This window comes from Oncorhynchus kisutch, linkage group LG13 (assembly GCF_002021735.2).
Source record: "Oncorhynchus kisutch isolate 150728-3 linkage group LG13, Okis_V2, whole genome shotgun sequence".
Classification (NCBI taxonomy): Eukaryota; Metazoa; Chordata; class Actinopteri; order Salmoniformes; family Salmonidae; genus Oncorhynchus; species Oncorhynchus kisutch.
This window is the reverse complement of record NC_034186.2, coordinates 74140160-74403069: the sequence shown is the minus strand read 5'-3', so window position 1 is coordinate 74403069 and position 262910 is coordinate 74140160. Positions and strand designations below refer to the sequence as shown.

The window sequence follows — 262910 nt, the reverse complement described above, 5'->3', positions numbered from 1 at the left end:
TATCAAATAAAACTGTGAAGGACCTCGGCGTTACTCTGGACCCTGATCTCTCTTTTGAAGAACATATCAAGACCATTTCATTTTTATGGAACGGTCTGCCTACCGATGTCAGAGACGCAAACTCGGTCTCAACCTTTAAGTCTTTACTGAAGACTCATCTCTTCAGTGGGTCATATGATTGAGTGTAGTCTGGCCCAGGAGTGGGAAGGTGAACGGAAAGCCTCTGGAGCAACGAACCGCCCTTGCTGTCTCTGCCTGGCGGGTTCCCCTCTTTCCACTGGGATTCTCTGCCTCTAACCCTATTACAGGGGCTGAGTCACTGGCTTACTGGGACTCTCTCATGCCATCCCTGGAAGGGGTGCGTCACCTGAGTGGGTTGATTCACTGATGTGGTCATCCTGTCTAGGTTGGCGCCCCCCCTTGAGTTGTGCCATGGCGGAGATCTTTGTGGGCTATACTCAGCCTTGTCTCAGGATGGTAAGTTGGTGGTTGAAGATATCCCTCTAGTGGTGTGGGGGCTGTGCTTTGGCAAAGTGGGTGGGGTTATATCCTTCCTGTTTGGCCCTGTCTGGGGGTATCATCGGATGGGGCCACAGTGTCTCCTGACCCCTCCTGTCTCAGCCTCCAGTATTTATGCTGCAGTAGTTCATGTGTCGGGGGGCTAGGGTCAATTTGTTATATCTAGAGTACTTCTCCTGTCCTATTCGGTGTCCTGTGAGAATCTAAGTGTGCGTTCTCTAATTCTCTCCTCCTCTCTTTCTTTCTCTCTCTCGGAGGACCTGAGCCCTAGGACCATGCCCCAGGACTACCTGACATGATGACTCCTTGCTGTCCCCAGTCCACCTCGCCGTGCTGCTGCTCCAGTTTCAACTGTTCTACCTTATTATTATTCGACCATGCTGGTCATTTATGAACATTTTGAACATCTTGGCCATGTTCTGTTATAATCTCCACCCGGCACAGCCAGAAGAGGACTGGCCACCCCACATATGCTCTCTCTAATTCTCTTTCTTTCTCTCTCTCGGAGGACCTGAGCCCAGGACCATGCCCCAGGACTACCTGACATGATGACTCCTTGCTGTCCCCAGTCCACCTGACCGTGCTGCTGCTCCAGTTTCAACTGTTCTGCCTTATTATTATTCGACCATGCTGGTCATTTATGAACATTTGAACATCTTGGCCATGTTCTGTTATAATCTCCACCCGGCACAGCCAGAAGAGGACTGGCCACCCCACATAGCCTGGTTCCTCTCTAGGTTTCTTCCTAGGTTTTGGCCTTTCTAGGGAGTTTTTCCTAGCCACCGTGCTTCTACACCTGCATTGCTTGCTGTTTGGGGTTTTAGGCTGGGTTTCTGTACAGCACTTTGAGATATCAGCTGATGTACAAAGGGCTATATAAATAAATTTGATTTGATTTTGATTTGATTGAAGACTTTCACCATTTTGAAGTAGTCAACTGGGTGGGACTTTCTATGGGTTAAGGAAGGATCACATGATTCCATCTGGGTAATCACGTGGGATCAGCCAATGAATTATACTCGTGAGCAAGCATTCCATAACTGCAGGTGACAGTAAATCGCCAACCTTGGCTTTATATCTGTTTTAACAACACAATACAGGTGGCAGTGTGGACACTCAGTTTGTTTGCCAATTCGCAGAAGAAAATGGACTGCTTCAAAATGGAGATGGCTTCAGTTGCCCTGTCCATGCTCTCACAGACGTCGTAATGGGACAGATTCAATGAAGAGAGGTTGATCTAAATCTATGGTGTGACCCACCAAAATATAGACAACCCTACAACCCAGACCAAATCCAGCCATGACTCATGACAAGCTGGGCATGGCCCAATTGGGTCTTGACCCACCGTTTAGGAATCAGTGACTGGGACAGTCTGGAATGCGTTTGACTCCTGCATTAGGTGGAGCAAGATCTTCAGGCTTAAACGTGGGGTGCTCTCATCTCATCTACCAACATAGACAGGGCTCTAACTCCTCTAGCTCCACAATGAAATAGGGTGCAGGCCAGGCAGCAGGCTGTTAGCCAGCCTGCCAGCTTAGTGGAGTCTGCCACTAGCACAGTCAGTGTCGTCAGCTCAGCTATCCCCATTGAGGCCGTGTCTGTGCCTCGACCGAGGTTGGGCAAAACTAAACATCACGGTGTTCGCCTTAGCAATCTCACTAGGATAAAGACCTCCATTCCTGCCATTATTGAAAGAGATCATGATACCTCACATCTCAAAATAGGGCTACCTGATGTTAGATCCCTCACTTCAAAGGCAGTTATAGTCAATGAACTAATCACTGATCATAATCTTGATGTGATTGGCCTGACTGAAACATGGCTTAAGCCTGATGAATTTACTGTGTTAAATGAGGCCTCACCTCCTGGCTACACTAGTGACCATATCCCCCGTGCATCCCGCAAAGGCGGAGGTGTTGCTAACATTTACGATAGCAAATTTCAATTTACAAAACAAAAAAATGACGTTTTCGTCTTTTGAGCTTCTAGTCATGAAATCTATGCAGCCTACTCAATCACTTTTTATAGCTACTGTTTACAGGCCTCTTGGGCCGTATACAGCGTTCCTCACTGAGTTCCCTGAATTCCTATCGGACCTTGTAGTCATAGCAGATCATATTAAAAATGTTGGTGATTTTAATATTCACATGGAAAAGTCCACAGACCCACTCCAAAAGGCTTTCGGAGGCATCATCGACTCAGTGGGTTTTGTCCAACATGTCTCTGGACCTACTCACTGTCACAGTCATACTCTGGACCTAGTTTTATCCCATGGAATAAATGTTGTGGATCTTAATGTTTTTCCTCATAATCCTGGACAATCGGGCTACCATTTTATTACATTTGCAATCGCAACAAATAATCTGCTCAGACCCCAACCAAGGAGCATCAAAAGTCGTGCTATAAATTCTCAAACAACACAAAGATTCCTTGATGCCCTTCCAAACTCCCTCTGTCTACCCAAGGACAGCAGAGGACAAAAATCTGTTAACCACCTAACTGAGGAACTCAATTTAACCTTGCGCAATACCCTAGATGCAGTTGCACCCCTAAAAAACAAAAACATTTGTCATTAGAAACAAGCTCCCTGGTATACAGAAAATACCCAAGCTCTGAAGCAAGCTTCCAGAAAATTGGAACGGAAATGGCGCCACACCAAACTGGAAGTCTTCCAACTAGCTTGGAAAGACAGTACCGTGCAGTATCGAAGAGCCCTCACTGCTGTTCGATCATCTTATTTTTCCAACTTAATTGAGGAAAATAAGAACAATCCTAAATATATTTTTGATACTGTCGCAAAGCCAACTAAAAAGCAGCATTCCCCAAGAGAGGATGTCTTTCACTTCAGCAGTACTAAATTCATGAACTTCTTTGAGGAAAAGATCATGATCATTAGAAAGCAACTTACGGACTCCTCTTTAAATCTGCTTATTCCTCCAAAGCTCAGTTGTCCTGAGTCTGCACAACTCTGCCATGACCTAGGATCAAGAGAGACACTCAAGTGTTTTAGTACTATATCTCTTGACACAATGATGAAAATAATCATGGCCTCTAAACCTTCAAGCTGCATACTGGACCCTATTCCAACTAAACTACCGAAAGAGCTGCTTCCTGTGCTTGGCCCTCCTATGTTGAACATAATAAACGGCTCTCTATCCACTGGATGTGTACCAAACTCACTAAAAGTGGCAGTAATAAAGCCTCTCTTGAAAAAGAATTTAAGTATGCTCTCTCTAATTTCTTTCTCTCGGAGGAGGACCTGAGCCCTAGGACCATGCCTCAGGACTACCTGGCATGATGACTCCTTACTGTCTCCAGTCCACCTGGCCATGCTGCTGCTCCAGTTTCAACTGTTCTGCCTGCGGCTATGGAACCCTGACCTGTTCACCGGACGTGCTACCTATCCCAGACCTCCTGTTTTCAACTCTCTAGAGACAGCAGGAGAGGTAGAGATACCCTTAATGATCGGCTATGAAAAGCCAACTGACATTTAATCCTGAGGTGCTGACTTGCTGCACCCTCGACAACTACTGTGATGATTATTATTTGACCGTGCTGGTCATTTATGAACATTTGAACATCTTGGCCATGTTCTGTTATAATCTTCACCCGGCACAGCCAGAAGAGGACTGGCCACCCCTCATAGCCTGGTTCCTCTCTAGTTTTCTTCTTAGGTTTTGGCCTTTCTAGGGAGTTTTTCCTAGCCACCGTGCTTCTACACCTGCATTGCTTGCTGTTTGGGGTTTTAGGCTGGGTTTCTGTACAGCACTTTAAGATATCAGCTGACGTAAGAAGGGCTATATAAATACATTTGATTTGATTTTGATTTGAAATGTGTGGTCTAAGTTCACACCTGAGCTATGAGTGCGTGCATGCCATCATGGATAACAAGGTAAAATGGGGTCCCTCCACTGGTATAGACCACCCCATCTCTAGTGTGGTGACCTGTGGGTACTGTAGTGTGGCCACATTGGGTTGCTGAGAGATTGATTGTGTGTGCTGGGTGTTAGTAGCAGGCTATCAGCAGTGAGGGAAGCAGACAGGTCAAACAAGTCAGGTGCAGTCTGAGGTTAGAATGGGATTCAAGAACATAAATTGATTAGTAAATAAACATTCAAACAGAAACATCAAGGTTTTTATTTACAAATAGTATCAAATGGTTTCTGATACGTGTGCAGTATCCACAGACAACGTCTACTGATAGAAACACAGCCAGATCAAACATTTCCAAAGCCACAATGTTATTACAGCAAATGTTATATTAGCCAATTATAACATTTGGATAAAAAAGGAATTTGAGAAATGTTTTATAAATTTGGCCATCAAACAACAACACGATTTCAAATAAAAAGGTACATACATTGACAAATAAAGTAGTACAAATAAACACACACTTTTGTTCAATATCGCTAAATAACAAGAACTCAATTTCAGTGGAACTTTCTTACCTTCTAAATACAAAGTGCATCGTGAATAAAATCATAAATCTGTTGCTTGTCTGATTCTTGGTCTAGGGGTGAAACCTGACTCCTACATTAAAAAGAGAGATAAAGAGAAATGTGGGGTAACTCCCTTACATTTTCACTCCCCTATGTAGTAGCATGATTCATAATACATTAAATCAAGCTTTAAAATGTGTTGTATGTGTACTGAACAAAAATATGAACTCAACATGTAAAGTGTTGGTCCCATGTTTCATGAGCTGAAATAAAAGATCCCAGAAATGTTCAATATGCACAAAAAGCCTTTTCTCTCAAATTTTGTACACCTATTTTTTTACATCCCTGTTAGTGAGCATTTCCCCTTTGCCAAGATAATCCATCCACCTGACAGGTGTGGCAGGTGGATGGAAACTGATTAAACAGCATGATCATTACACAGGTGCACCTTGTGCTGGGGACAATAAAAGGTCACTCTAAAATGTACAGTTTTGTCACAACACAATGCCACAGATGTCTCAAGTTTTGAGGGAGCATGCAATTGGAATGCTGACTGCAGGAATGTCCAACAGAGCTGTTGCCAGAGAATTGAATGTTAGTTTCTCTACCATAAGTCGCTGAGGGCTGAGGAGTATTTCTGTCTGAAATAAAGCCTTTTTGTGGGGAAAAACTCATTCTGATTGTCTGTGCTTGGCTCCCCAGTGGGCGGACCTGACTCCCAAGTGGGTGGGCCTATGCCCTCCTAGGCCCACCCATGGCTGCGCCCCTGCTCAGTCATGTGAAATCCATAGATTAGGGTGTAATTAATTTCTTTCAATTGACTGATTTCCTTATATACACTGTAACTCAGTAAAATCTTTGAAATTGTTGCATGTTGCATTTATATTTTTGTTCAGTATACATATAAAGACTCATAAAGCACATTTATTTGCTGGGAATTCATGTCTCAGGTAAATCATTGAAAAAGAAATCTGAAATCAAAACAATAACACAAAGCTAGAATCCTGAATTGAAACCATAACAAAGAGGTCACCCCACCTCTGTTTTGGTATAAAGCTGAGATATGGGCCTGGAGAAATGTAACCACTCTTAAATTCATAGACAGAACTGTGGATGCAAAAACTGACCACCCATGATATCAACATTATCAGTTTTAACCATGTTTGGAGGCTATACAGTGTTAGTTTACATTTGCATTGTTTACAAATATCGGAGTAAAACAAGCTTATATTTTGGGTTCTGATATGGTATGACATTTGAACTAAGCTCATGATTCATTTCTAAGTTATATTCTTCAAGAATCAATGGGTATATGTCATTAATTTATAAGTCCAAAAATGGATGTAACAACTAAGGACCCCGGCTTTAAGAAAATGTACTCAATGTACTTATATCACAGGAAAACAGGGGAAAAAATAAAAAGACTAAACAAATTAATTAGTCTAACTTTTCTTTGGTATAGTAGCTGTATGTTTCAATGGATCTTCTTTCAAAGAGAATCCATTGGTCAACCTCACTCTCTCCTTCTACCTATGTAACCACTTTCAAAGTCAATTATACAGGCCCACTATAAGGATGCTGTGTACCGTAACAACAATATCTATTGATCTTCATCAACTATATGACAATATATCATATTATCCTTGTTGTGACATTAAAACAGCAGTAACATTTTAGTAACACTAATAAAGGGTCAAATAGAAGCTAGAAAAATAGATACATATACAGAGCCTTCAGAAAGTATTCACACCACTTGACTTATTCTACATTTGTTGTGTTACAGTCTGAATAAAACATGTATTACATTTAGATGTTTTGTCACTGGCCTACACACAATACCCAATAATGTCAAATTAATAAAAAATGAAAAGCTGAAATGTCTTTAGTCAATCAATATTCAACCCCTTTGTTATGGCAAGTTAAAATAAGTTCAGGAGTACAATTTTGCTTAACAAGTCACATAAGTTGCATGGACTTTGTGTGCAATAAAAGTGTTTAACGTTATTTTTGAATGACTACCTCATCTCTGTTCCCGACACAAACAATTATCTGTAAGGTCCCTCACAGTCAAGCAGTGAATTTGGCTGTGACAGGAGAAAATTGAGGATGGATCAACAACATTGTAGTTACACCACAATGCAAATCTAATTGACAGAGTGAAAAGAAGGAAGACTGTACAGAATAAAAAATTCCAAAACATGAATCCTGTTTGCAACAAGGCACTAAAGTAATACTGCAAAAAATGTTGCAAAGCAATTAACTTGTTGTCCTGAATATAAAGTGTTATGTTTGGAGCAAATCCAATACAGAACATTACTGAATACCACTCTCCATATTTTCAAGCACAGTGGTGGCTGCATCATGTTATGGGTATGCTTGTAATCGTTAAGGACTGGGGAGTTTTTCAGGATTAAAAATAAATGGAATACATCTAAGCACAGGCAATATCCTAGAGGAAAACGTTTCAGTCTGCTTTCCAACAGACACTGGGAGATTAATTCACATTTCAGCAGAACAATAACCTAAAACACAAGACCAAATCTACACTGGAGTTGCTTACTAAGCAGATTGGAATGTTCCTGAGTGGTCAATTTATGGTTTTGACTTTTAACTCTACTTGAAAATCTATGGTAAGACCGGAAAATGGTTGTCTATGATCAACAACCAATTTGACAGAGCTTGAAGAATTATTGCACAATCCAGGTCTGGAAAGCTCTGAGAGACTTACCCAGAAAGACTCATAGCTGTAATCACTGCCAAAGTTGCTTCTACAAAGAATTAACTCAGGGGTGTGAATACTTGTGTAAATGGTTATTTCTGTATTTTATTTTCAATACATGTAAAAACATGTTTTCACTTTGTCATTATGGGGTATTATGTGTAGATGGGTGAACGTTTGTTATAATTTAATACATTTAGAGTTCAGGCTGTAACACAACAAAACATGGAATAAGTCAAGGGGTGTGAATACTTTCTGAAGGCACTGTATATACAGTCCATTTCATTATCAAAACATTTAATTCCATAATAGTCATAACACAGTCTCTGGGAATGGGGCTCTTCAGTCTTTCAGACTAAAAGGAAGGCATAGTTTTAGTCAGGTGGTAATATTAAGTGGAGTGGATTCTCTATCCTGTGTGATCTCATACCCCCTCTGGATCGGAAAACAATCCTTCTTCGATAGGAGTACTTTTAAGTATGTGTGAGATATGGATCCATTGGTAATGTCATAATAGTTGGTTGCCCTTAGTGACAGGGGTCGAAGGGGTACTTGGTGACCCCTCCGTGGAGCTCCACCACGTTCTCGGACCAGGTGATGACGTCCCCGCTGAGGTGGCTGTTGCAGGAGGCCAGGCTGTAGATGTCATGGGCCGTGAGGACATTAGCCCACATCTGGAGGTCAGAGATGTCCCCCATAAACGCCTGCGTGGCGTCGAAACGACCTCCCAGAGTGTCCTGGAGGAGAGAGATAAGGTCATGTTAGGCTCATTCTAAAGTTAGGATTTGGACATAAGAAAGGAGCCATAAATGCATTTAAACTAAATAATGGGGTTTGATTGTGGCTAGCTTTGGATCACAGGATGCTGCTGAAGGAAGAACGGCTCCACAATAATGTCCGGAACGGAGCTAATGGAATGGCATGTGTTTGATGTACTTGATACCATTCCACCTATTCTGCTCCAGCCATTACCATGAGCCTGTCCTCCCCAACCTCCTGTGCGTTGTATGTATGGTGTGTAGTAGTAGGTAGTAGTCTGCCTTCATTATATGACAAAACCTATCTGCTGCTCTAAACGAGACACGGTCAGGGTTCAGAGGTCAGAGGCCAGGATTACACAGTAATGACTCTGACCTTAACCCCAACCACGATCACTGTTTCTGAGAGAAAGCCCATGCTAGCGAAGTGACTGCTTTTGTGGTTGGTTATGGGAGAGTGCACAACAGTCCCTCTGCTTGGGCTTTGTTTACACTGGTGGCCCAATTCTGTTATATTGCCCAATTATTGTAAATAGCTGAAAAGACCAATTAGTGGTAAAAAAAAAAGATCAGAATTGGTGTGCCTGTGTAAACATAGCCTTAGAGTTCTAGACAGTTGTGGCGTGATACATAAAGGGAGGCTATACTAGGATAAGGGACTCAGTCAATAATAGGTGAAATTATGGGCTGAGGAGGGAAGGAAGGAAGGGAAAGGGGATACCTAGTCAGTTGCACAACTGAATGCATTCAACTGAAATGTGGCTTCTGCATTTAACCCAACCCCTCTGAATCAGAGAAGCGCGATGGGCTGCCTGGGAGCAGTTTGTTGTTGATAACTGCCTTGCTCAAGGGGTTAATGAGTGAGGACGCAGGGAAAATGGCTTAGTGTGCACTTTTTGTCTTGTGTAATGCAGAAGCTTTTTGTAGACACTCAATAACCAACTGAAAGAATTTGAAGATGACCTGTTCCTGTCCGAGGATGAAGACCCCTCCAGGTTTGATGGGATGCCATGCGGACAGGTTCTCCCCAGAGCCCCTCTTCACCCCGTCCTGGTACGCCTCCCACTCACCATCCCTAGTCGACCACGTCACACACACATGATGCCACTTTCCATCGCTGATAGAAAGGGGCAGAGTCACTGCCTGGGGGGAAGGGAGGAGAGTAGGGATTGAGTACCACCAAGTTGACAGCACAAGGAGATAACTTGTGTGTTTCCAGTAGTAAACAGGTAAAGATTTGTGCAACTTGATGACTTGGTAGTAAATAAGTAGTTAAAACACTACAGCTTTACTACACAGGCTTGTCAATAGTAATCAAGTAGGTTTTACTACTTGATGTTGGTAGTAAATAAGTGGTCACACTACAGGCAGACAACACCGGCTTTTCGTGACCACAAAAGACAAGACAGGAAGTAGTTGGCTGTTGTTAGGTAGCTACTGTTTTTGCCCATCCTGAATGTAATCCTCTCCCATCCTTCGTCGTCCTGTCTTTCATAGTTAGCTCTTATGCTGACACCAGTTCCTTTAAGTTTTATGAATATTTTCATGTCGTATTTTAGCCGTTTATATGACATTTTAGGAAATTAAAAAGGATCAGGAGAAATTCAGTAGTGATCAATGGCGACACTACACGCACAAATGGCAGTAGAAATTCAATAGGGATTGAGTAGACATACAGCAGTAGGCTTTGTGTAGTAATTCAATAGTGAACATGTAGGAATTGTGTAGGTATGTGTAGGTTTTAAGTAGTAAATACCCAAAAGTTCAGAAGTTACACAGAAGTGATTTAAATAGGAAATATGCATTGTTCACCAGTGATGAAAGGTCCCAATTTGTCACTCATTTACTATTTAAATGACTACATTAATCACTACTGGTTTTACTACCCATCTCAACAGCAATCAAACAGTAAAACCAGTAGGGTTGTGTAGATCTTGTGTAGTATTGCTGAGTAGTAACTCCGTAGTATTTTTTCATGAGGGCTGAGACCAAGGTTGTGAATTACTCGGGGGGTCTCTAAATTATGCAAATTTACTACTCTCCTGTTTGTTTAAAATGTAGTGGTAAATATGTTTTACAGTGGTAAATATGTAAATAAATGTTTCCAGATGAAACAAATACCCCCACCTCTCTGTCATGGTTTAAACCATTTATTTATATGTGGCAGCACTGTCCACTCAGTAGTTCTGAATTTCGGCCTAAGTTCCTTTACACATAGATTTTCCTTTGTACTTCCTAATTTACGCCATTTGTTTGCCATGCGTCCTTGATAAAAAATGTCCTTTATTCCAATGCATTCGATTTATCCGTTGATTTATCATTGTTTGCGTTTGTCAGTCAGCTGTTTAGAGGCTCATTCATTGTTTTTCAGGTGCGTGTGGGTACTGGTGTTGTCACGTTCTGACCTTTATTTCCTTTGTTTTGTATTTATTTAGTATGGTCAGGGCGTGAGTTGGGTGGGCAGTCTATGTTTGATTTTCTATGATTTGGGAATTCTATGTTTCGGCCTAGTATGGTTCTCAATCAGAGGCAGGTGTCATTAGTTGTCTCTGATTGAGAATCATACTTAGGTAGCCTGGGTTTCACTGTTTGTTTGTGGGTGATTGTCTATGTTGATGGCTTGTTTCAGTGCAGCTCGCATTAAGCGTCACGGTTGTTATTTTGTTTACTGTTTTTTTATAGTGTTTCAGTGTTCAGTGTTTTCTTTATTAAAATTCATGATGAACACATATCACGCTGCATTTTGGTCCTCCGATCCTTCTCGCCTCTCCTCTTCAGATGAAGAGGAGGACGACCGTGACAGGTGTTCTCTGTGACCGAGGTAAAAACAGATTCATGTTGGATATTCAATGGATATTTGCCTGTCGTTTTCCTTGCATCCACCAATAGCCGTTAGAGACCATCAACATAGTGACAAATCAAATGTTTCAAATTTCAATAGCTCTTTAACCATTTCTCCTAAAACTTTCAAAACGGGTTGTAGCTAACTCCATGGCATAGACACACATTGCACACACTTTTTTTTTGTCGGTTTATATCTCACACTATTTAAAATAATTTATTTTAATGTATTTATTTTAACCTCAAACAAGGTTTATAATGTACACTCAGTGGGCCTACACATTGCACACCCTTTTGTTTGTCCATTTGCATCTCATGAGATTTCACAATAATATTTTAAAGATTCAAATTTCAATAGCTTCTCTTAGTCTTATGACCTACAACCCTCAAACTACTTTCAGAATATCCACCGAATAGCCTTATATGTAGCACAACCTTTTATTTGTCCATTTTCATCTCACACAATTTTACATATATTTTCAATGTTTGTCAATGTTTCTAATTTCAATAGCTCCTTGGTCATGTGACCTACAACCCGTAAACTACTTTCAGAACATCCAGTCACTAGCCTTATATATTGCACACCCATTAGTTCATCCATTTTCATCTCAGGTGATTAAATTAATTGTTCTGTTTTTCATTGTTTCGAATTTCAATAGCTCTCTGGTCATGTGACCTACAACCCTCAAACTGGTGTCAGAATATCCAGCCGAAGCCAGCGTTCGATTCAAACCGTTGCGGTTTACAGTTAGCTAAGTATACGGGGGACGTGTGTTTAAATGTTTCACCATAGCTGCTCTGTGATCAGACTGATGCGAGTAGTACACTTTCATCAGCCTTCTCCCAGGACATAACTCCCCCCTCCCAGCCAAAGCCAGGGATGCGTTCGAGCCGTTATTCTCCGATTAGCTTCCTGTCAAGGTCAGAATTTGTTTACAAGAGCCCCGCAGTAAATCATTGAGTTTGGTGGAACCGCCCTCACATTTTCATGCTTGACCGAAAGCCCCATATTCCATGATTGGAAGAGCCCTGCTAGAAGGCTACCTCATTATCTCCCTTACTAAGGCTAAGGACTCTTTAAGAGAGTCATTGTTACTCCCGCCGTTTACTCGTGCTTCATTGAATTTCTTCACTTTGACATTCTGAGCACTGGGCAGAAATCACATCACGTCAACACGGGCCTTCGCAATGCTTTGTTTTAATTAAACAGTCGGATTCCCCTGGTCCGCACCAGTTCTAAGTCAGCTGCTAGGCGATGGCTGATGCGACCCGCCGGAAACCCAGCGCGAACAGGGCCGGCGAGCGCTGTAGCTGGGGAGATCCGCGAGAAGGGCCCAGGACGCGTCCAGAGTTGTCGCCACCAACTGCCGGACACAATCCCCCACAGGTCCGCCTTTGGCCTGCCGACAGACACCACCCGATGAAGCCCCTCACGCAGCCCCTTGCGAGACCACACACGAGAGACTGCGAGATGGGCCGCATAACGAACTTCCAACGGTGGCAAGAGGAGGGCGACGGAGCGACTGCTCCCCCAGCCGCGGCTTGAGCCCCACTTCGCACCCCAGCCCGACCGACACAGCCCTTAGAGCCAATCCTTATCCCGAAGTTACGGATCTGACTTGCCGACTTCCCTTACCTACATTGTTTTAACATGCCAGAGGCTGTCCACCTTGGAGACCTGCTACTGATATGGGTACGGCCCGGCACGAGATTTACACCCTCTCCCCCGGATTTTCAAGGGCCAGCGAGAGCTCACTGGATGCCGCCGGAACCGCAACGCTTTCCAGGGCCCATCTCTTGGGTCGATCCCATTCCAGGGCCCATCTCTTGGGTCGATCCCATTCCAGGGCCCATCTCTTGGGTCGATCCCATTCCAGGGCCCATCTCTTGGGTCGATCCCATTCCAGGGCGTCTTGCCCTTCACAAAGAAAATAAAACTCTCCCCGGGGCTCCCGCCAGCTTCTCCGGGATCGGTTGCGTTCCCGCAATGGACGCCTCGCGGCGCCCGTCTCCGCCAGTCCGTGGACATTCTGAAAGTAGTTTGAGGTCAGTAGGTAACAAATTAAAAAGTTTGAAAAATGTATGCAAAATCTTGTGAGATGAAAATTACAAACTAAAGGGTGTGCAATGTGTAGGCCCACCGAGTGTACATTCTGAACCTTGTTTCAGGTCAGTAGGTCACATGACCAAGGAGCTATTGAAATTCAAAAGTTTACTAAATTAATGTAAAAACGTGTGAGATGAAAACAGACAAACCAAAGTGTGTGCAAAATAGAAGGGTAGTCAGTGGACATTCTGAACCTTGTTTGAGTCCAGTAGGTCACATGACCAAGGAGCTATTGAAATGAGAAAGTTTGAGACATTTATGTAAAATCGAGCGAGATGAAAATGGATAAACTAAAGGGTGTGCAATGTGTAGGGCCACTGAATTCTGAAAAAAGTTTATACTTTGTTTATGCTCCCTAACTAATTCAACTAGGAATACAAAATGCTGTTCACATCTCCACGTTTATGAGCTTTGGAAAGCGAATTAATAGCGAATTGAATATTCAACTTGAAACTGTCTTTACCTCGGTTTCTCTGTGCCATCCGTGGCCAAATATAGCATGTTTTCTTTCCTGGATCAACTGATGATGGTAGACAATATCACAAGACAACTAGTCTCCAGATAGACACCAATGTGCATCCAATCCATCCAACAAGTAGGCTATACGTTAATGACAGTAGGCCTACAAGGTGACTCTTTGGTTAGAAGAGGATAAATGATTAACGTTCAATGTTCAATTGTTAAATGCTTAATAATGATAAATAACACTGTCATCATTTTCATCAATGTAAGGACAGAAAGGAAGTATTTTATGCCACACGATCTGTGAAGACTCCAAGCATTAACTCATTAACTATGGACAAACTCATGAACAAGGGTGGATTGTTTTGATTTATTTAACTCATGTATTATATTGGATGTAGGCTACCGGTTCTGTGTGTAAAATTGCCTCTGCTGAGAGGGTAGGCTAACAGAAGTGATGTAAGCCTACTGGAAGGTAAAAGGTAGGCTAACAGAAGTGATGTAAGCCTACTGGAAGGTAAAAGGTAGGCTAACAGAAGTGATGTAAGCCTACTGGAAGGTAAAAGGTAGGCTAACAGAAGTGATGTAAGCCTACTGGAAGGTAAAAGGTAGGCTAACAGAAGTGATGTAAGCCTACTGGAAGGTAAAAGGTAGGCTAACAGAAGTGATGTAAGCCTACTGGAAGGTAAAAGGTAGGCTAACAGAAGTGATGTAAGCCTACTGGAAGGTAAAAGGTAGGCTAACAGAAGTGATGTAAGCCTACTGGAAGGTAAAAACAACTGAATGTATAGGGAGCATTACTTTTTAATTTTTTTGTGACCGGCAATAAAGATAAAACACAACATAACTGTCTACCGGTAGATCTATTTGAAGTTCATGGTAATAGGCTTACGCGTTGTCGCCTAGTCTGGTAAGTTCACTGTGTGTTAGGATGACCAGACCATCCTGTTTATCAGGTGTCCAGACGTTTCAGGCTACAAAAAAGGTCCATTTGTCAGCAAGAAGCATCAATTAATGTCGGCCTAATCAATGGCAATGGCTGAATTTCAATAGGCACACTTGTTGGTGTTTTGTAACACATGTCTATTTCCATTCATCAAGTGGCGCGAGTATACAGTTGAAGTCGGAAGTTTACATACATTTACATACATTGGCAAGTCGGTTAGGACATCTACTTCTTGCACAGATATTTTTTCTAACAATTGTTTACAGACAGATTATTTAACTTTCACATAATTCACTGTATCACAATTCCAGTGGATCAGAAGTTTACATACACTAAGTTGACTGTGCCTTTAAACAGCTTGGAAAATTCCAGAAAATGATGTCATGGCTTTAGAAGCTTCTGATAGGCTAATTGACATAATTTGAGTCAATCGGAGGTGTACCTGTGGATGTATTTCAAGGCCTACCTTCAAACTCAGTGCCTCTTTGCTTGACATCATGGGAAAATCAAAAGAAATCAGCCACGACCTCAGAAAGAAAATTGCAGACCTCCACAAGTCTGGTTCATCCTTGGAAGCAATTTCCAAATGCCTGAAGGTACCATGTTCATCTGTACAAACAATAGTACACAAGTATAAACACAATGGGACCGCGCAGCCATCATACCGCTGAGGAAGGAGATGCGTTCTGTCTGCTGGAGATGAACGTACTTTGGTGCGAAAAGTGCAAATCAATCCCAGAACATCAGCAAAGGACCGTGTGAAGATGCTGGAGGAAACATGTACAAAAGTATCTATATCAACTGTAAAAGTCCTATATCGACATCAGCAAGGAATAAGCCACTGCTCCAAAACCACAATAAAAAAGCCAGATGACGGTTTGCAACTGCACATAGGGACAAAGATTGTAATTTTTGGAGAAATGTCCTCTGTTCTGATGAAACAAAAATATAACTGTTTGGCCATGATGACCATCATTATGCTTGGAGGAAAAAGAGGGAGGCTTGCAAGACAAAGAACACCATCCCAACTGTGAAACACGGGGGTGGCAGCATCATGTGTGGGGGTGCTTTGCTGCAGGTGGGACTGGTGCACTTCACAAAATAGATGGCATCATGAGGGGGAAAATTATGTGGATATATTATTGAAGCAACATCTTAAGACATCAGTCAGGAAGTTAAAGCTTGATCGCAAATGGGTCTTCCAAATGGACGATGACCCCAAGCATACTTCCAAAGTTGTGGCAAAATGGCTTAAGGACAACAAAGTCAGGGTATTGGAGTGGCCATCAAAGCCCTGACCTCAATCCCATAGAAAATGTGTGGGCAGAACTGAAAAAGCGTGTGTGAGCAAGGAGGCCTACAAACCTGACTCAGTTACACCAGCTCTGTCAGGAGGAATGGGCCAAAATTCACCCAAGTTATTGTGGGAAGCTTGTGGAAGGCTACCCGAAACGTTTAACCCAAGTTAAACAATTTAAAGGCAATGCTACCAAATACTAATTGAGTGTATGTACATTTCTGACTCACTGGGAATGTGAAAAATAAAAGCTGAAATAAATCATTCTCTACTATTATTCTGACATTTCACATTCTTAAAATAAAGTGGTGATCCTAACTGACCTAAGACAGGGAATTTTTACTAGGATAAAATGTCAGGAATTGTGAAAAAACTGAGTTTAAATGCATTTGTCTATGGTGTATGGAAACTTCTGACTTCAACTGTACATGCAGTTTGGATGCAGGAATTATTTTGGAGTGGATGAACACGCACAGGTAGCCTACTTTTTGAAGTGATTTGTTTGACAATCAGATGAAAATATCATGACTGGTTGTGTTAATGCCACATTAAAAGGTAATACATTTCTTTAATATTAGTCCCATACATGTTTTTTTTAAATTGATAGAGACCCACGAAAACCATGGTGTAATTCACACTCTGGCTGAGACTCTCTCCACCTGCTGTCTAAGTAAGCTGCTCTCTGACGTCATCGTCACGACATTAAGACGGATCACTGGTGTCAGAAAGTCCATTCGGTTTACCTTCGGAGTTAGAATGCTTTTCAGTGTAGCCTAGTTATTATATACTGAGCTTCTGAGCTACTGAGTCCAACAGGCCTTCTGGGCTAAACCTTTGGCTACAGAGACGTGGCTTACGTGGCTTTTATCCTCGCAGCTGAAGTGTTAAAGCCAAGAGAGTTATATAGCATCCACTCTGCCCATCTCCGAATACCCGTTCTAGCATACTATACTGAGCAAAATTATAAACACAACATGCAACAATTTTAATTATTTTACTGATTTACAGTTCATGTAAGGAAATCAGTCAATTGAAATGAATTCATTAGGCCCTAATCTATGGATTTCACCACTGGGAATACAGAGATGCATCTGTTGGTCACAGATACCTTTAAAAAAGGTAGGGGTGTGGATTAGAAAACCAGTCAGTATCTGGTGTGACCACCATTTGCCTCATCCAGGGCGACATCTCCTTCGCATAGAGTTGATCAGACAGTTGATTGTGGCCTTGTGGAATGTTGTCACTCTCCTCTTCAATGGCTGTGCGAAGTTGCTGAATATTGGCAGGAACTGGAACACGCTGTCGTAAACGTCGATGCAGAGCATCCCAAACATGCTCAATGGGTGACATGTCTGTTGAGTATGCAGGCCATGGAAGAAATGTAGTATTTTCAGCTACCAGGAATTGTGTACAGATCCTTGGCTGCGGATGAATGGCACGACAATGGGCCTCAGGATCTCATCATGGTATCTCTGTGCATTCAAATTGCCATTAATAAAATGCAATTGTGTTTGTTGTCTGTAGCTTCTGCCTGCCCATACCATAACCCCACCACCACCATGGGGCACTCTGTTCACAACGTTGACATCAGAAAACTGCTCGCCCACACGATGCCATACATGTGGTCTGTGGTTGTGAGGCCGGTTGGAGGTACTGCCAAATTCTTTAAAACAATGTTGGAGGCGGCTTATGGTAGAGAAATTAACATTCAATTTTCTGGCAACAGCTCAGGTGGACTATCCTGCAGTCAGCATGCCAATTGCATGCTCCCTCTAAACTTGAGACATCTGTGGCATTGTGTTGTGTGACAAAACTGCACATTTTAGAGTGGCCTTGTATTGGCCCTAGCACAAGGTGCACCTGTGTAATGATCATGCTGTTTAATCAGCTTCTTGTTAAGCTACACCTGTCAGGTGGATGAATGATCTTTGCAAAGGAAAGATTCTCACTAACGGATGTAAACAAATTTCTGCACAATAGTTGAGAGAAATAAGCTTTTTGTGAGTGGAAAATGTATGGGTATCTTTTATTTCATCTCATGAAACATGGGACCAACACTTTACACGTTGCGTTTATATTTTTGTTCAGTGTAAATAGTATGCAGAAAAATATATAGTTTTATAAATAGACTGACATTTCCAAAATAGACTCCCACAATTCGTTCATTTTGGTACAGCACGTAAATTTCTCTGATTATCAGCTGTTGTCAAACACGTTGGAAAAGATGAAAAGGCGAGTGAATTCCACTAGACCAAACACCAAAATGAGTATGCAGTTCAGGTATGTAATACACTAGGATGGGTATTCAGACATGGCCACTCTCTACTCAACGCTCTCTCTCCTCATCTCACCTTGTCATCCACCAACAGCTCCATGGGGTTGTTGCCCCACTCAATCAGCACCAGTTCGTTGGCCTGTCCTGGTACAGAGTAGGAGAAGGGGGTCCCCAGCCCGGGGCCTGCGCCCCCCTTTATCCACAGACACAGGGTGAGGGCAAAGATCTCGTGGAGGAGGGTCATCTTCACCTTCCCGTACATGTAGTTGGTTCTCATGGGGAAGCCGATCTGGAAGGCATCAGGGGTCTTGGTCTTCTTCCTGCTGTTGGTACCTGTGTGGTGCAGGTTATTCAGTAGAGAGTCCAGTTTGTTGTTGGAGTGCAGGCCAGCCCTGGGCCCTGGTATGCGATAACCCGTTCTCTGCAGGTAACCATGGCTATCTGCCTCGTTGTCGTGTTGCCCATCGTCATGGTGATCATCGGGGTGGTCGTCATGGTGACTGTCGTCGTGATGCCCGTCATTGTCATGGTGATTGTCATGGTGACTGTCGTCGTGATGCCCGTCATCGTCGTGGTCTTCATGGTGCCCGTCATCATGGTGATCGCTGTCGTCATGGTGATTGGGGCTGCTGCTGAGGGCAGCAGCGGTGTGGTGCATCTGCTGCTCCAGAGCACTGATCTTCCTCTGGAGGAGCTCCTTCAGAGAGCTGGAGTAGGTGGTGGAGGTGTTCCTTGACTGCTGGGGAGGGAGACACAAACACTACCCTTATTTACTGTTGACTACAGTACGTACATTCTTTTTTTAATTATGGTTGTGATTGAGAAACAGATTGAGAGATAAGTATTGCTATTTGACCGTTTTTACACCGTTGACTTGTGGTCTCTCTGTGGGACAGTAACGATAGACAGATGGCACGGGCAGCAGAGGGTACAGATCTGAGATCAGTGTCAATTATCATGATCTCCACTTACAGCCTGATAATCAGGCCACAAACCTGGACGACAAAGCCTGAATTACGAGAGAAAGCAAGAGAGAGAGAACAGGTAGGAATGATCTGCCCTGCCCAGCTCCATCCAGCTACACTAATTTTACCCATCTACCAAGCTAACCTAACTCTCTCTACCAATCTTAAACTCACCCAGCTAGCTCTGCCCTGCTCATCTCAAAGCCACCCAACCATACCAAACCCAACAAGCGTACTCAAGCAGAATCCATTTAAACCGCCAGTGCTCAATAACCTCGTAGTGTGCCCATTTTGACTTAGACAGGGTGATCATCCAACCCCACTGTTCTGCTCCAGACAGTCAGACAGGGCTGGCAGTGTAGCAGAGGAAAGGGACAATGGTGTTCCTGGATTGTTTTTACAAATAAAGGATTTTGATGCCAGGAAACAAGATGTAGAACTCTGTCTGCCTGTGGCAGATGGTGTCTCGCATGGCAGGGTGGTACTTTCATGTGATTAACTGATTAACAGATGTAAATATCCCGAGCTCTTATTCAGCTTGAGTTGTTTATTTGACCAAACAATCCAATGACATGTGCATCACCTGACCTGAGACAAGACAAGGAAGTGACACGTGGAAACACATTACACCCCTCTTCTTCTCTCGCTCTCTCTCTTTCTCTCTCTCTCGCATTATAATATAGTCATCTGCTATTTAGCAGATGCTTTTATCCAAAACCATTTAAAGTAATCCCTTAATCCTAATTTTAGTATCTGTCTCTCATCCCTCTGTCATTCTTTTATCTCTTTCCTCATGACCCCATACTATCTCTATTATCTCTTTTCTGTACTAAACGGAACTCTCTCTCACCTGCAGGTTATCCATTCTCTCTTTAAGGGCCTGCAGCATCCTGCCCAGTTCCTCCGGCGATTTTGATGATATCATATCCTCTGGTGTTGCGTGTTTATCCTGCCCCCTGTTGTTATGCCCACTGTCCGACCGGTGCTCCCCATTCCCAGGGTAGTGTCCGGCTGCATCCAAGGCATGGTTGTTGTTTCCATGGTGACCCTGCTGGTTGCCATGGTGACTGTTGTCAGCGTAAGGCAGTTGGCTGACAGCCCCTCCGTGATGAGATGGAGGTCCATGGTGGTCGTTGTGACCCCCGATGCCTGGCCCAGAGCCCTCACACAGGGTGAGCTTGGAGGTCAGCTCCCTGATGGTCTCTCTCATATCCAGGATGGTTTCTTTCTGCTGCACCAGGCTCTCTCTCAGGTGTAAAATACTGGTTTTAGCCTCCTCTGTCATTCCCCACCAGCCATTATTGTTCGGGGGCCCTACAGGAGGCCCGTGGTGCCCTGCCCCGCTAGGCCCCATGACTGGCCCCCCAGAGGGGAAGCAGGCAGGGTCGGTATCAGCAGGGACAGGAATGCAGATGAACCGCGGGTGGCCTCCATAGTCAGGCCCTGGCATGGCAGCGGTAGGGGAGATGAAGAGGAGGATGGTGGAGAGGATGAGTGTTTGAAAAAACGGCGAGGGTTTAGAGGTGCACTTGTGTCCCATTTTCAGCACTCTTTGAGTATGGTTTGAGGTTGAAGAAATAGACTTCAACCTGTCTGATGTGAGTAAGTTTAACTCTTTTGAATTAAAAGCAGCATGTCCCAGAAAAGCTATTTTCCAATAGCTCTGTGGTCTGATACCTCTGAAAGTTTCTTATTTTATGGTGTGGGAGAACCAGAGCTGTTGTGGAAAGCACCTGCAAGAAAAGTATGAGGTTTAGAATGCAGCTGAGTAACTTTTGGTCTAGGACAGCACACGAAGTAGCAGGGACCGGTAGTTCCCCTTCTATTGCTGTGGATGCTGTTTGGAAGACTACAAGGCTGCAGTTGTAGGTATGGAAGCCAGTACTGTACTCTAGGCAGGGCCGTACACAGATCTTTAGTGGTCTCAAAGTGAGAAAAAGGGTGCCCCCTTCCAAAATGACCGTCATTCCATTTATATTTTTCTACTGCTCCTGTAGCCAAATTCTCCATGATTTGTTTTAACATAGGCTTTACTCTTCTACCACAACACACTCACTCATCATACCAGCTCAAAGATGAAAGGAAGTTAGTTAATTATCTTGCTAGAACCACTACCGCGGTCTATCAGTATCTGATAATCGCTGATGTAGACTAGATGGATCAGCTAGTTAGCTAGGCTATGCTGTCAAAACAAGCTAGTCTTTACTTGATTTGAATATGTTCGGCTAACAAACAGTCAAACTGCAGTCGCCCCCTTCCCTGTCCCTGTCCCTGACCGTGAGGCAACACGTGCTACTAACCTACTACTGGCGGTACTCATTGTAAACCGATAGGCAATTCGTTGCATTTGAAGTTACAAGAGAGAGAATAGACTAAATGAATTGTTTTTTTGTTGACTGTAGTGCAGTATTCCATCTGCAGGGTTGATGCATTCATTGGCTTTTGAGAGATTAATCAAGGGATTGGCCTGGAATAAAACAAAATCACAGAGTACCGATAGCACACACACCAGATCATCATAACAAAAACACAAAAATATAAGTAAATCAGTAAGAAATAAAGTGAGCATCTAAGCCTTCACATTATTAACAATAGAGTATGTTCTGAAATTAAAATGTTGTTTTTACTGGCTGCTTAAGAAATCTCTTGATGTTCACTCACACCTTGTCATGTAAGTTCAAGCATCTGCCTCTCTTATTTCTATGACCAGCCCGATCTAAAGTTTTCTACACCACTTGCCACACAAGGGGAAAGGTTGGCAATGATCTATTGTGGTGCTACCATAGCAATCAGACACTCCTAATCACATCTAATCACCATTGGATGTATTTTTACAGTACCGTAAATAAAGATGTGTGGGCACGTGGGGTTACAGCTAAAACCGTGATGGCCACCTGTCGCTCCCAATCCAGACATTGTTTGACTCAGTTCAACTGCAGAGTTCAACTGACAATCATTCATATGGCCATAAAGAGAAAGAGAGATAATATCTAATATAATGTAAGCTTGAAGATGAGTTTGTGGCTTGAATCATCTGTGTAGTGCTAGGACAAAAACCAAAACATGTACCCAGGGGAGGCCCCAGGACCGAGTTTGGGAAACACTGGCTTAGAGGAGAGCCAGGTTGTCGAGCCACACAACCCTGTTTCATCTCAATTCTTTGGCCTTTTTAGCCCTACCTTTATTATCTTTTACAGATCTTCCAATTAACCTAATTACAAATACCTATTAGGGTGACAGAGTCGAGAGACAAGAACGTTTTCCTCTGCTGTGTGTGTGTGTGTGGGGGGGGGGGGGGGGGGGGGGCTTTACTTTATAGTAGGCCTACAGGCACCATATGGTTAAAGTGGGCATTGAAGTCAGTGATTACTGATACATTTAAAGCTGACGGGCACATTTAACACTAATTAGAAAAGGGCTGACCAACAAAAACCTAATATCTGCTCATATGGTGGCTACGTTTGCAATTAAGTAGAGTTTACCAAAGCCAGAAGGAGACCACCGAACCATGACAATATCATTTCCAGGGATGGGTTGTCAATTACAATCTAATTGAGGATTTTTTTTTTTTTTAATTCCAGTCATCTCCTAGATTGAAAAACAATTGACCCCAATCCTGGCCTCTACACAGCACAACCAGAGTATATCTGATAAATGGGTCAAATTAATATCAATTGAGTTGAATTTTACTAGACAGGTTTACAAAGTTTGTAGATGACCCCTCGGTCAGTCAGAATGTAATGACAGAGACCCATAGACACACTTGTAGTAATGGATAGAAAGCATCACGTTGGAGAGAAATACACCTGTATCTAACGTCAAACTGAACTTGAAATAATCTAATTCATCTTGGAATGAAAGTCAATAAATCCAACGTGAATGGTCATAATCTACACATTGTTGAACAGAAACAAAGTGTCCTTACCTGAGAACCTGTGTGTCCTGCTTCTGTTCTGTTGGTCAGTTAGTAAATCCACCTCACCACATACACTGATCAGATTGGGAGATTTACTCCAGAGGAGTGTGTTAACACATCTCTCTCTCTCTCTCTCTCTCTCTCTCTCAATCTCTCTCTCTCTCTCTCAATCTCTCTCTCTCTCTCTCTCTCTTTCTCTTTCTCTTTCTCTCTCTTTCTCTCTTTCCAGTCTCTTTCTCTCTTTCCAGTCTCTTTCTCTGTAGGCTATACTACATGCTGCAGGGTTGGGATCAATTCCATTTAGATTTTGTCAATTCTGGAAAGTTCATACCACTAATTGAAAAGGCAATTACATTTAATTAATCAATATGGATTTTCAATTTAGGAATTGAATTACGATTAATTTAGTGAACTTTTGTAGTTGAAATGGAAATAACCCCAACAACACTGGTGATACATTGCATTATGCTCAGACGACACCTGCTGCATTTCTCATTTCCCGCTGTCAACTTTACAGATTGTCAAGCCTTGAAATTGACCATGTACTCATCCACAAACACTAACACATACACTCTACTATCTTCACTGCCACACGCGGTGGTTCACCTACATCTTAACAGGATAATTGGCCTGATTAATCTGCCTGTATACTCCAGGCAGTCTGACTGGCAGCCTATAGCCCAGCCCTGTCCAGCACAGAGCCTTCAGACCAACAGATGGCTGCTCGTATTCAGGTCAATTAGAGGAACACGCTCAGCACACACAAACAAGACTCAGGCAAAGGCCAGATATACACTCAAACCAAATCAAATCCAGTGGTGTAAAGTACTTAAGTAAAAATAATTTAAATGACTACTTACAGTACCAGTCAAAAGTTTGGACAAGGGTTTTTCTTCATTTGACTATTTTCTAAACTGTAAAATAATAGTGAAGACATAAAAACTATTAAATAACAGATATGGAATCATGTAGTAACCAAAAAAGGGTTGACAAATCAAAATGTATTTTAGATCTGAGATACTTCAAAGTAGCCACCCTTTGCCCTAATGACAGCTTTGCACACTCTTGGCATTCTCTCAACCAGATTCACCTGGAATGCTTTTCCAACAGTCTTGAAGGAGTTCCCACATATGCTGAGCACTTGTTGGCTGCTTTTCCTTCACTCTGCAGTCCAACTCATACCAAACCATCTCAATTGGGTTGAGGTTAGGTGATTATGGAGGCCAGGTCATCTGATGCAGCACTTCATCACTTAACCAGCATGGCTACCACAGCATTCCGCAGCGATACGCCATCCATCTGGTTTGGGCTTAGTGGGACTATCATTTGTTTTTCAACAGGACAGTGACCCAACACACCTCCAGGTTATGTAGGGCTATTTGACAAAGAAGGAGAGTTATGGAGTGCTGCATCAGATGACCTGGCCTCAGCATATGTGGCAGCTCCTTCAAGACTGTTAGAAAAGCATTCCAGGTGAAGCTTGTTGAGAGAATGCCAAGAGTGTGCAAAGCTGTCGTCAAGGCAAAGGGTGGCTATTTGAAGATTTTTTTAAAATATGATTTGTTTAACACTTTTGGGGTTACTGCATGATTCCATATGTGTTATTTCATAGTTTGATGTCTTCACTGTTTTTCTACAATGTATAAAATTGTAAAAACAAAGAAGAACCCTTTAATGAGTAGGTGTTCTAAAACCTGGCACCATCCCTACGGTGAAGCATGGTGGTGTCGGAATCATGCTGTGGGGATGTTTTACAGCGGCAGGGACTGGGAGACTAGTCCGAATCGAGGGAAAGATGAACGGAGCAATATATAATATATATATATATATATATATATTAGAGCAGGTTTTCATCAAGGATCTCTCTGTACTTTGCTCAGTTCATCTTTCCCTCGATCCGGACTAGTCTCCCAGTCCCTGCCGCTGTAAAACATCCCCATGGCATGATTCTGACACCACCATGCTTCACCGTAGGGATGGTGCCAGGTTTCCTCCAGACGTAACGCTTGGCATTCAGGCCAAAGAGTTCAATCTTGGTTTCATCAGACCAGAGAATCTTGTTTCTCATGGTGTGAGAGTTCTTTAGGTGACTTTTGGCAAACTCCAAGCGGGCTGTCATGTGCCTTTTATTGAGGAGTAGCTTCCGTCTGGCCACTCTACCATATAGGCCTGATTGGTGGAGTGCTGCAGAGAAGGATGTCCTTCTCGAAGGTTCTCCCATCTCCACAGAGGAACTCTGGAGCTCTGTCAGAGTGACCATCAGGTTCTTGGTCACCTCCCTGACCAAGGCCCTTCTCACTCGATTGCTTAGTTTGGCCAGGCTACCAGCTCTAGGAAGAGTCTTGGTGGATCCAAACTTCTTACATTTTAAGAATGATGGAGGCCACTGTGTTCTTGGGGATCTTCAATGCTGCAGACATTTTTGGTACCCTTCCCCAGATCTGTGCCTCGACACAATCCTGTCTCGGAGCTCTACGGACAATTCCTTTAACCTCATGGCTTGGTTTTTGCTCTGACATGCACTGTCAACTGTGAGCCCTTATATAGACAGGTGTGTGCCTTTCCAAATCATGTCCAATCAATTACATTTACCATAGATGGACTCCAATCAAGTTGTAGAAACATCTCAAGGAGAATCAATGGAAACAGGATGCACCTGAGCTCAATTTCGAGTTTCATAGTAAAGGATCTGAATACTTATGTAAATAAGGAATTTCTGTTTGAAATTTTTTTGCTATGGGTATTGTGTGTAGATTGATGAGGGAAATGTTTTTATTAATATGTTTTAGAATAAGGATGTAATGTAACAAAATGTGGAAAATGTCAAGGGTTCTGAATACTTTCCAAATGCACTGGAGGTAAATACGAGAGTCTATACACTCAACTAGCACCCTGGCCATGTTAAACTCTTGGTCTTCAACTAATCTCTTGTGGACAGACTAAACATAAACTGTGCATCTGACCAAATTCCGCAAGATTTTAGCTCTGGGTTAACCGAGATTAGTCTTCAACAAGTAAACATTTATTAGAGTTCTAACTGATGATGATGTTGAATTCCTGACTGCCCCGACTGTTGTCATTCACTGGAATACATAATGGAGTAGAATTGAACTATAATGATAATTAATCATAGAATTGGAGAGGTGCTTTAATCAAACTGAATTCACATTTCACATTTCCAAGAGAGACCAAGGTTGAATTGTATCTAATAATTACAGAGTTTGATCCACATGAAAGTAGAATTCTGTAGATGCCTTACTATATAAGATGCCATCTGGTCAGGCCAGCTGGCGTTGAGACACTGTGCCAGCGCTCACACTTAATCATATCCCATTTGATCAGATTAGGCAGATTGAAGCAGAATCCCTCTCTGTGAGGTGGTGAACAACCTGGTTAGCTTTTATTATCCTCCAACACATGGCACACTCAGGGTGACTGTTCAGGAAATACCTCACACTCTGCACTGTCACAGACAGACAAAAACATACACAGTCACAAACACACTGCACTGTTACACAGACACAGACAACACTGCACTGTCATAGATGACTGTAACTGAAAAAGAGAGAGACACACACACACCTATAAGCACATGATATCATTTCTGCCATAGAACATCATGAGAATTCTGGAACACCATGACAATTCTGCCAAAGAACATCATGAGAATTCTTGAACACCATGAGAATTCGGCCATAGAACATCATGAGAATTATGGAACACCATGACAATTCTGCCAAAGAACATCATGAGAATTCTTGAACACCATGAGAATTCGGCCATAGAACATCATGAGAATTATGGAACACCATGACAATTCTGCCATAAAATATCCCTGGTGGAATTCTGTCATAGAACTTCGTACATATAACCCAATGAGTCAGTCCCAGTGTGAAGCGATAAGTCACTCTGATCTCCTTACATAATGAGAGATGAATACCTGGTTACATACTTACAGATACTCAATGTCAACAAAACAAAGGAGATGATTGTGGACTGCAGGAAACAGCAGAGGGAGCACCCCCCTATCCACATCGACGGGACAGTAGTGGAGAAGGTGGAACGTTTTAAGTTCCTCAGTGTACACATCATGGACAAACTGAAATGGTCCACCCACACAGACAGTGTGGTGAAGAAGACGCAACAGCGCCTCTTCAACCTCAGGAGGCTGAAGAAATGTGGCTTGTCACCAAAAACATTCACAAACTTTTACAGATGCACAACCGAGAGCATCCTGTCGGGCTGTATCACCGCCTGGTACGGCAACTGCTCCGCCCACAACCGTAAAGCTCTCCAGAGGATAGTGAGGTCTGCACAACGCATCACCGGGGGCAAACTACCTGCCCTCCAGGACACCTACACCACCCGATGTCACAGGAAGGCCAAAAAGATCATCAAGGACAACAACCACCCGAGCCACTGCCTGTTCACCCCGCTATCATCCAGAAGGCGAGGTCAGTACAGGTGCATCAAAGCTGGGACCGAGAGACTGAAAAACAGCTTCTATCTCAAGGCCATCATACTGTTAAACAGCCATCACTAACATTGAGTGGCTGCGGCCAACATACTGACTCAAATCTCTAGCCACTTTAATAATTAAAAATTGGATGTAATAAATGTATCACTAGTCACTTTAAACAATGCCACTTGATATAATATTTACATACCCTACATTACTCACCTCATATGTATATACTGTACTCTATACCATCTACTGCATCTTGACAGTAGGTGACATTGACCTGTAAGTCAAATTCACAATCTGAGGCCTGTGTGGTATTTATAGTGTCTGAGGTGCTCCATTTGGCCCTGTGTTTGTTTTGGTCTTCTTTACCCTCCACCTTATAACAACAGGCTGTTAGATCATGTCCTTCGATACAACTCTCACCCCGGGTCAGACATACTGGTGATTGTGTGATATAATGAGTATTTAGTATTTTTTATTAGGATCACTTGCTAAAGCAGCAGCTACTCTTCCTGGGGTCCACACAAAACATGAAACATGACATAATACAGAACATTAATAGACAAGAACACCTCAAGGACAGAAGTACCACTGCTACAACTTCTTCTCTAAGCCGGCCCTGGTATCTGATCTCACAGCACCAGTGTTCTGTAAACACCAGAAATTAAAGGAAACGATAACAGCAACCATCGCTGTCCATGTGCCATGTGTCCATGGGCCTTCAGCAGTCTGACGCCAATATTATCAACAAATAGGAATGTTGAGTCTAACATTTTAGTCGAAGATACTCAACAGCACCGACAGACACTGGCAGAATCATGTGTTTACCATCCGTGCCCTTGGTCCTCCTGTCTGACGTCAACATTATGCATGATCATGTGATGCCTTGCTGCTGTTGAATGTAAACACAACATACCGTAAGAAACCCAGAATGGAAATGCAATAATCATGTGGAGTCCCCCCCTGCTTTGGTTTGAACATTGACCCGACCTAGATGAGTTATTCTGGTGTTTACTAGGCCAGTAGTGCTGCCGTTTGTCAATATGTTGTGCGTCAATCAGTCTTAAAGTAGGCCTGAGGAAGTGAACAGAGACAAACCGCTTTACAGCTCAGATACAAGGTGCCAGGGCACCGGCTCACGAGACCAGACAATCAACCACCTATACTAGCAGGCCAACACCTCCATAGAGCTAGACCTAATGACACAGAACCACAAACCCAGTTTCACATCTATTCCCACTGTAGTTACCAAAGCGACCAATTCATCAGCAGCTTCTGTTCTGCTTGTTGCACTGCACTGAGTATCGTCACACAACTGCCATCTGTTGGTCAGTGGTAGCTACTACAACCCAATTAAACTGACCCAAAACTATATGTTTAACCCTAGCCTCAACCACAACCCTAACACTAACCCTAATCCTAACCCATTTTGGCATAACCATAACCCTAATCTTGGCATAATGATTCACTTTTTTTTTACCATGGATTTCACTCAAGAAATTACCTCCTGAGGGCAGCACAGGGAAATGGGATCCCTCCCCTAGCCTTGCGTAACCATAACTCTAACCATAATCTTGGCATAACCCTAACACTAACCTTTGCTTTAGACCGATCTTCAACCCTGGCTCAACCCCTTGACATACCAAATAGATGAATAACCTGAAAAGTGTTTTTGTAAAAACATTTTTTTAAATGTTATAACGTTTTAGCCAAATAATTTTTACTCCTATTGATTTGTCACTCTCACCCCAAACATGTTTATAGTAATAGGCTATAGGCAACATATTTAATATTATGTGAATAATAAACCAAAGGGCTACTGCCCACTTAAGAGAATGAATGGAGGGAATGTGAGAAGGGGGATGTAGGCCAATGATACGTGACTGCGGGGTCTGCCATCCTTGCTTTAAAAAGTTTCAAGTCATTATTCTCTCTACCGCTATTCATCCCGGGTCCCGTTTGCTCATTGTTATTCTGCCCGAGTGAGTGAATGAGAGAGGGAGAAAGAGAGGGATAGTGAGCGAGAGAGTGAACGGGACTGAGGACATTGTGAGAGAAAAGGAGAGTGGTAAAAGAGAGACAGAGAACGGAAGAGACCTGAGGCTTCTAACGGTAGGGAGTTTGATGCAGCGGTCGGGGTTTATTCGCGGTGAATTTTCTGTCCGGGGTGGTGCGTGAAGGCATGTTGCTAATCGGCTCAACAGTGAGTAGAGGTACAGAACCGCACCAAAAGTCTGACGCCGATTTGTGTGAGTAATAATTAAAAAAGGGAGCGAGAGAGAGCGAAGGCGGGGGGAGATTGAGAGTTAGTGCACTGCTGGGTGAAACAACCCCCCACTAACGAAGGGGGAAGCAATAGAAGAAAAGGGAAAAAAGACAAAAGGCAAACGGCGTTTCGGTCATCTGTTTTTTTTCCCAACAATGAGCTCAGAAAAGGTACAATTCCACTTTGTATCAACTATTTTGCTGCTTATCTAACTTTGAATGAATTGCGCTGAGTTTTATATGTAGGCCTAGAGATCAACAGGTGTTGCTGAATTAAGGCTATAGACTGGTGATACTGATTTGCTGAGAGAGTAATGTCTCTCATTTCGTCCACTTTCACATCTCGATAAATCGTTTAACTTGGGTTTAGAGAAGATGTTTCGTATTTTAGTTATGTATGCCAATAAGAGTCAAAGTGATAACCACAACCTCAAATCCTCCAATCTGTTTATAACGTTCCTGTTTCACATTTGTTTATGATATTTTTCACCTATGATGTTACATCTCTGTCACACTTGTAATTGTTGCCAATACCAGTGTAATCACTTAAACTCATGCAGAGCTTGTCAACAGTTTTCAGTTGTTGACGTTATGTAGGCCTAGTAGCTGTTTCTGAAACATCTTTGGCAACAAAATGTAAAAATTGTATTTCAATACCTATATTACAAAAGCCGTTTCAGGTCATTTGTGTTTTAGTACATTGATTATAGTTTTGCTGTGTAATTCTATATTTGGCTATGTTGTCATTGTGCATGAAAATTGGTTCCCAATTGACCAACCTGGTTTGAATAACAAGAAATTAATTAACCACTTAAATTGGACCTTGAGAATGTGCCTCAATCTGCAGATTAAGGGTCAGTTTACCAAACCCCAATCTTAACCATCAGGACATAACAAGCATAACTGATTGTAGATCAGCTCTCATGGGGAACCAGAGGTAGTGTGTTGAGTTGGCTAGAAAGAAGTCCTGGGTTTTTAATTTAACCTTTATTTAACTAAGCAAGTCAGTTAATAAGAACAAATGATTATTTACAATGACAGCCTACCAGGGAACAGTGGGTTAATAACTGCCTTGTTCAGGGGCAGAAAGACCGATTTTTACCTTGTCAGCTCAGGATTCGATCCAGCAACTCTTTCAGTTACGGGCCCAACGCTCTAACCACTAGGCTACCTGACACCCCAAAAAATGTGTTTCTGCCCGGTCAACAATAGGATATTGATCAAGGAAATTCTTCATTGGATTTCTTTAGATATTGATAACAGTTCTTTGTGCACTTCTGCTTACCCAATTAGTCTTACTCCAGTCTCCTTTTCCCCTCACACACCTGTTTTACTTACCAAAAGGCACATCTCAATAGGTGGTCCAGGTATAACATGACACAAGTGGGATGTGGGCCTTTCCTCTTTGGTTCTCTATTGCTCCTCAAACAAGGGGGAGGCCAATGACATCACCTCAGACCTTCAGACCAACCCTTACAGGAAAAACCACATGAATTTCACGTGATCACATGTGAATTGGGAAGTTAATGCGATAACGCGTGACAACATGGAAAGCAATATGTGATAACATGAAACTATACATGTGAAAACGTGATCACATTTGAAGTGTTCCAAAAACACATTTTCACATGATTTCATATGTGAAATTTCACTTGAAATCAAGATTTTACACGTGTTCTTTTCTGTAAGGGTAATAACTCCTTGACGTTTGCGGTTGTGTCTAAAAAAACACTATTTTGCTCCCCAAAAATGAACCTCAAGTGTATGTACATTACTGTATTTATACTTGGGATATTCAACAGGAAAACGTCAAATTGCTAGAGGACGTCTTTAACAAGCTCAGAGCCTCCTTGAACATAGGTAACAATGCAAAAAGTCCATAGGAGGTCAGTTGTACTGTACAGGGCTGTAACCCATACATCTGTGGAATCAAATGATGTCGTCAGGTCTATTCAACAGCAGCCTGGCCGGTCAGTGTTACCCAACACGTCTGTCTGCCCAATGACCATCCACTGACATCAACAAGTGAGCCAATGCATGTCATGCTGCAGAATGCCACACACACAGGATGTTGTCTGAAAGGAGCATGTGTGAGCCTTAGTGTAGAGTGAGGTCAGATGTGTGTGTGTTGTCCCACACGAGGACCACCGTGCTGTAACACTAGAGAGAAGAGGCTTGTGTGAGAGCCACTGTACATTCATCATGGCTAGAGTACTGTAGGTTTACAGAATAGAACTTGAATGACTAGAATTATTTCTGAGACATTCTATAATACCGTATCAGAACTATGTCTATTCTGCCCACTCTATTTCCACCAACCCATGTAATGAAGTGTCATAAGCATGACACAAGTATTGCCTAAAGTGGTCTATATTACCAATCTTCTGATTGTGTCATGTAATAAGTTAGGCTTTATAGTGGAACAGTTTGAATGGCCTGTTACTCAGTGTGCTGTAGCTTGCAAGTAAGCATTTCACTGTACCGTTTAAATGTGCTGTATCCTGTGCATGTGACAAATACTTTGATTTGATTGGATTATATGTTAGAGTAAGAAATGCAGTTTTTTCCAGTAGGTGCTCCACCACTGCAGACACCATGTATTATACAGGGATACCCTGGTGTATTTTGCTTAGGTCATGTGATCTGTGATACATCTGGACGTCTGTTATTACTTCTGCGTCTGAGTTGTGAAGTAAAAAAAAAATGTAACCAGCCACCCCCCATAAAACATTATTACCAAACCGTGTGTTAAAACAGCAGTCAGACCTTTGATTCCAGGCCCTGAGGTTGTATTTCCTGCTTCCATAAGGATGTGAATAACACGGCACTTCTTAACTGTTGCGATTGAGTCCACCAATTACTTTATCACTACCCTACATTAGGGCAACCCAAATGTTTCTGCTATCAGTTTGTTTCAGACCAGTCATAACCCCTCAGATAAGAACAATGGACTTTTCCAACACCAGGCACAAGTGTCATGGCACTGAATCAACATTGGACCACAGAGAGAGAACCGTTGCTGAACTGACCAAGCTGTTCGGTGACAGAATTCCCCCCTGGATTAAATGGCTAAAGTCGTTGAGCTCAACTCCGCTTTTCCCCTTACAGCCCATCTTTGTTATCCTACAGAGATTACATGAAAAATGTTGACCCATATCGGATAATGGAGCAGGACATAAAGTCAACATTTCCAGTCGTTAGCTCTGGAAGGTCACCCTCTTGATGAGGAGCAGCTGGGGTTCCCAAAGACTGGCTCCGGACCCACTGGTGGGCTGTGGTTTATTCCTCTTGGGTCATGGCATAGGACTGCTAGAAGTCTTGGGAATAGATTTTACACAGTCCCAAACAACTCTAAAAGATGGGTCACAGCACAAGCATGTTGGGTGGTAGTTTAGGGATAAGCTGTCTGGTCATTGCCTCCTGTATGGATCATAGACCACTGATGAAACCCTCCATCTCACTCTATATGGGTGAGTGTGATTTGCCAGATCACCTCCAAACACCTCAGCCTGAATACCTCTCTTGGTTGTCTGGTTAGACCTCTCATAGAAGTTCTTTATACTTGAATTAATTGTACATTTCGGTCATTTAACAGACACTCAACCCTAATTGTTCCTATGGATAAGTGCCTTGCTCAAGGGCACATCAACAGATTCTTCACCTAGTCTGTTCTGGGATTTGAACCAGAAACCTTTTGGTTACTGACCCAACACTCTTAACTGCTAGGCTACCTGCCAACACTTGTTTTTCTCCATCTTTGTGTTTCCAGGGGACCTCAGTCTGCTGTTGTAAAGCCTAATACCCTCAGATACAGGGGAGGAGACTACAATACACAAACATTCTGAAACACCATGTCTCGTTCAGACGAGGTCAACAAGATGACAGAAAACGTGTATAAGGTACAGTGTGTGTAGGTTTGTTGCCTCCAAGAGCAATGAATGAGTCTGTAGATGTAGTCAGGCGATTGCCCTACATAACACTTTGTTGAAACTCAGTCTGCTAGCAGCAATGATCACAGACTGTGACTAAGTGGTAAGTTGAAGAGGAGACATGGATATTGTCTCTTGTTGTCATGTGTTTTGTAGGGGATTCTGGACCAGTTCAACCCCAGTCTGAAGAACTTTGTGACCATGGGGAAACACTATGAGAAAGCCCTGACAGGTGAGAGAGTGGTGTGCACACAGTATACTGTATAATGTGTGCTATAGCATATCTAGTGGCGTTGGGTGGGCAAGTTGGTAGGGCATGTTTGTTTGGACATTTTAATGATTGCTCTCTGGTGTCTGGCATAGAAGCTGCATTCCACCCAGGCCCAATCCTGAAGCCCATTTAGAGGGTCTTTGTTACATGGTGCCCCTCACTGAAAGGTGTTTTCCTCTCAGGAGTGACGGTAGCAGCCAAGGGATACTTCGATGGTCTGGTCAAACTGGGAGAACTGGCCAGCGACAGCCAAGGGTCCAAAGAACTGGGTGAGTGACTGGGTGGGTGGGTGGGTGACTGGGTGAGTGACTGGGTGAGTGACTGGGTGAGTGACTGGGTGAGTGACTGGGTGAGTGACTGGGTGGGTGACTGGGTGGGTGACTGGGTGGGTGACTGGGTGGGTGGGAGAGACTGAGAGAGAGAGACCGGTGGGTGGGGTGAGAAACACTAAGGGACTATGGGAGAAGAAGCGAGCTAGAGAGTGGAGGAACAAGAGAAAGTAGGGAGTGAGGGAGGGAGCTGAGAGTGAGAGCGAGCATGAGGGAACTGAGGCAGAGGGAGAGAGTGGGGTGATTGTTGAGAGATTAACAACACCACATGATCTCATTGTAATGCTGCAAACAGTCGGGGAGGGAGGGAGAGATGCCAGACACCACAAACTACTGTGCTGTGGGAGAGAGACACACACAGCCTTTACCACATTGGCAGACTCACAGCTGACATCATAGACTGAGAAGTTGAGAGATACAATCATTCAGTCAGTTAACAGCTCCAGGTGAGATAAGATACTACTTTATTGATCCGACACCTCAGACACAATATTGCACATACAGACAACGTGAAGTCACAACAAGTGTTTTTTTCCCAGCCCTTTTATCCCTCTCTGTATCCTGTGTTGATGACGTATTCTCTGTATCCTGTGTTGATGACGTATCCTGTGTTGATGACGTATTCTCTGTATCCTGTGTTGGTGACGTATCCTGTGTTGATGACGTATTCTCTGTATCCCTGTGTTGATGACGTATTCTCTGTATCCTGTGTTGATGACGTATTCTCTGTATCCTGCGTTGATGACGTATACTCTGTATCCCTGTGTTGATGACGTATTCTCTGTATCCCTGTGTTGATGACGTATTCTCTGTATCCTGTGTTGATGACGTATTCTCTGTATCCTGCGTTGATGACGTATACTCTGTATCCCTGTGTTGATGACGTATTCTCTGTATCCCTGTGTTGATGACGTATTCTCTGTATCCTGAGTTGATGACGTATTCTCTGTATCCTGCGTTGATGACGTATACTCTGTATCCCTGTGTTGATGACGTATTCTCTGTATCCTGTGTTGATGACGTATTCTCTGTATCCTGTGTTGATGACGTATTCTCTGTATCCCTGTGTTGATGACGTATTCTCTGTATCCCTGTGTTGATGACGTATTCTCTGTATCCCTGTGTTGATGACGTATTCTCTGTATCCCTGTGTTGATGACGTATTCTCTGTATCCCTGTGTTGATGACGTATTCTCTGTATCCCTGTGTTGATGACGTATTCTCTGTATCCCTGTGTTGATGACGTATTCTCTGTATTCCTGTGTTGATGACGTATTCTCTGTATCCCTGTGTTGATGACGTATTCTCTGTATCCCTGTGTTGATGACGTATTTTCTGTATCCTGTGTTGGTGACGTATTCTCTGTATTCCTGTGTTGATGACGTATTCTCTGTATCCTGTGTTGATGACGTATCCTGTGTTGATGACGTATTCTCTGTATCCTGTGTTGGTGAAGTATTCTCTGTATCCCTGTGTTGATGACGTATTCTCTGTATCCTGTGTTGATGACGTATTCTCTGTATCCTGCGTTGATGACGTATACTCTGTATCCCTGTGTTGATGACGTATTCTCTGTATCCCTGTGTTGATGACGTATTCTCTGTATCCTGAGTTGATGACGTATTCTCTGTATCCTGCGTTGATGACGTATACTCTGTATCCCTGTGTTGATGACGTATTCTCTGTATCCTGTGTTGATGACGTATTCTCTGTATCCTGTGTTCATGACATATTCTCTGTATCCCTGTGTTGATGACGTATTCTCTGTATCCCTGTGTTGATGACGTATTCTCTGTATCCCTGTGTTGATGACGTATTCTCTGTATCCCTGTGTTGATGACGTATTCTCTGTATCCTGTGTTGATGACGTATTCTCTGTATCCCTGTGTTGATGACGTATTCTCTGTATCCCTGTGTTGATGACGTATTCTCTGTATCCCTGTGTTGATGACGTATTCTCTGTATCCCTGTGTTGATGACGTAGTCTCTGTATCCTGTGTTGATGACGTATTCTCTGTATCCCTGTGTTGATGACGTATTCTCTGTATCCCTGTGTTGATGACGTATTCTCTGTATCCCTGTGTTGATGACGTATTCTCTGTATCCCTGTGTTGATGACGTATTCTCTGTATCCCCGTGTTGATGACGTATTCTCTGTATCCCTGTGTTGATGACGTATTCTCTGTATCCCTGTGTTGATGACGTATTCTCTGTATCCCTGTGTCTTCTTGGGGATTCCAGGAGACACGTTATTCCAGATGGCCGAGGTGCACAGGCAGATTCAGGTTCAACTGGAGGACGTGGTGAGTGTTTACCGTGTGTGTGTGTGTGGTGATATGATTGTTAACTATTGTGATGCTGTATGAATGATGGTGGAATATGATCTACAGTTGAAGCTGTTCCATTCTGAGCTGCTGTCCCAGTTGGAGCAAAAGCTGGAGTTGGACATTAAATATCTTACCGTGAGTTTATCTATGCATTTTCCTTTAACATATTTCCTTCTCTCTACAGCGCAACCACTTTTCTGACTAACTATTTTTCTATCTGTTGCTCTGTCTCTCTCTCAATCGGGTTTTCTCGCTCCCGTTCTCTCTCGATCTCAGGCCACGTTGAAGAAATATCAGAGTGAGCGCAAGTCGAAGTCTGAATCTATCGAGTGCTGCCAATCACAGCTCAAGAAGCTGCGCAGGAAGAGCCAGGGCAGTCGCCACCCCAACAAGTATGGAGATAGGGAGATGCAGGTAACTAGCATCCAACAACACCATTTTGTGTCAGTAGTGCTTTGAGTGTAAGGTTTCAATGATGCATTTGTGTCTTTTTGAAACACTTACAATTGTGTTTTGACACTTGAGATTTGTGGGATTTTCTTGGAAACACCACCAGACTAAATCATCTTACTCAGCATTACAAGGCACAGTCAAGTGTTTGTGTGTGTGTATGTACAGTCTGTGTGCGGAAGTATGGATGAGATTAAACAGCAATCTGGCTCAGCTGATTTGGCTTCCAGTCCTTACTGAAGTAACAGTGGGGGATAGGGAAGAGAAAGAGGAGAAATCTTAGGAATGAGAAAACAGGAAATAAGAAGGGGTGGACAATGGAAGAAAAGGTTAAGGAAGGTGAAGGATAATATTTTGTGATTAGGATTTAGTTTATCGCTGCTCAGCAGACAGGATATGATGTCACTCTTCCTTTTGGTCCCTCCGATGAGCCTCTCTCCCTACAGTGTATTATAAAGGTCACATATCTCCTACTCCTCTGCCTCTGTTCAAATCAAATGTATTTATATAGCACTTCATACATCAGCTGATATCTCAAAGTGCTGTACAGAAACCCAGCCTAAAACACCAAACAGCAAGCAATGCAGGTGTAGAAGCACGATGGCTAGGAAAAACTCCCTAGAAAGGTCAAAACCTAGGAAGAAACCTAGAGAGGAGCCAGGCTATGAGGGGTGGCCAGTCCTCTTCTGGCTCTGCCGGGTGGAGATGTTCAAATGTTCATAAATGACTAGCATGGTCAAATAATAATAATCACAGTAGTTGTCGAGGGTGCAGCAAGTCAGCACCTCAGGATTAAATGTCAGTTGGCTTTTCATAGCCGATCATTGAGAGTATCTCTACCTCTCCTGCTGTCTCTAGAGAGTTGAAAACAGGAGGTCTGGGACAGGTAGCACGTCTGGTGAACAGGTCAGGATTCCATAGCCGCAGGCAGAACAGTTGAAACTGGAGCAGCAGCACGGCCAGGTGGACTGGGGACAGCAAGGAGTCATCATGCCAGGTAGTCCTGAGGCATGGTCCTAGGGCTCAGGTCCTCCCCCGAGAGAAAGAAAGAGAGAATTAGAGAGAGCATACTTAAATCCACACAGGACACCGGATAAGACAGGAGAAGTACTCCAGATATAACAAACTGACCCTAGCCCCCCGACACATAAACTACTGCAGCATAAATACTGGAGGCTGAGACAGGAGGGGTCAGGAGACACTGTGGCCCCATCCGATGATACCGATGATACCCCCAGGGCCAAACAGGAAGGATATAACCCCACCCATTTTGCCAAAGCACAGCCCCCACACCACTAGAGGGATATCTTCAACCACCAACTTACCATCCTGAGACAAGGCCGAGTATAGCCCACAAAGATCTTCGCCACGGCACAACCCAAGGGGGGGCGCCAACCCAGACCGGAAGATCACGTCAGTGACTCAACCCACTCAAGTGACGCACCCCTCCTAGGGACGGCATGGAAGAGCACCAGTAAGCCAGTGACTCAGCCCCTGTAATAGGGTTAGAGGCAGAGAATCCCAGTGGAGAGAGGGGAACCGGCCAGGCAGAGACAGCAAGGGCGGTTCGTTGCTCCAGAGCCTTTCTCTGTTATGCTGCATTTGCTTTTATGTGTGTGTTTACTAACCTCTGTCAGTATGTGGAGCTAATGAGTCGTCGTCAGGCTGAGCTGGACACGCTGGTTGCTGTTGGTTACCGCTCGGCGCTGACGGAGGAGAGGAGACGATACTGCTTCCTTGTGGACCGCCAGTGTTCAGTCACCAAGCTGCTCATCAACTACCACTGCAAGGTACACACACACACACACACTCACGGTTCCTGACCCCCATCCAACTGCCAACCTGCCTCTCCTTCCTCCCTGTGTCCAGGTGAGAGAGCTCCTGTCACAGAAGCTGTCCTCATGGCAACAGTCATGCTCCCAGCCAACCAGACTACCTGAACGGGCGCTCAACCTGCTGCGTCACACCGCCCCTCAGGGCTCTGGGGCATCTGGGATAGCTGAGCTCCTCCGACATGCCAAGCTGGGCGCTGCACAGCCAGAACAGGTGAGGGCAAGGGGTTTCCGTTCATTAGTAGGAATTCACAGACAAATGTCTGAATTACATGTACTTCAGAAGATAAAGTGAAGTTATTATAGGATTAGGGTATTCTGTTATTTAGACAGCATTCAGATGGTTTTCAGTCATTTAGCAAAATTCCATTGTTTCTTCTCATCTCTCTGTCTTATCTCTCTCTCTCTTACCATTTCTCTCTTTCAGAGGCTGTCAGTACAGGAGGTGCCTCCCTTGTTGAATGGTGGCTCCAAGCAGCAGAGACCCATCCCCTCTTCTTCCCAGAGTGACATCCCCCCTCCCCAACATTCCCCCGGACCCCAGCCCTTCTGCTCCCTCGCTGCCACTGGAGGGGCTATTGGAGGGAGTGGGGCAGGCTCCCCTCAGCAGACCAGCACACCTATTAGTGCCTCAGCTAGCCCCAATGCTAACAACAACACAAGTGCTAATGCTATCACTACTGCTAACACTCCCACCACTTCATCCACCTCCTCCACGGTTGGCTCCAGCCAAGCCCAGCAGACCTCTCTTCTCCTGGCCACCAGCACCTCCAGCCTTTCTCCTAGTCTGATCCCCTCCACTGTGCTTTCTCTCAGCCAGGGTTCCCCATCCTACTCCTCCCTACAGGGCCTGGCCCTGCCGTTGTCCCTCGGTGCCCCTCACAGTCCTCCACTACCCCACAGTGCACCTCTCTCCAGAGCCATAACCCCCTCGCTGCATCACCAGGGAGTGCTAGGAGGAGGGAACAAACCATTGCGGTCCCATAATCCCATGCTGATGAAGGCAGCAGAGATGTATGGAACGTCTACACTGCCGTTGCCAAGGAAACCAGTCAGTGAGGCCCGGGTGGGAGGGTTTATGGGTAGGTTTTGATACCCCCCTTCACTTATTATTTGCCATCTTGTCCATTTCTTTCCCAATGTGATGTCTATTTAATTAATTTCACATTCCCTCTCTATCTTCCAGGTTCCACTCTGCCCAGAGACAGAGTTCTCCCTCTCTCCAGCCCGTCTCGTGTGGAAGCCATATTTGCCCACGCTCCTGTGGGTTCAGAGGGCAGTGGAGTGGGCGGGGCCTGCTTACTTCACTTCCTGCCAGGCGACGCTCTCAGCCTCCTCATCTCTGAGCCCAGAGATGGGTGGCACTATGGCCAGAACGAACGGACGGGACGGTAAGAGTTAGAACCCACTATTCAGCTGTACAAAACCCTACAATTCTTCAAACACCAACTGAGGACTGTTCTGTAATGACATCTTCAGGCAATCTATGGGTTTTCTAGGTTATTTACAGATAATACCAAAACAATTCCCCCCTCTCTCCCTTACAGGAAAGGCTGGTTCCCTTTCTCCTACACTCAACCCTACCCCAACACCTTGGATCCCCTCGACAGCAGGTCCGTCACCATAGAAACAAGAAACTGTTATGATATTGTCATTTCATTCCTCAAAATGTTATTGTCTTAAATGGAAGTCAACTTGTAGGGTTATGATTAAATCTTGACACTGAAACTCTAGAAATCCTTCCGCTATGCTCTCCACCCTTCCCTGTATTGACTCTGATCTAACAGCCTAGCTGCAGCGTTGTCAACAACATTGTCTGTCAGTACAATGTCTACAAACTGGCAGTGATGACTTTGGCTTATTCACAGGAAGCTGAGAGAGATCACTGACACTTTGACACACATATGCTGTTTTTTTCCCTCTAAGTGTCATTGTCGTTTTGATGTGTCCATGCCAAGCAAAGAGACCGGGCCTTTAGAGAGGAATAAAAATAAATGACCATCATTCTTTCCATCTACCTAAGCTCCGTCCTAATCTTCTACCACCTCGTAGGTCCCCTTTGCTCTCCAAGATCAACAGTACAGTTGATGAGTTAGCATGACCACTTTCCTCCATTTATCCTCAGTCTGAAATGTCAGAACAATATGCCTGCTATTGTCATTAAGGATATTGAGTTGAGCAAGACACTTTCTCTCCAGCTCCCCGCTCCTCTCTAAGGTCAACAGTACCAGTACGGGTCAGTTAGACAAGCTGGTCTCCCCTGGCCTGCCTGCCCTGACCCCTGAGTCTGAGGAGGAGCGCTCGTTCCCCCCTCAGAGGGTCAGCACCTTCCGCCCACGCCCATACAGCATGGCCGACTCCAACCAGGTCAGCCTGAGGCCGAAGGTCAGAGGTGAAGGGGTAGAGTGGGCAGGGCCCCCTGACCGACCGGCTCTGTCAATGCTGATGCAAGAGGTATAGATGGCTTATAATGACAGAATATAATGTAGATATGATATGTAATGGGTTAATAACACTAGGATCTTCATCGTTTTTACTACAGCTCTCCGCAGACTTCACCTCTCCTCCACCCTCCCCAACCTGGTAAATGCATTCTTCATATTATTTATACAGTAGATATACTGCATTGCAGTAGTCACCAACTCTGGTCCACTTTAGATAGATGACTGTCGATAAACGTGTCTAAGCTCCTGTCATGCCTGATATGCACATTGTCTCCCTGGCAGGACCAACCCATTTGCCCATGTCCGGCTCAGAAAGACGGTGACCAACGATCGCTCTGCACCCATCATCGAATAGAACATGGTCTCCTTGAACAGGCATCCAATGGAGAGGTGTTAATAGGAAACATTCATGTGTTTTGAATTTGTTCTCAGAGTCCAGTAATTGTGTTGGTTGAGTTCTCAACTGTTGAGCCTTAAGAGAAAGCCTTAAGGAAACCTTTCTGTTCATGTTGGTTATTTACAAGTGCTGATTAGATGTGTATTAATCAGGCCTAAGTCAAAATACAGACACTTATGTTGTGTTATTTTGAAGATAGAAGAATCAAAGCTGAAATTTGAGTGACAACATTAATTGTCAAAGACCCTTTGGACAAAATGAGAACTTGAATAAAAATCCACCATAGTATTTGAGAATTATAGAGTAAAAAGATGAGTGTGAGTTGGAATTTGAAAAGCTCTGTGATGTTAGTAAAAACACAAACAGATGAGGGACATTTTGTCGGAATGTCCAACATTAACATTTGAGCCCTGGGCATTACTGATCATTTTAGAATGTTCTTTTCATTTTACAACACTTTTCTAGAAGTAACCTTGGTAGAAAATGTTTATGTTTTTTTGTCTGTACCCTTTCAGGGACTGGTTCCTGGTAGCCGCCTGTAGTTGGGTAATAGTTTAATGAATTATAGCATACCTTACTTGTACCATTAGGAATTGTCTTAAAGGACAGGCTCCTGTTTTATCAGTATTTTCATTGAGGAGGATTTTTTGTGCAGAGATATGTGTGTAGGATCCAGGAAAATACAAACATGTTGAAGAATTGTCATAAAATGTTTTTCATTGTTGGGATTCAATAAGAGTATGTTTAAACACATTGTTAGCTAGGCAGATGTAGTTCCACGATAGATGCAGACCTACCAATCACTTTGTACAACTTAATTTACATGTTCTCTGTATGAAGATTTAAATTGATGTTGCTTACTGATGTCATCAGCAAAATGCTGGGTAGGAATAAGTTTAAACACCAATATTTTTTAAATAATTTGTTTTAATGTGCGGTAGGATTTGTATAAGGAATTATATTTTTAAGATCAACTGATCAATTTACAAAGGCAATTGATATGATATGTTATACACAGAAATATGTTGCATTGCAAAGCTATTGCTGCTATGTGTAGATTGTAAGGAGCGTTTACCTTCAAGAGTCTCTGTTATCGACAGAAACGTATTAATAGAAGTAAGAAGGAGCAACCGTACAGATGTAGGATCTTTATTTGATCACTCTTTTGTTGATGAGAATGTCCCTGCGTAGCAGGAAATGCAAACCTGTAGTGTATTTTAGTTTTAAAAAGGCTTCTAAAGTGTGTCTATCAACCCCTACAAAAATGTAGATTAATTTACATTTATTGTTGCTGCAGGATTATTTTCCTGCAACTGGCTAAAATGAAGATCTTACATCTGTAACAATGCATCCCTGTGGGGTGAACTGTACTTCTATTTGTATTGGACAGGTAGAAGAGGAAAGAAACAGTGGAGGGTTTGGAGGATGGGTTTTCCTGGACAGTAGGTTTGAGAAATTGGCATTGTGTTGAGGGATAAAAGTATAAGAAAAGAGATGGATTCAGCTGGTTTGTTTTTACTAGTGTCTTCTCGATTGATTTAGAATTCGACTCCAACAGATTGTTCACATCTAGCAGATTTTAGCTGCACGTTTACCAATTGCAAACCGTACAGAACCTTATTTAAAGGGCGAAGACTGATTGTGTTTATGAAGTCTAACTTTGAAAGTGTTGAGGAAAGTATTTGGAAAGTGGAACAGTGTGTGAGCAAGTGTCAATGGTAAACTAGATGTAGAAAGTAGTATTTTTCTCTCACTTTCTCCATGTCTGGTGTCTCTCTAGACTGTCATCTGGTAACTCGCTAGTGTCTCTTTCATCTAGAAAACTGCAGTTGAGAGATTCAGGGTGGAAATATGTGGCTGGGAAAATGGAGTTTCTCCGTATGATCTTTATTCTGATTTCCGGCCCTTACAGTGTATAGTTCCTTCTCTCCTCATGCTTCTGTATCGTATTAACTTGCATCTCTAACCTAGCCTGTGAAATGAGGGACTTTCTTGCTATGGTAATTATAACACACAATAAAAAAAACATTGATGTTGATTTAAATACTGAGTATAGTGGAATCACATAATTGAAGTTTACTTATGTTTGTACAAATTGCACACAAAAAAAACGTTTTTGATCTTGTTTAACTTTGTTATTCCTTAACCTTGCACCTTTTCACCGTCCTAACCTCCTTCAAAATATGACCTTTCAGCGTCAATCTAGCTATATGAGAATGGGATCCAGTTGTAAAAGGCAAAAGAAAAATTATGCTGTGGTGACTATTCAGGATCTTATATTCCGGATGCCTCTGTTAGTAGGATTGTCTTAAATACGTGTTTAAGAACGAAACAATTGCCTCTGCCACTACTTTTATTTCCATCTTTTAATTTGTTTTGTTATATCATTGTTTTGTTACTTCATCTGTAGCTTTTTTCTCTTTAAAACAGCATTGCCTTTCCGAGACACACACCAATCATTGTCACAGTATAAAACCTTACAAATACACACACATTCCTGATACCACTGGTATTGTATTTTTTTCCAATGTTAATCACTATACCCAGTGTTCATCTTCGCATTGAACAACCAAACCATTTTGCTGGTATTTGATTTAAAATCTCCTCGGCTTCAGTGGAATTGAGTGGCCACAAATGCCTTATACTCCTTAATCCATAAGACCCTATGCACATAATTAGTAAAATTTTACTGTAGGCAATAGTTTCAGTAGTCTTTTTTTAATTTTACGGTATCCAATTGGTAGTTAGTCTTATCCCATCGCTGCAACTCCTGTACGGACTCTGAAACACAACCCAGCCGCACTGTTTCTTGTCACAATTACCCGCTTAACCAGCCGCAACAATGTGTCGGAGGAAACACTGCACCGTGCATTGTGCCTGGCCTGCCACAGGAGTCGCTAGAGCGCAATGGGACAAGAACATCTCTGCCGGCCAAACCCTCCCCTAGCCCGAACGACGCTGGGCCAATTGTGCGCCGCCCTATGGGTCTCCCGGTCACGGCCGGCTGCGACAGAGCCTGGACTCTAGTGACACAGCTAGGCAGCTAGACCACTGCGCCACTCGGGAGGCCCCAGTAGTCTGTGTTCTTGATGATAAAACATATGTTTTTATGTGTAAAAGCACATTTCCACATTGCATGGACAATAACATTTTTCTAATGTAATCTATTTAATGTATTTTATAAACCAATTTACTTCTTAGTAAGTGTGGCCATATATGTGGCTGGTGTGTAAACATAGAAAGTCAGATGTACGAAGAGCCTCCAGCACCTCCACTGAGATAAGGGTGCGGGCTGGACTGCTGAACATCCCAGCCTCCTGGAACTCTCTGGACCAGCCAGGGGCCCCCAAGGAGGTGGCCTGCTGGAAGGGACCTCGTGGGGCCAAGTCTGGGTTCCAGCCTTCAGATGAGTCCTCATCATGGGAGCTGAACGGGTCTTGAGGGAAGTCTCCTGAATTACAGTGTAGCATCTTGACTGTTTCTCATGCTGCTCAAAACTCAAAGATTGCTGTAATTCCCGTAACTAAAAACTAGCTGGATCAGCATTCAAACTTCTTTCATCACACCAGTTAACTGTCTAACAGGATGTAATAAGTACAGTCAGATACTGTATTCCAGTATTCCAGTTCCACTAATAGGTACAGTCAGATACTGTATTCCAGTTCCACTAATAGGTACAGTCAGATACTGTATTCCAGTTCCACTAATAGGTACAGTCAGATACTGTATTCCAGTATTCCAGTTCCACTAATAGGTACAGTCAGGTACTGTATTCCAGTTCCACTAATAGGTACAGTCAGATACTGTATTCCAGTTTCACTAATAGGTACAGTCAGATACTGTATTCCAGTTCCAGGCACCAGAGTTGCACCACTTCTGTTCCAGCCCAACACACCTGATTCAGCTACTCAACTAAACATTTACAGCTGTGAGGAAGAGGTGTAACCTGAACACAGACACCCCCAGGAGACCAATAGATAAGAGAGCAGAGAGCTTTATGGACACAAAGCACCGACCAAAGGTGCCATAATTAACCAATACTTCCCAAATGGCGGATGATATCAGAGCTTTGTAATCTGATTAGATTTTTAAATACATTTTCTGGATGTCAAAGCCACATTTAAAATTCTAATTTCCCACCCCTTTTTTTGTGGTCATCCACCATTTCAAATCCACTTGACTGCCAGACATTTCTTGTGTAATGTCTGAAGTGTGTGTAGGGCTAGTAGTTCTAAAGTCTGTTGCCTATTGTATAAATGTACAAAATAGGTTAATGCAGTATACATTGTACATTAGTAGATTTCCTAACATTAATTTCTGAATTGAATCAAGGGTGTATTAATCCAATGAGGTTGTGAAAACCTTTTGAATAAGTCATTTTATTAAAAAGAAAATATGTGTTGTGTTTCAAGATACAATACACATTCTACAATATTCATAACAATGGCCAAATCATATTGACAACAAACAATATCCCAACAGAATCCAAGAGCAAAGTTGGTGGTATTAAATAGATGATCTTTATTGAGGGCAATCTACTGAGAAGCAGACACAGAGAGACAGGAACAACGGGCTGTGGTCTGTACAGGGAAGAGAATGTGGACAGTTACAGGCTTTTAATCCAGTCCAGGTTTGGTCCTTTAGGGTCACATGGGTGGCTGGGGACATCGTCCATCTTGCCATTGTTTCGCACAGGGACTGGGGGAGAGAGGAAAAAGGTTTTGTTTATGCCACCAACTGTCTAGGACCAGACTTAATTATTTGCTCATAATGGTTTAATGGCTTACCTGGGTAGTTGTATGGCACAGCTGCATTCATCATGCCCGAGTACTTCGTTAAGGGACTCACTAATGGAACAGTAATGGCTGGGAAGAAATACATGAAATATCAATGATATGTTACACCAAGTGATCACACAACTCAATTCAGGGAGGGCTGAAGGGCAGTGCACACAAGTTTATTTTATGTGTATCATGTAATGTCAGAATCCATAAGGTGTAACTACAGTTGAATTTAGCATATTGTAAGATATGAGCATTACAACCTGTGATGTATACTTTGAGAGATGTACTGACCGAGAAGTCCAATTGCACAGGCGGCCAATACCACTGGCTCCTTATTCCACGCATTCTTCAGGAAAGCTCCAATTCCTGGCAGGAGAAGCAAACAGACATTTAAGTTACAGTGGCACAAATACACTGTGTTATGGATGATCTATGATCCAGTGATTGATGAATGTTTTAAGGATATAGCTAGATACAAATAGCTTGCTGGGCTTATATGACTCAAAACTACATGTCATATACCCATTAGTTTGAGTCTATACAGTATTGTAAACATGACAGCATTGCGCAGATAAATACTGAAGATGAAGCTAGAAGATCAACCCTATCCAACTGCTCTGTTTACACAAGGGTAAGCAGGACACAACGTTTGGGAACGTTCAGATAGAAATACGCTATATACAACAAACATGCCTCTCTGACATGTAGAATAAGAATCACATCAGCTCTAATTAATGGGATTTCTATCTGCAAAGTTCGACAACTGAACGTGGCCCAGGTTTACACTCAGCTCAGTCAGAAGAGAGCGGTGGACTGCGGAATGCAAGCGATTCAGATTGGAGATATTTAATGATCAAACTACTACATTCTGATTTGAGCTTTAACCTAAAAAAGGTTAAGTAAAGAATGAAGTGGAGACACGATATGTAGCTAAAACAAATCGGCTAACACTAAGTTGGTCCAAGGTCACACATTTCGTTTGGCATGGTAAATTAAAATATGCATACTAAATTAGAGTTGAATACAATATTTAGTTACAATTAATCATACACTAGCATTATCAGAACACCAGTGTTTGATTGACAGAGGGATCAAGCATAAAACGAAACAGCTAGCTCGCTAATAGCAAAGTTCACCCACCTGCCATGTTGCTGTTTGTAGTATTGCCGGGCTGGGGAACATGGGAACTGTAGTCTACATGATGTCGTATAATTATTGCGCCAGTTGCAACAACACAAAAAGGTTGTTTGACAGCGTGAAATCTGCGGTGATGCATTGACCGCTGCGGTCAATGGATCGGGTAAACATATGTTTCAAGTGTCAGTCAGACCATCCAGATACAGTAGTTAGTCGTAAATCTTCAAAAAAAATGCTGCGCATGTTAGATGCTTTTCAGTAACGTCGTTAGCAAGTTAGGCTAACATTAGCTAGTCGAATGTGTTGTCATCTCGGTTTAATCGTTTTCAAGAAAAGCTCACGTTAACGAGTTTTGATTTCGTTAACCAAATCAAACTTAGGTCACCTAAATGTAGTTTTATTTGGAGTTGAGGACGGTGTAGCTGATTATCTAACGCTGTCTGCAAGCAATTAGTTATTATGGTAACTAGCTATAACATTCCTAAAGATTAGCCCCACATAGGACGAGGCGTCTTTTAGTGTAGGGCTAAAGAAAATATGCAGTCAGGTTGAGTCAAGGAATTAACCCTACCTGTTTGTCAAATGTAGTGTAGATTCGTGACACCGTCTAGGGGTGATTTATGAGGGGGTGAACGATCTTATTCCTCCTTCCACCCCTCAACCAGATGATGGAGGATTTCTCCGGCCTGGCCCTGCCGCCTCTCTTTGGGGGCCACATCCTGGAAGCAGAGCTGGAGCCAGGTGGGGTGGAACTGGGCCCAGGGGAGGTAAGTAAGAGTTCTGAGTCAGACTATTATGAATCCAGTGGCTCGGTTGGTTTGGAAATGGAATATGGTGCTAGAGCCGGGGTATTCAACTCTTATTCAACGAGGTCCAGAATCTGCTGGTTTTTTGTTCTACCTGATAATGAATTGCACACCCCAGGTGTCCAAGGTCTAATTCAGTTCCTGCTTATAGGGGAATGATGAAAGAAACAAAAATGGTGTGTGCTAAATGACAGTTTTTATCATTAGGTAGAGCTTGGCCCTGGGGTCAGCGAGTTGCTAGAGGGCAGAGGTCAAGGGTCAGGAGCAAGGCCAGAGCAGCAGCAGGAGGAGAGGAGAGAATTGGAGAAGAGGAAGTACCTGGCTTTGATCAAGAGGTGTAAGGAGATCGAACAGGTGAGTGACTGTGGGGAATCCTTTGTGTGTGTGTGTGTGATTGTACGACCCTGCCAAGTGTGGATTTTTATTGCGCCTTTACTATCGTATCTTCAGGTAGTGCTCTATTTAAGAACCAAGTTATATGGATGAGCATCTGTGAACATATAGTTTGCTGTTGGTAATGCCAGTGCACACATGTGGCATAAAGAAATGCATGGTAATGAATCCTTTCTAGGGTTGCAAAATGTTCAATACATTTTCTGGTTTTTCTGGATTTCCTGCTTATTCCCTCCTGATTCTGGGAATCCACCAACCAGGATTTTGGGCAAACCAGGGCATTTATTGACCGTTCCAGGAACTTTGCACCCCTAATCCTTTCACCATTTTCTCTGCAGGTGAATGAGAAGATCCTTGGTCGCCTTCACCAGGTACAAAGACTAACACGTCGCATGAAGAAAGAGAGAAGGTAAAAAAGGACTGAAGCTCTGTCTGTCCTTTCATTGGTTCATGTCTTTTTCAGTCTATGGTCTATTGGCCTGTCCATTGTAAATACAGGCTAGCTCAACTACAACAGCAACTGAACTTCCCTACTGTAGGTTCCTAATGAAGACCCTCAACGCCCATGGAGATGACTATAGAAATGCACAGCTCACCATATCGCTTGAGGTGAGAATGAGATTTTTAAAAAGTTAAAAAGTTTTTCTTTAATAATAAACCAGTAGAGTTCCATGATATACAGTTATAGTATATTGAAATGTAACAACGATTCGTTATTCAATCTTTCACCATTAACTTTGATGGTGATGTAGAAGATGTCAACTGGGCAGTTTTCTGTTGGCATGAAACTGGAAAACTCTTCTGAAACTGAGTTTTCCCCCCCACATACTATATCTTTATACTAAAAGTAACACTGTTGTTGTTTCAGGAAGAGTCTGGTGCCCATTTAGACATTGGCCCTGGAGTAGAAGATGATAGGCTGAATGACCTCCCTAGCTCCTCCCCCTCTGTCCCTTTCCAATCCACAGTGGGATCCAAGAAGAAGAGGCATCGAGTTCCAAAACAGGAGAAAGACCCACAGGTGTGTGAGACGCACTCATAAACCTTGAGTGTGAAATTAACGTGTACACCCAAACTAAATGAATGAACAAAGACTGTAGTGGTGAAATGTTTGTGCGACTATGTGCAGAGAAAGGTGACGGCTTCTCCTTTACACTGACAGTGCATTGCGTATTCTATTCTGTGCATATGGAACAGATTGCACTGCAGCGTTCTCCAATCTGGCAGATGACAATTCTGTCAGTCTGTTTCCCTACAGTGGTTCTGTTGTTAACACCATCTTCACTCCTCTCCACAGACTGACGCAGACATCTCCATGTTGGCAGAGACGCAGTTCAGTGACTTTCCCAGCCCAACCGCTTTGTCTCACTGACCAGGGGAATCGCCGGCTGCTAGTGGGAGGAGAAATGAGGCAGCATTCTGTTGCTTGGACTCCCACTTCCCCAGACGTGATGTCACTGAAACACATACAGCCAGGGCTGTAATGAAAAACATAGTGGATAAGATTATCATTTAAGCACAACTATGGTCTGTGGAAATGGCTGAAGGTCTTGACCATGGTAATCCACCCACCCATTCTGCTCGAGTAGAGAATGCATGGTCCAGTCCTTGCGGAAGATACATTGACAGTACATGTATTGATGTGAACCTTTTATCAGGATACTCTGAACATGTTTTATGATTGTTTGTCGACGCGACGCTTCCGTATAAAAAAAATATTCAGAACTTCAGGATTCCGTTTTTTATAGATTTTACCATTGACCCATCAATCATCTGATAAACCAATCACAGGAAAGTATACCTGCGGAAGTTGTCCAACGACGGTGGAGAATTTGGTCCTATCATAGCTTGGAGGTAGGGTTTAGGCTAGAATCCACATTTTGTGGGTGGGATTTAGCTACCGTCCATCTTTAGTGTACTGTACAGACAGGTTGACGAAAAGAAAACACAAATTGGAAGTAAAGAAGACTGGGAAAATAGTTTTGAGTTCTAATTGAAAGAGACAAACGAAAAGCCCAAACCCTAGGTAAATGTCTAAAACAAAATGTGAATTTAGCTGTTTGACACAGTTTCCCTAATTTTCATAAATTACCAGCTAGCTAGCATTGTGATTGCAGTAGCTAGCTACATTTGCTAGCATTATAACAATTACCAACATAACGTCAACTGTGCCCAAAATATAATTGCAATATATACACTTCATGCATAATAATGCATCGAATAGCAATTGCATTGAAATTAGTTGTCGAAACCTGCCAAACAGCATGTGAATTGGCTACGTTAGCTAGCTGGCTAATGTTGCTGACATTTCCAGCGAGACATCTATTGAACTGTTTTACGATTGATGAAAATAATGATGTACGCTAAAATTACCCGCATGTTAATTCTTTGCTAAACCGAGGTACATTTCGCTGCAAGTGTTTTGTATTATCTGTAGCTACTAGATGCTATGAAGCTAGCTAGGGATTTAGATACAATGCAATCAATGTTCATTTAGTCTGTTTGCATTGTTTTTAGCTAACGTTAATCTGTTATCTCCTTCTCTCAATGAAAGACGGTATGAGGACATTGTCGTAGTGAAGCCATGGCTGATAAGAGAAAACTCCAAGGTAACTAGCATAGAGCGATGATGGACGTAATGGACTGGAACACTGACCTCTCACACTCTTTCGATTATCAGTTATTTAAATGATTGGATTAATCTTTGAGATTCAATGTAATATGTTAGTCCAGTAAAATAGATTGGCATATTTTCACAATGACCTCTTTCTTTCCTCTCCCCAGGTGAAATTGACAGATGTTTGAAAAAGGTAGCTGAAGGCGTAGAACAGTTTGAAGACATTTGGCAGAAGGTGAGGACTCCTTAACACTATCCATTGCATATTCACCGTGCATGAAACAATTATTTGTCTCCTATCAAACAAACTGATCTTTGTCACTTTGTTTCACAGCTTCACAATGCAGCCAATGCCAACCAAAAGGAAAAATATGAGGCAGACCTTAAAAAAGAGATTAAAAAGCTACAGGTAAGACTAATTGCTTACTAATAGTAAGAAATATATGAAGCTGTCTTAATATCCCATGTCTGCTCACACTGATAAAGCTATGGGTCTTTACCTACGTTTTAATTGTTGTTTTCTTGTCATCTCTCCTGCAGCGATTGAGGGATCAGATAAAAACATGGGTGGCATCAAATGAGATCAAAGACAAAAGGCAGCTAGTGGATAATCGCAAGGTCATAGAGACGGTAATACTCTCCAAAATAGCTTCTTTGTTTAACACTGATAGGAGAAAAGGGCGATTAGGTCTCCACCATATTGTGTTTACCTTTCAACTAGGGCCAGGACGATACCAGTGTTGTGATACCGTGGCAAGGAAACAAAACACGAAGCGGATAAAATAATATATATATACTGTATATCATTATGTTGTCCAGAGGGACATTTTATTTATTTTCCAAGCTATAGCACACAATATTTTACATACAGCAGGGTTTTAAAGGACCATAGCCATAAGACTGCTAAATAGTTAATTAAATGGTTCTATGGACTATCTGCATTAACCCTACCTCAAATCCCAATTCTATTTGGCACATGCTTTGTGAACAATCAGTGTAGACTAACAGTGTAGAGAGAAAGTGTAGAAAAATAATATGAGGAATAAATACACAATAGGTAACAATAACTTAGCTATGTACATGAGTATGTGTAGGGGTATGAGGTAATTGAGGTCGATGTGTACAACCATATCCACTGAACAAAAGTATTAATACACCATATAAAGTGTTGGTCCCGTGTTTCATGAGCTGAAATAAAAAATCCCACAAATGTTCCATACGTACATAAAGCTTATTTCTTTCAAATTTTGAGCACAAATTTGTTTATATCCCAGTTAGTGAGCTTTTCTCCTTTGCCAAGATAATCCATCCACCTGACAGGTGTGGCATATCAAGAGGCTGATTAAACAGCCTGATTACACAGGTGCACCTTGTGCTGGGTACAATAAAAGGCAACACAATGCCACTGATGTCAAGTTTTGTGGAAGCGTGCAATTGGCATGCTGACTGCAGGAATGTCCACCAGTGCGGTTGCCAGATAATTTAATATTAATTTCTCTACCATAAGCTGCCGCCAAAGTCGGGGGGGTGGGGGATTTCTGTCACTAATGAAGCCCTTTTATGGGGAAAAACTTATTCTGATTGGCTGGTCCTGGCTCCCCAGTGGGTGGGCCTGGCTGCCAAATGGGTGGGCCTGGCTGCCAAACGGGTGGGCCTATGCCCAACCGCGGCTTCACCACTGCCCAGTCATGTGAAATCCATAGATTAGGACCTAATGAATTTATATCAATTGACTGATTTCCTAATATGAACTGTAGCTTAGTAAAATATTTGACATTTATTGAATGACTAGGCAACAGGATATATAATAAATAGTAACAGCAGCGTATGTGTTGGTTCGAAAGAGTTAGTGCAAAAGGATCAATGCAGATAGTCCGGTAGCTATTGGTTAACTATTATTATCTTGCACTGACTATGCACACTCACAAGACTATATATACGCACTATACACTGAGTGTACAAAACATTAGGAACACCTTCCTAATATTGAATTGTACCCCATTTTGCCCTCAGAACAGCCTACATTTTTCAGGCATGGACTCTACAAGGTGTCAGGGTTTCACAGGGATGCTGGCCAATGTTGACTCCAATGCTTCCCACAGTTGTCAAGTTGGCTGGATGTTCTTTGGGTGGGGTACCATTCTTGATACACACAGGAAAACCTTTAGTGTGAAAAACCCAGCAGCGTTGCAGTTCTTGACGCACTCAAACCGGTGCGTCTGGCACTTACTATCATACCCTGTTCAAAGGCACTTAAAGCTTTTGTCTTGCCCGTTGTCCCTCTGAAAGGCACACATACACAATCAGTCTCAAGGTTTAAAAATCTTTCTTTAACCTGTCTTCCTCCCCTTCATCGACACTGATTTCAAGGGGATTTAACAGGTGACATCAATAAGGGATCATAGCATTCACCTGGTCTGTCATGGAAAGAGCAGCTGTTCCTAATGTTTTGTACATTCAGTGTATATACACTACACTGACACTCACACAGCCCAAACACATTCACATACACTACATACGCACACATACCAACATAACACACTTTCACACTCATCATTTGCTGCTGCTACTCTGTTTATTATTCTTACTATTATCTATTCTGATGCCTAGTCACTTTGCATTTTCTGTACACATCTATCTCAAATACCTTGTACTGTACCCCTGCACATTGATCTGGTACTCCCTGTATATGCACTATATATACAAAAGTATTTGGACACCCATTCAAATGAATGGATTCAGCTATTTCAGCCACACCAGCTGCTGATAGGTGTATAAAGTCGAACACTGCCATGCAATCTCCATAGACAAACACTGGCAGTAGAATGGCCTTACTGAAGAGCTCAGTGACATTTCAACAAGTCAGTTTGTCACATTTCTGACCTGCTAGAGCTGCCCCGGGCAACTGTAAGTGCTGTTATTGTGAAGTGGAAACGTCTAGGAGCAACAACGGCTCAGCCGTGAAGAGGTAGGCCACACAAGCTCACAGAACGGGACCGCCAATTGCTAAAGCGCGTAGCTCATAAAAATCGTCTGTCGTTGGTTGCAACACTAACTATCAAGTTCCAAACTACCTCTGGAAGCAATGTCAGCACAAGAACTGTTCGTCTGGAGCTTCTTGAAATGGGTTTCCATGGCCAAGCAGCCGCACACAAGCCTAAGATCACTATGTGCAATGCTAAGCGTTGGCTGGAGTGGTAAAGCTTGCCGCCATTGGACTCTGGAGTGATGAATCACGCTTCACCATTTGGCAGTCTGACAGACTAATCTGCTGAGTTTGGCGGATGGCAGGAGAACGCTACCTGCCCCAATGCATAGTGCCAATTGTAAAGTTTGATGGTGGAGGAATAATGGTCTGGGCTGTTTTTATGGTTTGGGTTTGGCCCCTTAGTTCCAGTAAATTGAAATCTTAACACTACAGCATACAATGACATTCTAGACTTCCAACTTTGTGGCAACAGTTTGGGGTAGGCCCTTTCCTGTTTCAGCAAGATAATGACTCCTTGCACAAATTAACGTCCGTACAGAAATGGTTTGTCAAGATCGGTGTGGAAGAACTTGACTGGCCTGCACAGCCCTAACCTCAACCCCATCGACCACCTTTGGGCTGAATGGAAGCAAGTCCCCGCAGCAATGTTCCAACACTAGTGAGTAGCCTTCCCAGAAGAGTGGAGGTTGTTATAGCAGCAAAGGGGGGACCAACTCCATATTAATGCTCATGGTTTTGGAATGAGACGTTCAATGAGTAGGTGTCCACACACTTCTGGTCATGTACTGTAGCTTCATTCTTGTGTATTTTATTCCTCCTGTGTTACTATTTTATTATTATTTTTCAACTCTGCATCATTGAGAAGGGCCCGTAAGCAATCATTTTATGAAAAGTCTACACCCGTTGTATTCGGCGCATGTGACAAATAAAATTTGATTTGACCAGAGTTTGGTCTGCTTTAGTTTTTTATATTTTTGCCATGGAAAAATTGTGTGCTATTGGTATCATCACAGCCCTACTTTCAACTCATCTCAGTGCTCATGGAGAGGGTATGCGATCCTGACTCACATAACATCTGACATTCTCTCCTTAGCAAATGGAGCGGTTTAAGGTGGTAGAGCGGGAGACAAAGACAAAGGCCTACTCTAAAGAAGGCCTGGGGCTCGCCCTGAAAGTGGACCCAGCTCAGAGGGAGAAAGAAGAGACGGGAAACTGGCTAACGGTAACAGCCTCTGGGACGTTGGTATTTTGACTCATGCATAGTGGTAGTGTCAGGTGGACGGTTCACACTGGCTCTGCCTTGTTTTCTGGGTGGTGATCTGTTCTTCTTTTCCCCCATTCTCTCTTTTTCTCCCCCAGAATACGATAGACACTCTAAATATGCAGGTGGACCAGTTTGAGAGTGAGGTGGAATCCCTCTTCATTCAAACCAGGAAGAAGAAAGGAGAGAAAGAGGTCAGTCTCCTTCCATCTCATTCCATATACATGAACTTTTTCTGTGTATGTAGTCTAATTAAGCAATAAGGCCCAGGGTGTGGTATATGGCCAATATACCATGGCTAAGGGCTGTTCTTACAAACCCAAACCCCCGAGGTGCCTTATTGCTTTTATAAACTGGTAACCAACGTAATTAGAACAGTAAAAATACATGTTTTGCCACACATGCGGTATACGGTCTGATATACCACAGCTCTCAGCATATCAGTATTCAGGGCTCAAACCACCCAGTTTATAATAATGAATCAGATATTGGGTTGGATGATGTTGCTCCTAGACTCTGATCTAAGGTCAGTCTTGCATTTCCCCCTGAAAGGATTTGGGGAAGGCAAGTTGATCCGCCATCTGTGCCTAAGAAAGACTTCTACCTGCATTACAAAAGTCACCTGAACAGTTTATAACCACCTGTGCCTGTTTCTCTGGCTGTCTCGTAGAAGCAGGATCGCATTGAGGAGTTAAAGAGGTTTATAGAAAGGCATAGGTACCACATTCGCATGCTGGAGACCATCCTGCGCATGCTAGACAACGACTCGGTGCAGGTGGACTCCATCCAGAAGATCAAGGACGACGTGGAGTACTACATGGAGTCGTCACAGGACCCAGACTTTGAGGAGAACGAGTTCATTTACGACGACCTGGATCTGGAGGACATCCGTGAGTCGCCCATGGACAGCCAGGAGCTCGATGACGAGTCCTGGGATGATCATGATGATGCTCATGCTATCAGCTGTGGGTCTGGATGAATGGTCCCTCATGAACGTCTGTTGGGTCTGGGTGGATGGATGTTCTCTAATCAACATCTGTTAGCTGGGTTGACTGTCGGTTTAGAAGAGCTTGATCTGTGGTGTTTCTGTGGCTCTGGATGTTGATGATTGTTAAAAACAACATTTATATATTAGATTTCCCCTGAATCTTATTGAAATAAACCAGTAGCCTTTTCTCCCTGATTTATGCCCTTCACGCTTTCTCTCCCTCTTTCTCTCCCCCTCTAGCTGCAGCGCTGGTGGCCACCTCTCCAACGGGCATGGGGAACATAGAGGATGAGATGTTCCTCCACTCGAGCAGCACTCCCACCTCCACCACCTCCTCTTCCCCCATCCCTCCATCCCCGGCCACCTGCACTGCTGTAAGCACATCTGCCTTCACTGATTGGTTGTTTGTATAGAAACTACAATCACTTACTTGATCAGTGTCATAAAAGTACATTGATACTTACACATGCACTGTTTGTGCCTGCATGTGTTCTGCAGGAGAACTCTGAGGACGATAAGAAGAGAGGGCGGTCGACAGACAGTGACGTTAGTCAGGTGAGACCGAGCTTCTACAATATATGCTTATAGCTCAATAGAGAACTGGATTTCTTCAGAAATGTAGTTTCTCTGTTTCCCTGTTCTGTTTGTACTAAACTGATGCTGTGTCATTTTCAGTCTCCTGCGAAGAATGGCACTTCCTCCTTGTTGTCCTTTTCCTCGTCCGCCAATTCCGGGTCCTCTTCTTCCTCCTCTCTTGTATCCATGGCCGCTATTGTCGGAGGCAACCCTGGGGTTCCCACAAGCAACAGTCTAATAGGAAGCTTCAGCAGCGCCGTACAACAACATCAGCCTCAACCTCCACAGCAACCAGTCCTGCAGCCACTGCAACAACCACAACAACCCCAAACAAAACCTTGCACCCCCAGCCCACCCAGCCACCCCCTTCTCTCCACCGCCCCCTCTCTCCCCACAGCCACCACACCCATCTCAGCCTCCTCAAACTCCCTGCCCCAGGTCTCGCCTGGTCATATCCTCAACTCCAGCCTAGGCCTTGGGTTGGGCCTGGGTAAAGTTGGCATGATGGGGACAAGCAGTGCCAACTCAATGTCTGGTCTGGGCCTGACTGGGATGTCTGCCTCTCTGAACACCATGGCAGGCCTACTCTCTGGGTCCACCCATGCCCCTTACGCCCAGGCAGCCTCGTTGGGAGGCCTGGGTCTGAGTACCACTACCCAGTCCAGTGTCTCAGTGGAGAGCTCCTCCATCCCCACCTCTTGTTCCAGTGGAGTGACCACCAACGGAGCTGGGACAGGCCTGGGCCTGCTGGGGTCCAGCCCAGCACACGGCACACTGACTGGGGGGATCCTGGGCCTGGTGCCTGGGCAGAGTGTGATCCCTGGGCCCCCTCTGATCCCTCTCAGCCCGGTTGGAGCTGCCCCTGGGGGGGCAGTGGGGATGATGGGAGGAAACGGAGGAAGCATGGGGCCAATCGGAGGAGTAGTTGGGTCGAACACAGCCCCTGCCAGACCGCCCAGTGGACTGAAGCAGAACGGAAGCACAAGTATGTTCACTGTCTGTGTGGCTGTCTGGGTTTGTCTGTTTCTTTATGCACCTTTTCTGGGTGTGGGATTGAGCATTAGTAGTAATGTTTCCACCGTCTTTCCCATGGCTCAGGTTACAGTGCTGTGGTGGCAGAGAGCACCGCAGAGTCCGCCTTCAGCACACCCAGCCAATCACAGAGCAGCCAGCCTTCCTCGCTGACCTCCTCAGCCAGTCAGCAGTAAGTGATATCAAATTCATCCAAGACCACAATCATCTGTTCATTTTTTTAGATGATAAAAATGTCCTTATGTCTTCTGTCTCCCTCAGTATGGACAACGGTCCCAGCCTCATCAGCTCCATCACCTTGCCCCCCAGCTCTCCGTCCCCCTCGTTTTCCGACAGTATCCCCGGTGGAGGGAGTCTCCTCAACGGACCCCACTCCTACACACAGGCCTCTGAGGGCCTCAAGGTGAGGGGAGACAGAGGGGAAGGACAGACAGATGTGAGGCTAAGAGATGAGCACTTTGTCCTGATATTCTTAAATGGCCTCCTCTCCTACCACTGTTTCCCTTCGGCTCTGAGAGGTTTTATACAGTTCAACAGAGGGATGGAGACAGTTGGCCATTTAACAGTATGAGAACACAGTGTTTGGTGAACACTAGAACCTCCACGGCAGCCATTTTGACCGTGGTTGTCTATAATACGAATACAACTTGGAAACAAACAAACTCACAAAAATACTGATAGTTTAGAAATTAACACAATTTTCAAAACTTTTTCCGCATAAAGAAAAAGAAATTCACAAAATGTGCTGTAGATCACAACAGTCACAACTAATTTTGTCAGCTATTCGGGAGATTTCCAATGATGAAGCATCTCCTAAATGACCTTTTCTGTTATTTCTTAGTTAATTAACATGTATAATAGCATTGTAATAAGGTTAGAATAACCTGTAGAGACTGCCCTCTGTCCCCAGCTTCCTACAGACCTCCGTCAGATACTGATGGAGACCAGAATGTCAGCGCTGGCCCCAGAGCCGCCAGGGGCCATGGCTACAGCCACTAACACACGAAAGAGAAAGCAGTGTCAGGTAGAGACCCACACACACACGGAAATATACACATTCATACTCGACTTACACACACTCACTCCTAAACACATCCACAAAGCCACTAACACAGGAAACAGAAAGATGACAGATTTAAATACACACAATCTCTAACTCTGACACAGACATGCTTACACACCAAAAATATAGAAAGAAGGTTGAGGTAATCAGATATCAGTGCTAGCCAAAAAAACATCTGTGTCACAGGGAAATTGACATTGCCAAGTGGCTGGATTAGTTCCTCCACCACACACCAAGAACATACAAGATATATGATTGAAGAGCCTGTATTTGTAAAGATTGTGTATAGTGTTGAATTAGTAAGGACTCCATGGGATCTTGAATTGGCAGGTTTATTTGGTCATTGTTGGTGCAGTCACTGGCTGCCCGTGGGGGTTCTAGTTGCAGGTAGGAGTGTGTTGCTTCACACCATACAGGGAATGGATGGTGGACTGGTACCAGGCTTCTACTAGTATCTCATGGTGGAAGAACTGTTGACTTGTGTATTGGTTTTCATAAATTCTGTTTTTGCCCCTTGCTCTTCCAAACTCCCCCTCACCCCACTCTCTCTCTGTTCCATCCATCTCTCCTCCCTCCCTCAGGCCCCAGAGCCTCTGAGTTCTCTGAAGGCAATGGCTGAGAGAGCAGCATTAGGATCAGGTCTGGATGGCGAGATCCCCAACCTGCACCTCACAGACAGAGGTAAGAATCAACTCAAATTAACAAGTTTAAAATCACATCTTGAAGGCATTACACAAATAAACATTCATGCAATTTGACAAGGCACATGCCAGTTGCAGGTGACATTTCTAATTGTCTGTCTGTTGATGATATCCCCACCAGCTGTAACTCAACCAATCCTCTCCTCAGACATCTTCTCTGGTTCGTCGGCTGCCCCCGGAACGCCCGCGGCCCCCCAGCCCTCCCTGTCGGAGGTGAGCATCCCCCCTTCCCTGGGGGTGTGTCCCCTGGGTCCCACTCCGCTCTCCAAGGACCAAGTGTACCAGCAGACCATGCAGGAGTCTGCTTGGACACACATGCCGCACCCCTCAGACTCCGAGAGGATCAGGTAACAACGCCGTCCGCTGGAATACTGGGGTGTAGACACTGGGCTTTCTCTGAGGAGATATTAACATGCACTTCTGTGCTACTCTCTCCTGTAGGCAATACCTGATGAGGAACCCATGCCCCACCCTGCCATTCCATCATCAGATGCCCCCCCACCACTCAGACTCTATAGAGTTCTACCAGAGACTGTCCACAGAGACGCTCTTCTTCATCTTCTACTACCTGGAGGTAACACACACACCATCCCCTTCAGCATCTGTCCGCTCTTGCCTTGTCACTGTAGGGTCCAATTGCTCAGTCTCTCCTTTCTTTGTTTCTCGTTTACTCTCTCTCAGGGCACTAAAGCTCAGTACCTGTCAGCCAAGGCTCTGAAGAAGCAGTCGTGGAGGTTCCACACCAAGTACATGATGTGGTTCCAGAGGCACGAAGAACCCAAGACTATCACTGATGAGTTTGAACAGGTACAGTAGAGCCTTGGTACCTCCTGTGCTGTTATTGTTGGAGGCACCATGGGTCTGTATAGAACGATGAGCCAACATAAAGAGTGAGTGATTCATACTGTCCTCCTCCCTCAGGGCACTTACATCTACTTTGACTATGAGAAGTGGGGTCAGAGGAAGAAGGAGGGGTTCACCTTTGAGTACAGGTACCTGGAAGACCGAGACCTGCAGTGAGAGGAAGGAGAAACGTGCTGCTGTTGACATTCCGAGACTGACCTAACTCCATGCTGTGGATAGAGATTGTGATGTGTAGTAGAACCCTGCTCCTAAAATGGAGGATGTTGTCTGTATAGGCAGCGTCTAATGGCACCCTACTCCCCACAGTGTACTACTCCGGCCCAAAGCCCTAGTAGTGGGGAATAGAACCCTCTACCTATAACGGGCTCTGGTCAGAAGTAGTGTACTAGGGGGGAGTAGGGAGTCGTCACAGATCTGTGCCTGTCTGAACACTCAGTATGTGGCATTACATTAGGAAGCTCCATGCATGTTCCATTTTGTTTTTCTTTCTGTTTCAACAACAACAAACTGTACTGCCCCCAACTGGAGTATAGAAGCCTTGGACTAAACAACAACAACAAGCAAACATACATTGGATTTGGTTACAAGTGGAAAAAAGCCCATCTTGCTTGAATTGACTGTAATTAGTGGTTTAGAATGGAGACAGTTGTCTAGCTAGCCAGCAGACAGGGCTCCTTTTAAGATGTTATGATGCCTGTTGATTACGTTCACTATTAGAGATAGTGAGTGATTATCAATAGTTTTATTGATGTCGTCTTGGTCGATAAAACGCTCTGATTGAGAATGACCACATGGCCTCTTCCTTTTGATGGGGATAGAGAGGCATTATTGGACATTGGATTAAATTGCTATGCAATTGAACTGGTCTCTGCCTCCCTCTCTCTTTACAAATAAACTTTAAAATATTTTAACTGTGAAAGGAAACGCATCGTCATTGCGGCATTATGTTTGTGAGATTAGCTAATAAAGGATTTGTACCTGAAACAAGCAGAGTTGTGTTGACATGAAGTCTACCTGATAATGTTCATGGTTTCTATACCATGAAGCACCAGCCACTATTGCTCTTCAAAGTATAACTACTAGTGGAAGGATGAGAACAGCAGAAATAGGATAATTCTCTTTGAGTCGGTGTATATTTACTCAAAAGGGTGTCAACAGTTCTCAGCCTTGCATGTAGTAATCTTTTCAACTCAATTTTATTCGGTGTTATTTTAAATCGCTTCCAAAAGACTGTTTAACAAAACCTGGATTCTGCCATTCAGGGCTCTGTTCAATCCGGATCTCAAAAGTTCAGTGCTAGAGTTGAATAAAAATGTAAAGGTAATGTTCCCGCGTCTCACGATAAAATGCTGTACATGTCGCATCAATCGGAATTACTTTTACGTTTTTATTGCGCAATTCGTAACACTTCAGTGGTAGATTGAATAGAGCTTCATTCACTGATTGCAACACTGCATTAAATTTACTACTCGTTATACCAAGTTAAATTGTTTACTGAAATACTGTTTCATAGAATATGAAGCATGCATCAACCATTCAACCTAGAATGTTCTGAAAAAGCTTTTGGTGAATTTAACTTGGTTAGATGGATGAATCAATTGTGTATGGTTAAACTATCATGAGCGGTCTCCAGTGATTTAGTTCATTTAGAGGTTGTCCATGAGATAGACATTTCAGTTCTTTCCTGAAAGAGATTTTTGGAAAAAGGAATCGAGAGAAGTTGAGTTTTGCCTTTTATAAATTCTATTTTTGGGCTTTTGAGAAAGGGAAGGCGGAAATGTGAATTTCTCAAGAAAATAAACTATTTACAGGATGTTTTATCAAATTAAGTTGTCACGTTTATGCATAGATGTCATGTTGGGGTAAAAACAGGATTGTAAAATTTCAATAAAATACTTTTCTGAAATTGTGACGACTATAAATGTCATATGTAACAATTATTTTGTATTAGAAGATCCATAAAACTATTTCATAAGTAGCAAATTCCTAAAAACACTTCGATGTTGCTCAAAGCAACATGGTAGGCCATCATTGTAAATAAGAATGTGTTAATTGACTTGCCTAGTTAAAGGTTAAATACATTTTATTTTTAAACAAAGCAATCCAATGCTACAGTGCATTCATACCCCTTCCCCTTTTCCACATTGTTACATTAAAGCCTTATTCTAAAATGGACTAAATACAAATGATCACTCAGCACATGACAAAGCGAAAACAGTTTTGTAATACACTGCTCAAAAAAATAAAGGGAACACTTAAACAACACAATGTAACTCCAAGTCAATCACACTTCTGTGAAATCAAACTGTCCACTTAGGAAGCAACACTGATTGACAAATTTCACATGCTGTTGTGCAAATGGAATAGACAACAGGTGGAAATTATAGGCAATTAGCAAGACACCCCCAATAAAGGAGTGGTTTTGCAGGTGGGGACCACAGACCACTTCTCAGTTCCTATGCTTCCTGGCTGATGTTTTGGTCACTTTTGAATGCTGGTGGTGCTTTCACTCTAGTGGTAGCATGAGACGGAGTCTACAACCCACACAAGTGGCTCAGGTAGTGCAGCTCATCCAGGATGGCACATCAATGCGAGCTGTGGCGAGAAGGTTTGCTGTGTCTGTCAGCGTAGTGTCCAGAGCATGGAGGCGCTACCAGGAGACAGGCCAGTACATCAGGAGACGTGGAGGAGGCCGTAGGAGGGCAACAACCCAGCAGCAGGACCGCTATCTCCGCCTTTGTGCAAGGAGGAGCACTGCCAGAGCCCAGCAAAATGACCTCCAGCAGGCCACAAATGTGCATGTGTCTGCTCAAACGGTCAGAAACAGACTCCATGAGGGTGGTACGAGGGCCCGACGTCCACAGGTGGGGGTTGTGCTTACAGCCCAACACCGTGCAGGACGTTTGGCATTTACCAGAGAACACCAAGATTGGCAAATTCGCCACTGGCGCCCTGTGCTCATCACAGATGAAAGCAGGTTCACACTGAGCACATGTGACAGACGTGACAGTCTGGAGACACCGCAGAGAACGTTCTGCTGCCTGCAACATCCTAAAGCATGACCGGTTTGGCGGTGGGTCAGTCATGGTGTGGCATTTCTTTGGGGGGCCGCACAGCCCCCTATGTGCTCGCCAGAGGTAGCGAGATGAGATCCTCAGACCCCTTGTGAGACCATATGCTGGTGCGGTTGGCACTGGGTTCCTCCTAATGCAAGACAATGCTAGACCTCATGTGGCTGGGGTGTGTCAGCAGTTCCTGCAAGAGGAAGGCATTGATGCTATGGACTGGCCCGCCCGTTCCCCAGACCTGAATCCAATTGAGCACATCTGGGACATCATGTCTCGCTCCATCCACCAATGCCACGTTGCACCACAGACTGTCCAGGAGTTGGCGGATGCTTTAATCCAGGTCTGGAAGGAGATCCCTCAGGAGACCATCCGCCACCTCATCAGGAGCATGCCCAGGCATTGTAAGGAGGTCATACAGGCACGTGGAGGCCACACACACTACGGAGCCTCATTTTGACTTGTTTTAAGGACATTACATCAAAGTTGGATCAGCCGGTAGTGTGGTTTTCCACTTTAATTTTGAGTGTGACTCCAAATCCAGACCTCCATGGGTTGATAAATTTGACTTCCATTGATAATTTGTGTGATTTTGTTGTCAGCACATTCAACTATGTAAAAAAAGAAGTATTTAATAAGAATATTTCATTCAGATCTAGGATGTTATTTGTGTTCCCTTTATATTTTTTGAGCAGTGTACATAGTACCAGTCAAAAGTTGACACCTACTTGTTCTTTATTTTCTACTTTGTATAATAGTGAAGACATCAAAACTATGAAATAACATATGAAATCATGTAGTAATAAAAAAAGTTAAAATCAAAACATTTGATATTGTTCAAAGTAGCCAAGAGTGTGCAGCTGTCATCAAGGGGAAGGGGGGCTACTTTGAAGAATCTCAAATCTAAAATATATTTTGATTTGTTAAACCCTTTTTTGGTTACTACATGATTCCATGTGTTAATTCATAGTTTTGATGTCTTCACTATTATTCTACAATGTTAGAAAAAACATTGAATGAGTAGGTGTCCAAACTTGACTGGTACTCTGTGTGTGTGTGTACACAGACATTTGCAAAAACCCATTTCTGCTTTGTCATTATGGGGTAGTCATTAAATGAGGGGGAAAACTATTTTAGAATAAGTAACGTAACAAAATTTGGAAAAAGTCAAGGGATCTCAATACTTTTCGAAAGCACTTTTCAGTAATGAGACAAGTATTAGTTTAATTTTATTAAAATGGAACAAAATGGAGTCAAAACGTTTTTCAAAAAGCACAACATGCTCTAAAACAAATATACAATCTAAATATATGTTCTTCACTGCCATGGTCAATCTTCTCCCCATGGTTATGCAATGACGCCTGATCAATCAGTCAGTGTGAATGCATTTCACCCAATCTGCATTCATTTTGAAATACAAGTTGGTATGTCTGTATATCAGTCTCTCCTGTGTGTAAGTATATGTGTGGATGTGTATGATAAATCGTATGTGTACTCCTCACTTTCCCTCTCCCTCCTTCTTGACCTTGAGGAACTCTGCCATGTTGGAGAAGTATTTCTGGTTGGCCTCAGCCACCTTCTTCTCTGCTGCATGCGGGTTCACGATCTCCAGTCCCTGAGGAACACAGTTCAGTTCAAGTTCAATTCCACAACAAACAGAAACAAGGCCACCCCTGCTGGTAAATGCTAACGTTACTGGTGATGAAGTGCTTCATTTGTTGACATAATAAAATCAAATACATGTAGCTTTTTTTCATGTGAAAACCAAAACCAATTAGGCCTACCTGTAGTGGAGTGAAGGCTACGCTGGAACTTGTTCCTGAGGAGTTGTCTCTGACCGAGGACCTCCCGCCAACTGTGGACCTCCCGCCAACTGTGGACCTGCTGCCAACTGTGGACCTGCCGCCAACTGTGGACCTGCCGCCGTATGTCATGTTCTGCTTCTGCAGCTTCCTCTGTAGGGACTTGGATATCCTGGCCTTGGTGGCCTCGTTGACCTGAGCCTGTCTGACGCGTCCGCTGCCCGACTTTCCCAGCTGGCCCAGACTGAAACCCAGGTCCTCCTGGTACGCATCATCCTCAATCTGAGAGAAACAGAGACAGGTTGGTTAAAAAGATGTATTGTAATTACACATAGTAAAATATAGTAACAGCTGTCCTGAAAGACAGATTAGCTGTTCTGACCTCTGCGAAGGTCATCCTGTTGGCATGTTTCCTGATCTCTGTCAGACCCAGACGCTCCTTCATCTTACGATACCTGGACAAGGACAGACAAAAAATGAGACCATCAATACTGTTTAACATTGCACTTTGAAAAAAATGACAACCCAGGACCAGTTATCTACACATCCCTAAAGTAAATACCTCCGCCCTCCTCTCTTCTTCCTCTGTCCATCCAACGGTGCTGGCAGGGGTTTGACAGTCTTCACCGGCGGAGGCTCCTGCCATTTATCAAACTTCTTCTCGATCTCCTCTTTCAGGTCGTAGCCCACCTGCACCGAGAGAATAACACCAGAGTTAATATGTAACAGATGTTTATTTACCCCTTTCTTCCCTCTTCCAGTTCTCACCTTGCCGTCTGCACTCTCGTGGAAGCTGTCCACTCGGGATGCCAGGGTGCACTTAGCTGAAACCAGGCGTGCTGCCTTTCTCCTCAGGTCCTACAACACAGAGATAACTCGTTAGCTTAGGTAAAGCCACAGTCAAACAAAGCTCTTGGGAACACAGCGCCAAGTGTGGTGCACTGACCGGGGGTAGAGTCTGGACCACATCACAGTGGTAGATGTAGCCGGTGTGTGGGAGCACAGCGGTGCTGCTGAACCCTGACAGGGTCCTCTTCTGGGTTCCCAGTAGCATCAGGTTACAGGCTGGCATCTTAGACAGGTTGGTCAGGCCCCCAGCAATACCTACCACCACAGGGAGGAAGACGACCGTATGATTGGGAGAATCCTGTAAATTATATAAAAAAACTAAATCCTTATAATCACTGACCCATGATCTTGGCTGCGGTCGAGGCTCCAACGATGACTGACAGATTAGGAGCAATGAATGACATCCTGGACTCCACATATTCATAGATCCTGTGTTTTGATTGGTTCAGCTCTAGCGCCATGTCACAGGCCTCCTCCAACCTCTTCAGTTCATCCTCACCCAGCATCGTCCTGGAAACAAGTCATGTTGATATTACAACATTGAGATGGAAAGGTGGTCTGCAACCAAATGGATGTTACTGTTCCCTGTTGTGTAGATAATGTAAGGTCTATTGATCATATTTCTATCTGAACATTCTGTAAATGTCTGCTCCACCAAATAAATTCACTCCCATTGGTGGACCTCTCCAACTGAATCAACCCAGGTGTCCCTGCTCTTACCCAAATCAAATTTATTTATATAGCCCTTCGTACATCAGCTGATATCTCAAAGTGCTGTACAGAAACCCAGCCTAAAACCCCAAACAGCAAGCAATGCAGGTGTAGAAGCACCCCTGTGTGGTGGAGGCTGTGACGTGTCCCTGCCTTACCCCTGTGTGGTGGAGGCTGTGACGTGTCCCTGCTCTTACCCCTGTGTGGTGGAGGCTGTGACGTGTCCCTGCTCTTACCCCTGTGTGGTGGAGGCTGTGACGTGTCCCTGCTCTTACCCCTGCGTGGTGGAGGCTGTGACGTGTCCCTGGTCTTACCCCTGTGTGGTGGAGGCTGTGAAGTGTCCCTGGTCTTACCCCTGTGACATGTCCCTGCTCTTACCCCTGCGTGGTGGAGGCTGTGACATGTCCCTGCTCTTACCCCTGCGTGGTGGAGGCTGTGACGTGTCCCTGGTCTTACCCCTGTGACATGTCCCTGCTCTTACCCCTGTGTGGTGGAGGCTGTGACGTGTCCCTGGTCTTACCCCTGTGACATGTCCCTGCTCTTACCCCTGTGTGGTGGAGGCTGTGACGTGTCCCTGGTCTTACCCCTGTGACAGGTCCCTGCTCTTACCCCTGCGTGGTGGAGGCTGTGACGTGTCCCTGCTCTTACCCCTGCGTGGTGGAGGCTGTGACACGTCCCTGCTCTTACCCCTGCGTGGTGGAGGCTGTGACACGTCCCTTCTCTTACCCCTGTGTGGTGGAGGCTGTGACGCGTCCCTGCTCTTACCCCTGTGTGGTGGAGGCTGTGACGCGTCCCTGCTCTTACCCCTGTGTGGTGGAGGCTGTGACGCGTCCCTGCTCTTACCCCTGTGTGGTGGAGGCTGTGACGCGTCCCTGCTCTTACCCCTGTGTGGTGGAGGCTGTGACGCGTCCCTGCTCTTACCCCTGTGTGGTGGAGGCTGTGACGCGTCCCTGCTCTTACCCCTGTGTGGTGGAGGCTGTGACGCGTCCCTGCTCTTACCCCTGTGTGGTGGAGGCTGTGACGCGTCCCTGCTCTTACCCCTGTGTGGTGGAGGCTGTGACGCGTCCCTGCTCTTACCCCTGTGTGGTGGAGGCTGTGACGCGTCCCTGCTCTTACCCCTGTGTGGTGGAGGCTGTGACGCGTCCCTGCTCTTACCCCTGTGTGGTGGAGGCTGTGACGCGTCCCTGCTCTTACCCCTGTGTGGTGGAGGCTGTGACGCGTCCCTGCTCTTACCCCTGTGTGGTGGAGGCTGTGACGCGTCCCTGCTCTTACCCCTGTGTGGTGGAGGCTGTGACGCGTCCCTGCTCTTACCCCTGTGTGGTGGAGGCTGTGACGCGTCCCTGCTCTTACCCCTGTGTGGTGGAGGCTGTGACGCGTCCCTGCTCTTACCCCTGTGTGGTGGAGGCTATGACGCGTCCCTGCTCTTACCCCTGTGTGGTGGAGGCTGTGACGCTGACCACCATGATGGTGGCGTTGGTCAGGATCTGCTGCAGATTCTCGTTGTTCTTACACTTGTCCAGGTTGTTCCCCAGCTCCTACACACACGGTGTTCAGCCCAACAGCAGGGACATGAATAGTAGACAACAGTTTAAAACAATGTAGACACATTTTGATGTGGAAGAGAATCCTCCTCTAACATCAGCTCACCTTGACAGTGCGGACGTAATCCAGAGAGTTGGGCACCAGGGACTCCAACTCAGGGAACCTCTTAGAATACTTGTCACGTACAAACTTGTGAATGATGTCTGACAAAGACAAAAAAAAGACGCCGTTAGACATAACGCAAAGCAAGCAAATTACAGCAGCATATTGACACACAATCACTTATGAACATAGTGGACTCACTCAGTTCGTTCTCAATTTCTACTGTGAGGTTATTGGCAGCAACGATGAGCTTGTATTCTGGGTCTGCCTCCACCGGACCGGAGACTGAAGAAAAAGGGAAGAGAGGAGAGTCAGTAAAACCACAAGATGGAGGATCAGAAACCATTGAAGTAGAATCAGTATCCATTGTATTCAGAGTGGAACATAAACCACAGAACGAGACATCCAAACAGCCAATTATAGAAGTGCTGTGTCTTCAATAGGGTGCCATGTAGCCTAGAGGTTAGAGCATTGGCAAAGTAACTGACCCAGTAAAACAACCCTATCCGCTGTATGTGACAACAAAAACATAGAAACAGTCAACAATCACCTTCAGAGTTCTTGCGCTGCTTCTCGACATAGATGGCAATTTTGTCCATGATCTCTGAGAACTGTAAACAAACAAATTGTGGGTTTTCAAAACAAACCTTGGAAATAGCTTATATGTTCTAGAACAGGGTTTCCCAGTCCTGGGCTCCCCACTGGGAGCACATTTTGGTTTTTACCGTAGCACTACAGAGCTGATTAAATCATCAAAGCTTGCTGAGTTGGTTATTTGAATCAGTGCTAGGGCAAAACTAAAATATGTACCCACATGGGGGCTCCAGGACCCAGTTTGGGAAACCCTGTTCTAGTATATTGACTGCACGCAGCTCCACACACACTGTCCTGACCTGTTTGCTGTTGCGTAGTTTAGCGATGGACGAGACACTCTCAGCTCCGCTGTAGTCCACCTCCATCTCCTCTGGAATGTCCTCCAAACCTCCCTCTACCTGTCCCTCCCCTGCCTCCCCATCACTCTCCCCCTCTTCCCCCAGGTACAGCCCATCCTCCCCCTCATCCCCCGCCTCCTCCAGATCAGCCAGGAGCTCATCGGCCAGAGACATCTGCAGGAAAGGAACAACAATGTGGGACAAGGCTGTGTGACATGGGGAGGGATTATGAAGTCAATTCCTAGCTAGCCCACAGCTGAGCACGCACACGTGTGTAAATGACCTAGAGTGAAAACGTGTGCAATGTCTAAATGTGAGAATCTAGAATCTTTACCATAAAAACAATTGGTTATGGTTAATTGATTCATTTGTAGCTAGCTAACGTTAGCTGTGGCGCATCTCAGTGCTAGAGGCGTCACTATAGACCCTGGTTCGAGTCCAGGCTGTATCACAACCGGCCGTGATTGGGAGTCCCATAAGATGATGCACAATTGGCCCAGCTTCGTCCCGGTTAGGCCGTCATTGTAAATAATAATTTGTTCTTAACTGACTTGCCTAGTTAAATAAAGGTTGAATAAATAAAAAACTAAAAGCTGGCCTCGCTGGATAACCGTGGCTATAACAGCAGTTAGTTAGCTAAGTCTAGCTAGTTAAATAACAGGGAAACGTTCGCAAGTTAGCTGAAATTATACGGCACAAACTTATGAGAACATACCTTCGGAGTTCCAAACTCCTACCGTCAAAAGAAACCCTACAAATCCAACAACTTTCGAAATGCGTTCGACGTTAAAAAATATTTGCTTGCGTTATCAACGTCGCCTCTATAGCGAGTCGCAGACGAAAGGCATCACCATAAATAATCCAACGTTTGTAACGTTGAGCCTTGAGCAAGGCTTTATGGGAATTGCTGTTTTTATCCGTAGTATATGCCAGTATCAGACCTGGATAAATGTGAATGGTCTTTATCTCACTCATATTTCCAGTCTTAATACTTTCTATATTCAATGGCTAGACATTCCGCGATTTACTTTGGGTAGAGTATTTTGGAGATTAGTTATTCACCCATTATTGACCATCCTTTGGTCCAATTTCATAATACGCATCAGGCCTCCATAACCAGAGATGGGGGATGGGAAATAAGATTAGCTATTGTTATGCAACATCCCTTAAACCATCCATTGTTAGCTACATAATACAGTAGTTTGATCCTTAATTTCAGAAAAAAATATTGAACACCAGTCCAGTCTCCTTTGACAGCAAAAGGAATACTCTGACTTAAGAATATAAGACAGTACAATTTATTTTCATCAAACAGTTCAATAAATGTTTCACAGTTTTTATGTTGTTTTCATTTCCCCTGGTTTTATACAGCATCCCATGAAACCCATTCTTTAAACAATACAGGTTTTAAACAGATGTTGAAACAGACTAAACAAAGGGACTAGTTGGAGCTTGACTGCATGATGGGTTGCTATTAGTAGAAAATGAATGTAAATCAACACATACATGAACTTTGGAGATATTTACCGATGAGAAGCTTCCGTTTTATCATGCTAAGATACATCAATTGTCCTCAAACAAAGTCAAATTATGACAAGACAACTATACATTGAATCATATTAGAAAATAATGAAACATGTTATATATATATTAGAGCAGGTTTCCCGAACTCAGTCCTGCCCCCCCCCCCCCCCCCCCCCTTTCCCTAGTACTGCACAGCTGATTAAAATCATCAGTCCTGCCCCCCCCCCCCCCCCCCCCTTTCCCTAGTACTGCACAGCTGATTAAAATCATCAGTCCTGCCCCCCCCCCCCCCCTTTCCCTAGTACTGCACAGCTGATTAAAATCATCAGTCCTGCCCCCCCCCCCCCCCCCCCTTTCCCTAGTACTGCACAGCTGATTAAAATCATCAGTCCTGCCCCCCCCCCCCCCCCCCCCTTTCCCTAGTACTGCACAGCTGATTAAAATCATCAGTCCTGCCCCCCCCCCCCCCCCCCTTTCCCTAGTACTGCACAGCTGATTAAAATCATCAGTCCTGCCCCCCCCCCCCCCCCCTTTCCCTAGTACTGCACAGCTGATTAAAATCATCAGTCCTGCCCCCCCCCCCCCCCCCCCCCTTTCCCTAGTACTGCACAGCTGATTAAAATCATCAGAGCTTGATGTTGAGTTGGTTATTTGAATCATCTGTGTAGTGCTATGACAAAACCAAAACATGCACCCGTGGGGGCCCCAGGACCCAGTTTGGGAAACCCTACAAGTTGAGGACATAAGTTAAGCACAGGATGGCAGTTATAAAGACAGGAAATTATACTCAATATTTTTGGGGTTGGGGAAAATATCTTGCTTTATTTGTTATGAAGAATAATTAAATCGAGAAGCTATTACTTAGATGCATTTTGTCCCAAACAATTCTGAGAGATTAATTGCACCAAAATAAATAAACAATATTTACAAAGCATGGAAATAATGTTTAATAAATAATGAATACATTAAATAAATAATAGCTACACATAGACTTTTAGAATAAAAGTATATAGAAACATAGCTTGTTTTCATCTTTTCGTGCAGTCTAAGAATACATCTAAATTAAACAGCTCTAAAATTATATTGTATACACTATCTTTATACAAATGTTGAATGAGTACTCTCAAATACAGGAGTTAAGATTGTTTTCTGGCCCCAACTGCTGCCTACAAGTATGACTGACTGCAATGAAAATCGTTTTTACAAAGTTAAGATTTCAATCCAAGCTTCCACATAGACAGATACATGACTAAAAGAAAGTGCATCCCCCAGTACATACTGGGTAAAGACAACCGAAAGAAGCAGGTAAAGAAGAAGGTAAGCTGGTACACAATGACTCCCATTGCATAGCCGTCAATCCGTTTCAGATTTTACAAAGCTTCTTCGCCTAGGACTTCGCCTAGGACAAACTGCCTTTGCCATCAACCACTTCCAGCCAGTGTCTATAAATCGACCCTAGGATTCAGTGGCAAAGGGAGGAGTTATTATATCAACAACCTTTCTCGTACAAGGACTGGTAGCTGGTTAAACCTGGAATGTGTCCAGCTTTTAGAATGGGGGTCTTTTCTTTCCGTTGCCTGATCGATAAAAAAATAGCCTCTGAGAATGGTTATGGTTGGAGGGGAATCCACTGGCCACTCTCAGAAGGTCCCTGTTCTGAGGGTTACAGAACAACTCAGAGGATTCCGGAACCCTGCCTCACACCAAGTGGGGGTCATCGGCTGGGCTGACGGTAAAACGCGAGGATGTCACTGGGTTGGCCCCCACGGGCGACCTCGGTTTGACTGACAAGTCCCCTTTTCTTTTGGAGTCTTTGCCTTTGCTGTTTGCTCCTGGTAGAAAGACAGGAGCATGGTGTAAGTAAGGGAATTAAGGAATTACTACACTACAACTATGCCATACACAAACACACTGTACTAGGGTTGGAGTAAATACTATTTGAATTCAGGGGATACATTCTAACACATTTCATGAAATCAAATTGACCCCTGCAACACAAAACATAAACAAAAGCATACAACTGTAAATGTTATAAAAAATTACACATTACACAAATGGTATATCATTAGTTAATATACTCTATACGTGTGTACAAACATCCTCTTGTAGAACCGAAGCACAAAAAGGCCCATACTCCCAAGTTAAAAATAAACTTTCTCTCCTAGTAAAGCTTTGAACTGCAGGCTGACAGAGATCATGAAAGTAGATTATTTTGGTGTTGATGCTTTTCTATATACAGTCTATTCAAAACACCCAGAGGGGATCAGCCAAAACTCTCATTATTCTGTGGAATGAAGCGATCAGTGGGAGAGACTGAGAGCGGACGGCTTCTGGAGACAGAGTGGAAAACACATCTTAGACGTGCATTGTTGAGCACCAGATTTATGTCCCCACTCCAGTCCCCATGTCACAGCGGGATAATTACAAGAGATACATTTTGGGGGTGCATATTTAGAAAAGGGGTTGGTGTGAGGGGTTCTCAATTTCAGTGAGTGGGGATCAGATGGGAGCTGTCCAATGGGTGTTTGTTATTGTAGTAATTTCATCAAAAGCTTTTTATTGGCTCTCAGAAGGGAATGATGTACAGGACCGTTATATGGTTTCTAATAGCAACATGCATGCATACGTAGTACGTACCATGCAAATCAAATTTAGTGCTTTTGTTAGGAGCTGGAGCTGGACTGGTGCAGGTGGAACTACTCAGCTCACTGGTTGGAGTTTCCTGTTTCAGAAACAGAGAGGAAGAGTCAGGGACTGAAAAGGAGCAGAGACAGTACATGTACATCCAATATAGTGAAAGTGTTAAAAGCCCAAGTGTAACATGGGACTCAATATATGAGGGGGGGGAAAACTAAACAAACACCTGATCAAAGAGATAGACAGTGACATCATCAAAAAAGGACACGTTTCTCCCTCTGTCTTTCTCTTTGTCTATTGGTTCCCTTGGCGACTTCAGCAGACTCCTGAGCCCCACCCTTTTGCCAACGTCTGTTTCAGTGACAACAATCACCCTCCTGGAGCCTTCGTCTTCCTGTTCTTCTTCCTCATCCTCATCGGGGTCACTTCCTGGGGACACACCCCTCCGTCTCCCACTCCTGTCTCTGTGTAGCCCGCCCTCCCTGAACCCGCCCTTGGGACTGGAGGAGAGAGGGAGAGCAAGAGGGAGAGGAGGGAGGGAGAGGGAGAGGGACAGGCGAGCCAGTTTGGCTATGAAAGAAGAGAGGAATAGATAAAGTCAGACATGAAAGATGGTGTCAGAAAGCACCAATCTATCCATTAAAACATGTCATTTACACACCTGCAGAGTGGGTGAATGTCAACAATGCATCCTATTCATACACATTTTCACACAAAAAAGGTCTGGAGGTACCTTTCATTGCTTGGTTTGCCACAGGCTGAGTGGGTGTAACTTCTGGCTGCTGGATCACAGTCAGTGGTTCACTGTCAGTCGCATCAGACTCACTCTGGGGTTCAGAATTGGGTTCGGTGTCCGGCTCCTCTTCGCTAAGAACAGAAAAAAAGATATCTTCTTTTATTATCTCTCTGCCTGCCATCATTCAACACAACAGTTTGATAAATCTCAAAATACATAGAGGGCAGTGGAGGTTACTGAGGGGAGGACAACTCATGATAATGGATGAAATGGAGCCAATGGATTGGCATCAAACCATGTGTTTGATGTATTTGATGACATTCCACCGATTCTGTTCCATCCATTACCACGAGCCCCTCCTCCCCAATTAAAGTGCCACCAACCTCCTGTGATAGAGAGAGCATACCTTCCTACATCCTTCACACTGACTGCGTCTCCGCCCCCATCGAAGGACTGGTCCCCCCATGGGCGGAGAATGACGCTGTCGCTCACTGTCGCCCCCCGGAGGACGTTCGTTTTAACGTTCTCACAGAGCGAGAACTGCAGTCTCTCCTCACACACCTGAAGAAAGGGAAACAGAAGAAGATAATAGGGGTATCAGGAAAATGGATATTGTAAATTGTGTAGGCTTATACTTTCATACATCTACAAAGTTGTGCAACTTGGGGTTAAAATGCAAGGCTAATGCTCACCTGCATCATTAGGCCATTTTTAGTGGGCATTTTTGAAAGCGACCTCTGGTCCTTGGAGTCAGGAGAATGACATGGTGAAAGGGCTGATGGGAACTGTAGTTCACGCCTCTCCTCCTGAGGTGAAAGTTTAGCCCCAGTTGGGATGTCTTGGACCGCCGATGGAACCAACCTGGCTAGCCAGTCAGCGCTCTCAGAGATTCCGTCAACTTCCTCTTTCAGTTCCACTCTCCTCTTCCCCTCAGGCATGGAGGTCCCACAGGTCGCTTCACCTTTATCGCTCTCTCCAGAACCCTTAGTTTTCTGCTCAGGGGTCTTCTTCATAGACTCCAACAGCTCCAGATTCTCCAGGAAGAGGTCACCCAGGGTGTCCTCCTCATCCCCAGATATGCAACACAGCTGCTCCAGTTTCTCAAAATCTTCCAGAGGCTCCTCGTCCAAATCCTTCCACTCAGAGATCAACAGCTCTGGGATGGTGTTGAGGGGACTCTGGAGGAATGACGGGAGTGTGGTGGTTGTGTTTTTCTGGGACAGGTTATTTCTGTCATCCTCGGATATGTTTGATGTAAGGCGGCTCTGTTTCTGGCTTTCACCTGAGAATAATGGAAGTGTTGGATGTACAGGTGAAAGGTCGAGGTTTGCAGAGATCCCTCTGCTGTGGGTTGTGGCGGGTGGTAAGGGGGGCGGCTCTGGGATATCAGTGTGAGGAGTGGGGGGCATTGTTGGGTCTCTCTCAGCACTGGTAATGAAATCTGAGCCTAAATAATCAAGGTTTATAAGACCGCGATCGTCGTCTATTTCTATGACAGAAGGTGGGGGACTAGGAAAATAATCATCTAAACTCTGTAACCTGTCTTCTTGCATATCAAGATCCATGCTAGGAGGAGGGCTGGGAAAGTCTACAGAACTGAACTGAAAGTTGTCTCCATGTGAACCAGACAGATCTGTACAAGAGGCTATATCCTCCAAGTCATTATCATTGGGATAAGACACCAGGTCGCATAGAAGAGATATGTCTCTTAAATCCTCACTTGTGTTTACAATGTCTACTCCCCCTTCTCTGTCCTCCCCCACAAGCTGGCGAGTAGAGTCAGCTTCTTCAATGTGCATGCTTGGCTCAATATGTTGTAATCCTGATAAATCTATCTGTGGTACTCCAGTAAGGCAGATAGATACACCCAAATATATACTCTTTACTGTGGGAGCAAGATGGTTGTCTAATTCAAAGTCCTGTTCTTTTTCTATGTTATTTTCGGCCATTGCCCCTTCTTCCATTTGGATTTCACTGAGATGATTCAACCTGTTGAAGTTCTGATTTCCCTCATCTTGAGCAATGTTTCCATCCAAGTCGTTTAGAAGAGATGCAGTTTGACTTTCACTGTCTCCACCCATCTCAGTGAGTGACCTGAACTGCTCCCTCCCTCTTGCATTGGTCTCATGCTCTGGGATTTCTCGGTTTTCCACCTCAACCACTAGCTGATCATCTTCAACATTTTGCTCATCATCATCATCATCAAACCTATCTGGATTTTCTATATTTTCCTCTTGCTGTACATCCACTGCCTGGGATAGCTGACTGTCAATGCTACTGGAGAGAACCTGTTTCTGGGACAACTCTCCCTTTATTTCCAGGTAGGCTACCCGTCCCTGCCCCTCGTCATTAGAAGTATCTTCACTATCTTGGAGGACGGCTGGATGAGGCTCACTCTCCGCCAGTTCATCGTTCTCCTCAGCCTCCCAGAATTCCCGGCCTACCACCAGCTGCTCCCTCTCCTCCCAGGTCTTTCCGAACGCTGAGAAGAATTCCAATCCGAGTTCAGCTTCCTGGCTTCTGTTCTCCGGCGAGGCCCACTGGTCGTTCTCCGATGGCCACAGGTGCAGGTCTCCCTGCTGGTAACGGTGACAGTCGAACTCGCCCCTCACCACTCCTTCCCCTCTCCCCTCCCCCTCCTCCAGAGTGTTCCACAGCTCTTTAGCCTTCATCTCCAGATCCTTAGATGACTCCCTGTCCACAGTCTCAGCAGATCCATCCTTCCTCAAAGACCCACTCTGGCTCCCCGTCACTGGTCCTCTTTGAGGAGATTTCTCCTTCATGGCGTTACACAGCTCTCCAGCGGCAAGCTGTTTCTCTGTCTCTGATTTGGCCTTGGCCCTCTCGTCTTCGCTTTCTTCTGAGTAACACAAGTTTCTCAGGCCAAGCTCATTGGCATCGGTGTGTTGAATCTCCAGATCTTGCCCGTCTTCTCTTTCAGACACCTCAGTGTCCCCCTCGGCCCAGAAAGAAGAGGACAGTTTGCTCTCTTCGTCATTGGTGCTCTCTCCGTCGTTGGGATCCAGTACTACTGGAATATCGTCACTGAGTTTGACCTCGCTGGTTTGAATACCGTAGAACCTAGATAGTCTGGATTCTCTGTTGTCATGGTCGCCATGTAACGCCGTCACTGGTTCCGTAGTGTCTTTCATGGAATTATCATTTTCTCTCTCTTCAATACCTGGGAGTTCTTCATTCTCAAGTTTGTTATCCTTTGTCTGAATGGCAGATATTAATTTCAAACAGTCTGTCTTAGTGGTACTATTAGAAGGCAATGTCAAGTCTTTGTCTGTGGAGTCATGGAATCTAAAATCATTTGACTCCACATGAGAAATCACACCTTCTGTGTAATGATTACAAATGTGAGTTCCATCATTGTAAGAGAACCCTTTGAGAGGTGCATCATCTAAATTAGAGAACAGCTTAGCTATAAACTCATTGTTCTCCTTGGTCTGTGAGTTATCAGACAGGAGTCCCGGATGGACTAGGCCCTTTTCATCTGACTCTCCACTCTCATTGTGGAACATTCCAGAGTCTTCTCTCTGTTCTGATTCTAACCCTGTTTTATGTTCTACTTCTTTCAGACTGAGATCGTTCTCCTGAATACTCGACATGTCTTTATATCCATCATCACTGTTTTGAGAAATATCCTGCACATGAGCATTCTGTTCAAGAACTGTCTCCTTTTCCCTCTCAATGTCAATTCCCTTATTTGAAATCCTCTTCAAGGGACTCTTTCCCCTGGTTTCTCCCTCATCCTCTAATTCTGTCTTCTCCTCTATTCCTGTCAGCGTCCCCCTCTCTCCGCCTCGTCCGCTGCCGGGTCTGGTCACGTTCAGTCCATCACTGCCCTTCCTGCTAAGCCCCTCCCCTTCCCAGTCATTGTCAGAGAAGTAGGCAGAGTCTCTGTGGGGGGTTTCTGTCCCCAGCACCCTCCAACCACCTGGTCCTTCACCTCCAACACATGGGTCACCTGGGGTCAGACAGTCGGCTGAACTGGGGGTCAAAGATGAAATGAATGAGTCTGAGGGGGTCATGGTGGAGAGAGAGAGGTCAGAGGATGGGTCCCAGTCTGGGGTGGTGGGAACAGCCTCAGGGCTCTTTTGACTTGGGTCTGACCTTCCTTCTTGGTTGATCTGTGAATTCTGTTTGTTGATTTGTAAATAGCTTTCAACATTTGGGTCATGTGACTGAGCAGTAGAACAATGTGATGTGTTGTTCTTCATTTGACTGTCACAACCTTTTGAACTCTCTGACCCTTCTTCCTTGTGATCTTTAGATTCAATTTGACATGCTCTATCTGTTTCAGATGTCTCTGTTGTTAAGTCATGTAAAATGTCATCAGCAACTTCCTGCTTCTGACATCCTTGCCCTGTGTCTCTGACCTCAGCATCACCTTTCATTCTCTCACAACTCCTTTCCCCAACATTATTCTGACCCCTGCTCTCTTTCTCATCTACATAAATAGGTGACTCATCATCACAGGGATTCTTTTCAGATTCTTCCACTCCTCCAGTAACACTGTCTCGAGATAAAGATTGAACTTGAGCTTGTCTTGTGAGCTCAACCCTTTCTCTGACTCTCTGTGTTTCTCTTACAGGTAAGGCTGGACCTTCTGAAACGTCCTCTGTTTTTGTACTGGGGAATGTTTGGTAAAGGAGGAGGCCATTTTTTGGCATTATCTCTGAGAACACAAAGTCACCAGGCTGGGGCTGAGAGTCTGGGTGAGAGTTGGTGTCAGCGGTGGGATCTGTGAGTGAGCTGGGTGAGTCCTTGAGACAGGTCGTGTCTGTGGGACATCCCTCTTCCTGTTTGACAGACTGTTTATTGGTTCCTATTTGCAGTACTGGAATCTCAGGCCGTATAGTGACCTTCATCTCACTCTTTTTTGCCCGTTTAGTCACTTGGGCGTAAATGGCCTCCGGTGCTACATCGTCTTTGCCTCTGTTTGATGTACGTATGGAACTCTCTGATTGGAAACGGATGGTCTGAGAGGAGTCAGGATCTATGCATATTGACTCATATTCTGGTGACATTGGAGTGGGTGACTGAGACAAGTCCTCGCAATGCTTGTTAGAGGAGGTTGCATTTTGTCTGGATATGATCTCCGTCAAAAAGGTCTCTGCTGATTGGATCTCCTTCAGGAACTCCTCTCTGGTCATCTGTCCCTTCTCTGTCTCCTTCTCCGTCTCCTGTGACTCCGACTCCTGCCTCCCCACTGTGATTTCGGAGAGGAGGGATCGGGATCTCCTCATGCCCCTGGAGTATGCCTCCTCGGCCTCAGCGTAGGACGGGAGGCCGGGGGCGCAGGTGTAGGTGTAGGGACGCGATCGGGAGCCAGGAGGGTGGAGGAACTTCACCGGATCTCTCTCCATGCCTGCATCCATCCTTCCTGTGTTTGTGATCTCAGTGAGGAATAGATCTCTCTGGATGGAGCCTTTCATCACCCTCTCCACCTCTGTCCCCATCTGTGTGTTTCTGTCTGGCCCCAATGTCTGTTCTGTAGAGCCCAGCTCTGTGGCCAGCGACCGGGACCGACGCATCCCCCCTCTCAAGGGCTGGAGGAAGTTCCCTGACCTCTCCCCATCCCTTTTCTTCTCCCGCTCTGTCTCTCCCTCCCATGAGGTCCTCCCCTCCTTGGACTTGGCATCATTTGACTCTGACACACTAGAGATCTCAGTCAGAAACAGGTGCATGGGGGATATCTTGGCGTCGGTTACGCTATCCGCCTGCAGTTCTGCGTCCTCCCTCCAGATGGCAGGCAGGATGGTGGCGAGGCGCGACTGGGTCCTCTTCATACCCCTGGAGAAGAGCTCGGCTGTGGCCGGATCCGCATCCTCTGACAAACTAGAGGTTGGGACGGTTGTCCCTCCCCCACTGGGTTTCTCAGGGGACATAAAGGGGGAGTCATCCTCATCTGAATAGGTGGGACTGGAGGACGAGTGCCTCTCAATTCTGGGGCCCCCGGACTCGGAGTGGGAGATGTTGCGGTAAACAGGGCGAAATACGTTCTGGCGTCGTACAGGAGAGTCAAAGTCTTTTGAGCGGAAATTGGATGTTCCCTTTGTGTTGTGCAAGGATGCTGTGCGCCGTACACCACCTTGTCGGTCTGAGTCGTCACAGGATAGTGGCTCTCTTTGAGAGTACATCTGGGGCTTACTGTATCTGGAGTAGCTACCTACACCATAGCTGTGATACAGGCCCCTTTGGGGCTTGTAGTGGGGTGGGAGAGGGGGAGGACATGTTTGGGGAGTGGGGTAGATGGGGTGGCTGGACTGGGGTAGGGAGGGGGACAGTGACGGGGAGGGGGGCATGGTCTGACGAGGACGGTGGAACCCTAAGTGATCATATGATGATGGCAGGCAGCTGCCCGTCAGAGGGTCCATCGTTTCTATCTTACCACTCATGGAATAGTGACCCAGCCCAAGTCCTACTCGGTGGTAGCCCAAAGGAGGAGCAGGGAGGGGGCGCGAGTGGAGGTGGTTGCCAGATGAGGTTGACATAGAACGTGGCTTGGGAGGCAGGACAGGGGCCTGAGAACCAATGGATGACCTACTGTCTCCTTCACCCCCCCCCTCCTCATCATCATCTCCTAAATCCACCACAGAGAAGTCAGTCACCCTACTGGAGGTGTCTTTGAACTCTGCCACCCCAGTGTTGGGGACTCTTATCTGGACTTCACTGGATCGGATGGTCTGGATGGATTTCCCTCCTCGCCCAGTGTATTCCTCATCAGAACTGTACGGCGCGCGTTCTTTGCCCAGCATTCCGCTGCGTATCTCCACTAGCTCCAGATCTCCAGGACACAACGAGTCAGAACGGAAAGATTGCACTTTCCCTTTAAGAGATGGGGACTTATCCTGAGGGGTGTGCTCCTCCAATCGGATGAAGTACTCGCTGGCGAGGGAGGGGCTACGTGCACTTATCACAGGGACAACAGTGGGTGTGTCCAGGGATTGTCTGTGGGAGGGGTTGACCGTCGGGATTGGCTGGGGAGGAGGAAGTGGTTGGTAGCCCCGCTTCGCATGGGCCTTTTCCCAGAAGTACTCAAAATTTAACCCTTTACTGGTCTCCGTGACTGTCAGGATGTCATCGAGTTCTGTGGAGGATGGGGTGATGCAGTTCCCCACGGCTTCCAGTAGAGGGTAGGAGTTCCCCCTGTCATCCCTCCCATACTCCCTCTCTCTCTGTCGTTCACTCGCTGCAGCCTGGAAGGCCGGAGGACGGAGAGAATCCCACCGTCTTTCAAATGACTCATCGCTCTCTCCTCTTCTTCCTCTCCCTTCCTCATACTCCTCGTCCTCATCCTCCTCGTCCTCTCCCACACTCCTTCGGGACATCCCTCGCTCAGCAGCCAGAAGGGAGGAGAGGAGGAGGAATACCTCAGCGATGGAGGGGCGTTGGGAAGGAGGGAGCCAGCAGGACTGCATGATCTCATACCTAGAAGAGGAAAGACAGGAAAGACAAACACAAAGATAAGGGGGATTGGAAATGACGCAGACAATTACATTGATGGAAGCTACAATCTATCTGCAGTATTAAAGCTGATGTACCTCCACCCCAAAAGAGAGGTTTGAGGGGATTGCATATATTAGCTTTGACCTTAATGATCTATTGACAAAGTAGGCCTTTAAAGTAACACATCTGTAATCAACTCCTTTCTTCATCAAATGCAGATATCATCAGAGAACCAAAAGTCAGCAAATGGCCCACTGACCAGTAGTCAGCATGGGAGAGTTTGAGCCGTGGCTGGGCCAGGGTGATCTGTCTCTCTCTGATGACGAAGGTCAACACTTCCTCATCACTCAGGTGCCTGTGAGGCTGAGAACCAAACTCAAACAGCTCCCAGATCACCACCCCCAGAGACCTGGGAGAAAAGGAAGAGAGATGGGAGAGAAATGGGAGAGAGTGGGAGAGAAGTGGGAGAGAGAGGAGAGAAATGGGAGAAAGAGAGGAGAGAGAAGTTGGAGAGAGAGGGGGGAGTGGGGGGAGAAGTGGGAGAGAGAGGGGAGAGAAGTGAGAGAGAGAGGAGAGGAGAGGGAAGTCGGAGAGAGAGGGGAGCGAGAGGGGAGAGAAGTGGAGAGAGAGGGGAGAGAGAGGGGAGAGAAGTGGAGAGAGAAGTGGGATAAAGAGGGGAAAGAGAGGGGAGAGATGTGGGATAAAGAGGGGAAAGAGAGGGGAGAGATGTGGGATAAAGAGGGGAAAGAGAGGGGAGAGATGTGGGATAAAGAGGGGAAAGAGAGGGGAGAGATGTGGGATAAAGAGGGGAAAGAGGGGAAAGAGAGGGGAGAGATATAAAATAGGAGTAGAGAGAGAGAGTTGGAGGATAGAGAAATACTCAAATTAGATAAGAAATACAGAATACAGCTTATTGAAATATTCAGTTGTTTATTTGTCCATTTTAGTGGCAGGTTGTGTTATTGTACGTACCACAGATTGCTGGTCTTGGTCTGGTCAGTGACGATCAGAGATCCTCTGTACTCCTCCAGAAGCTCTGGCGCTATCCACCTCAGGGGAATCCACAGCTTGTCTGATGTTAGGTAATAGTCATCCTACACAGATAAATACACACAGAGTGATGCATGGACTTGAAGATAAGCCATTATGGACATCCAATACTTTAGGGATAATAAACAAGGGGCTATGTGTTTTCTGGGAGATAATCAACCACCTGGAAGGTGTGTTCCATAACACGTTAAAGGAGCAGAACTGACCTTCCACGGAGTTGCATTATTTTGCAGAGAACGCATAGAGCCCCATGGTTATAATTTAAAACATTTATAGCTAGAAATGTGTTCATTTGCAGGTAGAAAATGTGTTCAACATCCACTGAAGTACCTAGCAAGTTTACTATATAGAGACCGTAGTTGCCATGGTAACCAAACAAACAGACTTGCTAGTTTAGCTAACCAAATTTGAGTCCTAGCTTGCTATTATGAAAATCGAATCCAACAATGCCAATAATGTTTTCAACTTTTGCTTTCAAATGCAGCTCAAGCATAGAACATGTAATAACTATACCCATTGATTTCTATCGTGCAAATATACTGTGGATTATAGGGAAAGAATGCCCTACAAGCCTATCAGAAACAATTATTTAACAATACCATGGTATAAAGTGGTATAACTTGTCTACAGGTTGTGGTGGTTCAAGCAAAGTACATGGGTAAGCACACATGCCCCCACACACACTCAAACATACCTTGTAGTGGTTGTGAGACAGCCCATAGTCTCCGATTCTGACAGTGAGGTCAGAGGTAAGGAGACAGTTCCTCAAAGCCAGATCACTGGAGAGAAAACAAGCATAATTCCTTTACTATCAATCACTCAATTACCAACCAATCAATCACTGGAGCTATTGGAACCCCACTGGAGCCAGAGAGAGCCAGGATATGACCTCACAGACCTGTGGATGTAGTTATTCTCGTGGAGGTGCAGCAGGCCAGAGGTGATTTCAAACGCCATCCTCTGCAGGGTCAGCATTTCCCGGGTCAGAAGGTCAGGGGTCATCCCATCTGACTTCCTCTGGGCTCTCAGGTACCTCTTCAGGTCACCCTGGTAACACATCACAAATATAATTAATTTCTACAACATCAATGAGTGTTACAAATATCATTAATTTATTACACCATCAATGAGCATTACCAATATCATGTACAGTATGTGATACTTAAAACAATCATAAGAACAATTAACATAGTTTATAACTTTGACCAGACATATTGAGCTATATATCAAGTACATTTGTACATTTATGCTGGAGAAATACCCGCTCCTAAGTGTTTTCCTGAACCTGAAGGTCCTCAAAAGCAGAAGGGGAATTGGTAATGAGTTAATATCACTAGAGAGAGAGAGCTTGTACTGGTGGTAGGACAGGAGAATAAGATACTTCAAATGATAAAAGGATGTGTGTTTCAATGTACAGAGGATTTATAGCTTATGTTATTCTGGTAAAGGGCTGCGGTATTGTTTCTCTCCCGTCCCTGGTCGTTCATTGATCTGTTTGAGTCATTGATTGGCCAGAGAGTCCAATCACTTGGGATTTCAGGTCTCAATCGGTCTTTGATTAAAGAGCAAGAATGAAAGCAAACAAACAGAGGCAGCAGGTGTTGAGTGTTGGAGCTGGAAACAACTGGCATAACATCACGTCACCAAGTATTTACATGGTTATTTGATGGGGGGAAAGGAAACTAACCAAACATATGTTTCCATGTACGGAAGCTATAGTCTGGTGTTTGTCACTTAATTGATCCATTTGAATCATCCATTGTCCAATCAGCTGGTTGCTCAGGTATCAATCAGTCTCTGATAGAAACACACTGATGAGAGAAAACAATCCTACAGGAATGGAGTAAATGTATCCTTTCCAAAACAAAATGGCCTCTCTTTGGATCTCCTCTACAATGTGCCCTCCTCTTCTTCTCCATCCCATAATAGTAGTTAAAACAGCATGGCCCTCACCAACTGACAGAACTCCATGACCAGCAGGAAGGGAATGCTCTCGCTGCATTGGCCCAAACACTGAAGGATGTTGGGATGTTGGAGACTCCTGAAGGCAAGGAAATAGAGAGGGAGAGAGGGGGGAAAGAGAGAGGGGAGAAAGAGGGGGAGAGAGAGAGGGGAGAGAGAGAGAGAGAGAGGGGAGAGAGAGAGGGGAGAGAGAGGGGGAGAGAGAGGGGGAGAGAGAGAGGGGAGAGAGAGAGGGGAAAGAGAGAGGAGAGAGAGAGGGGGGAAAGAGAGAGGGAAGAGAGAGGGGGAGAGAGAGGAGGAAAGAGAGAGGGGAGAGAGAGGGGGAGAGAGAGAGGGGAGAGAGAGAGGGGAAAGAGAGGGGGGAGAGAGAGGGGGAGAGAGAGGGGGGAAGAGAGAGGGGAGAGAGAGGGGGGAAAGAGAGAGGGGGAGAGAGAGGGGGGAGAGAGAGAGGGGAGAGAGAGGGGGGGAGAGAGGGGGGGAGAGAGAGGGGGGAGAGAGAGAGGGGAGAGAGAGGGGGGAGAGAGAGGGGGAGAGAGAGGGGGGAAAGAGAGAGGGGAGAGAGAGGGGGGAAAGAGAGAGGGGAGAGAGGGGGGAGAGAGAAAGATGATGAAACGAGAGTGGCAATGCAGCAGAGGATATGCAGTTAAAGTGAGCGAGGGTAGAGGAGAGAGGGGGATAACATCTGGGCACATTTGTTTGTGTAGGTTTACTTAGGTAGGTTTGTTAGTGAGAAAGTGGAGAGGACGAAAGAAAACAGACAGAGCTAGAGAGAGGGGGAGAGGACGATAGAAAACAGACAGAACTAGAGAGAGGGGGAGAGGACGATAGAAAACAGACAGAACTAGAGAGAGGGGGAGAGGACGATAGAAAACAGACAGAACTAGAGAGAGGGGGAGAGGACGATAGAAAACAGACAGAACTAGAGAGAGGGGGAGAGGACGATAGAAAACAGACAGAACTAGAGAGAGGGGGGAGAGGACGATAGAAAACAGACAGAACTAGAGAGAGGGGGAGAGGACGATAGAAAACAGACAGAACTAGAGAGAGGGGGAGAGGACGATAGAAAACAAACAGAACTAGAGAGAGGGGAAGAGGACGATAGAAAACAGACAGAACTAGAGACAGGGGGAGAGGACGATAGAAAACAGACAGAACTAGAGAGAGGGGAGAGGATGATAGAAAACAGACAGAACTAGAGAGAGGGGGAGAGGACGATAGAAAACAGACAGAACTAGAGAGAGGGGGAGAGGATGATAGAAAACAGACAAAACTAGAGAGAGGGGGAGAAGACGATAGAAAACAGACAGAGCTAGAGAGAGGGGAAGAGGACGATAGAAAACAGACAGAACTAGAGAGAGGGGGAGAGGATGATAGAAAACAGACAGAACTAGAGAGAGGACGAGAGGACGATAGAAAACAGACAGAACTAGAGGGAGGGGGAGAGGATGATAGAAAACAGACAGAACTAGAGAGAGGGGGAGATGACGATAGAAAACAGACAGAACTAGAGGGAGGGGGAGAGGACGATAGAAAACAGACAGAACTAGAGAGAGGGGGAGAGGACGATAGAAAACAGACAGAACTAGAGAGAGGGGGAGCGAGAGAGATGACAGAGAAACATGTGTTTCTATATGTGACAGAGAAAAAGGCAACTGTAAGTGTGTATGAGAGAGAGCGAGAGATAGAGAGAGATGGCGGGCCAAGTGTCATTTTAATCTAAGTTGAGCATAATAAATAGGTCAGACCAGTAGTCATCTGTCACTCCATGTTACAGTTCTAACACTGCCCCATTTGTATGCAGCATGCAGTCTCTAACTACCAGCATCTCAATATGACACACGACAATTAAACACATCTACTGATGTGACTTGGTCCATGTAGATGTTTTTCAAACAGCACCAAATCAACCAGAGTGAAATACAGGTTGGGAGTTAACTGTGAAGTTAATCCCAATAACTGTGATTTATATACACTGAATGAACAAAACATTAGGAACACCTGCTCGTAACATGACAGACAGACCAGGTGAATCCAGTTGAAAGCTATGATCCTTTATTGATGTCACTTATTAAATCCACTTCAATCTGTGTAGATGAAGGGGGAGAGACAAGTTAAAGAAGGATTTTTAAACCTTCAGACAATCGAGACATGGATTGTGTATGTGTGCCATTCAGAGGGTGAGTGGGCAAGACACAAGATTTAAGTGCCTTTGAATGGGGAATGGTAGTAGGTGTCAGGCACACTGGTTTGCGTGTGTCAAGACCTGCAAAGCTGCTGGGTTTTTCACACTCAACAATTTCCCGTGTCTATCAAGAATGATCCCCCACCCAAAGGAAAATCCAGCCAACTTGATACAACTGTGGGAAGCATTGGAGTCAACATGGGCCAGCATCCCTGTGGAACGCTTTTGACACCTTGTAGAGTCCATACCCTGACTTGAGGCTGTTCTGAGGAAAAAAGAGGGTGCAACTCAATATTAGGTAAGTGTTCCTAATGTTTTGTACACTCAGGAAACCACAAAAACAAATAACTTAAATAAAAGTGTCTGATGACACAAAATGTCAGTTTCTCTGACCTGTATGGCTCAGACTCAGCCAAGAACTTCCTCTGCTCCAGAGGGCTGGCACTGACCCGCAACTCCTTCACCACGGCCTGGGAGGAGCTGCAGTCACACAGCACCTCCGCTAGGATCACCTGAGGGAGGGAGAGAGAGAGGGAAGGAGGGAGAGAGAGAGAGGGGGGAGAGCGAGAGAGGGAGAAGGAGGTAAGGAGAAAGAGAGATGTGGGACAGACAGGAGAGAGATAGAGAGGAGGGAGAGAGGAGAGAGAGAGGGAAAAGGAGGTAAGGAGAAAGAGAGATGTGGGACAGACAGGAGAGTGATAGAGAGGAGGGAGAGAGAGGAGAGGAAAGGAGAGGGAGAGAGGTAGGGGAGAGAGATGGAAGGAGAAAGAGATGTGGGACAGAGGGGGAGAGGGGGAAAGAGAGGAGAAGGAAGGAGAGAGAGAGGGACAGAAGAGAGGGAAAGAAAGAGAGAGAGATCAGAAATATAGTGGTGTAGGAAGAAGACATAACTCATGAGAGCTGGTAGGAAGCCAATATTAGATTTACTGAGAAGCTGTTAAAAGGATGCATCTTTTAGAGGAAACATGGGGTTGAGAGACATTTGGAAGAACTGCCAGATCCAGCTACCACCATTACATGATGACGTCACAACTGAGGGTGGAGGTATGAGTTGGTGATCTCACCTTTCCAAACCAGCCATTTCCTATTTCCTGAAGGTAGTTGAGAGTGTGCCTACGGAAGTACTTCGACTTAGAGTCTTTAGAGACAGAATAGAGGAGATGAAAAGAGAAAGACACATGAATTGTGGTTTTCTGATATCCATCAATTTTTCTAATATTCATGTGCTATATACTGCCATCAGCTCCAGCTACAGAGAGTCTGCCTTAGTTACCTGAGCCATCCTGCAGGGCGAGGCAGTTAGCCCTGTCCCTGAGTGGGAGGGTGTAGACCTCCGGGAGGGAGGGGCAAGAGGACAGACTGTCCTCCTGGGCGGGGCTAGAACCCCCAGAACACTCCTCCCCCTCTGCATTGTCAAACTCCTGATTTGACAGGAAAGAACAGAGGAAGCGTAGAAGATTTAGAGATATTGTACGTTTGAAAAGCAGTGATCACCAAGTCTGGTCCCGGGAGATACAGGGCTTGTATGTTTTTGTTCCAGCCCAGCACCAACACACCTGATTCAGCTTATTAAACTCTTGTTTATTACCGTAGTTGATTAGTTGAATCCGGTGTGTTAGTTCTGGCCTGTCTTGGAACAAAACCCTACACACCCGAAGCTCTCCAGGATGAGGGTTGGTGACCGCTTTTCTAGTGGATGTGTCAATAGCCTAAAGTGGTTTATGTTTCTAAAGAAATTGGGCAAGTGTAAACAAATAACTGGTGGGCAGACACCATATTACTTTCCCCTTGTTGCCTGTGTTTTCACATCAGTTAAGATGAAGGAGGGGAGCCAATTTAGATAATTGAGATGCACCCAGTGTGCTGGCTGAAATGTCACAAAGAAAGACCGATCTGGATTTAATATGAGGAAATCTATTAAATGTAAACAGACCCAAAGCTTTCTGGCTCATGCGACATCTGTAATACTTCTGGTAAAATGTGGTGCTGCACATGCAGCCAAAGAAACAATGAACCATCCAAAGATCACAGATTCAAAGACAATAGATTCATGGAGGGTTTGAATTATGTGGATGCCCACCGCCCCTGTGGTGCTGGGCCCTTCCATGACAAATCAGGACATTCCCATATGCTTTAACATTGTTACAGCCCTCAATGTTTAGAGTTTCCCGAAGGGCCAATGTGTAATATGATGCCTATATCTATTGATCTACAGTCGCGGCCAAAAGTTTTGAGAATGACACAAATATTAATTTCCACAAAGTTTGCTGCTTCAGTGTCTTTAGATATTTTTGTCAGATGTTACTATGGAATACTGAAGTATAATTACAAGCATTTCATAAGTGTCAAAGGCTTTTATTGACAATTACATGAAGTTGATGCAAAGAGTCAATATTTGCAGTGTTGACCCTTATTTTTCAAGACCTCTGCAATCCGCCCTGGCATGCTTTCAATTAACTTCTGGGCCACATCCTGACTGATGGCAGCCCATTCTTGCGTAATCAATGCTTGAGGTTGTCAGAATTTGTGGGTTTTTGTTTGTCCACCCGCCTCTTGAGGATTGACCACAAGTTCTCAATGGGATTAAGGTCTGGGGAGTTTCCTGGCCATGGAGCCAAAATATCGATGTTTTGTTCCCCGAGCCACTTAGTTATCACTTTTGCCTAATGGCAAGGTGCATCATGCTGGAAAAGGCATTGTTTGTCACCAAACTGTTCCTGGATGGTTGGGAGAAGTTGCTATTGGAGGATGTGTTGGTACCATTATTTATTCATGGCTGTGTTCTTAGGCAAAATTGTGAGTGAGCCCACTCCCTTGGCTGAAAAGCAACCCCACACATGAATTGTCTCAGGATGCTTTACTGTTGTCATGACACAGGACTGATGGTAGCGCTCACCTTGTCTTCTCCGGACAAGCTTTTTTCCAGATGCCCCAAACAATCAGAAAGGAGATTCATCAGAGATAATGACTTTACCTCAGTCCTCAGCAGTCCAATCCCTGTACCTTTTGCAGAATATCACTCTGTCCCTGATGTTTTGTCTGGAGAGAAGTGACTTCTTTGCTGCCCTTCTTGACACCAGACCATCCTCCAAAAGTCTTTGCCTCACTGTGTGTGCAGATGCACTCACACCTGCCTGCTGCCATTCCTGAGCAAGCTCTGTACTTGTGGTGCCCCAATCCCGCAGCTGAATCAACTTTAGGAGACGGTCCTGGCGCTTGCTGGACTTTCTTGGGCGTCCTGAAGCCTTCTTCACAACAATTGAACTGCTCTCCTTGAAGTTCTTGATGATCCAATAAATGGTTGATTTAGGTGCAATCTTACTGACAGCAATATCCTTGCCTGTGAAGCCCTTTTTGTGCAAAGCAATGATGACTGTACATGTTTCCTTGGAGGTAACCATGGTTGACAGAAGAAGAACAATTATTCCAAGCAACACCCTCCTTTTGAAGCTTCCAGTCTGTTATTCGAACTCAATCAGCATGACAGAGTGATCTCCAGCCTTGTCCTCGTCAACACTCACACCTGTGTTAAAGAGAGAATCACTGACATGATGTCAGCTGGTCCTTTTGTGGCAGGGCTGAAATGTAGTGGAAATGTTTTTGGGGGATTCAGTTCATTTGCATGGCAAAGAGGGACTTTGCAATTAATCTGATCACTCTTCATAACATTCTGGAGTATATGCAAATTGCCATCATACAAACTGAGGCAGCAGACCTTGTGAAAATGAATATTTGTGTCATTCTCAAAACTTTTGGCCTCGACTGTACACAACATGCATGCAGACAGCGCAACACAATAGACAAGACGTGTGAATAAGTCTCTTACATGATGGAGACTTACATTGAATCCCACTCCTCCCTTCTTACAGCACAGACAGGTGAAGAGCAGTAAAACAAAGGAGACGAGCCCCGAGCAAGAGATGAGAATGACGACGTAGGGCGGAGAAGAGAGAGACGCAGCCCTGGATTGAGAGACTGAGATATGGCGGGAGAGAAAAGGAGGAGAGGAAAAGGTTAATACGGTTAATGGGCCAGGTAGTACTTCCTGAAGGAAACACACAGTTGTTAGGTTGAAGTGTTGGTGAGTGGATGAGTGAGTGGGGGAAAGAGAGGCTTCAGAGAATTGGGTTGAAAAGTATCAAAGTCATTGTTACATATTGAGATTGAGGAGGAAAACCGTTGGAATTGTTTCAATAGAGGTACGTTTGAGACAAAGCGGAGGATCCCCAATGAACAACTGTCATTGGAGTTTTGGGAGAAGCAGGAAAAGGAAATCAACTTTGGAGGAAAGTCAGGAAACCATCTTCGGAATCAATAAAAGAGAGGAGAGATCAGAATTAAAGTTAAAATCAGGGAAGTCTACCATTCCAGTTAGGAAAGAGGGGGAGGAGGGAGGGGGTACCAAAAAAACAACATTCCTTCCAGGAAACACAGTTGAAAAGCAGGGAGGGGTGGCGTTGTCATTTTGGGGAAATTGCTACCGGGGGAGGGTTGGAAAATTGGAAAATAATCACTCAAATCAGGGAGGTTGGCTACCTAGGTGAGAAGGAGGAGTTTGGGGCGTTTTTTTATATATTTGTACCTCAACTTGGCCGTTTGTGAGGAGCGAACCATCTGTGAAAAAGAGAAGGGGGAGGGCAGGGTGGTTAAAAACCCTTCACAACAGTAGGCTACTACTTGTTTGTTGTATCTTTCAATTTTAAACCCTCAAATCAAAACCAGCATCAACACAATCAAAAATGCATATTTCTAAATGAACTTGTTGTCAATATTATTTGTTTTTCCCCATATACAATTTTACAAAAACACTTCTCCAACTCCAGAAGGTGAACCTCTGAGTACACATACTTGTCAATAAACTTGCAGGTCAAGTACCAATTCAGTACAGTACTTATGAATATCAACCACATTGGAACCAGAAAACGCAAGTACTAGAGCTACTCTGTTCTCCCCTGCTCATCCTATTCCATCATGCCCTGTATTCATCACTACTTCTAGATATTGACTCACTATTACGACACAGTAATGAATAATGCAAAACCAAATGTACGTTTCCCCATCCATTTCATGAGCTCATTGATTACTGAAAGCATGGCGTGAAGATGCATCAACAGTCCAATAATAGTCCAAACAAAAGGCTTTAATTGATGTTTACCCTATTGGTAGATCAATGTGTAAGCTTAACTGGGATGAACCATTTTGGCACATCCTCTCCTCTGCCTCTCCCTCTAGACAGTACACAAATCTTACAGAGGTGTCCAATAACACACCGAAAGGGAATCCAATCACAAATAGGCTTTTCTGATCAATGGAATATTTTCATGAGATCATTCATGAGTGGAAAATGCAAGTTACCCCTAAAAAGACATTTATGAAGCACTTTGAGCACTGCTTTAAAATATATAAATAACATCATTGAACATTGTAATTAGCATTAAGGATGTCTTGAGCTCATATGTTGTATGATTCCATCCTCCAACAGCTGTTTTATGAGAAAAACACTCAAACCTCTACGAAGGCCTAAAAACATAATGGTCCATGTTATTCTAACACATTCAAGAGTGACGTGTAAATTCTAAGTAAGAAAAGCTACTAAAAATCATGAGTATGAATTTGAGAAAGATACAATGAATTATTGGCTCATCATAAATGTGTAAGAATTTCGTTGACTTATGTACTGGACTGCAGCCTATGCAAGCCTATAGCCTGGCAGTAGAATTACATTGGAAACTGTTAAAATAGGAATAACATGTTGGCCTGTGTGAAATTCAAACTCTTTCACATAAGTCTATTTTAGAATACAATCATATTTTATGTAGCCTATCCATCGGCAGTATAGATGCACAGTTCCTGGGCAATTCTATTATTCTATCCCTAGACAGCTGTCCAGACATACACTGCATATAAATAGGTACACATAGCAGGGGCCTATTCCACCAGCTCCAGTTTACGGCTCTTATCAAAACAATACACCAGAACACCATGACTGCAAACGACAATACACAAACAAAATACTGCGATGCCTAATAAAAGGAGGACAAAATAAAACGGATTTTGTGGATTTTAAATGGAAATTCAAAGATTTTTATCATTAAACCCAAGTGGGACAATATAGATTTGATATACACATGAATAATACAGTGGCGATTAATTTAATATTCATTGGGCGAATTTCCGTTTTGACATGCCATCGAGGCTATTGATAAATATCACCGAAATAGGGTCGCAGATCCTACCGAATTCTCCTGGCTACTTGATGATAATAATGTGGCCATTGTCTTTCTGATTTCCTCCCCAGTGTTATAAAGGCATATTGCCTACCATAGCCTAATCATATCAGTTTAGAAAGATACAATATATCGTATTATTGTTGAGGCTGTGTCAGTGTGTTTTGGCCGTAATATTTCAGAGTACCTATTCATAACCCTCTCATCTATCCCCTCTCCCACCTCCCCTCTCTTCTTTCTCCCAGCGTCAATATCATTCCAGCTCACCGACACCACTCACCTTCTCTCTGCGGGGCTCCAAGGGCTCTCTCCGGGTTGAAGTACGACAACATCCCCGCCAGCACTATCACCCAGCAGTGTCGTCGCATCGTCGCGGGATCCACCACAGCACAATCATTCGAGCGACGCTTTCGGTCTTCTCCTTCTCTCCGCTACCGTATACTGGTCTGGCGCTGTCTTCCCCCGCTAATAAAGAACGTCTCCTTGTTGTTGTGTTCCCCTCTTCCCCTCCTCCGTTTGATCCCCCTCTCCTAGTCCGCTACTAAACACCGTGTAAGAGACGCTCTTTTGTGCATCCCGTCCTGCCAACCCAACCCATCAAATCCAGAACCGTTACATCAGTGGTCTCTCCACAAAAACGGCGACGAAAACAACAAATAACCCCAATGAGGTCAAACCATGCGCTATTTTTCCCCGTTTCGGCTCTTTCCCCTCCGACACCAGTATGAGGGCGACTGTAGTATTTATCTCCCGTTAAACATCGGCTACGTCAGACAAAAGTTAGCTTGCATTATCATGGTTCGCCCGTGGTTTCATGCTAGTGCGTCTGTCTTGCTTCTACACTCTGCTGTCTCGGGCCCGTTTTATTTCGCGGTGCTGTGCGTCTGTATGCACCTGCTAGACAAATGAATGTATTATACTGCCGCAACTCTGTTTTGTAGCACAATCTATTGGAATTGCTATATTCAAATGTTTTAGGTTAATCATTCGGGTGGTGCATGGATATGGGGTATGTATAAAATAAGCAAAATAACGGAGAACACCGGATTTTGTTATTTGGCAGGCCTAACATTTTTATTGAATTAATTGAAATGGAAAATGTGCAATAATAGTTGGGCCAACCACCCTAAACACTGTCTACATCAGATAGTTAAATAGAACAGATGCATGTACACACACCTCCTAAATTGGCACATGCTATTATCAGAAACAAAAAAAGACTTGACAGACTTGAATTGACACAATTACAATTGTGACACAATATTGCCATCAATAGTAAAACATCAAACACACTCCAACTTGAACAGTGGTCTTGTGCTGTGGAGCAAAATGATCTCTGTATTGTCTCACACTTGAGCAGGGTGCCAGACAGACTCCAACACTACACTCAGCTATCCCAAATCTCTTGATTGGTTTCCTTTCTTTTTCTACCTCATTAGAAATAGCATTGTTCATTCAATGACAACAAACATTAATAAGTATACTTAGGATACAACTGAATAACCTTCCAGGCTCTCTAGTCCTTGTCGAAGTCTTCGGCGTCTTTCACATACTAATAAATGTATCTTGAATGCCTCAATGTTCTCTGTCTGTTGCCCAAACAATGAGACTGCATGATGTGTGACTTCAAAAGATGCCATCTCTCCAGGCATTGCGGTCTTTCCTCTGCCTCTTGCGGGCCAGCTCTGGGAAATAAGCACTGTTGTACGGCATTTCCCTCTCCTCTGTCTCCCTTGGTTGCTCCTTCTCTTTCCCTGTTCCATTCTTCTGGTCCAGCAGAGCCTGGGCTCTCCTCTTCTCCTCCGCCTCTCTTTGCAGTCGCTCCGCTCGCAACCTTTCAATAGAGCTAGAAAAGAGAGAAGAGGTGGTTACCATCAACCATACATGTTTATCCAGAGGCTCAGTACACTTGGTTGTGCTCTAGTCCACTTGGCTCAGTGTACTTGGTCTCTTGGATATGCATCCAAGTGGAGTTGAAACAATAACAAAGAGCCACCCCACCCGCTTCGGGAAAAAGCTGAAGAAATGTAACCACTCAAATTAAGACAGAGCTATGGATGCAAGGACTGACCATACACAAAATTATAGACAGAGCTATGGATGCAAGGACTGACCATACACAAAATTATGGACAGAGCTATGGATGCAAGGACTGACCATACACAAAATTATAGACAGAGCTATGGATGCAAGGACTGACCATACACAAAATTATAGACAGAGCTATGGATGCAAGGACTGACCATACAAAACAATTATAGTTATAACAAAGTTGGGGCAATATAGTATTTGTTTACATATACTTGGTTTGAAAACAGAGTTCTGATGCGGTATGACAGTTAAACGAAGCTAATGAGGCATTTATAACTTATATTCTTCAAGAATGATTTGGTACACATCATTAATTTAGAATTCTAAAAATGTATGTAGCAACTGGTGATTGCCCTTTAGGTCAAAGCTAATTGGTCTTATGATTGATCAAAGAAACACAAAACACCCCCAGACATACAGATAAAACAACTAGTCTTGATAAAGACTCAAACTTCTCACCTTTCTCCACCACTGCTTCTCCTCTCCCCTCTATCCCTCTTCTTACTCTTATGTTCTTTTCTATCCTTCACCGCCAGTGCTTTCTTCATCTCTTTCAAGGGGTCCAGCATGTCTTTCAGTCGTCTGTCTCTCTTCTCCTTCTCCTCTTGACTGAGTGGCAGTCTCTTTCCTTTGTTGTCTTTCTCTTTCTTCTTTTCTTCATCTTTCTCTTCTTCCTGGCCTGTTTTCATGTACCATGGAGTTACCTCTGTCCCAGGTTGGGGGCCTAGGGACACTAGCAGACCAATAGCACGCTCCTCGCGCTCCTAAAAAAACAGAATCACCATAGCATTAGAATAAGTCGAATATTGTCATTCAAAGTAATGATCTGTGACGGGAGGAATCAGGACCAGCTATTACTATTTGGAAAGTTCAATACATTTCTTCACAGATCATTCTCTGATCCTTCCATTGATGTGATAAGCATCAGTCCATTAAATCTGTTCAAAAATCTTCCATATTAGCACCGAACACTCCATGATATTTAAATTCCAATATGCATTCTCAATTGCCAACATGGTACCCATTTACATTCAAAATCTTAAACTGAATTGGCCAATCTCTGTTTAGAAATGTCTCTGGACTAAATAAACCAGGCACTGTCATTGGCTGGCTAGATCCACTAGAGAAAAGCTTTGAAGTGTGTTACCTAGAGCGGGATGAAAAAAACAGTAGCCATGTGCACAAAGAAACTTGATTTCTACACATAACAGAATGACAGGAAGGTCACCTTTTCATCTTTCTGGTCTTTGAGGTACTCTGCATTTCCTTTCTTCTCAGATGACTCCTCCAGAGGAAATAGATTGAGGTGTTCCACCACTCCTGCACTCCCCTCCCCTCCTCTCTCTCCTTCATCCTTCCATCCTCCAGACTGTTGAAGTGCAGCTCGTGACTTCTGTCTCAGGTGCTCTGTTCGCGCCTACAGCAAAGAGGTTACTTACCTACATAACATTAAATTGCAATAATGAAGTATATATACACATTTATATGCACTTTTATGACTTGATACTATTATAACAATGCCTCTTACATAGCTTCTCTTTAAAAAATCGCACCTGTCATACATCGTATCACACAAAGTTTGGTTGTCACTTCAGGCCATGCTAAATCAATTATGAGGAATGTATCAATTTGGGGAGGCAACGTTGCTATGGTTACCTCCTGCTCTGCTCGCTCCACACGGCGTTGGACCTCTCGCTCCTCTTCTGCGGCTTGTGCCTCGTCCCGGCGCACGCGCGCGACGTTGTCCTTGTTACGAACATGCCAGCTCTTTTTAGGTAGAATATTCATTTTTCTCCTGAAGTCGAGTGTTTGTTTTGACCAGGGCTTGTACAGTTAAACAAAAATGTGTCAAAAACGTAACATGCCCTGACTTCTGTTATTTGCAATTCAGTCAGTCCCTACTGTAACTCCAGTTCGCTAGCTAGCTAACGTTAGTTAGCCTTAACCTATTTCCTGTAAAAACAACAACATTTTAACAGCTATTTCAATCGCAGAGATGTAATTCTGACACTGGGTTTTGTACAGCTGTTACCAAATGAATAAAATATTTGCATAAAACCAAAGAAAATATATTTAACACATCTGAAAGGTAAACAAGCAACAAAAGAGCTATTCAACCACAACCGGAAACATACACCCGAAAATATTAGTACGTCGTAACGTCTACGTAACTAAATCGATTATGTAGAAGTTCTCTCACGGGTCAGCAGGGGGCGCACGTTGCACACGACAGAAATCATTTTTCGGAATAAACGTGGTGAGTGAGAAACTGAATGAAATAGCCCACTCCCTACCCGGTATCTTATTCTGCCGCTATACAATTTTGTATCCGTTGTTTGTTGGCAACCTTGTTATTTACGAACTTTTTGGAACAGATTCCTGTTGGAACGTTCCACAAATCACACCCAGCTGACTGCGAGGGAACGTGCTTCGGTCGACAATGTTCGGCTACTGTTTACATAATGTGCAACAATGCCTCTGGAGATTGAAAATGCAAGCGACAGGACCTACCGTTGCAGCAAAAAGTCGGGTAAACAATACTTTCCTGTGGATATTTTATCTCCACTTCCTACCGTTAAAAGGACGGACAACCGATAAGTGTAAATATAATTGTATTCAACATTCTGGCTTGTAGAGACTCTTGCCTCTTTTTTAGGGCGACTTTCACACGGAATAACCATTGTGTAAACACGGTCACAGTCTGATGTTTAGGCAAGAGGTGAGGAAGAGAATGCAAAGGCAATGAACATGGCAATTGACGTTACAGGTATTATGAGAGAGAAATAGGGTAACAAACTAAATTAGATTATTTAGATTAGTCATTTAGCAGAAGCTCTTATCCAGATGGATTTACAGTTGGTGCATTCATCTTAAGATACCGTAGCTAGGTGAGACAACCACCACTCAATCATAATAAGTACAACTTTGCCTCAAATGTAGCTATCGTACACTAGAGAGTGACAATTGTAAATTGATTTGTGAAGGTGTAGATATAGGTTTTGCATGTGGCAATAGCACAAAGCACATCTAAGCCTTTCAAATCTGCAAGAAGTGCCTTGGGCCGGGATATGGGCCGTGGGTTTGAGCCTGGTGTCTGAGTCAGTTTGCTGCACCAGTGTCAAATGTGTCCAATTGGTCCCTTGTTGGAACCCCCATCTCTCTACTCAGCTCTTCAATCTGCTTGACCAGGAACTGCTTATCACGTCCCTCCTGTTAGAGTTAAACACACTGTTATACAAGGTTAAGCTTGAGTATGGGCCATAGACATGGTTTTGTTTCAAACATATATTTTTTGCATCATTATCATGTTATGTAGGACTTCTCCCCCATCCATCACTTACCAGTTTAAGCTGGGCCTTTAGCAGATCAACACTCTTCCCATAGACTGCGGCTAGAGCTGCTACGTAACACCGCACCACACTATCAGGACAGGGAGACAGAGGAGAGCAATGTTTATGCAACAAACACAGTCAGAATGTTATGTACAGGAATCTGGACACATGGAAATAACCCGGCTGACCATATGAGTCTATGCAGATATGGGCCTCCCATTTGTTGAGTTACCCACCTCCCTGTACCTACTCAATATGACATGGAGAGGATGAAAGGCCAAACATTCAATCACTAGTTTTTGTTTGGTTTCTTTGTGTTTTTGACTTACCTGGCTAAAGACAGTAGCCTTGAAGATGGCAAAGAAAGCTCCTCCTATGAGGGCCGAGGGAGACGAGTATGAGTTTAATGCGTAGAGAACACAGACCCACTGTCTGACATAAGGTTAGAGACAAAGCCTTTTTCTGTAGCCTCTCCTCCTCCAGGTCCACCTGACAGAGGGAGGAGACAGATAGAGGAGGGGAGATGGGAGGAATAGAGGGGAGAGATCATACAGAGAAATTAGAGGGGAGGAAAGAGGAGTGCATCTTCAGTGACCCTGCAGTAAGAGGCAGAGCTCCTACCTGTAGCTGGTAGTGGATGCTTTTCTGTTTGAGTTTGGTGGCCCGGTCTCCCTGGCAACCGTAGTCCCAGCCAGTGAACACCATCTTGCTGTAACTGCCGGCAGCACCTCTGCCTGTTGCCACAGCAATGCGAAGTGCACTCCCCATGCTGTATAAGGGACCAATCAGAGTGGGGGGGTGTCAGTAAGTCATTAGGGTTAATGTCCATTCTATCCATTTCATTTCTATTCAGATGGAAGTATAGGGCATTCCAGAAGGTACCGTGCGATGATGCAGATGAGACAGAAGGCGAAGTAGAAGACGGAGGTGAGGAGGTAGGCCAGGGGCAGGTTGTAGTGGAAGCCACTGCTCTCTGCCACGGTGTTGTTATAGTAACCATAGAACATGTAGGAGTACTCCATGAAACCCTGGGAGAGGGAGATAGGTGGAGGGTGGGAAGTGGTGAGAGTGGAGCCTACTAGACTAGAAGCGTAACAGACTTGACACAAACCCACAAGTAGACACAGACTGTACGTTATTTCACCTTTATTAAAACAGGTCAGTTGAGAACAAGTTCTCATTTACAACTGCGACCTGGACAAGATAAAGTAAGGCAGTGCAACAACAACACAGAGTTACACATAAACACACATACAGTCAACAACACAAAATAAAATAAAAATAGAAAAATCTATGTACAGTGTGTGAAAATGTAGAAGAGTAGGGAGGTAGGCAATAAATAGGTCCTAGAGGCAAAAATAATTACAATTTAGCATTAATACTGGAGTGATAAATGTGCAGATGATGATGTGCAAGTAGAGATACTGGGGTGCAAAAGAGAAAGAGGGGTAAGTAATAATATGGGGATGAGGTAGTCGGGTGTGCTATTTACAGATTGGCTGTGTACAGGTACAGTGATCGGTAAGCTGCTCAGACAGCTGATGCTTAAAGTTACTGAGGGAGATGTCGTTCTGCCCCTGAACAGGCAGTTAACCCACTGTTCCTAGACCATCATTGAAAATAAGAATTTGTTCTTAACTTAACTGACTTGCCTTAGTTAAATCAAGGTAAAAATGGTTAAAAAAAAAAAAAAATATATATATATATACTGCTCAAAAAATTAAGGGAACACTAAAATAACACATCTTAGATCTGAATGAATGAAATATTCTTATTAAATACTTTTTTCTTTACATAGTTGAATGTGCTGACAACAAAATCACACAAATGATCAATGGAAATCAAATTTATCAACCCATGGAGGTCTGGATTTGGAGTCACACTCAAAATTAAAGTGAAAAACCACACTACAGGCTGATCCAACTTTGATGTAATGTCCTTAACAAGTCAAAATGAGGCTCAGTAGTGTGTGTGGCCTCCACGTGCCTGTATGACCTCCCTACAATGCCTGGGCATGCTCCTGATTAGGTGGCGGATGGTCTCCTGAGGGATCTCCTCCAAGACCTGGACTAAAGCATCCGCCAACTCCTGGACAGTCTGTGGTGCAACGTGGCGTTGGTGGATGGAGCGAGACATGATGTCCCAGATGTGCTCAATTGGATTCAGGTCTGGGGAACGGGCGGGCCAAGCCATAGCATCAATGCCTTCCTCTTGCAGGAACTGCTGACACACTCCAGCCACATGAGGTCTAGCATTGTCTTGCATTAGGAGGAACCCAGGGCCAACCGCACCAGCATATGGTCTCACAAGGGGTCTGAGGATCTCATCTCGGTACCTAATGGCAGTCAGGCTACCTCTGGCAAGCACATGGAGGGCTGTGCGGCCCCCCAAAGAAATGCCACACCATGACTGACCCACCGCCAAACCGGTCATGCTGGAGGATGTTGCGGGCAGCAGAACGTTCTCCACGACGTCTCCAGACTCTGTCACATGCTCAGTGTGAACCTGCTTTCATCTGTGATGAGCACAGGGCGCTAGTGGCGAATTTGCCAATCTTGGTGTTCTCTGGCAAATGCCAAACGTCCTGCACGGTGTTGGGCTGCAAGCACAACCCCCACCTGTGGACGTCGGGCCCTCGTACCACCCTCATGGAGTCTGTTTCTGACCGTTTGAGCAGACACATGCACATTTGTGGCCTTGCTGGAGGTCATTTTGCAGGGCTCTGGCAGTGCTCCTCCTTGCACAAAGGCAGAGGTAGCGGTCCTGCTGCTGGGTTGTTGCACTCCTATGGCCTCCTCCATGTCTCCTGATGTACTGGCCTGTCTCCTGGTAGCGCCTCCATGCTCTGGACACTACGCTGACAGACACAGCAAACCTTCTTGCCACAGCTCGCATTGATGTTCCATCCTGGATGAGCTGCACTACCTGAGCCACTTGTGTGGGTTGTAGACTCCGTCTCATGCTACCACTAGAGTGAAAGCACCGCCAGCATTCAAAAGTGACCAAAACATCAGCCAGGAAGCATAGGAACTGAGAAGTGGTCTGTGGTACCACCTGCAGAACCACTCCTTTATTGGGGGTGTCTTGCTAATTGCCTATAATTTCCACCTGTTGTCTATTCCATTTGCACAACAGCATGTGACATTTATTGTCAATCAGTGTTGCTTCCTAAGTGGACAGTTTGATTTCAAAGAAGTGTGATTGACTTGGAGTTACATTGTGTTGTTTAAGTGTTCCCTTTATTTTTTTGAGCAGTGTGTATATATATATATATATATATAAGACTCCAGTTTCAGAGATTTTTGCAATTCGTTCCAGTCATTGGACTTTGTTGCGAAATAGGAAGCCGATTCTAGATTTAATTTGGGATTGGAGATGCTTAATGTGAGTCTGGAAGGAGAGTTTACAGTCTAACCAGACACCTAGGTATTTGTAGTTGTCCACATATTCTAGGTCTGAACCGTCCAGAGTAGTGTGGGCAGCAATCGGTTGAAGAGCATGTACTCAGCATTTAAAAGCAGTTGGAGGCCACGGAAGGAGTGTTGTATGGCATTGAAGCTCGTTTTGAGGTTTGTTAGCACAGCATCCAAAGAAGGGCCAGATGTATACAGAACGGTGTCGTCTGCGTAGAGGTGGAGCCGAGAATCACCAGCATACACAGGCAGAAAGACAGACGGACGTGCAGACAGACAGACAAAAGTGTGTGAAAGGCAAAGGCCACTTAAAACAGAGCTGCATGGTTTTGCATAATGAACTTCGGAGAAGTGTTGTTCTCTGCTGTATTCAGTATATCTATAACCAGTGGTACACAGGACTAGATTACACGTTGTGTTTTCTCACCGTTCTAGAGAGTAAGTCTAGGAAGTACTGGTAAAACACCACCAGACCTTGAAGATTTGGATCATAGACCCTACACTCCTCTAGACCTGAGACACACACACACACACACACACACACACACTCTCAGCTGTTTGAAGATAAGCCAAGGTCACATTTGATCATGTTTCCCACCGCAGCCTTGGCACCGAATACCTCAGTTCCATGATCTGCTACTTTGTTAGGGACTCTATTCTCAAACCCGTGAGAGAATACCAGTAACAACTGCTGCAATATTTGCAGTTTCAATCCCTCAATTCAATTAAAAGCCCATCCTCTTAAGGCAGATCTGTTGCTATGATACTGCTACAGGGAACAGTGAGAAGATGTTGTTTTATATTGGAGATACACAGAATAATGTTAATAGACTGGACTGGAATAGAGATGGTGAATGTCACTCCAATGCCATCACCCTTTAACCAATCATAGGCCTGGTTTGAAAATGCATCCTCCAGTGCTGACCTTACCAGTGCTGTCCACTGACATGTTACTGGTGGATCTGAACACGATACTGGAGATGAGGACGAACTCAGCAATCAGCAAAAACAACAGGAAGTTGAGCACCACCAGGAAGCGCAGGAACATGAAGTGGGACTGGACACCACCGCCAAAGTGTCCTGCAAAGACAGGGGTCACAGGGCCATGTTGTGAATGTGAAGGCAACATAATTAATGACAGTAGCCCTGGAATGTTATTCATATTTTTCAGAATTAATTTAAATAAAAATAACATAATGGCATGCAATGTCAGAATGTAATACATTTCAACCCCTACGTGACATGGTACAGGGGTCTTTGTTTTTTAAGCCCATTACCATGTGTATGAGGTGTGTATTTTAGTTTCAAAGGAGATTTGTTTAAGACTACCAAGAAACACTCTGTGTGACCCTGATTTAGCCCAATGCAGTAGAAATGTGTGGAACCGAGGCCTTTTAGATATTGCTGAAAGCCTCGGGAAAACGTAACCTATATGTGAGGTGATTGTGAATGCATTAACAAGTGCATATAGTTAAGTTCTGTATATGTCACATACAGAAGTTTACATACACCTTAGCCAAATACATTTAAACTTAGTTTTTCACAATTCCTGACATTTAATCCTAGTAAGAATTCCCTGTCTTAGGTCAGTTAGGATCACCACTTTATTTTAAGAATGTGACATGTCAGAATAATAGTAGAGAGAATGATTTTTCAGCTTTTATTTCTTTCATCACATTCCCAGTGGGTCAGAAGTTTACATACACTCAATTAGTATTTGGTAACATTGCCTTTAAATTGTTTAACTTGGGTCAAACGTTTCGGATAGCCTTCCACAAGCTTCCCACAATAAGTTGGGTGAATTTTGGCCCATTCCTCCTGACAGAGCTGGTGTAACTGAGTCAGGTTTGTAGGCCTCCTTGCTCGCACACGATTTTTCAGTTCTGCCCACAAATTTTCTATGGGATTGAGGTCAGGGCTTTGTGATGGCCACTCCAATACCTTGACTTTGTTGTCCTTAAGCCATTTGCCACAACTTTGGATGTATGCTTGGGGTCATTGTACATTTGGAAGACCCGTTTGCGACCAAGCTTTAACTTCCTGACTGATGTCTTGAGATGTTGCTTCAATATATCCACATCGTTTTCCTACCTCATAATGCCATCTATTTTGTGAAGTGCACCAGTCCCTCCTGCAGCAAAGCACCCCCAAAACATGATGCTGCCACCCCCGTGCTTCACGGTTTGGATGGTGTTCTTCAGCGTGCAAGCCTCCCACTTTTTCCTCCAAACATAACAATGGTCATTATGGCCAAACAGTTCTATTTTTGTTTCATCAGACCAGAGGACATTTCTCCAAAAAATGTCCTCCCATGTGCAGTTGCTAATGGTAGACTGGCTTCTTTATGGCGGTTTTGGAGCAGTGGCTTCTTTCTTGCTGAGCAGCCTTTCAGGTTATGTCGATATAGGACTCGATTTACTGTGGATATAGATACTTTTGTACCTGTTTCCTCCAGCATCTTCACAAGGTCCTTTGCTGTTGTTCTGGGATTGATTTCCACTTTTCGCACCAAAGTATGTTCATCTCTAGGAGACAGAACGCGTCTCATTCCTATGCGGTATGATGGCTGCGTGGTCCCATGGTGTTTATACTTGGGGACTATTGTTTGTACAGGTGAATGTGGTACCTTCAGGCATTTGGACATTTCTCCCAAGGATGAACCAGACTTGTGAAGGTCTACAATTTTTTTTCTGGGGTCTTGGCTGATTTCTTTTGGTTTTCCCATGATGTAAAGCAAAGAGGCAACGAGTTTGAAGGTAGGCCTTGAAATACATCCACAGGTACACCATCAATTGACTCAAATATTGTCAATTAGCCTATCAGAAGCTTCTAAAGCCATGACCTCATTTTCTGGAATTTTCCAAGCTGTTTAAAGGCACAGTCAACTTAGTGTATGTAAACTTCTGACCCACTGGAATTCTGATACAGTACGTTATAAATGAAATAATCTGTCTGTAAACAATTGTTGGAAAAATGACTTGCACAAAGTAGATGTCCTAACCGACTTGCCAAAACTATAGTTTGTTAACAAGAAAATTATGGAGTGGTTGAAAAACGAGTTTTAATGACCCCAACCTAAGTGTATGTAAACTTCCGACTTCAACTGTATATCATTTGTACATTTTGAATAATGTATCTTAGGGCTGGGAATTGCCAGGGACCTCACGATAAGATATTATATTGATACTTTGGCGCTGATACAATATGTATTGCGATTCGATAATGTGATTTTTTTTTGCGATTCGATGTTCCAAACATACTTCTCACCATATGTCTGCTGCAAAGGGACAGCCATTGAGAGCACAAGTTGTAATCAGTCATGGAAGTAAGTGCTGAAAACAAATAGGCTCCGGATTTAAAAAGAAGATGGAGAACAAGTTATGAAGAAAAAATACTGGAGTTGTGTTGCAGATACAGCCAACCAGTGCAAAAAAAATATTGCGATATTGTCAAAACGATACAACATATCGTCAAAAATAATATCTCGGTATGTAACCGCATGGATTTCTCCCCCCCATCACTAATGTCTCACCGCCAGCTGCTCTTGATGATGATCCATGTTCCAAGCACTGTCACACGCGAGTGGAGGGCATGGACCTGGCAGGTTGCTATGGTGATCGAGAGGCCCAAGAGCAACGCTGCCCCCTGCTTCACTGGAGGACCTACAGCAACAATAACACCCACACACATTTCACTTAGAATTAACCTGCAGAGCAGAGCAGATAGGCCTATTATACATCATGAAGCACGCAGATGATCTTCCCTGAGACGGTTTCTAACAGTTTGTGCAGAAAGTCTAAGGTTTGCAACAAACAAAAAAGTTTAATGAGCTGGTCTCAGACAATCCCGCAGGTGAGGTCCTGGGCTGGCCTGGCAACATGTGGTCTACGGTTGTGAGTTCTGTTGGACATACTGCCAAATTATCTAAATCTATGTTGGAGGCAGCTTATGGTAGAGAAATGAACATTCAATTCTCCAGCAAAAGCTCAATTGAACATTTCTGCAGTCAGCATGCCAGTTGTGTAACAGTATAACTTTAGACCGGCCCCTCGCCCATACCCGGGCGCTAACCAGGGACCCTCTGCACACATCAACAGGAGTCACCCACGAAGCATCGTTACCCATCGCTCCACAAAAGCCGCGGCTCTTGCAGAGCAAGGGGAACCACTACTTCAAGGTCTCAGAGCAAGTGACGTCACCGAATGAAACGCTATTTAGCGCGCACCGCAAACTAAACTAGCCGTTTCACATCCGTTACAGTTGCACACTCCCTCAAGACTTGAGGTATCTGTGGCATTGTGTTGTGTGACAAATATTTAGAGTGGCCTTTTATTGTCCCCAGCAAACGGTGCACCTGTGTTACGATAAAGTTGTTTAATTAGCTTCTTGATATGCCACAACTGTCAGATGGATGTATTTTCTTGGTAAAGGAGAAATGCTCACTAACGGATATAAACAACTGTGTGCACAAAATTTGATAGAAAAGCATTTTGGAACATTTCAGGGATCTTTTATTTCAGCTCATGAAACACGGGACCAACACTTTACATATTGATTTATATTTTTGTTCAGTGTATACTGTATCATTGGGTACGACAGTTGAACAAAGCTTATGAGAAATTAAGTAATATTCCTCAAGAATCAATGGGTTCTCTATATTAATGTAAAATTCCAAACCATTTCAAGCAGAATGATTGATTCTTTTTTAAGTGTACTGCCTTCATTTATGGACTGGGCAGTGTCCGTGGGCGGGGTTTTGGTTGTGATTGACACGTTGTTGGGGTAGTTGGAAGTGGGATTTACCAAATCATCACTGTGCTTGAATATTTGTTCCAGGGATTGTTAACTATATTGAATGTCGGCCTGATTTTAAACGTGAGCATGTTTACTCTAAAAGTTTAGCTACATCCTTTGAACAGAGATGCACATCCTAACACATGCTTCACCAGTAGCGTTGAAAGGTTGCAAGTTTGAATCCTCGAGCTGACAAGGTACAAATCTGTTCTGCCCCTGAACAAGGCAGTTAACCTGCTGTTCCTAGGACGTCATTGAAAATAAGAATTTGTTCTTAACTGACTTGCCTAGTTAAAGGTAAAAACAATAATTGGTTAACTAGCAGGTGGGTAGGAGCTGTGCAGTGTCTTGTTGGTTCCAGACTTGGTGCATCAGTTCTCCATGTTATCAGAACTGTCATGGGTGGCTGGAGTCTTAATTTTTAGGGCCTTCTGACACCGCCTGGGTTAGAGGTCCTGGATGGCAGGGAGCTCAGCCCAAGTTATGTACTGGGCCATAAGCACTACTCTCTAGCGTCTTGCGGTTGGATGCTGAGCAGTTCCCATACCAAGTGGTGATGCAGCCAGTCAAGATGCTCTCAATGGTGCAGCTGTATGACTTTGAGGTTCTGAGGGCCCATGCCAAATATTTTCAACCTGAAGAGGTTTTCTGCCCTTTTCAACGTGTGTGTAGACACCAAGGAACTTGAAGCTCTCGACCTGCTCCACAACAATGTGCACGGGGGCATGCTCGGCCCTCCATTTCCTGTAGTCCACGATCAGCTCCTTTGTCTTGCTGAGGTTGTCCCGGCACCAGCCAGATCTGACCTCCCTGTAGGCTGTCTCAAGAATAAGCAAATAGCACAGGGTAAGTGCTTTGTCTGCCATAACTCTCCAATAGGATTGTGGATTCATGGGGAAGAACTGTAGGTGAAATGCATGTTTTATCATACAGCCTAGTTAGATTGGTGATTCATAAATTTGACACTTGAAATTTGCAGTTAAAATGATAAAGCAGTCATCCCTCCACACTCCTATATGGGGCTTGAGAAATGTAAACTCTTTCAGACGGCTATGGATGCAAGGAACAAATATCCATAATAGGAAATGTTTAACATTGGTTACAATGGCATAAAACAAGCTTATGTTGGATCCCGATGGGAAATATACACTGAACACAATGAATGGGCCTCATGGTCTCTGTGCATTCAAATTGCCATGTATAAAACGCAATAGTTTGTTTTTTCCATAGTTTATGCCCGCCCATACCGTAATCCCACCACAATCATGGGGCACTGCTCACAACTTGATATCAGCAAAGCGCTTGCCCACATGACGCCATCTGCCAGGTACAGTTGAAACCGGGATTCATCCAAGAGCACACTTCTCCAGCATGCCAGTGGCCATTTGCCCACCGAGGTCGGTTACAACGTGGAACTGCAGTCAGGCCAACACTAACCACTAGGCTACCCTGCCGCCCCAATAGCTATAGATGAGCTGCATTCACCCTTTTTGCCATCTTGACCTGTCACCATTCATCCCATTGCCTAGTCACTTACCATCTACTTAAATTCCTTAACCCCACACAACCTGGTACCATGTCTCTAGTCAAGTTATGGTTAGTCAGTTACTTTTCATTTATTTCTCTCCACTGTTGGGAACAGCCCATAAGCAAGCAGTTCAGTTCGTCTACTCTACACCTGTTTAGTCACTCCCATAGCCAACTCTGAACAAGTCAGAATTACATTATCCCTATAAATGTCCAGCAATCACATCTATAACCCTAATGTAGCCATTACATGAAGTCAATCATTGTGCAGAGACCTTACCTAGCTTAGTTTCCACCACAAAGTAAAAATGATAACTTAATTTGTGGTCAAATGTTTTTATTATTGAAAAACAGGAAGTGTCAGTCAGCCTCCATTTTAATCCTCCTCTTCCTCATCAGCTCCCCCAGCACCACCCTGGCCCTTCTTGGCATTCTTTCTCTTGACACGGCCGGGGCGTCCGCCACCGTATGGTGAACGCAGGGAGAAGTCAATGTGCTTCTGGCTGTCCAGGCGCACCACGAAGGAGGGGATGTTGACTACCTGCTTGCGCACACTGGAGGGAGAAAGGAGACCTCAATGAGTGATTTGTTCCTCCCCACTTAATATCATAGACAAATAACCATCTACGTGGGAATAGTTTGGCATCAATGACAGGCCTCATTCACGAGGAATTCTTGACACCACAGGAAGTCTGAATATTAATTGTAATCATCGGCCTGCCTGATGAGGTAAAGTACTAACCAAACTAAATTGAAGACCATGCAATTGCCTTACAAGTCAAACACACTTGACAGTTTGCCGTGACCATTGGTCCACATCTGCTTGAGGTGCAATCCTCCATACATTACCTGTTAGCAAATAGGACAGTAGCAGTCTGCCTCTCGCTTGGCTCTGGGCAGTCTGATAGACAAGGTGTACAGTCTGTTACTGCATTGACCTTGCTGAAACTGGTTTGCCTACTCTTGATGGGCAGGATTGGCCCTGGGCAGTCATTGACAAGGTATACGGTTTGTTACCGAATTGACCTTGCTGAAATGTTAAACCATACTCAGGGATGAGCTATCGTTTGTGAGGCCCTCTAAGGATTGAGAAAGTAACTCGTGAGTTGTGCAGTTTCACCTCAGTTACCTGAAGTGTTAATATATGCAAAATCATTTTAGAAATGTACATGTTACAAATGGTTTAACAACCACTCAAGTTCATCGAGCCTATTTAAAATAACAGACCAATGTAACGATCTACCGACTTGTCCTTTCTAGCATGGCCATCTCCAACAGCTTACCGGATGTGCCTCTGGCGGATGAGAACGCGGGCATGGTGGATGCTCTTAGCAAGGCCCAACTTGAAAACCTGCGTCTGGAGCCTCCTCTCCAAGAAGTCCTCCACCTTCAGGCCCAGGATATAATCGAGCTTCATCTTGCCCTCATCCAGCACACCGATCCTCACCAGACGCCTGAGCAGGGCATTACCTAGGAGACAGGATGCAGCAATTCAGTCACTGATCACAAAGTAGGGCCCGTTAATCTGGCCCTAATCAGGGACTGATTGAGACCTGGAACCCCAGGTGGGTGCAATAATTCAGGTAGAACCAGCAGTAATCTGGACCTCTTAGGGTAAAATCTGAATACTCCCGATTTAAGGCATCTGGAAATCTGACTGACGGCCTCATTCACGAGGAATTCTTGACACCACAGACAATCTGAATATCGAATATTTAAATCACTGGCCGATCTCACTAGCTAACAGCTCAAAAGACTTCTACAAACAGTCAAAATATAGTTCAGAGAACCATCTAGCTGTGGTGTACCTTCAAAAAGACGCTTGGGGTCCTTCTCATCCAGAGTGAGCAGCTCTCTGGCGGCCTTGCGGATCTTGGCCAGGGTGAACTTCACCCTCCACACCTCACGCTTGTTCCTCAGACCATACTCCCCTGAGAGATTAAAGTTAATTTACTAAAAAAACGACACGGTATTGAGACCAGCAGATTCAATATAAGCCAAAACATGCTATTTGCACACATACCGATAAGTTTAAGCTCCTGGTCGAGACGAGACTTCTCGAAGGGGCGGCGGGGGGTGACGTATGTCTTGCGACAAACCCAACTCCTGGCAACGGGCATGGTGGATCAAAGTGCCTGAGGAATAAGAATTGATATGGCTGTTCAGTTCCATCATTGCGATTACACAAGTGATTATACTGAATTTCAACCCATGTTAATTATTCTGCAGACCATCTTAAGTCATACACCCATTAATACTTAACATGTTTAATAAGGCAGTTACGCTATTTTCAAAATACAAGTACATTTAATTGTATGGATCAGGGACGGTTCACTGACAGGCTCCGATAGTGGTACTCCGTAATTTGGCTGGCGAAACCAAGTGGGAACGTGTTAGCCATTTAACTAGCGTCAAATAACATTTATATTACCCAACCTACACAACATCAAATTGTAAATGTAGTTTGATAAAGTGTAAAGCTTTTAAGATGCAGAGATAACTACAGCAGCCTCACCGGCGCTAGCTCACTCTTACTAGCTAGCTAACGTTAGCGTGCTAACCACGTTGTACAGTGCGTGGACGACTTACATGACCGAATAAGGCAGAAGTTAAGCCAAAAATATACACAAGATATTGGTCGGTGTAACCGAACTGCACAACTAAACGTATAAATACATTACTTCTCAACATTGCGACCCTACTTATATGGAAAAACAAGACGGACTAAAGAGCATAATAAGTTATTACCTGTCTCCCACAGGCCAGTACGATAAAGAGGAAGTCGAATTGGATCTCTCCAATATTTATATGGATCCCGCGAACTACATTTCCCAAAAATATGTGACGACACCACTTCAAAGCAGCAGTTGGTGGAATACCTCCATCTGTTGTTCAACTTTACAACTACAGCTTTGTTCGTCAAAACTAAAACCGTTTCTGTTTACTTGCTGAACAAGAACAACTAACTTTTCAAACAACTATCTAGTCTAGTGTACTACACGGAATGAACGTTGGATCACCTAGGTATGCCATGTATTATTTTGTGAGCTGTTGTGTACGCCTCTGTTTGGTTATTGAACATTGTTTAGAAAATATCTTTAAAAAAAACGTGTAACGTTATGTGTATTAGTCCGGGATCCTATGTAGGGGCTGTGTGTGTGTGTGTGTGTGTGTGTGTGTGTGTGTGTGTGTGTGTGTGTGTAAGAGACCCAGCTGTCACAAATCTCTGACCACTGTCAGTGCTACTGGGAGACAGAGAGCAGAGATGTACACACAACAAATGGACCAGTCTGAGTGTGTTGATTCATTCATTTTTTTTGTAAGGGTAGCTAAGGCTTTTAGAAAAGTGATAGCCTACTAACCACCACACCCACTCAAACGACATGTTGCACGTGCACTCACAAACAGAAGAGCGTCCATATGGTACCTAGTAGTAGGCTAATTGACAGATTGAGAGAGGGGGGGTGGAGGTGGCAGAGAGAGAGAGAGAGAGAGGGACTATTTATAACACCCTGAAACGGGACCCTTTACATGTGTTTCTGTCTGTCAGGCCGACCAACTGACTGGCTGACAGACACACAGCAGTGTACTTTCTAACTTCTCTGCCACTTCCTGTCTTCCTATCTAGACAGGCTGACTGTTTCTTAGTTCAGGGAGTTTGTTTTAATTGTTTTAAGCTGAGAGGTTGACTGTTGACAGTTATCCTTCTGACTTTACAGCTCTTCCTCTCATTCACTTGGACCTTCTGTGTTTTCATCACTTGGATTCTACACTCTCTTCTTAGATTTTCCTACTTTGTTTTTTTCATCTCCTCTGAGCATACCATCCTCTCCCTTTCCCCCTTCACCCTCTCTTGTCCTCCCATCTCCCCACCGTTCCCTCTGTCCTGGTGGTTTTCGGGCTATGCACCATGCTCTCTTCTCCTACAATGATTCTTCAGCCTTACGGACTGCCCGTCTATCCCCAGGGTGCCCAATGTTACCCCAGCCTAGTACAGGTAATCTACCTCTGTCTCTGTCTCTCAATCCCTCTGTTTGCCTTTTCCTTCTCTCTCCTGGTTCCTACCATGTTTTAGGCCGGGTGTGTAGCATTGGATGTCTTTCTTGGTACTCTGTCAGTAGACCCAGAGCCACATACAGAGATGGGCAAACTATTCTGCATAGCTGTTGGTGTGAACATGGGCCCCCATTGAATTCTGTATACATGGCTCTCATCTCAAGCGTCATTGAGATAGTTTGGTTTTGAGTCACTGGATATGCTGAATCACTGGCCCGGGGAATTACATGTCATCATGACACAAACAACAGGTTGGAGGGCCTGTTTGTGAAATGGAAAGGGACATTCAGATTAAATCTATTCAGGCCCAGTATTACACATTATAAATGATACAGTTTGTGTTTGTCATGATGATGATAGCAAAGTGGTTTATTGAACTAGATTTCAAAATAATCCAAATTATGATGTTTAGTTCAGAGTAGTTCACAGCAACTGGTTGCCAGTGTAGATTTGTGTCATGAGATTGCAAACAGCTGCATCTAGGCCTAAATACTGTTGATAGGGTCAAACCCATTTGTTTTAATTGCAATGACACACTGGCAGTTATATTTAATCTGCAGGTCTCAGTGATGCCATCAGAGGTGTGTGTGTGTTTGACAGAGTCCCTGACAACCTGTTGGTGAATGCCAGCACAGATATGATGTGTGTCTGGAATCTGTCTTCCTTGTCTCTCTGTGTCACAGCCCCTGTATTTTTAGCCTGTTCCTTGAAAAGTAGATTAACACAGAGAGAGAAGGCTCCCATGCCATGCAGATAAGGGGGACACTGATATCCTGATAGTGTGTAGCCTAAGTAGGGGGATGAGGACCAGTGTACTGTGCTATGATCAGAACATACCAGCGGAGTACATATTCTTTATCCCTTTACACTTGTGTGTATAAGTAGTAGTTGTGGAATTGTTAGTTAGATTACTCGTTGGTTATTACTGCATTGTCGGAACTAGAAGCACAAGCATTTCGCAACACTCACACTAACATCTGCTAACCATGTGTATGTGACAAATAAATTTGATTTGATTTGAGTAAAATGTCTGACGATCTGTGTTTATGATCATATTACCTGTTCCATATTACTGTACTGTATGTAATATACACTAAGTGTACAAATCATTAAGAACACCTTCCTAATATTGAGTTGCACCCCCTTTTGCCCTCAGAACAGCCTCAATTTGTCGGTGCATGGACTCTACAAGGTGTCAAAAGCATTCCACAGGGATGCTGGACCATGTTGTCTCCAGTGCTTCCCACAGTTGTGCCAAATTGGCTGGATGTGTTTTGGGTGGTCGACCATTCTTGATACACATGGGAAACTGTTGAGCGTGAAATCCAGCATTGTTGCGGTTCTTGACCCACTCAAACCTGTGCGCCTGGCACCTACTACCATACCCCGTTATTAAATATTTTGTCTTGCCCATTTTCCCTCTGAATGGCACACCGACACAATCCATGTCTCAGTTGTCCCAAGGCTTCCAAATCCTTCTTTATCCTGTCTTCTTCCCTTCATTTACACTGACTTAAGTGGTTTTAACAGGTGACATCAATAAGGTAGCATAGCTTTCGCCTGGATTCACCTGGTCAGTCTGTGTCATGGAAAGATGTTTTGTTCACTCAGTGTAAACATACTGAATAGAGTAGACCATAGGGTGTGTGAGTGTTTTTGTCTGTGCGTTTGTATCCCCTGCTTTATGAGCTCTCTTAAAGGGCACATCAGCAGTTTCCTGTCATCTTTGGAGTGTAAATCCTCCAGCAGCTGTCCCAGCAACCACCTGTCTCAGAGCCGGTGACCTTTGCCCCTGAGTCCTGACAGCTGAATAGGGGGAGGAAGGACAGAGGGGAACAAATGGCAATCAAAAAAAGACCTCAAGGAATAAAGTTGAGACACATGGAGAGATACTGTGTATAATGTTTGTTTGCTGACAATGTAATACTGTACTGGGAGTGGGAGACAAAGAGAGCGAGAGAGTGTGTGAAGGTGGCCAGTGCTAGTATCAAATAGATTATATTATCTCCCCCTGTCAGACACTCCATGTATGGTGTGAGCTTGGGAAGGTCAGATATTGGGGGGTGAGGTGGGGCGGGGGACACAATACAGGCATGTGTGTCGGTGTTGACATGTCCTCTAATGTGGCCCAGTTACTGTGTGTACTGATTGCCAGGATCTGCCATGTGAAAGCTAAAAGGACAGTTTCTGAATTATTATGCGTCAACCCTGGAATAAACCCAGATATACAACACCCATGCCTTCCAATATTAGCAGACAGGATGCAGAGTAGTACATGTAAAAGCATGTTATCTTTAAAGGTTTTACTATGATTTTTTACATGCTTGTTGTTTTGGCCCATTTGAAAGCACTATGTAAGATGATCTGCTAAATGACTAACCTTGTAAATGATATGCCTGTAAATCTATTCTAGAGACCTAATACATTCAAGATGGTATCAGTCTCACTCCTGACCATCTCCCAGTGGAATTTCTAAAGTAGGAATTCAGAGGTATAGGAGGAACACCTGTGTGGTCTGTCAAGAGAAATCGTGTACTTTGTACTGAAACCCCTGATGTTTGATAGGAAGAATCTGAGACGTACACAGACAAGGTGTTCCTTTTCCACTCCTAGTGAACTAAGACAGTATATTTTATATTTAACATTACATTTACATGTTAGTCATTTAGCAGATGCTCTTATCCAGAGTGACTTACAGTTAGTTCATTCATCTTAAGATAGCTAGGTGGGACAACCACACATCACAGTTATAGCAACTATGTTGTTCCTCAATAAATTAAGTTATCAGCAAAGTCAGTGCTAGTAGGAAAAGACAAGTGCGAGTGTTAGTTCATATCTTAGTATAGTAAGACCTTTGATGCTGCGGTTTTACCTGCAGTAGCCACACTGTCTTCTTAGATCTATGAGAATGTAGGACACTCTCCCTGCGTATCAGAATCAGCTGATCATACAAGGTTTAAATGATCAGATCAGCTTTCATACCTTCCCTCCACTTCGCCCTCTTCAATTTCACCATCAGTCCTATCTCGCCCATTCGATGAGTGCAACAGCTGATGGACAGATAGAGAGAGAGGGGGAGGAGGAGGAGAAGAGGTTGGAGAGAACAACATGAATCTGTATTAAATTACAGCCAGTCTGATATATAGGCCTTGACACTTACTATGTTTACAACTGTAAAGGACAACATAAAAATCTTCTAATGGCTCTGCCAATCTTCTGGTTGACCGCTGGTCAGTTTCAGAGTAGAGATATAAGGGTTTATTACTGTGTTTTAATGTGAAAGATATAAAACTACCCAAATATTTCCTGCCTGCTTTTGTCTCTTCAAAGAGTCTGGTCAAAAAGAAGATATTGGAATGATATGAATATTTACAAGGCATAGGAATATTAAAAGTGATTGACAGGTACAAATGACCACAGCTGGCATAGCCCCCCCAGCTCCACCTCCCCCCAGCACTCCTGTCATGTGATTGGTGGTTAAGTAGAACTTATGGTGTAGTGGGCGGGTGGAAGCCGGCATTAAAACATGTGGCAGTTGTTGGACAATGTATCAGAGAATCAGATATGCAGTGACGGGGTAAGACAATCATCTATTCTCCTGTTGTGTCTGTGTCACCACGATCACTTTTCATTGTGTGAGAATTGGTCACGTCACTGTGTGAACTCTGCTTTCTTGTTGTTTATTTTGGTACATTGAAGAATCAATGGATTGGAATGGATTTGGTACATTGATTAGATGATTATGATGATGTTGAAGGTATTAGTCTGGGATCAGTTTTGTGCTGAGTTGATTTTTCATTACAATTAAGTGTTTGTAGGTGCACTGTTTCGGCATAAGTGGTATTGGATATTAACTATTGGATATTTGCCAGATACTCTTTTCCAAAGGATGCTGAATCCTGAATGAATACTCAAAAGGAATAGTATACGTATCATAGTGAGCTGTACTGTAGGTATGAGTCTGCTGTGTGGATCTTTGTTAAGGTCTTCTAGTTTTGTACCAGCTGTGCAAATCTAAACTGCCCAGCACCACTCAACCATAAGACATTTCCCAGGTGATATTTTAGACTGAACGACTCTTATGAAGAGTCTTTGACTTTTATGAAGCCCGAGGTCTTTGTGCTTACATTAGAGATGATTCTATGGGCAGTATGCTGTGAATCGAAAAGGTATATTTTTAATGTAATTCATGAATAATCTGGTGATAATAATTGATTATTTTGTTTCTTATAACAAGTGTCAACCACTATTACAATTTCAATATGGTTTATTCTACAGCTAGGTTGGATAGATACTATGACAATGTTATTTTGATTGATTATTGACTGATTCTCTTCTCTCATTCAATCCCAGGGAGGCCCTGGGCAGGAGGCCTGCCCCGGCAGTGGTGACCCCACCCTCCCACAGGTCTATGCCCAGCCTCCCTCATACCCTCCACCAGGACAAGCTCCTCCCACACCTGCAGGCAGACTTCCTCCTCTAGACTATAGTTCCGCCCACCCCAACTCAGAGTACCAGGAGCATCACCAGCTCAGAGTCTATCAGGGCCCGCAACACGAAGGGGCTGACACTCTGGCAGCCATTAGCACGGTAAGAACAACATGATAGACTGGAGGTGTGGGACTTTAGAAGTAGTGTCCAGGAAAGATAGAGAGACAGAGATACTTTGTAATCAAGATATGTAGCTACTGTATGTGTATATGGGGGAATCACGTGTTGTTTGTAACATATTTCTAGGAGGGGATTTTATTCTAATCAACAACAACATGTCATACAAAGTTTGAGGAAATTCTTTGTCAGTAACATGGAACACATACACACAGAGGACCCTGCTACTTCTATGTTTAGCTCCCCAACTCCACTCCTGTGCCCATGTAGGGGAATCTCCTCTGGCACCCAGCAGAGCAGATAGGGGCAGCTGAGAGGAGATTCATTTTTGAAAGTGAATCCCCCCCCATCTCGCTCTCTCTCTTTCCCTCTCCCATTTATCTGGAAATAGAGCAGGTAACCCCAAAGCCGTTAACATGCAGTATGTCTGTGTAAGATCATGCACCGGGTTACTGGTAGGGGGTCGGGGTAAAGAACGTTGAGAAAGGAGAAGTTAAAAACCCAGGAGAATGGAACAACACAGTATTTAAATGTAGGATTATAATTTAAATGTATTTTGGTATATTGTATGGCATAAGTTATTATTAGGTAAGTTATCAAGGTTCAATATTTCCTACTATTTATTTTCATATAGCCTTCAGCACAAAATGACATGTATTTGATGGGATCTTAAGTAATTTCATTAGGAACAAGGCCTAGTTTCTGAACTTATAATGAGGAAAACATGAACATGTATGTTTATGTCCAGTGTCCTGGTAGGCTTTATATACTGTAGGTTATTAGTCTAGACAAAGACAGAGGTGAATGGTGAATCAAGGTCAATGCATTGTGACTGTGAAGTCCTTTTCCCTGCCTCAGCAGCTCTTTCTGATGTCATAACTGACTTTTATGGCCACATTTATATATTCCATCACTAGAGCCCCTGACTTACAAGGTCCGTCCTGATTTTCGGGGAAAGTTGAGACGCCGCCACACATCATGGAGGTGGGGTCAACAGGGGAGGCCGAACGGGTGACCCTTCCCCCTCCGAAATATCGGCCAGGTTCAGAAATCAATTTTGCATCGTGACATGACACCAACATCCAACCCAACCCACCCACCCCTTTCTTCCACTCCCCCTCCCCTCTCTTCACTGTCCCACTTCCCATGTTTCTGGTGTGTGTGTGTGTGTGTGTGTGTGTGTGTGAGGATGATGAGGAGGTGGTGTTTGTGTGAACCATGCTGCCATGGGAAGCCAGTATATACAACACAGCAGCAGCCTGTATGTACTGTATGTGTTTGTGTGAAGCTGTCTCGCTCTCTCTCTCTCCCTCTCTCTCTGTGAATGTGTCTCTCTATCCCTCTCCGTCTGTTTCTACCCCACTTATTAATACATGCCCCCTCGGAATCTTGAGTAATGATCTTTAACCTTTGGCAGAAAAAAGCAGCACCGTGACCCCAAACTGACATTTAGAACATTCAACTTTGACCCTGCCCGGCACTATGCCTCCCAGCTCCCACTCCTCACCCCAACCCAAGCTTTTTGCGCAAGTTCCTGCCTTGTTCACTTTATCTTTTTGTTTAATTTATTATTTATCGTTGCTCTGAGGACATTGTGCACATCTCTTTCTATCAGCCTTCCTATATTAGAATGCTAATAATATCTGTGTTTTCATTTCTGCATATTAGGATCTGTATTTTGATTTGCATTAATATTTATCTGACTTCTTTCAAGCCTGCATTCACCTTGATTTTCAATTTAAAGATATTTTTCACTTTTGCTATTTTTTTCTTTGCCATTTTATTCTTCCTTTCACATTGCACTCTGCTCCCTCTCTCCTATCTCCCTCTCTCCTATCTCCCCCACTGCTATCTCCCCCACTCCTATCTCCCCCACTGCTCTCGCTCACTCATTTTATTCTTCCTTTCACATTGCACTCTGCTCCCTCTCTCCTATCTCCCTCTCTCCTATCTCCCCCACTGCTATCTCCCTCTCTCCTATCTCCCCCACTGCTATCTCCCCCACTCCTATCTCCCCCACTGCTATCTCCCCCACTCCTATCTCCCCCACTGCTATCTCCCCCACTCCTATCTCCCCCACTGCTATCTCCCCCACTCCTATCTCCCCCACTGCTATCTCCCCCACTCCTATCTCCCCCACTCCTATCTCCCCCACTCCTATCTCCCCCACTGCTATCTCCCCCACTCCTATCTCCCCCACTGCTATCTCCCTCTCTCCTATCTCCCCCACTCCTATCTCCCCCACTGCTATCTCCCTCTCTCCTATCTCCCCCACTCCTATCTCCCCCACTCCTATCTCCCCCACGGCTATCTCCCTCTCTCCTATCTCCCCCACTGCTCTCGCTCACTCATTTTTTTGTGTAATATTTTTTTCATCTTAATTTTCTTGTTTGGACTCATATAATCCCTTGGTTTTTGGAGGACCAATAGACAGACACTGGCATCGTGGTGCATTTTGGGATAGTGGATGTTTTGGTTTTGAAGCACATTACTATATCCTGTATGGTTTTGCATGGGGGCATTTTAATGAGATTATATTATGAAAATGTATTCCTGCAGGCTTACTGTTTATGTGTCTATATAATCTATGTCACCTGAACTACAAGGCTATTATGAATTTCTAAGTATAATTCATCACAGTTATGTTCAGTATGATATTGTATTTAGTTACAGTTCCTCCAAAGTATTTATGTTGGGGAAGCTGTTACTTTCGGTATTGGCTGGTTGTTATAACTGAATCAACATGACTATGTAGCCTAATATTTAGTTAGTGTACAGCAGAGGAGGCTGGTGGCAGGAGCTATAAGAGGACGGGCTCATTGTAATGGCTGGAATGGAATCGATGGAATTTTATTAGTTGTCTATTCAGAGGTGTACAAGTGCATGGACCAATTGGCAACATGTCCTTAGTTTCCTCTGTAATCTCCCCCCTTCTTTCTCTGCCTTTCCCTTGAAATCTTTTTTATATCCTTCTCCTGCTCTCTGTCCTTCTATCCTCCTCCTCTCCTCATCCTTTCCTCCTTCTTTTTCTTCTTCTCCTGTTCTCTGTCCTTCTATCCTCCTCCTCTCCTCATCCTTTCCTCCTTCTTTTTCTTCTTCTCCTGTTCTCTGTCCTTCTATCCTCCTCCTCTCCTCATCCTTTCCTCCTTCTTTTTCTTCTTCTCCTGTTCTCTGTCCTTCTATCCTCCTCCTCTCCTCATCCTTTCCTCCTTCTTTTTCTTCTTCTCCTGTTCTCTGTCCTTCTATCCTCCTCCTCTCCTCATCCTTTCCTCCTTCTTTTTCTTCTTCTCCTGTTCTCTGTCCTTCTATCCTCCTCCTCTCCTCATCCTTTCCTGCTTCTTTTTCTTCTTCTCCTGCTCTCTGTCCTTCTATCCTCCTCCTCTCCCCATCTTTTCCTCCTTTTTCTTCTTCTCCTGTTCTCTGTCCTTCTATCCTCCTCCTCTCCCCATCTTTTCCTCCTTTTTCTTCTTCTCCTGTTCTCTGTCCTTCTATCCTCCTCCTCTCCCCATCTTTTCCTCCTTTTTCTTCTTCTCCTGTTCTCTGTCCTTCTATCCTCCTCCTCTCCCCATCTTTTCCTCCTTTTTCTTCTTCTCCTGTTCTCTGTCCTTCTATCCTCCTCTTCTCCTCATCCTTTCCTCCTTCTTTTTCTTCTTCTCCTGTTCTCTGTCCTTCTATCCTCCTCCTCTCCTCATCCTTTCCTCCTCCTTTTTCTTCTTCTCCTGTTCTCTGTCCTTCTATCCTCCTCCTCTCCTCATCCTTTCCTCCTCCTTTTTCTTCTTCTCCTGCTCTCTGTCCTTCTATCCTCCTCCTCTCCTCATCCTTTCCTCCTTCTTTTTCTTCTTCTCCTGCTCTCTGTCCTTCTATCCTCCTCCTCTCCTCATCCTTTCCTCCTTCTTTTTCTTCTTCTCCTGTTCTCTGTCCTTCTATCCTCCTCCTCTCCTCATCCTTTCCTCCTTCTTTTTCTTCTTCTCCTGCTCTTCCTCTGTCTATTCTCTTCCTCCTCTTCTTCCTTCCTTCCTTCACTCCTCTCCTTCCTTTCCCCTTCCTTCACTTCCTTTCTTTCCTCCTCATCTCCTCTATTCTTCATTTTCCTCCTCTTCTTTTTCCTCTCTTCCTCTCCTCTCCTCTTTCCTCTCTTCCTCTCCTCTCCTCCTCCTCTTCTGTCTCCCCAGGACGATGCCCTGGTTCCGGTGACCTCTGACTCCCAAGCTCTGAGCGTGTCAGTGTCATCAGGGGGCGGAGCAGGAAGTGGTAGCGATGAGGAGGGGTCAGGCAAGGCCCAGCCCAAGCGTCTCCACGTTTCCAACATCCCCTTCCGCTTCAGAGACCCGGACCTCAGACAGATGTTTGGGGTGAGAGACACAACCAGTGGTTATGTCCAGGTTTATTATCCTACAAGACATGAAGTCATCCTACGAAACATTATGTCATCTCTTACAACCTCAGTGATTACCTGTGGACAAGATTGTGATCTGTTTTTGTCTTTCAGCAATTTGGCAAGATCCTGGATGTGGAGATTATCTTTAATGAGAGAGGGTCAAAGGTGAGAGACCACTCAATATCAGAAATTACAAACTGAACTAATTAAACCTGGTTGCCCTATTATTTTTTGCCTTACCAAGACAATGACAAATTGGACAATCAGAAATGTTTCTCCTTCCGTCTCTCAGGGTTTTGGGTTCGTGACCTTTGAGAGCGCAATGGAGGCAGACCGAGCAAGGGAAAAACTGAACGGAACTATCGTTGAGGGGAGGAAGGTTGAGGTGAGGAATAACTATCTATAGTATGTCTATCTTGAATATCTGTTTATCTGTCTGTCTGTCTGAGAAATTGTACCCTCTGTCTGTGCAGGTGAACAATGCTACAGCCAGAATAGTCACCAAGAAGCCCCAAACACCTCTTGTGAATGGTGAGGTTTCAAGTAAGATACCTAAAGTTATTTGGACACATCTTTCCGTGGCATGTGGGAGGGGTGGACATGCACTCTGTACTTCTGAACTGTGTCTGTGTTTTCCCTTTATTCTCCATGATCTCTACTGTCTCTTTCTTCCTTTACTTGTTGTTTAACCTCTTTCTCCTTCTCTCAACATCTCCCTCCCTTTCTCTCTCTCTCTCCTCTCTCTCTCTCTCTCTCTCTCCTTCTCTCAACATCTCCCTCCCTCCCTCCCTCCCTTTCTCTCTCTCTCTCTCTCTCTCTCTCTCTCTCTCTCTCTCTCTCTCTCTCTCTCTCTCCTTCTCTCTCTTAACTTCTCTCTCACTCTCGCTCTCTCTCCTTCTCCCTCTCTTTCTCCTTCTCTCAACATCTCCCTCCCTCCCTCCCTCCCTCCCTCCCTCCCTCCCTCCCTCCCTCCCTCCCTCCCTCCCTCCCTCCCTCCCTCCCTCCCTCCCTCCCTTCCTCTCTCTCTCTCTCGCACCTTCTCTCTCCTAACTTCTCTCTCACTCTCGCTCTCTCCTTCTCCCTCTCTTTCTCCTTCTCTCAACATCTCCTTCCCTTTCTCTCTCTCTCTCTCTCTCTCTCTCTCTCTCTCTCTCTCTCTCTCTCTCTCTCTCTCTCTCCTTCTCTCTCTTAACTTCTCTCTCACTCTCGCTCTCTCTCCTTCTCTCTCTTTGTAGCCCCTGGATGGAAGATCAACCCTGTCATGGGAGCGATGTATGCACCTGAACTCTACACCGGTGAGTTTCAATGTGAGTTTTCGGGTGAGTTTGATTACTTCAATATTCGCTTGTCCTTGTCATATATGTTCTAGTACTGTATCCCTATCAAACCCAATCGGAATTCATGACCCCTTGTAGCGGAGGTCAGTCAGACTCTTGTGATGAGGCCTTGCTACCTCATCACCAAGGAGGAATACTATTTAGGTCTAATGGTTAAGACGTGGGTTTCCCAAGCAGGAGACCCGGGTTCAGATCCCACCTGTGATACTCAACCTCTCTTATCGATGGCTCCAAGAAAGCATGTTCCCTTGGGGGAGTCAATAAACCTGCTTCTAAAGGCAGGGTGGCTACAGTACATATCCTAGTGGGTACTGTAAGCTCTCTCTCTTTCTCTCTCTCCTCAGTTGCCAGTTTCCCCTACCCCGTAGCTGCTCCCACCCTGGCCTATCGGGGCTCACCACTGCGTGGGCGGGGCAGGGCAGTCTACAACACAATTCGCTCAGCTGCTGCAGCCGCACCCACTGCCATGCCCGCCTACCCTGGGTAAGATCATTTCTATCTTCAATAAATCTATTTTAAAAATGAATAACCATTTCCATTGTGAGTGTAAGTAAATGATTTAATTTTCACTGTTTAATGTGTGAATGATAGAATGTCTCCTTTCAGTGTGCTGTACCAAGATGGATTATATGGAGCTGAAGTCTATGTAAGTGGACATTTTTCTTCTGATTTCAGCTTATTTCAGGCTGTCTACCTCGTGTTTAGCTAAAAGTTTATCTTGTCTCTGAATGTCTTTTTTCCTATCAGGGCGGGTATCCTGCAGCGTACAGAGTTGCCCAATCACCATCCGCTGCCACAGCAACATACAGTGATGGGTGAGCAGCAGCGCCCAATGACTGACAATGTGACTCTGTTTGTATGAGGATTTCAAGGTCTTTTTCCTTCAAATGGGACTTGAGATAAGCAGCACTCTAATGTTGAGGTTCTGTGGTCTTCAAGTCTGGTCTATGGAGCCTCACTGTTAGTTCTAACACAATACTAGCACACCTGTTTAGTAACCTGGACGGACATAGTGGAATAAAATCCAGGACACTCAAATTAGAATGATATGTTACGTTTGGAATGGTATGTATTAATTTGTGGATGTCCATCATCTATTTCGTATGATATGTTACGAATGACAACAATTTGGACAATATGTTAAGAATTTGCAATATGTATGACACGAATTCCAATTTGTTGTGGCTAACGTTAGCTAGGTGGCTAACGCTACCTAGGTCGCTAACATTGGCTAGGGGTTAAGGCTATGGTTAAGGTTAGGGTTTAGGAGTTATGTTAAAGGGTTAGGGGAAGAGTTAGCTAACATGCAAAGTAGTTACAAAGTAGCTAAAAAGTAGTAAGTAGTTTCTAGCTAAAATGCCAAAGTTGTCCGTAACGAAATTTGAACATGACGTTTGCGTTAAACGCCCCCCATCCACTCTGAACCACCCACCCTCCTTTCCTTTTTGCCATAAGTAACCTTCTGTCTTATATAACTGTACCAAACGTAACATATCATACTAATTTGAGTGTCCTGGATTTTTGTTAACTATGTTACGTCTAGTCTATGAGACCATGCTGGTTTAGTATGTTTTCTCATTTGAGGTTTGGTTTTGTCTGTCCATCAGATATGGCCGAGTTTATGCTGCTGCAACGGATCCCTACCACCATTCAGTGGGACCCACGGCAACATACGGTGTCGGAACAATGGTGAGCCTCTTTAATACTCATAAGCAGTACCTCTCCAACGTTTAAAGTGTTCATGTTACCCACTAAGTCATCCAGACCATTGTTTCTAGCCACGAGCCAGACTTTAATCGAGACTCAAAAAGGAATCAGTCTCAACCCGCCGGTGGGCACCGATTCACCATCATATCTTCTACTTATTTCTAGGCCAGTCTGTACAGAGGGGGATACAACCGCTTCACCCCTTACTGAGCTGCCCAATGGGAGCCTGGAAGCCGTTCCGTGACAGGTTATGACATCACTGAGCTCTGTGTCACCTCCTGTCTGACTCCCTCCACTTGGAGACTGTCAAATCCAACCGACTGAACGTGTAAATACTGTAGTAGTTATTCACTATTTATTCTATCAGAGAATACATATAGGATAAAGAGCCTGATCTAATGTATAGACAGTTATTTAAAATCTTTATTTTACACTTAATCTGTATTGTTTGTGCCACAGATTTGTTCCAGGGTTTAAAAATGTTAAGATTTCTGCCTCCGTACCTGGGTTATAAACTACTCTTTCACTATTCTAACAGAGAGAGTTGAATGTGAGCCATTTTATTTTTCATTGGCTGGACATCATGGTGAAATACTGCAACACAAGTGGCACAACAATACTAGTTTCTCTACATGTTGACCTTTGTAAAAAACGTTTTTGATCAACGTCTGAGCTTTTGACTTTTCAACAGTCAAATTGTAGAGTACAATGACATTTTATACAGTTAAATTACTTATTTTTGATGACACTGGTTTTGTCAATGATGTAGAGCACTGTTTGAGGACGTTGAAGTGTGTGTGTGTGTGTGTGTGTGCTTGTGTGTGGGAGTATGTGACGACATCAATACTCAAAGCACAAGCTATGAGAGACAGCAATGGCACTGGTATTGTAAATGTGCACAGTAATCTTTTTTGAAATGCTTCTAGAACCCTAAAACTATAATTTGCATAAAATGTACGTATGTTTTTGCTTTCCTAACAATCTACCTCTGATTCTAAAAATGTTTCACTTGTCAAAAAAGCATTCAGGAGCCATTACTTCTCCCAACTAATTAACTGTAACAAACATGTTTTCTTATTTTCATTGTTGAGTTTCTATCCATCTTCTCTCTGCTTTACATAATGCTCAATGCTAAATACTAGCTATTCGACAAACTTCCCTAACCCACTTTCTCATTTTTCTATGGCAGCCTCATTCTGGGTTTTACTTCGCTCTGCCTGACGAGCCTGTAACCTCTATGGTGCTTTCCCTGATTTCCTCTGTCCTGTTAAACTCTAGGACGTTGTCTGGTTTCCTCTTCCTGTTCTCTCGCCTGCTTCTCTCCATTCTGTTTGAGAATCTGTGTTCCATCCATAGAAATAATCAGATGAGTTCTAGTTCTATGGGTCATCTCTCCTTCTCCATCCTGTACTCTAGCTTCACTGTTGTTTATTTGCTGTTGACCTCTCAATAAAACATTGTTTCTGTTTCCCTTTCCTCTCCTCTCTTTGATTCATGTAATTTTCCTTTCTCTTTTTCAATGCCTCTTTTTGCAGTCCTCCACTCTTCTGCTCAAACTTATATTCTCAGTGTTCCTTTTCTCAACTTAACTGTACGTTTTGAGGCTGACTGATACCAGTGCAAGAAGGTTGTGAGTGTTTTACAGAAATGACTGTCTGCATATGTTTATGCAACTGTTTCTGGTTCAGTACCTTTGTACTGTATGGACCGAATCTTAACTTAAAATCAGTGCATATAACTTCATATTTGAGTTTAGTATCTCAAATGTTGTATGTGTGGTTCTAGGGGGGCAACAGTATTTTACCTAGACACCCAGCCCTGTGCCTGCCTTGCTGTAGTGTGTGGTCTTACTGTGTGTGTTTCAACCTATGGGCTAAACCTCTTCTTTATGCAAAGTTCAGCTTTAGTTTTTGTATACTAATTTCCCCTCTTCCTTTACTGCTTCGTTTTCCTATCTTCTAGGAAGTGGAAAAAGACTTCTCTTTCCAAGCTTTACTGTTGTTGTTCTGGTTTTTCTCACTATTTCTAAGGGGAGCTTAACCCTAACCTTAACCCTACGAGATACAATTGAGGGTTAGATAACCATACCTGCAATGTCAATTTGAAATAGAAACTAAAGTCACACTTTATCATGGTATTATTCACTTTCAACAACGGTTTGACTGTGATGCCTTCATCAGGGTATTTTGACATCTAGTAAAAATGTATAATATGGAAAAATATGCCTTTTTACTTCTACTCTGCTGTCCTCAATCTCTCGTTCTTTCTTTCTCTCTCTCTCTTTCAAACTCCTCTGCTTTCAAGTCTGTTATTTTTCTATTTTCTTTATGCATGGCTTTCAGATTTATAATTTCCCTTTCTTTCAATCTAATGGCAATTTTACATTTATTTAGCTACATTTCTTCTCGTGTTTCTTCACTCTTGATCCGTTTCACCTTTTCTGTGTTAATCTTATGGCTTTCTTTCTTCACCCTTTGTCTTCTTCTTTACTGACACATTTATCTTCATTTTCTAACTTTATTTCTCTGCTTTGACACTTTCAAATCATTTCCTCACCATCTTGACTCTGTATCTTATCATGTATTTCTCTAAATTGCACATTTGCTAGTTTCTTTCACTGTAATGTTACCTTCCTCGCCTCTTACTTCTGCTGTCCTCTTCTCTATTTTCCCAACAGCATTTCTTTATTTTCCCCTAAATTGTCCTTTTTCTAGGTTCATTTTTCCTCTTGCTGTCTTCTATTTACACAACCTTGCTTTTTCTTTTCCCAACTTCTGTTTCTGAATTTTATTCCACTTTTCCTCTGCTACTGATATTCTGCAATTCTTTCCTCTTTGTTTCAGATTGACACTTTCTTTCTAAACTCTCCTTTTGCTTTTTACACACTGTCCTCTTAGCTGTCTTGTAGTCATCTAGCTGTGCCACTTTTACACACTGTCCTCTTCGCTGTCTTGTAGTCATCTAGCTGTGCCACTTTTACACACTGTCCTCTTAGCTGTCTTGTAGTCATCTAGCTGTGCCACTTTTACACACTGTCCTCTTAGCTGTCTTGTAGTCATCTAGCTGTGCCACTTTTACACACTGTCCTCTTCGCTGTCTTGTAGTCATCTAGCTGTGCCACTTTTACACACTGTTCTCTTCGCTGTCTTGTAGTCATCTAGCTGTGCCACTTTTACACACTGTTCTCTTCGCTGTCTTGTAGTCATCTAGCTGTGCCACTTTTACACACTGTCCTCTTAGCTGTCTTGTAGTCATCTAGCTGTGCCACTTTTACACACTGTCCTCTTAGCTGTCTTGTAGTCATCTAGCTGTGCCACTTTTACACACTGTCCTCTTAGCTGTCTTGTAGTCATCTAGCTGTGCCACTTTTACACACTGTCCTCTTAGCTGTCTTGTAGTCATCTAGCTGTGCCACTTTTACACACTGTCCTCTTAGCTGTCTTGTAGTCATCTAGCTGTGCCACTTTTACACACTGTCCTCTTAGCTGTCTTGTAGTCATCTAGCTGTGCCACTTTTACACACTGTTCTCTTAGCTGTCTTGTAGTCATCTAGCTGTGCCACTTTTACACACTGTCCTCTTAGCTGTCTTGTAGTCATCTAGCTGTGCCACTTTTACACACTGTCCTCTTAGCTGTCTTGTAGTCATCTAGCTGTGCCACTTTTACACACTGTCCTCTTAGCTGTCTTGTAGTCATCTAGCTGTGCCACTTTTACACACTGTTCTCTTCGCTGTCTTGTAGTCATCTAGCTGTGCCACTTTTACATTTCTTGTCTTTGATCATTTCTGTAATTCTGCTTCACTCTACACTTTGGTATATACGTTCTCTATTAACATGAACTATTTCCTAATACTAACATTACAACCTCCTGATTCTTTTACCTGACTTGTGAGTTCTATTTTTCTGTTTGCTTTAAGCCAGAACTCATTTCCAATTTCTTCTTTTTCTGTTTTCTGTCTTTTATTTTGCTTTCCTATTTTAAAGTTTTCTAAATGTTCTGTCCATCTTCTTTTGTTTCTCAGCGATCATTGCTTTCCTTCACTCTTCAGGTCCTCCTCTTTCCCTCTGTCCCTCTTCAGATCATCCTCTTTCCCTCTTCAGGTCATCCTCTTTCCCTCTTCAGGTCCTCCTCTTTCCCTCTGCTCCTCTGTCCCTCTTCAGGGCCTCCTTTTTAGGTCCTCCTCTTTCCCTCTGCTCCTCTGTCCCTCTTCAGGTCATCCTCTTTCCCTCTGTCCCTCTTCAGGTCCTCCTCTTTCCCTCTGCTCCTCTTCAGGCCCTCCTCTTTCCCTCTGCTCCTCTTCAGGTCCTCCTCTTTCCCTCTGCTCCTCTGTCCCTCTTCAGGTCCTCCTCTTTCCCTCTGCTCCTCTGACCCTCTTCAGGTCCTCCTCTTTCCCTCTGCTCCTCTGTCCCTCTTCAGGTCCTCCTCTTTCCCTCTGCTCCTCTGTCCCTCTTCAGGTCATCCTCTTTCCCTCTGCTCCTCTGACCCTCTTCAGGGCCTCCTTTTTAGGTCCTCCTCTTTCCCTCTGCTCCTCTGTCCCTCTTCAGGTCCTCCTCTTTCCCTCTGCTCCTCTGACCCTCTTCGGGTCCTCCTCTTTCCCTCTGCTCCTCTGTCCCTCTTCAGGTCCTTCTCTTTCCCTCTGCTCCTCTGTCCCTCTTCAGGTCATCCTCTTTCCCTCTGCTCCTCTGACCCTCTTCAGGGCCTCCTTTTTAGGTCCTCCTCTTTCCCTCTGCTCCTCTGTCCCTCTTCAGGTCATCCTCTTTCTCTCTGTCCCTCTTTAGATCCTCCTCTTTCCCTCTGCTCCTCTTCAGGTCCTCCTCTTTCCCTCTGCTCCTCTGTCCCTCTTCAGGTCCTCCTCTTTCCCTCTGCTCCTCTGACCCTCTTCAGGTCCTCCTCTTTCCCTCTGCTCCTCTGTCCCTCTTCAGGGCCTCCTTTTTAGGTCCTCCTCTTTCCCTCTGCTCCTCTGACCCTCTTCAGGTCCTACTCTTTCCCTCTGCTCCTCTGACCCTCTTCAGGGCCTCCTTTTTAGGTCCTCCTCTTTCCCTCTGCTCCTCTGACCCTCTTCAGGTCCTCCTCTTTCCCTCTGCTCCTCTTCAGGTCCTCCTCTTTCCCTCTGCTCCTCTGACCCTCTTCAGGTCATCCTCTGCTCCGCTCTTTCCCTCTGCTCCTCTTCAGGTCATCCTCCTTCCCTCTGCTCCTCTCTATCCCTCTTTAGGTCCTCCTCTTTCCCCCTGCTCCTTTCTGTCCCTCTTTAGGTCCTCCTCTTTCTCTCTGTCCCTCTTTAGATCCTCCTCTTTCCCTCTGTCCCTCTTCAGGTCCTCCTCTTTCCCTCTGCTCCTCTGACCCTCTTCAGGTCCTCCTCTTTCCCTCTGCTCCTCTGTCCCTCTTCAGGTCCTCCTCTTTCCCTCTGCTCCTCTGTCCCTCTTCAGGTCATCCTCTTTCCCTCTGCTCCTCTGACCCTCTTCAGGGCCTCCTTTTTAGGTCCTCCTCTTTCCCTCTGCTCCTCTGTCCCTCTTCAGGTCCTCCTCTTTCCCTCTGCTCCTCTGTCCCTCTTCAGGTCATCCTCTTTCCCTCTGCTCCTCTGTCCCTCTTCAGGGCCTCCTTTTTAGGTCCTCCTCTTTCCCTCTGCTCCTCTGACCCTCTTCAGGTCCTACTCTTTCCCTCTGCTCCTCTGACCCTCTTCAGGGCCTCCTTTTTAGGTCCTCCTCTTTCCCTCTGCTCCTCTGACCCTCTTCAGGTCCTCCTCTTTCCCTCTGCTCCTCTTCAGGTCCTCCTCTTTCCCTCTGCTCCTCTGACTCTCTTCAGGTCATCCTCTGCTCCGCTCTTTCCCTCTGCTCCTCTTCAGGTCATCCTCCTTCCCTCTGCTCCTCTCTATCCCTCTTTAGGTCCTCCTCTTTCCCCCTGCTCCTTTCTGTCCCACTTTAGGTCCTCCTCTTTCTCTCTGTCCCTCTTTAGATCCTCCTCTTTCCCTCTGCTCCTCTTCAGGTCCTCCTCTTTCCCTCTGCTCCTCTGTCCCTCTTCAGGTCCTCCTCTTTCCCTCTGCTCCTCTGACCCTCTTCAGGTCCTCCTCTTTCCCTCTGCTCCTCTGTCCCTCTTCAGGGCCTCCTTTTTAGGTCCTCCTCTTTCCCTCTGCTCCTCTGACCCTCTTCAGGTCCTACTCTTTCCCTCTGCTCCTCTGACCCTCTTCAGGGCCTCCTTTTTAGGTCCTCCTCTTTCCCTCTGCTCCTCTGACCCTCTTCAGGTCCTCCTCTTTCCCTCTGCTCCTCTTCAGGTCCTCCTCTTTCCCTCTGCTCCTCTGACCCTCTTCAGGTCATCCTCTGCTCCGCTCTTTCCCTCTGCTCCTCTTCAGGTCATCCTCCTTCCCTCTGCTCCTCTCTATCCCTCTTTAGGGCCTCCTCTTTCCCCCTGCTCCTTTCTGTCCCACTTTAGGTCCTCCTCTTTCTCTCTGTCCCTCTTTAGATCCTCCTCTTTCCCTCTGCTCCTCTTCAGGTCCTCCTCTTTCCCTCTGCTCCTCTGTCCCTCTTCAGGTCCTCCTCTTTCCCTCTGCTCCTCTGACCCTCTTCAGGTCCTCCTCTTTCCCTCTGCTCCTCTGTCCCTCTTCAGGGCCTCCTTTTTAGGTCCTCCTCTTTCCCTCTGCTCCTCTGACCCTCTTCAGGTCCTACTCTTTCCCTCTGCTCCTCTGACCCTCTTCAGGGCCTCCTTTTTAGGTCCTCCTCTTTCCCTCTGCTCCTCTGACCCTCTTCAGGTCCTCCTCTTTCCCTCTGCTCCTCTTCAGGTCCTCCTCTTTCCCTCTGCTCCTCTGACCCTCTTCAGGTCATCCTCTGCTCCGCTCTTTCCCTCTGCTCCTCTTCAGGTCATCCTCCTTCCCTCTGCTCCTCTCTATCCCTCTTTAGGTCCTCCTCTTTCCCCCTGCTCCTTTCTGTCCCTCTTTAGGTCCTCCTCTTTCTCTCTGTCCCTCTTTAGACCCTCCTCTTTCCCTCTGTCCCTCTTCAGGTCCTCCTCTTTCCCTCTGCTCCTCTGTCCCTCTTCAGGTCCTCCTCTTTCCCTCTGCTCCTCTGTCCCTCTTCAGGTCCTCCTCTTTCCCTCTGCTCCTCTGTCCCTCTTCAGGTCCTCCTCTTTCCCTCTGCTCCTCTGACCCTCTTCAGGGCCTCCTTTTTAGGTCCTCCTCTTTCCCTCTGCTCCTCTGACCCTCTTCAGGTCCTCCTCTTTCCCTCTGCTCCTCTGACCCTCTTCAGGTCATCCTCTGCTCCGCTCTTTCCCTCTGCTCCTCTTCAGGTCATCCTCCTTCCCTCTGCTCCTCTCTATCCCTCTTTAGGTCCTCCTCTTTCCCCCTGCTCCTTTCTGTCCCTCTTTAGGTCCTCCTCTTTCTCTCTGTCCCTCTTTAGATCCTCCTCTTTCCCTCTGCTCCTCCTCTTTCCCTCTGCTCCTCTCTAGGTCCTCCTCTGCATCCCCTTTTTAGGTCCTTCTCTTTCCCTCTGCTCCTCCTCTAGTCGTCTCTTCTCATCCCTCTGCATCCCCTTTTTAGGTCCTTCTCTTTCCCTCTGCTCCTCTCTAGGTCCTCCTCTGCATCCCCTTTTTAGGTCCTTCTCTTTCCCTCTGCTCCTCTAGTCGTCTCTTCTCATCCCCCTCTCTAGGTTATTTTCCTCTGCTCCACTCTGTCCCTTTTAGGTCCTCTTTCAGCTTTGTGTTTAGTTGTTTATCTGTTATGCTGTTTTTCTTCTCCATTCACCTGTTCTGAATGCTTTCCTGTCTTCTTAGCTCCTGTGAAAAACTGCTTTCATCTTTCAGTAGTTTATAGTATTTAGCTATTCCTTGGCTTGTAGCTTTAGTGCTTGTTGCTTCTTCACCCTATAGCTATCAGCCTACTCAATTTCCTCTTCCTTATTTTGCCTTTTCCAACTGCTCTCTGGTCAAACTGAGCTATTTTTCTTTTTTTACGTCAGCCATTCTTTTGACATTTAATATTGTTCCTTGAATAAGTTCAGTGCCAATCCCTAGAAACAGTGCAATAATGTTAATCAGTGACATGAAAGCCAGAATTTCAGGATTTTGATGTCAATCAACTCACTGAACTGTCCCTGTAATATGATTGTCCATTGCTGTCTCTCAGTTCAGATTTAAAATAATAATAAATGCCTTTAACAATGTTCAGATTGAGTAGTCTTCTGGGTTTGATACAATATCAATCTTGAGCAACAATTTTTACATTAAGTAGAAGCGCAACATGTCATTTCTATAACTCAAGACAAACAATACTTATTTCTAAACTTTTATTTTATTAGGTTCAAGACAAAAATACATATGTACACAGTATTTACAAAACGGGAGTATTTTATTTAAAATACAATCCAGGGAGGGTTGAGACTGGGGAGGGATATTTTGCAAGTATATCCTTTAGTTTCAGCTAGCTGCAACAGAAACCACCTGAGCAGCATAGAAGCAATACTTACTACCGAGAATGGATAGTTACACAGCAACAAGTCACTAGCAAACAGATACTCAACATGAAGAGGGTGGAGAAAGGAGATATTCTGATAGAAGGGAAGAGGGAGGGGACACATGCAGGTAAGAAGAGTGAGGAGAGAAAAGGAGCAACAGAATAAATCCACTAAAGACATTGAAGAATAAAAAATGAACCGATGCATCAGGCTGAAGTAAAAGGGAATTGTTCAAGTGCAGTCTAATAGGACAAATGGAGGCAGGAGTTACACAGTGATGGGCTTCAAGAAGTTCAAGAGAGGAAAAAAAACAAACCCACAGGTGTCAGAAGGAACAGTTGGGTAAGAGGAGGAGCAGCTCATTTTAAAAAGGAGAAGCATTGTTAGTTAAATGGAAATGTACAGTTATAAACCATTATTGAACAAAAAATATGAATGTATCAGAACTAAAGCATCAATGTGAGATATGAGAGGTTATGCAATGTTAAATATCTGACCAGGAGATAGCACGCTACATGAACTTGACTTCACTGTTGAAGAGGTGTCTGAAATCAACAGAGACAAGACAGAGAAGCATCCTGTTTAGGAAAGGCACAGAGCAAGACAGAGCAACATTCTGATATGGGAGCCAACTACTACCGGACTACTCAAAACTTAAAGGAATGTGACCAAATATAAGCAGATAAGAAAAACCATATCTAGAATGTATTTTCCTTGATATAATGGAAATTGTATGCTGTATGTCCAGATCCATTTCAAATCCCCAAAAGTAGTTTACATGCTAGAGATACCAATTAATGGGTTTCCAAGTATTGGAAATTATATTACAACAAATACCAAATGCAGGCAAATTAATTTACAGGTAGACCACATGAGGCAGCTGACAAAATACATCAAGGTTAGAGATGCCAAATATTCACTGACCAAAAAAGGTTGCCTTACCAAATATTTATCTGTACTTGAGAAGTTGACAATGACAAAGCAATTTCTAGAGAACACCCTGGTTATGAAAAACAAGAACGCATGCAAATGTTTCTGGACAAACAGTATACATTAACACATATGATGGTTTAGAGGTATAGGCCTTCCTAACTATAGACAGAACTTGCAACAGTGTTCCAAAATTGTTTCTGGCAAACTAGAGTGGAAAAATTCTGACATTGAATATTTTCTTGATTCAAGTTAAGAATAGTCAAATAAAACACATTCAAAAGACTTGACTAAAACAATTGAAGTCAGGCTCCCATGGATAAGACACAGCAACATCAGGTCATATTGACAAAATGGCTTGAACTTGAGTTGGCAGTATCAAGTCTTGCATTTCTCACACTTTTCCCTCTCTCCAGCTTGCTTCTGGAGGCTGGGAGGAGGTGCTCTCTTTTCACATTCCTTTTGCTCCTGTAATGCAGTACTGCAAGAAGAAAAATAAGAGAAAAGGACTGGTGATGGGAGTGGGGCAAAGTAAAGAGGGACAGAGAATAAGAAGAGAGAAGGGACAAGTTGAGTCATGAGTACAACTGCTGAAATTAATGACCGAAGAGAGCACATCACACAAAATAGTGCCAGTCAAATTAAACAAAGGGATCTATAAATGGGTAGACGAGTTGCTGAGAAGACTGATTCCTCATCCAGACATTCATATTGAAACTGATCCTGCAGTATATATATATATATATATATATCTCACAGGCTCTCTCAATCCATTCATTAAGAATATTAATAACATAATGACAATACCATATTGATATGTTACCATATCAAAACACTGACTCACACCAGCCAAACAGCCAAGTCACTGTTAATCTGAAACATGTCTGGGTTTGCTCTTTGACAAACTACTTCCAAAGAAATTGACAAATGGGAGGCTTGAGCAACACAACAAGTTTGTTTCTTGGCTGATGGGAGTGCAGTGCCTTCAACCAAACCTTTCTCTTGCCATCAGGATGTTGTGTGGGGGTTTTAGTACATTACTTATCTCTAAGGCAGTGATATTCAAACTTTTTCAGTGGGGACACCATTTTTTACACCAGAATTTCTGGGGAACTATTTTTTTGACCAGAAGAATTTCCAAACCTACTGACACCCTTTACCTTTTTTTTTTACATGTTCATCTCATCGAAATGAAAATAAACCAATAAATACATATTAAATTATCCTTTTCAAAATCGTTTCTATATTGTCCCATACAATATGACCTATGAATGTTTTCGCATTTCCCTCATGGGTCGCGATGCTGACTTTGAATACCACTGCAAGAGGTTCATGAGTACAGAAAGCCAGAAAGGTTGAGATGACACAGAAATGCAGTAAATCAAATCTAAAAACAAAAATGGGTTTACAAAAGATGAGCATTTTAAAAAATGAGTAAGAAATGAAAGTGGTCAACCAAGTGTGCATATCTAAGGGACATTTGGCAAGAAAAATATTTGGTTTATACAGCAAATATCCCATTTTCAATCCCCGTAAAAGCCCAAAATATAAACCTGTCCTGCACACTTATTGAATAAGCGGTCAAAAATATAGGGTAGAAATCACGCAAGTGTTTGCACTACAAAAAGCAGTTACTATCAATTCCCCATTTAAATCCACGGCAATATCAAAAACAGGCAATGTATTCCAAATCATCCAACTTTAGATTTGTAACTATAATTTACATATTCACATCAATTGTCTTAAGAATACATTGTTTATTACCCATATCTAAAATGCTTCAGCTTCTCATTCACCATATACGTTTGTCAAAATTACACTTGCCCTGGTAAACATCAAAATGTCCAATGAATAAAGGCCAACTGAATCCATAACAATGTACATTAGATACGGACACATCGACTCTATAGATGATCACACAGGACATTTGTTACAGCACAGACTTCTGTTCATCCTGAAAGTTGAGTCCTATCTTGTGTATAGCCTCGTTAGTTATTTTATTGTGTTAACAAATCCTTTTTGTATTTATATCATTTTTCTTACTTTGTAACTCTGCATTGTTGGGAAAGGGCTCGTAGGTAAGCATTTCAGTCTGAACCGGTTGTATTCAGTGCATGTGACAAATAAATTTGATATCTCCGCAATGGCATTGAACTCACTAAAATACCTCGAGCTTTGATGTGAATCAAGTTAATACTCTTCAAGGTCATGCCTGAAAACAAGGGGTATATATGCTGATATTAGATCAACTGATATCACCAACTCATGTTCCATTTCTAGGTTCTATTTATGTATTGACAATTATGTTGATTTACAATTAACTCTCCACACTAGTCTCCTCACTTCAGATCTTATCAAGAGTATACACAGGGATGTAGCCTAATGTATAACTGCTGGATAGGACCCCAAAATAACTACTCTACAATCCTTCACTCTCACCTGCCTTTACTGAAAACCAAAATGTCTGCAATGGGGTTTTAAAAATATCACATGATTTCTTAGCTTTAAATAAATAAGCAGATTATTTGATTACAGACAAACATTTGGTAAGCAGAGTCTTGTGTGCTTTAGCCGTCAACATTAATGTCCTAAACTAATGTTTTGTGGCAGAATGACAATTTTCAATTGAGGACAGTTACCTTTTAAACCTGAATTTGTGTATCTGCACCTGCATAATTTGACAGTTTGGCTTCATCATTCTTTTAAAAATGAGGGGGGTTAATACTGGCACCCTTAATTTTATATCACAATTTCAGACACACTATCATCATGTGGATGGAATTTAAGCAATTACCATAAACTTGATTACATACACCTTAACCCAAACCAATGGTTAGTGTTTGTGAATGAGCCAATAGTGAATACCAGGTGATCGTTGCCGTGCTGTCCTCCACCTCCTTCCAGCACACCAAGAGTCCTTTTTCTTACCAGCTATACATACTCAGCCTTATTGAACGGAGTGTGGAGCATACAAACCCAGACGTTGCTGCCATCTGCACAGACAGCGATCTCATCTCCATCTGTTGTGTGGCGGGACTGATCCAGCCACCATATTTGAAGGTGAAGACTTTGCCACCATCTTGATGGAGCTGACTTCTTCCTGTGTGGTGGGAGTGCTTGACGACTGCTATTCCATGCTGCTGAGGGGGCTGTTGATCGGCTAACTCAGGAAACACCACAGGCTCGCTCAGAGCCTCAACTTGGTTATTTGGTATTCTTAAGGGGTGGGAGACTGCCTCCTTGTCTGCTCTCAGGGGATAGATGGACTATAGGTGGATATCCTGCCTCCTGGACACATACCGAGGGATTGCAGAGGCCATTCTTGGTAAATATTAGGTGACTGTATCCACCATCACACTTTATAAGTCTGTGGGTAGCGGACAACTGTGGGGTAAGGATGGCTGTGGCCAACCTGGGCAAGGAGCCAATCAGAACCCTTAGATTTCTCAGTCAATACCTTTCAGGGGTGCCAAGTGTGTAGGGCTACGCAGGAACAGGAAGTGGGGGTAACTTTCCCCACCAGATCGCCAATCGTAGACAGCTTGGGGAAAGGGGGGGCAGGACATACAAACCACCATCTCCTCCTCTCCCGGATTGGACGCTGGATCACGAAGGCTTCCTGAAGGCAGCAAAGGGCTAGCACAGTCTCTAGAGCTGAACACCTGAACAGACAAACCTCTTCTCTGGTTGATGGTTTGGTTTTGGAGTGGATGAGCAGCCTGTTGGATGAGGGCTTGAGGGATGACTTTAGCTTATTTCGTTTTCATCTCCCTCTTGGGTTCTCAAGGCTTGTCTTCGCATGAGTTTGAGGCTGTTGACTTGAGGGAAGGAAAAACATAACAGAACACTGTTAGCTTAAAACTTCTGAGAGCGATAGTGGATGGGAGACCTTGAGGCTACGCTTTTCCCTGATCTGTGTGAGTTGGTGCTTGATCTTCGGGTCTTACATTGAACTAATGCCTAACATCTGTTCTTCATTAAAATGTTCTAAGTCGAAGGTATAATTAATATCTTGAGCTGATCAGAGATGTGTGGGACTAAGCTATTCTAAATGTATTTGATGTGCAGCATGTATGCAGATAATCTCCCCCACTCTTGTTATACAGTCCATATCTGTGAGCACATTGCATCTGTGGGTGGGATCCTCACTGAATTTCAGCCTTAAGTGATTTAGTGGGTCCTAGTGCATATCTCCCTCTTTCTACAGGACTAAATTGTAGTTTCAGTCTAACCACTAGTCTCCCTCCTGAAGTGTAGTGCAGTATAACTGTAGGGTACATTCCTGACCCTGTCTAGCTCTCAGTATCTCCCTTTAGTGTGCTTTCCCCCCTCCCCGGTAAACCCCCCACCCCCTCAGGAGGCTGCCAGACAGGCTGAGCTGATCTTGCAGTCTATCTTGCTGGGGTCAGAGGGGAAGAAGGTGACCCCCAGGCCTGTGAGGAAGGCCATGCAAGAGTCTAAACAAAGGAAGCCCAGACTGGACTGCACATACTCCACCGGCAAGTCTGGTCTGAATCTGGGAAAACAGAGGGGGAGGCAATTTAAAGTTGGACCATTTCTATCCTACATACAACTACATAAAATGATGAATTGTTAGGAACCATGGAGTTTGTAGGAAAGGCCTCTGGCGTACGTTTTGAATAAGGCCCTGAGAGCGATCATCCTCTCCCTCTCTACAAACTTGTCTATGAGGTAGGATGCCATGCGTGGGGCTCTCCGGTAGAGCTGGAAAAAACGGTGGAAGTTTCCCAGAGCCCAGGCGGCGCGGAGGGAGAGCGCGTGGGACACACACTCATCCGCCCGCAGCGCCGCAGTCAGGTACACCAGCTCAGTCGTGATGTCTGTGTGTGGGGGGCAAACATGCAACCAAGAAAATCAGGACATTAAGCTCAATTCTATGCGAGCCAAAATCCAATGCAGAAATAGAATGATTGATGAGGAATATCAGGCAGGTGGTAAGTTACCTCCAGAGTTTTTAGTGAAGATATAGTAGAGTAGTCTGTAAGCAGTGAACTCCCCTATGTTCTCTGATGGGTTGTCCTTATACAGGGCCTTCAGCTGCATCTGGCACTGGTTGAACTCTGCGTGGTCGCCCTGGTAACAACGCAATCATTTAGAGAAGAATGCACATCTAGTACGACACCGCACCTTTAAACTCAAAAACAACGCCCAACGTCAAATACGAGGTAGCGAAGGGGGACAGTGTATGGAGAGGACCTCTCACCTTTTCCAGAGCGATGCGTGCATGGCACTCGTATACTTCCACTGTGAACTCTGTACGAACTCCTTGGACCTGAAAGGAGGAGAGACACCTGTTTTCATATCCTCATATACCGAGATAGGACAAAGTGCCTGTTCGACTAAACTAAAAAGGACCTGTTCGACTAAACTAAAAAGGACATGTAGTAAACTGACCGTGAGGTCCTGTCGTATGGACTTCATCTGTTCACAGGCGTAGGGGTAGTCCAGACGGGTCTTCCAGTGGGCCTTCACAGCCAACAGAGACTTCCTCAGAACCTGGCCAGAGACAGGGGATTAGGAGACAAACATCACACAATCTGAAGGGAGGCCTCAAATAAGGATCCTCTCATTCCACGTGACAGGCGATACTCACAGATACGGGACGCACGGTGGCAGGGTCGGGGGCACAGGTGAGTCTCAGGTAGATCTTGGTGATCTCTTGGCAGGTGCCCACGATGGGGCAGTCGTCCCAGCTCAGGTCCTCCTTGGGCAGCTCCAGGTTGTTGATGGACAGCACCAGGGGCTCTGAGCGCATCTTGGTGTTGTGGAAGCGTGCCGCTCGGCTTTGTTTCTTGGCCTCCCGGTGGGGGTCGTGGAAGTCCAGGCCGGCGTTCCCACCTTTCCTCTTCTTGCCCAGGACGGTGGAGTTAGCGTCATCCATGTTTCTGAGAAGAGAAGCCGAAATGTGATCAGCACAATGAGGGAAAGGTGAATATTAGTTTGTGGGTGGGTCAAGGCCAATGACTTGAAAGAAGATCTCACCCAAAACCAGCTTTTATTATTGGTTTCATTAGTCCATTGTTGATATAGTCCCAGAATGTTTTGCATATGTCAGCAATCAAGTTTTCAAGATGTATCGCTTTCAAAATACAGCCGGTATGATGCATTTTGCATCATATGATGCCGAGTTTGGCATAATATGATGCAAAATGCATTATTCCGGCTATATTTCTGTATTTTGAAAGTTGCATATCTTGAAAACTCGATTGCTGACATGCAAAACATTTAGTCTGGAATTTTTCTTTAGGCCAAAACATGCTCGTTTACCTCCGTCCTCTGTTGCCTCTTCCGCCCCTTCCTCGTCCCCTCTCTCCACCCCCTCTGCCTCGGTCCCTGTCGCCCCCACGGCCACGCCCTCCTTTCTGATTGCGCCGGGGAAGCTGGGTTCGGAGGTCACTGGACATGCTGCTGTCCGACTGGGACTCAGAGTCACTGGAAGAGGAGAACGAACAGGACATTACAACAAAACTACACAGCATACTTTCTATTTTTAGAGTGGCTATGATTATACAATATTAAGGAGAATATTTGACCAATAAAAAAACAGGTTGGGACAAATAATACACCTAGACAATTTTGAAAAAATTATAATAAATCACTGGACTAACCCAAAACATACAAACACACGGTCTCTCACCTGCGCCTGTGTCTCTGGCCATTGCGGTCCCTGTGTCGGTTGTGGGAGGGAGAGGGGGAGCGAGAGGAGGAGCCTGAGGAGCTGGATGAGGGGCTTCTCTGGGAGAAGACGTTTCTGTAGTGTCCCAGCCTGGCCCCACCACCCCTGCCACGCGTAGCCCCACCTGTACCCCCACCACGGCCCACAGAACTCTCCAGAGTCCTTTGGGTGGGTACAGCCTCCCAGCGAGACTGCTTGGCCTTCAGTCTGGATGGAGAGAGAGGAGAGAAAGGATTAGGATGACTAGCACCTCTTGATAGGGCTTAGGCAGAAATTAGGCATTTGGTCTCCAAAAGGGGATTCAGGCTTTCTAAGTTCCTAGACGGTGAAACCCCAGGCTACGTTCCTAGACGGTGAAACCCCAGGCTACGTTCCTAGACGGTGAAACCCCAGGCTACGTTCCTAGACGGTGAAACACCAGGCTACGTTCCTAGACGGTGAAACACCAGGCTACGTTCCTAGACGGTGAAACACCAGGCTACGTTCCTAGACGGTGAAACACCAGGCTACGTTCCTAGACGGTGAAACACCAGGCTACGTTCCTAGACGGTGAAACACCAGGCTACGTTCCTAGACGGTGAAACACCAGGCTACGTTCCTAGACGGTGAAACACCAGGCTACGTTCCTAGACGGTGAAACACCAGGCTACGTTCCTAGACGGTGAAACACCAGGCTACGTTCCTAGACGGTGAAACACCAGGCTAAGTTCCTAGACGGTGAAACACCAGGCTAAGTTCCTAGACGGTGAAACACCAGGCTAAGTTCCAAGACGGTGAAACACCAGGCTAAGTTCCAAGACGGTGAAACACCAGGCTAAGTTCCTAGACGGTGAAACACCAGGCTAAGTTCCAAGACGGTGAAACACCAGGCTAAGTTCCAAGACGGTGAAACACCAGGCTAAGTACCAAGACGGTGAAACACCAGGCTAAGTTCCAAGACGGTGAAACACCAGGCTAAGTTCCAAGACGGTGAAACACCAGGCTAAGTTCCAAGACGGTGAAACACCAGGCTAAGTTCCAAGACGGTGAAACACCAGGCTAAGTTCCAAGACGGTGAAACACCAGGCTAAGTTCCAAGACGGTGAAACACCAGGCTAAGTTCCTAGACGGTGAAACACCAGGCTAAGTTTCTAGACGGTGAAACACCAGGCTAAGTTCCAAGACGGTGAAACACCAGGCTAAGTTCCAAGACGGTGAAACACCAGGCTAAGTTCCAAGACGGTGAAACACCAGGCTTTTTCAAGAACAACTGCTCCACTCACTCAGGCAGAGGCTCGCGGTCCCAGTCGATGGTGTAGGCAGACCCATCCTGTAGTCTTTTCTGTAGGACCTCCTTCAGCCCCTTTTCGGTGCGGTCCTTGTCCTCCTCATTCTCACAGGCTGTGAAGCAGCGCTGAACATATTCCTTCATCGCCTGGGGCCAGTCCTGGGGCCTGAGGGAATAATTTTTATAATCAGCACTGCAACAGTAAATCAGGGGGAAAGGAAACTGGTTTGGGAGTACTAGGTCAATTTGAAGTGACTAATTATTAGTTTGAGAAAGAGGGACATGGTACTTCTGAAATCTATTGGATGCAGATTTTAAACCCCTGTCATCTTCTGATCATGAGTAGAGATACTTCATTCTTCCCCAGTAGGTATTAAGGATAGTAAAGACCGATATATTGGTGTCATTAGTAGCTGTCTCCTCACCGTGTCTGGGCACCGCCAGGTGCAGGAGGAGCAGCAGCTGGGGAGGAAGGAGTAGCAGCCAATCCAGTGAGTTGTTCCCCAGGAGGGAAACTTTGATTGGTCATGACGTAGGGTCGCTTGGGAATGTTGAACTTCATCGCACCTGCTCCAGGTGCCTCTGTGGAAAACAATGAAGAAGGCATTGAAACAAAGACAACACCAAGTGATGGGAAACAAATTCAATGATAAGCTGACAGAAAAAAAAATGCTTGGAGATACCCTCACACACAACTCAATACCCTCACACACTTACGTTTCATGCGGTGCCAGAGCTGCGGTCCTTGTTGCTGTGGCTGTTGTTGTTGTTGATGGTTCTTGTTTTTGTTGGCCTCTCCTCTCCCAGCTCCTGGTCCATACTGACCCTGTCCTTGTTGCTGGTGTTGGTTGTTATTCTGCTGCTGCTGGTACGAGTTCTGAGTCTGGTAGCTCTGCCCATAGCTGGGCCTGCCCTGGTTGTGGTTGTAACCTCTCATCTGGTTGGGGTCATTGTTGGGGTAGGGCATGGGGTTGTTGGGGTTGTAAGAGTTCTGCCCTGGAGGAAGGGGGTACTGGGAGTTGGGAGGGGGAGGGATGGCTGGGGGAGGAGGGGGTGGGGGCTGCTCAGAGCTGGTGGGGCTCTGGGGGGGTGGTTGAGGTGCAGCAGGAGGAGGGGGTTGGGGCTGAGAGGGGTAGCTGGAGGACTGGTCATCCATCACGGGCAGGGATGGAGGCTGGGAAGGTAGGGACAAATAATAGATGGGGGAAAAGAAACTTGTATATCTCAATATGAAAGGAGAACTGCAGAGCAAAACATTCTAACTGCAACAGACTTCAGCTCCAGACAGATTCTTAGTGGGAGGATTACATTATGGAGGATTACATTATGCTGAGCCGCGAGGTACCGGGTAAAGGCCCGCTACGTCATCGGTCGAAAGCGGGGAGGGAGGAGCGTCCTTCTCAAACCAAAACAGTAATCTGTGCCCCTTCTCAAACCAAAACAGTAATCTGTGCCCCTTCTCAAACCAAAACAGTAATCTGTGCCCCTTCTCAAACCAAAACAGTAATCTGTGCCCCTTCTCAAACCAAAACAGTAATCTGTGCCCCTTCTCAAACCAAAACAGTAATCTGTGCCCCTTCTCAAACCAAAACAGTAATCTGTGCCCCTTCTCAAACCAAAACAGTAATCTGTGCCCCTTCTCAAACCAAAACAGTAATCTGTGCCCCTTCTCAAACCAAAACAGTAATCTGTGCCCCTTCTCAAACCAAAACAGTAATCTGTGCCCCTTCTCAAACCAAAACAGTAATCTGTGCCCCTTCTCAAACCAAACAATAATCTGTGCCGCTCAGTAATTTTGTCAACAAGGCAGCATGACACATTGACCAATCAACAGTGTAGGGTTGTACCTGACAGTGTGAGATAATTTGTGACGCTTGTCAGTGTAGAAATAGAACATTATTCAAATGCTAGTCATCAATGGCATCTTAATTCATGCATTTGATCCCTAGCGCACTTCTGTCCGGACACAGCTACTCGCCCAAGCCTCTCCAGGTTCTCCTTTACCCAAATCCAGATAGCAGATGTTCTGAAAGAGCTGCAAAACCTGGACCCGTACAAATCAGCTGGGCTTGACAATCTGGACCCTCTATTTCTGAAACTATCCGCCGCCATTGTCGCAACCCCTATTACCAGCCTGTTCAACCTCTGTCATATCGTCTGAGATCCCCAAGGATTGGAAAGCTGCCACAGTCATCCCCCTCTTCAAAGGGGAGATACCCTGGAACCAAACTGTTACAGACCTATATCCATCCTGCCCTGCCTATCTAAGGTCTTCGAAAGCCAAGTCAACAAACAGGTCATTGACCATCTCGAATCCCACCGTACCTTCTCCGCTGTGCAATCTGGTTTCCGAGCCGGTCACGGGTGCACCTCAGCCACGCTCAAGGTACTAAACGATATCATAACCGCCATCGATAAAAGACAGTACTGTGCAGCCGTCTTCATCGACCTTGCCAAGGCTTTCGACTCTGTCAATCACCATATTCTTATCGGCAGACTCAGTAGCCTCGGTTTTTCTGATGACTGCCGTGCCTGGTTCACCAACTACTTTGCAGACAGAGTTCAGTGTGTCAAATCAGAGGGCATGCTGTCCGGTCCTCTGACAGTCTCTATGGGGGTGCCACAGGGTTAAATTCTCAGGCCGACTCTTTTCTCTGTATATATCAATGATGTTGCTCTTGCTGCGGGCGATTCCCTGATCCACCTCTACGCAGACGACACCATTCTATATACTTTCGGCCCGTCCTTGGACAATGTGCTATCTAACCTCCAAACGAGCTTCAATGCCATACAACACTCCTTCCGTGGCCTCCAACTGCTCTTAAACGCTAGTAAAACCAAATGCATGCTTTTCAACCGTTCGCTGCCTGCACCCGCACGCCTGACTAGCATCACCACCCTGGATGGTTCCGACCTTGAATATGTGGACATCTATAAGTACCTAGGTGTCTGGCTAGACTGTAAACTCTCCTTCCAGACTCATATCAAACATCTCCAATCGAAAATCAAATCTAGAGTCGGCTTTCTATTCCGCAACAAAGCCTCCTTCACTCACGCCGCCAAACTTACCCTAGTAAAACTGACTATCCTACCGATCCTCGACTTCGGCGATGTCATCTACAAAATAGCTTCCAAGACTCTACTCAGCAAACTGGATGCAGTTTATCACAGTGCCATCCGTTTTGTCACTAAAGCACCTTATACCACCCACCACTGCGACCTGTATGCTCTAGTCGGCTGGTCCTCACTACATATTCATCGCCAGACCCACTGGCTCCAGGTCATCTACAAGTCCATGCTAGGTAAAGCTCCGCCTTATCTCAGTTCACTGGTCACGATGGCAACACCCACCCGTAGTACGCGCTCCAGCAGGTGTATCTCACTGATCATCCCTAAAGCCAACACCTCATTTGGCCGCCTTTCGTTCCAGTTCTCTGCTGCCTGTGATTGGAACGAATTGCAAAAATCGCTGAAGTTGGAGACTTTTATCTCCCTCACCAACTTCAAACTTCTGCTATCTGAGCAGCTAACCGATCGCTGCAGCTGTACATAGTCTATTGGTAAATAGCCCACCCAATTTACCTACCTCATCCCCATACTGTTTTTATTTATTTACTTTTCTGCTCTTTTGCACACCAATATCTCTACCTGTACATGACCATCTGATCATTTATCACTCTAGTGTTAATCTGTAAAATTGTAATTATTCGCCTACCTCCTCATGCCTTTTGCACACAATGTATATAGACTCTTTTTTTTCTACTGTGTTATTAACTTGTTAATTGTTTACTCCATGTGTAACTCTGTGTTGTCTGTTCACACTGCTATGCTTTATCTTGGCCAGGTCGCAATTGCAAATGAGAACTTGTTCTCAACTAGCCTACCTGGTTAAATAAAGGTGAAATCAAATTTAAACATTTTTTTTACACAAACGCCTGGCATTGGGGACTCATTTAGTCAATAATTCATAAACTGCAATAGAGGAAGAGTGAAGTAAACTGAAAACTTGATTTAAGTAGCAACAGTAGCAGTTTTCTGATGGTTACCTGTCCAGTTGGAGTGGTGGGAGAGGGGTAAGGTCCTGGAGGTACACCATACTGGCCCTGAGGAGGATAGCCACCACCACCATACTGGAGAATCAGAAGAAAACACACTTCAAATATGGTACTGGCTTGGCTTCAACCAATGGTTTTATGTTGTGTATTCTGTCGGGGTATCATGTATTAACAGTCCATCGATTTTTTTGTTGCAAAGTGCCGGTTTTGTAATGTGTAGGCTAAATCTAACAATTCAAATTCCTTATCTAAACGCTATAGCGCATAAAGCCGGCATCAGTGTCGCGGAAATCATTACCAAGGACTACATTACAGTTAATCTGAAATGTGGAGGGTGTGGAGGATATGTACACGTACGGGGCCTGGCGCCATGGGGTAGTAGTAATTGTAGGGGTAGGTGTATCCAGGATACGGTTGCTGCTGGTTCTGTTGGTACCACTGTTGGTAGTACTGCTGCTGTTGCTGCTGCTGTATGGCTGTGGACTCAGTAACTGCAGGCTGAAACTGACCAGCCTGGAAACACAAACAGACAACTACTAAGTGATGAGAGATTAAATCAGAATGAAAGCCTACTCGTCCATTTGAATCATATTCGGGTATAAATCCAGGAAGACCTGGGCCCGTATCCACAAAGCCTCAGAGTAGGAGTGCTGAGCTAGGATCAGTTTTGCCTTTTAGAATCTTAATCAATAAGACTACATACACAGGTTGGGACCTGATCCAAGATCAGCACTCTTACTTTGAGACGCTTTGTGGATACGAGCCCAGATCAGACAGTTGTATGTCTGTGTCAGGAAGGGAAAAAATGGTCCATGCTGTACAGCTCGTCAAGTTAACTGTTGAGGTAATACATTATACCCAATAACAAGCGCCTTTGAGATTAACGCCGGGTCTACACTACACTATTTCGGCTCTGATTTAGAGATTGGAGATAAAATGTCCATGTCATTGCCTACTCGGGGCACGTGGCCGTCACCGATGCTTGTTTAATGTGAACGGGTCAGAGACTCAATCTGAGGGCTACTGATCTCGTCTTTGAGCAATCCCAGACATCCCGATATTTTCAAACATGTTTCATTTTATCGGAAGCAAATCTGCAATGGTCTTGTAGTGTGAGATGTGCAACGACAAGTTGAGAACGATGATCAGCAATAGCCAATGAGAGCTCGCCAGAGAAGCCAGTGAGATGACTCTCGAGCAGGAGCGATGACTACTACTAGTATGTGTTTGTACTTGCCTTTAACCAAAGCATCAAATTGTTAAAGCCCTGAAGCTCACAAGCAATGTTATTTAATTCAAAATGGAAGCTAGATATTTCAAATTTGTATGGGAAGCGTGAATGACAAAACGTTTATCAGGCTGCTTTGAGCCACAGCTCGTAGCTACGTCAAATGTAATCACAACATTGTTATTTTGGAAAGACAGCATGGTACGGAGAATCCTCACGACCAGGTCAACAATCTTGTAGTGTGTGACCCCGTCTGTGCCACATCGTTTAGTGTGCGCACCACTACTTTGGCAAGAAAAAAAACCCACAGGAAAGACAGTCATTTAATGTTAGAGGCTCGGCGATGTTAGGACTTTGAAAGTCGTGTAGTGTCCACCCGGCTTTAAAAAAAAGGCACTGTTACTATGTCAATAATTGCAACAACTAGACAAGCATTTCATTTAAAAAATGGGGTCACGGGAGAAACTTTCAAGTAAAAAAAAAAGTGCTTGGTTCATAAAACCCGGGGTAATGTCAGCAACATTCAGTAGCTGCTAAATGGGGTTGTCAGAAACCGAGCGGCTTCAGGTCTTTTGACTATAAATATGGCTCTCTTTTGGAATGGTTTAAGCTACAAAATATTATGGCCCCATCACTGAAACAGAAACCTCAGGAACATATGTGTATTCGGTTTCACTCTACAATGCGCAGAACTCATTATAAGAGAATGGACCAACAGTCACCAAATCAGACTGGAGGAAAAACACATCACCAGTTAGATTTCCATCCAAATGGCAACACATTTTAATGCGCATATTCTAAAATCCACAAAGAAAATATGCACATTTTCCCTCCAGTGGTGTGTTTCCACCAAACGGGCTTGTTGGAGAAATCTGTGCTTTATGACATAGTGCACACAAAATGTAATTTTTCGCTTAAGTTTTTATATATCTAATAAAAATGAAACGTTCAGTGTGTTTCCATAGAATTTTCAACTCCACCGATAGTTTTGTCACAAACTGTTTCGTTAAATAGCACATTTTCCTATTCTGGTCTTGGCACATGCACTCTAGCCAACAGCTTGCAGATACAGTTGCGGGTAGGCTGTGCAGGTAGGATAGTCTACATTATTGCCATGTCGCAATTGCAAATGAGAACTTGTTCTCAACTTGCCTACCTGGTTAAATATGGGTGAAAAAAAAAACATTACAAAATGGATATTTGTATTTGTCAAACGGCAGTCAAGCAAATCGATCATGTCACCAGAATAATACCCTCGATATTGACTGTAAAGGAGAATCAAGCTCACAGCGTGCACTTTCATAATTTACTTCATCTGTAGCCTAATAAACTGCATGGTTCCCGAGTTGTAGTGGGTGGACCACATACCATATCATTGCATGACTCCAAGTTGTCAACAAGCTTATTTGACACGTCAAATAGTGTTATTTGACACGCAAAGACCCAAACAGCTTTCCATAGTATGAAAAATCCTGGTTGAGAATGAAACTGAACAAATGAACAACGAAACAGCACAGCAAGTGAAATAAATAGGTTTTGATGATGTTTTACTGGAAAGACGGACATAGGTAAATGCCAACAAAATACATTTTTGGTCAGTTTGGTGTGTGTGTAACCTTTATTTAACTAGACAAGTCAGTTAAGAACAAATTCTTATTTACAATGACGGCCTACTCCGGACGACACTGGGCCAATTGTGAGCCGCCCTATGGGACTCCCAATCACGGCCGGATGTGATACAGCCTGGATTCGAACCAGGGACTGTAGTGACGCCTCTTGCACTGAGATGAAGTGCCTTAGACCACTGTGTCCATGTGTGTTGACTATTTAACTGTATTAGAATGCTTAAAAAGGCTGCAAACATTTTAAACATCGGTTATCAGTATCGTTTTTTTTGCAAAGAAAATATCAGATGTCAGTATCGGCCAAAAATGTCATATCAAATCAAATTTATTTATATAGCCCTTCGTACATCAGCTGATATCTCAAAGTGCTGTACAGAAACCCAGCCTAAAACCCCAAACAGCAAGCAATGCAGGTGTAGAAGCACGGTGGCTAGGAAAAACTCCCTAGAAAGGCCAATACCTAGGAAGAAACCTAGAGAGGAACCAGGCTATATCGGTGCATCACTAATTAAAAGCTCATTTGACTCGTCAAATAGTGTTATTTGACGTGCATCTTTTTTGACACGAAAAGACCCAAACGGAGTTCAATAGTACGTCGTGAAGCTAATAGCAGTGACGCCATTACTGGGTAACTCCGGTAGGGCAACATGTGTACCGGTCATCAACCAAACGGCGAAAGCCAACATCAGCCACGACAGAGAACAGTCGATTGGGGCGGCAGCGTAGCCTAGTGGTTAGAGTGTTGGACTAGTAACCGGAAGGTTGCGAGTTCAAACCCCCGAGCTGACAAGGTACAAATCTGTTGTTCTGCCCCTGAACAGGCAGTTAACCCACTTTTCCCAGGCCGTCATTGAAAATAAGAATGTGTTCTTAACCGTCTTGCCTGGTTAAATAAAGGTAAAAAAAATATTTAAAAATATTTTTTATTTGTCAAGGGCAATGAATTCCATTATCTTGGCGTAAATGGATTTCGCCTTTGAGTTCTCTCTCTGAAATGTTCTGACTCTTTCAAATGACTGCTCTACTTGTTGACTGCTCAGTCCACACCAGCAGACATTGTTGTCTAGGTTAGGAATGCTGTGTTGAACGTGTAGGGCAAAATGTTACGTGGCGTCATTATGTCATGTACCTACGTTATATAGGTATGCGCATCAGCTTTGACATTGGTTTTGCACATCGGCGTTAAACTAGACATCGAGCCAATACCGATGTTGGTATTTGTAACTAATAACATCTGATTCCGATATGTTCACCAATATATTGTGCATCCCTAGTCAAAAGTACTGTCAGACCGTCTTGTAATATTTAAAAAGTGAACATTTGCCGTTGATGGCAACTTTTTTTTACATGGTAGGGTCGCATTTTTATATATATCAAAATGGGGTCGCGGGCCAAAACAGTTTAGGAACCCCTGAATTAGACGAATAAAACTGCCATCCATCTGCCAGACATGAAACCCCTTCATAACCCCTTCATTTCACTTCATTATCGTAGGTAATGTGCCTTACAGTAAGTGAACAAAAGCATCCGATAAGCAAAAAAACAGACGCATAAGCAAACACACACCTGTGCTGTGGTCCGGTTGGCCTGAGCGGTCTTGGTGGCGCTCTGGGTCTTGCTGATGGAGGCCAGTGCCTGTCTGGCCTTCTCCCACTCTGGGTTTTCCGAGACTGTCTGGCCCTCTGGACCTGCTGCTGCACCATACGACCTACAACAGACAGGAGACACGTGACTGTCAGTCAGTTAGTACAGAAACCAAACAAATGTCTGATACATTTAACATGACCAAGTTTCAAGTGTGTTAACTTGGAAGATACTACCACCAAACCAGCAATATTTACAGCACACCAATTCTTTACTCAAGAGATAAGATTGATTATTTTTTGGAAATGTGTAACTACACTGAATAAAAATGCAACAATTTCAAAGCTTTTACTGAGTTACAGTTCATAAAGGAAACATTTTTTATTTTACCAGGAAAAGCCCATTGAGACCCAGAGTCCTGGCCAAGGCAGCAGCAACAATCAATACATTACAAAATTAAAACATACAACACAACATGATCCAGCTTTAAAATGCATTTACACTCCTCTGTAACAAGACTCCCTTCAAAATGTAAAATTCATTCAGTGGCACTAACTTATCTAGATGAAGCATGGATTGTAGACTATTCCATGCCTCTGGTGCACAAGACGAGAAGGCAGTCTTGCCAAATACTGTAAATGTCCTGGGGACTAAGTAGCAACCACCTAGCATGCCGGGTATGGTAACCGCTGGTTAAGAGAATGTCAAGAGTGTGCAAAGCCGTCATCAAGGCAAAGGGTGGCTACTTCGATAAAGACAAAAATAAAATATATTTTGATTACTACATGATTTCACATGTGTTATTTCACAGTTGATGTCTTCACTATTATTCATCACTGTAGAAAATAGTCAAAATAAAGAAAAACCCTTGAATGTGTAGGTGTGTCCAAACTTTTGACTGGTACTGTATGACTATCTGCATATAGATGCAACTTTTCTGGTTGCATCCCATTTCCCAGATGATTAATAAAAATTGAGAACACCACGAGCTAAAACGGAACCCAGCAGCTAAAACAAAATAAATGTATTAGGTCCTAATCTATGGATTTCACATGACTGGAAATACAGATATGCATCTGTTGGGTCACAGACACCTTAAAAAAAAGTAATGGATCAGAAAATCAGTCAGTATCTGGTGTGCCCACTATTTGCCTCATGCAGCACAACACATCTCCTTTGCAGAGAGTTGATCTGTGATTGTGGCCTGTGGAATGTTGCCCCACTCCTCTTCAATGTCTGTGCGAAGTCGCTGTATATTGGCTGGGACTGGAACACGCGGTAATACACGTCGACCCAGAGCATCCCAAATATGCTCAATGGGTGACATGTCTGGTGAGTATAAAGGCAATGGAAGAACTGGGACATTTTCAGCTTCCAGGAATTGTGTATTGACCCCTGCGACATGGGGCTGTGCATTATCATACTGAAACATGAGGTGATGGCGGCAGATGAATGGCGCAACAATGGGCCTCAGGATATCGTCATGGTATCTCTGTGCATCGAAACAGCCATCGATAAAAAGCAATTGTGCTCGTTGTCCGTAGCTTATGCCTGCCCATACCACAACTCCACCACTACCATGGGGCACTATGTTCACAACGCTGACACCAGCAAATCACTTGCCCAAATGACACCATAAAAGAAGATGCGCTTCCCTGAGACGGTTTCTGACAGTTTGTGCAAGCCCAGTTTCATCAGCGGTCCGGATGGCTGTTCTCAGACGATACTGCAGACGAAGAAGCCGGATGCGGAGAGCCTGGGCTGGCGTGGTTACACGTGGTGTGCGTTTGTGAGACCGTTGGACTTACTGTCAAATTCTCTAAAACGACATTGGAGGTGGCTTATGGTAAAGAAATAAACATGACCTTCTCTGGAAACAGCTCGGTTGGACATTCCCTCCAAACTTGACACATCTGTGGTATTGTGTTGTGTGACAAAACTGCACATTTAAAGTCACCCTTTGTCCCCAACACAAGGTGCACCTGTGTAATGATCATGCTGTTTAATCAGCTTCTTGATAATCATCTTCTTGATATGCCATACCCGTCAGGTGGATGGATTATCTTGGCAAAGGCAAAATGATGACTTTGCACATTTTAGATAAATAAGCTTAATGTGCATACGGAACATTTCTGGAATCTTTTATTTTAGTTCATGAAACCAACACTTTACATGTTGCATTCATATTTTTGCTCTGTGTATATGAATACATTTAAGAAGGTAACCTGTTGAATGAGCATCTCAGCTGCTTGAGCATGGCCCCGCCACACACATAAAATTCAAAGCCTGCTATTTCTGTGGACCCTAAATAAAATGGGACATTCTCATTGGTGGTCTCTGTTAGCAGAGGGTATGTTGAGCGAATCTCAAAATAAGAGTGCTTTGACTCCACATGAAGAATAGCAATAACCCATGCTAGTACAAAATAAAACAGTCATCACCTGGCCCTGCCTATATTTAAGAGACAGTAACCTTGCTGACAACTAGCCAGGCCATTTCCAAATCTTATAGAAGTGATTCAATGTCAAGTTAGACAATACTGCCCAAGCCTTGAGAGAGAAGCTCAACTGCCCGGTCCGGAATCAACCCATTAGCCATATTACACCAGTTCTTGGTGACCCATCGTAGACATGAACATCGTGTTGATACTAGAATTTGTTGTGATCCGGCCAGGAAGATAACGTTAACTTGGTGAGAGTATTGGATGGATGTTACTAAGTTACTGTACTGTGACCCAGTTAGCTAATTACCATGTCTATCATAACTACGTACTATATAGTTGGTGGTGTTGTTAGTAGAGACGGCTAGCCGATACGAAGCTGCAGGAAAGTAGGAGTTAGCTAACGTTAATTTACTCGCTAGTTAGCGTTAGCCACGTTAACTAACGGAACGAGACGAACTCTGCGAATCGCAGGCTTTCTTCGACCGTTAAATGTTAATGTCTAGCTAGAATACAGGTCCAAATAAAGTGAGAACATATTCGAAAGCTCGATATGTTTAACTTGATAATTTGAGGTCTTACCAGTTAGCAGCTGGAGCTGTCTGGGTCGTATTCGCCGCCATTTTGCCACCGAGATAACTAGCTAGCTACAGTACCAATCTAATAGAACGTCGTAGGCCAGAAGACCCTAACGTAAACATGAACAATTAAATCACAATATACAAGGAAAGTTGGTCCTTCGGTATTTTACTCTACCATCCACTACTTCTCAACAAGACAGTCTTTCAATTTAAGAAAAAAACACACTAAAAGCAATATCTAAACGTCGAATAAAGGCATTTTCACAAGAACAACCGTAGCTGCATTGGATCTTCAACTGAAAAACAAAATGGCAGTTGTATTAGATATGGAACGTATGCCTCGCCTTCCGTTTCCTTTGCCTCGCCTCCTTTCATTGGAGTAAAATACTTAACAACTTTGTTCCTAGATTTCAAAGTAAGTTTTGCCTTCTCATTACTACTATTGCTTCTACACTTGCATAATAAAGTTATTGCTGTTAAACACCGTAAACCTTGATGTTGCAGAATAATATTGAATAAAACATGTTTTTACTCTCCCTGCTGGTGAAAAGCTGTTATAAGTTTAAAAAAAAAAAATATATATATATATATATATATTTAAGACTCTTCATCCTCCACCACATAACTGTCAAGCAAGGTGAATGTGATAATAGTCTCAACCAGGGATGGGCAACTTTGATGGGGGTGGGGGCCACAAAAAATCTGAACTCATCATGAGGGGCCGCAGTAGCTTGCTGGTCTTTGTACCCAGATCCATACCCACACTCAGAGCCGGCCATAGCCTTTTGGGGGCCCTAGGTGAGAAATTGCACCTTGAGTATTCTACTATTATAACTCTAAATAATCATTCAAGACCCCGACAGAGTTCCTGAATTACAAATAAATAATAATTATTACGTTTTGGGAAATTGATCTGCATATAGCCGTGGGAAGTAGGTATGCTGAGGGTGCCCCCTGAAAGATCTGAAAGTAAAAAGTATTAATAACAAAAAATTATCTCTAAAGTTATACGTTTTAATGTCACATACACAAGTATGGTAAAATGCCTTTCATGCAAACTCAAAAGAAATATGAAATACACAAAAAACAAGTAAGTAAATATACTATATACAGGGAATATTTTTTTAAGTCAGTTCCAATAACATATTTACAATGTGCAGGGATACTGGAGTGATGGAGGTAGATGTGTAAAAGGGTAAGGGGTCTAGGCACCATGATATAAGATAAACAGAGTAGCAGCAGTTTGTATGTGAGTGAGTGTGCAAGTGTGTGGAGTCGGTATAAATGTCTGTGCATATTATGTGTGAGCAAGCAAATGATGGAGTGAGTATTTGTGAGTGTGTTGGAGTGACAGTGTGTGTTAGTGTGTAGGGTCCTGTGAATGTACATAGAGACAATAAAGTTTCTCTTGTGTGTAAAGTTACAAGGTTAACTCAGATAGTCCATGAAGCAAGTTTGTTATCTATTTATCAATCATATTGCTTGGGGATAGAAGCTGTTCAAGAGCCTGTTGGTGTCAGACTTGATGCACCGGTACCACTTGCAGTGCGGCAGCAGAAAAAATAGTCTATGGTGGTTGGAGTCTAAAAGTAGTGCACTGGGCCTTTAGCCCACGGGGCCTTTCCTAGTCGTTGTTACATGGGCCTACAAAAGGGGGCTGCCAGTTGCCCATCCCTGTTCTAAACTCTGGTCTATGTACAGCCAGTTCAATTTGAATATTTGACTTCGGTCATAGCAACATTGTTCGCAGAGGGCGAATTATACTGTGACATTCGGGGGTCTCTATTGTTTTCATGGGACCTCCAATGTGTGCACACCCCAAAAAATGTATGGGCCTAATAGTAAAGACATGATATTTAACTGCCTGTTTTTTATTTAGCATGAACACAACCAGTCATTAAGTTTTCATCTTTATTGTCAAACAAATTACTTAACAAAGTAGGCTACCTGCGCATGTTCATCCACTCAAGCATCGAAACAATGCACTGTGCACTCAAGCAATTTGATGAATCTGTTACAAAACACCAAAAAGTGTAATGGCATTCAGCGATTGTCATTGAGTCTATGCTCTTGTAACCTGAATTAATACATTTTTTATAAAAAGAAAAGTTGGGACACCTGAAAAGGGTCTGAGATATGGGACTGTCCAGGGATGACAACCCGTACTGGGCAAAGATGTCCATTTTATTGAATAGTTTGAGTTATGGCCTTGTCTCAGAGGAATGTGCCTTGGAGCCAGATGCTGATGATGAGTTGGTTGCCCTATGAAAAAGAAAATCTGTGAAAGTTTTAATGTTCTTCAAAAACATCCAAATAGCCTCTAATTTACATTCTCAGAATGTTAATAAAACCTCCTACGAAAACTTCCAGGGAACCATAGTAAAACATTCTCAGAACCTCCCTGCAAACTAAAAATGTAAGTTCACAGAACAGGCTAAATGTTCACTTCCGTTCTTTTTAAATAATATTCTTAGAACTTTCTTTGAACGTTACAAATGTTTTCTTGTGGTTTTTGTGGTTTTAACGTTTTCTTAATGTTCTAAGAACATGAGGAAACCTGCACAAAACCTTATGCTGAAGTACAAATTCCCACAGAAGATCGTTGTTTCTTAATGTTCTCAGAACGTTTTGAGAACATGACTTTAACCAGTTAAATGTAACTAAATCAATCAGAAAAAGTTATGTAAGCCCCAAAAGTAATTATTTATCATGAGAGGGCCATAAACAATAACTAGTAGTTCTGCATATTCAAAGATATATTTAAATCTCACCTTTCTGGTTAAAATAGCTGTAAATTGCTGAGGTGTAGTCACTTTTGAGCTCAAGAACACAGTACAAATATGATAAACATATTACATATTTTATGTGATGTATTTCCTATTCAACAAAACTGTATGAAGAAGGCTTATATGCTTTCTAAATACAGAATAATCAAGTTATAAAACTACTTACTATAAGATTCCACCTTCCTTGTAACTGTGAAATGCATATTTATATGTTTAGTGTTAGAGAAAATGTGCATATTTTCTAAAGGTCTCTCTTGATGAAAACGTCTACCCCCATCGCTGCGAATGTCTCACAGAGCTCTAGCTTAGCTTCCCAAACTCGTTAGGAACTCGCCATTCATTTCATATTAATCTTGTCCCCTGTAATCAATGAACAGCATTCTTACATAGGTATTCCTCTTGTCCAAATGGGTTAGGGCAGTGTGCAGTGTGATTGCGTCGTCTGTGGATCTATTGGGGTGGTAAGCAAATTGGAGTGGGTCTAGGGTGTCAGGTAGGGTGGAGGTGATATGATCCTTGACTAGTCTCTCGAAGCACTTCATGATGAAGGAAGTGAGTGCTCCGGGGCGATAGTCGTTTATCTCAGTTACCTTAGCTTTCTTGGGAACAGGAACAATGGTGGCCCTCTTGAAGCATGTGGGAACAGCAGACTGGGATAGGGATTGATTGAATATGTCCGTAAACACACCAGCCAGCTGGTGGATGCTATCTGCTAGGGATGCTATCTGGGCCGGCAGTCTTGCGAGGTTTAACACGTTTAAATGTTTTACTCACGTTGGCTGCGGTGAAGGAGAGCCCCCATGTTTTGGTAGCGGGCTGTGTCCCTGGCACTGTATTGTCCTCAAAGCGAGCAAAGAAGTTGTTTAATTTGTCTGGGAGCAAGACGTCGGTGTCTTAATAGCGATGAGCCCGTCTACGGAGCCATACATGAACAATGTAAGGACAGACATAGAAAAATTATGACTGATGCGTAACCAACACTGTTTTATCAGACATATTGATACTATGTTGTAGTGTCTTAAATGCATTGACTCATGAACCTTAATAGTTGATTTACAGTGATAGTAGAAAATACAATCGGGTGGAATCAAGCACTATAAAAGATTAATAGCGTCCTCTTGTGGCATTGAACTGAACAGCAGACACAAAAAAAAAAAAGAAGTTTATATGGGCCACTAATCCCATGGCTTTCATTTTAAACATTATTCGGCTAATGGCTAGGTCATGTCACCCGAGACAGAAGTCCAACTTCTGTCAGATAAGAGCAAATAATTATATATTTTTATTACTGAGCAGATTCTGATTTCCCACCTGGCTCTATTCTATTTCTGAGGTGATGTTTGGCAAACAGAATAGAGCCCGGGAGAGGTGAGTAATATGGCGTAATAAACACACACTAATTCAGGATGTATGTCTTTTCATAGACTCACAACCCTAGGCAGTGTCTTCGCAAAACACATGCACGCACTCATACACACACACGCACACAAATGGTCAGCAAAGGAGGATATCTTACAGAGAGACAGAGAGCAAGGACTTAGATGCAGTATCCTATATTAATATTTAAATGAAGTAAAATACATTTTAAATTTAAAAAAATAAACATTCCCATAGGCACTCATCAGTGTGACCACAAGCACCTTCACTGGTTTCTGTTAGTCTACTGGTTCATCCAGGGGTTGTATTTGGGACTTTTTTTATTTTAATTTAATAATAAAAAATTACCCCTTTTTCTCCCCAATTTCGTGGTATCCAATTGTTGTAGTAGCTACTATCTTGTCTCATCGCTACAACTCCCGTACGGGCTTGGGAGAGACGAAGGTTGAAAGTCATGCGTCCTCCGACCAGCCGTACTGCTTCTTAACACAGCGCGCATCCAACCCGGAAGCCAGCTGCACCAATGTATCGGAGGGTACACCGTGCACCTGGCAACCTTGGCTAGCGCGCACTGCAACCGGCCCGCCACAGGAGTCGCTGGTGCGCGATGAGACAAGACATCCCTACCTACCAAGCCCTCCCTAACCCGGACAACGGACCTCCCGGTCGCGGCCGGTTACGAAATACAATTTTCATATATACACGTACGAAATACAATTTTCATATATACACGTCCGCTGTAACACCACGCAGGGCAAACAGAGAACTGGCCAACACCTTAAAGATATCTTCTTTAAATACTCTGACAGTAGTAGTTCCTGCTTCTGAGCTGGCCTGTCAGAGTAGAGATCAAGTGTGGTTTAAATTTACTCAATCTATGTTGACTGTTGGCGCCCCAACTGGTCCCAGCCCCCGGGCGCTCCCATTGGCAGGTGTAGTTGTTGCTGGGTAGAATATCTATGCGCTCATCCCCTAGTTATCTCACATCTGGTTCTTGTTACTGCTAAGTTTGAGTTCTAACTAAATACAGTCTGTTTAACTGCCTACGTGTTGTACGTGTCTCCCACAACTCATGATAACTGCCTATACCTCAAGGCCAGCCACAGCCTTTCCGCTAGTCACATCATATGTTGCAAAATTTTGCTTTTAACATACACAGACACCCTCATGATAGGCCAAGCATATTTTCAATCCTCACAGTAGTAGAAGACACCCCTCCCCTGATTGAATTCTATTCCCACGGTGTGCCATTCAATTTAACCGTTGGACACGTCCTCCCACAGCTACGTAAACCTTGGGTGACGATATCCCACAAAACAGTGAGTCACTTCCATGCCTCACCATTCTGTGATTCCCTGAAGTATGAGATGGCGCTGAATGGGGAGGCAGCTCAGAGATAGTTTCTCTTGTCCCACAACAAGCGGAAGGTCTTCCTACAGCAGCGGTCAGCATTCTGATTACCTAGATCCAGGATTTCCTCAAAGTCCCCTTTCAAGAAGGATAATAGCGGGACTGACCAAAATTAGCGAAGAGGAACTGAGTGTTAAACACCACAGGCAGTGCGCTGTAGGACAAAGCATGTTGTGCTGCTCAGTGGTTGAGTATGACGACTTGCCTGACAGCATTCCCGAAAAGGGAGGAATTGTAGCCAATTTCTTACACCCATAGTAATTAGCTAAGTTTCTATCATGTAAAGGAATGACACCAACCCTCAGCTTTAAGGGAGTTGGCTGAAGGAGTGAGAGAGAAGATCTCTCATTAATGTAGCTTAATTATTTGTATTTTATTTAACTAAGCAAGTCAGTTAAGAACAAATTCTTATTTACAATTACGGCCCACGCCGGCCAAGCCCGGACGACGCTGGGACTCCCAATCACGGCCGCATGTGATACAGCCTGGATTCGAACCAGGTTACAGTAGTGACGCCTCTTGCACTGAGATGTAGTGCCTTAGACAGCTGCGTCACTCGGGAGCCCCTTATGCTACATACTTGAAACCTTGTATCAAAAACATTTAGTTGTTGATTGTTTGATCCTGTGTGCACTTGATGTGGACCCTAGACCCCGTCATTCTCCCTCCATAAAACACTCCCTAATAAAATATCGCGTCACTTCCTTGCCAATCCCTTAGAAAAAGAAATATTAGAAAGGGACGAACGACGCTGGGAAAGAGCGAGAAGAAGCCAGAATAAAGGATAAAGAAGAAAAGCCCGATGAAAAGAGGGATAGTGAGGCGGGAGGAAGAGAAACACGAGCGTAATCAAAGTAAGTTTTCCATACTTTTTCTGCTTTGGAAACACTCCCCTCAGAAACTTGATCGGCGGAGCGCAAGTTTTGTCCCCTTTCCTCCCTCCCCATCGACATCACTCATTATGGCCTTCCATAGACTAGTACTCCTGGGCAATCTATATGATACGTTTTAGAGTTCAATAAGCGGACATTATTATTTGTTGAAATGGGGTCCCGAGCTATGGCTGGCAGTAAGTTTGACATAATGTAGCCTGCCTTGCCGCATAAAAGCGATCAGTTTTATGAGGAGTTGTTGATTTTGCTTTGATTAGGCATATCACCTGCAAGGATAAGGGGACGCACATAGGGACTAATTAACTTTCAACCGCTTACTGTTTCATCCTCTGATGGAAGTTATTGGTAAATAGTAAACTAATGACAGTAATGTCAGACTGCTTTTTAAATGTAGGCTACCTCATTGTTTTTAAAAGCTCAGTAACACCGGGTTGAGTCCAGTTTCAATATAGTTTTCAATTCAATGCAATAGTGAATCATTGTAATTGCTTTTAGTATTTCCCTATATAGTGTTTGTCTATGGCTTTAAAGTCCCCTACCCCGAGGGAAGGAATCCAAGCAGGAGTATGTTTCACTTGCAAGTCCCAGCATGGCCTTGGCATAAATATCAATGCCAAACGACTCGTTGGTTTCTCACACTCTCTTGCACAACATCAATGTTTTCATGTAGGCCTGTCATGACAGGTCACTGTATATAAGACCATAGAAGTCTCCCCTACAGTGACACTAATCAAGGGAAATGGCCCCTCAGTGACAGCTTGGCTCAGGCCCCTCATATTCACTTTCTCTCTGTTATCTATGTTGACAGTCTAGAATGGACTTCTCTGTTCACTGTAGGTTTATATACTGGCAAAATACCTTTTTGTGAAGGTATTTTATTTCTGTTATGTGTCTTCTAAATAGGTTTATTGAGTTGATATTTGTCTCACACTGACAGAACTTGGCTCAGTGTCCGCATAAATAGATCACGTCAAAGTAAGAACATCAAGGTAGGTTGTTAGTAGTTTAATTTAGTCTGCCATTTTGTTTTCTGATGCATAGAAGTGTTTCTGCTTGATGTGTTGTCTCACCCAACTGGTTTTCTTTCCTTCCCGTCTCTGGCCTCTTTCTTTATTTCTGTCACTCTTTCATTTTTTCTCTCCCTCTGTACCCCATCTTCTCTTTCCCTCTTGCCTCCTTTCTCCATAATTCTTTCTCCCTCTCTCAGCTGTCATGCCACTCCACAAGTCAGCCCACAAGGCGCCTCGCCTGGACCCCACCATGATCTCAGCTCCGCTGGGGGACTTCCGCCACACCATGCACATCGGGAGGGGAGGAGATGCTTTCGGTGACACCTCCTTCCTGGCTACCGTCGGCCCCAGCTCTGACCCTGGGTCTCCGGGTGCCACGGCAACAAACGACTCAATGGCGCCCGTTGATTCCGAGACGCCACTTAACCACACTGATGATGTCACGGATGGCTTCGGAAGCCCACTGAACAGTGAGCTTCAGCATTCTGAGTCGGCGTCGTCTTTCACACTCGATATGGATTTCGACCTGGGCCCATCCATCATGGGTGACGTGCTGGGGGTGATGGATGGACTGGGGCTGAACTCTGACTGGACTAGGACTCGCGCTAATGAGGAAGACGTCTCCAGTCCAAGCAAAAGTCTTGTCGTTGAAGTGGAGAATTTTAAAATGGCGGCAGAGGATCAGTCTGTCAGCATAAGGAACGAGCTGAATGAGAAGAAGCTTTTAGAGATCGAGGGAGATGAGGTGGGACAAGGAAAGATAATAGAGGGGACTGGAGGGATCAAGGCCAAAGGCCAGAGGCCGAAGGTGAGATTCAGCGACAAACGAGAGGAGATCATTCGCCAAGCGTCAGAGGAGGAAGGTCAGGGGTTAGATGTTGAGGAAGAGTATGTGAGTCCCACCGAGGAAGATCGAGAGAGAGGGAACAACGTCATCAGCTTGCCAATCGTGGGAATAGAGGTACAGCCCACCAACCACAAGGTGGATTCACCTTCCAGTCCCGCCTCCTCACACAGCTCAGGGTATGAGGGTGTCACCCCATTGGACAGGAGGAGGGTTGACAACTGTCACTCAGAGACTGATTCCGAGGAGGAGGAGGAGGAGGAGGAAGGGGGAGACAATGGACGGGGCTACACATTTGAAGATGAGTTTGATGATGAAATCGGCCTATAAGAGTGCTATGGGGCATCTTACGTCAATCAATGAGAGGATAAAATGGTTCCTCATTGGTTGTGAACTATGTACAGTTTACTTCCTCTATGCATTGTTCTGCAAATTATCATTCAAAAGGGAGGTTTAACCAAAGCTAAGTATTTCAGAAGAACTGGATATTTGAAGAGTCTCTGTTGAAATGTTTTTGGGACCAAATTACTCCTTTGGATCCTCAGTCATAGACATGCAGTTAGTAAACAGTTACTACAGGAATCCGTTTTCATTGAATCAATCTTATAAGCTCCAATTGATGGACAGAAATATTTGACCTATGAAATAGCCACCTATGTATTCACATCAGATTTGAAATGCTACATTTTTAACAGACACTACTTCAATTTATTATGTCTCAATTGAAAATACAAAGAATAGCCTAGTATTGTTTTAGGCCAAGCAGGTTTTAAGGGAATAAATAGCCTAGTTTGCAGCACTTTAATTCATTTCAAGAAACTGGAAGCTTTACTGTTAAATCAGTGCTTAAATGACAATGATTAAGGCAAATTGAAATGTTTTAACTAACATGTTTTAGTTTTTACCAGGTCAAAGGTGTTTCTTAAGAGAAAGCGCATATGATACAGAAAGACTAGTATCTTATGCTGAAGGTGCCTGAAAGGGAGTCGTTGTTCATATCCCTGTGCTTTAACTCACCATAGCCATTGTCTTCCTTCTTTATGTTGTATTTTCATATCATGTATTGCTCAGAGCCAATTGCTTTGTTGTTTGTTTTGCATTGCATCTTAATGCTCTTTAGAAACAAACTAAATGAATTAGCCTTTTTAGGACAAATATAGATTTCTTTGCCACCTGTTTCTCCACCTAATGCATGGAAAGTGTTTTTTTTTTCCTGAGTGATTTTATTGTTAAATGCCACTGGGTTGTTCCACGAAATTAGTCCTTTTAAGGTAGTGTAACTTGGTTAAAAAATATATATATTTCACCTAATTTTAACATTCTGTAATGATGAGCACATTTTCAACTTAATAAAACATGTTTTTGCATCTCAATATACTATAACTGCCAAATAAAGTAAGTGTTGACTGTAACAGGGTTAATGATTTCATCTTAAATCAGCCATAAATCACCTTGTGACAGGGGGAATGGAAGCTTGTTGCGTGCAACAGGGAGGGGCAATTGAATGCAAGGTTCAAAACATTTTATTAAGTTAAACATTATTAGCCTGTAGCAGGGTTGACGAGTTAAAGCTCGACCCACTCAATTTTTCACCACAAAACACCAGAAAATGGCCAAAAAGAGTAGAACCAGCTCACCTGCATTTACACTATGATTTGACTATTAGTTTATTTGAAAAAATAATGAATAGTTTTACGATATTAAGACAAGTTCAGTTCACGTAACAGGGTTGACCTTAAAATGAGTGACTTTTCCTTATTTTTTAAAAATATTTGTAAAAAATAATTACCTTAATGAATCACTAAACTTAAGAAATAAAAAATTATCTTCAGAAATGACTCAGAATAAGCAACAGAATAACTAGGGTTTTACCATTTTTGGGTGAAGTGGATTAAAATCTTCTGAGAAGTCGGTGCACAGAGGGACATGTCAATGCTGAATTATATTCATAAAAAAAAATCGGATTTATAGAATTATCCATGTGGTCTACTTAATTTTAATATAACAGGCTTTTAAATCCAATATTGGTGCACAATTTCTACTTAAAATATCAAAGGATGCAAAAGCAACTCATTTCATGGAACAACCCTACTCTGTTTATGGATACCTCATTTTAAAAATGTCCTCTTATTTAGAGCTTTAATATCTATGGTGTTTTCATGACATAAATCTATCATTCCTATTTTTTTTAAAACTGAACTGTTCACATTCCAATATTTAATTTCTCAAGTCAGAATTTTTCTGACCTAAATTACATCCAATGTAGGCCTATTTTTATTTGAATGCATTTAGCCTGTGTAGTCAATTACAAAAGTTCTTAGTTTTGTTTTTAACAACCACTGACAATCTCTGAAATTGATGTGCTTCATCTCATGTTTTGAATTTCAGTTGCAAAGCATATATGACCTTATATTTAATGCTTCTTTTGGACCAACATTGTACAAGGGGGTTGGGTTAAATGCGGAAGACACATTTCAGTTATATGCATTCAGGTGCACAACTGACTATCCCCCTTTCCCCTTACAAGTAATGCTGTAGGGAGAAGAGGAGGGGGTCTGGAAAGAATTGTCTCTGGACATGTTCTTTATCTCGTGATGGATCCTCTTGGATATGCTGGTTACTTCAATAAACATATTTCTTTACAGCGTAATGTTTCAGCAAAGTGTTTCCTTGTGTCAGTGTACTCTTTAACTTATGTGGAAAGATGGCAGGAATATTAATGCGATAATACACTCTACTACATCTGTATTTGGACAGAGATGCCAACCTTTAAAATGTGGCTATATTCTCCAGCATTTTGGATATGAGATAGATGTTTCATATGAGATGACAGGACAGAACGTCACCTTTTTATTTGAGGGTATTTTACTGTTTAGAAACTAAAGCACTTTATAGATCTAGTCTCCCCCCCATTTGTAGATGTCAAGCATTGCCGTTTGTTTTGCCCAATAGAAACTGAATGATGACTTGAGCCATTTTCTAAGTGAGTAGATACAATGTTTCTGAACACTTCTAAATCAATCCTGATAATACCATGATTAAGAAAAATCATTCATGAATAATGAGTGTGAAAGTTAGGCTCCAACAAAGCATGCAAACCTGTCACCATTACCAATAATGGGGGATATGAGCATTTTTTTGGTGGGGGTATGATCTTCATCCCTCTAACTTTCTCACTCACCATTCACACATAATTTATGATTATCTATAATCATGGTAGCATTCTTATTCATGTAGGTGTTCACAAACACACCTTAACTTACGATAAAAGTGTCTCAAATGACAGTACATTATTCACCATTCACTTCCTATTGGAGAAACATAATCTGAAACACAACCAAAACAAGCTGTGTTTACAAATATTGCCGCATGAGTGCGCTGTGCGCAAGCTGTGCAAGTTGGTGGCAGAACAAGGGGGAGTTCTTATCGAACACCAGCAAAAACAAACGCCTATTTACATGTAGTTTATGAGTGCCTTTCACACTACTTTTGGATTATGATTGGATTTTAAGGCTCGTATGAATGTCCTTCTTAATATAATGTTTGTGTCATCATCGCAAATCCACTGCATTATACTTCAACCAGTAAAATTGATATTTCGGCTAGCTTTTGCTACAGCCTATCTCAACGAGCGTAAGCATTCTTGATAACTGCTTCATCCAAAATTAGTTATTTTGCAAAAATCCCAACCCAAATATTATCTTAACGACTGTTCAAGCAAGAATCAAAACATAATTGTAAGCGTATGAGAACCCCAAAAAGTTAGTTTGTTTGTAAGTAATAAAAACGTAAATCTAGGGTATGTCGAATGGGCAGATGGCAATGGCTTTCTTACTGCCGCCAAGAGTAGCTCGCATCTGTGCATGATGTCAGTGTGTCGTGTACTGGAAAAGGGTCTATGCATCCAAGAAGTTTGTAGTCACAAGCTTGATGTAGTTAGTGGTCATGTCAGAATGCTCATACTTGTGTCCTAATAGGCAGTGGTCTAAAGTACTTAAGTAAAAATACTTTAAAGTAGTTTTTTGGGGTATCTGTACTTTACTATTTATATGTTTGTTACATGTTTTGTTGTTGTTACATCTCGTTACATGTTGAATGCTTGGACAGGACAATAAAATGATCGAATTCAAACACTTATCAAGAGAACATCCCTGGTCATCCTACTACCTCTGATCTGGCGGACTCACTAAACGCAAATGCTTGGTTTGTAAATGTTGTCTGTTGAGTGTTGGAGTGTGCCTCTGGCTATCAGTAAATAAAAAAATAAAATGGTACCATCTGTTTTACTTAATATAAGACATTTGAAATTATTTATACTTTTACTTTTATTTTCGATTCTTAAGTACATTTTAGCAATTACATTTACCTTTGATACTTAAGTATATTTAAAATCAAATACTTTTAGACTTTTACTCAAGTAGTATTTTACTGTGTGACTTTCACTTTTACTTGAGTCATTTTCTATTAAGGTATCTTTACTTTTACTCAAGTATGGCTATTGGGTACTTTTTCCACAACTAGTAATAAGATGTTTGAGTATGCATTATTTTATTTTTTTTACAGTATGTGACGTTTCAAAAATCGAGTATACTTTAAATGTGCAGATGTCAAATTCATTTCGGCTTTGACAACAGCTGATAATCAATAAGGATGATTATTAGTCACAAATGCGAAACCATGCAGTCCAGCATGACGCATTCTGATTATGCGACAATATAACGTTTTATAATATGTGCATTTTCTTAAATCGTGTATGGTTTAAATGCCAGGATGTTATGCTAATTTTGGCGCTCCATATAGTAGAATTCGATGCACACTTTTCCACAATGCATTGGAAGAGGTGGGCTGCGAGTGACAAACAACAAAACTAGGCTATTATTAATTTAGAAGATACCCAATAGCAAGCTTCTGCGGAAACCTGGTCGTAGAACATTTCATATGATTCTGTATATAAATCCAGGACACTCCATTTAGTATATGCTACGTCTGGTATGGTTACATAAGACAGATGGTTACTTCAGGCAAAACAAAAGGAGGGTGGTTGGTCGTGTGGATAGGATGGGTTGGCGTATAACGTGAACGTCTAGTAACTTTTCAACTACTTTTGAGCTACATTGCAACTACTTAGCATGTTATGTAACCCTTCTGTTAACCCGAACGCCCATCCCAGCTAATATTAGCCACCTAGCTAGAATTCGTAACATATCATACGTTTTGCAAATTCGTAAGCTATGAAATGTGTAATGGACATCCAAAAATTAATACATACTATACGAAACGTAACATCGTTCTAAATGGAGTGTATCTGCTTTAAATACAGAATACTACAAAATGCTCTGAGACCAGGTTGTTTGCGGTGGTGTTCAAATGCCCTTTTTGTTCTTACAATGATCACGAGTATCGCATCGTAGACTAGTCTTTTTTCTCCTTAAAAACTACGTGGATTTATGTTTTCTAATTGAAAAGTGTTTCTTGTTCTCTTGGCTTTCGTCGGAGCTTTTAAATACTAAACCATCTTTTGATTTGTGAATGTGTAGGCACCAGGGACTTGGTATGTGGCTGTGTTATTGATGCCATATTAATCAGGCCTTTTGATTTGTGAATGTGTAGGCACCAGGGACTTGGTATGTGGCTGTGTTATTGATGCCATATTAATCAGGCCTTTTGATTTGTGAATGTGTAGGCACCAGGGACTTGGTATGTGGCTGTGTTATTGATGCCATATTAATCAGGCCTTTTGATTTGTGAATGTGTAGGCACCAGGGACTTGGTATGTGGCTGTGTTATTGATGCCATATTAATCAGGCCTTTTGATTTGTGAATGTGTAGGCACCAGGGACTTGGTATGTGGCTGTGTTATTGATGCCATATTAATCAGGCCTTTTGATTTGTGAATGTGTAGGCACCAGGGACTTGGTATGTGGCTGTGTTATTGATGCCATATTAATCAGGCCTTTTGATTTGTGAATGTGTAGGCACCAGGGTCTTGGTATGTGGCTGTGTTATTGATGCCATATTAATCAGGCCTTTTGATTTGTGAATGTGTAGGCACCAGGGACTTGGTATGTGGCTGTGTTATTGATGCCATATTAATCAGGCCTTTTGATTTGTGAATGTGTAGGCACCAGGGACTTGGTATGTGGCTGTGTTATTGATGCCATATTAATCAGGCCTTTTGATTTGTGAATGTGTAGGCACCAGGGTCTTGGTATGTGGCTGTGTTATTGATGCCATATTAATCAGGCCTTTTGATTTGTGAATGTGTAGGCACCAGGGACTTGGTATGTGGCTGTGTTATTGATGCCTTTTGATTTGAACATATGGATTATTTTTGTATCTATTTCATTAATGGATCAAGCCTCAGCCCAACTTCAGTTTATGGTGCTGTCCAGCAGTTGTGAATTTGCATGCACCCGACTGTACACGTTTTATGTGCAATAGCCCTTTGATTTGAACATTTTAAACGTTTGTGTGTACTACTAGGCAGTTTGATTTCATTACTATATGTTACAGCACTTTGTTGAAATGGAACCAAATGAGTTTGTCTTCAGTCCTTAAATAGGATAGATGAGCTATATGGTCTACTACAGTGTAGGTCAAATGTGATAGTCTTCCTATAACCAGCCTGAGTAGGCCTATAACTCAATTCCTATTTTATTCAGAGTTTAGAGAAATGAATCGAATTGGAAATGAACTATTATCAGGCTGGTTAATGTAATGCATGTCTGTTGAATTTGGAAAAAAATCCACCCACATTCTGCCCCGCCCCACCTACTCAGCCAATCAGGAGCCGCTACTGCGTTGCCGCTGTGGCATACTGCATACTTTTTACTAAACGGTACATGCTAAATAGAATGCAACGGTGAGTGAATAGCATGGAGTTTAAGTATGTAGTATGCTAGTATGGGTATTTGGACAAGACCACTGTGTGCATATACAGCTCTGGAAAAAATTAAGAGACCACTGCAAAATGATCAGTGTCACTATTTATAGGTATGTGTTTGAATAAAATGAGCATTTTTGTTTTATTCTATAAACTACTGACAACATTTCTCCCAAAATACAAATATTGTCACTTATTAATTTTTAAACACAATTCTAATGTTTTAACTTAGGAAGAGTTAAATCAATATTTGGTGGAATAACCCTGATTTTCAATCACAGCTTTCATGCATCTTGGCATGCTAGCCACCAGACTTTCACATTAATGTTGGGTGACTTTATGCCACTCTTGACACAAAAATTCAAGCAGCTCGGCTTTGTTTGATGGCTTGTGACCATCCATCTTCCTCTTGATCACATTCCAGAGGTTTTCAATGGGGTTCATGTCTGGAGATTGGGCTGGCCATGACAGGGTCTTGATCTGGTGGTCCTCCATCCACACCTTGATTGACCTGGCTGTGTGGCATGGAGCATTGTCCTGCTGGAAAAAACAATCCTCAGAGTTGGGGAACATTGTCAGAGCAGAAGGAAGCAAGCTTTCTTCCAGGACAACCTTGTACGTGGCTTGATTTCTGCGTCCTTCACTAAGACAAATCTGCCCGATTCCAGCCTTGCTGAACCACCCTCAGATCATCACCGATCCTCCACCAAATTTCAGTGGGTGCGAGACACTGTGGCTTGTAGGCCTCTCATGGTCTAGCATCCACTGTGAAACTTGGTGGAGGATCGGTGATGCGAGGAATGGTTTCTGAGGATTGGTTTTTCCAGCAGGACGATGCTCCATGCCACACAGCCAGGTCAATCAAGGTGTGGATGGAGGACCACCAGATCAAGAATGTGATCAAGAGGAAGATGGACAGTCACAAGACAAGCTGCTTGAATGTTTGCGCCAGGAGTGGAATAAAGTCACCCAACATCAATGACTGGTGGAGAGCATGCCAAGACACATAAAAGCTGTGATTTAAATTCAGGGTTATTCCACCAAATATTCCTAAATTAAAACATTAGTATGGTGTTTAAAAATGATTACGAACTTGTTTTCTTTGCATTATTCAAGGTCTGACAACACTGCATCTTTTTGTTATTTTGACCAGTTGTCATTTCTGCAAATAAATGCTCTAAATTATATATTTATTTGGAATTTGGGAGAAATGTTGTCAGAAGATTATAGAATAAAACTTTTTTTTTTTTACCCAAACACATACCTATAAATAGTAAAACCAGAGAAACTGATAATTTTGCAGTAGTCTCTTCATTTTTTCCACAGCTGAATATACAAATACCCTCAAATAAAAGGTGACACTGTACTAAACCCTTTTGATCTAAAAGCAAAATGTAATATTAGCATCACTCTAGAAATAAAGACATAGGGGTGTGTACATCAATGGAAATGACTAACTCATGATCTCATTCCTTCATGTCAATCAACAGGCATTTTGTTGGGTTGAGAAAAAATATACACCAAAACAGTAATTTGGTAAAGTGTTTTACTTTGAACATGTTGGTACACATGCTACTTGTGAAGGCCAGAAGGAATAACATACATGCACAGTACATGGTAAATGCATGCCAACAGAGCAGTGAGGGGACTGAGAAATAAAAAAAACACAGGCACACACACTTAGACCCTCTCACTCACACACACACACACACACCTATACAGAGATTGTCCTGAACACGTTGAAGCCTGACAGAGCAGTAGAGACCATCACTCCAGGTATCTGCGGGTGCCAGTGGATTTCCTTGACCTCTGTCTGACCCTGGTGCAGGAACAGCAGCTGGGGGGGCAGGTCCTTCACCCCCTCTGCCCTCGCACCAACATCACATGACTCTACCGATAGGTCCCATTGGCTGACCACGTCGTCCGCTCCAGAGGCGGCAAACACGCTGGAGTCCACAGGGTTCCATTCTACTGATGTCACTGGTGCGCTGTGCTGCTTGAAGTTAGCCACCGGCCGGCCCGACTGAAAGCACAGGTAGATAATATTACAGTTTAGCATAATCTCTCCTCACTTCTGTTGTGAGCATTCTGGTTTAGAATAACTGCACTAATAGTTTGCTCCCACACACTGACCCCAGACCAGTCCCATGGGCGACCTCCCAAGTTAAGGGTTATAAAGCGCAATACGAGTCAGACCATGTAACCACTGTTGATTTGGTGCTCCTCCAGCACATCAGAGTAATATCAAATCTCTAAAGCTCGAAGCTAAAAATAAATAAAATAAAATGAGGGTCAGTGTGTGGGAGCCAACTTTCCTCTACATTCCACCCACATCTTGAAATGCCATCATACAGGAAAGGACAGGATTACCATGGGTGTAGAGAAGGGGCGGGGGAGACAAGAGGACTTAACATACAACTCATCACCAGGTGCAAACTACCTGCCCTCCAGGACACCTACAGCACCCGATGTCACAGGAAGGCCAAAAAGATAATCAAGGACAACAACCACCCAAGCCACTGCCTGTTCACCTTGCTATCATCCAGAAGGCGAGGTCAGTACAGGTGCATCAAAGCTGGGACGGAGAGACTGAAAAACAGCTTCCATCTCAAGGCCACCAGACTGTTAAACAGCCATCACTAACATTGAGTGGCAGCTGCCAACATACTGACTCAAATCTCAAGCCACTTTAATAATAAAAAATTGGATGTAATAAATGTGTTACAAGTCACTTTATATAATGTTTACATACCCTACATTACTCATCTCATATGTATATACTGTACTCTATACCATCTACTGCATCTTGCCTATGCCGCACGGCCATCCATATATTTATACTTACATATTCTTACTCATTCCTTTACACTTGTGTGTGCATAAGGTAGTTGTTGTGAAATTGTTAGATATTACTGCACGGTGGGAACTAGAAGTAAAAGCATTTCACTACACTTGCATTAACATCTGCTAACCATGTGTATGTGACCAATAAAAATGTATTTAATTATTGTCCAATGCACAGAAAACACAGGTAGAGATTGATGGCAGTGTGTGATTGTTCAGCAGCAGTGGCGTGCAGTGACAATCTGTTAAGAGTGTTGGGACTGCAGCCATTTTAAACCCAAACAAACCAACCCAGATGGTGCAATAATGATGCAAAGATGGCATTTACGGTATTTGCCATCCTCCTATTACTTTTTATGGGTTCAATATTTTCCAGAAAATCTTTAAAAATACCTTTGAGAAAATTGCAACCATCCTGGTATTCCTGTTCAACCCAGAAATGCTATTTAAAGTTGCAGCTAATGAAGAAGAAAAAGCTGTGTACATTTGCAAATACTGTGCCAAATCATATGTGAAGAATGCAACAAAGATGCAGAATCATCTGGCCAAGTACATAAAGTTCTCTCAGCGCTCACAACAAGCAACCGTTGACAAAAGTCACTCTACTTCTATTCGAGGTGAAAATGATGAATCAGACACCTTACCGATAGCAACAGCTCATGGTCCTCCTGGAATCTTTTGTTTTTTTGACTCAATGGAGGAACGTAGTCAGAGAAATGCTGATGAATGTCTTGATCGAGCTGTGTATGAAACTGGTTCCTCTCTGATGCTCACAGGCAATGTGTCTTGGAAGAGATTTCTGAATGTTCTTTGCCCAGCATACACCCTTCCAACCAGACATGCTTTATCTACTCATTTGCTGGATGCAGAGCTCAACAGAGTTCAAGTGAAGGTCAAGCAAATCCAGTGTCTGTTCTTTTGCCCATCTTAATATTTTATTTTTATTGGCCAGTCTGAGATATGGATTTTTATTTGCAACTCTGCCTAGAAGGCCAGCATCAACAAGGACATTTCTAAGTGACCCCAAACTTTTGAACGGTAGTGTATATCCAATGCAAAAAAACATCTACATTTAAATGGTATTAATATGAATTTCTGTTAATTCCCACAGAAAATTTCCACCTCTAAATATTCCCCAAAATGTGCAACACTAATGGTGACTATTTAAACAGTCTGATGGCCTAGAGAAAGCAGCTATTTTACAGTCTCTCAGTCCCAGCTTTAATGCACCTGTATGGTCTCTGCCTTTAAATGCTAAATAACAAATGTTTTCAAGTGCAGCTTTAGCAATGATGGTTTTGGGAAACAGCTCTGAGATGTAATGATACTCCTACGAAGGTTCTAACGAAAAACTTAGCCTTCAGTTTCCCAAAATAAACTTGCCCTGGTTGGTACCGTAGGATCAGCTGACCCTCCCTAAATCCCAACCTTAGACTAATGTCTAAGTCTTTGGGCAAATTAACCCTACTGCAGTTCTTACCTGGAACTGCCTCAAGTCCCAAACTTTCAGAAGTCCGTCGTCCCCGCCGGACAGGAGGAATGGTTCAGTCCTGTTCCAACTGATGACGTTGACGTCTGAGGAGTGTGCCTCCTTGGCACATAGCATGGAGTTGGGCGGGGCTCTGGTGTCCCAGACCCGGATGGACTGATCCACAGAGCAGGACGCAAAAACCTTGGGGGTAGGATGAAAGAGGGAGGAGGGAGAAAAAGAGGACAATGAGACAGAAAGTTGCAGTTTTAGCTATAATTCTGCAACTGACCTCATTTCATGTCTGCTTCTTCTGACATTAAAAAAGTAAAGTTTCTTTACATCTACTGATATTGTCACTCAGCCTAACATCCCACTGCTTCTCCCATCATACCGTGGCTTCTGTGGGTGACCACTGCAAGTCCTCCACGGACTTGGTGTGAGAACTGAAAGGCCGTTGGTCGATCTGCCAGGAAGTCCCTCCCTCCTGTGGTTCCCACACATGGATGTTCTTTTTGCAGTCGCCACTGACCAGCCGACCTTTTAGACAAAACATACTAATAAATGAGCTTATTATTCTACTCTTGTATTCACATTTATTTAGGGACAGTTTCCCAGAAACACATTAAGACTAGTCCTGTACAAAAAAAATCTAATTCATCATCAAGGTAATTAGATTGAGCCAGTCATTCTCATAAATTTTGGCTGGAAGCCAACATAGTAGACGTCCCCTTATACATAGAACAGTAACTACACAGCGGATGGTGAGGAATATGCACTCTGCTTTAGACGTACCAAAACATCAAAAGTGGCAATGGACCGACTCACCGGGTACTTTGGGCGACCAATCAATGGCAAAGCCCTCACTCATGTGACCCGAGAAACTGAAGAGGGGCGTGGCTTCCTTCTGCTGTTTAACAAAGGTTGACATGGCAGCTGAACTGTGGACGGCTTCCATCTGGGATCGGAGGTCAAATATCTCCACCTGACCTTTCTCTGACCAGACAGCAGCCAATGACTGATCTCCACGATGGGTCACCTGGTGGAAAAATAGACAGCGTTAATGTTGAGCCTTTCAAACCACTGCTGCCTCACATCACACACAGTCCAATCAGGGCGCATGTACAGAAGAACAAACTGAAGGTGCAAGAGATATTCAGATACTCTCAGACAATGAGAACAGTTAAACTCACTCGGACTCTGTTGATCCCTCCGTAGTGAGGCATCATGGCCAACTCCATCTGTGGCTTCTTATCTTCATCATCATCCTCTTCATCACTCTCTCCATCACTGCTCTCGTCCCCCTCCTTCACTTTCTCTGTAGTACCGTGGAGGTTGTGCATGCGTATGAGAAGCAGTCTTAGAGGAAGGAGGAGAAAAGGTATGGTAGGATAAGTCAATGAGGCCTGGGCAATGAAGGACTACCAATAGCGGGGTGTGCAAAAAGTATATTCAATGTAAGTATTTGGGGATCCCTTCACATCAGCCTCCCAATAGGAAGGCAGTCTGAGTGTATGCTGAGTGTCATTGTTATGGATCGGTGGTGTGACAGCTACCTGTTGCTGAGGGCAGCGTCAGCCTGTGTGCCTGCACAGAGCAGCATAGAGAGGGGATACTGTTCCCTGCCGTCTCCATTCGCATCTCTCAACACGTCGAAGCTCAGGCAAGGAGCACCTGGGGCGGGGGTATATGGTGACAAAGCAAAACAATCAGCAAGTGCCCATCTAGATCAATCTTTGGTGAATTACAAACTAATGCTATAACGTTAGCAAACAAGCTATCCAATACATTTGAAATAACAGTTCGTGACATTGTAAGTTCAAAACATTCTAATTAATTTGTTTGATGGGCAATAAAATAACTCTATTAGCTAGTTAACTGTTGGACCAACCTGTCTGACACTCGTGGTACATGCGGTAAGCCGACCGGTCCATCTCGAGCTCCTCTCCGGGTTGGAGAGGCTGTTTTCCGGGGACATAAACTTGAGTTTCCTGTTCTCCATCCTTTCCCTCTTCTTCCATTTCGTCTTCGTCGCTGCCACCCCCTTCCATTTCTTCCATCTCTCCATCTTCATTCGGAAGCGTGTCTTCTCCGGGCGCCGACATTTTGAGAGGGGCCAGGCTTAGCTTACTTCCGGTGGATTGATCACGTGGTTTGTCTCTCGCTCGCTCATTTGCGATAATTCAGCTGATGTGCCCCCTCTATTCCTGACCTCTTTGGCAGACAGCCTGGAATTTTTCCTGACCCTTGCTACTGCCAGTAAAGTCCACTAATTCTAAAAGCATCTAACCAAGGAAGGAATTACTGTAATCTTATGGATAAACAAAAAGTATTACAAAATGTAAAGCGAACATTCAAGGCAGGTGGGTTTTTGAGCCCCACCTGTTTAGCTGAAATATTTGTTCCCATGTTTTGCATGTTATTTTGTCATTACTACGTGTCACATATCAGTTTGCAAACAGTGTAAAAAATAATACAAACATGGTCTCTTTTTTGCTTTCTTGAGTAAGGCAGATCAGAAATGCAGGTGTTTCAGCATAGCTTAGTGCTTTGTGTGGTGGAGGGGCAGCCAGAGTGTAGGAGTTGGTCATCTTCTCTAGTTGTGCCATGATTTGCGTTCTGTCACTCATAGGGACACTACATCATCACAAAAGCTACAGGTAGAGCTAGAAAGTTCAAGCCCCTTGGGTGGTGCCATAAATTTACATTACAAAAGTGCCCATCCAAGAAGGCTCAAGGTCCTTGGTCACAGATAAAATGACGTCAAATCACGTTATATCTACCGCAGCTTTGATTGGACTGATCATACTTTAAAAATCAACATCATACTTTAAAAAATCTTAGCTAGCAAGCTAGACAAGCAGTCTACTGGCAAATCCTTTTCAATTCTTGTCATATGAAGAGAAATTATAGAAAAAACATATCGGTGCTCATCGGCCATTGGACATAAACATTACACAGGAAGTTGGAAATCGCAAATTCAACAATGAGTGGTTTGGAAGGAATCAGTGGCTAACTGCAAGTGTTGCAAAGCAATCACTAGCCTTCTATTCGTTGGAGAGGGTGTGTAGTCCAAGTCTGGGTTTAAGAGTCTCTTTTCCAAACTTAAACGGATAAACATTCACACGCAACACAATAGGCCAGAAAAGGCTAAATACATTGTCCATGCTGTCAATCCAGAATGACTTCTGCCGTGTTCAAAACAACTGGAAACTCGGAACTGGGAAAACTCAGACTTTAGTGAGTTCAAGGCAACTGGGAACTCTGGAAAATAAACAATCTCCGACTGGGAAAATACGTTTTGAACGGTCATCCAACTCGCAATTCCAAGTCGGGAGCTCCGACCTGAAGATCACTGACGTCCTGATTCAACCTTGTTTTTTTCTGAGTTCCCAGTTGTCTTGAAAGAACCATAAATCCAGAGAATGCCAGACAAGATTTGCCCACAAGAAGGACCCCCGTGCCACCTTCCTGTTCAAGTGAGCACAGCATAACAGTGAGTCCAAAAATGTATTTTATGCTGCTGCATAAATGATGTACTATGGTTGGGGAAAGGATAAGGTTTTGTAATAAATGCCGAAAATAAGGTTAACACAAGCTTTGAAGATCAGAGATCTTATACTTTTTGTTCTATGAGATATCAGTCAGTTAACACGACCTTTATGAATTATGAAGTCTTTTATGTGCTTGAAGTGCATTTTTGATTACATAAATGCTTCAAAATTCACAAAAAGTGCCGTTAACTGATGAAGATTACCTCATAGAACAAAACGTATCAAATCTCCTAAGCCTGTATTTACCACAGAACTTATTTTTCGTAAATGTGTATTTTTGCTGTCTTATGTGGTTGTTATATGTTATAACACCCGGGGCTATGAAACAGTTCATTAAAACAGAACGAATAACTGAAAACTCTCTCTCTGTCCTCTCTGTGGTTGTCCTCTCCTCATAACAGGACAGCAAACATTATCTGTGTGCATCTGTTTGTTTGACTCTCACTGTCTGTTTTGATGTTGTGCAACATCCTCTCTCTCTCTGTCTCTCTCTCTCAACTGTGTCTGCAGAGGTTTATCATAGTTTCTCAGAAAGGCTGATGCTCATTCTGCTGCCTCTACATTTACAAAAGGAAGTGAGACATGCCTTAGGGGTATAGTTGTCAGTCTCCGAGCCTTGCTTTTTAAAGTTTTTGTGCAAAGAAAGCACCTGGCGGAGTTTAATGGGAGTTCTGTCTTAAGCAGGAAAAAAGGGGCTCCTTCCTTTTGTATCAAATATTTTGCAAGTGTTCTGTCTAAAGTGTGTATGTGCATGTGCATGTCTGGGTGGGTCAGGGTGCGTGCATGCATGGGCATGAGCGATTTGTGTTTGTGTGAGAAGAGCCCCTATAATTGAGTTGTGAAGCTACATTCCATCCAAAGTGCTTTCCCAACAGCTTCTTTCTTCAGCTATGCAACTGCAACTGTTCAGTCAGTGTGTTACTCACAGGAATCAGTCAGGAAGCTGAGCAGAGAATGACACTGTCACACCCTGATCTGTTTCACGTGTGTCGTGGAAATTTCCTGTATTTACCAAATCATGAGAGCAAACCACACACAAGTCAGAGTTATCACAAAGTCCATCTTTAAAAATATGAGCTCCATCACAACCCGGTGACTCTCAGATCAATTCAGTGTCTATAAATGAATTCTCTGAGAGTCCCTTACACATTGCAACTGAGATCCTTTATAGCAAAGACACACATAGCCAGACAGCATTGGCCATAATTTATCGTTCAGCTTCGTCTCCTAAACTATGTTATTTTCTCAAACTCAGAACCTAAACAAATCCTCATATCAACAGGCATATATCAAATCCACCCTATCTTGACAAGATCACAGAGACACATTGACTGGCACACAGACATTGTGGAGCCAAGAGATACACGCTTGACCTCTCGCCTCTCTCCGGCCCAAGTAACTTAGTCTTGACAGAGAACAGATGACTGCAAACCCGCCACAGTATTATACAAAAATAAACATTCTGATGAGAAGTAACTTACAAACATATGATGAATATAAAACATCTTACCTATGTTACCAACTAATTCTGATTATTCCCCAACACGTGTCTTTGTGCCCCCCTCCGGGTGTCACCCATCTTCCCGGTGCATTTATACATGTATTCTCTGTTTGTCTGTTGCCAGTTCATCTTGTCTCGTCAAGCCTATCAGCGTTTTGTCAATGTTGCGGCTGCACTCTGGATGTGGGTTGAGGCCAATCTTCTACCGCTCTCACCTTGTCAGGGTCCATCTGAATATTCCCTGCAGTGATGATGTATCCTAGGAAGGAGATGGTGGAGCGATGGAACTCACATTTCTCCGCTTTCACGAAAAGCTGGTTCTCCAGGAGACGCTGGAGGACCTGTCGGACATGGAGGACGTGCTCTTGAGCTGACCGGGAATAAATGAGGATGTCGTCGAGATAGACGGTTCACAACATGTCTCGGAGCACATCACGGACCAGGGTCTGGAACACTGCGTGAGAGTTGGTCAGTCCAAATGGCATCACCAGGTACTTATAGTGCCCGCTAGCCATGTTAAAGGCAGTCTTCCACTCATCTCCTTCCCGTAGCTGAACCAGATGGTAGGCGTTCCGAAGGTCCAACTTGGAGAAGATGATCGCCCCCCGGAGAGGCTCGAAATCTGAAGAGATGAGTGGTAGCAGGTAACGGTTTTTAACCATAATGTCATTGAGACCCCGGTAGTCGATACTCGGACACCAGATCTTGTCCTTCTTCTCCATAAAGAAGAACCCTGCGACGGCGGTGGAGGAAGATGGACGCATATTCCTGCAGTGAGAGAGTCCTCAATATACCCCTCCATCGCCTTGGTCTCCAGACCTGAAAGGTTACATTTTTTTTTAGCTTGATCATAAATGGGATGTCGAATTGTATGTTATTTTGATGGCGTACAAGACCCTTCTTGCCTTGTCTCTCAGATCATTCACAGCTTTGTGGAAGTTACCTGTGGTGCTGATGTTTAGGCCGAGGTAGGTATAGTTTTTTGTTTGCTCTTGGGCAACAGTGTCTAGATGGAATATGTATTTCTGGTCCTGGCAACTGGACCTTAATTTAAACACCATTATTTTTGTTTTACTGAAATTTACTGTCAAGGCCCAAGTCTTTCTTTTTTTAACCCCTTTTCTCCCCAATTTCGTGGTATCCAATTGGTAGTTAGTCTTTTCACATCGGGAGAGGCGGAGGTCGAGAGCCGTGCGTCATCCGAAACACAACCCAGCTTCTTGACACAACGGCCGCTTAAACCAGAAGCCAGCCGCACAAATGTGACAGAGGAAACACCTGGCAACTGTGTCAGCGTGCATTGCGCCCGGCCCGCCACAGGAGTCGGTAGTGCGCAATGGGGCAAGAACGTCCCTGCCGGCCAAACATCCCCTAACCCGGACGATGCTGGGCCAATTGTGCGCCGCCCAATGGGTCTCCTGGTCGTGGCCAACTGCGACAGAGCTTGGACTCTAACCAGGATCTCTAGTGGCACAGTTTATACCACTGCGCCACTCGGGAGGCCAGGGCCCAGGTCTGACAGGATCTGTGTAGAAGATCTACAGTGCCTTGAGAAAGTATTCGGCCCCCTTTAACTTTGCGACCTTCTGCCACATTTCAGGCTTCAAACATAAAGATATAAAACTGTATTTTTTTGTGAAGAATCAACAACAAGTGGGACACAATCATGAAGTGGAACGACATTTATTGGATATTTCAAACTCTTTTAACAAATCAAAAACTGAAAAATTGGGCGTGCAAAATTATTCAGCCCCTTTACTTTCAGTGCAGCAAACTCTCTCCAGAAGTTCAGTGAGGATCTCTGAATGATCCAATGTTGACCTAAATGACTAATGATGATAAATACAATCCACCTGTGTGTAATCAAGTCTCCGTATAAATGCACCTGCACTGTGATAGTCTCAGAGGTCCGTTAAAAGCACAGAGAGCATCATGAAGAACAAGGAACACACCAGGCAGGTCCGAGATACTGTTGTGAAGAAGTTTAAAGCCGGATTTGGATACAAAAAGATTTCCCAAGCTTTACACATCCCAAGGAGCACTGTGCAAGCGATAATATTGAAATGGAAGGAGTACCACTGCAAATCTACCAAGACCTGGCCGTCCCTCTAAACTTTCAGCTCATACAAGGAGAAGACTGATCAGAGATGCAGCCAAGAGGCCCATGATCACTCTGGATGAACTGCAGAGATCTACAGCTGAGGTGGGAGACTCTGTCCATAGGACAACAATCAGTCGTATATTGCACAAATCTGGCCTTTATGGAAGAGTGGCAAGAAGAAAGCCATTTCTTAAAGATATCCATAAAAAGTGTAGTTTAAAGTTTGCCACAAGCCACCTGGGAGACACACCAAACATGTGGAAGAAGGTGCTCTGGTCAGATGAAAACAAAATTGAACTTTTTGGCAACAATGCAAAACGTTATGTTTGGCGTAAAAGCAACACAGCTCATTACCCTGAACACACCATCCCCACTGTCAAACATGGTGGTGGCAGCATCATGGTTTGGGCCTGCTTTTCTTCAGCAGGGACAGGGAAGATGGTTAAAATTGATGGGAAGATGGATGGAGCCAAATACAGGACCATTCTGGAAGAAAACCTGATGGAGTCTGCAAAAGACCTGAGACTGGGACAGAGATTTGTCTTCCAACAAGACAATGATCCAAAACATAAAGCAAAATCTACAATGGAATGGTTCAAAAATAAACATATCCAGGTGTTAGAATGGCCAAGTCAAAGTCCAGACCTGAATTAAATCGAGAATCTGTGGAAAGAACTGAAAACTGCTGTTCACAAATGCTCTCCATCCAACCTCACTGAGCTCGAGCTGTTTTGCAAGGAGGAATGAGAAAAAATGTCAGTCTCTCGATGTGCAAAACTGATAGAGACATACCCCAAGCGACTTACAGCTGTACTCGCAGCAAAAGGTGGTGCTACAAAGTATTAACTTAAGGGGGCTGAATAATTTAGCACGCCCAATTTTTCAGTTTTTGATTTGTTAAAAAAGTTTGAAATATCCAATAAATGTCGTTCCACTTCATGATTGTGTCCCACTTGTTGTTGATTCTTCACAAAAAAAATTGTTTTATATCTTTATGTTTGAAGCCTGAAATGTGGCAAAAGGTCGCAAAGTTCAAGGGGGCCGAATACTTTCGCAAGGCACTGTAGGTACTGCTGTAGGTCCTCCTTGGCTGGGTACAGAAGGGTACCAGATCATCAGCAAATAGTAGACATTTCACTTCAGCTTCTAGGAGGTTGTCCGATTGACATTTTTAGATTTGATAGGGAAGCTGAAAGGTCAAATATACTGTTTAGGCTTTCTACTGCAGAGTTTACACCTTCACCATTACTCTATCAACTGTGTCTGCAGAGGTTTAGCATAGTTTCTCAGAAAGGCTGATGCTCATTCTGCTACCTCTCCATTTACAAAAGGATGTGAGACATGCCTTGGGGGTATTGTTGTTAGTCTCTGAGCCTTGTTTTTTAAAAGTTTGTGTGCATTAAAGAAAGCACCTGGCTGCGTTTAATGGAAGTTGTCTTAAACAGCAGGAAAAAAGGGGCCCCTTCTTTTTGTGTCAAAGATTTTGCAAGTGTTCTGTCTAAAGTGTGTGTGTGCATGTATTGGCATACATACAGTGGGGCAAAAAAGTATTGTCAGCCACCAATTGTGCAAGTTCTCCCACTTAAAGATGAGAGAGGCCTGTAAATTTTCATCATAGGTACACTTCAACTATGACAGACAAAATGAGAAAAAAATATCCAGAAAAGCACATTTGTAGGATTTTTAATTAATTAATTTGCAAATTATGGTGGAAAATAAGTATTTGGTCACCTACAAACAAGCAAGATTTCTGGCTCTCACAGGCCTGTAACTTCTTCTTTAAGAGGCTGCTCTGTCCTCCACTCGTTACCTGTATTAATGGCACCTGTTTGAACTTGTTATCAGTATAAAAGACACCTGTCCACAACCTCAAACAGTCACACTCCAAACTCCACTATGGCCAAGACCAAAGAGCTGTCAAAGGACACCAGAAACCAAATTGTAGACCTGCACCAGCCTGGGAAGACTGAATCTGCAATAGGTAATCAGCTTGGTTTGAAGAAATCAACTGTGGGAGCAATTATTAGGAAATGGAAGACATACAAGACCACTGATAATCTCCCTCGATCTGGGGCTCCACGCAAGATTTCACCCCGTGGGGTCAAAATGATCACAAGAACGATGAGCAAAAGTCCAAGAACCACACGGGGGGACCTAGTGAATGACCTGCAGAGAGCTGGGACCAAAGTAACAAAGCTTATCATCAGTAACACACTACGCCGCCAGGGACTCATATCCTGCAGTGCCAGACGTGTCCCCCTGCTTAAGACAGTACATGTCCAGGCCCGTCTGAAGTTTGCTAGAGAGCATTTGGATGATCCAGAAGAAGATTGGGAGAATGTCATATGGTCAGATGAAACCAAAATAGAACTTTTTGGTAAAAACTCAACTTGTCGTGTTTGGAGGACAAAGAATGCTGAGTTGCATCCAAAGAACACCGTACCTACTGTGAAGCATGGGGGTGGAAATATGTTTTTCTGCAAAGGGACCAGGACGACTGATCCGTGTAAAGGAAAGAATGAATGGGTCGTGAGATTTTGAGTGAAAACCTCCTTCCATCTGCAAGGGCATTGAAGATGAAACGTGGCTGGGTCTTTCAGCATAACAATGATCCCAAACACACCGCCCGGGCAACGAAGGAGTGGCTTCGTAAGAAGCATTTCAAGGTCCTGGAGTGGCCTAGCCAGTCTCCAGATCTCAACCCCATAGAATATCTTTGGAGGGAGTTGAAAGTCTGTGTTGCCCAGCAACAGCCCCAAAACATCACTGCTCTAGAGGAGATCTGCATGGAGGAATGGGCCAAAATACCAGCAACAGTGTGTGAAAACCTTGTGAAGACTTACAGAAAACGTTTGACCTCTGTCATTGCCAACAAAGGGTATATAACAAAGTATTGAGATAAACTTTTGTTCTTGACCAAATACTTATTTTCCACCATAATTTGCAAATTAATTCATTAAAAATCCTACAATGTGATTTTCTGGATTTTTTTTTCTCATTTTGTCTGTCATAGTTGAAGTGTACCTATGATGAAAATTACAGGCCTCTCTCATCTTTTTAAGTGGGAGAACTTGCACAATTGGTGGCTGACTAAATACTTGTTTGCCCCACTGTACATATAGCTGATGTGTGTAATTAATGTGAGTGATTTGGCTCAGTTGTAGGCCTACCCAGTAGCTGCAGACATAAATATTCTATTGAACTACAACTTACTTATGACAGAAGTCTTCCTGTAGGAGACAGAAAGAAAAAGGAGAGCTGTTGAGAATCAGACAGCAGCGCAGCTCTGCAGCAATTGCAAAATACTCCACACACTGGGGTTGGTAACAGTCAGCACTCGGAGATCTCTACACAAGACTACATCAGAGAAACTCATAACAGCTGCATGATTTTTATTTACAAGATGCAGTATGTACAAAAGTTCATAGAAGAAAAAAAAAACATTAATTGAAGACCAACAAACAAACAAATATTCAAATTCCACTGCATTGTAAATAAACATCATATGAATTTGATCAGAAATATTGGACAATAATTTATGTTCTGTATCTTGCTCAATATAAAACACTTGTTAGTGTTTAGTTAGCTTGCATAGAATATGGCTTTTTATACATATGGCTATGTTGTATAGGTACGTAATGGTTTCTTATGGCGATAATAGAACTCTGGTGTGCAGACAGTAAATTAAAAGGTTGTTATTCTATACATAATCTTGACTGCAGTTGTACATTCAGTGCAACAATTAAGTGTGCATGTCAGTCACTTGATTGACAAAGCTTACTGCATTAGAACAGCTAAAATGGACAGATTGAGAAGAAAAAGCCAACAAGTGCTCCAAACCATTTTGTGTGCGCCATTAGAGATCCACTTCAGTAACTTTAGCAACCGCTCTACAGTAGCATCCAGGCAGTCCACATAACAGGAGGCTCCAATGTAGGCCGTCATTGTAAATAAGAATTTGTTCTTAATTGACTTGCCTAGTTAAATAAAGGTTTAAAAAAAAAGACCCAGAAAGAACTAATAGGAGCCCACCTTTGGATGGTGGGCTCCTATTGGTTGGTGGAGGTGTGTGTAACCTCATCCCTATTTCCCCTTCATTCTCCATGTGAACTGCTCGTGTGGTTAATAACCTCACTTGTTTGCTTTCCAGAGCTGCCCTTTCTTCCTCCCCAGTAGGAGAGGCCAGAGTGGGGAAGGGACAAGTGTCCACCGGGGTTGAGCACTCCAGCTCCAGCCATTTGGAGAAAACAGATGAAGTGAAGTTGAGAAGTTCCTCTGGAGAGGAGGAGACAGAGGGAAGAACTGAAGGGTCAGGATCCTCAAATCTCTGTGAGAGAGGGATGTGATAAGGGAGGAGAGGAAAGGGGGATAAGGGAGGAGAGGAGTTGTTATTAAACAAACATACAGTGCAAGCACTGTCATTGATTGATAGCCAGTTCTCTGGGGAGTTAACCTCTGTGATATACATTGCATACATTATAGGTGACCTAAACAGGAAAATGATGCACCGGTCATTGCATAGTCAAGCAACATGGTCAGGAAAAAAAACAGGGATGCAAACTGGTGAGGGCCCAAAAAGGTGAAACTTTCCCCCCTCCCTGAAACATGCAAAAAAATCCCTGCTCGGGGGAAATGCAGGTTTTAACTAATTAAACAACAAATAATAAGATCTACATGATCAGTCACTGTGTGCAAAATAAAAAAAGTGGTTAAAGTGAACCTAACTCATAGCTAAAAAATGTAAAGCAAGAAATACAATGTTATTTACTTTACTGCAAATGACACTCAAGTCTTGAGGAAAAAAACAATATACTAATATTGCAATTAGCCATGACAGCCTTTATAATAGAATGCTTGTGACCACACACATCTAAATATTGCACTTGGGTAAAAAACAAACATATTTAGTACAAATAGAAAGAATCAAACAGGCATTCTATTTTTGCTCTATTATAGCGGCCACTATGGTAGACATTGATCCAGTGCACAAGGCTATATGTGTGCAAAAATAACGTTCACTGAGTAAAAAATTAAATAATCCCCACTCACTCACACGTGTTACTGATAAATTCAACACAACAAAAGCAATATCTTTGGGCTACACTGCACATTATTACACTGTACACTTTCTGCCTGAGTACATCTGTTCTTCAATGTGCCAGCAGAGCATGATACCTTTTGTTGGCATAATTGATCTCTTTCAGGCAGAGTACTACACCTGGCATAGCCCTTTTTATCCACTGGCGCCGGATTGAAAATGTGAGAAAGTGTGTGGTGTTCCATTCACCTCTATAGTGACATCCAGTTTAAACCAGGCCCAGCTTCAACTCCACCTAACTGCTTAATTAACAAGCAGCGCCTCATTTTCACCTAATTCTCCCATTCTGAAAATTAACCACATACTGTACTGTAGAGGGAAAATATTAGTTCACAGATAGTTCGTTTTCTAGTTAACGATAACGTTTCAAATTACCAGAGTCCAGTAAGCAACTAACGCTTTATAACTTGAGGAACGGCAATGAGTCGTATAAAGTTACCAGTTAATACTGGTAACTGGTTAGGTTACTAACGTTAGCTCATCTGATGTTGTAGTTGTCTGACTTCATTAGCCAGCTAATTTTCACACCATAAACTCAATTATTTGATCAGTTAAATTGGCTAATGTTGCTCAACATTTCCCTGGCTAGCTAACGGGTAATTCGATACAGCTAACGTTAGCAAGATACTAAAAATATTTGTTTCACCACACTTTCTCCCTCACCTCAAACTTTCCAAACACCAGTTGTTTTTCGGTTACAGCTCATGAAGTACACTTCATCACCTTCTCACCCCCGTCTCCGTGGTCAGGCTTCTCACCTACATGTCGTTATCGTTCAGGGGATGCGCTGCTGTAAATGAACTTGCAACCTAACCTGCCTTCCACTCTCTTTCCAGAGCGCGCTGTTGTTGTCTCTTCTCTCTTCAGTCGGGTGCTGCATTCTGTTGTTATGTGAACGGTTGGCTAAGGCTTGAAAAAACGTTATTCTCCCCGGTTTTAACCATTTTCTGTCTTTTTTTTTTTTACTACAACAACATGGCATCTTTATAGTGTTTTGTTGCATTTGCTAGGGCATAGTTGTTTTATGTTTTACATAACTTAGTCCAAAATGTTTAAGGCTGCTGTGTCCGTCTCTTTTGAGTACATGCTGCTACTTGTTCACCCCCACTGGCAACCTACAGTACACTATCTATCCAAAACAGTTCATATAGACTACTAGTCATAGCCTCGGAAAGTAGTTTGGAGAAGAAAGATTTTCCGGCAATACAGACGGCTATATTGTTTCGCTAATACAGGACCAATGCACGACTCTAGTGAAAAAGTTACATGGGGGGGGGGGGGGGGGGGGGGTTGCTGCACCCTCGGCCCTAAACCTCCCGCGGCTAGAGTATGTCCACGACATGGTAAAGTTATACCTACCCCTTTTGTCATATACCTGTCACCCAGGGCTTGTATAAGGTTGGAGATGAATTCGAAGCTTTGGTGCTCTGGCCACAGCTGGCTGCGGAGCTGGAGCCAGGAGTCAGAGAGAACAGTCGCAGCTCGGAACACACAACACTGGAGGGGCAGCCGAGGCAGAAGCAGGATTTTAGACACAGAGGTTACGCTGATGATTTGAATAGACGGAGCACCACACAGAGCTGATCATCATTGTGCTAATCAGAGGTTATTGATTATCCTGCCCAGTAACGCTGACAACAACACACATTTAGACTTTAGAGTACTGGAACCAGTGGAGGCTGCGGAGGGGAGGACGGCTCATAAAATGTTTGGAAGGGAGCGAATGGTTAATACCATTCCACAAACACCGCTCCAGCCATTACCACGAGCCGGTCCTCCCGCATTACTCAACAGAGAATCAGAATTAAGGATTTAATGATAGACATAGCAGATATTCTAAGTGTGACATGTTTGTATAAAACACGAGAATAAATCATTTATTAAAATGGTGTCATTTAATCAATAGATGGTGCCTCACCGGATCAGTGTTGCACAGCAGGTTGACATTGTAGTGGTGGGAAATCCAATAGTCTTTAGGGAACACCTTACGCTTGGAGGAAAAAACTGGTTCAGGAATCACAGTATTCACAAGAGTATCTATGCCAATAGACAACAAATCGAATTGATTAAAAAAATGTAACCACTAGGAAGTGAAAGCATATTTTTTTAAACCACTGTCATTACTCAGGGTGCATGCAGGTACAAAAAGATAGCCACAACGTTCAACTCACAAATCCAGCGTGGTCTGAGTTAAGGGTGGTTTGAAGATTATCGACAACCCCCCTCAAAAAGTAATCACATCCGCTACCTTGGAGTGTCAATATTGATAGCAACAGAAAAACTGTGAGAGATTGAAGTAAAGAGAGAGAGAGAGAGAGATGCAGCAGGTTAATGGATGGAAAATGTGTGTCCTGCCCATGTGGTTCCAGCCACATGCTTAATGAGAAACATCATGACTTCATGTTAACTTGTTGCTTTAATTAATAGTTTGAGCAAATTAACTACAAATCCAAATTACAGAACCACTATATGAATTACAGTACAATGGTAATGTTGTCAAATGAATTAAACAAATACAAATCCACAAATCAATCAATTAACTTTTGCATACTCTGAATTTATGTCATCACTGAATTTCTCTTACCTGATCGTAACATCCTTTTATCTTCATGAGAAAGGCCACTTCTCCATTTCTGTGTTTGAAAGCATGCAATACGCAGCTGAAATAAATCCTCTGGTCTGACTAGGCAGAGTTTCCTCAGCGGTTCCGTCAAGTGTGTGACACAGAGAGAGAGAGAGAGAGCTCTGAGTCTTTTCTTTTTCCTCTTCTGTTGAGACTCCAGCTTAGTTGACCCCTTTTTTAGAATTCCTCCTTTTGTCTCCCTGGTACTTTCCAAATCTCCACACCCCCTTCTCTCATTCAATCTGCACTGTGCTCTCACTTTGGATTTTCCCACCTCCCAGTTTGTCAAGCTGCAGCCTTTCCCTTTCTTTCTCCCTCCCTCTGTCTGTCTGTCTCTCTCTCTCTATCGCTCTCTCCCCTGTTGACCCAGTATATTACAGACCTCACTCTCTTCTCACCCTTTAAATGGCTAATGGACAGAGTGAGAGAAACAGACCCACTATCTCTCTCTCGCCCTCTGGGCAGTCTGTCTGTGTGAGCTCAGGCAGAGGCTAGCCTGAAAGTGAAAGTGCTTGATATCTGCTCCCTGTAATCTCTCAGCCCCTCCCACCACCAGTCATTTCACCTCCCTATTGACTGACCAAGCCCCCTCTCCCATGCAATTCAATTAAATTAAATTAAAGGGGATTTATTGGCATGGGAAACATCTGTTAACATTGCCAAAGCAAGTGAAATAGATAAACAAAGGTCAAATAAACAATACAAAATAAACAGTAAATATTACACTCACAAAAGTTCGTCTCTCTCCCTCACCCCCCACCCCCAATCCAAATGAGTCCTCAGAAGGCTTAAGTCATGCCATATGTTTTCAATCCCCCCTATGTGTGCCTGAGCGTGTGCCTGCTTCCTTGTCTCCAGTGAGCCAGTTAGTAATACTCACCTAATACTCACATGGAGTAAAACAAACATACAGTCAATAATACAGTATAAACAAGTCTATATACAATGTGAGCAAATGAGGTGAGAAGGGAGGTAAAGGCAAGGATCTCATAAATCAAGAATGATCTTGTATTTTTGGGTGGCTAAAAGGATTGCAACACTGACTGACATAAGCTGCAAGTCATTCAAGTGTGCAAAGTCAATAATAATCATGACGTGAAGCAGATGTTGCTTCTCAAAACAAAATAATACATTAATAACTAAAAAATGTCCATTGATTTGAAATGGAAAAGTTTAATATCCCACAGTTTGGAGACTTAGATACTTTCTCACATTTTGATAGCACTTTCATTTGTGGTACACTAGTTTATTATTTCAAGTGCTACTCAGATATTTTTGTTATGACAAACTACTATTGAGAAAGTGAGTGGGGATCAGAAGTAGATCAATTAGTACATTGTCATGTTCAGGTTTTACGTAGTCCTTGTTGTAGTACTACTTCTTGTATCAATTCCATTTTGAACATGGGCCAAGAGAAACAGTGAATGTTCTAGAGGTCCAAAGGGAAAAGGAAGACAGAGTTCTGCAGTCCAACAGACCAACATTCTTCAGCCTCCCAGAGGCACCATCACCTTGGTCCTCTGCATAGGGCAGTAGGATGATCCCTGATCTCAGGTCAGTTTAGCATATTCTTCATTTATGGTTCAGGTTAGGATGTGGTAAGGACAAGATGGTCCTAGATCTGTGTCTAAGAGCTTCTACCCAGAGTGTATATACAGTGTACTCCGTAATTATTGGATCAGTGAAGCATGTTTTCTTTTGGCTCTATACTCCAACACTTTGGATTTGAAATTATCCAATGACTATGAGGTTAAAGGCCAGCCCACTGGCCCGCAGACTGTCAGCTTTAACTTGTGGGTATTTTCCTCCATATCGGGTGAACTGTTTAGAAATTACAGCACTTTTTGTATATAGTCCCCCCATTTTAGGGGACCAAAAGTATTGGGACAAATTCCCTTATGTGTATTAAAGTAGTCAAAAGTTTAGTATTTGGTCCCATATTCTTTGCATTCAATGATTACAAGCTTGTGACTTAACGATCTTGTTGGATGCATTTGTGGTTTGTTTTGGTTGTGTTTCAGATTATTTTGTGCCCAATAGAAACGAATGGCAAATAATAATGTTGTCTCATTGAGTCACTTCCATTGTAAATAAGAATATAATATGTTTCTAAACACTTCTAAATTAATGTGGACGGATAATCCTGAATGAATTGTAAATAATGATGATTGAGGAAGTTAGACGCACAAATATCATACACCCCAAAAATGCTAACCTCCCATGTTATTGTAATGGTGAGAGGTTAGCATGTCTTGGGGGTATGATATAAAATGCTAACCTCTCATGTTATTGTAATGTTGAGAGGTTAGCATCTCTTGGGGGTATGATATAAAATGCTAACCTCCCATGTTATTGTAATGGTGAGAGGTTAGCATGTCTTGGGGGTATGATATAAAATGCTAACCTCTCATGTTATTGTAATGTTGAGAGGTTAGCATGTCTTGGGGGTATGATATAAAATGCTAACCTCCCATGTTATTGTAATGGTGAGAGGTTAGCATGTCTTGGGGGTATGATATTTCTGCGTCTGTAACTTTGCTTCATTGTCTACTTTACTATATTATATGACCTAACGTTCCACCAGTGGGCTGGCCTACAGTTTACAATATCAAATCAAACATCGACTGGGTCATGTGTAACCAACTGTATTTCTTTGTTCTGTGTTGAAAACACACTTTAAGTAGGTATGATTCACTGGTACATTCTATTTATAGATTTTTTAAAGCTCAAATTTCACCCACTCTTTCTAAAGAACTTTAATAAAAAATGTTTAACCTTTATTTAACTAGGCAAGTCAGTTAAGAACAAATTCTTATTTACAATGACGGCTTACCCCGGCCAAACTAGGACGACGCTGGGCCAATTGTGCGCCGCCCTATAGGACTCCCAATCATGGCCGGAGTGACGCCTCTTGCACTGAGATGCAGTGCAAGAGTAGAAGTATAACTACACACAAAAATGTATGTTATAATACTCCCTAATTTGCTCAATCATTATATACATACACAGTATAAAATTAAATAAACACAGGGCATGAACTTGAACAAAGCCTTGTGGTACTGGATTTTACAAGTCTGCAGACTTCAGCAAAAGCCTTCTGAAAGGGATCAAATAACTGCGAAAACACAAAAAGCTTTGCAGTTATTTAGTTTTAATAATGAGTTACTAGCTCGTTAGTGAAGAAGCCCCCTGCTGATGTGGTAGTATACAACACAATGATATGTTGAGGGACTGAGATCTCATTATGCAAGGGTTTTTACGTTGCGTGTCACCCGAAGACCTAGAACTGTTGTTTTACACCAATTGAGTTCTCTTGGCTGACAGCCACTCATTGTAAAAAAGCATGTGAGAGGGAACTGGCAAAGGACACACGTTTTTCCCCCTCCACTCTTTTTCTTCTCCCTTCTTTCTTAGATTTAATGATTCTCCACAAGATGGCGCCAGTTGGGAAAAAGGATGAATGCCACACCAATATTTCCAATATTTCAGTTCAATTTTATTTGAATATCTCTGTACAATGTGTTAACAAAACTATTGAAAGTTTTATAATAATTTAGACATAAAATTGTGGACAGTGTTCCTATAATAATTCCCATTTGATTACTAAAAAAAATATACGAATGACTTATTACGTTTTACGTAATGTATCTGAATTAATTATTAATTTAAAACCGACCCATGGAGTGGATTTTTGTTCTTTATGGTGAAGGATGGGTTTTAAATCAAGTCAGCACCTGGACACAAACCTATCCCTCAGTCAGTCTATCTGTCATTACTCACTCATTCACACTCGTTTTCTTTCCCTTTCTCTCTGTCTGTCCAAATACAGTAGTAGATACACGCAGAGGAGGCTGGTGGGAGGAGCTATAGCAAGGGCTCATTGTCATGGCTGGAAAGGTATAAATGGAACGGTGTCAAACACAAACATCTGGAAATCACATTTGACTCCGTTCCATTTAATCCATTCCAGCCATTACAATGAGCCCACCCTCCTATACCTCCTCCCACCAGCCTCCTATACTGAGATACAGTATATTTCACTCCAGCTGTATGTTCTCTCCCGCTACCTCCCATCTTCTCCTCCACTGCTCTCTCACTGGCTAAGGGGCCTCTCCCCTCCTCTGACAGCGGTCATCAGATGGCTCTTGTAGGTCTTGCTGAGTCCTGTCATCCAGAACTTGAGCAGCCTGACGTTGTCCTCCTCCCCAGGCCCCGTGGCACCCAGCAGGGCCAACACCTTCTGGGTGTCCTCCCTACCACGCCCATCTACCTTGGAGAACTTAAACAGCACCTTCACTTTACTAAGGAATTGAAGGGATAGAGAGGGGGGGGGGGGGGTTAAGGGGAGGAGTGGTATGGATAGAAGTGGGAGGGAGAGGAGTTATTGGAATTTCCCAATGATTCTGGACTACATTAAGCATTCCACATCATCCTGTACTGCACAGCCAATGTAACCAGGCTGGGGCTTTGGGGGGTTTCATAGGGGGACTTGTTTAACTCTTTAATGCCCCACTATCTACAGTTGCATACCTACATACCTCTGTTTAGAAAAAGCCAAAGAAATGAAACTTCAAAGTTGAGGGAAATTCCCTGCTTATCAGAGGGGTTGTTGTTACTCACTTCATCCACTCCTCCTTCAGACACAGCAGACAGTGAGAGACCACGTCCACTGACAGGTTCTCATTGGACAACGCAACCTCGATCTTATTCAACAACGTGGGACCTGAGAGAGGAGTGGGGGGGAAGAGGGAGAGAGAGAGGACGGGAGAGAAGGATAGAGAGTGATAGGGGTGACGAGAGATAGGGAGAGAGCAGGAGATGCAGGTCAATAGATTGAAACTGGAAATTTAATGGAGGAAAATTTCACACAACTAATTGTCTTTGACCTTTGCCATGATTGTTAACAACTAGAGGTGCCTTGAAGAAGACATGTATAATGTATACCTTCATGTTGATGATGTATATAGTATATTGTCTAGATGGGGTCTATCCTCACCTTTATCTGTAGGCTGTGAGTTGGTACTGCTGATGTTGAACTGATAGAGTGAGAGGATGTCTTCACCACAAGCAGCAGAGTACAGAGAGCCCCTCTCCAGACTGACCACATCCACCAACACTGAGAACTCTGGGAAGGGACACAGCAAGATGGACATATTTTATAGATATTTTAGGATTCAAAACCTTATGAAAAATTTTATTTGTTAATTGTTCTGTTCGCACTTATAACTAATATCATTATCATACAGTATTTTATTATTAGCATATTACTATCATATGTAATAGCGATTATAAGCAGACCTCCAAATAAAGCAGTAACCACAGTGATGTATTCTGGGTTTGTGTACCTGAGGAGCTGACGTGTGTGGGGATGGGCACGTCAGGGCTGAGGCCCAGGAAGTTACATCGGTATGCTTCCTCATACTGGGCGCTGTACGTCACAGAGCGGACACAGCCCACCGGGAGCAAGGCCTGATGGGATATATACCAAACCATGTGATTAGCGATGAATGTTAGGAGGAATATTCTTTAAAGGGGGATACGATGAGTAAACTTTTGATTGGCTGACCTTCAGCATGGTGAATGCTGAATGGATGAGCCCTGGGTCAGCCCCTCTCAATATGACCTGATTTCCCATGAGCACGTGCCATGCTAGCTGGCGGAAATCAGTGGTCCCGAGCACCTGCGTACCAATCAGATAACAGATATCATCACAAGGAAACAGACAAGAAATGCATTCACAAAATAAGACGATATTGGTTTCCCCTTTTAACCAATTGGCTCACAAAGTTTTTTTGTTTTTTTGAAACCAAGTGGTAAACATAAGTATGACGTATGATGTGTTAGAAATGAAAGTGTTCATAATGTGGTAGGGAGAAAGGCACACCAATGTTTACCTGTCTTAAATGTCTCAAGGACCTTAACTTTGGACCAGGATACCCCTCTGCTTTCCCCTCGTCAAACAAGAAGTCTCTGTACAGCTCGCTCTCCGATTGGTGGCACTGGGGTCTAGACCCGCCCCCTTCTGCTCCTTCCCAGCAACTCATTTCCTCCTCTTGCTCTGAGAAGACAACAGGACATTGTTAAAAAGACATACAAAACACCCAATATCGGGACTAATTCCTAGATATATACTGTATATATACTGTTATTTTATTGAAATTTATTTAGCCAGGATAGTAAACAAAGTACCAATTGCAACTATTTTCCAGATTGGAAGTATTTAAGTGTCATAGCGACTTGCAATATCAGAGCTGAACAGGGGGAGCAATGAAAAAAAAAATTGTCCCAAAAATGGTAATCAGAATGGAATGTGTGATATGGTTAAGTGTCACATCGTAGCTCTCTGTCCTCGTGGTCTAACCGTGTTAATCACACGTTTACTGTAGACACAGACTCCTGTTCCACTCTGGGCAAACACATGACTTCTCATGATAATGCTGTCAGGAACGCTTTACCCTGATATCAGATCACAATCTTTTTATTCACTTATTTTAACTTGAGCCATATGGGATAATATGTCTCTCTGACTAGTTTAAAACTGGTCTCATGGTGTCTCCCACCTCTAGAGTTATCCTGTCTGTCTGCATGTCTGTCTTTCTATGAACACCAGTGTGTACCTGTCTACCCGTTTAACATTCGGGCTACCTGTCTGTCTCTCTATGAGCACCAGCACACACCTGTCTGTCTCTCTATGAGCACCCATGTGTACCTGTCTGTCTCTCTATGAGCACCTGTGCGCACTTGTCTGTCTCTCTATAAGCACCCGTGCGCACCTGTCTGTTTCTCTATGAGCACCCATGTGTACCTGTCTGTCTCTCTATGAGCACCTGTGCGCACTTGTCTGTCTCTCTATGAGCATCTGTGCGCACTTGTCTGTCTCTCTATGAGCACCCATGTGTACCTGTCTGTCTCCCTATAAGCACCTGTCTGTCTCTCTATGAGCACCTGTCTGTCTCTCTATGAGCACCTGCGTGCACTTGTCTGTCTCTCTATGAGCACCCATGTGTACCTGTCTGTCTCTCTATAAGCACCTGCGCGCACTTGTCTGTCTCTCTATGAGCACCTGTCTGTCTCTCTATGAGCACCCATGTGTACCTGTCTGTCTCCCTATAAGCACCCGTGCGCACCCGTCTGTCTCTCTATGAGCACCTGTCTGTCTCTCTATGAGCACCCATGTGTACCTGTCTGTCTCCCTATAAGCACCTGTCTGTCTCTCTATGAGCACTTGTCTGTCTCTCTATGAGCACCTGCGCGCACTTGTCTGTCTCTCTATGAGCACCCATGTGTACCTGTCTGTCTCCCTATAAGCACCCGTGCGCACCCGTCTGTCTCTCTATGAGCACCTGTCTGTCTCTCTATGAGCACCCGTGCGCACCTGTCTGTCTCTCTATGAGCACCTGTGCGCACATGTCTGTCTCTCTATGAGCACATGTCTGTCTCTCTATGAGCACCTGTGCGTACCTGTCTGTCTCTCTATGAGCACCTGTGCGCACTTGTGTCTCGCTATGAGCACCTGTGCGCACTTGTCTGTCTCGCTATGAACACCTGTCTGTCTCTCTATGAGCACCTGTCTGTCTCTCTATGAGCACTAGTGCGTACCTGTCTGTCTCTCTATGAGCACCCGTGCGTACCAGTCTGTCTCTCTATGAGCACCCGTGCGTACCCGTCTGTCTCTCTATGAGCACCCGTCTGTCTCTCTATGAGCACCCGTGCGCACCTGTCTGTCTCTCTGAGCACCCGTGCGCACCTGTCTGTCTCTCTATGAGCACCCGTGCGCACCTGTCTGTCTCTCTATGAGCACCCGTGCGCACCTGTCTGTCTCTCTATGAGCACCCGTGCGCACCTGTCTGTCTCTCTATAAGAAGCAGTGTGTCCTCTGTGGGAGCTCCCTCCAACAGCTTCTCTGTCAGACGACTACCACAGGCCTTCAGTAACCTGCAGTAGAGGAGAAAACACGAGAGTGTATCAAACAACTGGGATAGACAGATAGAACCCTGCCCGACCACCCCTGATGTTGACTGTATGTCTGCTATTGTTTAGATTAGTGACCTTAGTGATTGTTAGCGACAGTTAGCCATCTCACCAGCTGAAGGAGGAGTGTAGGCTGGCCCAGAGGTTGGTGTGCTGGGTGAGGGAGGGCAGGGAGCGGGCTGCGTTACCACTCCTCTGGTGGGAGAAGACAGCAGGAGAGAACACGCTGTTCATCCTCACCGCCCTCGGAGGACACACACACTGCTCACTGTCAAACACCTGTAGAGGATAGGGGGAGAAATAAGAGGGAGAGAAGTCAAACATTGCCCGCCTTTTCTGTCTGGTAGTAAGAATTAGTGTTCATATTTATTTGTCTTATGTTTTATGTTCACTGTTCACGTTATGAATAGTAAGTGTGTTTTAATGTGTGTATATATCTATGTCCCATACATTTAACATGGTGTGTTAGTTTGTGTGTGTGTCCTTACCTTCAGTGCTGTGCTCTGTAGACTCTGTATCGTGAGTCTGAGGTGGAGCAGCAGGAAGGGCCAGGAGTTGATGAGGTAGATCCTGTCCATGGCTACCATGACGATACTGTACCACCGCTGAAAGCCCCGGGCCAGGCTGTCCTTGATGAAGAACGTGTGAGAGAACACAAAACCATGCTGCTCATCTCCAAAGAAGATAGGACCCTCACGACCTGGACACACCTAGAGAGGCATGGAGGGAGAGGCAGATGATACAGGGAGGGTACTGAGGGGATTACAGACATTAGGAACAGAGCAAATGGAATGGCATCAAACACCTGGAAATCATGTTTGATGTATTTGATACCATTCCACTGTTATGACATTGGCCTGGGGGTAGGTTTATGACAGTCATAAATACCTCTTTCCCCCTTTTTCCTCTCTCTACCCTACTGATGTTACATTTGCAAACCCCTTAGTTAACATAGAGATTCTGGGAACATCAGAAGGTGGGGGGAAATGAACTATATTCTGGTAATCCGACCACTTGAACATATGCGATGGTACTTAATGAATATGATGTCAGTTCGGTTGTCATCTGAGACATTCTCATCAATGATAAGATGACAAACTCTACAGTGGAAAGTCTACACATCAGAGTTATCGGATTCACATGGAATTGTTGTTCAATTCAAATGTTTGAATATGAAATTATTCGTGATGGGATGAAATGTGATTTTAGCTTCTAAAATGTGAGATTTGGGTTTTCATAAGATTGAGCAGAGCCCTATCAGTGGCCCGCCCCTGTGAAGGGACATGGGCTATAAAAAATTTCAAACACGCCCTCCTCTCCCTTCCTATATAGGCCCTTGACGACAATATAACCTCCTGTTCCGAGGACGACGGTCCGATGTCAGAATGGTTCAGATAATAACTACAGAACGAAGCCAACATCAGCGTGAGCTTTGGTTGCGAATGGTATGAACTTTTAACTCTTATTCACTACAGAAGTGATACATCCTAGTCGTTGAGTTAGCAATAGCCACTGCAAACGAGGGTTAGGAAGGAACAGACAGAGTATTCTGTCTATCACACAACGATGTTACTACAACGTATCCAACTGACAACCAGAGACATTCTTCAAAGGACAAAGGACTCGGTTGGGCAACACGGCCTTCCATCTACCACCAACCTGTCACGCCCTGACCTTAGTATTCTTTGTTTTCTTAATTGTTTTGGTTAGGTCAGGGTGTGACATGGGTGATGTATGTGTTTTTGTACTGTCTAGGGGTTTTGTAGGTTTATGGGGTTGTTTACCATCTAGGTGTTTATGTATGTCTATGGTTGCCTAGATTGGTTCTCAATCAGAGGCAACTGTTTATCGTTGTCTCTGATTGGGAACCATATTTAGGCCGCCATCTTCTTTGGGTATTTCGTGGGTTATTGTCTATGTCTAGTTGCCTGTGTCTGTCACGCCCTGGTCGAAGTATATTATGTTTGTCTTCATTTATTTGATCAGGCCAGGGTGTGACATGGGTTATTGTGGTGCGTTTTTGTCTTGGGGTTTTGTGGGGTGTCTAGCATAGTCTATGGCTGCCTGAGGCGGTTCTCAATCAGAGTCAGGTGATTATCGTTGTCTCTGATTGGGAACCATATTTAGGCAGCCATATTCTTTGAGTGTTTTGTGGGTGATTGTTCCTGTCTCTGTTATTGCACCAGTTTAGGCTGTTTCGGATTAATATTGACTGCTATTGATGTAAAATATGACAAGGTCTTTAAGAGTTTATTCGGAAGATAACAGCTCTATAAATATTATTTTTGTGGTGCCCGACTCTCCAGTTAATTACATTTACATGATTAGCTCAATCAGGTAATATTAATTACGGAAAAATTATTTTATAGAATAGCATGTCAGATCACTTAATCCGGCAGAGCCAAAGACATGACACCACTGACCCCGCTCCCATCATTACCACAAGCCCATTCTCCCCAATTAAGGTGCCACCAACCTCCTGTGATATCTATTTATCTATCAGGGGTCTCCAACAGGTAGATCACGCAGAAGCTATGAAAGTACATGCAATTTTCACGTGTTCGTCAGCAAACAAATCTCACAAGTAGACTCAGACACCACAAGCTCCCAGCTACTATCTAATCAATGCAACATGGACATTATCCCACCCCTGGTTAGCCACCAGGGCCTAAAGTCACGTTACCCTAAAGGTGCAGGTGAACATTTGTCTCATCTGTGATATTTTGGTTAAAAGAATGAAATTAAACAATATAATAACTTCTTACTAGTAATACATTTATTGTTTTACAAACATTAAAAAGCATGTGATCTGTTTGAGCGTTTTGTTGGTGTAATTTTAGCGGGAGAAAAATATTTTGTCTGGTAAAAATTCTGAGTGGTTGGTAGATTTTATAATGTGATAACCATCTCGTGGGTTGATAGAAACACTTCCCCCAAAACCTTCTCAATTAAATGTTAACTGCAAAGTAGGCTTGCCTGGCAGAAGTATATCATGAGTAAGTATATCATTTGTATCTATTATTTGGTTATTTGCAAACTTTGCCATGAAATGAGCAGCAGCGGCGCAGAACCATCGCTAGACCGGCACATTCCACACTCCCTAGATGCACGATTAAAAGGGCCAGAGGCGCAAGGTGGAACTACACTCCAAAATAATTAGTTTTTTTGTTTTCCTCCAGACCCCCCAAAAATGATCTTCTGCTGTGATTTAGGCATTAACATGGAGTCAGCACATCCATTCATTGTTTCTTTTCAGAGTGAAAATTCAAACTGAGAACATAATTTGGGAATATACAGTTGGAAGTCAGAAATTTACATAAACTGAGTTTAAATGTATTTGGCTGAGGTGTTCACAATTCCTGACATTAAATCCAGTAAAGCTTCCCTGTCTTCGGTCAGTTAGGATCACCACTTTATTTTAAGAATGTGAAATGCCAAAATAGAGATTTTTTTATTTCAGCTTTTATTTATTTCATCACATTCCCAGTGGGTCAGAAGTTTACAAACTCAATTAGTATTTGGTAGCATTGCCTTTAAATAGATTAACTTGGGTCAAATGTTTCGGGTAGACTTCCACAAGCTTCCCACAGTAAGTTGGGTGAATTTTGGCCCATTCCTCCTGACAGAGCTGGTGTAACTGAGTCAGGTTTGTAGGCCTCCTTGCTCGCACACGGTTTTTCAGTTCTGCCCACAAATCTTCTATAGGATTGAGGTCAGGGCTTTGTGATGGCCACTCCAATACCTTGACTTTGTTGTCCTTAAGCCATTTTGCCACAACTTTGGAAGTATGCTTGGGTTCATTGTCCATTTGGAAGACACATCTGCGACCAAGCTTAAACTTCTTGACTGACATCTTGAGATGTTGCTTCAATATATACACATAATTTTCCTACCTCATGATGCCACCTATTATGTGAAGTGCACCAGTCCCTCCTGCAGCAAAGCACCCAAACAACATGATGCCTCCACCCCTGTGCTTCACAGTTGAGATGGTGTTCTTCGGCATGCAAGCCTCCTCCTTTTTCCTCCAGACATAACAATGGTCATAATTGCCAAACAGTTATATTTTTGTTTCATCAGACCAGAGGACATTTCTCCAAAAAGTATGATCTTTGTCCCCATATGCAGTTGTAAACCGTAGTCTGGCTTTATGGCCGTTTTGGAGCAGTGGCTTCTTCCTTGCTGAGCGGCCTTTCAGGTTAGGTCGATATATGACTTGTTTTACTGTGAATATAGATACTTTTGTACCCGTTTCCTCCAGCATCTTTGCAAGGTCCTTTGCTGTTGTTCTGGGATTTATTTGCACTTTTCGCACCAAAGTACGTTCATCTCCAGGAGACAGAACGCATCTCCTTCCTGAGTGGTATGACTACTGCATGGTCCCATGGTGTTTATACTATTGTTTGTACAGATGAACATGGTAGCGTCAGGCGTTTGGAAATTGCTCCCAGGGATGAACCAGACTTGTGGAGGGCTTTTTTTTTCTGAGGTCTTGGCTGATTTCTTTTGATTTTCCCATGATGTCAAGCAAAGAGGCACTGAGTTTGAAGGTAGGCCTTGAAATACATCCACAGGTACACCTCCAATTGACTCTAATGATGTCAATTAGCCCATCAGAAGCTTCTAAAGCATTACATAATTTTCCAAGCTGTTTAATGGCACAGTCAACTTAGTGTATTTAAACTTCTGACCCACTGGAAATGTGATACAGTCAATTATAAGTGAAATAATCTGTCTGTAAACAATTGTTGGAAATGACTTGTGTCATGCAGAAAGTAGATGGCCTAACCGACTTGACAAAACTATAGTTTGTTAACAAGAAATTTGTGGAGTGGTTGAAAAACAAGTTTTAATGACTCCAACCTAAGTGTATGTAAACTTCCGACTTCAACTCTATTTAAAATATTTGATAGGGCCCCTCTTAGAATTGTTTAACCATTATTTTACCAGGTATATTGACAGAACAGTGCACTACTTGCTATTGTACACTAAGGACCCGGGGAAGAGTTGCAGAGGAGAGAATAATGTGCCTATTTGAAAGCTTGAACAAAAACTTAGTAGCTTGCTATTTTTTTTTTTTAAGTAGCTCTCACGCTAGAAAAGGTTGGAGACCCCTGATATATATTGTTCCATACACTAGATAGCTGCAGTGAAATATATTGTTTTATAGGGTCAACCATAGTACAGCCATAGTACAGCACCCCGAGTGAAAATTAGGGTTTAATGCCTTGCTCAAGGGCATATTGACAGATTTTTCACCTTGTCGGCTTGGGTATTGGACCCAGCAACCTTGTCGTTACTGGCCTAATGCTCGAACCGCCAGGTTACCTGCCACCCTTAACTAAAGGCTTATGTATTGACAAACAGTTATGAGTCTTAATGCAAGAAAAATGGCAACACACACAGGTGGTTACCTCACAGCTGAGGCTGCGTACGCAAGCCTGGCGGACCACACTGAAGAGCTGGGGTTGTCTGGGTTGTTGGTGGCTGAGGAACCGGATGCCTGTCTCACTGTCCACACTGACGAAGCCAGGGTGAGACGCTGGAAGAGACCGGCAGCCCTGACAAAGAGATGGAGAGAGACAGGGAGTGAATGAGAGAGTGAGTGAGTGAGTAAGAGAGAGGGGAAGAGAGGGAGAGAACGAGATGGCCAGAAAGAATAGTTATTAGACAAAACAAATTAGTCAATGTCATTTCTATTCTGTCCTTTCAGCCCTTCACTCATCTCACACACACATCTCCCACTCACATCGCACATGTCTCCTCTCTGTGTAGCTGAGCTGTTTGCCCTCATGGTGAGTCCCTCCCCCTCTCTGTCCGACTCTCTGTCCCCGGGTATGGGGGCGCCAGCCTGGGAGGGTGTGGGGGACGGGGGGTGCAGAGCCTCAGTGCAGAACAGGGTCCGGGGGCCATGGAGCTCACAGAAATGACAGAGAGCTACCAGAGCATTCATCTGAAGGGGGAGAGAACAGGGCCGGCCCTCCCGTTAGGCAGGATCAGGCGGCCGCCTACAGTGGCAGATTGACGAGGGCGGCATTTTCCAAGCTAAACTGACCAAGATGTACCAACAACACATAAAACGTCACATAATTCTGCCCAAAATGAATGACAATTTCTCTCACCCTTTGGCACATGGGCTATTCAGTTGAATGCCGATGCCGCCATGTGATAAGCAGTGCTCACTTTGTCAAAAGCAGGGAAGCTAAATATTTTTCTTGTCTCTCCAGGGTGCTGTTGGAGAGACGGGTGCTGTTGGCACTCCACCAACATTCAGTCAAAAACATAATCTAGCATAAATCATGTAGCCTATAGAAAAGGTAGAAAGAGTATATGGCATTTTCAGTAGAATACAGGAAATTATAACAAACTATTGTCAATTTATAAACGGCCTAGAATATAAAATATTATAGCATCAATTGTTTTGAGGATTTGAATGATTATTTAAACGAAGAGAAGAAAGCCTGTTCTCGTCACTGAGGTACATAGACCTAGACCTACATTTCCCACAAGCCCCCTCAGTACAAACATATTTACGGTTGCTTCAGACAGAATCTGTGATATATCTGTTTATAAGTCAGAGGGTGTCAGAGGGTGTACATTCAGGTAACTAACAACAATAATGTATCATAATGCATATATTATACAGTACTACATGATCGTTTTATTCACGTTTAACATGTTGGTTGCATTGTATAACTTGTTATCTTGACTCTTGGGTGTGTTGTAGCTACATCCTCATTAGGGCAGGCTACCTCTCAGTTCTCCTTAGCTTAGGTAGCTACTATAGCTACATTGCACAACTTACTTCTAAATATATAGCTACTATATTTACAAAATCTATTATTGCTTAATTTATTGATTTATTAACTGGTTGTGCTTGTATTGCCATGTTAACAGTGAGAATCAGAGTTAACACTTTTGTATAATAATCGTTTACACCCACAGGTTGATTGACTATGGCGTCAGAGGATACAGGTGTGCCTTTGGACTCAGCTGAGAACCTGGAGGACAGGAGAGCACAGGAGCATAGAGCTACAGAGGGGCCAAAGACAGAGGTCCCAGCCAGTCCCAGCCAAGATGAACCTCAGGTGACGGCAGGTAATGTTTTGTCATTCAGTTGGATTCTGTGTGAACTGCTGGTACGTGTAGACATATGAGATGTAGGCCTAACTAGGGCATATACGCTTCTTTAGAGCCAGAGCAGAAATGACAGTGAAAGAGAACGTTCATATTTTGATAATTACACAACACTGAAGTTTATCAAGGTATGATCAAATTATGAAGGACCGTTTTTAATATCGAGGTACAGAGGAAGTTGGATGTTCACCAGTGGAGGCTGGTGGGAGAAACTATATGAGGACGGGCTCATTGTAATGGCTTCAATGGAATACATGGAACGGAGTCAAACGTGGTTTTCATATGTACGATGTGCTTGATATCGTTCCAGCCTTTTCAATGTGACCATCCTCCTATAGCTCCTCCCACCAGCCTCCACTAGTGTTCACCCCATCCTCATTTTCTCTGAAGGAAGTCTGGGTTTGCCTGAGTAATGATATGTTCCACAGAAATTCCACACTGCTTGTATCTTAGCTACACTCGCAATAACATCTGCTAACCATGTGTATGTGACCAATACAATTTGATTTGATTTGTGTTGTTAGGTTCTAATTCTCAGAGTAAATAACTCAATGTGCCTTTACACACAAGTAATACTGCCGATGTGTGTCATATACGGTGTAACATTCATGTTGGGAAATCAGTGACAGCTAATACGTTGGGAGATTTATGAATGGAAATGCAATAATGCACTTGTCAAACTCGTTCCAGGAAGAACAAGTGTCTGCAGGTTTTCACTTCTCCCTTGTTGATGAATTAAGGTAAGAAATTAGTAAGAAACTCCCCCTCACCCTGTTGTCTAGGTATTAATTGAAAGGAAAAACCAAGAACCAGCAGACACTAGGTCCTCCATGGATTGAGTTTGACACCCCTGACATAATGAGTCCTGGTTGTCCTAATCAGAAGTTGCACAAAAACGGGCTCATTAAATCTTCAACTAGGACATCATTCAAGGTGTACCGGTATGTGATTTAGATTAGATATCACTCCCATCAGTTTTCAGAAATATAATTGTATTAAGAGTTTTCATTGGTAGTTATATAGTTTTATTGGGCCTATGATTTGAATTGATTCCCCTCACATAGGGAAGAGCAGGAAGCCACTGTTGGCGTTGAGGTTATCTGAATCATCATACAGCCCCCTGCCTGAGGGGAGACTCATGTAGACCACATCCACCTGCAGCTCCTAGAGTCACTGAATTTACCACAAATCTACCATTTCCACCGTCCTTAATTATGTGTGCATAATTAAACAAGATTCTCTTGTCATTCTTGTATATGTAAACCCCAATGTCTCCTGGGCTAGGGGCATCACTGGCAGTGAATCTGATTTAGTTGACTTTTATCACTTATATCTGCATCAGAGCAGAAACTGAAACAGGAATATATCAACAATTTCCATCAGCACTCAGTAACATTAGCTGGCCCAGAATGTACTCTCATGTCCATACATGTAGGTAGTTGTAGCTTTTACCTGTAAGTGAGTTGTAGGCCTTTCTGATTTTTTGGGGAAGACTTTACTGTAGACCAGTGGGATGTCAGCATTAAAGGGTCCTATCCTCCCAGAGTCAGTCAAAGCAGCATAGAATGCCACTTTTTTGCCTGTCTGTGAATACAGTTTAATGTATGTTATTTCACATTATATGATATAGTATACACAGCAATCCTTCACCTGTGAAGATAATGTCAATGTGGCGCAGTGACTACATTTGTGTGTTTTCTAACCTGCATTCTCCTTCTTCAGCTCCTCCACCTCTCTCACTGGCACTCAGTCTGGCCTCCTGGGCTAGAGAGACATTTCAGAACAAATAAATAAATAAATAAATACAAATTCTATATTATCTTTTCAGCTCTTTAATATTTATTTTGGAGACTGCAATAACATACAGAACAATATGCTATTTTGTTCATTGTCTGTTCAATTTAAATATTAGCTAATCAATTGTTTTACCTGCATTGGCTCCACCTTGTTCTTGTCCAGTTCAGTCTTAGTGACTCAGCTCCACTCTCTGGTTCACCACCTCTCCTTTCAGCTCCTTCACCTGGCTGTCACTAGCTGTCACTCTGGCCCCCATGTTCTTCAGCTCCACTCTCTGTTCCACCACCATGTTCCTCAGCTCCATTCTCTGTTCCACCACCATGTTCCTCAGCTGCATTGCTGATTCAACTTGTTAGCCAGGGTTCGTGCAGATAAAGAATTTACAACTTTCAGGTGAGACTGAATTAAGATGGCGATTAATATTGACTGCTATTGATGTAAAATATTACTAGGTCTTTAAGAGTTTATTCGGAAGATAACAGCTCTATAAATATTATTTTTGTGGTGCCCTCTCACTGGCACTCAGTCTGGCCTCCTGGGCTAGAGAGACATTTCAGAACAAATATGAACTCTTCAATGATCTACTGGGGGAAATGAATAATCCTACCTACTGTAAACAAATGATTCATCTGTCATCATTAAGCTCTTTCAATACTGTACCTGAGTTCTCACTCTCACTCTCTGTCCCTGGCCTGCATGGCTGACAGTTCTGCTGCTTGGCCTGGAATTAGAAAGAACAAAAACAGAGAACATATTTTGAGAGCTGTACATCCTTAAACTGTTAGAATGATAAATAAATACAAATTCTATATTATCTTTTCAGCTCTTTAATATTTATTTTGGAGACTGCAATAACATACAGAACAATATGCTATTTTGTTCATTGTCTGTTCAATTTAAATATTAGCTAATCAATTGTTTTACCTGCATTGGCTCCACCTTGTTCTTGTCCAGTTCAGTCTTAGTGACTCAGCTCCACTCTCTGGTTCACCACCTCTCCTTTCAGCTCCTTCACCTGGCTGTCACTAGCTGTCACTCTGGCCCCCATGTTCTTCAGCTCCACTCTCTGTTCCACCACCATGTTCCTCAGCTCCATTCTCTGTTCCACCACCATGTTCCTCAGCTCCACTTTCTGTTCCACCATCATGTTCCTCAGCTCCACTCTCTGTTCCACCACCATCTCTCTCAGCTCCTTCAGTTCAGTAAAGACTTGGTCAGGTTGGCTGGTCTGGCAGGTTGCGTGTCCGGGGCTCATTTCGGGGTCATCGTGGCCTTGTTGAGTGATGTCATTCTCCCCGACTGCTCCAATCTCTCCATGAGCCCATGAACTAATCTAGTCTACTGGGCTCAGCGACCCCCCCCCCCCTTCTTTTGAGTATGTACACACTGGTCTTGGTGGACCAATACATGGGAATTTAAAATGTGTTCTCAATGTAAAACTAGGTCAATCCAAGGACACTGATGTCATGACGTTTGCCTGGGGTAAGTTTATGACAGTCATAAATACCTCTTTCCCCCTTTTTCCTCTCTCTACCCTACTGATGTTACATTTGCAAACCCCTTAGTTAACATAGAGATTCTGGGAACATCAGAAGGTGGGGGAAAATGAACTATATTCTGGTAATCCGACCACTTGAACATATGCGGTGGTACTTAATGAATATGATGTCAGTTCGGTTGTCATCTGAGACATTCTCATCAATGATAAGATGACAAACTCTACAGTGGAAAGTCTACACATCAGAGTTATCGGATTCACATGGAATTGTTGTTCAATTCAAATGTTTGAATATGAAATTATTCGTGATGGGATGAAATGTGATTTTAGCTTCTAAAATGTGAGATTTGGGTTTTCATAAGATAGGGCTCTGCTCAATCAGTGGCCCACCCCTGTGAAGGGACATGGGCTATAAAAAAATTCAAACACGCCCTCCTCTCCCTTCCTATTTAAAGCCTTGACGACAATGTAACCTCCTGTTCCGAGGATGTGAGGACGACGGTCCGATGTCAGAATGGTTCAGATAATAACTACAGAACAAAGCCAACATCAGCGTGACCTTTTGTTGCGAATGGTATGAACTTTTAACTCTTATTCACTACAGAAGTGATACCTCCTAGTCGTTGAGTTAGCAACAGCCGCTGCAAACGAGGTTTAGAAAGGAACAGACAGAGTATCCCGTCTACCACACAACGACGTTACTACAACGTATTCAATTTACCAGCAGAGATATTCTTCAAAGGACAAAGGACTCGGTTGGGCAACACTGCCTTCCATCTACCACCAACCTACCTTTACGATAGCACAGCTTCGCCCTTTGTTCCTCAGTCTTCCCGCTCTTTCACTCAAACCCAGACCTTTTCTTTTGTGTAACAAGCTGTCCTATCTGTTCCGCCCGCTAGGGACGTTTTCCTTTATGACGTAATTTGTAATCAAGTTATGATTTAATTATGTGTATGTGTAATTCTGTGTGATTAGTTAGGTATTTAGTAAATAAATAATTAAACCCAATTTTGCATTGCTGATTCAACTTGTTAGCCAGGGTTCGTGCAGATAAAGAATTTACAACTTTCAGGTGAGACTGAATTAAGATGGCGATTAATATTGACTGCTATTGATGTAAAATATTACTAGGTCTTTAAGAGTTTATTCGGAAGATAACAGCTCTATAAATATTATTTCCTGGTACCCCGACTCTCTAGTTAATTACATTTACATGTTTAGCTCAATCAGGTAATATTAATTACGGAGAAATTATTTTATAGAATAGCATGTCATATCACTTAATCCGGCATAGCCAAAGACACGACACTGATAACACAGAGAACACTGGGAAGGACAAACTACCATACAGATATTATATGTTGTTTTGTAACTGACTTTGGGTGAGACGGGCTGCTAAATAACTGCCCCCCCCCCTCTCTGATGTTCCAGGCCAGGAGGAGGGAGCAGGTGTCTGTCAGTTCTTCCTGTTGGGAAAGTGTCGTTTTGGAAACAGGTGTCGTCGATCTCACAGGTCTGTAGCTAACACGATCACCACCGACCTGTCAGAAAATTATGTTATATACCAAAAACTATGGCAGGGCAATGGCTAAGTAACATTGCATTTTGACTTTTGATGGTGCCATGATACCATTGTTACTGTGATGTCTAAACATGCCTTCACACTCATGCAATTTTAACAAGCATGATTTAAATTGTCTGATGCATAATGTTTGTGCAGCCCTCGAACAACTGAAAATGCCCAGGGGTTAGGGGCTAATATTTACTCAATGTTCAGTCTATTTCAGACTTCTAACCACTTGAACAACTAAATAAGACTGAAAGACAGAAATCTTCAAAGCATATAGCTGCCAGCCCTAAACAGATGGCCCTCAGAATCTCAGAGTCCTCCCTCTCATCACTAATCCTTCTGCCTGGCGACAGTGGAATCTTCAGACGAAGACACTGTTTTTCCTCCTGTGAGAAGCAGCGTCTGTGGTATTGGCTCTGTCTGCCCTCACAGCAAACAGAGCCTCTGAACCAAGTGGTAATCAAGTCATGTAGCACAGTAGAAATATAATAGATAGGTAGTTAATTCCATAGGATAAGGAAGTAAAGAGGTAGAATAGCAGAGTTAAATGAATGTATCTGTTTAGACATCTAGATAAACTTCTTAAAATACATCCATCTGAAGGTCACTGTCCTATCAGTATGAGGAAGACCTAACAGGTTAGCTCTTACATTGACCAGAGTGATGAATACAATCCCTCTTTCTCCTTCCCTCTTTCTCAGCACTCCAACATTAGACGACCCAGAGGCTGTTATAGACCAGGAAAACAGGAAGGAGGGAGAAAAAGAGGGAAAACTCAAGAAGAAAGCAATAGGGAATAAAACAAACCAGCCAAAAGACACAGAGGGAAAAGGTACAATTTCCCTCCATTAAATCTAACTGAAAATATGAGAACCCACTAAAATACCTGTTTACTGCAAACTAAGTATAACTAACTAACAAAGTGTTTCTCCGATCAGGATCAAACAAGAAGCCCCGCATGCGTACAGCTGATGACGTCATCTCTCGGATCCTGTGGGACCCGTCGGTGGAGCCGGCGGACTTTGTGGTGGGGTACGTGGACCGCTTCCTTGGGGTGCTGGAGCGGCCCTTCTCTGAGTTCAACTGGGACACCGACCCCTGCGATTGTGACTACTCCTCTGAGCTAGCCCTGCCCAGACACAGGATTCAGTACTTCACCCATAGAGGGCGTAGAGTGTGGGACCGCAACAACAGGACTGACAGGGTGTTTGGATCCACTGGACAGTGTCTGGCGCCCCCCTTTGGACAGGAGGAGGAGCAAGAGCAGGGTAAGAGAGGGCGAGGAGGAAGCAGCAAGGGCGAGGGAGGGTGGAAGGTAGGGAGAGAGGGCGAGGGAAAGGAAGGCGAGAGGGCGAGGGAGGAAGGTAGGGAGAGAGAGGGAGGGAGGGATTTCCACAGCTCTAGAACCTGGATTAACATACTGTTCTACTTCACTTTGCTAGTGTATAACATGTTTTTCTCATAATGTTTGGTTAACCTTCAAAATCTGCTTGTTTATTGTCAGGGACAGGGACACAAGATGTTGAACAACAAGACCCAAAAAATGACCACTGTGAATCAAGAGAAGAACAAGATGGAGTCATCACTACAGGGGAGGGAGAAGAGAGTGACGAGTCCCTGATAAAACAGGATGTTGAAAACGGACACTTGGAGGAAAGAAATCAGAGCAAGACAAGTGTTCAGATGCCTGAGTCGACCAGACCAGGCACAGGAAGTACTCCACTGGACCAACAGGAAGCAGGAAGAGAATCAGAACCCTTGGAAGAGGAAGTTGGGAAGGATTCCGTTTTAGTCTTCATAGCAGACCAGATGTCTCTATCCCAGAGAGAAAGCGAGAGCAGGGGGGATGAAGGTGAGAAGGAGGAAGAATGGAAAGATTACTGGGATGGAGAGAAAGGCCCAGACCTAGCCCAGTGTCCATCTGTGCCTGTGGAGCAGAGAACAGAGAGGGGCGGAGGCCGGCCTTCCAAACGTAAGCCCACCCACTTCATCACCTTCCGGGCCAACACTCCCTCCATCCTCTCCTCCTTCCAGCACCTTCAGGAGGAGCTCACCTCCCCCCTCCCCTCATCCGCCCCTCATTGGTTGCCCCCCTCCTCCCTCCACGTCACCCTGTGTCTCCTGGTCCTCCCCGGCCCAGCCGAGGTCACTGCCGCTGGGGAGATGCTCCAACGCTTTGCCAACCTGGACCGCAACCCCCCTGTGGCCGTCTCCTTCCCCCTGAAACTGAAACACTTTGGTGGGAAGGTTCTCTTCCTGAGCCCCCAGCCTCAGCCCCACCTCCAGCAGCTAAATGCTGGCCTACAGGAGGCCTTCAGAGAGCAGGGCTGGCTGCACAGGGACTCCTTCAACCCACGCTACCATCTCACCCTGGCCAAGGTGAAAGACCAGAAGGGGGCGAGGGTGTTTGAGGGGGTGGGGGAGCTGAAGGTGGGTAAGGGGGTGAATTTTGGGCGACTGCCTATAAATAGGCTACACCTGTGTAGCATGGGGATGACTGGGGATGGGTTTTATGAGACACTGTGTGTGGTCAATCTCCGGTGAGATTTAGGTGTGTGTTTGTTTAGGTATGGAGGTGCTATTTTACAAAGCACAGAACCCACATTTCCACACCTCAGTCTCAATCATTTTACATTTAAAGGTGCAATATGCAGAAATCGCTCCGCCATTTCCTGGTTGCTGAAATTCAAGTTTGCCTAAGTTCAGTTTGTGACAAAACAAGCAATCATTGCTGTTTTTGTGTAGAGAGTTATTGTACCATCTAAACCGCTGTGAAATATCTTTTCAACAACCAAAATATTGTATTTTCAGCTTTCTGGAGATGGTGTACAAAACCGGAAGTAAAAGACACAACAATAAAACTTAAGAATGGGAAGCATAGAAATAGCACTCAGAACAGATCTACCACTTCTTAGACTTCTTAGATTTCAATGACAATGACAGATCTATAACTCACATTTCTATGTGAATTTGGTCCGCTTCCTAAAAGTTTCGTATTGCAGCTTGAAAATTACTCCATTGATTAAAATATGAAATCCCAATGTTCCTGATGTGCCTCTATCTGCTACGGACCATGATGAAGTAGCTGTAATTGTAACGACTAATTTACTGTACCATGTTGTTTTAAGAAGAAAAATGCTATTGCAAACTCTTTGCAATAAGGAATTGAGACCAAAAGCTCAAGAGAAGTTTCAAGTGTTTATTACCAAGAGAATCCCCATCCATCTTCTGTTCTGGGCCTGACCCTGCTCTCTGATCCTAGGCAATTTCCTGTTATCTGATTAGGTCAACAACCTTTCTAAATGAGCATACACACAGTTTCATGGCCTGAACTCTATTAATACTCACTGTAATCATTCACTACACAGGATATAAACAAACTACAGTTTAACTTGAAACATGTTACATTTTAATAGAATCCATCAATGTCTATAGCTTTCACAGGGAGGAACACCCACATTACATTTAATTTAGCAGACTTTAATACTGATGTAATAATGTAATGTATTTAATATAATAATGGCTGAAATATTATCTTTCCATCATGGTAACTGCATCTCAACCAATCAATTCTTACTTTGTGGCTACAGAAATGATTTTATAATTGTAATAAGATTCATTTAATATGAATATTTGAATATAATCCAACAGAAACCCACTGATTTCTGCTACGTTGATCATGTAAAATGTCTGCTTTTACAAAGAATTATGACCTTTGGATTTGAATTGCCAAGGACATTAAATATTGAACTTGTAATTTTTGTGAATGTCTGAGTGGTGATATTTCTGTGTAACAGCAGAGGGATGGAGGGAGGATAGAGAGAGGGATAGAGAGCTGGATGGAGAGAGGGATGGACAAAGGAGAGAGAGGGATGGAGGAGAGAGAGGGATGGGGGAGAGGGAGGGATGGGGAGAGGAGCCCCTCTCCGATGAGAAAGGAGAGCGAGGGATGAGAGGAGCGAGAGATGGAGAGGGGAAAGGGGGATGGAGAGGGAAGAGGGATGGATGTCAAAGGAGAGAGAGGGACGAAGGGAGGACAGGATGAGGGGCTTGAGAGAGGAGATAGAGGAGAGAGGATGGCTGCTACAGTATAGTGCTGGGTCTGAATGAGAGCCATGGAGGCACGGTTAACTCTTGCATACGTAATATTATTTTCTGTCTCTCCTCCTAGATACACGCACACTAGTGTGTTCTCTCACTCCCGTACGCTCCCTTGCTCGCATTATCTCTCTGACTCCCTTCCCCCACTCCCTTTCAGTGACACAGAAAAACGAACGCCACCCCTCCCTCTCGTTCTCTCGTTCTCCCCCATCCTCCAATGGCACACAAACACCCTGGTCTCTCATTCCACCCGCTCTCACTTTGTTTTTATTGTTTATTTGTAATCCCCCTCTTTTTCAGTCATCACTCATGGTCATGGAAGATCATCTCTCATCTTTCCATCACTCTCATTCTCTCCATCTCTGCTTTTCGTGGTTGTTGAATCATGGTGTTGATACTATTTTGCAGTCTCCACTCGAAACTGGTTTTGAAACTCCCCTCTCCCTCTATTCATCGCTCACCCTCCCTCCCTCCCTCCCTTCCTCCATCCCTCCCTCTTTCTCTCACGCTCACTCACTGCCCAGTTGACAACCCATCTTTTTTCCTATTCACAATATCTTTGTTGCCCCCCCCCCCCCCTCCCTCCCTCCCTCCCTCCCTCCCTCCCTCCCTCCCTCCCTCCCTCCCTCCCTCCCTCCCTCCCTCCCTCCCTCCCATTCTCTCTTGCTCTCAGTATCCATCTAAGTGGTGTGCTTATTTGCTTCTGCCTAAATATATGTGCATCTCTACCTCTCCCTCTCTCTTCCTCTCTGCACAACACAGCCAAACACTGCCCTGCCTAACCACACAGGAGATTTCTTCAACAAATATTTTGTGGATTTTTGTGCAGAAATCTGAAATGTAACCCAAACTCTAATAATTGGACCTTTTCACGTTTTGTATTTTTTTTATTTAGACAATCGTAGATTTTTTTAATGATGATTTGTTGATTTTGGTCAGATTTTTGCCTCCTAATCTGAGAGTGTAGAGATTGGTATGTTGTGTGTGTGTGACTGAGTGTTGATGGAGGTTTCAGTAAGAGCCGTGTCTGTATCGCCCAGCAGCATCATCATTTGTGTGAACTGAGAGTGGATGGAGTCTTAATCCCCGTTAACAGATTCATTATCGCTGGGCACAATCGTGTCGCTGCCTTGTTGTGGAGTCGCCTGGCTGAACGATCTGCTGCCTGAATGGGGTTCTGACATGACGATAAGGGTCCCTCTGGGGTGTCTTCTCAATCCTAATCCCTCTCTCTCCTCCCTCTCTCTCCTCTCTCTCTTGCGCTGAGGGCTCCTCTCTTTTCCATCAACACAAGCACCTCTCACTGTTACCAGACAACCATCCAATCACAGGCTGTTTAATATTTCAAAAACAGACCTTGTTATTTATTTACATTTTATGTATTTTTGGGGTTCATGTCCCCTAAACCTATATCTTTCAGGATGAGTTTTTTTCCCCAAGAGGATCCAGCGCTGATGGTTGGCAACGGTATACCTCAGTGAGTGTGTAGATATTTGACAGAACACCAGAGAAGAGCAAGAGATAGCAGAACGCCCTCCCAACGCTACAGTCAAAGGTAAGAAACGGATCACTCTTCAATCACTCATTCACCATGGGTGAATTGTCTGTGTATTCTACAAGATGAATGGGCAGTCAAGTGAAATAGATTCATCATGCACTGTTAGACCATTGCAGTTTATGTTCAATGATGGAGAGTGGAGAGAAGCCTGGGTTTTACATCAAATGTTTGGATTTTTACGCAATGTCTGTGCATTGGCTGATGTTGAAATTAGGAAATTATTTATAAAACATTGAGGTTGAACCATGTTTGTTTGACAAAACAATCTAAAACAGAGTGAATCAATCTCTCTACTTTATCATAGTTGATAAGAGATATTGTATTTATATTAATAAATATCACATTGTATCTCACTGAATAGTTTGCTTAGCTTCATCTTCAGCAAACCTCTCTCAAATGCTACATTTGACTTTGTGCAAGCTTCTAAATGAGATTGCTAGTGTGGGAGCATTTGTCCATCCTCTTGGTACTGTATGTTATACTCATGTACACTCCAAAGCTCCATGTTGGATTTATTGATTCTACAAGCACGGAGCAGCCTGCAGCTGAATGCACTCAATCTTTCATTGATTTGGGGAAATGTGTGTGTATGGTTTGGTTTAACTATCCTTGTGTCCAAATTTTGGATACAAGTGTGTACATTTTGCTGGTCCCCACAAGTAAAAAGGCTATTTTAGGCTTAGGGGTTAGGGTTACAATTAGGATAAGGGTTAGGGTTAAGGTCAGGGTTAAGGGTTAAGGAAAATAGGATTTTGAATTGATTTTTTTTCCTTCGTTACCCACAAGGATAGTAAAACAAACATGTGTGCGTGCACGTACGTGATCCTGGTGGGATTTTTTTTTTACACAAACATGAATTTCAACTGAAACTTAAATATGAATTTTATAAGAAACAATTCAACCTCTAGTAGAGTCTGGAAATGTGTATTTATACACTACCCTTCAAAAGTTTGGGGTCACTTAAAAATGTCCTTGTTTTTGAAAGAAAAGCTCATCTTTTGTCCATTAAAATAACATCAAATTGATCAGAAGTACAGTGTAGACATTGTCAATGTTGTTGGTTAAATGTTGTGAAATTACTGGTCATGCTCTAGATTGGTTTATAAATTACCTATCAAATCGTACACAATGTGTAATGGCAGATGGTTGTAAATCTGAGTCCATAGAGGTGTGCTCAGGTGTTCTATTTTGGGCCCACTGTTGTTAATTTTGTATATCAACAACATTGGGGATCTTATTGAAACAGTGGATGTTCATTTTTATGCAGATGATACTGTTCTTTATTCAAGTGGTAGTAGTTTATCTTTAGCTTTTGAAAATGCCCAAAGAGCATTTAACATCATACAACAGAATCTGTATGATTTAAAGCTGATTCTAAATTCAGGTAAAACAAAATGCATGATATTTTCAAATGCCAGGCATGTTACAAATTATGTCATTGCTACATTGGCTGGACATACTATAGAGCAAGTTAAAGTGTACAAATATTTGGGTGTGTGGGTTGATGATAAGCTGAGCTTCACTGTGCATGTAGAGAACTTGATAAGGAAGATCAAGCTGAAAAAATAGGATTTTATTACCGGCATAAGGCTGTTTTTGTTGTTGAATTTTATCCTCTTTTCTCCCCAATTTCGTGCCATCCAATTGTTAGTAGTTACTATCTTGTCTCATCGCTACAACTCCCGTACGGGCTCGGGAGAGACGAAGGCCGAAAGCCATGCGTCCCCCCGAAACACAACCCAACCAGCCGCACTGCCTCTTAACACATCCAACCCGGAAGCCAGCCGCACCAATGTGTCGGAGGAAACACTGTGCACCTGGCAACCTGCTTAGCTCGCACTGCGCCCGGCCCGCCACAGGAGTCGCTAGTGCGCGATGAGACAAGGATATCCCTACCGGACGACGCTAGGCTCTCCCTAACCTGGACGACGCTAGGCCAATTGTGCGTCGCCCCACGGACCTCAGAGTCTCTGGTGGCACAGCTAGCGCTGTAATGCAGTGCCCTAGACCACTGCGCCACCCGGGAGGCCCTGCTTGTTTTTCTTTTGAGGCCAGGAATGAGCTGGTACGATGTACATTACTGTCGGTTTTAGATTTTAGTGATGTTGTACAGTGGGGCAAAAAAGTATTTAGTCAGCCACCAATTGTGCAAGTTCTCCCACTTAAAAAGATGAGAAGCCTGTAATTTTCATCACAGGTACACTTCAACTATGACAGACAAAATGAGGGAAAAAAATCCAGAAAATCACATTGTAGGATTTTTAATGAATTTATTTGCAAATTATGGTGGAAAATAAGTATTTGGTCAATAACAAAAGTTTATCTATCTTTAATACTTTGTTATATACCCTTTGTTGGCAATGACAGAGGTCAAACGTTTTCTGTAAGTCTTCACAAGGTTTTCACACACTTGCTGGTATTTTGGCCCATTCGTCTATGCAGATCTCCTCTAGAGCAGTGATGTTTTGGGGCTGTTGCTGGGCAACACGGACTTTCAACTCCCTCCAAAGATTTTCTATGGTGTTGAGATCTGGAGACTGGCTAGGCCACTCCAGGACCTTGAAATTCTTCTTATGAAGCCACTCCTTCATTGCCCGGGCGGTGTGTTTGGGATCATTGTCATGCAGAAGGACTCAGTCATGTTTCATCTTCAATACCCTTGCTGATGGAAGGAGGTTTTCACTCAAAATCTCATGATACATGGCCCCATTCATTCTTTCCTTTACACGGATCAGCCGTCCTGGTACCTTGACAGAAAAACAGCCCCAAAGCATGATGTTTCCACCCCCATGCTTCACAGTAGGTATGCTGTTCTTTGGATGCAACTCAGCATTCTTTGTCCTCCAAACACGACGAGTTGAGTTTTTACCAAAAAGTTATATTTTGGTTTCATCTGACCATATGACATTCTCCCAATCTTCTTTTGAATCATCCAAATGCTCTCTAGCAAACTTCAGACGGGCCTGGACATGTACTGGCTTAAGCAGGGGGACACGTCTGGCACTGCAGGATTTGAGTCCCTGGCGGCGTAGTGTGTTACTGATGGTAGGCTTTGTTACTTTGGTCCCAGCTCTCTGCAGGTCATTCACTAGGTCCCCCCGTGTGGTTCTGGGATTTTTGCTCACCGTTCTTGTGATCATTTTGACCCCACGGGGTGAGATCTTGCGTGGAGCCCCAGATCGAGGGAGATTATCAGTGGTCTTGTATGTCTTCCATTTCCTAATAATTGCTCCCACAGTTGATTTCTTCAAACCAAGCTGCTTACCTATTGCAGATTCAGTCTTCCCAGCCTGGTGCAGGTTTACAATTTTGTTACTGGTGTCCTTTGACAGCTCTTTGGTCTTGGCCATAGTGGAGTTTGGAGTGTGACTGTTTGAGGTTGTGGACAGGTGTCTTTTATACTGATAACAAGTTCAAACAGGTGCCATTAATACAGGTAATGAGTGGAGGACAGAGGTGCCTCTTAAAGAAGAAGTTACAGGTCTGTGAGAGCCAGAAATCTTGCTTGTTTGTAGGTGACCAAATACTTATTTTCCACCATAATTTGCAAATTAATTCATTAAAAATCCTACAATGTGATTTTCTGGTGAAAAAAAATTCTTAATTTGTCTGTCTTAGTTGAAGTGTACCTGTGATGAAAATTACAGGCCTCTCTCATCTTTTTAAGTGGGAGAACTTGCACAATTGGTGGCTGACTAAATACTTTTTTGCCCCACTGTATATATGCAGGCCTCAGCCTGAATCAACTACCCTGAGAGCACTTGATTCAGTGTGTCATGCAGCCCTCAGGTTAATTTCAAATCAGAAACGTCTAACACATCATTGTGATCTCTACAGCACTGTTGGCTTGTCGTCATTGACCTTGCGTAGGCTTAAACACTGGTATACACTGATTTATAAGGCCATATTGGGTAAAATGGCATTTTTATCGCTGTTCTTTTTTAGTCAGGTCAGTAAATAAATATAAATTACGGTCCCATTCTGATTTGCTTCTAACAGTACTAAAAATGAGAACAGGACATGGTAGAAATAGTTTTAGTTACTTAGCTCCGTTGTCCTGGAATTCTGTCATGAACATTTTAAAATGTGATGATCTAGTTTTGTTGGTGGAGTTGTCTCAATGAGAAAAAACCTCTATAAATAAAGGTAAAATAAAAATGACTATTGTCATTAAATAGTACCCTCAAAACACCAGTCTCAACGTCAACAGTGAAGAGGCGACTCCGGGATGCTGGCCTTCTAGGCAGAGTTCCTCTGTCCAGTGTCTGTGTTCTTTTGCCCATCTTAATCTTTTCTTTTATTGGCCATTCTGAGATATGGCTTTTTCTTTCCAACTCATCCCGGAGTCGCCTCTCCACTGTTGATGTTGAGACTGGTGTTTAGCAGGTACTATTTAAGGAAGCTGCCAGTTGAGGACTTGTGAGGCGTCTGTTTCTCAAACTAGACACTCTAATGTACTTGTCCTCTTGCTCAGTTGTGCACCGGGGCCTCCCACTCCTCTTTCTATTCTGGTTAGAACCAGTATGTGCTGTTCTGTGAAGGGAGTAGTACACAGCGTTGTACGAGATCTTCAGTTTCTTGTCAATTTCTCGCATGGAATAGCCTTCATTCTTCAGAACAAGAATAGACTGATGAGTTTCAGAAGAGTTTCTGGCCATTTTGGGCATGTAATCCAACCCACAAATGCTGAAGCTCCAGATACTCAACTAATCTGAAGAAGGCCAGTTTTATTGCTTCTTTAATCAGAACTACAGTTTTCAGCTGTGCTAACATAATTTCAAAGGGGTTTTCTAATGATCATTTCACCTTTTAAAATGATAAACTTGGATTAGCTAACACAACGTGCCATTGGAACACAGGAGTGATGGTTGCTGATAATTGGCCTCTGTACGCCTATGTAGATGTTCCATAAAAAATCTGCCGTTTCCAGCTACAATAGTCATTTCCAACAGTAACAATCTCTACAGTGTCTTTCTGACAATTTGATGTTATTTTAATGGACAAAAAATGTGCTTTTCCTTCAAAACAAGGACATTTCTAAGTGACCCCAAAGTTTTAAACGGTAGTGTAGATACATTACAGTCCTCACACTGAATGGGCCGTTCATGTCCCCACTGACTGATGATAACTGGGCTGTGGTGTGTATCACAGGGCCATATAACGGTCTCATAAACGGCAATCATTAAGAGTGTCCTTAAGTGGTCGTTAGGGAGACCATTGGGCCTTAACGTGTGGCATGATTTCAGTTGCATGTCATTATTCATACCCAGTGGCCCAGAGGAAAGCTGTTGTTTGATGTGTAGTGATAAGAATATGTGGTGCAATACAGGATAAAGGAGAAGGTGGCTTTACTGTCCAAAGAGGATTTTCTTCCCAGCTGCACATCCTCAGTCTTCCTCATTAACCGCCTTACAAAATGGCCTCGTGGAGAAACATATTCTGGAGGCTCCCTCAATACAAATAGCTGAGTGACTGTTTCATAACAGAGCCATTCTCAGGGTTGAGTCAGTCAGCTTGGTTCAGTGACAGATAGTTGACGTCTATTCTACTGTATTCTATCCATTTCTCCTCGGCTTTGTTGTTCCTGAGTGTCTCTTGTTGGTTTTGAAGCAGCGAGTGCACAGCACAGAAGGCTGTGGTTTGTGTTTCCTTCTTCCGTCTCCCTCTCCTCTCCCCTTCTCCCCTTCTCTCCTTGCTCCCTGTTATTTGCCTTCAGTTATGCAATGGTAACCAGCATGATAACAAGCTGGCAGGAAGCATCACGTCAACTTGAGCCTGCCTCCCTGCCTCCCTCTGACAACTACTGCTGGACCACTGCTCAGCTCAGACTGCTCCCTCTATGGTGCTCCCTCCCTTGTGCCCCCTCAATCCCTTTCTGGGTTCATGTTAGCACTAGTTCCCATTGTTGACACCACATCTGGTTGTGGACAGACAGACAGACAGATTTATGATAATTGCCAAAAATCGTTAATGTAGACTTTTGCAAGTAACATTAATTGAATTTCAATTCACACTATAGTCTAACCACACAACAACATTCCTATAATTCACCTAATGTGACAACATCCTCTACCACCCTCACAGCCGAATAATTCAAGACTAACAAGAAAAATCCAGTTTGTTGATATACCATCAGAGTCTGGCCATAACAATGTGAGACTACAACAATAACACCAGTCTGTTGACAGCCTCGGTGTGAGGGGATGGACGGCAGTGTGTGAAACCATGAGTGTTGGCATTGATTTAGTTAGTGACAGTTGGGGGTTTGGAGCCATTAAGGTGAACAGGCTTATTCTAATGAGCTTGGGATTGACTGTCTGGGTTGTCTGTTTAACCCTCACACACACACACACACACACACACACACGCATACATACACACACACACACACACTTATTATGTCCGTTGAGGCGTCATTGATTTTAAATGACTGCTACAGTAAAAAGACGATTGATATTTCTAAAATAGATCAGATATGGTCATATGCGAGTCTTGATCATATTTAATATTGTGTAGTGCTTCTATTCAAATGTAGTGTCGTGTGCTCATACAGATGGATAATTAAAAAGGTGTGATACAATGCTGAATGTTCTAAACATTCAAAGACAGCAAAACCAAGATGGGAGCCTGGTGCAGAATCCAAATCTAAGAATCCCTCCCTGATAGACGCTATCAAATACACTATTGTCTTTCCTCAACGTTCCTCTGTGTCTCACTGTATGTAGAGCAGTACTGTACAACCCCCTGTCTCTACTCCTCAGTACAACTCCTGTCAATGGTCTAGTCTGTGCTGATCTCATCTCATAGGCTCTCTTGAAACCCTCTTGTCTTCAACTGTAAAACCCTGGCAATTCTCTTAATCTGCACAATCAGTGTCGTGGCCCCCTTTACCATCCCCCCTCATCCCCTCTTCATAGCTCTGTGATTGTAATGTAGATTGTGGTGTCTATCTGGGATAACCGGATTTCCCTTTGTATATCCCCTACTTTCTCCCTATTGGCTGGGCTTGAGGAAGGGAGGGGAAGCAGAGTCTCTCAGCAGGGTGTGGTCGTAGAGTTTGGCTACAAAGACTGACCTGTTCTCCCTTGCTTCCCCTCTCTCCTTCCCTTTGGAGGGTGGTTGTGTGAAGTCTGCTACTGTGCATCATTGTTGTAGACATACTATCTCTTATAGTATCTTCTAATTTCCAGGATGGTTGAGGGGTGTTGTGTTGATAGTTGGTCTGATGGCGGTTGAATCTCCCTCTTGTATTGACCCAACTCTGCCTCTGTTATATAGTGCTGGATGTGTGGTGTGGCTGAGATTGCCACTGGACCTCCCACTATCTCCCCTACTCTGCTCCCATAGGTTGAGGAGTATGATGAAGTAGGATGTTAGTAGAGATGACAGGGTAGTTGGTTTAGTTGATGTCCCCTGGATAAGAGAGGAATCGCGCACACAGGTTTTTGGCAGGTCCCATTTCTATTCAGTTCAGCCAGATGAATTTCACTTCTGTACTTGAATGAATTGGAATGGAATTGACCACGACCATGATCCAAATGTGGCTTAGAAGCTGAGCAAAAATAACTAGCAATGTCTGCTCTTGCTCTGTGGTTTCTGCTCCACAGCATTTCACCCTGCATACCTCCTCGCTCCAGGTACAAGCCCTTAGGCATAGCTCTGATCTAGGATTAGATTACCTTGACTTTCACAATTCCTTACTTTAAGCATTAGGAGGAGACCATGTAAACCTCACCTTTAGATCAGAGTCTAGGACAGGGGTGTCAAACTCATTCCACAGACAGCCTAGTTTCTGCAGGTTTTTGTTATTTCCTTTCTATTAAGACCTAGACAAAAAGATGAGGGGAGTTCCTTACTAATTAGTGACCTTAATTCATCAATCAAGTAGAAGGGAGGAGTGAAAACACTCAGAACTCCGTGGAATGAGTTCGATGTGGTCTAGGAGAAGACCATGTAAACATCACCTTAGATCAGAGTTTAGGAGAAGACAATGTAAACATCACCTGAGATCAGAATCTAGGAGAAGACAATGCAAACATCACCTTAGATCAGAGTTTAGGAGAAGACAATGTAAACATCACCTTAGATCAGAGTTTAGGAGAAGACAATGTAAACATCACCTTAGATCAGAGTTTAGGAGAAGACAATGTAAACAAACTTCACATTGTGCCTGACCCACCTACAGTACATTGATTGATGAAATAGGAAGTTTCATTAACCATTGGCTGGCTCTCCCACAGACTGGAGGCGGGTTGGTTGGTGAGTTGATGTCCACTAGTTCCCTTGCTCCCTCGCTTTCTCCCTCGCTCCCTCCCTCCCTGCCTCCTCAGCAGGGTTGTTCTGAAACATCTTATCTTTCTTCCCTGGCTTCCAGTGTGTAAGAAGGAGTGGTAGACAGACATCATTTCAGTTGCAATAGCCATCACCCAGCACCATATACAGCATAAGGCTTTGTTTACTCATAGTATTTATCATTGGTCCGCCACTGGTGTGGAAATGTGGAATATGTCTATCACTTACCCACCTTTGATATTCTAACCCTTCTCTTCACTTAGTTCCTTTCAACAGGGTGGAGGAGGGGGGGTTAGGCGATAGAGTATGGCTGCCATGGCGACCGTGCCCAGCTACACCCCTTCGCTATGGGTGAGGATGTGCCACGCCCTCCCCCGGCTGGACCTCACCATGACGATGAGAGACAACCTATTCATCCCAGACAGCTGGGAGTACCAACAGGTAACAGAAAAGACCCACAGCCAATCACATCCATCGCAAACTACAACTGGCCAATCATACAGCACGACTGATTGATTCATATTTATCTCAAGTTTTCTCTTGGTTCAAACAACAAGATCGACAATAAAAGACAGCTAAGATTCAATGGAAAATATGTATTGTACTTGGTAAGAATGAGAACCAAGTCTGATACCGCAATGATACAGAATCCCCCCACCCCTCATGTTAAATACTGCCCCATAAAGATCCCTCTCTGTTTTGCACAGCGGCATCTGCAGAATCCTACTGGTATTATTAGAGCATTTAAACAGCTTATTCATGCTAGTGGTGCAAGTGGCCTAGTTATTGACAGGGAAACGAGCCCAGACCACTCAGAAGAATCTTGATCTGGATTTCAAGTCATCAGAAATATTACACCACCTGGCTGTCTCTCCTCAAAACTGTTAGCACTTAATTACACTGTTCTGTTCCCATCTCCACCACAGTTCAGTTTACATCCCTCAGCTCCACTACAGACTTCATTTTATTTCACATTCATTCTCATCATCGGTATGCAATTGTAAAAGTTCCACAGTACGGTTTGAGTAGGATTTGGTTTGAGTGTTTTAATCTGGAGACACTGTAGTAGCAGCAAAATGTTGTATTGTCAAAATGTTTGTTGTGTTGTTGTTCATTGCTAGGTTTCACCATTCCCTTCCAGTGGCTCTACGTCCCTACATTGCATGTCTACGGTACCGAGAGAGGGATTCTCAAATGATCCGCCAGTAGAGAAAGACAAAAGAAATGGAAAGCACTTGGAGAGAGAATGAGAGGGAGAGGATGAGTAACGTGAGGAGGTAGTGGGGAACAGAAGACAGGACAGAAAGAGAGAGAGTAAAAAGGAGAGGATGAGTAACGTGAGGAGGTAGTGGGGAACAGAAGACAGGACAGAAAGAGTTAAAAGGAGAGGATGAGTACGTGAGGAGGTAGTGGGGAACAGAAGACAGGACAGAAAGAGAGAGTTAAAAGGAGAGGATGAGTAACGTGAGGAGGTCGTGGGGAACAGAAGACAGGACAGAAAGAGAGAGTAAAAAGGAGAGGATGAGTAACGTGAGGAGGTAGTGGGGAACAGAAGACAGGACAGAAAGAGAGAGAGTAAAAAGGAGAGGATGAGTAACGTGAGGAGGTAGTGGGGAACAGAAGACAGGACAGAAAGAGTTCAAAGGAGAGGATGAGTAACGTGAGGAGGTCGTGGGGAACAGAAGACAGGACAGAAAGAGAGAGTAAAAAGGAGAGGATGAGTAACGTGAGGAGGTCGTGGGGAACAGAAGACAGGACAGAAAGAGTTAAAAGGAGAGGATGAGTAACATGAGGAGGTCGTGGGGAACAGAAGACAGGACAGAAAGAGAGAGTAAAAAGGAGAGGGTGAGTAACGTGAGGAGGTAGTGGGGAACAGAAGACAGGACAGAAAGAGAGAGTAAAAAGGAGAGGATGAGTAATGTGAGGAGGTAGTGCGGAACAGAAGACAGGACAGAAAGAGAGAGAAAGTAAAAAGGAGAGGATGAGTACGTGAGGAGGTAGTGGGGAACAGAAGACAGGACAGAAAGAGAGAGTAAAAAGGAGAGGATGAGTAAAGTGAGGAGGTAGTGGGGAACAGAAGACAGGACAGAAAGAGAGAGAGTAAAAAGGAGAGGATGAGTAACGTGAGGAGGTAGTGGGGAACAGAAGACAGGACAGAAAGAGAGAGAGTAAAAGGAGAGGATGAGTAAAGTGAGGAGGTAGTGGGGAACAGAAGACAGGACAGAAAGAGAGAGAGAGTAAAAAGGAGAGGATGAGTAACGTGAGGAGGTCGTGGGGAACAGAAGACAGGACAGAAAGAGAGAGAGAGTAAAAAGGAGAGGATGAGTAAAGTGAGGAGGTAGTGGGGAACAGAAGTCAGGACAGAAAGAGAGAGAGAGTAAAAAGGAGAGGATGAGTAACGTGAGGAGGTCGTGGGGAACAGAAGACAGGACAGAAAGAGAGAGAGTAAAAGGAGAGGATGAGTAAAGTGAGGAGGTAGTGGGGAACAGAAGTCAGGACAGAAAGAGAGAGAGAGAGTAAAAAGGAGAGGATGAGTAACGTGAGGAGGTCGTGGGGAACAGAAGACAGGACAGAAAGAGAGAGTAAAAAGGAGAGGATGAGTACGTGAGGAGGTAGTGGGAAACAGAAGACAGGACAGAAAGAGAGAGTAAAAAGGAGAGGATGAGTACGTGAGGAGGTAGTGGGGAACAGAAGACAGGACAGAAAGAGAGAGTAAAAAGGAGAGGATGAGTAACGTGAGGAGGTAGTGGGGAACAGAAGACAGGACAGAAAGAGTTAAAAGGAAAGGATGAGTAACGTGAGGAGGTCGTGGGGAACAGAAGACAGGACAGAAAGAGAGAGTAAAAAGGAGAGGATGAGTAATGTGAGGAAGTAGTGGGGAACAGAAGACAGGACAGAAAGAGAGAGAGTAAAAAGGAGAGGATGAGTAACGTGAGGAGGTAGTGGGGAACAGAAGACAGGACAGAAAGAGTTAAAAGGAGAGGATGAGTAACGTGAGGAGGTCATGGGGAACAGAAAACAGGACAGAAAGAGAGAGTAAAAAGGAGAGGATGAGTAACGTGAGGAGGTCGTGGGGAACAGAAGACAGGGACAGAAAGAGTTAAAAGGAGAGGATGAGTAACATGAGGAGGTCGTGGGGAACAGAAGACAGGACAGAAAGAGAGAGTAAAAAGGAGAGGATGAGTAACGTGAGGAGGTAGTGGGGAACAGAAGACAGGACAGAAAGAGAGAGTAAAAAGGAGAGGATGAGTAACGTGAGGAGGTAGTGGGGAACAGAAGACAGGACAGAAAGAGAGAGAGAGTAAAAAGGAGAGGATGAGTACGTGAGGAGGTAGTGGGGAACAGAAGACAGGACAGAAAGAGAGAGTAAAAGGAGAGGATGAGTAAAGTGAGGAGGTAGTGGGGAACAGAAGACAGGACAGAAAGAGAGAGAGTAAAAAGGAGAGGATGAGTAACGTGAGGAGGTAGTGGGGAACAGAAGACAGGACAGAAAGAGAGAGAGTAAAAGGAGAGGATGAGTAAAGTGAGGAGGTAGTGGGGAACAGAAGACAGGACAGAAAGAGAGAGAGAGTAAAAAGGAGAGGATGAGTAACGTGAGGAGGTCGTGGGGAACAGAAGACAGGACAGAAAGAGAGAGTAAAAAGGAGAGGATGAGTAATGTGAGGAGGTAGTGGGGAACAGAAGACAGGACAGAAAGAGAGAGAGTAAAAGGAGAGGATGAGTAAAGTGAGGAGGTAGTGGGGAACAGAAGACAGGACAGAAAGAGAGAGAGAGTAAAAAGGAGAGGATGAGTAACGTGAGGAGGTCGTGGGGAACAGAAGACAGGACAGAAAGAGAGAGTAAAAAGGAGAGGATGAGTAACGTGAGGAGGTAGTGGGGAACAGAAGACAGGACAGAAAGAGTTAAAAGGAGAGGATTAGTAACGTGAGGAGGTAGTGGGGAACAGAAGACAGGACAGAAAGAGAGAGAGAGAGTAAAAAGGAGAGGATGAGTAACGTGAGGAGGTCGTGGGGAACAGAAGACAGGACAGAAAGAGAGAGTAAAAAGGAGAGGATGAGTAACGTGAGGAGGTAGTGGGGAACAGAAGACAGGACAGAAAGAGAGTAAAAAGGGATAGAGAAAGTGAGGGTGGTAGTGAATGTAATTTAAGTAGGTCACAGATTATTAATAGAGTTTGCAGTTAGAAAGAAGAGAGAGAGGGAGAGGGGAGAGGGAGAGAGGAGAGAGAGAGAGAGAGAGAGAGAGAGAGAGAGAGAGAGAGAGAGGGAGGGGGAGAGAGGGGGAGGGGAGAGAGAGGGGAGGGGAGAGAGAGGGGAGGGGGGGGAGAGAGAGAGAAGGGAGGGGGGGAGAGAGAGAGAAGGGAGGGGGAGAGAGAGAGGTGAGGGGGAGAGAGAGGTGAGGGGGAGAGAGAGAGGGGAGGGGGAGAGAGGGGAGGGGGGAGAGAGGGAGGAAGGGGGAGAGAGAAAGGGGGAGAGAGAAAGGGGGAGAGAAAGGGGGGAGAGAGGGAGAGTAGGGGGAGGGGGAGAAAGGGGGAGAGGGAGGTGCGGAGGGGAGAGAAAGCGAGGGGGAGAGAGAGGGGGAGTGGGGAGAGACAGAGGGAGAGTGTGGAGGAGAGAGGGAAGGGGGAGAGGGAAGGGGGGACATGGATGGGTGGGGGGGAGGAGGAGGCAGCGGAGAGAGGGATAAGAGATAAGGTGGAGGGGAGGAAAATGAGGGAGGGAGGGAGAGAATGAGACAGGCAGATGGAGAGGGATAATGCTGTAGATATGTGTTCTGGCTAAATGCACTCTCCAGTAAAGTTGAGTATGATAAATATTAGTATGTCAGAGTGCAGGCTGAAGATGAGATGCAGGAGAGATGTGACAGGGGTTAGTAACGTTAATGTTCACTACAGCTTGCAGCTGAGGTAGTAGTGTGACGATACAAGGTAGCTTTCAACCCTTAGTCATGTTCAGTATGTATGTTAAACAGTCAGGAATTATATTATTACATTCAATTACTGGTTAATGAATGCAGTAGGTATGCTCTTCTGAATGGAGTCATACAGATTAGTTTGTGTGTGTGTGTGCGTGTGTGTGTGAAAAAAGCCTCCAGCTTTTTAGTTGATGTCCCCTGGAAAACTTTATACACTTCATGTTCTAATCACCTTTCACTTCCACTGCTTGGGTAGGTAGGACTGTACGCCATTTGTCACAGTGGAATTATAGGACCAGGAATGTTGTGGTCCTTTGTAGCTCATTTGGTAGAGCATGGCACTTGTAATGCCAGGGTAGCGGGTTCGATGCCCGCGACCACCCATACGTAAAATGTATGCACGCATGACTGTAAGTTGTTTTGAATAAAAGGGTCAGCTAAATGGCATATACAGTAAATTAATATTGCAATTTTCAGTATCACAATATCAACCTGTTATTTAGCTATTTTGCATAAATACACTGTATGGATTCTTGCAGAATATTGAGGTTCCCATGATGAAGGCTGGGAATACACTAATGTCCTCATGACTAACACGTGCACCTCCCAGCTGCTCTGAATCCCTGTTGTTATCCATAACACAGTATATTGACACATTTACCCAGCCCTAGCTGCTACAGTCTGGGCTCAATATTTGACTCTCAAATGGTGTGGAGGAGGCTCATGGGAGTTTCATTCATTCTATTAGAAATGAAATGTATACAAATTTGAACCAGATTTCCACCATAAGTCAACAACAGAATTTCAAGGGTTGATTTATTCACATGTTGCAATTAAATATCAACTGATTATAGAGATTGATTTTACGTTATGTCAGGTTTTTGCCCAGAGGGATAATGTTACTTAGAAATGCATTTTCCATTATGCAATCAAGTACAATGACAGTGTTGCTCATCAGTCTGTAATGTGCTGTGTTTAATTTGATTTACTCTCTCAGACTCTACTGGTCCTCTCTAGTCTTTCGGCCATTGCTCTCGTTCTCTCCCTCCTCGTCATTATCTCCTTCCTTATACACTACTGCTGCTGTCGCCGTGGTGACCGGAGTGAGGGATCTGAGGAAGAGGAGGAGGATGAAGAGGGCAGCACTGGCCATGGATACGGAGGCAAGAAAGGGCGGGGTATCTGCTGCGTCACCTGGGTGTCGGTGGCGGCTGTCACACTGTGCTGGTGAGTAAGAGAGGATAATTGTGACGTCACTGCCAGGATCAATGTGATGTCATTATGAGGGTCATTGTGACCTCTTTATGCAGGCCATTGGGATGTTGTGATGTCATGAGGGTCATTGTGACCTCTTTATGCGAGCCATTGGGATATTGTGATGTCCTGTCGTCTGTGTGACATCAGTGTCATGAGTGTTGTATTCACGAACTGTGACCAAACCATATGACTATTTGTCACAAGGACAGAGGAAAGGGAATCCTTTTTATAACACAGAGGTACCATCTTCTAACTTTCATTATTTCCCAATGGTCCAATAACCATGTGTGAGTTTTGATGTAAGTTATTTTCAGAGCACTGTAGAATGTAGTGTCCAGTCCCTGCTTTACAATGGGTTAGTATTTTGCTCCCGGCAATATCTGACACAGACAGTTGACCTAACTGACCGTGGTCAAGTTGTCGTTTGACCACATGGACCAGGCCACTGAGGTTAGGTGTTTGGGCTTGTGGCAGCATGTTTGTGGTTTGGAAATTGAATCATGGTTTCCTATCACCGTGACGATGATGTCAGAAGTTTCATCTCAGTGTATTGAATCCTCTCTCCTCTGTTCCCTCTCTGGTGAGCTTAGGTGTCATCCACTTGCTGTCATCCACTGTCATGAGGGCGTTTAGTCACATTGTGACAGGATGTTAATTTTAAGTTTGCATGAGGATATTGCAGCAGGTATTCAAATCTGACCCTACGAGGTCCGGAGTACTGCTGGTTGTCTGTTCTGCCTGATTATGAATTGCACCCACCTGGTGTCCCAGGTCTTAATCAGTCCCTGATTCGAGGAGAAGAATGAAGTGGAACTGGTTTAGCGGTCCAGATTATAATTTGCGGGGTTTACTGAGCCAGATTGGGTTGTCATAGAAAACCCACAGTTAAACACCTTCAGCTCTGACACCGCATGATGTTGGATGTCCCCTCCCGTCTCAGCAGCATAGCGTTGTCATATGTCACATGTTATCGGATTGCATTGTCAGCCTGAGTTGATGTCACTGCTTTATCAAACAGCACAATGTTCTCCAGATCTGATTTCCGCTTCAGTGATGTCATCATTATGCAGGTGTTTGTGTTATGGTGGTCCTGTTCCCCCCCCCCCCCCCCCCCCCCCCCGCGGCCGTGATGATGTCATCTCTCTCTCTGATACACGACCTTCTTGCTGTTTAGATGAAAAAGGGTAGTAGACATCTTAGTTTTAGAAATGCATTGTGGGAAAATATCAAATGACACCCTATTCTTCAAGTTGTGCATCAGAGCACATATATGACACACATGATGCTGTCAGAGAAAACATACACGTTTGACTGTATGAAACACAACACTCCTTTTTTTCCCACCGCTTTCTAATCTGGGTCACATACTTTGTGGGAGATTGGGTCATACCATTGCTCTCGGGTGCGAGGGGATTTGGTGAACATCTGGCCTAAGCTTTAATCTGAATATTTGAATAACAGAGAGATATATATGTGATTATTTTTTATGTTTCTAATATCACTCCAACTGAAGACTGCAGATGCAGACGCTGCTAAAACTCTTCTAAGCTATCTTATGTTTTCTAGTTTTCCTGTGGTCGTTAGTTCGTTCATTCATCCATTTCTCACATTTCACATCACTCTCACCAGTTCCATCTTGTTGTGTCAAATTAATTTTATATGTACATACAGTACAAACGGAATTAAACATGAATCTCTCTCCCTCAATCCCTGTTCCCCTTTTTGCAGTGTTGCCATAGGCGTTGGTTTCTATGGCAACAGCGAGGCTAATGATGGGATATATCAGTTGACCTCATCTCTTCTCACAGCCAATTACACACTGGCTTCCATCGATCTGCTGGTGAGTACTCCAGCTCCTCACTCCCAGCAAATTTCAGACATGCACAATATCTACCCTGCAGTGTGTGTGTGTGTGTGTGTGTGTGTGTGTGTGTGTGTGTGTGTGTGTGTTAGACATATTGGCGGAGAGGGAGAGAAAGTGGGGTGTAAACTTGTCAGGTGTGATATAGATCTGTCTGTCCTCATGCGGTCACTCAGTGGTTTATATGTCTGTCCCCACGCGGTCACTCAGTGGTTAATATGTCTGTCCCCACGCGGTCACTCAGTGGTTTATATGTCTGTCCCCACGCGGTCACTCAGTGGTTAATATGTCTGTCCCCACGCGGTCACTCAGTGGTTTATATGTCTGTCCCCACGCGGTCACTCAGTGGTTTATATGTCTGTCCCCACGCGGTCACTCAGTGGTTTATCTGTCTGTCCCCACACGGTCGCTCAGTGGTTTATCTGTCTGTCCCCACGCGGTCACTCAGTGGTTTATATGTCTGTCCCCACGCGGTCACTCAGTGGTTTATCTGTCTGTCCCCACACGGTCACTCAGTGGTTTATCTGTCTGTCCCCACACGGTCACTCAGTGGTTTATCTGTCTGTCCCCATGCGGTCGCTCAGTGGTTTATATGTCTGTCCCCACGCGGTCACTCAGTGGTTTATCTGTCTGTCCCCACACGGTCGCTCAGTGGTTTATCTGTCTGTCCCCACGTGGTCGCTCAGTGGTTTATCTGTCTGTCCCCACACGGTCGCTCAGTGGTTTATATGTCTGTCCCCATGCGGTCACTCAGTGGTTTATCTGTCTGTCCCCACACGGTCACTCAGTGGTTTACCTGTCTGTCCCCACACGGTCACTCAGTGGTTTATATGTCTGTCCCCACACGGTCACTCAGTGGTTTATATGTCTGTCCCCACACGGTCACTCAGTGGTTTATATGTCTGTCCCCACACGGTCACTCAGTGGTTTACCTGTCTGTCCCCACACGGTCACTCAGTGGTTTACCTGTCTGTCCCCACACGGTCACTCAGTGGTTTATATGTCTGTCCCCCACACGGTCACTCAGTGGTTTATATGTCTGTCCCCACACGGTCACTCAGTGGTTTATATGTCTGTCCCCACACGGTCGCTCAGTGGTTTACCTGTCAGTCCCCACACGGTCACTCAGTGGTTTACCTGTCTGTCCCCACACGGTCACTCAGTGGTTTACATGTCTGTCCCCACACGGTCACTCAGTGGTTTATATGTCTGTCCCCACACGGTCACTCAGTGGTTTATATGTCTGTCCCCACACGGTCACTCAGTGGTTTATATGTCTAGGTGATGGGATGCCCTCTTTCCTCTGTATATGTTTTTCATTGTAATTCAATCTCCACCCACCGCATGTTGTTGATTATACAACTACAAACTCTCTATGATTACATGACCATGAGATTGATTGTATGACTCGTGACCTCCACCTCTCTGTCCTGCCCCACCCCTCCCTCTCCGCCTCCCCAGGTTTCAGACACAATCTCTGGGCTACAGCTGTCCATCGCTGGGCCCCTGACCACTATGGAGGAGCTGTTTACAGGCAGTAAGCCCTACTTGGTGTCCACCCGGAACTGTAGGAGACTGTCAGAGAACGTGGTGTCCCTGCTCACCTCTCTGACCATGGCTCGCTCCTCTGACGGGGGTGCCTGGAACAGCAGTAACAATAGGGGAGATCCTCCCATAGCGGCCCTCACCCCTGTGCCCCCCTCCATGGCCCCCACAGTGGCACCAGTCGGAGGGGTCATGCCAAGCCCCTTCTCCCCTGGCTGGGCAGCCAACACACTGATGGTCAACGAGGACTACAGGTGAGGGAAGGGAGTGTCTTCTTCTCCAATGTTTTAAATTGGGTGTTAAGAACACACATAGCGTGTGCCAGTATATCAATCTTGCTGAAAGATTGAGTTTTGCGTTCAGCACCATAGAAATGTGTTTGGAAGTGTACTCCCTGCATTGTGTGGTTCTATGGTGTCCTATTGCTGAGATGGCTGTTATCTCCTGGGCTGTAGATGGCTGTCCTACGTGCTGCTGTTGCTGTTGGACCTCCTAGTGTGTCTGTTCATCCTGCTGGGGCTAGCCAAACAGGCCCGCTGGCTCCTCATCCTGTAAGCGCGCACGCACACACGCACGCACGCAGGCACGCACACACACACACACGCAGGCACACACACACACACACACACACACACACACACACACACACACACACACACACACACACACACACACACACACACACACACACACACACACACACACACACACACACCGACAGTTAAATCCTGTGTGTTGTATTGCATTGAACAACACTGAGTTTGTAATGCTCTGTGACTCTGTGTTATATAGGCTGTGTAATATATGATGGTTCCTAGGAGGTGTGTTTGGTGCTTCGCTGACCTCTATGTGTGTGTGGTTTTTCTCCTCCCAGGATGACGGTGCTGGCCTGGCTGGCTCTGTTCCTGAGCTGGGGGTCCCTGGGCCTGGAGACTGCCACTGTGGTGGTGAGTACTGACGGATAAAGGGAGGAGAGGTGGAGGGGTGGTGTGTGTTGTTGAGGGGAAGGGAGGGAGTTGATCATTCATGGCTGGCTAGAGAGTATCTCAGGAATGTCTTAAAGAAGTCCCGGCCAGAGCAGAACAGAATGGCTGTGTACTTCTGTTGGTGTTTGTCTGCATGTGTGTGTATGTGTTTCTGTATTGCAATCAGTGTGTCTCTGTGCCCCTTGTGCTAAACTGTGAAAAGACTGGCCTCCTAGGGAACACTGCAGTCATGGCAGGGGACCAAGAAGGAGGGAAAATGGGGCAGAAATTAGTGTGTAGGTGTGTTCTGTGTATTTTCTGTGTGTTTGTGAGCAATGTGTGTGTGTGTGTGTGTGTGTGTGTGTGTGTGTGTGGGCATGCATGTGTATGTAAGTAGTGTTAGCTTGTGTGTGGGCGTGTGACTTGGAGGGTGATGGAAGAAGAACACAAGTCCTTTCAGAGAGAGAGAGAGAGTGAGTCCCAGAGAGAGGGAGAGTTGAGAGGGAGAACTGAGGGAGAGAAAGAGGGAGGGAGGTAGGGAGGACTTCTCCAAAGACTCACCAGAACTCACAGAGAGAAAGAGAGGGGGTTGGAGAAGGTGTTTGTTTAGGGTGGTGGACAAATGGGACTAGTGGGACAGCCAGTGACAGTAAAAACACAATTTGATTCTATGCTATGACACTATCTTGGCCATTCTATTGATTGATGCCTACCACAACACCACAGACCACAACACCACAGACCACAACACCACAGACCACAACACCACAGACCACAACACCACAGACCACAACACCACCGACCACAACACCACAGACCACTACACCACAGACCACAATCCCACAGACCACAACCCCACAGACCACAACCCCACAGACCACAACACCACAGACCACAACCCCACAGACCACAACCCCACAGACCACAACCCCACAGACCACAACACCACAGACCACAACCCCACAGACCACAACCCCACAGACCACAACCCCACAGACCACAACCCCACAGACCACAACACCACAGACCACAACCCCACAGACCACAACCCCACAGACCACAACACCACAGACCACCAACCCCACAGGACCCACAACCCCACAGACCACAACACCACCAGACCACAACCCCCAAGCCACAACACCACAGACCACAACCCCCAACAGACCACAACCCCCACAGACCCCAAACACCACAGACCACAACACCACCAGACCATAACACCACAGACCACAACACCACAGACCACAACACCACAGACACAACCCCACAGACCACAACCCACAGAACCACAACCCCACAGACCACAACCCCACAGACCACCACCCCACAGACCACAACACCACAGACCACAACACCACAGACCACAACCCCACAGACCACAACCCCACAGACCACAACCCCACAGGACCACAACCCCCCACAGACCACAAACCCCCACAGACCACACACCCCAAGACCACAACACCACAGACCAACAACCCCACAGACCACAACACCACACGACCACAACACCACAGACCACAAACACCACAGACCACAACCCCCACAGACCACAAACCACAGACCACAACACCACAGACCACAACACCACAGACCCACAACACCCACAGACCACAACACCACAGACCACAACACCACAGACCACAACACCACAGACCTAACACCCACAGACCACAACACCACAGACCACAACACCACAGACCACAACCCCACAGACCACAACCCCACAGACCACAACCCCACAGACCACAACCCACAGACCACAACACCACAGACCACAACCCCCCACAGACCCACAACCCCACAGACCCACAACCCCACAGAACCACAACCCCACAGACCACAACCCCCACAGACTACAACCCCACAGACCACAACACCACAGACCAACAACCCCACAGACCACAACCCCACAGACCACAACCCCACAGACCACAACACCCACAGACCACAACCCCACAGACCACAACCCCACAGACCACAACACCACAGACCACAAACCCCACAGACCACAACCCCACAGACCACAACCCCACAGACCACAACCCCACAGACCACAACACCACAGACCACAACCCCACAGACCACAACCCCACAGACCACAACCCCACAGACCACAACCACAGACCACAACCCCACAGACCACAACCCCCACAGACCACAACCCCACAGACCACAACCCCACAGACCACAACCCCACAGACCACAACACCACAGACCACAACACCACAGACCACAACCCCACAGACCACAACACCACAGACCACAACCCCACAGACCACAACCCCACAGACCACAACCCCACAGACCACAACCCCACAGACCACAACACCACAGACCACAACCCCACAGACCACAACACCACAGAACACAACACCACAGACCACAACCCCACAGACCACAACACCACAGACCACAACCCCACAGACCACAACCCCACAGACCACAACACCACAGACCACAACCCCACAGACCACAACCCCACAGACCACAACCCCACAGACCACAACACCACAGACCACTACACCACAGACCACAAACACCACAGACCATAACACATAATTACAGTAAAAGCAACAAATAATTCTAGCATTTAAATAAAGGTTAAATAAAAATAAAATAAACATTTGGAGGGAATAGAGAACATTGAGATCTTTATTCAATATTGCATTGATAAAGAATTGGCAGCGAGCCAGGAATATAGAACTGTTGATGACATTTGCTGAGAACTGCCAGGGAGGGTTCTTTCTTGCAACTGTCCCATTCCAAATCCATGCCTTGGAAGTTTGTCAGGAGAGACATTTGTGTGTGTGTGTGTGTGCGTGCCCCTGTGCGCGCCCCTGTGTCTATGAAAGAAGGTTGAAAGGCCTGGAGGAGGAGCTGGCTGGAGATGTCTCAGAGCCCATCCAGCGGTCCACACAGAGCCCTTCTGTCCCTGGCCACTGACAGGCAAAACAAGACCCAGCTGTGGGTCTAAACTGCCCTGGACCGAATCTCTCTCTCTCTCTCTCTCTCTCTCTCTCTCTCTCTCTCTCTCTCTCTCTCTCTCTCTCTCTCTCTCTCTCTGTCTCTGTCTGTCTGTCTGTCTGTCTGTCTGTCTGTCTCTGTGTGTGTGTCTGTCTGTCTCTGTCTGTCTGTCTGTCTGTCTGTCTGTGTCTGTCTGTCTGTCTGTCTGTCTGTCTGTCTGTCTGTCTGTCTGTCTGTCTGTCTGTCTGTCTGTCTGTCTGTCTGTCTGTCTGTCTGTCTGTCTGTCTGTCTGTCTGTCTGTCTGTCTGTGTCTGTCTGTCTGTCTGTCTGTCTGTCTGTCTCTGTGTGTGTCTGTCTGTCTCTGTCTGTCTGTCTGTCTGTCTGTCTGTCTGTCTGTCTGTCTGTCTGTCTGTCTGTCTGTCTGTCTGTCTGTCTGTCTGTCTGTCTGTCTGTCTGTCTGTCTGTCTGTCTCTGTCTCTGTCTGTCTCTGTCTGTCTGTCTGTCTGTCTGTCTGTCTGTCTGTCTGTCTGTCTGTCTGTCTGTCTGTCTGTCTGTCTGTCTGTCTGTCTGTCTCTGTGTGTGTGTCTGTCTGTGTGTGTCTGTCTGTCTGTCTCTGTGTGTGTGTCTGTCTGTGTGTGTGTGTCTGGGTCTCTCACTCCCTCTCCTGGCCAGCCTGCCCCTTGTTCTGTGTCTGTGTGCCTGCAGCTCTTTTTACAATGTGGCAGTCAGGAGGGAGGAAAAAGGAAGGGATCGATGTAAATGAAAAGAGAGAAAGGAAACAGTTGAGAGAGGAGAAAAGCAGGATGAGAGAGTGAGATGGAAAGAGAAACCCAGAGCAGGTCTATACAGTATGGAGAGGGACAGTAGGTCTATACAGCATGGAAAGGGACAGTAGGTCTATACAGCATGGAGAGGGACAGTAGGTCTATACAGCATGGAGAGGGACAGTGGGTCTACACAGCATGGAGAGGGACAGTAGGTCTACACAGCATGGAGATGGACAGTAGGTCTATACAGTATGGAAAGGGACAGTAGGTCTATACAGCATGGAGAGGGACAGTAGGTCTATACAGCATGGAAAGGGACAGTAGGTCTATACAGCATGGAGAGGTACAGTAGGTCTATACATTATGGAGAGGGACAGTGGGTCTACACAGCATGGAGAGGGACAGTGGGTCTACACAGCATGGAGAGGGACAGTAGGTCTACACAGCATGGAGATGGACAGTAGGTCTATACAGTATGGAAAGGGACAGTAGGTCTATACAGCATGGAGAGGTACAGTAGGTCTATACATTATGGAGAGGGACAGTGGGTCTACACAGCATGGAGAGGGACAGTGTGTCTACACAGCATGGAGAGGGACAGTAGGTCTATACAGTATGGAGAGGGACAGTAGGTATATACAGTATAGAGAGGGACAGTAGGTCTATACAGTATGGAGAGGGACAGTGGGTCTACACAGCATGGAGAGGGACAGTAGGTCTACACAGCATGGAGAGGGACAGTAGGTCTATACAGTATGTAGAGGGACAGTAGGTCTATACAGCATGGAGAGGGACAGTAGGTCTACACAGCATGGAGAGGGACAGTAGGTCTATACAGCATGGAGAGGGACAGTAGGTCTATACAGTATGTAGAGGGACAGTAGGTCTACACAGCATGGAGAGGGACAGTAGGTCTATACAGTATGGAGAGGGACAGTAGGTCTATACAGTATGGAGAGGGACAGTAGGTCTATACATTATGGAGAGGGACAGTAGGTCTATACAGTATGGAGATGGACAGTAGGTCTATACAGTATGGAAAGGGACAGTAGGTCTATACAGCATGGAGAGGAACAGTAGGTCTACACAGTATGGAGAGGGACAGTAGGTCGACACAGCATGGAGAGCGACAGTAGGTATATGCAGCTTGGAGAGGGATAGTAGGTCTATACAGTATGGAGAGGGACAGTAGGTCTATACAGCATGGAGAGGGACAGTAGGTCTATACAGTATGGAGAGGGACAGTAGGTCTACACAGTATGGAGAGGGACAGTAGGTCTACACAGTATGGAGAGGGACAGTAGGTCTATACAGCATGGAGAGGGACAGTAGGTCTACACAGTATGGAGAGGGACAGTAGGTCGACACAGCATGGAGAGGGACAGTAGGTATATGCAGCTTGGAGAGGGATAGTAGGTCGACACAGCATGGAGAGGGACAGTAGGTATATGCAGCTTGGAGAGGGACAGTAGGTCTACACAGCATGGAGAGGGACAGTAGGTCTATACAGTATGGAGAGGGACAGTAGGTCGATACAGTATGGAGAGGGACAGTAGGTCGATACAACATGGAGAGGGACAGTAGGTCTATGCAGCTTGGAGAGGGACAGTAGATCTATGCAGCATGGATAGGAACAGTAGGTATTTGCATTATGGAGGGGTACAGTAGATCTATGCAGCATGGATAGGAACAGTAGGTATATGCATTATGGAGAGGTACAGTAGATCTATGCAGCATGGATAGGAACAGTAGGTATTTGCATTATGGAGAGGTACAGTAGATCTATGCAGCATGGATAGGAACAGTAGGTATATGCATTATGGAGAGGTACAGTAGATCTATGCAGCATGGATAGGAACAGTAGGTATATGCATTATGGAGAGGTACAGTAGATCTATGCAGCATGGATAGGAACAGTAGGTATATGCATTATGGAGAGGTACAGTAGATCTATGCAGCATGGATAGGAACAGTAGGTATTTGCATTATGGAGGGGTACAGTAGATCTATGCAGCATGGATAGGAACAGTAGGTATATGCATTATGGAGAGGTACAGTAGATCTATGCAGCATGGATAGGAACAGTAGGTATATGCAGCATGGAGAGGGACAGTAGATCTATGCAGCATGGATAGGGACAGTAGATCTATGCAGCATGTGATTCACTCAGTAAATCAATAGAACAGGCAGTGGGCCAAGTGCTGCAGTCAGATATCTGAGGGGGGAAGTGTGTCATTCAGTCAGTGTTTCTCTGTTAACTTTTCCCTTGTGATCTCTCCCTCAATTTCTCTCCCCCTTCACCTCTCTACCTCTCTCTCTTTCTATGTCTTTCTTTCTATATCCCTCTACCTCTCTTCCCCCTCTACCTCTCTCTGCATCTCCAGTCTGTCAGTGACTTCTGTACAGATCCTAACACCTTTGTGCTCAACTCCACCCACTTCAACTCTGGGACCAGCTCAGGTACAGTAGTGCATCGCTGCACACTAACGAATAGTCTCTGATCATTTCATTCATATAGCCATTCATTTTGATGCTGAAATGCCCTGACACACTTTATTCATTGCTGATTGATGGTCTGCTGCTGTCCTCTGTCCTATCCAGATGTGTTGGATTATTACCTGACCTGCAGCAGACGTATGAACAGCCCTTTCCAGCAGGTAGTAACTGGTCTCTGTAGATGCTGTGTCTCACGTAGTGGTGTTAGGGGATCAGGGTTTCAATAGCACATGGACTCTTCTGAGTGCCCTGAAATTAGTGGGCTGGACCAATGTAAATATATGGGGGTTTGTATTATTTCTGGGCAGCTCTGTAATTCCAACCCTGGTGGCACTGATATAGGACAGTAAGTAAATGTGTATTATCTGATAGGTACTGATCAGGATGTTTATAAATTATACAGGGTTAGCATGATGATGATGCTTAGCTAAGCAATATTTTCAATGACGTGTTGTCTGCAGCTGCTGACCCAGTCACAGAGGGCCCTTTCCAGCATCCACACACACCTATCCAGCCTGGAACGGAATGCTCTCCCACAGGTCCCCAAGGCAGAGGTACATCACACTGGGCCAGGGTGCAACCCATGACACAAAATGGCTGCCAAATATACAAAGCACAGTGTCATGTTTACGAAACCGAGTGTGATATTATCCTTACCTATTGTCGTTGTAGAAGTCACTCAGGGAGGTTCAGCAGATTCTCAATGCCACAGAGGGCAACTTTCACCAGCTGGTGGCGCTACTCCACTGTCGAGGTCTCAACAAGGTAGGCCTGGTGTTTAACATGGGGTGTAATGGTCTCTGGTGTGTTCTTGCTGTTTTCTCAAGTCTTTTTGCTCTTTCTGTCTCTGTTTCTTAGGATTATATTGACTCTTTGAAAGGCCTGTGCTCTGATGGGATGGAGGGATTGCTCTACCTCTCCCTCTACTCTTTCCTTTCGGCTCTGGCCTTCACTGCCATCCTCTGTTCCCTGCCCGGCGCCTGGAGAAGCTTCCCCAGGTGTGTGTGTCTGTGTGAGCGAGAGATAGAGATATGTTATTGATGTCATAATGTTGTTGCTTAAGTTTTGTACATCATAGTTTAACATTTCCTTTGAACATGCTCAGCAGTAAGGTAAGGTTGTACTATATAGAGGTGCATCTCTAGGTGTGGGTTGACGTACTGGATGGATATGTAATTCACTACTATACCACCAGGTCAGACAGAGCTTCTGTCTGTGTGTCTGTCTGTAGTAAACAGCTTCCAACTGTGTCACAGCCAGAAACATGAAGGGAAAAACAGATTCAGGGATCAACAAGGGGATTATTTTTTTCTATTTGCGAATATCGATGTAAAATTAACAGGAGGTCTGTATTCCAGAGGACATTGCTGAATGCACCATCACAAACCCATTAATTTAACAGATAAAAACATATATACAGTGAGGGAAAAAAGTATTTGATCCCCTGCTGATTTTGTATGATCGCCCACTGACAAAGAAATGATCAGTCTATAATTGTAATGGTAGGTTTATTTGAACAGTGAGAGACAGAATATCAACAAACAAATCCAGAAAAACACAAGTCTAAAATGTTATAAATTGATTTGCATTTTAATGAGGGAAATAAGTATTTGACCCCTCTGCAAAACATGACTTAGTACTTGGTGGCAAAACCCTTGTTGGCAATCACAGAGGTCAGACGTTTCAGGTAGTTGGCCACCAGGTTTGTACACATCTCAGGAGGGATTTTGTCCCACTCCTCTTTGCAGATCTTCACCAAGTCATTAAGGTTTTGAGGCTGACGTTTGGCAACTTGAACCTTCAGCTCCCTCCACAGATTTCCTATGGGATTATGGTCTGGAGACTGGCTAGGCCTCTCCAGGACCTTAATGTGCTTCTTCTTGAGCCATTCCTTTGTTGCCTTGGCCGTGTGTTTTGGGTCATTGTCATGCTGGAATACCTATCCACGACCCATTTTCAATGCCCTGGCTGAGGGAAGGAGGTTCTCACCCAAGATTTGATGGTACATGGCCCCGTCCATCGTCCCTTTGATGCGGTGAAGTTGTCCTGTCCCCTTAGCAGTAAAACACCCCCAAAGCATAATGTTTCCACCTCCATGTTTGACGGTGGGGATGGTGTTCTTGGGGTCATAGGCAGCATTCCTCCTCCTCCAAACACGGTGAGTTGAGTTGATGCCAAAGAGCTCCATTTTGGTCTCATCTGACCACAACACTTTCACCCAGTTGTCCTCTGAATCATTCAGATGTTCATTGGTAAACTTCAGACGTGCATGTATATGTGCTTTCTTGAGCAGGGGGACCTTGCGGGCGCTGCAGGATTTCAGTCCTTCACGGCGTAGTGTGTTACCAATTGTTTTCTTGGTGAGTATGGTCCCAGCTGCCTTGAGATCATTGACAAGATCCTCCCGTATAGTTCTGGGCTGATTCCTCACCGTTCTCATGATCATTGCAACTCCATGAGGTGAGATCATGCATGGAGCCCCAGGCCGAGGGAGATTGACAGTTATTTTGTGTTTCTTCCATTTGCAAATAATCGCACCAACTGTTGTCACCTCACCAAGCTGCTTGGCGATGGACTTGTAGACCATTCTAGCCTTGTGTAGGTCTACAATCTTGTCCCTAACATCCTTGGAGAGCTCTTTGGTCTTGGCCATGGTGGAGAGTTTGGAATCTGATTGATTGATTGCTTCTGTGGACAGGTGTGTTTTATGCAGGTAACAAACTGAGATTAGGAGCACTCCCTTTAAGTGTGTGCTCCTAATCTCAGCTCGTTACCTGTATAAAAGACACCTGGGAGCCAGACATCTTTCTGATTGAGAGGGGGTCAAATACTTATTTCCCTCATTAAAATGCAAATCAATTCATAACATTTTTGACATGTGTTTTTCTGGATTTTTTTGTTATTCGGTCTCTCACTATTCAAATAAACCTACCATTACAATTATAGACTGATCATTTCTTTGTCAGTGGGCAAACGTACAAATTCAGCAGGGGATCAAATACGTTTTCCCTCACTGTATACAGTACAGTTTTAGGCAGGTGTGAAAAAAGGCTGTAAAGTAAGAATGCTTTAAAAAATAGACATGTTAATAGTTGCAAAGTGAGCGAACAGAAGAAACATCTACATCAAATCAATATTTGGTGTGACCACCCTTTTTCTTCAAAACAGTTTCAATTCTTCTAAGTACAATTGCAGACAGTTTTTAAAGGAACTCGGCAGGTATCTTGGAGAACTAACCACAGTTCTTCTGTGGATTTAGGCAGCCTCAGGTGCTTCTCTCTCTTCATGTAATCCCAGACAGACTCGATGATGTTGAGATCAGGGCTCTGTGGGGGCCGTACCATCACTTCCAGGACTCCTTGTTCTTCTTTACGCTGAAGATAGTTCTTAATGACTTTCGCTGTATGTTTGGGGTCGTTGTCATGCTGCAGATAAAATTTGGGGCCAATCAGATGCTTCCCAGATGGTATTGCATGATGGATAAGTATCTGCCTGTACTTCTCAGAAATGAATTGATCATCATTACCACCTGTTTGGTATAATTGTTTAATCATACACCTGACTATATGCCTACAAAATCCCTGACTTTGTGCAAGTGTACCTATAAGAATTGGTGCTGTTTTGAAGGCAAAGGGTAGTCGCACCAAATATGGATTGGTTTAGATTTTTCTTCTGTTCACTCATTTTGCATTTTGTTTACTGGTAAATATAATCTTTTAACATGTCTATTTTTGAAATCATTCTTACTTTACAGCATTTTCTCACACCTGCCTAAACATTTACACAGTACTGTATATTATTATTTTACAACAATTTTTTTGTTGTTTTCTTGTACAGTAGGGTAAAAGTACACAGATGTTGTGGCTGTCTTCCACACATGTACAGTGTGTTCCGTATCTTTTCCATAGGATTTAAAGGTTCATACAAAGTGTTACTAAAAACCCTAATTGTTGTTCTCATGAGTTCTCCTCTCCTCTCTCTCCGACGGGTGACAGAGATTCCGAGGAGTATGAAGATTCAGACAGCGAGAGCGAGGACCCCTTCACTTCCCATCAGGCACGTAGACAGCCGGCCGTGGGGTCTCAGCGAGGGGTCTTGCCCCCCTTCTATAATTACCAGGGGGCCGGGTGGACTCCTCCATTTTCTAGCGCGCCACCCCTCCCGTGAGTAACACAGACACACAGACACACAGACAGACAGACAGAGTTGCCTCAGAGAGACCCCCAGAGAATAAGATGACGTTGCCCCCAGTCACTGATCTAAGGTCAGTTTTTTTTTTTACTATAGTGGCTGAGGATGAAGACTTGGGGAGGGTAAGCTGATCTTAGATCTGTGCCTTGGTGTAACTTCAACTCGAAGCTCCCACCTGAAGCCAACAAGATCAGGACACCCATATAGGCCCAGTATAGAGTAGTGGAGCGTGCATGAACACACACAGACCTACTGACTAAGTCTGTTATGTTAACGAGCATAAGTGAAGGATAGGTACAAAACAGAGACACAGAGGTTTTAGATGCACAGCTTGAAAAGACACACATATTTACTTCACCACACCCTGTAATGTTAGCATACATGAACACATGGCAAACATTTGACATTATGAATACATTGGATATAGTTCTACCTCACACCCACCCATACATGTACAGTGATGGAGTAGTCAGAACCACTCTGCCTCCATATAGACACATACGGATCACTTTGTCAGGGGAAGCAAACACACGCAATGCAGACAGACACACAGACAGATCTACTGTGGACTGCAGGGTAGGCAGAGAAACAGACACACAGACAGATCTACTGTGGACTGCAGGGTAGGCAGAGAAACAGACACACAGACAGGTCTACTGTGGACTGCAGGGTAGGCAGAGAAACAGACATACAGACAGGTCTACTGTGGACTGCAGGGTAGGCAGAGAAACAGACATACAGACAGGTCTACTGTGGACTGCAGGGTAGGCAGAGAAACAGACACACAGACAGGTCTACTGTGGACTGCAGGGTAGGCAGAGAAACAGACATACAGACAGGTCTACTGTGGACTGCAGGGTAGGCAGAGAAACAGACATACAGACAGGTCTACTGTGGACTGCAGGGTAGGCAGAGAAACAGACATACAGACAGGTCTACTGTGGACTGCAGGGTAGGCAGAGAAACAGACATACAGACAGGTCTACTGTGGACTGCAGGGTAGGCAGAGAAACAGAAATACAGACAGGTCTACTGTGGACTGCAGGGTAGGCTGAGAAACAGACACACAGACAGATCTACTGTGGACTGCAGGGTAGGCAGAGAAACAGACATACAGACAGGTCTACTGTGGACTGCAGGGTAGGCAGAGAAACAGACACACAGACAGATCTATTGTGGACTGCAGGGTAGGCAGAGAAACAGACACACAGACAGGTCTACTGTGGACTGCAGGGTAGGCAGAGAAACAGACACACAGACAGGGCTACTGTGGACTGCAGGATAGGCAGAGAAACAGACACACAGACAGATCTGCTGAGGACTGCGGGGTAGGCTGAGAAACAGACACACAGATAGAGAAACACACACAGACAGATCTACTCTGGACTGCAGGGTAGGCAGAGAAACAGACATACAGACAGGTCTACTGTGGACTGCAGGGTAGGCAGAGAAACAGACACACAGACAGATCTATTGTGGACTGCAGGGTAGGCAGAGAAACAGACACACAGACAGGTCTACTGTGGACTGCAGGGTAGGCAGAGAAACAGACAGGTCTACTGTGGACTGCAGGGTAGGCAGAGAAACAAACACACAGACAGGTCTACTGTGGACTGCAGGGTAGGCAGAGAAACAGACACAACTCCAGAAGTCTGTCTTTCTGTGTGTCTGTCTATCGGTCTGTCGCGCCTTCCAAGACGGACACAGACCGGTCCGATCGATCACTCACAGATCTTGAGTGTGTTTCAAATGACACCCTATTCCCCATATTTTAATTACATTTTTTAATTTTACCTTTATTTAACCAGGCAAGTCAGTTAAGAACACATTCTTATTTTCAATGACGGCCTGGGAACAGTGGGTTAACTGCCTGTTCAGGGGCAGAACGACAGATTTGTACCTTGTCAGCTCGGGGGTTTGAACTCACAACCACTAGGCTACCCTGCCGCCCCATATAGTGCACTACTTTCGGACACTTGGCCCAAAGTAGTGCACTATATGGGGAATAGGGTGTCATTTGAGACACAGGCCTTAATACTGCGGAGATATGAGGCTCAGGTTGACCTAGGTAAACCCCATCACTCCCACCCACCATCCATACTGTGGTGTCCAAGTCTCACGTTATCAAGTCTCTCAAATTACTCTCACCTCTCTCTCTTTCTGTCTCTGTCCTTTATTTCTTTATCACTCTCTCACTCTCTCTCTGTCTTTCACTCCCTCTCACTGTCACTTCCTCTCTGTCACTTCCTCTCTCTCACTCCCTCTCACTCTCTCTCTGTCTTTCACTCCCTCTCACTGTCTCTTCCTCTCTCTCACTTTCTCTCTGTCTTTCACTCTCTCTCACTGTCACTTCCTCTCTCTCACTCCCTCTCACTGTCACTTCCTCTCTTTCACTCCCTCTCACTGTCACTTCCTCTCTTTCACTCCCTCTCACTGTCACTTCCTCTCTCTCACTCCCTCTCACTCTCTCTCTGTCTTTCACTTTCTCTCACTGTCACTTCCTCTCATTCACTCCCTCTCACTGTCACTTCCTCTCTTTCACTCCCTCTCACTGTCACTTCCTCTCTCTCTCTCTCTCTCTCTCTCTGTCTTTCACTCCCTCTCACTGTCTCTTCCTCTCTTTCACTCCCTTGCACTCCCTCTCACTGTCACTTCCTTTCTTTCACTCCCTCTCTTTCACTCCCTTTCACTCCCTCTCACTGTCACTTCCTCTCTTTCACTCCCTCTCACTGTCACTTCCTCTCTTTCACTTCCTCTCTTTCACTCCCTCTCACTGTCACTTCCTCTCTTTCACTCCCTCTCACTGTCACTTCCTCTCTTTCACTCCCTCTCACTGTCACTTCCTCTCTTTCACTCCCTCTCACTGTCACTTCCTCTCTTTCACTCCCTCTCACTGTCACTTCCTCTCTTTCACTCCCTCTCACTGTCACTTCCTCTCTTTCACTCCCTCTCACTGTCACTTCCTCTCTCTCACTCTCTTTCTATACTTTGCCAGTCCAGTTAATGCCCTAAGAAGTGTACTTTCCTACCTTATGTCTTAGCATGTAGAACATAACTAAATGCCAAGTCCAGTTGGTGTATTCAGGCGCTGTAAACACTGTGATCGTCAGTGGCTCTAGCCTAGATCTAATAGTAACAGTATCATGACCAAACTGCCCAGAGTAAAGTAACTCAGATTCCAGGTACCCAATAAGCAATAAGAATGCAGTGGACTCCTGATAAATGCTCTGGTTTGGGGCCGTCTGGAAAGCACACACTAAAGTGGAGCATGTGGATATCCAGAGCAATTAAAAATGAATGTATTTTGAATTGAGACTGGTGAAGTCTGAAGTTTTAAGTTGCCATGCACGTACACGTTGTACACAAATGTGCACTTCATCATTGTACATGAGTTTGCATTTCCCAATGTGGACTTCTCAGGAGTGGACTGTGTGTATAATATCTGAAACATCCAGCTATCCCCCTGCCTACGTAGATGAAGTGCCCTAATAACACTAATGCCACCAGTTATAAGGAGGTCCGTTTCTACATCACCATTTCGCTAATCGCTCTTCCTCCCTTTCTCTTCTTACCCCACCTCGGTTCCCTCCTTTGGTCCACCTCCCTCTTTTTGTTTTTCTCAATGTGTCGTCCCTTTTACATCTCTCTCTCACTCATTCTCCACTCCTTCTCCTCTTCCTCCTCTTCTGCCTTCCTGCTTTTCCTTTCATTTTTCTCTCTCTTTCTGTCTCTTTTCAGGACTCCAAACGTTTCCTCCAATGGCAACCCTGGCTATGAGAGCCTACCCCTGACTGACAGGCAGTCCCCACCCCCCTCTGTGAGTTCCTTTGTATTCGTGACATCCTAATCTGTGCCATTTGTCATCACTAGGCGTGTAAACCGTCACTCGAGGTGTTATTTGCCTGTACGTTTGTCATTAGTCGATAATAAACATTCTGGATCTAACTAACTGGTGATGGTAGTGGTGATGGTGGTCATGGTGGTGGTAGTGGGGATGGTGGTGATGGTAGTGGTGGTGATGGGGGTGGTGGTGATGGTAGTGGTGATGATGGTTGTGATGGTAGTGGTGATAATGGTTGTGATGGTAGTGGTGATGATGGTTGTGATGGTAGTGGGGATGGTGGTGAAGGTGGTGGTGTGGCTCCAACCTCACAGGGCCCTGTAGGCCAGGAGTGTAGGCAAGGGTGGGCCTGGGTAGCGTTGGCCCATCCAAATTTCCGCAGGCCCATCTACCAACTAAATTCTGTCTACGCACCTGCTGTAAACTGGTATTCTTTTGTTTATTCAAATAACCTAAAGTATGTGTACTATCGCTTGAATGGGAAAGCTCACTTTCTGCCCCTAACAACTAACTCCGTCGGTTGTCACCTCTCTGACTTTGGACATGCTAGAAAGGACGTACATACAGTGCTTTCTGACCACAAACCTGAGACCTAACCCTAACCATTACCCTACCTTTGTCCTTTCTAGCATTACCATCCCAGTCCTAACTTTTACAACAGTCCCTGGTGCTTGTGGTAGAAGTTGCCTCCATCCACCTCTGATCTGGGATCAGATTACCTGACACCCATTCCTAACCTTAACCATTTGGAGGTAAAGACCCTGGATCAGTGGTTGTGGATAACTTCTACCTCCTCTACCCCTGTTGTTAGGGGAATAATGTGACCATGTGAGTGCTCATCTTCATAAATGAGATGATTTTGAAACAAATTTGAATAATGGAGATTTCTTGTTGTTTTCTTGTCTCCCTTCTCTCTGCACACCCTCCTCTGTGGATCTTCAATGGCGGCTCCCCCATATCGAATCAAAACGCTGTTTCTGAAAGTACAGTACTCTCCCAGCATGCTGACTGGTTACGGGGGTAGTCAAACACACCCCAACTCCGCCCATTCAAGGAACCTGTATTCACGCTAATTTTTTTTTATGTTTAAAAAAGTATAGAATTCTTTTTAGTTTTCTTATGGACACTTTATTGAGATTAAGAAAAAATAACTAATCCCCAAAAATCGAGCTTTAGATGTAAATTAAAGGTGCGTAATGTCAGTACCAACAAGGTTGAATGGCCTGCTGTAGAACCTCACAGTAAGCTAATGTCAAATAGATACAGTAGGTAGCATGATTATGAAGAGGTCTGAACCAGGTTCACTCGGTCAAAGTCACCCCTTACAATCCCCCTTGTCTGTCCAGTGTCAACAGTTGCGAGGCGAGCCAGAATGGTATTGACATTACAACATTGTAGTTCTATATTTTTTAAATGTAGCACCAGTTTATTTTCACGTTTTTATATCTATATCTTGTTGTAGAGAAACACTGACACATAGAAACAAGACACATTTTTGGGTGAATGAATATGCAGTCTCCTCACTTGGTATTCAACGTGCAATTTTTATTTGATTTACTTTTTATAGGTGAAAATTCTGTACCTCGTATTACCTTCTGATACTATACTGTACATTTCACTGTTGATGACATTATCTAAATCAGGGATGGGCAACTCCTGTCCTTGGGGCCGGAGTGGTGAATAAACTAATTGCATTCTAAACTGAAGATCATGATTAGGCGATTATTGGAGTCCGGTGCAGAAGGGACACCAAGTCCCCAAGGACTGGAGTTGCCCATCCCCTCATGAAACTTTGCTCTTAAAAAGAACATTCAAGAGAGGGCTATAGTACCACCTCTTTGTAGGCTGAATTGAGAACTACAACTCCCATCCAACCACGAGACCGTTAGAACTACAAATACCATGCAATGACAGCAGGCACATAGCAATAAAACTCCTGCCACTGGTGCAGCAGTAGCCCTACCGTAAATAGCAATAATAACTATATACCAGTGTGTTTCTGGGGTCTCTATAGGATGTTATGTAAATATGTGATGTCAGATTTCATTGAACACCCTCCTTGCCTACTGACCTTGTTAACCCTTGAATTGCGTTTGTATGGTATAATCAATGCTCCTTTTGAATGGCATCCTTTTTCACTCCAGAGTCTAATATAAATAAAATAACAATGAATAAAGTTGCCTTGTTTAAGTCACTCAACTGTGAATGAACTGTGCTGCTGAACCTCTGAAAGACGAGACACATCGTTACATATAAGTAACATTTTCTTTATATCCTCTGAGTGCGTGTGTGTAGTTTGAACGCGTGTAACAGAAAGACAGTGCTCCCATTCACTTGGATATGCATAGTTAGACGTAGACAGAACACAAACATAGAAGCATTATTTTCACACAGTCAGATGTCAACATGACATTCAGTGCCGCCTCTGTACCTCCTCAGTGCATAGAATAACAAAGACAAACTAGTTCTAACTGATCTATCTCGACAGGGCAGTGCATAGGAAGAAGGAAGAGAGAGAAGGAACAATATATAGATGCAGCTGTAGTGTAGAAATCCAAACAACAGTCAGTGAACTGTTACAAACAAGTCATTTGGGACAGAAATCCCTCGTCATCTTAAATGATCTTTGGCACTTCGTGTGTCTAAGAGAGCCCACACTCCTCAGCAACCGGTAATGCATTTCCTGAAATATGTACTTTTTGTTAAGCACCTCTTGTTTTCTAAAATGTTATTTGTTTTTCCAGAGTAGAGCAGGAGTTTGAGTCCCATGCTGAATGAATGAAGGAATGCCCAGGCCAGAGGAATCACTTCCTGATGTCATCAGAGTTCAGCCAGGTTCCGTACTCCTCCACGTCCCTCCTCACAACCAGGAGCATCTCTGCCACGTCCGGAGACAGAACTTCACTGAGAAATGTACTGAGAGAGAGAGAGAGAGAAGAGGAGTGTGGTGAATGAGAGAGTACAAATGGGAGAGTGAGAGAGACTGGTTTACAAGAGTGCAAAGTACAAACTGTAACAAGCAGACACTGTGGTAAGCCCCATGTGACCACTCCTCTAACAGGATGAGATCAAACTGACTAGTAGTCTACCACAGTCAAATTGTGGGCTGCGTTCAAGAGTTCCTGTCAGGGTAACTATGTAAATAAAAATGACAGAGGGACATTTCTGTTTGCAAACAATTAGCATGACAGGTTTATCATTTGCATATTTTTGCATTTATCACTATTTATCACAGCTGTAAAGTTGGAGATACTGTGTCTTTGATTAGGAGTTGTACAATACATGTATGCATAGTCGTCGTCCCTCCCTTCACTCACCGGAGATCTGCTTCGTTCCCGACGCAGACAGGACTCTTTAGTTTGGAGTCGAGGTTGTAGTAGTGTCCATTAACCTGGCGCACTGCAAGCCAGTGCCGCCGCTTGACAGGGAGGGACATAATTCCAAGAGAGACACGTGATGGAACGTTCAGGATGAACCCCTGGACCTTGTCAACACAGAGACTCTGTACTGTTCTGAGGGAGAAATAGGAAAAGGGAAGTAGATTTTGGTTTAAAATCAGAGTCACTGTGGTTGTGAAGGGGAGGAACAGTGATGAACAGTAGGAGTAGACATAATCTGTGGCGAAGTTTCCTTATCAGAATATTTTCTTTGGTCAATAAAACTAGCTCTTCATGACCTGTAGCGGTACTTGGTTGGATTTGAATTTATTACACAGGTGTATTTAATTGCCAATCATCTCTTCCGAATCTGTCTGGCCCTGAGGTATTGAAGACTGACCTGCGTTTGTCCCACCATACTGCAGCCAACTCTCTGCTCTGTAGGGCAGCCATGATGACGTTGACATCATAGTTGCCTGTGCCCAGCATCGAGCGGTGAGGGTTCACCACACACTGTGGAGCTAGCCTGGGGAGGAAGGGGAAAGAGGGGAACATGGTAAAAACAGATTCACATGCTCTTGGAACTCATGGAGAAAGTGTGTGGTGGGTGCTCTTTGGATCACAGGCTTATAGCAGTACTTGATGATTTACATGCAGAGATTGCATATTGAATAGTCTGTGTGTTATCATTGACACAAAGAACCCTGTTTAGCCAAAACACCGCCCCCTAAAGTTGACATTACACACACATCGCCTGACCTAAGTGACCTCACCGCTTGCAGATGTCATCTGCCGTCTCCTTGGTGAACACTTGTTCTTGCAGAACGTTGTTCAGAGCATGAATGGCGCACAACTCCAGTCGCTGCTTCTCATGGAATACCTCTCCTTCGCTCATAATAACCCTGTTGACAAAATACAAACATGTTGACTGCAGCTGTTCAATACATTGTTGAATATGAACTTTCAACAAAACAGTGAAAAGGGAATGAATGAAACACTTTCCAAGGGAACAAAACAATAGCTATCTCCTCTGTAATACTCCAGAAAAAACAAGTGCATTCGAAGTCCAATAGAATGCTTAATTTCATTCAATTATTAGCTAACTAACTAGATCAGTCTTTACCGTATTGGAAGTTGCCCGCAGTGTAATGGTCAAATAAAGCGGTGTATCAAAGTAAGTAATAGCTCTTTCGGTGCTCTTATTCCACGACAAACAAAATAATAAAATGTACCTAGCGTACACGTAAATCTATTATACATAAACTTGTTGATTGTGCGATTTTACGCTCACAAGAACATGCTAGTGAACTCTCTAGTAAGAATGGGGGAAAACCGGAAGCTTGATTGTTGTTGTTCAACTGTCACGCCCCGTAAATTGGAGCGAGCGTTGTTTTTGTCTTCGCTGAATTTCTCTTCAACGCACATCAGGCTATCCAATCAGTGATTAGTGCGCGCTGAAAGCCAGGAACTAACCGTGGTGCCAGCAAAGATGGCGCGCCTGGAAAAGCCCATAGATTTAGATAGACATCACATCATTGTATATGTACTACAGTATTATGGCGTTTGTGAGAGCAGGGGCAGCGCAATTGAGGGCATCTCTATTTTGAAGTAATCAATTTTCTATGACTTGGTAAACAAACTGAATATGTGCATACCACGGAGATATAATAAGAACTGAAGACTACATCCAATATGTCCGCCCGTTGTTTTCAAGATAATCTACTCACTTTCGCATATGTTGATTAATTTCATGGACAGTCTATATCTGAGATGCAACCGCACAAGGAGCAGCGCAAGCAGTGAACACGTCATCACATCGTCCAAAAACAGAGCAGACATTTGATGAATATAAAATGTTAATATCTTCGGTTGTGAGTGATGGATTTCAAAGATGATGGTACAAAAAAACCTAAAAAACACATGTTTTATATCTTTGTATTATCTTTTACTAGATCAAATGCGTTATGTGTCCTACATTAATTTCACATTTCCACAAACTTCAGTGTTTCCTTTCAAATGGTATCAAGAATATGCATATCCTTGCTTCAAATCCTGAGCTACAGGCAGTTAGATTTGGGTATGTCATTTTAGGCGAAAATTTTTAAAAAAGGGTCCTGTCCTTAAGATTAAACTGCTGTACAGAAGCAAAACTGTGGGAACAGTCAAAACCATTCTTCTAGACCGGAACCCTGGCCACTTGGTGCATACTGCCACCTGTTTGAACAGGTATAAAGCTTGCCAATGTACTGCCACCTGCAGTTATGGAATGTTTGTTCACAAGTATAATGCATTGGCTGATCCCTCCTGGTGACCTGGTTGGAATTATGTGATCCTTCCTTAACCCATAGGAAGTCCCACCCAGTGACTACTTCAAAATGGTGAAAGTGCTCAATGGCGCTGCCCATTCTAAATTGGACATTTGGGCACTAGAGTCCTCTATCTATCTCTATGGGAAAAGCCACAAACATCGTGTCCAAATGAGCATTACTAGTTAGTGCCTTAGAAAAATGACTGTTTAACTGTTTAATGTAAATAAAAATGATTGAATTACTTTATTGTATTTTATTGTATTTTTACAACATTGCAATTAACAGCCATAAAAATCACATTTGACAAAAAAGTATTTGCACACGACACAAGCAATCATGTCATTAATCGAAAAACATTTTCTGATTGCAGAGGGCCACAAGGGAAATCCCTGTGCACTGTTTTCCTACAAATAATTCGAAGAAAACATCCAGAACCATAATCCCAAAAATAGAAACACGCAGACAATGTAGTGATGAGGCGCACTCTAGTGGTCAATAGAAATACTGCAGGAAAAAGTCTCAGTGGGGGTTGGATGCCAAAACCTTCTCTTCCAAAATGATGGATACTAGGAATAATTTAAATGTAATGTTACTTGGAATGTACCTTTCCAAATCTCAGGTGTATCACTGTATCTTGAGGATGGCATTAATAATCACTCATCTACATTAATTTACTTTTAAATAACAGGGAAGTTTCTGTCTGGCACATGGTAGGCACTTTCCCACTCTGGCCTTTGTGACCATAGTTCTCAGGATGGTTGGTCAGGGCCAGGGGCTTTCAAATTCAATCTGAGCTGATGTCAGTAGACTGGGGTTGGCAGGCTGTGATGTTTTCTATTTTTTTTTGTACAGAAGCAACACTTACATTAGATTTGCTGTGAGCTGTAAAAGTTTCCTCCATGCAAGTAATACATGTGATAAGAGTCTTACCAGGTACAGATATTTAACCCCTTATTATAATGTTGGATGCCAGTGCTTGATGGTTTGGTACCTTAACCTTGAGCAAATAAATGTTTTACCTCATGCAACAAGGGGTTACGTACCCAGGTTTTATTGTGCTGCTCACCAAAAGTCATGAAGAGTGAAATCGTGATTTGTGGAAGATCCTAAAGAATTATGTGGACAGTTTTGAGAAAAAGCTACATTTGTTGTAAGGCCTTGGAATGGATGGCGTTATGTGTGAACATTAGAATGACGACCATATTGTTACACAAATCAAATCAAATGTTATTTGTCACATACACATGGTTAGCAGATGTTAATGCGAGTAGCGAAATGCTTGTGCTTCTAGTTCCGACAATGCAGTAATAACCAACAAGTAATCTAGCTAACAATTCCAAAACTACTACCTTATAGACACAAGTGTAAGGGGATAAAGAATATGTACATAAAGATATATGAGTGAGTGATGGTACAGAGCGGCATAGGCAAGATACAGTAGATGGTATTGAGTGCAGTATATACATATGAGATGAGTATGTAAACAAAGTGGCATAGTTTAAAGTGGCTAGTGATACATATATTACATAAAGATGCAGTAGATGATATAGAGTACAGTATATACGTATACATATGAGATGAATAATGTAGGCCCGTGACTTTGTTCAGGTTTTACATTTTGGCCCACTGGGTATTTGAGTTTGACACCCCTGATGTAGGGTATGTAAACATTATATTAGGTAGCATTGTTTAAAGTGGCTAGTGATATATTTTACATCATCAAAGTTGCTATTGTAGTAATTCCCAAGCATATCTAACATTTTGACTAACAGTTCATGTTTCTGATAGCATCAAATGTTCTAAATTTTCTCTGATTTGTTGCATTATAGCCTGGTTGCCATCTCTGTGTCTCTGCTCAGCTATTACATTCCACTCCTTGCCAAAGCCAATGACAGGAGTGGCAAGAAGTTGAATGTTAGCTAAAAAGACTGGTACCTCGACTAGTATTCAATTAAAATCAAATCAAATCAAATTGTATTTGTCACATGCTTCGTAGAAAACCGTTGTAGACTCACAGTGAAATGCTTACATATGGGTCCTTTTCCAACAATGCATAGTTAAAGATCAAATAAAATAAATACAAATAAAATAGAAATAGTAACACAAGGAATAATTATGCAGTGAATAACGTGGGAGTACCAGTATCGAGTCGATGTGAGGGAGTACAACGTAATTTCAGGAAGATATCTTTGTACATATAGGTGGGGGTAAAGAGAATAGGCAACAGGCTAGATAATATCAGTAGCATATGTGGTGATTGTGAAAGTGTGTGGCATCAGTATGCATATGTGAGTGTGCATAGTCACTGCAGGTAGTCAGGGTTGCCATTTCTCAATAATGTGTAGAAGTCTTACTTATTTTATCTAGGCAAGTCAGTTAAGAACAATTTCTTATTTACAATGAGGGCCTAGCCTCCCAAACCCTAACCCAGACAACACCGCCCTACGGGACAATCACGGCCAGTTGTGATACAGCCTGGAAACGAACCAGGCTCTGTAGTGACACCTCTAGTACTGAGACGCAGTGCCTTAGACCGCTGCAACACTCAGAAACTTATTTGGTTTGGGGGTAGAAGCTGTTCAGAGTCCTGTTGGTTCCAGACTTGGTACATTGATTTGATTGGTACCACTTGCGGCAGCAAAGAGAACAGTCTTTGATAATTTGTTGAGCCTTCCTCCGACACTGCCGTCTATAGGTATATTGTATGGTAGAGTTAGGTTAACTGGGATTAGGTTATATTGAAGTTTAGAAAAAAGTTTATATTGTGTGCGGCTGTCTGTCAAGATGAAGGCCTACCCCCTGGGTGGGTATGAGTTTTTCAAACGCACCTATGGCTTGGAAGCATTTTTGACATTCTCGACTTTGGATGGCTGGTGGAAATGTCAAGTATGATGACGACGGCGCACCTACGATATGTGATTGGTCTTGTTGGTTAGGTTGTTTGTACACGTGATGTATGGCTAAAATACCGATTGGTCAAGACAACACAATTTCATTTGGGAGACGTAGTCGTGTTCCGTGTCAACGAAAATAGTAGCTGGCTAGCTACTCTAGCACTTGGCCACCACATAACTTTGGCTAAAAACACTTTCTTCCAGTAGCTCGCTTCCCTTCACTGTATACGTTGTTTATACCAAAAACTGGTTTTAGCAGAATAACGAATTTGGGTTTACGTTCTATCAGTGTGTCTGAACTTTTGAGGAGAAGAATTTCAGCTAGCAAGCTGCAGCTGGCTAACGCGTTAGCATAACTTGATCGCTTGCTTGGCCATTCGAGATCTAAATAGTCGGCGATAACTGCATTTATTGTGTCGTGGACCACTTTCTCATCGATCAAGCATAAGCTGCAACTATTTATTAGTTGCTAGCTACCGTTGCTATTTAGACGAGGATCACAGAGTTAGCTAGCCCCAGTCACCTGAATACTAATATTCTTCGGAAGACATGGTAAGTTAACATTTTCTACAAACACTTTCATAAATGGATAAAATTATTGGTTATTTAGCTAGCTAACAAAGCAAGTCAAATTGTTTGCCAGCCTTTTAACTAGCTAACTACAGTAACGTTACTTAGCCGAGACCTAACTTAGCTAACTAGTTAAGTAGGGTAGCTAACGTTAGTTGGTTATTTGCTTGCTATAGTTAACTAACTGATGTTCGCTGATGCTAGCTACGATTTTCTTTTGCAGGCTAGTTCAGTGTTGACACTTCTCCCGAACACCATTTTAAATGGGAAACTGTCCAACATAAAGATTAATCACTAACTAACTTCTACACGATTGTCAGCAAATTAACTATCATAACGTTAGCACACTCCAAAGTTGGCGTATGTAGCTACCTATGTAAGTTAGATAGCTACCTAATGATGATTTGGCTGGCTAGCTACCTAATGTTAGCTTGCTAGTTAGATATCTTATTTCCTCTCTTTTAGCGAAATTGATGAGTTGTAATAAGAACTACATCAATATGTTACACGATTGGGCGATTTAATGGTAACGTTACATTAGCTATTTGATTTGACAATGATGTGAACTAGTCAGTAATTTTAGCCAGCAATGCTACCATTAGCTAGCTTTCGGCTGACTGTTAATTCGCTAGCTAGCTACAACCTAGCTTTATTTGGCAAAGACAGAATGGCTAACTTGATGTCCGTTTTGTATGGCTAGAAAATGCTTATACAATATCTTAACTTTGACCAGTTTGTACATTTATCAATGAAGTAAACTGCCAGAAATAGGCTGAAATCGCAGTTGTCAGTTGTGACACACAGCTTATCCACTGCACTCTCATGATGATATTAACGTGAATCACCACCTGGCCTGTACTGTATTCGACTCAACTCCACGATTTACGATGGAGTTGAGCAGCGACTAGTGTGGGCAAACTGGAATTCCTTAGTCCCATACAAATCCGTTTTTAGCAAAAACTTCTGATTATAGCATCCAAAGAATAGCCCGCAATTACACAGAAAAGAAATCAGTAGTTTTTTATTCAAATGTATTTTGTGACTAAGGAGCTCCAGTCTGTTCACACTAATCGCAGCTCATCTCCATCATAAATCGTGGAGTTGAGTTTAATCGGCTACAGGCCTAAGGGTTATCAGACAGTAGATGACTACATTGATTCTGAGCAAACATTTTGGTGACCGCTTTCCTGAAATTGTCCCTTACTGAGATTTTCCTGTTATTAATGTGTTTGTGATCATGGGATGTGTGGGTTCCATATCTATAGTATTTACCATATGTGCACCTTTCTGTTGGTAGTGGGACAGAATAGTAATGTGTGTGTGTGTCCCATTTATAGAACTCCAATGTAGAGAACTTGCCGCCCCAGGTTCTGCGTCTGGTGTACAAAGAGGTGTCTGCACTAGCTGCAGATCCCCCTGAGGGCATCAAGATCTACCCCAGTGAAGAAGACATCACAGAACTCCATACAGCCATTGAGGGACCAGGTAACGCATACCTCTGTCATGGGAAATGTTTTGTCTGCCTAGGGAAGCTGTAATGTAGAACATGCTGGGGTTGACATTAAGCTATCGAAGGTGCTTGTCCATCGGGCAAGTACAGGCAAAGGTCATAGTCACTTGCCCAAAAAACAAAAATGGTCTTTTAAACTTACAAATGTAAATAATTTGAACATTGTTTGAATGAGTCAGCACACTTACGACACTATTCAAACACGTTTTTTCATACGTTTCATGCTAATTCTGTAAAGAAGTTCTCTTAAGGCGTCAGCATGCTTCAGTTCTGCTGGCGGTTAGCTGAAGTCGGCTAGGTGAACCAGACGAGTGTGCTAGCATACTCCCTTAAAAGACCTTCGCTTGGAAAAACAAGTAAAAAGCAGAAATAGTATTGTTTGTTCATTTTTAAACGCCATAGCCAGTATACACTTCCTCAACATAGGCAGAATTAATCTAAGATAACTCAATAAATCTGTCAATAGTTTTGATGTTTTTGACAAGGATGTTTGCAGTATTTCGCAATTAAATATTTTCATGAAAATGAGTCGTCTCTTGTTGAATGACAACCGACTTCACTGAAGAATCCCTACTGTTGGCCAATCACTGACAAAGGGGTGTAGACTTCGGATATGGACTCTGGCTACCAACTTTGGTTTGCCGCAAAAAAAAATGTACGCCCAAACAACAACACACAAAAATTTACAAAAACGGCGCAAAATATTGTCTTAATATATGCACAAACTCTTCCGAACTGTTTTGGCTGGGAAGCATGCAGACGCCTTTACTCTGACAGACTTCTGATGAAAAGGGTAAAAGTATGAAGTAATGATCACACATGTAAAATACTCCATAGAGGCATGAAATTTAAGTCTCTGGTACTTTTGTGTACTTTTTAGACAATCGTTCTGAAAGTAGCTCTCAGCAGCCAAAAGTGGTACTTGGAAATTGCATACTATCGCTCTGCTGAGTGTATCTTGTTACTGTCACTCAAATGGTGAGGAGCTGAAGCGCATTTGCTGAAACTAATTGCTATGGGCGGGCCCAGGTGCTGGCCCATGTGGGGTAAAATGTAGGGGAAATGGTGCAGCACAGCTTCCAGAAAAGTCTCTTTCAAACTCTAGATTTTGTGGCTAATTCAGGTTAGACCTCAACTATGCTCAGATTACACACTGGCTAGCTAACACACTACTAGAGGCAGTTGGCACAAAGGCCTAAACATTTTATTTAGTTGTCCAATATTCACTGTCTGAACTGGAAAACACTTAGGCCTACTTGAGTTGCAAGGTAATTTGTTAAGTTATGAGCACTGACATTTGCTACTGAAACAGGTGCGTCTTTCTCATCAATATCACTGCACGTTTAGCCTACTCCAGGGTGTAATGAGCTTATTATTGGCTATTTGCCTTCATCAAAACAATGTTTTTGTTACATATGTCCATCTGTAACCTATTCTAAATGACAGACTAGCAGTTCACTAAATGGACCAGATGCATCATTTTTTTTCAAATCTGCAGCTTGTACATTTTACTTTAATCAACCAGTCCATTTTGAATTTGTGATAAAGCTGTCGTGATTTGGCAAGGAATGTAGCTTGTTTACAGTTTTGTTTGTGTATCCCATCTGTTAGATGCATTTTTATAGGCAGTCATTTCTATAGTCTTAATGGGAGCTTGGGTGCTCAACTCGTTTGTGTAGAGGGAGCGTTCGGATCTGAATGGAGTGAGACGAGTAACGGAGGTGAAAGAGAATGTAGGGAGAACTGTGTGATCACTTGGCTTGATAATTTTTTTTATTGAGTCACTTATGCACATGAACAACTTGAACTCGAGTCGACGTGAATGAACGCTAGTCTTCAGGACAAAAGGCAGATTCCACCTTACCGACTGTTGAGTTTACCTGCCCTGGACAACCAGTAATGTCAACCCCTGCTTGACGTGGTTTATTTATTGTGCTTCAATAGAAGGAACCCCGTTTGCCGGGGGTGTTTTCCGGATGCGCCTGGTCCTGGGGAAGGACTTCCCTGCTGCACCACCGAAAGGCTACTTCCTAACCAAGATCTTCCACCCTAATGTGGGCCACAAGGGAGAGATCTGTGTCAACGTCCTGAAGAGGGACTGGAGGGCAGAGCTGGGACTCAGACATGTATTACTGGTAAGAAACATTTAAGCATCTCTATAGGTGCTGCTTTTAATAATCAATTTTCTATTCTTAACATTTTGTTTAGTGGTTCAAGGAAAACCTTGAAATATACCCTGATGACTCACTGGTGTTCATTCTCTCTCTCCCCTCAGACTATCAAGTGCCTTATGATCCATCCCAACCCTGAGTCGGCTCTCAACGAGGAGGCGGGGCGTCTGCTCCTGGAGGACTATACAGAGTATGCGTCCCGTGCTCGCCTCCTGACTGAGATTCATGCCATGGGGGGGTATGGGGGGACGTCGGGGGTGCCCCAGGACCCTGCCGATGGCCCCCAGCCCAAAAAACACGCAGGGGACCCTACCAAGAGGGCGATGGGGCCAGGGGTTGCCCCCTCTGCTGCTCTGGGTAACGGAGCCAATGGAAGCAGTACTACCTCCAGCAGTAGTAGTAGCAATAGTAATGTTGTAGGGAAGAAGAAAACTGATAAAAAGCGAGCGTTGAGACGACTCTAATGCTGCTTGGAGTCTTCTCTCTCTGCGTGTGTGTTATGAATATTGTTCCCCTCTCCCAGACTCTTTCTATCCCTCTGACTCTACTGTCCCTTTTGTACTCATTGCATATTGTATCCCTGTTCATTCCTTGTTGCCATATATTCTCCCAATCCCCTGTGGATAAATCCATATACATTCAATTACTTTTTGACAGCACCCCTTTTTGATTTGAATGAAACCTTCCATACATGTTTGTCTGTTGTAGAAGTGCTTAGGAAGTGAGTTTTTGGACCTCCATGTCAAAACACAAAAGATTAAGGTGCTCAAAGTTGACCCCTTTTGCGAACCTCACCACACAATGAGACATCCATGTCAACATCACTGGAAAAGATAAATGGTTGAGATTTGATATATTTTAAAAGCTTGCAAACCGGGTTGTCAGACTATTTAGTCATTTCTTGGTTGAGTGGGGTATGCAAAATGAGGCAACTTTGAGCACCTTGATATCCTGAATGTTTATGGCATTTAGGTCCAAAACATCACTACTTTCTGACCACTTCTTCCATGGTAAAACATGTATGGAAAGTTTTGTTTAAAACAAAAGGGATGTTCTGAAAAAGTGACAATTCAAATGGGTTCACTGCTGTGTGTTAGTTCTCTCCATGGTTCCTCACTGTCATGATCAGAGAAAGGTTTTTATTGTGTTTCATACACAGCACTAGTGATTGTGTGTGTCATACAGTAGCTACCCAGCTCAAGACTGTTTGAGCTTCAGTCTGACTCATCTCCCCTATCTGAAATTAGGCTTCTTTCTGTTCAGTGTTCACTAAACAAAATGTCTTAGATATTTTCCGGAAACAGAAATGCCTCTTTCTTTCCCCACCCCCTTCTTGACATGGCTCCTGCTGCTGAAATGGTACTGTGTACTGCCCAGCTAGCCTCGTGTTGGGAAACTGGTGAGATGTTTTGTCACGTCTGAGTTGAGTTACCTTATACGAGATCAGGTTGTCGGAAGGGAGTAAGGGTGGAGGACTTAGAAGATTATGCAATGTTTTTTATTCATAGAGTGAAACACAACATGATGAGATGGACATTCATTGGGTAGTCAAATGAGGAAGCAGCAATGAGCAGTTTTCCTAGAAAATGTTTGTCTAGTCGTGGTTGAAATGAGATGGACACGAAGGGAGCAACATTTGGTCTGATTATTACTTTAAAAAATGATTTCACCCCTATTTTTTTTGTAAATGTTTATCCCCATGTATGACTATTCTGTTTTTGCATTTTTACAAAATTGTCATTGTTTATTCATTGTCCAGTATTTGCCAGAGTGTTTTAAAGTGACATGCCTATATTCAGATGTCTTGGTGCGTGTATGAAGTAGGTCATTGTCCATACAGGATTAGGTTAGGGTGCAGGATTGTGCATATCATTGATTATTAATTATATCCCATGTATAATTATGGATATTTATTTATATGGTCATAGCTGCACATCTGGTCTTTAGTACTGATTTGCCAATAGTTTACTTGTGAACCTTTTTATTGTTAAACGTTTTTCATTTGATTTGTATGGATCAAATACCTGCTCCGGTCATATGCACTATCCAGCTCCTATCCTATTCAGAATTGGGGAAAAACTATGTATTTGTCAATAGGGAAGCCTCAACAGATTTGATAGAAAGGAACTCCCCAGTCGATATGCTCCTCTGGCTGGGTTTCCTGGGCATGTTTTCTCCCTCCGATCTAAATGCATGTTGGCGCCTACATTTCCCAGGGAAACAATCAACAGTTGTCTTTTACTTCGGTGGGAAAAGGTACCTGGGAAACAGTCATTGAGCGCAACTTAATGGGTGGGTATTTTTGTGTCCATTTTAAGTTATTTAAATTAATAAATTAGAAAAATTTGGGAAAATGTATCATTTAGTTCTTTCTTCAGTGTTTGTAAGATATTGAACATATTATGGTGTGAATAGCATTGCTCTCTGTGGTACAGTAGTATAATAACAGGGAAGAGAGAAATCAGATTTTTAGAGACCCCCCAATGTAGGTTGTTTATCTGGGGCATATTTCATAGTAAAAATAGGATTAATGTCATCTGTAAAGGTCTGAGTACGCGGGATGGGTGAAAAAGCAACAGGGGAGACGAGTCAAAGGGGGGAGCCACTACACTCTTGAGCTCCACCCATTGTCATGAATTCCATACACACATGTTTAGTCTAGTGGAATGTGCCCCCCCCAGCAAGCAGGCTGTCAGTTGACGTACATAATGAAGGCCTCCTTCCTCTGGCTTGGCTGCAGTGAGCAGCATGCAGAGCAACCAGCTACCCATCTGGGTGGAAATATCTGCCTGATCCTGTTAGTTGTCCCCAGACACCTGGGTGTTGGGCCGCAGGTGATGCCAGGAAACCCCCCCTATAGAAAGGTTTTTCACCTAGTCCCCATCAGTGGAAAGGTTGATTCAACTGTCTATCGGAGTACCCTT

The 262910-nt window shown here is 43.9% G+C and overlaps 19 protein-coding genes across 54 annotated transcripts; 8 read left to right on the top strand and 11 right to left on the bottom strand.

Annotated features, from left to right (window-relative positions):
* Window positions 1–4635: 4635 nt before the first annotated feature.
* On the bottom strand, window positions 4636–23303 carry LOC109883202 (neuronal pentraxin-1-like). 2 transcript variants are annotated; one of them, XM_031787322.1, is made up of 5 exons: window positions 23254–23303; window positions 20179–21061; window positions 18440–19102; window positions 9399–9578; window positions 4636–8414 (listed from the first exon to the last, which is right to left on the bottom strand). In XM_031787322.1, exons 2-5 carry the CDS (start codon window positions 20866–20868, stop codon window positions 8205–8207), a joined length of 1743 nt encoding a protein of 580 aa, XP_031643182.1. In that variant the 5' UTR covers window positions 20869–21061; window positions 23254–23303; the 3' UTR covers window positions 4636–8204. The 2 variants fall into 2 exon arrangements, with proteins under 2 accessions (XP_031643182.1, XP_031643183.1); XM_031787323.1 differs by having other exon boundaries at window positions 18440–19099.
* Window positions 23304–29629: 6326 nt separating this feature from the next.
* Window positions 29630–44447, top strand: LOC109883192 (brain-specific angiogenesis inhibitor 1-associated protein 2-like). 4 transcript variants are annotated; one of them, XM_031787321.1, is made up of 15 exons: window positions 29630–30145; window positions 33744–33873; window positions 34060–34135; window positions 34357–34443; window positions 36745–36806; window positions 36894–36965; window positions 37107–37244; window positions 38945–39070; window positions 39150–39326; window positions 39540–40194; window positions 40299–40503; window positions 40660–40725; window positions 41311–41566; window positions 41655–41695; window positions 41839–44447. In XM_031787321.1, exons 2-15 carry the CDS (start codon window positions 33826–33828, stop codon window positions 41909–41911), a joined length of 2082 nt encoding a protein of 693 aa, XP_031643181.1. In that variant the 5' UTR covers window positions 29630–30145; window positions 33744–33825; the 3' UTR covers window positions 41912–44447. The 4 variants fall into 4 exon arrangements, with proteins under 4 accessions (XP_031643181.1, XP_031643179.1, XP_031643178.1 ...); XM_031787319.1 differs by having other exon boundaries at window positions 29631–29821; window positions 38918–39070; XM_031787318.1 differs by having other exon boundaries at window positions 29631–30145; window positions 38918–39070.
* Window positions 44448–46450: 2003 nt separating this feature from the next.
* LOC109883203 (NADH dehydrogenase [ubiquinone] 1 alpha subcomplex subunit 3-like) lies at window positions 46451–48576 on the bottom strand. 2 transcript variants are annotated; one of them, XR_004202520.1, is made up of 4 exons: window positions 48446–48576; window positions 47029–47103; window positions 46741–46818; window positions 46451–46651 (listed from the first exon to the last, which is right to left on the bottom strand). XR_004202520.1 is itself a non-coding variant. In XM_031787317.1 (4 exons), the coding sequence occupies exons 1-4, from the start codon at window positions 48011–48013 to the stop codon at window positions 46560–46562; spliced, it is 381 nt and encodes a 126-aa protein (XP_031643177.1). In that variant the 5' UTR covers window positions 48014–48208; the 3' UTR covers window positions 46451–46559. The 2 variants fall into 2 exon arrangements, 1 of the variants encoding a protein (XP_031643177.1); XM_031787317.1 differs by lacking the exon at window positions 48446–48576 and adding an exon at window positions 47878–48208.
* LOC109887957 (TCF3 fusion partner homolog) lies at window positions 47350–50798 on the top strand. Of its 3 annotated transcripts, none has more exons than XM_031787315.1 (7): window positions 47350–47368; window positions 48540–48641; window positions 48888–49034; window positions 49412–49482; window positions 49613–49682; window positions 50042–50094; window positions 50371–50798. In XM_031787315.1, the coding sequence occupies exons 2-7, from the start codon at window positions 48540–48542 to the stop codon at window positions 50555–50557; spliced, it is 630 nt and encodes a 209-aa protein (XP_031643175.1). In that variant the 5' UTR covers window positions 47350–47368; the 3' UTR covers window positions 50558–50798. The 3 variants fall into 3 exon arrangements, with proteins under 3 accessions (XP_031643175.1, XP_031643174.1, XP_031643176.1); XM_031787314.1 differs by lacking the exon at window positions 47350–47368 and adding an exon at window positions 47924–48037; XM_031787316.1 differs by lacking the exon at window positions 47350–47368 and adding an exon at window positions 47924–48037 and having other exon boundaries at window positions 49942–50094.
* Window positions 50799–50916: 118 nt separating this feature from the next.
* Window positions 50917–62029, top strand: LOC109883194 (CCR4-NOT transcription complex subunit 3). 8 transcript variants are annotated; one of them, XM_031787309.1, is made up of 19 exons: window positions 50917–51099; window positions 51628–51682; window positions 51858–51925; window positions 52025–52099; window positions 52231–52320; window positions 55773–55901; window positions 56039–56134; window positions 56617–56830; window positions 57169–57302; window positions 57427–57483; window positions 57604–58489; window positions 58603–58708; window positions 58798–58939; window positions 59447–59560; window positions 60181–60280; window positions 60449–60647; window positions 60742–60874; window positions 60982–61107; window positions 61222–62029. In XM_031787309.1, the coding sequence occupies exons 2-19, from the start codon at window positions 51658–51660 to the stop codon at window positions 61318–61320; spliced, it is 2793 nt and encodes a 930-aa protein (XP_031643169.1). In that variant the 5' UTR covers window positions 50917–51099; window positions 51628–51657; the 3' UTR covers window positions 61321–62029. The 8 variants fall into 8 exon arrangements, with proteins under 8 accessions (XP_031643169.1, XP_031643167.1, XP_031643168.1 ...); XM_031787307.1 differs by having other exon boundaries at window positions 56617–56905; XM_031787308.1 differs by having other exon boundaries at window positions 56611–56830.
* Window positions 62030–65440: 3411 nt separating this feature from the next.
* LOC109883197 (U4/U6 small nuclear ribonucleoprotein Prp31) lies at window positions 65441–71039 on the bottom strand. 2 transcript variants are annotated; one of them, XM_031787305.1, is made up of 13 exons: window positions 70883–71039; window positions 70129–70341; window positions 69786–69846; window positions 69437–69520; window positions 69239–69336; window positions 69020–69126; window positions 67221–67390; window positions 66978–67135; window positions 66800–66889; window positions 66594–66721; window positions 66414–66486; window positions 66014–66313; window positions 65441–65844 (listed from the first exon to the last, which is right to left on the bottom strand). In XM_031787305.1, exons 2-13 carry the CDS (start codon window positions 70339–70341, stop codon window positions 65728–65730), a joined length of 1599 nt encoding a protein of 532 aa, XP_031643165.1. In that variant the 5' UTR covers window positions 70883–71039; the 3' UTR covers window positions 65441–65727. The 2 variants fall into 2 exon arrangements, with proteins under 2 accessions (XP_031643165.1, XP_031643164.1); XM_031787304.1 differs by having other exon boundaries at window positions 66594–66889; window positions 70883–71015.
* Window positions 71040–72293: 1254 nt separating this feature from the next.
* LOC116353141 (uncharacterized) lies at window positions 72294–94824 on the bottom strand. 3 transcript variants are annotated; one of them, XM_031787301.1, is made up of 16 exons: window positions 94224–94824; window positions 91543–91691; window positions 88990–89137; window positions 88781–88854; window positions 88110–88228; window positions 85526–85613; window positions 84471–84619; window positions 84267–84351; window positions 83495–83616; window positions 82782–82931; window positions 75757–82504; window positions 75471–75625; window positions 75062–75195; window positions 74555–74898; window positions 74329–74413; window positions 72294–73523 (listed from the first exon to the last, which is right to left on the bottom strand). In XM_031787301.1, the coding sequence occupies exons 1-16, from the start codon at window positions 94309–94311 to the stop codon at window positions 73390–73392; spliced, it is 8772 nt and encodes a 2923-aa protein (XP_031643161.1). In that variant the 5' UTR covers window positions 94312–94824; the 3' UTR covers window positions 72294–73389. The 3 variants fall into 3 exon arrangements, with proteins under 3 accessions (XP_031643161.1, XP_031643163.1, XP_031643162.1); XM_031787303.1 differs by having other exon boundaries at window positions 72493–73513; XM_031787302.1 differs by having other exon boundaries at window positions 72493–73523; window positions 91558–91691.
* Window positions 94825–94995: 171 nt separating this feature from the next.
* On the bottom strand, window positions 94996–106386 carry LOC109901446 (leukocyte receptor cluster member 1 homolog). The gene is made up of 10 exons (XM_020503544.2): window positions 106047–106386; window positions 103710–103859; window positions 100249–100394; window positions 99988–100135; window positions 99696–99855; window positions 99376–99454; window positions 97691–99244; window positions 97263–97451; window positions 96494–96798; window positions 94996–95789 (listed from the first exon to the last, which is right to left on the bottom strand). Exons 7-10 carry the CDS (start codon window positions 97820–97822, stop codon window positions 95570–95572), a joined length of 846 nt encoding a protein of 281 aa, XP_020359133.2. The 5' UTR covers window positions 97823–99244; window positions 99376–99454; window positions 99696–99855; window positions 99988–100135; window positions 100249–100394; window positions 103710–103859; window positions 106047–106386; the 3' UTR covers window positions 94996–95569.
* A 3034-nt stretch (window positions 106387–109420) lies between these two features.
* Window positions 109421–111933, bottom strand: LOC109905909 (40S ribosomal protein S9). Of its 2 annotated transcripts, XR_004202519.1 has the most exons (6): window positions 111849–111933; window positions 111124–111235; window positions 110909–111031; window positions 110384–110570; window positions 109950–110179; window positions 109421–109654 (listed from the first exon to the last, which is right to left on the bottom strand). XR_004202519.1 is itself a non-coding variant. In XM_020503568.2 (5 exons), exons 2-5 carry the CDS (start codon window positions 111218–111220, stop codon window positions 109477–109479), a joined length of 585 nt encoding a protein of 194 aa, XP_020359157.1. In that variant the 5' UTR covers window positions 111221–111235; window positions 111849–111927; the 3' UTR covers window positions 109421–109476. The 2 variants fall into 2 exon arrangements, 1 of the variants encoding a protein (XP_020359157.1); XM_020503568.2 differs by lacking the exon at window positions 109950–110179 and having other exon boundaries at window positions 111849–111927.
* Window positions 111934–112681: 748 nt separating this feature from the next.
* On the top strand, window positions 112682–126661 carry LOC116352794 (RNA binding protein fox-1 homolog 1-like). Of its 9 annotated transcripts, none has more exons than XM_031787295.1 (12): window positions 112682–113097; window positions 117510–117746; window positions 121937–122116; window positions 122254–122307; window positions 122435–122527; window positions 122616–122685; window positions 123378–123449; window positions 123824–123962; window positions 124086–124125; window positions 124227–124294; window positions 125087–125168; window positions 125352–126661. In XM_031787295.1, the coding sequence occupies exons 1-12, from the start codon at window positions 113011–113013 to the stop codon at window positions 125394–125396; spliced, it is 1167 nt and encodes a 388-aa protein (XP_031643155.1). In that variant the 5' UTR covers window positions 112682–113010; the 3' UTR covers window positions 125397–126661. The 9 variants fall into 9 exon arrangements, with proteins under 9 accessions (XP_031643155.1, XP_031643154.1, XP_031643153.1 ...); XM_031787294.1 differs by having other exon boundaries at window positions 112700–113097; window positions 122616–122673; window positions 123378–123437; window positions 124071–124125; XM_031787293.1 differs by having other exon boundaries at window positions 112700–113097; window positions 122616–122673; window positions 124071–124125.
* Window positions 126662–133440: 6779 nt separating this feature from the next.
* LOC109885332 (leukocyte receptor cluster member 8 homolog) lies at window positions 133441–154356 on the bottom strand. 2 transcript variants are annotated; one of them, XM_031787289.1, is made up of 15 exons: window positions 154031–154356; window positions 150991–151156; window positions 146929–147084; window positions 146563–146646; window positions 143234–143690; window positions 142942–143098; window positions 142512–142682; window positions 141211–141456; window positions 140841–141005; window positions 140167–140458; window positions 139968–140069; window positions 139777–139845; window positions 139517–139646; window positions 139186–139393; window positions 133441–139068 (listed from the first exon to the last, which is right to left on the bottom strand). In XM_031787289.1, the coding sequence occupies exons 1-15, from the start codon at window positions 154069–154071 to the stop codon at window positions 138906–138908; spliced, it is 2607 nt and encodes an 868-aa protein (XP_031643149.1). In that variant the 5' UTR covers window positions 154072–154356; the 3' UTR covers window positions 133441–138905. The 2 variants fall into 2 exon arrangements, with proteins under 2 accessions (XP_031643149.1, XP_031643150.1); XM_031787290.1 differs by having other exon boundaries at window positions 150991–151132; window positions 154031–154355.
* A 5777-nt stretch (window positions 154357–160133) lies between these two features.
* LOC109885333 (uncharacterized) lies at window positions 160134–164999 on the top strand. 2 transcript variants are annotated; one of them, XM_020477182.2, is made up of 3 exons: window positions 160148–160456; window positions 161433–161484; window positions 161703–164999. In XM_020477182.2, the coding sequence occupies exon 3, from the start codon at window positions 161708–161710 to the stop codon at window positions 162677–162679; it is 972 nt and encodes a 323-aa protein (XP_020332771.1). In that variant the 5' UTR covers window positions 160148–160456; window positions 161433–161484; window positions 161703–161707; the 3' UTR covers window positions 162680–164999. The 2 variants fall into 2 exon arrangements, with proteins under 2 accessions (XP_020332770.1, XP_020332771.1); XM_020477181.2 differs by lacking the exon at window positions 161433–161484 and having other exon boundaries at window positions 160134–160456.
* Window positions 165000–170524: 5525 nt separating this feature from the next.
* LOC109885334 (glutamate-rich WD repeat-containing protein 1) lies at window positions 170525–175685 on the bottom strand. Its single transcript, XM_020477183.2, has 7 exons — window positions 175436–175685; window positions 175101–175218; window positions 174738–174903; window positions 174373–174583; window positions 173939–174084; window positions 173557–173748; window positions 170525–171255 (listed from the first exon to the last, which is right to left on the bottom strand). The coding sequence occupies exons 1-7, from the start codon at window positions 175647–175649 to the stop codon at window positions 170947–170949; spliced, it is 1356 nt and encodes a 451-aa protein (XP_020332772.1). The 5' UTR covers window positions 175650–175685; the 3' UTR covers window positions 170525–170946.
* An 8390-nt stretch (window positions 175686–184075) lies between these two features.
* Window positions 184076–188930, bottom strand: LOC109885335 (uncharacterized). Of its 3 annotated transcripts, XM_020477185.2 has the most exons (6): window positions 188383–188929; window positions 187970–188079; window positions 187717–187788; window positions 187158–187295; window positions 184766–185027; window positions 184076–184727 (listed from the first exon to the last, which is right to left on the bottom strand). In XM_020477185.2, the coding sequence occupies exons 1-6, from the start codon at window positions 188393–188395 to the stop codon at window positions 184678–184680; spliced, it is 645 nt and encodes a 214-aa protein (XP_020332774.1). In that variant the 5' UTR covers window positions 188396–188929; the 3' UTR covers window positions 184076–184677. The 3 variants fall into 3 exon arrangements, with proteins under 3 accessions (XP_020332774.1, XP_020332773.1, XP_031643147.1); XM_020477184.2 differs by having other exon boundaries at window positions 184076–185027; XM_031787287.1 differs by lacking the exon at window positions 187970–188079 and having other exon boundaries at window positions 184076–185027; window positions 188383–188930.
* A 3173-nt stretch (window positions 188931–192103) lies between these two features.
* LOC109885329 (folliculin-like) lies at window positions 192104–206666 on the bottom strand. The gene is made up of 16 exons (XM_031787286.1): window positions 206251–206666; window positions 205987–206047; window positions 205459–205674; window positions 205233–205293; window positions 204982–205113; window positions 202142–202345; window positions 201807–201953; window positions 196881–197102; window positions 196505–196671; window positions 196265–196356; window positions 194316–194479; window positions 193988–194101; window positions 193767–193890; window positions 193418–193546; window positions 193042–193144; window positions 192104–192722 (listed from the first exon to the last, which is right to left on the bottom strand). The coding sequence occupies exons 4-16, from the start codon at window positions 205236–205238 to the stop codon at window positions 192515–192517; spliced, it is 1812 nt and encodes a 603-aa protein (XP_031643146.1). The 5' UTR covers window positions 205239–205293; window positions 205459–205674; window positions 205987–206047; window positions 206251–206666; the 3' UTR covers window positions 192104–192514.
* Window positions 206667–206792: 126 nt separating this feature from the next.
* Window positions 206793–212158, top strand: LOC109900520 (leukocyte receptor cluster member 9-like). The gene is made up of 5 exons (XM_031838111.1): window positions 206793–206808; window positions 208259–208340; window positions 209099–209229; window positions 209336–209665; window positions 209875–212158. The coding sequence occupies exons 1-5, from the start codon at window positions 206793–206795 to the stop codon at window positions 210939–210941; spliced, it is 1626 nt and encodes a 541-aa protein (XP_031693971.1). The 3' UTR covers window positions 210942–212158.
* Window positions 212159–213186: 1028 nt separating this feature from the next.
* LOC109906005 (protein tweety homolog 1) lies at window positions 213187–249331 on the top strand. 6 transcript variants are annotated; one of them, XM_031787284.1, is made up of 16 exons: window positions 213187–213338; window positions 213919–214053; window positions 222612–222789; window positions 228260–228489; window positions 230248–230359; window positions 231842–232179; window positions 232381–232476; window positions 232800–232872; window positions 239012–239087; window positions 239229–239284; window positions 239585–239677; window positions 239796–239888; window positions 239982–240121; window positions 243119–243179; window positions 247053–247131; window positions 248145–249331. In XM_031787284.1, exons 3-15 carry the CDS (start codon window positions 222655–222657, stop codon window positions 247089–247091), a joined length of 1542 nt encoding a protein of 513 aa, XP_031643144.1. In that variant the 5' UTR covers window positions 213187–213338; window positions 213919–214053; window positions 222612–222654; the 3' UTR covers window positions 247092–247131; window positions 248145–249331. The 6 variants fall into 6 exon arrangements, with proteins under 6 accessions (XP_031643144.1, XP_031643140.1, XP_031643143.1 ...); XM_031787280.1 differs by having other exon boundaries at window positions 213195–213338; window positions 243119–243286; XM_031787285.1 differs by having other exon boundaries at window positions 213232–213338; window positions 248140–249331.
* LOC109906026 (josephin-2) lies at window positions 248680–251974 on the bottom strand. Its single transcript, XM_020503669.2, has 5 exons — window positions 251656–251974; window positions 251306–251434; window positions 250933–251058; window positions 250473–250667; window positions 248680–250071 (listed from the first exon to the last, which is right to left on the bottom strand). Exons 2-5 carry the CDS (start codon window positions 251425–251427, stop codon window positions 249960–249962), a joined length of 555 nt encoding a protein of 184 aa, XP_020359258.1. The 5' UTR covers window positions 251428–251434; window positions 251656–251974; the 3' UTR covers window positions 248680–249959.
* A 3815-nt stretch (window positions 251975–255789) lies between these two features.
* Window positions 255790–262686, top strand: LOC109906038 (ubiquitin-conjugating enzyme E2 S). The gene is made up of 4 exons (XM_020503690.2): window positions 255790–256287; window positions 257643–257790; window positions 259760–259950; window positions 260091–262686. Exons 1-4 carry the CDS (start codon window positions 256285–256287, stop codon window positions 260448–260450), a joined length of 702 nt encoding a protein of 233 aa, XP_020359279.2. The 5' UTR covers window positions 255790–256284; the 3' UTR covers window positions 260451–262686.
* Window positions 262687–262910: the final 224 nt, after the last annotated feature.

Bases quoted from the DNA above. Each gene is read 5' to 3' on its own strand.
- LOC109885334 (XM_020477183.2), bottom strand. From the start codon at position 175,649: ATGTCGGCGCCCGGAGAAGACACGCTTCCGAATGAAGATGGAGAGATG. The intron at 174,085-174,372 runs GTGAGTCGGTCC...TTTGTCTAAAAG, and splicing joins TTGGTCGCCCAAAGTACCCG to GTCGGCTGGTCAGTGGCGAC. The intron at 173,749-173,938 runs GTATGATGGGAG...CCTACCCCCAAG, and splicing joins GGTCACCCACAGAAGCCACG to GTTTTTGCGTCCTGCTCTGT.
- LOC109885332 (XM_031787289.1), bottom strand. From the start codon at position 154,071: ATGGCGGCGAATACGACCCAGACAGCTCCAGCTGCTAACTG. The intron at 140,070-140,166 runs GTGAGTATCGCC...GTCTCTGGCCAG, and splicing joins CCACCGTGCGTCCCGTATCT to GTTCTGAGGAAGTCTCTGTT. The intron at 139,846-139,967 runs GTCAGTTTACTA...TCCTCCTTTCAG, and splicing joins CCATACGACAGGACCTCACG to GTCCAAGGAGTTCGTACAGA.
- LOC116353141 (XM_031787301.1), bottom strand. From the start codon at position 94,311: ATGCGACGACACTGCTGGGTGATAGTGCTGGCGGGGATGTTGTCGTAC. The intron at 89,138-91,542 runs GTAAGAGACTTA...CTGTCAAATCAG, and splicing joins TCAATGTAAGTCTCCATCAT to GAGTTTGACAATGCAGAGGG. The intron at 74,414-74,554 runs GTGTTTGTTTAG...TTTCTGAAACAG, and splicing joins CTGTCTATCTCTTTGATCAG to GAAACTCCAACCAGTGAGCT.
- LOC109906038 (XM_020503690.2), top strand. The intron at 257,791-259,759 runs GTAACGCATACC...GTGCTTCAATAG, and splicing joins TACAGCCATTGAGGGACCAG to AAGGAACCCCGTTTGCCGGG. The intron at 259,951-260,090 runs GTAAGAAACATT...CTCTCCCCTCAG, and splicing joins GACTCAGACATGTATTACTG to ACTATCAAGTGCCTTATGAT.
- LOC109883202 (XM_031787322.1), bottom strand. From the start codon at position 20,868: ATGGGACACAAGTGCACCTCTAAACCCTCGCCGTTTTTTCAAACACTC. The intron at 9,579-18,439 runs GTGAGATGAGGA...CCTTCCCCCCAG, and splicing joins AGCTGTTGGTGGATGACAAG to GCAGTGACTCTGCCCCTTTC. The intron at 8,415-9,398 runs GTCATCTTCAAA...TCTCTCCTCCAG, and splicing joins TCATCCTCGGACAGGAACAG to GACACTCTGGGAGGTCGTTT.
- LOC109901446 (XM_020503544.2), bottom strand. From the start codon at position 97,822: ATGAATATTCTACCTAAAAAGAGCTGGCATGTTCGTAACAAGGACAAC. The intron at 96,799-97,262 runs GTGACCTTCCTG...CTGTTTTTTTAG, and splicing joins AAGACCAGAAAGATGAAAAG to GAGCGCGAGGAGCGTGCTAT. The intron at 95,790-96,493 runs GTGAGAAGTTTG...TCTCTTTTCTAG, and splicing joins AGAAGCAGTGGTGGAGAAAG to CTCTATTGAAAGGTTGCGAG.
- LOC109883194 (XM_031787306.1), top strand. From the start codon at position 51,658: ATGGCTGATAAGAGAAAACTCCAAG. The intron at 59,561-60,180 runs GTAGAGACCCAC...TCCCTCCCTCAG, and splicing joins GAAAGAGAAAGCAGTGTCAG to GCCCCAGAGCCTCTGAGTTC. The intron at 61,108-61,221 runs GTACAGTAGAGC...CTCCTCCCTCAG, and splicing joins TCACTGATGAGTTTGAACAG to GGCACTTACATCTACTTTGA.
- LOC109883192 (XM_031787319.1), top strand. From the start codon at position 33,826: ATGTCTCGTTCAGACGAGGTCAACAAGATGACAGAAAACGTGTATAAG. The intron at 34,444-36,744 runs GTGAGTGACTGG...TGGGGATTCCAG, and splicing joins CCAAGGGTCCAAAGAACTGG to GAGACACGTTATTCCAGATG. The intron at 40,504-40,659 runs GTAAGAGTTAGA...TCTCCCTTACAG, and splicing joins CAGAACGAACGGACGGGACG to GAAAGGCTGGTTCCCTTTCT.
- LOC109906026 (XM_020503669.2), bottom strand. From the start codon at position 251,427: ATGAGCGAAGGAGAGGTATTCCATGAGAAGCAGCGACTGGAGTTGTGC. The intron at 250,668-250,932 runs GTCAGTCTTCAA...TTTCTCCCTCAG, and splicing joins GTATGGTGGGACAAACGCAG to AACAGTACAGAGTCTCTGTG. The intron at 250,072-250,472 runs GTGAGTGAAGGG...TCTCTCTCTCAG, and splicing joins GGGAACGAAGCAGATCTCCG to TACATTTCTCAGTGAAGTTC.
- LOC109885329 (XM_031787286.1), bottom strand. The intron at 193,891-193,987 runs GTCAGCCAATCA...ATATCCCATCAG, and splicing joins CAGCATTCACCATGCTGAAG to GCCTTGCTCCCGGTGGGCTG. The intron at 192,723-193,041 runs GTGAGTAACAAC...TCAATTCCTTAG, and splicing joins CTGAAGGAGGAGTGGATGAA to TAAAGTGAAGGTGCTGTTTA.
- LOC109900520 (XM_031838111.1), top strand. The intron at 208,341-209,098 runs GTCTGTAGCTAA...CCTCTTTCTCAG, and splicing joins AGGTGTCGTCGATCTCACAG to CACTCCAACATTAGACGACC. The intron at 209,666-209,874 runs GTAAGAGAGGGC...TGTTTGGTTAAC, and splicing joins GGAGGAGGAGCAAGAGCAGG to CTTCAAAATCTGCTTGTTTA.
- LOC109883203 (XM_031787317.1), bottom strand. From the start codon at position 48,013: ATGCATCACCGCAGATTTCACGCTGTCAAACAACCTTTTTGTGTTGTT. The intron at 46,819-47,028 runs GTCAGTACATCT...ATTTCTTCCCAG, and splicing joins CTGTGCAATTGGACTTCTCG to CCATTACTGTTCCATTAGTG. The intron at 46,652-46,740 runs GTAAGCCATTAA...TCTCTCCCCCAG, and splicing joins TGTGCCATACAACTACCCAG to TCCCTGTGCGAAACAATGGC.
- LOC109887957 (XM_031787314.1), top strand. The intron at 49,035-49,411 runs GTGAGTGACTGT...TTTTCTCTGCAG, and splicing joins GGTGTAAGGAGATCGAACAG to GTGAATGAGAAGATCCTTGG. The intron at 49,483-49,612 runs GTAAAAAAGGAC...TCCCTACTGTAG, and splicing joins CGCATGAAGAAAGAGAGAAG to GTTCCTAATGAAGACCCTCA.
- LOC109905909 (XM_020503568.2), bottom strand. From the start codon at position 111,220: ATGCCCGTTGCCAGGAGTTGGGTTTGTCGCAAGACATACGTCACCCCC. The intron at 111,032-111,123 runs GTATGTGTGCAA...TTAATCTCTCAG, and splicing joins CCAGGAGCTTAAACTTATCG to GGGAGTATGGTCTGAGGAAC. The intron at 110,571-110,908 runs GTACACCACAGC...CCTGTCTCCTAG, and splicing joins CCCCAAGCGTCTTTTTGAAG to GTAATGCCCTGCTCAGGCGT.
- LOC109885333 (XM_020477181.2), top strand. From the start codon at position 160,405: ATGAAAAGAGGGATAGTGAGGCGGGAGGAAGAGAAACACGAGCGTAAT. The intron at 160,457-161,702 runs GTAAGTTTTCCA...TCCCTCTCTCAG, and splicing joins GAAACACGAGCGTAATCAAA to CTGTCATGCCACTCCACAAG.
- LOC109883197 (XM_031787304.1), bottom strand. From the start codon at position 70,341: ATGTCTCTGGCCGATGAGCTCCTGGCTGATCTGGAGGAGGCGGGGGAT. The intron at 69,847-70,128 runs GTCAGGACAGTG...GTTTGTTTACAG, and splicing joins AACTACGCAACAGCAAACAG to TTCTCAGAGATCATGGACAA. The intron at 67,391-69,019 runs GTAAGAGCAGGG...ACTTGTTTCCAG, and splicing joins ACAGCCTCCACCACACAGGG to GACGATGCTGGGTGAGGATG.
- LOC109885335 (XM_020477184.2), bottom strand. The intron at 187,789-187,969 runs GTGAGTTGAACG...TTTTCCTCCAAG, and splicing joins ACTCAGACCACGCTGGATTT to CGTAAGGTGTTCCCTAAAGA. The intron at 187,296-187,716 runs GTGAGGCACCAT...CTGCCCCTCCAG, and splicing joins TGCTGTGCAACACTGATCCG to TGTTGTGTGTTCCGAGCTGC.
- LOC116352794 (XM_031787291.1), top strand. From the start codon at position 113,011: ATGCTCTCTTCTCCTACAATGATTCTTCAGCCTTACGGACTGCCCGTC. The intron at 117,747-121,936 runs GTAAGAACAACA...CTGTCTCCCCAG, and splicing joins CTCTGGCAGCCATTAGCACG to GACGATGCCCTGGTTCCGGT. The intron at 124,126-124,226 runs GTAAGTGGACAT...TTTTCCTATCAG, and splicing joins TATATGGAGCTGAAGTCTAT to GGCGGGTATCCTGCAGCGTA.
- LOC109906005 (XM_031787280.1), top strand. From the start codon at position 222,655: ATGGCTGCCATGGCGACCGTGCCCAGCTACACCCCTTCGCTATGGGTG. The intron at 222,790-228,259 runs GTAACAGAAAAG...TTACTCTCTCAG, and splicing joins ACAGCTGGGAGTACCAACAG to ACTCTACTGGTCCTCTCTAG. The intron at 240,122-243,118 runs GTGTGTGTGTCT...GACGGGTGACAG, and splicing joins GCCTGGAGAAGCTTCCCCAG to AGATTCCGAGGAGTATGAAG.